The sequence below is a fragment of the Podarcis bocagei genome (assembly GCF_964188305.1).
Source record: "Podarcis bocagei genome assembly, chromosome: 9".
NCBI lineage: Eukaryota > Metazoa > Chordata > Lepidosauria > Squamata > Lacertidae > Podarcis > Podarcis bocagei.
In genome coordinates this window covers 59,909,258-60,197,615 of record NC_138134.1, presented here as the reverse complement: position 1 = coordinate 60,197,615, position 288,358 = coordinate 59,909,258, and the positions used below count along the sequence as shown (strand labels likewise).

At 41.9% G+C, this 288,358-nt stretch overlaps 2 protein-coding genes across 2 annotated transcripts; one reads left to right on the top strand and one right to left on the bottom strand.

Annotated features, from left to right (window-relative positions):
* Positions 1 to 16,097: 16,097 nt before the first annotated feature.
* LOC308594477 (uncharacterized protein) lies at positions 16,098 to 21,291 on the top strand (the record flags this gene model as incomplete). Its single annotated transcript, XM_081207536.1, has 2 exons — positions 16,098 to 16,857; positions 20,278 to 21,291. The coding sequence occupies 2 exons, from the start codon at positions 16,098 to 16,100 to the stop codon at positions 20,871 to 20,873; spliced, it is 1,356 nt and encodes a 451-aa protein (XP_081063662.1). The 3' UTR covers positions 20,874 to 21,291.
* Positions 21,292 to 62,831: 41,540 nt separating this feature from the next.
* STPG2 (sperm tail PG-rich repeat containing 2) lies at positions 62,832 to 284,513 on the bottom strand. The gene is made up of 14 exons (XM_081207127.1): positions 284,154 to 284,513; positions 280,224 to 280,333; positions 276,269 to 276,424; positions 273,941 to 274,105; positions 264,620 to 264,735; positions 262,446 to 262,557; positions 244,340 to 244,432; positions 242,446 to 242,605; positions 239,318 to 239,481; positions 235,138 to 235,227; positions 207,054 to 207,219; positions 158,336 to 158,466; positions 64,778 to 64,926; positions 62,832 to 63,073 (listed from the first exon to the last, which is right to left on the bottom strand). Exons 1-14 carry the CDS (start codon positions 284,257 to 284,259, stop codon positions 63,040 to 63,042), a joined length of 1,752 nt encoding a protein of 583 aa, XP_081063253.1. The 5' UTR covers positions 284,260 to 284,513; the 3' UTR covers positions 62,832 to 63,039.
* Between the last annotated feature and the right edge of the window lie 3,845 nt (positions 284,514 to 288,358).

The window sequence follows — 288,358 nt, the reverse complement described above, 5'->3', positions numbered from 1 at the left end:
AAGATGGTTTCGAATGAAACTCTACCTCATATCATGGCCCTATACAGAGCTTTACCTCAGGAATATGATGAAGGTCAAGCTATCAAGGACACTTGGAATGAAGGTCCTTGAGCTTGAAAGGGGGGAATGAGGCATCAGGCATAAGCCTGCATTTTATTAATGTTTGATCAGGACTTGTATATTAGAGAGAGCCTAAAAGATTTTCAAATGTTTCATGCCAGGCAGAGAAAACCTTGGCCATTCTCCTAAGACAAGGGGCCCCCCCTTTGATTGATAGCAGAAAACAATTCTCAAAGTCGTAAAAGCTGAAAATACAGACTGAGTAATGACACTGACCCTACATGTTACAGAAGATAACAAAGGCAGAGATAAATATAATTAGGAATGGGCAAATAGTAAAATGATACCATGGGCCTCTCTTAAACCTTGAGCTGTATTTTCTAAGGCCAGAGGCAAATGGGGAGAAGCATCTAGCTGACAGAGAAAGAGAGGCTTTTTTTGGGAAGTCTTTTTAAAACTGTTTCTTTCTTAAACTGAGAGAGTTTGAGGAAGAGCTAATGGGAAAAGCAGCTGGCTGGAGAAGGGGGGGATGTAAACTGAAGAGGTTTCTTCTGAAACTGTTTTAAACTGAGTTCCCTTTTTACAAAGACCTTATTCTTTTTAAGAGGCTACTTGTGTTGTGTATTAAGTATATTGGCTTAAATGTAATTATGCAAAGGATTTAAGAAATGCTAGATTTCATATAGTTGTAAAGAGTTGTATTTATCCTGGAATTAAGTCAGCCAGCAGTTTAGCCCCCCTGCCAGACAGGAAGACGCCATCAAATGCTGTCCAGATATATTAGCTGTCAGACATTTGTTTAGAAACCTTCAAATGAAGGATATCTTTCAATGTTGATGTGAAACTCAAGATCCTTGACATATGTTTAAGATAAAAATTAAGATTAACCATTTGTTTTAGAAGGCAATAGGGCAGGGAGGGCAAGAGGTGAGCTGGTAATTAAGATTCCTTGTTGAGACACATGTAAGATATATTACTACTTATTTGTCATTTATAGATGTAACAATATATAGCTGTTTGTGTTCCATATAAGGACAGGAGGATGTGGGTGTATCTTTTAGGATTGGATATAGCAATCAGCCAATAGGAAATCCAACCAGGCTGATTGGACAGAGGCAGCCAAAGGAGGAGCAAAGGGGGCTGGATTAAGGGAATATAAGGGCTGGCCATAATGGCAGGAGCCAGGCCAGAGCTTGGTAACCACATACCACTGTGCCTCTCATTTATTTGTCTGACAAATAAATAATTATTTTAATTTCTCTATTGCTGCGTTGAATATTTCATTCCAGCTAAGCGTTAACCACAAGCAGGGTGCTACACTGCTACCTCAAAATCACTTCGTGCCAGAGAGATGCGAGCTGGGAGCATCTCTTAGTGTGAAGCCTCTTGCTTTAAGTGCCTCTTTTCTCTTCTTTACCTGTCTCTTTTACGCGAAAGTTCCCTATAAATATTTATACACAGTTCAATCTGGCACCAAATATCTCCCCGCTCTGGTTTTTTAAATGGTGTATGACTTGAGGATGAAAGAGTGTGTGCTTTTGTGTTTATCTTAAATATTTCCATTGTGCAATATCTCATTATTATTTCTTTCTGATAACCATCAGTGGTGGGTGATCTTCTATGATAGTAGAGTGCTGTTGTTATTTCCAGACATTGATCCAAAGACCAGTAACAGCTAACAAGTGTTTACAGGGGTGTTCGCACATTACATCCGACATGTCTGTTAACTCTGTACCTACATATAGAAATAGTAAAGCTGCACAGATAACAAGTGTGCATTCCTTCACACAAACAGCTTGGTTACCTGTGATCAGAGCAGTCCTTCATATATTCTTTAAGTAGACACCAAAAAGCTAAGTGAGGAAACAGTAGAATTTACAAATGCTTGTCTGGTCTTACCAGCTATGAAATGGGTGCAGAAGGAGTGGCTTCAACATATTTTCTACAAGAAAACAGCTCTTGTAGATTGGTGTCTGTGTGGTGTCCTTTCAAACCTATCAGAGACCTGGATCCTGTGAGATCCTTATTTTCCCCACCTCCATGGACTAATCTGCCAGTCAGTCACTGGTGGGGACTTCCCTAGCGCAGCTGATCCCTGTGGGGTTTTCCACAGGCCTTTTTGCAAATGCTGGCAAATCATGAATTCACTTTGAGCTCCCAATTGATCCTTGGAAACCACATCCTTATATGCTCGCTACACAACATCATGTATGAAGTGAGGTTTAAGGCGTTGGGCAGGTGGGTCAAACTGGAACCTGTACAAACAAAAGTTTCCTCATCTCTGCTATTATGTAATGCAATGGGGAAATTTGCTCTCCATCCTGACAGCATAAGAAGCAAATTATGGACTTGAAGTTCAGAGACTTTTCCCGGGATATTGGTGTCAAAATGCTGAAGAGCATTCCAAACCATGGAGGAAGTTCTCCACTTAAGAAAGGTCTGTGATCTTTGGTGCGGGGGAAGAGATGGGGTGTGAATGTTTGACAGACAGTTGACTGCAAGGCAGCACAGAAATAACCTGTAACCTTTTTCATCTATATTTGAATAATATATACGAATGTACGGCAGAGGTCAGTTGTCAAACTCCTTAGCAGGGAACATTCTGAAAATCACTCCTCTCATTCTTGAAGAGCTCTGACCTCTCTCCAGGAGGGATTTCTGGTGCTGAATAGTGGAGGAGCTTTTGAGGCTCAGGCCTGCTTGAAAGGACCATGCCTTTTGCAAGGGTGGAGAATTATTCCTAATTAATAGCTGTCCTTAGTTGTGCTGTTGCCAATATTCACTGTCATCAGGTTGGATTTACTAATTTGTCCATTTGTGCAATGCTTGGTGGAATTGCTAGTAGAGAGTAGAGTGCAATTTCTCTAAGAACCTCTCTGGCTTGGAATGCTAAATGAGATTCTGAGCATGAACTGTCAAGAGTTCAGGAGGCCTCATGCTCAAAAAGCCAAATACTCTGTACACAAGTGAGCCTCGGTTATTTAATGTTAACCCATTAATCTATGAACTGTGGGCGATACCCAATGTTAGTCATACTCAGAGTAAGAACATAAGAAGATTCCTACTGGATCAGGCCAGTGGCCTATCTAGTCCAGCATCCGATTCTCACAGTGACCAATCAGATGCCTATGCAAGCAAGACCTGAGGACAATAGCACTCTGCCCACCTGTGATTCCCAGCAACTGGTATTGAAATTGAAATACTTTATTGTCACTTGTGGATCGAGGGCCCGACGCCGCGATGTGAAATAAATACACAAGGACACGTGCTATAAGGTTAATGGGCAAGAAAAAGCCACAACATTATTGATTACAGCAGTGAAAAAGGTATTGGCTTAGGCATTGGATGACTATAGGAGGTGGGTTTATTCAACAGTGGGTGGAGCCTGTTGATGCTCATCCAACTATAGGCTCACCCCCTGATGTCACCGAGGGTCGTGTCATGGCCTCCCGCCAAGCAGGCATCGGACGGAATACATGACCGCCGGATTCCTTTAACGGAATAACCCACGGTAGATAGCATAGGCGATGGCCACACCTAGCCCTTGACACAGCACAACACATGAATCCAATGCCTAACCTACCCACCAATACCACGAAAGTTGTGACGATTGCTACGAGGTAGGCGAAAAAACCAAAAAGGCCTAATGCCCAAATGGAAAAATTCCTACCAGGCCCCCCAGACAACCAGGGCGACCAACCTAAGGTCCATAGCAAGGCCAAAAACCTATACCCTGAGCTAAATGGGAGTGGAGGGTGGGTGACTCGCTGAGGGACGGCGACGAATGAGGAGGAGGTGGAGCTGGCGCCACAGCATTAAGCTGTTACACACGCCCCCCGGAGGCACCTGGTTGGCTGCCTCCAGTGGGCGTGGGTGCCAGCCAGGTAGGGAGGGGGCTAATGCCCCCTACCAGGGGCGGAGCTCGGTCTCCCGCCCGCAACCACTCCCCTCTCTTCCAGGGAGGAGAGTCTTTATGCAACTTGTATACAGTGAGATTACACGAGCACCCCCCACTCAGCTCTCTTAGTCTTAATTCCCCTCGTTTACTGACACACACACCAAACCCAAAAGTCAGTTGCCCTGTTGTTATCTTTTCATCCAGCAGCCTAACAGCCCATGGATAGAAGCTGTTCTTTACTCTGTTGGTGTGACTAATCATGCTTCTATATCTTCTGCCTGAAGGCAGGTGATCAAGAAAGTGCCGGCCAGGGTGTGAATCATCCCTGAGAATTTTCATCACTCTCCTGAGGCAACGTTCTTCCGCTATTTCATCCAGCGGATTCACGGGACAGCCCATAATATCTTGTGCTGTATTCACCACCCTCTGTAAGCACTTCCTATCAGTTGATGTCAAACCAGCGTACCACACTGTGTTTGTTAAAGTCATCCAAGTTTGTGGCCGTCACTCCTCTTTGAGGGGCAAATGACATATACACTATGTGAAGTAGTGCTTTCATTTTTGTCTAGCCTAAATAATAGAATCATGGGGTTGGAAGGGATCTCAAGGGCCACCCAGTCCAACTCCCTGCAATGCAGGAATCACAGCTAAAGAATCCCTGACAGGTGACAATCCAACTTCTGTTTAAAAAGCTCCAATGAAGGAGAGTCCACCACCTTCTGAGGTTGTCTTACAACATTCAACTTCATGGGCTGCACTTAATTTCAACTGGTATGACTTTGCTGGCTATCACCCCATGTGACTATGGAACCTGTATTTGTCTACCGGCCTGTCTATAGAGATTTAGACAAGGGTCTCAAGTTTTGAAATCTGAATCCAGTTATATTTCCATTGCCAATGTATTTCACAATTATCATTACAAGGCAGCATCTTTGGAAATTCCCTCATTAAAGTTTCTGGGAAGTATTCAACTAAGCTTTACTAAGAGCAGCTCCATTGAAATTAATGGACCTAACTTACTCGTGTTTATTAATTTGAGTGGGATTACTCTGCATAAAACTTGGTTGACTACCACCCAGTGTCATATAATAACTTGCTAGAACAAGGCTCAGAAAAGAAATGGGCAGAGGAAGTGATTACCCAGGGTGCACCTCTGGTTATGCAAATTCCTGGTCCAGTTATGAACACAAACTGGAGATTAACCTCAGACAAGCGCAACATGCTTCAAATCAGTTACCTTAAAGGTATATGCTTCTTTTTTAAAAAATAAAAATAAAAACCTTGCACAAATATCAAGTTACAGCTGATGGGTTTTACTTAAGGAGTGCAGGCAAGATAGCTGTATTATATTAAAAAGAAAAAGGAAAAATAAAAGGAAATATTAGCAGCAAAGAGTTGGTAATATATTAAGAGAACCATTTCTTCATTTGAAGGATTCCAGCCCCTCACCAGGCACTATCATTGCCAGAGCTCCCGAGAGAGTTGGTAACATTTAGCTAAACAGTAGGAGTAACCTTTAAGATGCTGCTTAGAATCCCCTACTAGGGATACCTTGAAGATGTGCAAGCAGGAAACTTTTCATTTCCCAAGACAAGGAGAAAGCAAGCATTATCTGTAGCGCACAACATGCAAAAGTCCAGCTCAACTGAAGGGAGACGTACTGTAGCTAAACATTTTAATTATGTCTCCTAGGTATGCCACTCCAACGTCTCTGAACATAATATCAAACAAAAGCCAGTGCTTCCATATTTAGCAAATGACTGAACATTAAGTGAGGCAAGACAAAAACCAACACATGCTGCTTAAGATAAAGTTTCTTTCCAGCCAAGGGAGAAGTGTACAAGTTGCATAAGTCAATGGTGTGAGGAGTGCTCCAGTAGAGGCTCAGAGATAATCTGGGATGGCTTCATTCAACTGTACCAAAAAGGAATTATTTTGACAATAAGAGATATAGGGGGTGGGATTTTGTCCTTGCTCAGGGTGCCATATTACAAAAGGCCACCCCTGTCTGGAGCAGCTTCATCCACTGCCGTTGTCTTCGACTATCCCCACAGCTTATGTTCTTATGGCTTCGCCCACCTTCCTCTCTAAACACAGGACTAGTCAAATACTTGCCTGTGCAATAATTAAAGGCAACAGGAGTCATGTCTCACATAGCACCTAGCATTTAGGCCAGGCACCCCCAAACTCTGCCCTCCAGCTGTTTTGGGACTACAGTTCCCATCATCCCTGACCACTGGTCCTGTTAGCTAGGGATGCTGGGAGTTGTAGTCCCAAAACAGCTGGAGGGCCGAGTTTGGGGGTGCCTGATTTAGGCTATGTGCATCTCTTCTGTGTACAAACTCAAAAGTTTTGCTAAACAGAAAATGGAAAATTCAACAACTCAGAAGCAGAAAAATACTACAAGAACATAAGAGCCCTTTTGGGTAAGGCCAAAGGCCCATCTAGTCCAGAATTCTCACAGGGGCCAACCAGATGCCAATGGGAAGCTCTTAAGCAGGGCATGATCACATTAGCACACTGACTATAAGCCCCTTTCTATCTTTGTTGTTGTTGTTTAGTCATTTAGTCGTGTCTGACTCTTTGTTGAAGGAGTGAGGACCAGGGGTCCACCTGGGTCCACTTTGGAGAGCCAGGCTGGAGATAAGCTGAAAGCCATCTTAGAGAGCAAACTAAAAGCTAAAAAAGACATTTCTCTCTCTCTCCCCTGCTTGCCCCTGCTTGCAAAAACAATACACAGCGAGTTTGCAAGAGGATGCGGTCAGGGGATTTTGGAGCTGTTCTGAGAAACTGTTCGTTTGCCCAGGATGTCTAGCCCACCACAAGGTTCTAAGCCGAGCAACCTGTTAAAACCACAAGGACATTTCTTGGAAGCGGGGGGGTTCAGGGGCACTTCCTGGAACTAATAAAGAGGTTAAGTAGATTATAAGCCAGTAGCGCCACCTAGTGGAATAGGCAACTTGGAACCGAAAGGACACACCAAATTTATTAATTGGTTGGGCTTCAATGAATATGCATAAAGGGGAATGTTTGAGGGCTGGGTCAAGGGTTGAACCATTGTTTTGCCTAAGGGGATAAAAACTGTTTGCCCCTGGTGTTCGGGGGCATTTTCTCTCATTTTGGCAGCTGAATGCACCCCTTTGTTTTACTTGTCTGACAAATAAACCAAAGTCAATAAAACTTTTGTAATTAAAATATTGCTGCCTGGATTTTTCCATTCTGGTCTGTATTCTGAAGTCTCTAACATTTCTGGTGCTTGCGTGACTCGGATAGGGACCTTAAGTCCTCAAAAAGACCAGAAGGCAGCTCCCTTGTCCTTTTCTAGGCAGGACACAGGGGAAGGGCCAATAGGCCGCTTATCCTGGCGCCACCGAGGTTTTTCTTCGGAGGAGGGCGAAGCCAATTTGACCCTTCTGCTGGATCCTGGAAGAGAAGGCAATGGATTGAAGGACCGAGGTTGACAGGACAGGGCAGAGTCTAGCCGGCTGGTGAGTACATGACAAAGGGCCCTGGGGACAGAGGAAGCCAGAGACCCCCTTGTAATTAAAAAGGGGAAGGGGCATCCTGATCACATGCCCAAGCGTGTTTGGTGGCAGTAAGGGAAGGATTGGCCCCTGATACCCACCCACGCTTAAGGATTTAAAGGAAGGCAAAAAGGAAAAGGGGGGGGGAACCGGGAGGCTAGTGTGTGTGGTACAGCGTCCAGTGAAAGAGGCACTTGGTGCGTGTGTGTGGGGGGGGGTAGAACCAATAAATACTCCGCTTCCTAGCAGCGTGAGTTCGAATGGGCGAGGAAAATTGGGAAGTGCATGTGTGTGTGTTTGGTGTTTGGGGACGCTGCACAAGGGCCATATTAAATATGGGAGGGAGTGGCTCAAAAGGTCTAATAACTCCCCTAAAGTGCATGTTGAACAATTTCAAGAAAGGATTCAGCGGAGACTATGGCGTTGTGATGACGCCAGAACACTTACACACTCTGTGTGAACTGGACTGGACACAGTATTGAACTGGGAAGAAACATAGGGGCCCTAGCTGGGACAGGGCAACAAGGAGTATCTTTTGAGGCTGAGTAGTTACTTAGAGAAGAGTTTCAGACTCAGATTCAGATTTGGGAGCGATGGAGGGGATCGCTCCAGAGATCCCTTAGGTTATCCAAGTTAGTATACAGAACCAGAGTGCATACAAAGCTTTCAGATCTCTGGACCTCAATGAAGGCAAGAGTTCAGCCAGGCAGAGCTGGAGGGTTCTCTGCTGAGCTGTAAGTTTGATAGTAAGGCAAGCCTCCTAGTTTCTCCAAAGCCCATCACTGAACTGGGAAGTACATGAGCCTTGCAGACCTCCAACAGTTTTGATCCCTATAGTAAGTACAGCTTGACCAGGGAGGGCAAGCTAAATCCCAGAACTTAGTTAGGGAAGAGCTGGGTATCTATGTGACCAGCGGCAGTTTGGAACACATCAGGGAAACCACCAGTAGTGCCCTAGGTTCTCTGATGACCAGTGAGAGGTGGTCTATGGCTAGGAAATACGAAATGGTTTTAGACCCATAGCAGTTATAGCTGAGACAGGGAGGGCAATTTAATTGGTGTCCTTAACCAGGCACCAGCTGGATGGCTCAGTGCTCAGGTGTGCCTCAGAGAACACTGCAGCAGACCCCTGGTTTGAGACTCAGGCAGAGAAACCTCAAGAGAAGACCTGCATCTTTGTGGCCACCACAGTTGACAAGTTAGTTGCCACAGAAAAAGGATGAGGGAACAGATGAAAAGAAAAAAAAAAAACACAAAAAAACTGCATAAAACTAAAAGAGGAAGAAGAACTTTCTCCATTTAACTTGCATGAGTTTGTGAACATGGATGAAGTTTTAGAGGTTCACGTGATAATAGAGAAACCCCCCCACCCCCCTGGCTGAAGAAATATAAGACTGATCAATTCAAAATTAAGGAGAATTAATACACAGGCTTTAGAATTTCTTGGAACGCCTGATGGAGGCATACAGAATTTGGACCCCCTTTGACTTTGAACTCCCTGCACATGAGTTAATGGTAAATGCCTCCCTCATAGGACAATGTGCAAAGGACATTAGAACCAAAAATCCAAAAACAGCCTGGGTTCCAGGGCATGTCCAGATTTCAGATCATGGCCATCGCCCAGAAGGTGTTTGAACAAAGAGGAGAGGCTGAGAAGAGGGAGAAAAAGCAGTGGAGGAAAGAAAAGGCAGCAGTGTTAGGCACAGGAATGGCTCACAGGCCAGGGACCCGAGGGGTCCGCCGTAGCCATTCAGAGACCCGCGGCCAAGGGGGAGGAAGATTCCTGTTCAGCAACGGCAAGGCCATAAGAATTACCCCTGTGAAAGGCTACATGGAGCCAATTGGGAAGCCTGGTCAAAACGCATGTATTACTGGCTGGCAGAAAAGCAACTATGGGAAAGTACACAGGCTGAAACAGGCTTTGCCCAGCCCATTAAGAAGTTTACAGGCGCAGTGGAGGCTTGTGAAGGAGACGTGGCTGATGCTCTAGAGAAGACCTGGGTTGCGTGGCAGGGATTGAAGACGGCATGTCAGGCTGCAGTGAGTACCAAGCCCAGAGGGGGCTGAGGCTGCTTTGGGAAGTTGTTTCTACGGTTCAACGCATCTGTGTGATGCACTGTGTGTTGGAGAAAGGCTGAAAAGGCAGTTGCAAGCTGTTCCTCAGGCGATGGAGCACCCAAAAGTGGGGGTGCAGGCCAGGCAAGCCATTCCAAGAGTTCTGAGGAGGCCAAAGTCTCCAAGAGTTATTTGTCCTCTGAGGTGAAGTCCAACAGCGAAAGGCATTGCCATGCAATTGGCAGCTGGATGCAAGGCTAACATCTATATTGATTCTAAATATGCCTTCTTAACCCTGCATGCGCATGGCGCCCTATGGAAAGAGCGGGGCTTGAGTGGAGCCCACGGGAAAGCTCTGAAATACGTTCCAGAAGTTGAGACGTTACTAGAAACTGTATGGGCCCCCAAAGAGATTGCTGTAATGCACTGCAAAGGCCATGATAGAGGTTGGGACATGGTCACTAGAGGCAACCGGAAAGCAGATAATGCAGCTTGTGAGGCAGCTCTGAAACCTCCACCAGTGGTCACCACCGCCCTCAACCCAGCTACCCTGTTGCCGGTAGGAGAAGGTGAGGAGCAGACGCACGATTGCATTGAGGTTATGGACACAAGACTGGACCAGGAGAAGTGGCCAGAGGAAATCGATTGGCAGACAGAGTGGCCAAGGAAGCAGCCCGGGAACTGGCCCCGCCTCAGTTATTGGAACAGTGGTCCCAGAAGGGATCTTAAGCACTGCTGACAAACCAGATACTATGTATCCACCCACATGAGGCCAGATGCCACAACCAAGCAGCTGGAGAAGTATGTCTATATAGCCAACCTTTATCAACTGGTGGCCCAGATTTCCAGGAAATGCCTGCTATGCCAAAAGAATAATCCCAGAACTCACTCCAGACGATGTGGAACCACGTTACACCCTTGATGAACAGCAGTAGACCAGCCAAGAAGTACCACGCTCCAGGAAGGACCAGACAGCCGTGTTTTTGTGCCCCAACATCTGGCCAGCACAATTGTAAAGAATTACCACGAGTCCACCCATTTGGGAGGCCCAGCTGCTAAAGCACACCTTGGGAGAATATTCTATCTCAACTAACTGCTGCTATAACTAACTGCTGCTATATCCCAAAATGTGCCCTGTGCGCCAACCAAGAGACTGAGACTATCACCCTTTGAACTTCTATATGGCAGGCCAACCCCTTTCGTCCGAGACATCCCCGCCAGTTTGGGGCAGATGGGAGATCACATCACCCAAGAACAAGTGCAATCCCTGTGTTTGTTGTGTGTGTTTGCTTCCTTTCCAGGTATTCCCTCGAGCGTACACCTGCAGTCCCGCGGCAGTCTCGCTGAGCCGGTTCACCAGTTCCTCTGGGTGACAGCGTCTGGCGACCCCCTCATCCCCAAGTGCAGTGAAAGTAGTCGAGGTGATCCCCTGGGTACATCACACGCATCTGAAGAAGGGTGTCTGGACTTGCAAGAGAAATCCTGCTGACCCTCTGAAGTTGATCATCACCTTGTGTCTGACGCTACCAGGGAAAAAGCGTTAGGCCACGGGCAACGAGATCCTGTGACTAATCATCACAAGGACAGTTACAAAGACTTTCTCTTTCTCTCTTATTTTCTTTATTGACTTGCTCTATGTCTTATTGCCCTGACCCTACCGAACCATACCAACCCTATTGCTATGACCTCTGCTATGACTGGTTTGTCTTGCCGGTGGTAAGAGACGGCATACTCGTAGGCCCTTGGGAACGAGGGTTCAATAGGGCGGCCGCAGTACAGCATCCCACTCTCCCACTGTGGCTCTTTATTCACTGCATTGCCCAGCGCACTTGGATGTGGCTCCTCCGGGGAGCTGCAGGATTGGTCGAAATCTATCGAGTTCTAGACCGCTCTTGTGGTTGTGGGAGAATAGCCTGCTGGTTGCAGGGTAGAGCACTGTACCAACCCCATTTGATAATCAGGTGCACATTAAAATTACTGAACAGGTGCCTGTAAGTTCTGCAGCCCCACCTGTGGTTGTCGTGGTGGCTCAAGCCTCCCAAAATCCCAGAATACTACCTGAACTACTGGGCCTGGTAACTCCACACCTAATACCCTTGAATGTGGCAGGGTATTCTTGTGGCTGCATAAGAGTTGCCGCCCAGTAGACAGACAGGGCACCTAGTTCCGGAAGAATTGGATGGGAGGGGTGCCCGCGGGCAGGGTCCCCAATGTAGAAACTTGCTCTCCAGCAAATTTAGAGGCACCACTAGGACTTTTGGTATTGGGACCAGAACCCCTTGATATAGTCACCCCGTGTGTCAGGCCGTTGCAGGGGTGGATATATTCTTGTGGGTGCATGGTGATATATGAAGAGGGGGAAGCCCCTTTTGGGTATAATCTCTTGAGGAGACAACACGAGGGCCCAGTCCACCCACAAGGGATTATAGGGAAATTGCTCCATATAGTGGGTGCCTCAGCAGAAAGGTGGAGAGTCACCCCTGAGGCCCAGCGAATAATTGAATACGAATATCAGTGGGCCCTTCAGCAGTAAAAGAACATTAGGAATGGCCCCCAAGTATTGGTGGGAGGAACTATGGAAATATTGGGGTTGGTGGGTAGGCGTGGTATGTACTGCCCTACTTCTTTGGATACTCCTGTATTTTTGCTGGCATTGGCCAAAGCGGGAAAGAGTTCCCTGGTCTCCCCTGCCAACTTTTCCCGTCTAATGACTGAGTGGGGCGTCCATAACCCCTACACTAGGTGTTTACAAGTGGCTGAAGTGGTAACCCATTCTGCCAATAAGTCACCCCAACAGATGCCACGAGTGGACTACCACTCCTCCCACTGCCACTTAACCGTTCCGCCATTCACAACCGAGCATTGGTCAATGCAGCTACATGTACGCATATCCTGGCTCTCTATGATGTGGTATCTATAGGTCCATCAAAATGAAAATGCAGAACCATAATCGGTCGGCATTTTCATGATGGAAAGGGGGGAATGAAGGAGTGAGGACCAGGGGTCCACCTGGGTCCACTTTGGAGAGCCAGGCTGGAGATAAGCTGAAAGCCATCTTAGAGAGCAAACTAAAAGCTAAAAAAGACATTTCTCTCTCTCTCCCCTGCTTGCCCCTGCTTGCAAAAACAATACACAGCGAGTTTGCAAGAGGATGCGGTCAGGGGATTTTGGAGCTGTTCTGAGAAACTGTTCGTTTGCCCAGGATGTCTAGCCCACCACAAGGTTCTAAGCCGAGCAACCTGTTAAAACCACAAGGACATTTCTTGGAAGCGGGGGGGTTCAGGGGCACTTCCTGGAACTAATAAAGAGGTTAAGTAGATTATAAGCCAGTAGCGCCACCTAGTGGAATAGGCAACTTGGAACCGAAAGGACACACCAAATTTATTAATTGGTTGGGCTTCAATGAATATGCATAAAGGGGAATGTTTGAGGGCTGGGTCAAGGGTTGAACCATTGTTTTGCCTAAGGGGATAAAAACTGTTTGCCCCTGGTGTTCGGGGGCATTTTCTCTCATTTTGGCAGCTGAATGCACCCCTTTGTTTTACTTGTCTGACAAATAAACCAAAGTCAATAAAACTTTTGTAATTAAAATATTGCTGCCTGGATTTTTCCATTCTGGTCTGTATTCTGAAGTCTCTAACATTGTGACCCCATGGACCAGAGCACACCAGGCACTTCTGTCTTCCACTGCCTCCCGCAGTTTGGTCAGACTCATGTTGGTAGCTTCGAGAACACTGTCCAACCATCTCGTCCTCTGTCGTCCCCTTCTCCTTGTGCCCTCCATGTTTCCCAACATCAGGGGCTTTTCCAGGGAGTCTTCTCTTCTCATGAGGTGGCCAAAGTATTGGAGCCTCAGCTGCAGGATCTGTCCTTCCAGTGAGCACTCAGGGCTGATTTCCTTAAGAATGGAGAGGTTTGATCTTCTTGCAGTCCATGGGACTCTCAAGAGCCTCCTCCAACACCATAATTCAAAAGCATCAATTCTTCGGCGATCAGCCTTCTTTATGGTCCAGCTCTCACTTCCGTACATCACTCCTGGGGAAACCATAGCTTTAAGTATACGGACCTTTGTTGGCAAGGTTTCTATCTTTAGGCTGGCATAATGATCTGAACAGAGGAGCAGCATGAAGAGTCGTGTTAAAAGGGATTCCCCATAATCCTGCACAAGCACATTTCTCTGCCTCGGTCCCATTGAAAAACAAAAATATTATGGATCCCCCGCACATAGTTGTTGTGAAGATAACTGACTTAAGGACTGTAATGACCGTTCCCCGCTTAAAACGGGGGGCGCCCTTTGCGTGGGCGCGTGCAGCCCCTAGACCTGGAGCGGCCCCAACAGCATAGGCTTGGCTTTGCCTTCCCTCAGGTGTGATACCTGGAGGTCTCCGCCTACCTCAGTCAGTTGTCCAATCCCACCTGGGGGAAGCGTTGCCAAGGAGACCAGGCCAGGTAGGGGAGGGATTACCTGCCCACACAATAGAGGGAGGATCTTACCTAGGAATCCTCACTTGGCTCCAGAGCTTCTCGAGGAAGGACGTAGCTGGACTTCCTCGCTCCTAAAGGTAAGCCTGGGGCCTTTGCCCCCCCCCCCCCGCGACAGGGTTTTCCAAAGGATAGTGGGGGGGGGGTAATGGTTTTCAGGATCCCCTCTTAAAAGGGGATCCTTTTTTCCCTAAGCGAGCCCTGATGCTCCAGGGTTTTGGGTGATGGCACGGGGGCCCCTCTGGCTGCCCCCCATGCCTTTGGGGGCGTGTGGGCCGCGGGGGGGGAGGGCAACGCCACACGCGCCCCTTCTCTCCCCCCGCCAGGCCTGGCGGCCCTGGGGTGTGGTGGGTGGTGGCGGGGGGGTCCCCGGTCACCCCCAGGGCCTCAAAGGCCTCCGGGTGACCTGTCTGGGCCGCAGGGAGGCCTGTGGTGTTTTGGGGAGGCCTTACCGGGCCTCGGGGGGGCCTCCGCCGCGTTCCGCGGCCTAATCGGGCCTCCGTCGGCCCCGGAGCCTCCCCTGGGTGGCGGGGGCCTTCCCGCCGCCCCCGCGATCGCCGGGGGGGCCGCGGGCCGCGCCACGCGGCCTCCCCGGGCTTCGTAGGCCTAGCTGGGCCTCGGAGAGGCCTGGCTGGGCCTCGGGAGGCTCAGCGGCCTAGTCAGGCCTCCGGCGGCCCCGGAGCCTCCCCTGGGTGGCGGGGGCCTTCCCGCCGCCCCCGCGATCGCCGGGGGGGCCGCGGGCCGCGCCATGCGGCCTCCCCGGGCGTCGTAGGCCTAGCTGGGCCTCGGAGAGGCCTGGCTGGGCCTCGGTAGGCTCAGCGGCCTGGTCGGGCCTCCGGCGGCCCCGGAGCCTCCTCTGGGTGGCGGGGGGCTTCCTCCCGCCCCCGCAATCAACGGGGGGGGCCGCGGGCCGCGCCTTGCGGCCTCCCCGGGCTTCGTAGGCCTAGCCGGGCCTCGGAGAGGCCTGGCTGGGCCTCGGGAGGCTCAGCGGCCTGGTCGGGCCTCCGGCGGCCCCGGAGCCTCCTCTGGGTGGCGGGGGGTTTCCTCCCGCCCCCGCGATCAACGGGGGGGCCGCGGGCCGCGCCATGCGGCCTCCCCGGGCTTCGTAGGCCTAGCTGGGCCTCGGAGGGGCCTGGCTGGGCCTCGGGAGGCTCAGCGGCCTAGTCGGGCCTCCGGCGGCCCTGGAGCCTCCTCTGGGTGGCGGGGGGGGCTTCCTCCCGCCCCCACGATTGCCGGGGGGGCCGCGGGCCACGCCATGCGGCCTCCCCTGGCTTCGTAGGCCTAGCTAGGCCTCAGGGACCTCCCCTGGGTGGCGGAGGCCTTCCCACCGCCTCCATGTTCCGTGGGGGGGGCGGGCCACGTCGCGCTGCCTCCCCCAGCTTTGGCCGGCCTTTTAAGGCCGCAGGGAGGCGCTGCCGCCTCGCACGTCCTACACCAGGCCTCTGGCGACCCTGTACCCTTCCCTGGGTGGTGGTGGGGGACCCCTGCAGCCGGCGGGCATACTCGGCCCCCCGTGAACAGTGTGGCGGGGGTGGCGCCGCATCACGGGGCCCTGCCAAGCTGCTGTAGGACTGGTCCCTGTTGGGGGTGTGCAGGGCCTGCTTGGTGGTGGCTCCATGTCTGCAGCCATTTCAATGGCGACCGCATGGCGGCAGCCATTGCACCGGTGGCCACATGGCGGCAGCCACCCTGGATCTGGCTGCATGGGCGGTCATGCCTCGGTGGTCCTCAGGCACACCTATGGCCTCATTAGGTACGTATTGGTTTTACATCTCACCATCATGGCTTGCCAGCAGGTGCAGCGGACAGCAGGCATCGCGCTCATTATCGACGAGGGGACCTCATCTGAAATCTGTGCAGTGATTTTCTAAACTATGGCTTGTTTTATTTTGCAGCCTTCAGTAGCGATTCCTGCTGCGACTCAGTTCTTGCCTTATCTCCTCCCCTCCCATTATTCGTACCCTTACCTTTATCACTAGTGTGTGTTTGCAAATTGATAGCGGGCATTTCCTACCGATCACTGCCACCCCCTGGTTTTACGGATTCCCCAGCATACCCTACTCTATTAGGCCTACACCATGCCGCCAAAGCGTCAGGCTGCTTCTCCTCCCCGCACCAGAAGGGGCACTGTAAGGGGTGCGCCCACCAAGCCTGCCCAAGGTCAGGCCTCTGGACAGCGGAAGGTGCGTGCGACCAGGGAGGAGCAGCCCAAGAAGACCGCGCCCAAGAGGGCAGCGGCACCTAAAGGGTCTTCTGGGTACATAAGCCCACTAGCCTCGGCAAGCCGCACCGGCAAGGGGTCGGCTGTCAAGCCGAGATGTACAGAGAGCTCCTCCTCTACCCGCTCCTCCCTTAGTAGCAGTCCCTCGCATTCGGCGCGCGGAGACAGTAGGGATAGGACCATTGCCCGGCTGAGGCGCCGCCTGGAGCGGTGGGAGTCACGCAGAGGGAGCTCCGGGTCACTTCACGGCCGCAGGCGAGGGCGCAGTAGCAGCCCCTCTGACCACCGTGCTCAGGAAGGTGGGTCACGTTCATCATCCGCATCCACCAGGCGCAGAGGTAGGTCCCCCCGTTCCAGCTCCTCTGACAGGTACAAGAGTGACGAGAGCCCTGAGTCGCGCAGATCGCGTCATCGCGGGAGGAAACCCCACAAATCCAGGAGGAGGGGCCACAAGTCCAAGAGGGACTCATCTGGATCACCTAGTTCCTCTGACAGGTACAAGAGTGACAAGAGCCCTGAGTCGCGCAGATCGCGTCATCGCGGGAGGAAACACCACAAATCCAGGAGGAGGGGCCACAAGTCCAAGAGGGACTCATCTGGATCACCTAGTTCCTCAGGTAGGTCCAGCTCCACTGATAGTGAACAGGGGGGGAACATCAACGGCTATTGGGTTACAGGCCCCGACGCCCCAGGGCTGCCACACTGGGTCTGGAGGCGCCGCAACCGGAGGCACAGGCGTGAACATGGTGCTATCGCGCCGTGCGGGGAGGAGGGCATTGACTCCAGAGGTAGAGTTAGGAAATCCAACCACAAAAGAACCGACCAGCCCCCAGGCATTCGCCTGCGTGAGAAGTTTCGGGAACGCATCCTTAATGGAGAGTTCGTGGATCTGTTTGATCTGCTATCCCCTGCCGCTTCGACAGCCCTAAAATCCAAATCCGCCGAGCAGAGGAAAAAAGATAAAAAAGTGAGTGTTGAGCGTACCTTTCGTAATTGGCTCACCGCATACACCACTTACATGGGTATTATAGTCGCTAGTTACCCTGACAGGGGTTGGCACTTGTCCAACTACCTACTCATCATCCTCAAGGCTGAAGCCATGTCTGGGGGGGAGGCGGCACTCGCCTATGACCAGGCATTCAGGGAACGGGCGGCAGAGGACGACACAGTTAGATGGGATATCAAAGATGATGACGTGTGGTCTGAGTTGGTTGCCCCGTTCTTCAAGAAAGGGCCTGACAATGTGAAACAGTCCAAATACCATTCCAAAGCCCCCAAGAGATCTTGCTGGGAGTATAACAATGGCTCCTGCCTCAGAGAAAAATGTCGCTTTGCTCATGAATGCGAGCGCTGTAGTGGATCTCACCCCACCATGAAATGTTTTCGGGGGAAGAAGCTTTTTCGAGGCCCCCGCGGATCAGGCGCAGGCACATCTCAAGACAAAAGAGAGGCTGGAGCCTCTACAGGCCCCTCTGGCGCTCAGCAAAGCAAAAACAATGCCCGCAAATAGTGCTCTCCTTTCCCTAGCCCCCTCACCCATATCTCTATCAGCAATGCTGCCATTGTTACACCAGTACCCCAAGAAAGAGGCAGCAAAATACATTGAGGAGGGCTTTAAGGAAGGTTTCCGCATCCCAGTGGTAGGCACCCCCTCATGCACCAATCCTCCCAACCAAAAGTCTGTCCGAGATATGCCACACATTGCCGAGAAGAAAATCACCAAAGAACGCCTGCTGGGGCGAGTGGCAGGTCCCTTCACAGAACCTCCATTTCCTAACCTCATAGTGTCCCCACTGGGTATTGTACCCAAGAAGGCACCAGGTGAGTTTCGATTAATACATAACCTTTCTTACCCAAAGGGTGGGTCAGTAAATGATGCCATTCCCGAAGAACAATGCTCAGTCAAATATGCATCTCTTGATCAGGCAATCAGGCTGGTTAGGGAGTGTGGCCCGGGCGCACTCATGGCAAAATGTGACATCGAATCAGCCTTCCGTCTGTTACCAGTCCACCCCAGGGACTTCTGGTTGCTAGGTTTCAAATTCCAGGACCAATGGTACTTTGACAAAGCTATGCCCATGGGCTGTTCCATCGCATGCGCTGCATTTGAAACCTTCAGCACATTCGTGGAATGGGCCATGAAACGCAGGTCGGGGTCCCACCGCATTTCCCATTACCTGGATGACTACTTTTTCGTGCAGCCAGCGGGCTCAGACGCATGCGCTAGGGCGCTGGCATGCTTCATTCAGCTGGCGGCTGAACTAGGCATTCCACTGGCAGCAGACAAGACCGAAGGTCCAACCACTGCCATCTCATATCTGGGTATTGAACTGGATTCTGTCAGTCAAACCTCTCGCCTGCCCCCAGCCAAACTCGCCACGCTGCGGGAATTGATAACTACCATGATGGCCCAGAAGAAGACCACATTGCGTCAGGTCCAGACACTTCTAGGACACCTCAATTTTGCATGCAGGGTTATCTCGCCCGGTCGTGCCTTCTGCGCACGCCTAGCCCGCCTCACGGCTGGCGGTGGTGCCCCCCATCACCACATCAGGGTCACACACACCATAAGGGAGGACCTCAAAATATGGCTGACCTTCCTGGAAAGTTACAATGGGGTGTCCTTTTGGCAAGATTGGCTGCTGCCTAAGGAACAGCTACAGGTGCATTCTGATGCCTCTGGTCGTTTTGGCTTTGGTGTCTACTTCAGGGGTCACTGGTGTGCGCAGCCGTGGCCGACAGCTTGGCACGCAGAGGGCATTACACGTGATTTAACTTTTCTTGAGTTCTTCCCAATCCTAGTGGCTCTCCGGGTTTGGGGGCACCTCCTCAAGGACACCAGGGTGTGCTTCTGGTCGGACAACCAGGCGGTGGTAAGAATCATCGCGAAGCAATCTGCAAAATCCAACAGGGTAATTCGCGTGCTCCGCCTCTTCGTGCTGGAATGCCTGAAAGGTAACATCTCCTTTTCCGCGCGGTTCATCCCCGGCCTCAATAACGACATTGCAGATGCCCTGTCTCGCTTTCAGATGGAGCGTTTTCGCGACCTAGCACCCGAGGCCGATCAACTCCCAGAAGCCTTTCCGGAGGACCTCTGGGAACTTGGACGAGAGAAGTGACAGCAGGAGTACTGAGCGCCCTTGCACCATCAACATTGCAGTCCTACACCAGAGCATGGTCCCAATTCGAGGGGTTCAGAGATAAGTTCGGTTTACGACCCAGACGTGCCGCTAAGGAGCATGATGTGCTGAAATATTTGGTTCACCTAAAGCGTAGAGGCATGGCCCTTAAGACCATCAGCCTGCACAAGGCCGCTATATCATACTTCAGCAACTGTTTTTGGTTCCCAGACCCCTGTAACACTTTCCACGTAAGGAAGCTTATGGCTGGGTGGCGTCGCTCCCACCCGCCCATTCCAGATAAGAGGAGGCCAGTAACCATTGAGATCCTCCAGACGATATGGGATGCGCTCCCCAGCATTTGCTGGTCCAACTATGAGGTTAGGCTCTTCAGGGCGGCCTTCTCCCTGGCCTTCTTTGGTGCGCTCCGTATCGGAGAGTGCGTTGGGGGCACACTGTCACATCATCGCAGGGGCTTGTCCGTGGCTGATATCAACCTGGACAAGCGCATGATACAAGTCAAAATCCGAACCTCCAAAACCGATCAACTGGGTAGGGGTTCCACGCTAAGTCTAGCCTCCTCCCCACACACTGGACCATGCCCTGTCGCGGACACACGAAAATTCCTGAAGGTACGCCCTCCAGGACCAGGCCCCCTCCTCATTCATGCATCAGGCCGCCCCATGACCCGTTGCCAATTTGTCTCAATATTGCGTAAGGCCATACATGCCTGTGGAGGCGACCCGTCACAATTCTCCGGGCATTCTTTCCGGATTGGTGCAGCAACCACGGCAGCTGCGAGCGGCCTCCCGGCTGAACACATAAAAACAATGGGGCGGTGGCGTTCAGCTGCCTTCAAAGGCTACATTAGACACAACCAGCAGGCACTGACAGATACTATATAATCCTTTCTTTCAGACTCAACCCCCAAACATGTGTGGATCTTCGGCCACAGCATAGTGCATTGGGCGGCCATCCATGCCACTACTGGTCCAGGCGGTGAACATCTGGGTCTGCAGCCGAAGATCTCCATTACCTGGTTCGGACAACGTGGAATGCGGTGGGATGCCCTGCTCCCTCGGTTGCGTCACGAACTTGCGTTCCGCCACCCGCCAAGCGCGGTTGTGCTCCACCTCGGCGAAAATGACTTGGTTGTGCGGAAAAGCATAGTTTTGATCAAAACAGCGATCGCAGACCTGGAAAGCGTACACGCCACTCACCCCAGTATCACGATTTTCTGGTCCGAACTTTTACCACGCTTGCATTGGCGTGGCAACATCAAACCCACTAGACTCAATTACACTGTGGAAAAAATCAATAGGGCAGTGCGCTCTGCAACCACTCGCATGGGAGGTCGGGTCGTGAAACACCCCAACATTAAAGTTTACATGCAGGAGCTATTTCGGCCGGATGGCGTGCACCTATCGGACCTTGGCAACGAGCGTTGGCTAAGCGACATCAGGCATGGCCTGATGGACTGGTTGGAGGATGGCAAAGGCGTTTTTCAGATGTAGGTAGTCTTGGCGGCGAGACCGCAATCTTTGCGGTCTCGGGTGGCGGTATCAGGCCTTGGGCGGAATCCTTTTGTCCATCTTCCTCTTGCGGCGGCGATACCAGGGTTCCCCGTTAAAGGGGTTTTCTGAAGGGAGGCTTTGGCCGTACACCGAAAGGTTGTCATTGCTCTCCCCTGCGGCGGCGGCGTTACGGGGGCGGCCATCTCTGCTTGAACATATGTTCTCCAGAGCTGGCCCATCCCCCACACACACACTGGATAACCCTGATGCTCCCTAGGTCCCCGGCTGGGGACCAGGGAGGGAGAACGCCCAATGCCTGAGCCAAGGTCTACCCACATTTGAAATTTAATAAAGTTGTGGCCAATTTAATCCCATAGCACGTTGTCTTGAGTCGTTATTCCACATGACGGGGGGACCGTGCAGGATCTGGGGACTCCGCCTGCCCACGCAATGACCGTTCCCCGCTTAAAACGGGGGGCGCCCTTTGCGTGGGCGCGTGCAGCCCCTAGACCTGGAGCGGCCCCAACAGCATAGGCTTGGCTTTGCCTTCCCTCAGGTGTGATACCTGGAGGTCTCCGCCTACCTCAGTCAGTTGTCCAATCCCACCTGGGGGAAGCGTTGCCAAGGAGACCAGGCCAGGTAGGGGAGGGATTACCTGCCCACACAATAGAGGGAGGATCTTACCTAGGAATCCTCACTTGGCTCCAGAGCTTCTCCCACCCTACCCACCCTCAGTTAATGTCTTATTTTGCAGGTTAACTTTTCTTCACAGGTTTTTGCAGGTTAACTTTTCTTAACAGGTATGCGGGCGCTGCTACGTTAAGGTCGCTGTTAAAGGGCCGGAAAGGAATTTCCCTGCATTGGCAGGTTTCGCCTTTCCCGTAGCAAAACGTCACAACTTTGGCGGTATCAGGCCTTGGGCGGAATCCTTTTGTCCATCTTCCTCTTGCGGCGGCGATACCAGGGTTCCCCGTTAAAGGGGTTTTCTGAAGGGAGGCTTTGGCCGTACACCGAAAGGTCGTCATTGCTCTCCCCTGCGGCGGCGGCGTTACGGGGGCGGCCATCTCTGCTTGAACATATGTTCTCCAGAGCTGGCCCATCCCCCCCACACACACTGGATAACCCTGATGCTCCCTAGGTCCCCGGCTGGGGACCAGGGAGGGAGAACGCCCAATGCCTGAGCCAAGGTCTACCCACATTTGAAATTTAATAAAGTTGTGGCCAATTTAATCCCATAGCACGTTGTCTTGAGTCGTTATTCCACATGACGGGGGGACCGTGCAGGATCTGGGGACTCCGCCTGCCCACGCAAAGTGCTCCCTGCAGCAAAGTGTTGTGGTTGTAGTGATTACTCATCATCTTCATAATCTGTGCTAGCTTTCCTGATTATAGAGCTAGTACTTCCACCCTGTTTTGTAATGTTCCTTTCACACTGCAGGACCTGTTGCATTACGGAACTGTGGCCTTTTTTACTGATATATTGGCATGTCACACTAAATTTCACACAGCTATGAATGCCATTAGGCAACATCACTAACTTCCCGCTTTCCGCACATGCATGCTTCTGGTCCCCCAGTGATTCACCTATGAAAACAGCAGGAATGAACTGTACGCTGGGATACTGCCCCAAATGCCATCAATTTACTCCCATGATTTTCTGGGCTAGTGGGTTGCAAACAGATTTTTCATGGAAGCAATTAACATGAAAATGAACACTAAACTTCCACTACATCCTGCTAGATTTTTGGAAGTGGCTTGCATCTTGTGAAATTTCAAATATAATCCGGTGAAGTATTTTGAAAAATAAAATGTCACGTGGAACATAGCCATAATTCTTCCAGCTCACCTGAATATTTAGTATGGTGGTCATGTGCCTTGGAAATGGAAACCACACGTTCCAGCACCCCTTACATGTTGGATAGTTGAGTTCAGACTGTACTCTTGTGTCTTCCTGTGTATTGTTTTAAGATGATATCAGATAAATCTTCTTATAATGCCAGTATGGGTATTAGTACCCCAATCTTTGCATAATGCAACAGGTGATATGAAAACAACCAAGACGTTTCCATGCTTACCTGGGGAACAGATGTTTGGTTGAGGGGGCAGAAGGCAGAGAAAGTTCTGAAGGGGTTACCCCAAGTGTTAAGAGTTTGAGAAATACTCCAGTAGCATGTACAGCATTCACTCCAGAAACTCGAAAGTAACGTTGCCCCAGGCATGTAATTTCCTTTGTCTCCAAACCTATAGAGCATCCCGGCAAGCAGAGACTTCTGTAATCCATCCAGCTAGGTTTTAGTATCATGAATCTCCTCCACTCACAACTGCTCAACAGACAATGACTCAATGACCAGTGAGAATAGATAGCTTTAAAATGTGAGCCAGCAAATTGAGAATTGAGCTATCACTCTAAACATTTTCCACAGCCAGTATTGTTACATGAATGTGCTTTTAATTTTAATCAAACTTTAATTTTAATCGAACTTTTATTTTGTCCTGCAAAAACACTGCAAAACTATACAATCAAAGCAAAATGAAGAAATAATTTATTTTACTACCACAAACTAGTGATGTCAGTTTTAAATGATCTGTTCCAGAGTACAAACTTGTCCAGTTTGTCATGCTCAGCTGCCTTATGAATTGAGCATCATTTCACGTACATCCAAATTGCTTGGACTAAGGAAGTAAAATTAGATGTTGGCAATTCAGCACACATGTGGTCTATTGCAATGGCCAAGTTCTCCTTAACAGGAATGATGGTTTTTGGAGCCTTGACTTCTTCAACACAGATTGCTTTTAATAACTGGCAATCTGTGCTTACCAATAAAGTAAACTTTACATTTGCAAACTGTAAAGAGAAGAAAGGAGTAAAGAAAAACCAACCTAGATGCTTTCACTTTCACAATATTCAACTGGAGTTACAGCAAAAGATACACACCTTACCTTAGGCCTCTTCCTGTACTACTCCCAAGCTATTCCCATTAAAGGAACAACACACAGTTTCAACATGGGCAGCATTCAGCAGATTAGACCAACTAATGCAGTCTGCTTTGTAGGGGAATACAGGGGGGGGGGGAACCTACCCCAAATGAAATGCTCCTTGTTTGCAATGAACCTCATAAGCAGACCATTCATATAATACGTCTTTCAGCAGTAATTGTCTTCTCTTATATGGGTCAGGTATCTTGATTGTTCCTTGCAAACGTGGTGCCCCCAAAGCACACACGTTAGAGTTAGTCCTCAGTATATTTGTTTTGGGAGGAATGTAGTTGAATTTCCATGTGGCTCTCCACCATGGTTGGTTCTGGGAATTGCAATTCCCAGGAAGCAATATAATAAGGCACAACCTTTGGCACCTTCATCTTGTGTTCCCTATTCCTGAGAATTCTCCAAGAACATTCACAAATACTAAATCAACTCTGATTCAAGGCAGGTGGTATTTGGGTGTTAGGAAGCCATTGCAGACCCAGGCTAAATTAGAATCTGATGTAGCCTGCTGAGTGCTCTAATTAGGAGCACCCACTCTAGCCCTTTTTCGTGTTCCATCCATGAACTTAGTAAATATATTCAAGTTAGGTTTCCTCAGAGTAGACCCATGGAAATTAATGAACGCAACTAACTTAGACCCATTAAATTCAATATACCTGCTCTGAGTAAAACTTAAGTTGAATACTACTCATGGGGAGGAGCAGGAGCATGGCTTTTGACCTCATTCTAGCCTCTGTGCATTCAACAGGTGATGTGTGTAGGATCTGAATGTTTATGCAGTGAACCCAGAGTGCCTATACCTGTACAGTCAGTGCATGGACAGAACATGAAAATAAGCATACCCCCCCAAGTGTCCCATTTCAAGCAGGACATCCAGAATCATCCTGGCTTCTGGGTGCATCTTGGAATGTGCCATTTCCTGGTCCAGCACTCTGGCACAAGTCCAGAGTGCCAGACCACAAGTTACTCACTCCAAAGTGAGTCAGAACTCTGGCATGACCCTGCTGACGATCAGCAGAGCACTGGACCAGAAGGTGCACCCCGATTTTGGGGATGAAAATGTTGGAGGGTATGAAATAAGGCTAGAGTGTGTTGTGTATAACAGGTCTAGGAAAGTTGGCCAGTCTGTAAACTCCTCACATAGTCCTGGATTTAGCTACTGCAGCTCCTGTTTGGGTCCCCTCCTCACCTCGCTCCATTGCAGCAACCTTCTATCAGTCAGACAGTTGTGTCAGCTGAGAGTCATGAAAAGGGCATTCACACAATCAATAGCAGCAGAACACCCTGCAGCCTTGAAACAGCCAATGGGGCATTCACTCAGGCAAGTGCCCTCTATTTCCACCTTTCAATGCAGCTGAACTGGGACATGCCTATGTTGTCATCATCATCATCATCATCATCATCATTTATAAACAACAACAACACTACCCTTTTTATCCGTGATGCAGTTCCGAGTCCCAAATGAAGATCAGAAATTTCACTAGCAGCACAGGCTGGCTGCTTCTTTTCAGAGGAAGGCTTCTCCTAAACCCCTTGCATTGCAAAAACCCGAGTCCTCCAAAGAAAGTGAAGGAGAAAACAATAAATAGAGTGTTCCTTCATGAGCAGCAGCAATTCATTATCAAGCAATTAGCGGCGTAATTAGCTCCCATTTCTCAGTTTGGGATGTTTCCTTGAATCTTGGAATTACAATTATGATAAAAAGGTTGAAGACAGAGTACAGTACTCTAAGGCTAAGGGTTTGCAAACAATTTGTCTTCTAATGACAGACTGGAGAGGCCCTAATTGCCAAGGAACACTGCAAAGGAAGGCAGAATCTGTGCCAGACGACAAAGCATTGATTGCCTTTGGAGCACAGTCCTGGGCTGCTGAAGGGGGAATGCAGCTTCATGGCTCCAGGTAATTAACTTTCACACAGTTTCCTTCTGAAAACCCAAATGAAGCCTTCTTGAAGTCTTCATTACCAAAGGATATTTGTTAATGAAAAAGCAGAGAGCCAGCCAAAAGTGTCTTCCTGCCTCCCCTGGCTCCCATAACTTTCTCCTCTCTTTTTTTCATTCATTCGTTCATTCATTTCCCATGGCTCAATAATGCCTTTGGAAATGAGTAATGATGGGCTGAATAAGTGCAAAGAGTGAGATGTACTTAATGAGACAGACAAGGCGAGACAGCAATAAGAGAACTCTGAGCCAGAGGAGAAAACGGGAGAGAGGCGATGACAGGCTGAACGGGGGCACAGGAGACAATGCAGAAAGCAAAGACCAGGCAGACCCATAAAAGTCTATGCTGTATTTCACCATTAAGTTCCATGGTGCAGAAAAAAGATTTGATATATTTATCAGCTACAAAGCAATTTTTTATTTTCAGATGGGGATTTGCTTGATGTTTCACTGTTTTGCTGATGTGGTCCCACTATTTCTTCATTCCTCAAAGCTGGAAGCTGGACCCTAGACATCAGGGCATGGCTAACCAGTAGGAACAGTGAACAAGACCACTCCACATTGCAATATTTTGTTGCAGGTCTCATTTAAGTTAAAAGCATAAAAATCTAAGAAGAGGCTGTTGGATCAGGCCCCTGGCATGTCTAGTCCAGTATCCTGTTCTCACAGTGGCCAAATTGGTGACCATCACTGCATCCTGTGTACAAAATATACTGTGTGTGGAAGAACTTTACTTTGTCCTGAATCTTCCAACATTCCATTTCTTTGGATGTCCCTCAGTTCTAGTGTTAGGGAGAAGAAATTTTCTCTATCCACTTTCTCTATACCCTGCATACTTTTATATATGTCTATCTTAACTATTGTGCCTTTCTCTTAACTAAAGAGCCACAAATTCTCTTGAAGGGTTCCATATTCTGCCTTTTGTTCCTAGGGCAACACAGCCATTTGCACTCCAAAATTATTCAAAAAAATACAGCTGGAGCATGTTAGTCTCTGATGCTTTTCCGCATGGTGAATGTCAAATCCAAAGCTTTGTTTTCCCTGTTTTTGTCTCCTTCCCAGGTTCTGGTTGTAATGCCAATGGTAGCGATTGGCCATTATTTTGCTGGCATTCTCCTGAGGTGATGAATTATCATAGCCATACCCACCCACTCTTCCTTGTGCCACGCATAGATGAGCTATTGGAAACAGGGTCCCTCTCTATTTTTGCCCTTCCTGACAGTCTCACTGGCAGATGGGAGAAGTTAGCATTTGTTCAAATGTCACACAAAGCAGATTTTGGACACCAGTGAACCATCAGGCAAAAGCTCAACACATGACCAAAGTGGGGAAGGGTGATTGAACTGAAATGAGTGGGTCTTCTTGGACCTTGAAAAACAACAACAGTATATGCAATGTTCTCTGAGCTTTTGTTTTACAAAGATACAGATTGAGCTATTAAAAACTCCAACAAAATCCAGAGACGGATCCCCAAGATTCTCTTTGCTTTTCAGAGTTCAAAACTTCCTCTTTTTTTGCAACTGGCTGTAGCAATGGCTGAAACCAGGTTACTGCATTCCTCTACCAGCTGACCTGGCTACCAGTTTGCTTCCCAGCGCAATTAAAGGCTCGTCCACACTTCCACTTGTGCCGTGCCTAGAAAGCTCAGGTATGAGAGGTTCTCCCCTTGCCCCAAGGGAAAACCCACTCTTTAGCTATAGACTGGAACAAATGGCAATCTGGGGAAACTCATATGCTCCAACTGAGCGCTAAAGCCACTTTCGCCTTAAGGAGGAGGTGGGGTTGCGGGCTTCACGACCCCTCCACGCACGATTGGGGGGATTCCCGGCCGCGTCACCCCCTAGCCAGTCAATTGGCTGATTCAGGGGGCGTGGCCTGCCCTATAAAGGCAGGACGCAGCCGGGGATCTCCCTCTTTGCCGCCCACCAGCTGTTCCTGATTTTCCCACCCTCCGACCCTATAGATTTTCATTCTTTGATCTTGCTATGGACCTTGGTTGGTCACCGTTGAGGGGCCTGGTAGGAATTTTTCCACTTGGCAAATTGGCACCAGCCACTTGGTTTTCGCCTACCTCGTAGCAAACCTCGTATTGGCGGTTAGGCATTGGAATAGTTCTGAAGTTGGAAAAAGGAGAGGTAGCGCCAACACCTGCCCCACATTTTGAAGGGTAGTCCGTTAAAGGATTCCGGGGGGGGGGGGGTAGCCCTGTCTGAAGCCTAAGGAGGTTAGAGCCTAAGGCACGCCCCCTATCGGTGGCCCGGGGGGAGCTCCTAGGTGATGTGCATCAGCAGGACTCCCCCTACTGGTGATTAACCCTTCCCAGACACCATGCAAATGGGCTGGAGTCAGAAATAGTCGGTTAGGACCAATGCCTAAGCCAATACCGCTCATCACCTGTAACCAATAAAGTTGTGGCCTTTCTTAGCCCATTAGCCGCCCTTGTTGTTAGCCGCCCTGAGCCCGGCTTCGGCTGGGGAGGGTGGGATATAAATAAAATTTATTGTTATTATTATTATTAACCTTAATAACTGCATCATGTGTCATTATTTCCATCTGGGGGGGGGGTTGGGAACTCGCCATGCAAAGAGTGGTAGTGGAAATGTGAATAAGCCCCAAGGACTGGTTGCCACTTTTAAAGCCCTAAACCAGGTATGGGGAATATCTGGTCCTCCAGCTATTGCTGAGCTACAAGTCCCGTGCTTGCTAAGGCTGCCCTAAGCAGACCAAGACACCTAAATGTTTGCTTTCTGCCTGCCCGTGGCTCCACAGTGTGAATCTGCCAGCCTCTTTATATTGAAGTAATCTACCGAGGTTCTATTGTTAGCATTCAAAACCCTTTAATATAGCTGCCTGGAATACCTGGGAGGGCTTTTCTCCCTTGTAGCACTCAGGATGCATTAACTTTGCCCTCACTTCGTCATCAGCAGAAAACTGTAGCAAAGATGAGATCAAAGATATGACCTGCAGCACATGTTGGGTGCACATCTCATTCAGATGTTAAGTACAGTTTGAAACCCTCATTCTATTGCACCTCTGCATTCTCTAGCTAAAGTTGTCTAGAATCATAGAATCATAGAGTTGGAATAGACCACAAGGGCCATCGAGTCCAACCCCCTGCCAAGCAGGAAACACCATCAGAGCACTCCTGACATATGGTTGTCAAGCCTCTGCTTAAAGACCTCCAAAGTAGGAGACTCCACCACACTCCTTGGCAGCAAATTCCACTGTCGAACAGCTCTTACTGTCAGGAAGTTCTTCCTAATGTTTAGGTGGAATCTTCTTTCTTGTAGTTTGGATCCATTGCTCCGTGTCCGCTTCTCTGGAGCAGCAGAAAACAACCTTTCTCCCTCCTCTATATGATATCCTTTTATATATTTGAACATGGCTATCATATCACCCCTTAACCTCCTCTTCTCCAGGCTAAACATGCCCAGCTCCCTTAGCCATTCCTCATAAGGCATCGTTTCCAGGCCTTTGACCATTTTGGTTGCCCTCCTCTGGACACGTTCCAGTTTGTCAGTGTCCTTCTTGAACTGTGGTGCCCAGAACTGGACACAGTACTCCAGGTGAGGTCTGCTCAGAGCAGAATACAGTGGCACTATTACTTCCCTTGATCTAGATGCTATACTCCTATTGATGCAGCCCAGAATTGCATTGGCTTTTTTAGCTGCCGCCTCACACTGTTGGTTCATGTCAAGTTTGTGGTCAACCAAGACTCTTAGATCCTTTTCACGTGTACTGCTCTCAAGCCAGGTGTCCCCCATCTTGTATTTGTGCCTCTCATTTTTTTTGCCCAAGTGCAATACTTTACATTTCTCCATGTTAAAGTTCATCTTGTTTGTTTTGGCCCAGTTCTCTAATCTGTCAAGGTCGTTTTGAAGTGTGATCCTGTCCTCTGGGGTGTTAGCCACCCCTCCCAGTTTGGTGTCACCTGCAAATTTGATCAGGATGCCCTTGAGTCCATCATCCAAGTCGTTGATAAAGATGTTGAATAAGACCGGGCCCAAGACAGAACCCTGTGGCACCCCACTAGTCACTCTTCTCCAGGATGAAGAGGAACCATTGATGAGCACCCTTTGGGTTCGGTCAGTCAGCCAGTTACAAATCCACTGAGTGGTAGCATAGTCAAGACCGCATTTTACCAGCTTCGTTACAAGAATATCATGGGGCACCTTGTCGAATGCCTTGCTGAAATCAAGGTAGACTACATCCACTGCGTTCCCTTCATCTACCAGGCTTGTAATTCTGTCAAAAAACGAGATCAGGTTAGTCTGACTTGACTTGTCTACTGCAAACACATGCCGGGGTTACGCCCCTGCCTGCACGCCCCCCTCAAGTGCCTCACCAAAGGAAAAAAATCTCTTTTGTGTCTCCCCATTGGCCAGCAACCCATTGGATGGCAACCTTCCGCCCACTGCTGACTCCCCTTATATATCTGCCCCAGCCTAGATTGCTGGCAATCCCTGGGGAGCAGAGCCAGGTACTTCCATTTGCTCACCCCCCTTGCTCCTCCACAACTCTTCAGCACAGCGCGTTCTCTCAAGGAGGCCAGCAAACAACAGCTGCACACTTTCCCCTGATAAGTGGAACATAGGAGGCTGGTTGTTTCTTTGGGCCAACGACCTCAGTAATGTCTACACTGGCTGGCAGCAGTTCTCTCCAAGCTTTACCTGGAGATGCTGGGGACTGAACCAGGGACCGTCTGCATGCAAGGCACGTGGTGCTCTGCCACTCTGGTGCTGAGCTAGGGTGATTTTCTACACATTATTTGACTGGGGAGCTACATCATAAAATCTGGGAAAGTGTGGATTTTGAAGGTTAGCTGTGTTTTTCAGTTTGTTTCTTGTTTAAGAAAGTATGAATCAGCTAGGTTTACGTTAAAATCCAAATCAAACAGAATTTCTCTCCCATCTTTAGTTATATCCAACTTAGTTATACTCAAGAGTAAACCCATTGATTCCAAAGGGTCTGCTCTGCGTAGGGCTTGACTGGATACAAGTCTTTTTATTGTTATATGATAATGATGTAAGCCAACCTGAGCATTTCTGCTCCTGAACTGGAAAGGTGGGATATAAATAACTCTGCAGCTATCCTTGGTCAACTCAGAGCTTCTTGCATTTTCCCTCCTCACTGTGGCATTTAGAGACTATCACATTTCGCAGAAGAAACGCCAAGATGTAAGGCGTCATATATGCCGTGCAACATTATCTCTTTCGGCTATAAAATATCACGGGATTTTATCTTAAACACAAGCATCATTAGAGAACAAGGTTCTCATTAGAGCACATTAGAGTATAGCATTCTTATTTTTCTTTCTTTAAAGAAAATAGCTTAACATCAAGCAGGGGCTGGGGAACCCAAACCAATGAGATCCAAAAACAAAGAAAAGGGAAAGTTGACCCATTTTTGAAGCATTAAAATAAAGCACCAGCACCCTCTATCAGGATATTTCATACACTGGCAAGGATAAAATGGCTTAGCCTGACTGGGGAAATATGCCTTTAGTATATACATTTGGTATGTACACCATGACAGTCTTCAGAAGTTGGTTTTAATTAAAGTGTGCGCTCCCTTTCTCTCTGTGTGTTTAAACAGACATATTCCAAAGCTACGTAGCGTTCTGTTTTTACACAGATATTATTTTCAGCAGTTCCACTCTCAAAAAAGAAACAGCAGCAGCCAGAACACTATAATAAGAGAAGTACGAACGAAGCAAGCAGCTGATACCCAAGTGCAAAAACAAGACAGATTTGTTAACAAACACCAGTGTCCTAGTTAAGTTGCCAGGAAGTTCAGCACTGCAAGTAAATGGGGATTTGGGGTGGGCTCTCGGACTGCAAGAGATTGGGGCCAAGAGCGGGTGGTGACAGCGAGCTCGGTGCATTGCTGGCACATCCAATCCTGTTCTCTCACCATCTCCCCCACCAGGAGGAACGTAATTAGCAGTGCCAGCCTCTCTCTGCACAAAGCAAATGAAACAGACACTGAGGTGACACAAACTGTTAGCTGCTCTGTGCTGCAGAGGGCTGGATCCCTTTGGTCTTTGTTTCCACTACAGCCTGTTCACAGCAGGGAGAAGATAAGGAGGGCGGGAGCTTTTTCCAAAGCTCATCTCCGATTAACTCAGAAATTACCTGAGCATTTTCTTGGATTGGCTCGGGTAGTTTTTCCAATGCGATGGCTTGAAAAATTGCCCATGCATCTCCGCTAACCTTCCCAGTCCCAAAGTAACATCTCAGCCAGACAGGGAGATGCATGGGTTCCACCAAACTGTCTTTATACCCACCCCATATATTCATGATAATCAACAAATAAATAAATAAAATGTGTGCCATTGCATTTGCTTTTCCTTATCGTGTGGTACACCCTGTGTAAGTGGCAAGCAGCTACCACGCTAGACGTTGAAACTGAGCAATCATCCGTTCTGCAGAATACTTCCACCACAAAGCTGAAGTAGCCTCTATTATTCTTGTGGATCAGAAAGTACTGCTTTATCGGAGCTCATACACACATCATCTCTGCTCAGTCTTGCTCCGGCAGCATTTACAACAGGAATCGGAAAGCTGTGGCCCACTGAACTGCAAATCCTGCCATCTCTGACCCCTGTCCATGGTAGCTGGAGCCAATGGGAGTTGGAGTCCGAAAACATCTGGAGGGCCACAGGTTTCTCTGTGGGAAGGAGGGAGTGGTGTGAGGGAAAGACATAGGTAGATAGGCATGGATATGTGGCCTGTGTGTCATGTGGTCTGTGAGAGAGAGGGAGTGATGCACTTGGGCAGAGAGAGGGAGGAAATATGGGTGGGTGTGAGATACATTTCTGTGTGTCTGTCTGTGCATGCGAGAGTAAGTATAGTGTGGCCATCTTGTATATTTTTTTCAGGCACTGGGGAATGTTCTCTGATTTTATTTTACAGAAATAGCATGTGTGTGTGTGTGTGTGTGTGTGTGTGTGTGTGTGTGAGAGAGAGAGAGAGAGAGAGAGAGAGAGAGAGAGAGAGAGAGAGAGAGAGAGAGAGAGATGATGATGTGATCTCCACAATCAGCAACCACAGGACATAGCTGATTTCCAATTGACGTTAGCAATGATGGCTTATGTTGACTTTTTTTGCAATTTTTTCTTATGTGTTCTGGCTGTCCCCTCCGTCTCCTTTACATGTTTCTGGATTGTGATATTCTGGTTTGGTGACACAAACAGTGTGGCTTTTCATCTCTGTTTTCCTTATTATACACGGAGACTACACCGTGTAACCACGTCCTTGACTGGAACAGCTCCTGTGGGGGAATTCCTGTCTAGTGGGTACGTAATACAAGAATCAAAAAACTACCCAAGCATGTAATTACCTGATGGACTCATTCAGGTCTTCTGGGTACGCAGCACATTTACCTAGAGTCACTTGAGGGCCACATTCAACCTTCACTTACACCCACTCAACCACAACCCAGGTCTGTTTGCACCTTGGCGGTTTCACTGGGAGCTGCCAAGGTATCAAGGCAGGAAGAATTTAACTCATACCTTTCAACAGCCCTGAAGGTTACAGCAGAATGAAAATAAAGGCCAAATTCTCCAAGAACAGGAGAATTTATAAAATTAGCTAATGGCTCTGTGTGGGATCCATTTGTATTTGTAAATACAAGTGTGATCCACTTTTATTTATAAAATAAAAAGGGCCCAAGTTCTGGAATAGGGGATTTGGAAACTAAATTCTCCACTTCACATTCAGAGTTCTGGGTCATGTGGAAAGCTTTGCTCATACAGCTGAGTGTAGAAAAATGCTCTGTTGCTATAGGTGGTCACACCGTTCACATGGATGCCTGGGGACAGGGCTACGCAGTGCACCCTGTCTTGAGTCACATGGGAATTTTAACACCTAGAGGCGGGAAAATCTCAAGGGGTTTTTATAGTATAGTATAGTGCATTTTAAAACGGGGTTTCAGAGTTTTTAGGGGGTTTTGAAAGTTATGTAGTTTTTCAATTTCATTGTTCTGTACGGGACAATGACAATAAAGATATCTATCTATCTATCTATCTATCTATCTTGAAGTTTTAAGCAACCAATGAGCGCTGTATCATTTTCAAAGTCTCCAGTTCTGCACAGCACTATTGCTTCCTGGCTTTTCAATTGCAGTTCCCCTCTGCCTTGCTTCTCCAAAGGAAGGCATGGGGTGGCTTAATCTGCAACTGGGATTTTCTGAAATCCTGGCTATGATCAAGGAATGGATCCATCATAAACGCTTGCAGAAAGTTCATAAGCCGGGGTGGAGAGAAAGAAAAAAACGACAACTTTTCTATACTTGTTTCAAGACATCGTTTTCCATCTGGGGATCATTTTCATCAACATGACTTTTCCCTCTGTTTTCCTATTAAGAAGAAATTTGACTGAGTGAGAAATTTGTTTAATCATCCTCCACGAGAGCGGCTGACTCCTAATGCTGTTTGATTACAGCTAGTCACAAAAATGTCAAGTGCATTTCCATTTAGAATGCTTGCTTAAACAGCCAAGCAAACGGGGAACACCCAGACATCAGGCAAGACGTGAGCTGCCTTCTGCCACACATCCACGTACCAGGCTTGTTTCAAGCCGCTCTTTGTGCTCTTTAAAAGAATGCATTTTCACAGCACATCATTTCCCTAAATGAGGATGATACATCACCGCTGGAGATTGACTCACGAGGCCCATTTACAAAGGCAGGGCATCCACAGCAGCTTTTCACATTAGAAAGCGATTGTCTTTATCGGCGCATCGGTAATAAACAAAGCAGTCTTCCTCCTATGCCTAGCCCTCCAGTTCCACTTCCGCAGACAGTCTCTCATGTCTGGGGCTGAATGAACTTTGCAGTGCTTTGCAAGGTGCCTTAGGATGCTGCGTGTGTTTTTCTTTTTTCCAGTAAACCTTCCTCTAGCCCTCTGCAGCCTCCGCAGCTGCCTGCACTTCCCAATCTCAAAAAAGCCTGTAGGATGTGTTAGCTTGTGACATCTTGCCCAGCAAGGCTGTGGAGTGCAAGCCACTGGTGAGATGATTTGTAAAATTAAAGAAAGAACGTTCACAAATGCATCCTAGTCATCTTGAAAATACAGCAAGTGCAGCAAAAACCCTGTACCCCAGCCACTTTCACCAAAATTTTCTCTCCGTTTTGGTCATTCTTGAAAGCAATTTCTTTTATTATTCACTGACTGATTTTTTAAAAAAAACAAAACGATGAATTTCTGATGCAGTGCTACCTAGTACAGCAATACAGTATGAACCAGCACCATTAAATAAAAGGTTATGGCTTGCTAATCATATTGGCTGCTTTCTGAAAATGAATGATGCAGCCACTTGGAGACTTATTCTTTGTCCTCCTTTTATTTGTTTCTTTATAATCAAGGAAAGAGCATAAAAAGCAAACAAAACTGTAGGGCTCTCTGTTTGGGCAGCTGCGCAGAGCATCCCCCAGCACGTCCAGCCACAACAACAGCAGCTTGTTACTGTAATGAAAAAAAGATGCTGTGTGCATCTGATGTGAAACATGAGAGGTGGGCTTTATAAAGACACAAGGAAAACAAGACAGTAACAAGTGGATGCACAAAAGAACCAGGCTTGGGGGTCTATTCAAAATTATATCAGATATTTTAACAGTTACCTAAAATCAGCATTGATCCAAGACATTTCAGCACTCTGGAGAGCGACCTATGTCTTCCAACTCCCACCCACCTGCTTTTAAAAAAAGGATTTAAATTTTATCTCACCCTTTCTCAATGGAGCTCAGGGTGGAAGATAGTTTCACCCTCTGCCTCTTACCCTCACAACAACCCAGTGAGGTGAGTATAAGAGGTAGCAGTCGGCATCCGTGACAGTCTCAAAGTTGAGTAGGAATTTGAACTTTGTTCTCCCCCAAAGCCCAGCCTGCTGCCAAATGTGTGCTTTGACACCACATGCACATGTGGTCAAACCCGGCTCCTATGACATGACACATGTACTTCACATTGTGCCTCTGCCATGTTCAGGCTCGGTATTAGGGACAGCATTTGGGGAGAGAGGAGCTCTGTTCAGCAAGGAACCCAGCCCAAGGGATGGATGGTGCTGCTGTTGCAACACTGAAAGGGAAATGTTGGCAAGGATTCCTGACCACATTCAGAAGCAGCATTTTCACTTATGAGGCAGGCCTGCGAGGCTGCACCAGCAAGTCTACAAGTTCCCCAGCCATTTTAACGGCTGGTTGGCTTCTTGCAGGGACTGACAGCAAGAACGGGCTTATGACAGGTCATGAGAACATAAGCAGAGCCCCCACTTGATCAGGCCAATGGCTCAACGAGTCCAGCATCCTGTTCTCTCAGAGGCCAACCAGATTCCTGTGGGAAACCCACAAGCAAGACCCACACTCCAGAGCCCTCTCCCCTCCTGCATTTTCCAGCAAGTAGTATTCAGAAGCATGGCTGCTTCCAACTGTGGAGGCAGAACAAAGCCCATTATGACCCAGGCCCAAATTTGGAGGGACTTGTCTGGCTCATAATGGGGTACAGTTTTCAAATGGGGAAGAGCCGTATTCTGAACTTCCTCAATTTGTTCCCATCTCTTGTCTGTGATGAGACCCCAAAATAAGTGGTCAGGGCTTCCTGGACAGGGATCAGATAAACCCCAGGTAGGTGTGAGCTCTACTACCTCCTATTTTAGAAATGAAGTAAAATCCATGAGTTTGGGGGAACCCCTCAAAGACCGGCCAGATAGTAATATTTCCCTCTTGTGTGCAATCAGATCAAGAGAGAGCTATCAGCTGATAGGGTTGAATCAAGGGAAGTGGTATGCCAACCACGTTCCTGCTCTTGCAGTTATTTTAAATCTGCAATGAATGCCAAGGAAGAATCCCAAAAGATTCCAGCTGATGTGAGAGCTTGATGAAATTGCAGTGATATCCTACAATCATAATGACTTGCCTTAGTGCTCCTTTAGGACCTTGGCAAGAAATATAAGCCACAATAGGTTGTTGAATGCCATCATGCATCCCATGGGGGGGGGGAGACTCTGAGAAAAGATCCCAGCTGCCACCTATCTACATCACAGTTGCCTCATAAATCACTCAGCGTGCTTTGCCCTTCCTGTGGGTGGCATACAGTCCATAACTCATCTTTTCCATTCATTTCTGTCAAACTCCACCCAGCCCTAATCTCCAATGGCTGACAACATTTTCAGCTCTTGGGGAACCCAAATGCATGTGCCACCCATCACTAGGAGGAAAACCAGGGCTAGCTTGTCCAGAAATGTGTGAGAGAAAAAGACTAGAAAGATTGACTGTCTAAATTAAGATCTAGGAAGTGTCTTTATGCACGTGATGTATTGATTTGGAAGCTTCCGATGACATTTTGTATGGCAAAGCCATCGCAACAACATGATTGCAGGGTGTGCTTGCATCGCTCCTTCCGTTGGTCTCTTTGCTTTAATTGAACATCAAGTGGAAACAAAAAGGGAAAGGAGGAGAAAGAAAAAGTGTGCCACAAGAGAGATGATCAATTGCTTAATGAGTTCTGCAGCTGCATAAAAATGATATGTGCTTTGCAGTGCTTCACTTTAACATCCTTAAAATAAATTCTAAAAACCCTCGAGTCCCTGTGTGCATTTGTATATTAAAGATTTGGGATAAAACACAGTAACTGCACATGGTGAAAATGTGGCTGAAGTGGGAGTAGCTGGGGAAGTGTGATGAGCAGTTCCTCTTTGTCCGTTTATTGCTGAGAACCAATCATAAGGAGTATGTATTGCCCAATCCCCTCTCATTTAATAACTGTGCTGCCCTTTCTCTCACAACAGAAGGGTGAATTTGTCCGTTTGGAGCTCTCTCGCCTTCTCATTTTGCTATTCCTAAGCTTAGTTCCCCACATTCCCACAGCAGTTTTTGATTTTTTTAACTTAAAAAGGCACATGAAAATTCCATCAGCATTTTGGTGTGAATTTCTCATATACAGTATACATGTTTGGGTGCAATTTTCCCTAATGTACACATTTTTGCAAGGATTTTCCCTTAATATAATGCACGTTATTCTCACTAATATATGTATTTTATGCACACTTTACCCCAGTCTGTGCATTTTGTACAGAATACTTGCCTGAACAATTCAGAGAAGTGTGGATTTTGAAAGATGGCTATGTTTCAGTTCTTGTGCCCTTTTGGAAACTGTGAATTAGGTTGATTTAATTGTGAACTGAATTGAATTTATCCCCATTCCTATCACTCACTTTATTTTTAAGTTTATTGGAGACCAGCTATTATTCCATGTCCTTTCTGAGGCCCAGGGAAATATGGAGGCTGGAAGAATCAGAAGGGGAAACAAACATAAGAACAACCTGCAGGATCAGGCCCATCTAGTCCAGCATCCTCTTCTCACAGTAGCCAACCAGATGCCTATGGGAAACTCACAGGCAGGACCCAAACATAATAGCATGCCCTCCACTGCTCTGGTTTCAGAAGCATTGGTGCCTTTGACCATGGAGACAGAACAGAACCATCATGGCTACTAGCCATCAATAGACCTATCTATTATGAATTTGTCCAAACCCATTTTTACAGCCATCCAAGTTGGTAGCTATTATGCCACTGGGGAAGTGGTAATTCTGTATTGATTTGTTTTGGATGTTTGTATGTGATACCAATAAAAGGTTTGATAAAATTGCAAAAAAAGGGTAGCTATTACTGCCTTCTATGGGAACAAGCACCATAGTTTAATTAAGTGCCATATGGTACCTCGGGTTAAGTACTTAATTCGTTCTGGAGGTCCGTTCTTAACCTGAAACTGTTCTTAACCTGATGCACCACTTTAGCTAATAGGGCCTCCTGCTGCGCCGCCAGAGCATGATTTCTGTTCTCATCCTGAAGCAAAGTTCTTAACCCAAGGTACTATTTCTGGGTTAGTGGAGTCTGTAACCTGAAGCGTCTGTAACCTAAAGCGTCTGTAACCCGAGGTACCACTGTACTTTCTTTTATCGGTCCTGAATCTCCCAACATTCAGCTTCTCTGGGATGCCCACAAATTTTAGTGTTATGAGAGACGGAAAAAACTTTTCTCTGGTCACTTTCTCCATGCCATCCATCATTTTATAAAATTTGATCTCTCACTCACCTTTTCTCTAAACTAAGAAGTCCCAAGTGCTGCAACCTTTCCTCACAGGGGAATTGCTCCAAACACAGGGTCAATCCAACTTCTGAAGACTAGTGAACATGGAAAGTTCATGAGAGGCAACTGCCTTGCAGAAAGCACCTGCCCGAATCAGAAAAGACTGAATAAGCTCTTTCCTAAAACATAGACATGGCTCCCTCGCCGTGTTATTAGCCCATTTCCCCTCTATTTGTAATGCAAAGATGTGTAATAAGAGCCATCTGTCTTTTGCAAAGCTTTCCTCTTCAGAACGTTTTCAGCGAAAGCCTCAAAACTGACAACCAATGGGGAGTTATCCTCAGGCTGTGTTCAGATGGAAGAAGAGGGCGGGGGGAAATGGCGCTGGATTAAAGACACTTTTTCTAGGACACCTGCTGAATAGATCTGGGAATCCAGCTAAGAATTTCAAAGCACAAATCCATCAAGAGAGCACAAGAAAGAGAAAGAGAGAGAGAGAGTGCAATGCAGATTTTTAATGGCAAGATTGTCAAGCTTTTATTGGCCAGATATATTGTGGTGGCCATGCAAATGGACATCTTTCTGGGCTAGTAGCCAAAGAGATGCTTGCATAGTTATTACTGATGAACTTTGATCACTGGTAGCTACCGGCAACTGACACGCCCCACCTACTCCCATAGGAATTGAAGGACACAGTTCAAAAGTTTTTGAACGCAGATGGCATAAGAACATAAGAAGAGCCATGCTGGATCAGACCCAAAGTCCTTATCTAGTGCCTAATATTCTGTTTCTCACAATGAGAAACCTGGTGCTGTGAGAAGCCCAGAAAGAGGACACAAGAGCCTGGAGTTCCTGAAGATGACAGACAAGAAGAGCGATGGGAGTATGCATTTGAGCAAACAGGTGCTATTTTTGCAGGGGGTGGTGGTTATATAGCCCATTGAAAATCTGTCTGAGGCAAGTAAACAAAAGTTGGGAGCTTCATGTTAATCTATGGAATATAACATCCGTTAGCCAAGCCGGTGAGACATTGTGCAGAAACAAAGAGGGGGAATTTGGAAGGCATTCCAACATGGGGAATATTGCATCAGTTTTACTGATTATAATGCTAGCGCTTCTGTCCTGTATTCTAGCATTCCTTTTACACTTAAGTACCTGTTGTGTTATGAAATTTTGCTTTTGGCCAGATATACTGGCATGTCACGCTAAATTTCCTTCACTCCAGTGGGCGTTGTGTGATACAACAACCAATGACCTTGGACAACCTATCTACACCCCCTCCCTTTCTACACTTATGTGCTTCTGTTCCCCTATGATTCACCCATGAAAACAACAGGAAATAACTGTATGCTGGTATAATGCTGCTCCAGTTTTTGCCACTTTACCCCTGTGAGTCTCTGGCTTACAAACAGATTTTTTTCTGGAAGTAATTATCACGGGATATGAGTGCTAAACGTCCACTAGAGTCCACTAGATTCTGGAAGTGGTTTTTACACAACCATCTACTTTAACTTTTGCTGCAGAAAACTGTAATACTCGTTTTGAAGCATCCACTCTGGTTTCTTATTAGCTTTCAAGTTCAATTACTGGTTCTTTTTCATCATCACCATCCTCATCATCACTGTTATTGGTTTTACTAAATATGTAATAAATTACTGTTTAAATTACAAGGAGACAAAGGGCATACATATTCTTAAAGCGTCTAAGAAAATCAAAGAAAGGAGAACAAAGACAGAAAGACAGAAAGAAAAAGAAAATAAACATGCACCAGTTTCAGAGTCTATTCTAATTCTTCTGATCTGTTTGCAGAGTTAATCGGAAATGGCTGGTAATTTCAAGGAGTACTAGGAATCTGGTCCTCTATGGATTGTTGTTCCATATACTTGCATATCTCATGGGGGCTGCTGGTGTTTCTGATTCTTCATTAATAAATTTAGTAAAACCAAACCAAATTGAATAAAATATGTTGCTTTCTTTTTTTGGCAATCTGCTGATTCTTTTAAAATCTTACCCCTCAATTTGGACTGCTCACTCAGCTATGCTGGGCTGGTCCCTAGTTTCTCAGCTGACAGAGGGTCATCTCTTGCTCTGTCATCCAGAGATTCAGCTTCAGGTGTACCAGAGGACATGCAATATCCTCAACCCCCTGCCACTCAAATTAGCACTAAAGCATCCTCCTTTCCCTTAGCCCCTGGATTGCTGGTCCAAGCCAAAAAATCAAGAGTTGCATTGGTCTGCAAAGGTGGCTGGATGCTTTTGTACTCATTTTTCATAGAGTTTATTTCCCCATGATGTTCTAATTGCAAGCAAATATAAATGAGGATGCATTTTCTCTCCAAGGCATAAATGAGTGGTTTCCTTTTCCTGTCTTCTATAGATAAATCACAGATAATCAACAGATCACACCAATAACGAAAACAGCCTGAGAGTCCATAAATATAGGACTTTGCCCAACTTTAAAGGAATGAACAGCTGGATTGAATTGTAATGACATAATGTGAGAGCATAAAAATTGAAGCCTTATACTTACCTAGTAAATTTTCTCCATTTTATATTTATGTCCCCTTCTATATTTATTATATCATATATCAAAATGCTTCTATCTTCTCACAGGCTAAATTTTATCTATATGCAGATGATACCATCGTCTAGAAACATGGTAAATCTGGAAGAACTAAAGCTCATACAGGAACGAAAATTATGTATCTGTAGTCTGTGAGCAGGAACAAGGCTCAACCTAATATATGAACTAAAGGGGCATGATATGCAGAACCACAACATGTAGAAGCAAATCAGTATGGCCATGGCCTTAGTCAAATGGTGGGACCTGATTGCTCACCTTTTAAATATTTTGGGCTCTGCCTAAATTCTGCAGCGATCCTCAAAAGGACGGAAGGTGCACTGGCGATCTCCACCAGGGATGGGAAGGGTCCATGCATCCCTTTCACATAGATAAGGTGGCTGGCAGTGGGTGGGTGGGTGGGGGATGGCAGACCAAGTCGGCCTGGCTGGGTTGGGAGGGGTTCATGTATGTGACATCATGCACATGTGATACCACCCCACCCCCCTTGTTGGGCGCAACTCAGCGGCTATGATGGACTCTGTTAGTTGATCGAGGTTGTGTGGGGAGAAATACAGTGGTACCTTGGTTCTCGAACTTAATCTGTTCTGGGAGTCCTTTCGACTCCCAAAACCATTTGGAAACCATGGTACGGCTTCTGATTGGCTGCAGGAGCTTCCTGCACTCAAGCGGAAGCCACGTCGGATGTTTGGCTTCTGAAAAACATTCGCAAACTGGAACACTTACTTCCAGGTTTGTGGCATTTGGGAGCCGATTTGTTCAACAACTAAGCCGTTCAAGAACATTTCTCCCATAACATCTGCCAAACAATTTACTGAATGATTCTGGGTTCTAGTCAATGCTTATTTTAAAGCAAAAAAAGAGGTGCCTGTACTCAGCATGAATTTGTTACAGTAAGCGCCACACTTTTAACACGGGGTGTGTGTGTGCCAGAACTGTGTGCTGTTGAGTACCCCCAGAAAAAAGCACTGGTTCTAGTGTTTTGAGAACCACATAATGCAAGTAGGAGCTGCAAGGAAATGCTGCAATGTAGCATGTTCCTCTTCTGGCTTCAAGGCAGCTGGCCATGCCCTTTCCCCAAATACTCATTCCATCCACTTCCCAGTTTTCCACCTGTTCTCCCAATCAGCATTCTATGCCTGCTGAACTGTTTCTGGTTCACTCTCGATCCCTGACTTTTTGCAGTTCTGCAAAACTGGAGGTTCCCTTAAGCCTCCTTGGGGAGCATTGTACTGGCTCGGCCACAGCATTCACAGTGCATTACGCTCCCCACTGCTTTGTCCTTCCCAATCTCCCTCTTGGTAAGCAGCAGCAATGTGCTGGTTCCAGCTGCCCTTAGTTTGAGAAATAAAGCCTTGCTGAGCTCTAGGGTGAGTTTGAATCCTTCACTATTCTTTGCTCCTGAGTGCTGCTTGTTCCTCAATCTTGCCTCCTAGTTAGTCTTAAGGCCAGAATTGTTGTTTGTTCATGACTACTGGTTTGCCCTATCACTTCTGGGTCCCAGCTCCTAGCTCTCCTCAGCCCACAGTTCAGCCCTGGTAGCAGGAAATGGAGTTCCTGGCTTGTGTCTCTGACCAGTAAAAGCTCCTCCACGGTGTGTGTCTCATTTATCATTTCTTTTCATGATACACATCGCCTTAACTGCTACCACATGCAGTTCAAGTTTTCTCCTTTAGTATTTAAAGCCCTAAACAACTTGGGAACAGGTTACCCAAGGACTGTGTTGTACCACTCTCCTCGGCTGGGTATTGCTTGGAGCACCACTTGCCCCAGGGATGTGCTTAGTATGTATGTACTAGAAACCAGGTTTTTAGGATTGCAGCTCCAGCCCTCTGGAGTCAGTTAGCAACTGAAATTAGACTAGTGCCTAATTAGACAAGGCTTTTCCCCAAGTATGACCCAGTAGTTTTATGGAATATTAATTGTACTATTGCTTTTAGTTTACTGAGTCTGTCATGCTTTTTCTTTCATCTTACTGAGCACTGCTTTGGCCACGTTTGGTTATGAAATAATAATAATAATAATAATAATAATAATAATAATAATAATAATAATACCCTGCCCATCTGACTGAGTTGCCCCAGCTACTCTGGGGTGAATTTGGGGTTCACAAAGCCTGCCAGGATAGGATTATATCCCCACTGAAAGCCCCGTTTGAAATCTGAATTATAGTGCCTATCTGAACATTTGAACTCCTGCTGGTGAGTCAAACCCTTGAACAACTAAGAAATAAAAACGCAGGCATATTCCTCTCAAATAAATCAGTGCATAGGCTGAAACAAAAATTCATTTTCTATGTCAAACACTATTTATGCCATACAGTTTAAATGGCCTGGGAAATATTTTCCCCTGGTATTGATTAAAGCTAGATTATATAAGGAGCCGTCCCATCGCCCTCTTCAATTACATTCACATGATCCATAAATGGCTTGTCACATTTTTCTACTTCCACTTAATGGGGTTATTTAGGGTGTAATATGAATTATAACGGTGTAAACATAAAGCAAAGAGACATATTCCCTCACTGCTGTAGTGTCTCATTGTAAAAATGACTACTCTCCTTAGTACAGAGTCGATGTCTGAGGAGAAATTAAGCAGTTTTGACTTTCACTCAAGCTCTCTGGGAAACAGTGGAATCAGCTCTTTGATCAAGGAGTGGTTCAGAGCTAACTCGAAGCCGCTTCCCTCGCTTATGGGACTTGTCTGTTAATGTGAACAATGACACATGAGCCGGGAAATCGCTGCTGCAACCTCTGCAATCTCCCAGGCTTCAAAAGGGGAACTCTAGAAGGCTGAATGTTGTCACGTAGCTTTCAGCTGAGGTCACCTTCCCATATACAGCAGTCAGAAAATGAGGTAAGAACAACTCAGAGGCTCCGCTATGTTATCAAAATGAAGTGAGCTATAATAGTGAGCCCACCTTTACTAGTCCATTAAGCAGGGTGAGCTGTGACACCCGAGGTGGTCGTTTTGGGGATGCCATCAAATATACTGTATTGTATTTCAGTTTATTAATGTATTTTTCTGAGAGACGTTGAGGTGCCATTGGGAATTTTCTGTCTCAAGCATCAACAGAATCCTTGGCTCATCTCTGGAGTGTCCTTTAACAGCTCTGTTAAATCACTTAAATTTGACACATTCGGAAGATTTGGCTGGTGAATCACAGCAACCTAGGCTTAGGGTGCATTATATAGGGATTATCCAGTTCACATTTCTTGCTAAGAAGACGATTTCCTGGCTCACAGCTCATCCTCATAGCCTCTATTGTACACTACCCCGTTGTTTAGACGTAAATTCTTCTATGGTCAGTGATTCATTGCTGAGTAGACACACTGGTGCTCTTTAGCAAAAGTGGGTTTAGGGCAGTGTGACTAGTTCTGCAGCACTGGGTGCTAAGCCTAGATAGCACTGCAGAGCACCACAACTGTGACGTAGTGACATAGCTGTCAACCGTCCCTTATTTGGCGGGAAACTCCCTTATCCCAGAGCCGTGTCCCGCTGCTGTCCCGGATTGATGATATCCCGTAAATTTCCCGGGTTTCAAAGGAAGCAGCTCCTCTCCCTCCCTCCCTGCCGGCCAGGGAGGAGAGAGGCTCCAACTGTGTTGCTTGGCTGCATTGCTCACCCAATAAGGAGTCTAAGAATGACTGGGGGGGTGGAGCTTGCATGTCTTGTGCCGATCAAATCGGCCGCGTTGCCTGGGGACTCGCCTTTGCTCAGCGCTTCCCAGCGGAGAGGTGACGTGGTTTTCCTTGCTGCATCCCCTTTGCCGGGTTGCTGCGCTGTGGGAACCACCGCTTGAGGCTTCATTTGGCTGCTGGCTGGGCTTTCTGCCTTTGGCTCAGAGGGGCTCAGAAGTTGAACATACCTATGCTCGGAATCGGATGGATACATCATCGACGGCGCACTCACCCTTGCTGGGGAAAAGGTCTGTCTGGAGCAGGGGCACATGGTGGGGAAAAAGGAAATCCCTTATTTTGGCTGCTGATCCCTTATTTTCAATCTGTAAGTTGGCAGCTATGCGTAGTGAATGGAGCAGAACAGAAGGAGAAAGACAGGGGGTGCCAAATTTTGGCCTCACACAGAGCACTGCTGAAGTTTGAAAAACCACAGTCCACCCATGCTAGCAGCAAAGCCTTAACTCTTTATGAGGAATCCCTCCCAATCTCAATAGTTTCACCCTACTTAAAGAGTTTTCAATTGCAGTTCCCTAGCTCTTAACTGGCAACTTCTCATTTCCAGCATATTACAACCAGGCAATTCCATGATATGGATCAGGGATAAGGAACATTTATCAGGGAGTGAATCTGAAGGCACAAATGTCTTCAAGCCAGGGCTGTTAGGGGCTATAAGAAGTGGAAGTTACACTAGAAAATCAAAATTGCAGGGCTCAGATCTCAAAGTTTACTGGAACTTTTAGGGAGACAGTTGACTGCAAAGAACAAAAAGGGAAAGAGCCACAAGGAGAACAAAAGGAAACGACGAGAGAGCTGCCTTGCCGATAAGGAAAGCAGAACCAGGTTTTTCAGCAAATTGCCTAGCTGAAGCCACCCTTGCTTAGTTTGCTTAGCTGAGCAGAACAAACAATCAGATAAGCTGGCTGCGGCATATTCACAGGCCTTTTTATTGAAATAAAATAATAAAGCTCCAGAGCCATGGAGTATGCTGTGCACTGACATCAAGAAACGCACCAAAAAGGAAATGTGATTTATTACCACATTTAGATTACCAAGAAAGGTATATCAAGGAGCAGCAGTGGAAGAATGCTTTTGTATCAGCAAAATAAAAAATAAAAAAAGGCTTTGCCTCCAACCTGATGCTGGAGAGAGAAATTTAAAAGTGCCATTGACCCAGAGGTTCCCGCGGCAGAGAACAGGCTGTGAAAGGAACGGCTTGAGGTGGTGCATGGCGTAGTCACACACATAATGGAACTGAACTGCCGGAACCAGCTAACAAGCAACAAGGCCGCATCCCTGACCTTCTGTTAAAGATCAAGCCTTCTTCTTCACAACTGTGGCACATTGCGAGTAGTGAAAGCGGTGGAGACTTTCAGGGCATATCTGCCAGATCCAAAGCCCCATCATTTTCTGGGACACAGCCCAGAAGCAGGAAAGACTCTAACAGCCCCCTTCCTATTTGGAATCAATCAAAAGGGGGAAGTAAAAACTGATTAACAAAACTGAAATAAAAAGAGGCAAAAAGCAGACAGCGCCACATATGGCCTGGCAGGGGTTAGAAAGCGGTGGTTCTGCCACTACAGCCCTAACCTCAATAGGATTGCTCTGCCCTTCTTCATAAATCTGCATATGAGAGCAAGGCATGATCTCTGAAGGCACATGGTGGAACAGCCTTGCTGAAGCTAAGCAGTTTGGTGCCAGGTCAGGGCCTGGGTAGGAGATTACCTTAAAGATAGCTACCTGTGCTTTCATAAGTTAAACACAAGGAACCTTCTTAATTAATCAAAAGGTTCTCAATCTTATGCCACTCTGGTGTAGTGGTTGGAGAGTTGGGCTACAACCTGAGGGACCAGGATTCAAATCCCTATTCAACCATGAGCTTCATTGAGTGACCATGGTTAAGTTACTGTCCTTTAATCTTACCTGAGGTTTGTTGAGAGGATAAAATGGGGGGGGGGCATGTATGTCATCTTGAGCTCCTTGGAGGAAAGCTGGCATATGAATGTAATCAACTAATAATAATAATAATAATAATAATAATAATAATAATAATAATAATTTATTATTTATACCCCGCCCATCTGGCTGAGTTTCCGCAGCCACTCTGGGCGGCTCCCAATCAGTGTTAAAAACAGTACAGCGTTACATATTAAAAACTTCCCTGAACAGGGCTGCCTTAAGATGTCTTCTGAATGTCAGGTAATTCTTTATCTCTTTGACATCTGATGGGAGGGCGTTCCACAGGGCGGGCGCCACTACCGAGAAGGCCCTCTGTCTGGTTCCCTGTAGCCTCACTTCTCGCAATGAGGGAACCGCCAGAAGGCCCTCGGAGCTGGATCTCAGTGTCCGGGCTGAACAATGGGGGTGGAGATGCTCCTTCAGGTATACAAGACCGAGGCCTAATTACAAATAGGTTTTCTAAATGATTCATCCATTAAACTTTTCAGCCTCACTGAAGCAATATCCAATGAGTCAGTTAAGACAAGCTGATGTACTGCAAAACAAAACCATGCTGACTTTTTCCAGTGATTTTTGTCATGGGCACCTTGCTCTTGCAAATTCTGCAGCACATTATTAGATCCCAGTTCACCTTGTCTCCAAATACCACCACATAATGAGTTACAATTTCAACTGATCACAGAACATTTGCAAAGCCAGTTCCTTTTTTTTTTTTTACGACATCTCCTCAAAAACCACGTGCGAGTTGACTTCAGTCTATGACTAATAGTCATTTGAATTGCCCATAAGAATAGCTGGCAGAAACATGAAGTGTTTTGGCACATTGATAATTCTGGATCATTTCCCTGGATGCAGTTCTACAACGCAGGAGTGACTATCCTGTGTGTAAACATTTCATACAGATAATGTCAATGTGCAATGACTCAATCTCCCAAGAAATATGAGGGTGTTCCATGGGTATTCTGTGGAGATAGCCTCATTACTAATCCTTGGCATTTGGTTTTTAAAATATGGGCATTAAAATACAGTATCCCTGTATGATAAGCATGTAACAGGCTAAGTCAGACTGGGGCGGGCGGGGGGGCGGTATCAGCATATTTAATTACATTGGGTATAGTAAAGTGTAGAGTCAATGCAATCCCTGGGACTTAAGTTAATCATCAGAGAACAACTTCCATCGTACATTAAATGACTTCAGTTGCCTATTAGAAACAGTGACTCCCTGCTTCTGAAGTATCCAGTAGACAGCCACTTTTGCTTGAATGCCTTTCTTGGTTTCTCAGTATGAGTGCATGGAATGAAGTCCGTTTCTGATTAATTCCACCCCCACCCCCAGCTCCAGGGCAGAGATGCCAGCCTGAAGGGCTCAGCATGGCAGGGATACATTGCCAATGATTTATGCAGCTCCGCTTCCTTGATGATTACCCCAAATAAATCATGTTGGTATTTTCCACAGTGATTTAGCTGCCCTTTACATTCATATAAATCTTCAGGCCAAGGAGAAAATTAGCCAAGTCCACACATTGATCATGTGAGGTAAATTGTACCTCGGCAGCAGGGAGGGGGGGCCCATTGCTAAACAACGAGGCACCGCAAATAACCTATCAGTTTGCTTTTAATCAATGCTGCTTCTCACAATGCATTATTCTAGCAAAGGGTCTAAATCACTGAGCACTAGAATTGTTGTTTTCCAAACCTTTTAATCTAATTGGAAAAATCTTCCTTTCTGCCGGTAATAAACACTCACTAAACTGTCTGCACCTAATTGAGCTGCAGTAATTTATGGGAGCTCCCTACTGTTTTCCCACTTTTTAATCAGACAAGACGCCTCTCTGTCTTTAAGTAATGAAATCTTAGCATTCACCCAGCAGATCTGATCAAATGTCACTAGAGAATAAATCTTCATTAACAGTGGTGTGCCCCATGTTTTTCTGCCTTTGATCCATGCTGCCCACCGCCAAATATTGTCCACACCACTCAGAGAAGTTTACAGCTAACGAGGCATTCAGTCAAAACGAACAAGGCCTTGATCACATACAATTCACCAAGTACCTACATAAGAGGATGACACACCTTGGGTCAATTTCCTGGATCCTGCTACTAACCTCACACCATGATGGCGTGTTCCAGGCAAGAACATCCTTGTCTGAAGCTTTTGTTGGGTAGATCTCCATGTAACCAGTGTCAGAAAAAATGCTAAGAAGGCATATGACATGGTTCTACTGTGGAAGCTACTACCTTCTGACCTTATGAGCCCCTTTGAGCTTCTAGCGCCATGCTCACCCTCCCACTGCCCATCTCCCCTGGAAACAGAGCCTGACTTGATCCTTCATTACACATTGGTGCCACGGATTTCCTGCTTCCACACATTACTACCAGCCTCCTGGCTTGACTCTCCTATGCTGTTTAGTTAGTTATAAAGTTAATTAATCGAAGCCATTGCAGTGGCTTGAGTGCCCTGGTTGCCCCACCCATTTCCAGAATGTCAAGAAGTTTCCTGGAAAAGGGTGGAAGGGGAGTCACTAGGTATTTAGTTGTATGTCGAGATTGGTATGAAAGTTGTACAATTGGTGGATAGAGGGAATGGGATGTGGGATGTGTGTGTTCTGTTTCTATATTAAAAATGCAATCGAGAGAGAGAGAGATAGTTTCCCAGTGAAATGGCGTTGGGACCAAGCCCTGAAGAGTTTCCAATGTAATACTACTCATGAAAGAAAAGAAAAAGAAGACAGTTGGCTTCTGAACTGAGGATGCTTTATTCATCTTTCTATAATTTTATGTGTTTTTTATATTGCTGTTTTACTGGCTTGGGTAATGATTTTGTTTTAATGATATATTCTTTATGTTTCAGATTGTACACTGCTTGGAGATTATTATTATTTAATTAAGCAGTATATAAATGCTTTCAAATAAATACATCTGTGGAACAGTTTTTCTAATTGCTCTGCCCTCAGAGATCATTTGCACGTAGCTTAAATTCAGACAAGAGCTAAACCAAGAGAGTGTGGTCTTATTTCAGTAAAGTAAAGACACATTTTCACATCAGTTCAAAATTCAGCCAAAAATTAATAATTAATTTAATTAATTAAAGTTTGCATAACACTTGTACACGTTTTCTTCAAGCACTTAACAGTGCACTGATTTTGAGAATATGCTGGAGCAGGAATGGTGCTCTTGGTTTTCAGTAATGTTTCAAAATATTGCGTTGAGATTTTGGTGGTATTTTATGGTTTTAAATTGTATTGTGTATTTGATATGTGGCTTGTAAATTGATTTTGGGAAGATTTTTTTGGGGGGGGAAACTGGCATGAACATTTCTTAAATAAATAAAATAAATAAATAAAATAAAATAAAATAAAATAAAATAAAATAAAATAAATAAATAAATAAATAAATGTCTCCTTAGAAGTAACCCTTACTGCACTCAGCTGAGCTTACTCCCCACTTAGTGTGTTTAGGGTGACAGCCTTAATCCGATAAAAACAACTGGAAATGCTGAAAAACAAATGGAATTAGGGCGCTCTACATTAAAACTTCAACTCACAAAGCTGAAGGGGGAGAATTTGAGATTTGTCAACTTCCCATTTACTTACAATGCTAATTTATTATTTAAGAACCCAAGAGTTCTGAGCAGCCTACAAAAGAAATAAAATCAACTTCTTCTTTTTTCAAAACAAGCTGCAAGAGCATCAGATCTAGTTTAAATTGATCTAAGCAAGAAAACAACAACACTGCAATTCCCATAGTATTCAAAGAAGGAAATAATTTATAGGAACAATTGGATTGAGCTAAAATGAAGAGAGAGATAGCAAACAGCTTTTCAATATCTAATACCCAAGATGGATTTCCCACAGAGCATTAACAGGATGTGGACCACTATCAATACTTGCAGAATGTGGACCTGCTGGTGCCTGAACTCATCATGGAGCTGTAACAAGGTAAAGCAGATTTCCAACCAGCTTGAGAAATACGGATTGCCAACAGAACCAGTGATAACCTGGACAAAGAATTTGGATGCAGAATAAGAAGGGGTGAGTTGTTAGGACAGTTAGTGGAGTGCTGGCCATAGCTTAGTGGTTTGTATGCAGAAGGTCCTGAGTTCAATCCCTGGTATCTCCAGGTAGGGCTGGGAAAGACTGTCTAAAAAACTGGATGGCATGTCCCTCCAAAAGCCAATTGCATCTCAGGAGGGAATTGTGATAGATACTAGAAGTGAATAGCATGATTCATTTGCCGAAACCAGTAACTTCTTATGGTGCACCATGCCAGTAAATAATATATATTCCAGATTTCTTCTTCACAGCCTCCCTGTATCTGAACTTCTCTCAAGCACATGAAAAGCAGCTTCTAATGAGCCTCTAAGAACCTGCCTGTGATAGCAGTACTCCAAACAGCACTTGGTAGCTGGGTCTAGTCCCTGTTTGATTCCTCATGAGGCCCCACCACAATGCTAGATAGTGGGTATTCTGGAATATTAATAGGGTGGTGACATTCACCACTTGGAATTACTTGGCGTGCCAGACCAGAAAAAACAATTTAAGGTGGGCTCAAGGTAGGTATCAGCAGTGGGTCTTACCTCAGATACCCAAAGATGTGCGGCACTGACATCAGCCATGCAATTTTTTATTCACTGTTGGTGTTATTTGTGTATTTCACTGTTGTGTATCAGCACTTCAAAGAAGCACAAAAAGTTTCAAGATTATAACATTTCAAGCCAGAGAAACAGTAAGGACAGCTACATGACTGATTAATAAAAAAAGATTAAAAGGAGATTTTTATAGGCACAGCAATTCACTGTGACTCCTCACCATCTAATATCCAACAAGCTGACTCTGGGGACTGCATTGCCTTTTCATGAACCTTGATTTATATTTATATTTAAACCACCCTACTTGACTTGTACGTCTATAGGGCTGGCTCCATTTTCCAGGGGGCATCTTTCCATAACAATCCAGGAGATGTCCGTGTCTTAATCACAACTTCTCATAAAATACCTTTCACCGAAGCAACCAGCAATCTTGTCACATCAGAATTCAGCCTATTCAAACTAAACCCCGGGCAAGCTGCCATCTAGCATTTCCCCTTGTTTTGAATAGCTCCTGGTGAATAAAGTACATGCTGTTCCTGCAAAAAGTAAATACCCTGGTGGTTAGCAAAAGTGGGGTTTAGATTTGTTTGCCTTTTAATTGGGAGTACTTGTCATTTAAGGCAACAATTAACGTTTGTTGGAAGCAACCTCACTGTAAACGACTCCTACTATTACCCTAAATACATTTAATTATGATTTATCGGTGCATAGCAACCTTTTGTAACATTATAGGCTAACATCCATTTCCACTTAATTAAACTCATTATGAATGCACTTCACTGCAGAGGGGAAACAAAGGAGTAGGCATAGCTGAAAATTTTCACACTTAATTTTGTTAAAAAATAAGGGTCGTAATAGAAAATGTGCAATATTGATCCTATCTTGTATTAATTATTATTGTTGTTATTAGATTAATCATACACCCAAAGTAAAAGGCTAGAAACAAAACCTGTATTTATGAAGGGAGTTTCATAACAAAGTGGAGATCATAACAGGAGTGGCAAAAATGTATAATGGCAGCCTTCACACCACAGACTTAAACAGTCATTCCTTCTCCTCAGGGAACTATCTGAATAGCACTTCAGTTAGGAATCTTAGAGGGTTTTACTCAGAGTAGACTCACTGAATTTAACGAACATGTTTAATTTAGGTCTATTAACCTTATGGGTCTACTTTGAGGAAACCTTTATTGAATGCCATGCAATGAGAGAATTGTCAGCATTCCCAGCAAACTATGATTCCCGGCCTCCTTGGGGGAAACTATGACAATTTAACTGATTTTTTAAAAATCAAAAAAACAATTCTGTTGTTTATCCTTTTATAAAGAAATTTACAAAGCATTGCAGACAGGTAAAAACACAAAACAGCCTGCCTGCAGGATTACAACCTAACAGAAACCAAACACACGCACACAGGTTGGTGAGGTTGACAAGAAAACTGGCGCCTTTTTGAAGTTACAAAGTTCTTATAATTTTCATCTGCAATGGAAATTGTTCAGAGAGAAGAAGAACCAAATGGCAGCTAGTCTCTCAGCCAAGTCCTGCTGCCGCATAAGGACAGCCAGTGGCCCACCTAGTCCAAGATCCAGTTCTCACAATGACCTATCAGATACCTATGGGAAGCCTACAAGTAAGATGCAAGCGTAACTACATTCTCCCCTCCTGCAGTTTCATCTTTCTGCTGTAACACATCAGGCCAAATGCAGTTATTCTGTGTACACGTGCTCTCAGAGCCATGCACCACAGCCTTCACATAGACATATTTTCATCCCTCCTTTGCTGTCAATATCACATACTTCCCAATGCAAACTTCTTTCACTGTTCAAGAATGTTTAGGGTCTCGCATAACTGCAGCCTCTTCCTCCAGTTACTTGGTTCAAGAATGAGGTTGGTAGAAGGGGGCAAGTACTGCACAAATCACCTTTACAGGGACACACAATACCTTCTGAACACACCCATATTATTATGTATACGCATTGCAAACAGATCTCCTGTCACAGGGACCAGGCAAATGCATCAACTGGCTGGATGCTGCATTCCAGGAGCTCAACACTCACACCATGGTTTCGCATTGAGCACAATGTAAACATTATTTGTTCGAATTTTCCATATTCTATGCTTCCAGCACCCCAATTAAAAATGGGCCGTGTGCCTTGTGTCATTCAAAAAACAAAATCAATCCTTGCTAATCAACTAGTGGGTGGATAAAGCGGGTACTTGAGAAACGATTACAGCCTGCAATTAGCATAAGTGTCCATTAGACTGCCTTATGCTATTCAGAGACTGGTAGGGGGCAACCTGAAGCAGAGATGGTGAAGATTAATGTGACATGGATAGATGCTACTTGGACTCATGGGCTTTTTCTAGTAACTCACCCCCAGTGTGGAGAGAGAACTCTTTCCTCTTCACATGGAGTTCAGCACAAGAGAGGGAGAGATCTCCTGGCCCTAAGGTGAAAGGACCAAGTGCCAGGGTGAACTGCCCTCACTAAACGCTTTGACAGTTGTTACAAAGCGGTGATCCCCCTCAACTTGACTACCTAGATGAGCTCCTCCTGTTCTGCTAAAGTTGCTGTGCCTTTAACAACAGTCTACCCTAAAGAAATTAAAAAGGTGCAAGTTTCTCCCCGTGAATTTCACTGCATGCACACTATGCATTCAAAGCACATGACTGCCCTCAAGGAATCCTGGGAACTGTAGTTTGATGGGTGCTGGGGAGTCCCTCCTCCCGACACCACCAGAACTACTGAACAGAAAATGTGTGCACAGTTCAACTGTAGCCAAGATACTGACATCACAGGCCATAATCTTCCTGGGTCAGAAGTCAGGTGATCTGAATGAGTCCTATGCCACAGTTTGCTATGAAGCTCCAAGATTTGCTCCACTCCTATTTTCTGAATGATTTGTGATGGAGGGAGTTCTGCAATCCAACCTTCTGCATTGCTAGACTGATTCCCTACCTGCTAGTTGTCTGCTAGTTGTTGTCTCCTCTGACCTAAGTAAATACTTGCTTAGGCGAGGCGGGTGGCTGCACGATAATTTAACATTCAAAACATTTAAGTAATATAAAGTATGACACTTTCTTCTGCATTCTCAAATCCAAAGCAACACAAAAATTCATATATGTCTTGGGATCAACTGTACCTCAATCATGTGAAATTAGTTTAAATAAAATAGACCATTCAACAAAGGGAGAAAAAAATTATAATTCATTGAAGTAGTGTTTCATTATATCATAAGTAATTATAAGGCTTACGGAAAGCTGTAAGTAATAATAATAATATAATAATAAGTAATTAGGCTTACAATCACTGAAATCTTCTACACTGGAAAAAACCCTACATTTTTTACTTCGTTATAGAAATATGGCCATGAAAATTGGCACTGATTTCCCATTCCAAGACCCTGATGTTGGGAAAGATGGAGGGCACAAGGTGAAGGGGACGACAGAGGACGGGATGGTTGGACAATGTTCTCAAAGCTACCAGCATGAGTTTGACCAAACTGTGAGAGGCAGTGGAAGACAGGAGTGCCTGGCGTGCTCTGGTCCATGGGGTCACAGAGAGTCGGACACGACTAAATGACTAAACAACTAAACAACAACACCCTGATATTCCACAAAAGATGCCCAGGCAAGCTAAAAGACAATAAAAATTAATAAAAATACAAACAGTAACAAGAACAGTAAAACATGTTAAAGATAACTATAATATTAATAAATCAATACACTTTTTATTAAAAAAAAACACATTTATCACTACTCACATAGAAGCTTACCTTTCCAGGAATTAATATACAGTACTTCTGAAATAATATGAAAGGGGCAGAGGCTCTAATCTCCAGACACAATTCATTCAGGCAATGAAATGTGACACAAATGTCATTCTCTTTCATACCGAGGCACATTTTGGCCTGATGCTAGAGTGAAACATTAAATAGGGGCAACTTCCAAGTGTGCGTAGGACTTATTAGCTTAAATCATGTTATTTATGAAATGATTGCGGCAAGCAACTCCTTAAGATTGATTGAAAATTTACTCCTCCCACTCAGCCCTCTTCCACAGTAAATCATAAGGTCAGAATTAATTTGTATTTATAATGAATATGTTTTACATATCCTAGCTGCATGCTTGCTCAGCAGCACTCTAGTACCTGGAGGCCAAAGATAAGTGCTTAGGGATTACCTTTAAAACAACCACTCAGCCTTTCTGTCACTGGGAGCAGAAAATCAGGACAAATGCTAACAAGCTTACATCTGTAGACTGGCCAAATCTCAGGCACCAGGAAACCAGAAAAGAGCTCCTAAAAATTGAAACAAGGTGAAAGCAACTGGAGAGCAAGGCCAGAGCAATGGTTCTTTCCCCAGAAAGATGCCCTTGGATTCTCCATTTGCTGACTTCAAAACTGCACCTAATTATAGGTGCTTAAGTCCTATGCAGCTTTGTCACGCTGGCCATGTGACCCGGAAGTGTCTTCGGACAGCGCCGGCTCCCGGCCTCTTGAGCGAGATGAGCGCGCAACCCTAGAGTCGGTCACGACTGGCCCTGACGGGCAGGGGTACCTTTACCTTACCTTTAAGTCCTATGAAAGTAAGATAAGGTATATTTAAGGATTGCAACCCACTTCCTTTTCATTCACCTTTCTTTCCATTTCAACACTCTTACTTGAATGTGACCGTTGGTGGATGGTGCCCATTGGGACTGTTGAGGAGGAAGGCAGGAAGAACAACCGTAGATGATGCCAAAGCCATTGGCAAGGCAGAGCCAACTAATTCCACATCCTCCTCCTTGCTGAGTTCTACTAGGGCAAAAGTGAGGCTAAGGAGGAGACAGCAGGCAGCCATGACCACTCTCTGGACTGGTTATATGCAAGAAGAAGGCGGTGGGGCAGTGTCCCATTTGCCCTGATGGACCAGCCTCTGAGGCATATGACACATTTTATTATAGCTGGTGATATACCTACGAACAAAACAGATTTGTTTCACAAACTAATCAGAGTTAACAACTGATCCCCATCACAACTGGCATGTCTGTTCTGAAGCCTTCTTATATCTAACACTTATTAGTCAATCCCTAAACAGACCTTTTTACCCCATCTCATCCATGGTACTGAATTCATTCAGCAGCAACCACACTGTGTATTATATCCAACAAAGGGTTTATCCACACACACCTTTCCCCCGTTCTTTCCAGGCACAGCCCATGTTTTAAAGCTCTGTGTTCAAGCGCCCTCCCCCCACCCAGAGCTCTCCCTGGGAAAACTTGTTATTTAGTGCTCAATTGGAGCAAACGTCTATCTGTGGAAAACTCAAATTGACTTTTGCTCCAACTGAGCACCAAAGAACTGATTTCATGGGTAAAGCTGGGTGGGTGGGGTGATGATGATCCACTCAGACACGGAGCTTTAAAACACAGACCTGTGCCTGGAAAGAGTGGGGGAAAGCCCAGAGCCAATACACAAGCAGGACTGCTCAGGTACTGGAACTTCTTCTGCCTCTCAACACCCACCCTGCACTGTCCCAAATCTGCTTTCGGTTCCTCTCCTGAAGCCTCCAGATAACATTTGGGAGGGTAAGGGGAAGAAAGTGAAGGGAACTTCTACCCTGCAACCCTGGAAGTGGGACCAGAGGGGGGATCACAGCAGTGATCATTTTATGTAAGAAAGAAAGAACTGTCATGTTGTGTCAGAACAAAGGTTGATCTAGTTCAGCTTTCTAACTATAGAGATAGTGTCCGAAAAGATGCCTTAGGGAAATTTGCAAGAAGGCAATGATGGCAATATATCCACCCTCTGCTGTTTATTCCTATAATAAGAGGTATACTGAACATGGTGGTTACACCTTTGGCTGCCATAACTAGGAGCACTGAGGAGAGATTTATCATTGATGCTCATAAGCACCACAGCATCAATTCCATAAGCTGAGTATACATCCCACCTTTGGTCATGCAATTAAGATGAGATGGAGTTTTGCGAGGTTGACGGTTGTGTTACTATCATTGCATTCAGCTGATTTTGACTTCCCTAGACACAGATATTCATGTAAACTGAAAATATCCTCAGATTCAGGGACAAACTAGATTGATGTTAGTCATGTGATTAGCCATTGTGGGCTCTTTTTTTTATTTATTAAATTTCAGCCTTGGATCCTGATACAGATCATCCTCCCCTATCTGGTTGCTTTCTTGTAAAGGAAAAATAAGCATGTAAGGGGAAAGAGGGACACACAATTAAAGTAATATATGAAGATAATACCTAAAGCTTTGAGGCGTATATATATATAACCTACAGTATGTTCATGACATACTGATACGTTTTACACTATTTCACGGATTCCAGCTTATTAGTAATTTTAGCAAGTGTCCTGCAAATTGAGTGTTTTGCAGCACAGTCCTTAGTAAAAATAATTGAGGGCAACAGGTCTTGCCCCAAATTAAATGCAATCGGATTGCTTCCTTAGAGAACTGTAGAGAAATCCTTTTCACCAGAAATGTTCTTCCTGATGCCACTGGAACAATCATTAGTGGTGGTAGTAGTAGTAGTAGTAGTAGTACACTGGCCTTCATCCATGGATCACAGGGCAGTTCATAACATAAAATACAAAATGAGAACGCAAAACATATAATAAACAAAAACAAATAATAAACACACACCCTTCCCACAAACACATTTAAAAGACCATAGAATGTTTAATCAGCTAAAGGCCTGGTTATAGAGGAATGTACCTAAAGATATATAATGAAAGCATTCATAACATATGTGAAGTATCAGCTTCTATTTATCACTGCTGGTTTACAAAATGTGTGGAGGGGCTCATATTTAAAATCCTTCTAACCACTGCTACCACATATCTCTACTATGTCTGCTGTTTACTAAAGCCTTACATATATAACCCAGTAGCTCTGATACTTTAGGTGTGGTATAAAACAGGCCAGACTTGCAATATAAGTTTTTAAAAATTAACAAGTTATGAATTATTATAAAGGTAGAATAATACTAATACTTAAATTGGTTACTATTTATTTAAGATTTATTTTTGCTCTTATAAAATTACTATTACTTTAAATTGCAGTCGCTTACAAATACAGAAGTTTACACAGGACTGGCTTGCAAAGTTCAGTTGTTCCTCCTTTTTCTTACTTATCTGCCAATTACTCTCCTCCCCAGTCAATCTCACCACAGTCAGACCACTCTGTCCATCTAGCCAATAAGAAGTGAAATTTTACAATCCTCTCACACAGCATAAAAATAACCCAGCCTTTGCCACACCAACCTCATTCACCTTAGTAACTGCCACCTGCCATTCACCAATGGAAACTTAACTATTCATGCAACCCCACATACACAATAAATTCTTATACACTGTATATAAAGCAACCCTGTCTCAGTAGACACATTTTAATAGGTGATTTCTCCACAAGAACTGAACATGTTAGAGATGGAGAAAAGCAAGCGTTACATTATTGTTATCACCCATCGCTGAAATAAGGTGATCCACAAGGCTTTTTACAAGTTAAACTTTGTACAGCAAACAGTTTAAGGCTGACACTTGCATTGTTCAAATATACGACTGATATAAAATGGTTTGGCTTACTGTTATACGCAAGGGCAGGTCTGGACTTTAAAAAAATGCTTCTTGGTGCAGTAAATGCTATGATGTGCTTACCTGTTGTAATTCATAATTATAACCCTAGAACAAGCATGATGAACGCAGCTTTTGTGTCACTTTTCAGAATGTGTGCTTAGCTTGGAAAATGTTAAATAATTGAGTAGTGGAAGGTTTAAAATTAGTTGCTAATTAAACACAGTACTTCCTCACCATTTTTGCAATGACACCAACTGTTATTGAAATAAATAGCGCGTTGGCATCATTCCCTGCCATTCCACTTAGTAATGTCACAATATTTCTTGCTATGGTTTTTATGAATAGAGTGTCTCCTATTTAAAGGGTGGTGGTGCAGAGAATGAATGAAGTGTGTGTGTGTGTGTGTGTGTGTGTGTGTGTGTGTGTGTAGATTCTATTACAGTCAAGCTATTCGCCATCCTAAAGCCTATTCTGCAAGGGACCCCATAGATCATCAAGTCCAACCTCCTGCAATGCAGAAATATGTATCCACACGGGAATCAAACCTTGGTGTTATCAGCACCACTCCCAAACCAACTGAGCTAGGATATACATAAGATTACATGTTTTATACTCTAGGTGGTGCAAGTAACATTTTAATGTGAAAGAAACTAAGGAAAACCAAACACCTGTAGATGTAGGATTTCATCCAATAGGGTTGTGGCCATCAAATCTCTTAGCCCTAACCCAATCATATCATATTGACTAATAGTTAGTGAGAGGCAACAAAATTCTGGGTGAATCTTCTGTCTACCCGTATAGTAATCCAATAATTTACAGTGGTACCTCGGGTTACAGACGCTTCAGGTTACAGACACTTCAGGTTACAGACTCCGCTAACCCAGAAATAGTACCTCGGACTAAGAACTTTGCTTCAGGATGAGAACAGAAATTGCGCGGCGGTGGCGAAGTGGCAGAGGGAGGCCCCATTAGCTAAAGTGGTACCTCAAGTTAACAACAGTTTCAGGTTAAGAACGGACCTTCAGAACGAATTAAGTTCTTAACCCGAAGTACCACTGTACTTAAGGTTGAACGTGGAACTATAAAAATGCCCATTTAAATCCAGTTGAGGTTGGCATCTTGTTTAACCCTGGTCATCATTCAAATGCCACAGCATTGTTTGAAAACACATAAAAATGGTAGGGTGAGTCCTCTGCTGCCAAGCTTTTGGTTGTTTGCTTCGAAACATAAGTTAAGGGCTCTCCCCTTCTTATGGGAAAGCATAAAATTTTCAGATCAGTTATATAAACACTAGTGGTGGGGATCACAGCTGGAGAGAGAGAGAAAGAGAGATTGGATTAGGGAGGCTTAGACAGCAATCCTAAATGTCCTTACAAAGGAGTAAGTCCCAGTCCAATGGGGCTTACTTTTATGTCAATATCCATAGGTTTACACAGTTAGTTACTACTGCATAGTTTGAGTTGCTCTTTGGAAAATAAATTGATTCAATCAATTTCATAATGGTTTAGCCTATGGCAACTAATGTGTATCACATGGAGGTAAAATCAAAATGACAACAAAGTAAGGGCAAGATATTCAGACGTGGGAGATAGGGTCATAACATTATTTCTCATTTTCCTGTGGAGCACACATATACTCAAATGCAAGTCCCATTTATTTCTGTGGCATCTGCACCAGGTAATTTTCTTTTGAAAATATTGTGCATGTTTAGCAATTAAACAGCATTCTGTTTTGCTGGATGTTGGTTCGTTTCCTTAGATAATCCTGTTCACAGCTGCCAAAAATAAAATAAAAATTGCACTCTTTGTGCTCTTTTCTTAAATGTTTGATAAAGTAGCAGGCTTAAAGACATTTTCACCAGCTGCAAATTTCTGTTACCATTTTAAAAGTGTGAGTTGTATGAAGATGGCTATGAATCATGCCGCTCACTGTATACCACACAGCTAATATTGCTGTGAATGACTCCATAATAGGATGTGATCTAGTAGCTCTGCGCAGTCTTTATTAGGGTGTGATAAAAGAAGTTATCAATGGTTACAGTGAATTTAAGAGACTTTATTGCTGAATATAGCAATGATATATTACAGAATGCTTTTTAATTGGTAGTTAGCTTTCAGTGTTTTGCTAAGACCAGCACTTTGCATCCATATACCACCCACATAAAATTAGATTTGAGCCTACACTCCAGAGTACAAATTATGCACATTTTCCAGTTTCAAGTTATTCTTTAATGATTCTGGCTTCTGTGGCCATTGACAGCCTGCTTAAATATTAGGCTTTAGTCATCATTAAGCTAAGCCAGAAGAAGACCCAATTCTAAGAGATTGTGGGGCAGTCTCCCGTGAATCACACATTTCTATGGCCACATTGTGGCAAAAAAGGTTTTCGTTCTCAACAAACCCGACTCTTTGTTGTTTTAATAATATTAGTAAAGAGCTTTAAACATTCTAAAAGCACTATATAGACTATAAGACTGCGTAGCAGGGCTGAGACGGATGACATCCTACATTATATGAGGAGGGCTGCAAATATATTTGGAAAGCATATGAGATTAAAACTTAATTTGTGTCAAATTTGTTGCGTCATGTAGTGGTCAGTTGGTTTTAGCACTGTGTGTGCTAGCTAAACAAAGCCTTATCTCTTAATGTTTGGACCAATGTCTTCAACAGACGTGTTGGTTCTCTTAGACAACCCTAAACGGGTTTCCCTTCGTACTGGATGAATTTGGATTGGCTACTCTACTGTTCCCAAGTGGAGAATCAATGTACATGCTGATTTGAGTCCCATCCAAGTGTTCTTTCTGACCATTGGGGGAGGGGCAGTGAATGGAGGTATATTGCTCAAAAGCCCTGGTCAGGCATTTAAATTCATGCATTTGCTGTTGCATGAGTGGGGAACACTGGGACTCACTTCTTTGCCCAATTCCTTTGTCATATCACTGTTTTCTGCTCTTGCAGTCGCCACTTGGGGGTTGAACTTCTGTTGCAAGGAACCATTTCTACTTCAGTAAGATCCAATGATAATTGAGAAGCCTGATCATTTATCGCAGATCCCACTTGTCATGCATGTTGTTTGTATATTCTCATAGAGCTGGGTCTTAAGAAACCTGCAGCAACTTATGAAGTATTTGAGATGTTTAAAAATATGTTTACAGACCTCCAACCAGAATGGCTGAAAACCAAGATTCAATACAAGGTTGTCTAAAATATTATACCTTCCCAGAATAGACCTATTTAAATTATAGGCATGACTAACTTAGGTTCATTACGTTTAATGAGTCTTCTCTGAGTGTAACTTAGTGGAATACAATTCACTTTTTAATAGCAAACAATCTCATGCACATACTTGTATTTCTTCTGGTTGTTTCTGCAATCTACATGAATTTAGGGATGTCTATAATGTTGCAAAAGCCATTATGTTTGCCACTCCTGCTGACTGATAGCTCAGGCCTAAAAACATACACTACATTCAAATATGTCATTAACATATTCTGGCTTTCATACATTCATCCAAAAATCTGGACTTGTGTGTGCTAAACAAGGTGTTGTCTTGCAAAGAACAATATATTAATTTGCCAAATAACTTTATTAATGGTTATGATATAAAAGCAGAAATGTAGAAATTGCAAAAGACCAGGCACAAGGAAGAGAACTTCACAAAGAAGAAAAATAAAGACAATATATTGGAAGAGCAGTTTTTATATCCCAGAAGACAAAGCAAACAAATGATATGAGGATGTCGTCAAACTGTTGACATTTCTTCACAGGACAACCTTCAAAGGGACCCAGCTACCGTGGTTTCATTTTGTCTGTATGAAAAGAGAGGGGTGCATTTAATTAGGTTTTCCCAATTGTCCCTGCTTAATGTAGGTGTGGGTGAACAGTCCCATTCATCACGTCCCTTCATCCTCTTCCTTATTGTACGTGAATGACTGGTAGGAGACCACCTGACCTGTATACATGATACATTTGAACTGAGGAAAGCAGACACCAAAATTAGTCCATCCAATCCTCCTGAAAAGCTCTTTGCATAGGCTCTTTTAACTTTGATTCTCAGAATAATAATTTCTGCCTGACTCTGTCCATCCATTGCTGCTTCTGGAGCACTAGATGGAAGACTGCTCCCTGCTGCAAAGGTCATTTCCACCTGGCCTAGGGGGCAGGGCCCAGCCTAAGGGACTTTGTTGGAACAACTCCTGGGTTGGAACAACTGGCTAAAATGTTTTAAAATGTTTTAAACAGATTTAATTTTGGTTCCTCTGTTTTGTTTTTGTTGCGTTGGAGTTGGTTAAATGTTTAGTTGGGGTTGGTAGTTATTTTAATTTGTGTATAACTGTTAACTGTGATTATTAATGTTGTTGTTGATGTTGTTGTTGTTAGTTTCTATTGATTTATTGGTTTATTTATAGTCTGTATATTCTTTTTTAAAAATGTTTGATGTTTTATTATGTTTTTATATATGCTGTAAGCAGCCCAGAGTGGCTGGGGAAACCCAACCAGATGGGCGGGATATAAAACCATCATCATCATCCAGTGTGGTGTAGTGGTTAAGAGCGGTGAACCAGGTGAACCAGGTCTCTGCTCCTCCACATGTAGCTGTTGGGTGACCTTGGGCTAGTCATACTTCTTTGAAGTCTCATGGCCTCACTCACCTCACAGAGTGTTTGCTGTGGGGGAGGAGGGGAAAGGAGGTTCCTAGCCGCTTTGAGACTCCTTAAAGGTAAAGGGACCCCTGACCATTAGGTCCAGTCGTGGCCGACTCTGGGGTTGCAGAGCTCATCTCGCTTTATTGGCCAAGGGAGCCGATGTACAGCTTCCGGGTCATGTGGCCAGCATGACTAAGCCGCTTCTGGCGAACCAGAGCAGCACACGAAAACACCATTTACCTTCCTGCTGGAGCGGTATCTATTTATCTACTTGCACTTTGACGTGCTTTCAAACTGCTAGGTTGGCAGGAGCAGGGACCGAGCAACGGGAGCTCACCCCATCGTGGGGATTCGAACTGCTGACCTTCTGATCAGCGAGCCCTAGGTTCTGTGGTTTAACCCACAGCGCCACCCGCATCCCTTTGAGACTCCTTAGGGTAGTGATAAAGCGGGATATCAAATCCAAACTACTACTCCTCTTCTTCTTCTTCTTCTTCTTCTTCTTCTTCTTCTTCTTCTTCTTCTTCTTCCTCCTCTTCTTCTTCTTCTTCTTCTTCTTCTTCTTCTTCTTCTTCTATGGTACCAGAATCTTGTATTCATGACTAAATAAAATATAGTCTAGCTTTTGCATTATAAGACTTGCATAGATTGGTCTTTAGTTTAAGATGAGCTATAGAACAGTTGCCATCTAATTTATTAGTAGTTTTTAAATCTTCAGACATAAACTCTTCAGGTGAAAACTGTTTGCTTTAATTCAAAGCGCAGAAAATCTTAGCAAAATACGCCTGTAAATTCGCTGTTTACCAGCCTGCTTTTCTTAGTAAATAGTAAATACAAAGACAGAAAGGGTGAAGTTATCATACTCACTTTTTTGAGACTAGTTCATTTGACACACAGAAAATATCTTTCTCTGTCATAGGTCTGTAAATGGAATTGCCCACTTGAATCACAACCGGATTATTCAATGTTGCATTGAATGTTCTCTTCAGGACTGTATCTTTCAGAAGTGGACTCAGCTATGAAAACAGAAACATATAATATTATATTATGGTTTTATCTTGCAGATCAATTAGGGGGTAACAGAAACTGATTTGAGAAATGGTTTTGAGGAAAATATAGCTGCTAGGAAATGAAGTTTATGAAGGTTTCCTTAGCCACCTCTGCACTTCACCTCTGGGAATAATATGAGGATTCCTTTGCTACTCAACTTTCCTCTTCTCAATGAAGCAGCAGCGAAATAATATGATCTCAGTGAATGGTTGAGGCCAAGGGCCACTTCACACTTTATATGTATCCTACAAGGAGACAATCTTTTAGAGAGATTGTGCACCCAAGTACCTCTGAGGTGTGATGGCAGAGCAAATCTTTTATTTAAATATAAGTACACATTTTTCAATACTCACTGAGGCACACTGAGAATAAGTGCAAAATGAACTTCAAAATCCCAACCCCAATCCACCCACTGATGAGATAAATCATAATGTCAGGTTTGAGTGTCATGGGAAACTATCAGGTAGAAGAGAGTGAGGGGGGGAGGGAGGGAGGGAGGGAGGGAGGGAGAGAGAGAGAGAGAGAGAGAGAGAGAGAGAGAGAGAGAGAGATATCAAACACCTTCCTGGTACTATCTGACTGAAATGTATTAAACAGTTAACCCCTGACTTGATTTCCCACTCTACTGTCCTTCCTCTCCTGCCACTTCTTTACTTATTGCTTTTCAGTTTGTCAAAACAGGTACACGCAAACATAAAATGTTGAGAAAAAGTAAACATAAATCTTACAACACACATTACACCAGCTTACTACAGCTTTCCTGCTTGATTTCACAAACTACTGGCAGCAGAGAAATGCTGCTCTTCCTTAAAAGATCAAAGGAGCGGTTCTGTATCAAAAGTGATGTTAAATCCTGTCTTTGATTTCATCAAAATCTGCATTGCGCAAAGCAGGAATGCTGCGCCTAAATTTTTATTCAAAAACAATGATTGACTCCGGATATGTCTTTGGTGGAACTTCACTTACTGGACACTCCATGGGCAGAAGGATGAGGAGGCTATTTACAGCCTTTCCTTCTTCCCCCTGCTGCTCCCTGTGCTCTCCACAAATCTGCTCATGAGGGTTGGGGAACCCACAGGAACAGTGTGCAAAGTGGTACAGGAAGGAGAAGGAATTATCTCTAGGCCAGGCATAGGCAAACTCCGGCCCTCCAGATGTTTGGGACTACAATTCCCATCATCCCTGACCACTGGTTTGGTTAGCTAGGGTTGATGGGAATTGTAGTCCCAAACATCTGGAGGGCCAGAGTTTGCCTATGCCTGCTCTAGGCAGCTGATGATATGGCTCCCCAAATCAACACAGACTGTGGAAACTTCACACTGGACTTCAAGCATCTGGCATTGTGTGCCTCCCCATTCTTCCTCCAGACTCTGGGTCCTGGTTTCCAAATGAGATGCAAAAGCTGCTCTCATCAGAAAAGAGATTTGGGGAGAGCCATGTCATCAGCTGGTGTTGGTCCACTGTGCTTCATTAAGTCCAGGGTCAACACAGCTGTCTACCAGGAGATTTTGGAGCACTTCATGCTTCCTTCTGCAGATGAGCTTTATGGGGATGCTGACTTTTCCAGCAGGACTTTGGCACCTGCCCACACTGCCAAAAGTACCAAAACCTGGTTCAATGCCCTTGGAATTACTGTACTTGATTGGCCAGAAAACTCGCCTGACCTGAACCCCATAGAGAATCTATGGGGCATTGCCAAGAGACAGATGAGAGACATGAGACCGAGCAATGCAGAAGAGCTGAAGGCTGCTATTGAAGCTTCCTGGTCTTCCATAACACCTCAGCAGTGCCACAGGCTGATAGCATCCATGCCACGCTGCACTGAGGCAGTAATTGATGCAAAAGGGGCCCAAACCAAGTACTGAGTACATATGCATGCTTCTACTTCTCCGAGGTCTAATATTGCTCTATTTGCAGTCCTTGTTTTGCTGATTTCATTTAATATTCTAATTTTCTGAGATTGTTAATTTGGGGTTTTCATCAGCTGTACGCCATGATCATCACGATTATAACAAATAAAGGCTTGACATATCTCGCTTTGCATGTCATGAGTCTATCTCATATATTAGTTTCACCTTTTAAGTTGAATTACTGAAATAAATGAACTTTTCCACAATATTCTAATTTTCCGAGTTTCACCGTAGAGCTCCATCTCTGAATGGAAGGAGTCCTTTTGTATGCAGAGCAAGACCGTCACAGTCATCAATCAAACCCATTAGAATTTACTGAAAATGTAGGATTTAATTTCCTTCCTATAATGCCACAAATTCTATTGAGATGCATCTCTGTTTTTCACAATGTGTTGGGCCATCAGATCCTGAATCTGGCATTTCAAACCTAAAAAATAACTGAGTCTGGAATAAAGTATTGTGGAACAATGGGCTATGTGAAACAAATGGACCCATTCTTCTATGACAGTGGTTTTTGAACTATATGCCAAGGAATTGCAGGGTTCCTTGGGAGATTATCAGGCCTTCCTCACTGAACTAATTAGTAATAGCAAACATGTGTTCCAAAAAAACAGCTAGACCTCCAGTGAAGAAGGAGTCTAGGGTGTGTTTTATGCTATGCTCCTCACACAAGTCCAACAGGCCTATGTGAACTGAATGCACACTCTAAAAGATTTGCCATGCAGAGGTTTTGTAGAAGACACACATGAATTCCTCAGGAGGTGAAAAGATCAATGTTGCTGTAGAGCACAGAAAGTTTGTCTTTACGCGTCATGTAAGCTGAAAGGTAGATTTGGAAACACTTTGCTTAACAGCTACAATCCTTGTTATTTGAGCAAAAGGCCATGGTGGGGAGCTGGATCTGATTATAAGACCAACCCAAGGGTAAAAATACTGTTGATCAGTCTGCACAGATATTGACCTAGGCAGCAAGCAACTTGACTACACATCAGACAAATCAATAATCGCCAGCAAAAAGCTCTCGGAAGTACTGATCAACATAGATCAGAGGCGGAGGTCAGTAGCTACATGTCCAAAAAGAAGAGATTAGCTCAGGCATGGACTAATGCCATGAGGCAGGCAGCAAAACAAGAAGGGCAGATCCAAGCTGCATTTCTATCAGCTGAAGAGCAACATTTATGACCTCTGATTGGAGCATACGAATAAATGGTGTTATTTTTTATAATCACATTAACTATCCCATTCTGATAAATGCTTTTCATTTATGTTTAGCTTCTCTTACCCTAAGTTAAACCTAAGTCACTTATGAACTTGTTGAAGGTAAGTACTAAAATTTGATTTGTAGGAAGATTTAGGAAGGGACCTCCGATCACATATCTTCCCCTAGGCCCAGTGCCAGCTCCCAGCAGCACTGCCCAAAACAAGGGTAGCCATGGATTTTGAATAATACAAACCAGGAACCTAATAACAGTACATCTAGCCTTGGCCAGCCAGTTCCTTCCATATATGAAACGTACAACGGAATTCCAGTTAATTTCATCTAATATATTTTAAAAGCCCAGAAGCAGAGACCCTACTGAAAACCTGCCTCTACCTGCACAGAAAACACATAAAGCAAATGGAAACCCTGCTGAAACAATAAATTGCTCACCAAGCGTCAATACTGTGAGCCAGGCCAGCCACCACAACCCAAAGTTTTGAGTCTCTTGCTGTATGATTTATTCATTTAATGTCTGGAGGCTTGAAGACAGACGTGGGGGGAAATGCAGACATATGGAATCTGAGATTGAAATGCAATATATTTAAAAGCCAGGACCACCAAATTAATGTATTCACACAACACACCATCTTGCTAGACAACTGACCACTGAAGTTTGTATTACAATTCTCTTATATACAAGCATTTTATCTCTCTCCCTTATCCATCCTTCCTAAAATAAAAGTTATTAGATAAATATAATCCTACTAAGATCCTAATGGTAGCACATACATACAATTGTGCAGCTAAAGTAAGATCCTTTCGTCAATAAAATATCCCTCATTCCTATTAAATAGTACCCAATCAAAAAACAGTTCATGAAAATTCAGAAGGATGCAAGACGTAACCTCTCTGAGATTACAGCCTTAGGCTATGCAATTCTAGTGGATGCAAAAAGGTAACATGGCTTGGCATTTGAATTTAAAATTGTTTTAAAATATTTTTTTTCATTGAGCTTTATTTAAAATGGAAGGGGAAAATGCAGCACATACATATTAATTTTTCGGTCAGTAGTACTTTTAGTCACAAGGGGGAAATCCAGACTTCCATTGCATGTATGAAATTTCCACAGGCTTCCGTTTCTCTCTCTCTCTCTGGAATTGTACAACAGGTGAATTTGACCCAGTAGTTTATTTCTCTCTTTCTCCAATTATTTTTTTGTATTAGTTATCTGTGTATATTAAAGAAAGTATTGACTTGTTGAATTTCTGCTGTATGCGCTTCTCATCACACTGGGACTTCTTAGATCTATATGTGCTTAGGCGGCAGACTCAAACACACAGCCTTGCTATGCATAAGATAAAAATAAAAATGTGTGTATTAGCTTATTTATTGTGTGTGTTAATATTTTATTAGAAACTTACCTGATAATGTGATTAAAGAGTCGAGTTCCAATTTTTAAAATGAATGAATAAATAAAAACTTATGGCACCAGGCTTATCTGTGTACAGTCATATAGGCAATTCCCTGGATTTCCGAAATCCCTCCACCCTCTTCTTGAAGAGGATTGATCGTGGGATTTGATTGTGCATTTGCATGCCCTAGGCCATATGCTACCACGTGTATATGACAGGCAGAAGGTACAGGGACGAATGGAGGCCTCAGCTCAGCCACGCCGTGGTTTAAACGGCAAGTGGCCACGCCCCCCAGCTAACCCGATTGGTCGGCCAGGGAGCGTGCTGCAGCTGGCCGTCCTAGTGATGTGGGCAGCATCCCTCCACCCAGAGCTAGGTCACTGGGATGTCCCGGAACTCCTCCTGCAATGCGGGAAAGGGGAGCTGTCCTCTTGAACGTGTGTCTGAATTGGCCCTTACTCACTTGAGTGTGCTTCAAGTGGTGTTAGCTATCATTAAGAGTCAAGCAGCAGGGTAACTTTATTTAAGCAAGGCTGCGTTCAACTCCTAATTTTCTCTGCCCCTCCTGCTCTTTCTCTGCACTGCTTGTGCAGTGGTGCACTTCGTGGTGGCTGTTCCCTTCATCTGTGCCTTCCCTGAGTCATTAAGTTTCTCTCCCTGTCTGTGGTCCCAACTCTCTTACTTAGTTCAGCACACAATGATACAGAGTTCCCTGGAATTATTTCTTCACAACGTACAGAAACACAGAGAAGCAGCTCCCCGGTGGCTGTGGAGCTTCTGTGCCACAGACTGTATGGGTATAAATCTATTTCATTCTCTGATATGCCAAAAAGTGTATGTTGATTCAATATATACACTTAAATTTATGTTACAATATATTTCCCTGAAATATTAAAATTTCTGTTAAATGCATAGACTGAACTCCCAAATATTGTCAATTGTCTCAATAAACCAACATACACTGGTGCAACCTAACCATGTTTGTCTGCCAATGTTTGGTGCAGGAGGCTGTAGGGAGAAGAATGTTCACTTGCAGGACATTGCGTATCACTCAGTGTTGTTGTTTTTTGTAACAATATTTTCAGCCCAAAAATGAAAATACCAGACCTGCAAGGGATTAATGGAAACATAGTGGTGATTCGTTGATTAATGCATTTTCTGCTTTAATTTACCTCATACTTCCTCCAGCTTTATAGATTCCACTTACCCACTGTTGTGAGAAGCCATAATAGCGAGCCATTGAAGAGGATCTTGCAGCATATTGAAAAAAACACCCACTATATTTCCAGCGGATACCACATTATGTAATTAGGTTAATTTTTGTGCTGTAGCTCATTAGGCAGCTTGACAAAAGTATTTGCATAAAATAAACATCTAGTAAATAATTTTCTCATCTGTAAATACTAAAAACTAGAGTTCCTCATGTAGTAATTTGGCTAAGTACGCCTAATCCTCCTAATAGCTCCGATTTCAATGCATATTATTTCCAAGAATGGGGACACAAAGGCAATGGATGAAATTTCTCATTTACAATTCAAATGACCTGAAAGCACCTGTAGATTAAAATTGCAGGCAATCAAGTATTCCAAATAGAAAGGAGTGGGGAGAGAAACATTAGGTTTTTGGTTACAGCTGAGACAAGAGCAGATATCCGTCAATATAGGAGCTACAAGGCAAGTTGACTAAGATACTTCTGTTGAGGAACCCCATTCAACTGGGTGTTTTTCATTTTATTTAAATATACTGATTGTTACCTGAGTAAAGTAAAAACCCAAAAAATTAAATGCTTAAAATATTTTGAATTCTCACATCCTGGAATGAGGCTGCAGCAGGATGCTTGAAAAAGTCAGCATATTCAGATCACTGCATAAAAACAGTCAAAACGATGCTGGTTCTTCTCTGGGCGCAGTTGTGATTCAATAAGGCTTTCTAGGATACCAGTTAGGATTCCGGAAGTATAACTGATTAGCAATGCACACTTGCACACACTATGTTCAAGCACACATGCACATAAATGGAAATTGCTCTTAATTTCTTTTCTTGTCTTATGTTTCATGTGTATCTAGGAAATTTTCACTGTCGATAAACAGAGAGGTGCTATATAAACAGTAGTAAATGAGAATGGTAATAATAACAGGACTTTTCCGATGAACAGCTTTATAAGCTAGTGCAAAAGCTGGTCCACTGAATCTGGGGCTGCATAAATCGAAAAAATAACTGGGGTTAAGAGATTTTCTCCTATTTCACGCTGAGTAGAATTAATTTTCACAGAAGATGAGATGATTTCTTTATACCTCTGCAGTAGCATACAATATAGCAATAAGCTTAGTGAGAACTCAAAATGTAATTCATAATCCTCAGTTGCTTCTCACACCTAAATAGTTTCCTGTGTGCTTATACAGTCTTTCCATGGTCTATGGCAAACCCCAGGAGAATCATAGGATAATGTTATTATATTACATGCATTTCAATAGGCTCAATGAATGCATTCAGAAGTGAATAAAATAATATTGTCTCCAAAACATTATCATACAACTCTAGTATAATTTTTCCTGATCATACAGTATATGAGCTATGTACAATATGAGAAGCAATTTAAAGGTTGAATGAACTGTGCTGATAAGAATCTACAAGCTGTCAGCAATTTCTGAAATACAAAAAAGAAGTCTCATCATCTACATTAATTCCATCATTTACCTTTGCTCTAAGCTTGTCATTTTATTGCAAGTTTCAGATTCCAGAACATATATTCAGGTAATGACACTTAAAAAAATTACAAAGATGTAATCTTTCCAATCAGCATATTTATCACCAAGAGAATAGTGGGAAAATAATTAGCATTTTAAAATTGGTTTTAACAATTAAGTTTTGTGCACACATTTTGAGTACGCATTCCCCTCCCCCCTCAAAAAAGTGAAAATGAAGCATAGCATTTGAACAATAATTCTATTGTATCTGCAGGTGAAGGAAATAAAGCCAACTCAGAGAAGGGATTTATTAAATGTGCACCTCAGATTGACACTGAGCTTTGAGTTACACAGCAGGCATATGCTCTAAAAAACAATTCTGGATCTGTCTTTGAAGCTGTCTCTGAAATGCAAGCCATATCCCAAAAATGGTTTCAGTGTAGAATTGCTACATTGCCATAGTTCCAAGACAAAATATATGGTCTTGCTGTTTTTCTAAATGGATAAACTCTTTTTGATTAACCTAGAAACTGATCTGAACCAAAAGAACAACAGAAACCAATTGCATGATTAATTCCACCTCAAACCTTACTTTGTCCTGGGGTAGCTAACAACAGAATGTGGACCTTTGGCAAATGAGTTGTTTCCATTATCTGATTACCGTACTTTATTACTATTCATTAGTAATTTTCTAACACAGAAATATGGCACATGTTGCCTTTCTATATGGTTCTCTTCTTCAAACAGCTGTTGGCCGTATACTAAAAATGAGTTGAATGGTAAGTACAAAGCTTGTGAAACCATATATCAGTAGGAAAGTTTTATAGCTTTAGGGTTGCTTACAAATCAATGCCTTGGAGTGGGACTACCATTAGTAGCTTTTAAGACTGCCTGGAGCTGTGTCATTCACTGCTGTTTTGACACATTAATGCATTAATAGTATGCACAAGGCTGACATAACTTCTCTGATGTACTATTATTGTAATTATTAGAAGTCTTCCACCCGGACAGCAAAGTTAAGAAAGGTGACAAAAGTGTATGTAAATACTAAGACATCCTTTAAGCACCCATTTGTCTTTGACAGCACATAATTAAGAAATGGGCGGGCAGGGGCACACTGAGATAAGAATTGTCTGCTACGAATCTTGTCAAAGAAAGTAATCAAGGAGCATGGAGGCAGTTGGATGAAAATGATGACATGTGTCCCCAACTAGTTATCTTGTTTCAGTAGAATAGAGTTGAAAAGCCATAATATAGTGAAGAATATCAGGCATTATGGTCCATTAAGTGCCTTTGCCGTTAAAATGTTAGATTCCTGATTAGCTATTTCTAACATGTCCATTACACGTTATAGGACTCAAGCCAATGTCTAATGAGGGTGGAATATTTTGTATAATTTGTCATGCCACTACAGAACCATTCAGTGGAATTTAATCTTGAATTATTATAGCCAAATGTAAGTGAAATAATAAGATTTGTCAGTGACTGGGAAATCATATAGAAACCATATTTCTTGCCTCCAGCTAAGCCAAAACTAGGACACAACACACCGCTTGAACTTCCTGTGCAACCCACTGATTGGAGTTACATATTTTGAAGAGCTAAAAAAGAGGACACATTTGCCGACTTCCACTTTTAACTTTGGATCTCTATGGAGACTGGATGTGTCCTGGAAAAAGAGGGCATATGGCAACAGATACTGAATGTGTTATTCCTCAGTTCCCAATTTATCATGAGCGCAAATATTCAGTTACTGGGTCTGAGTGATGTTCTCATTCTATGTCCCTGCTCCAGTCAATACTGTGAACACAACTCTGTTAGTTAGGTGGGTGCTTGAGGCAGCAAATACTCAAAAAACCTGTGTGGATTATGCAAATCCACTGAACATAGTGTGAATGCAGATGCATTGCACATTTCTGCACCAAAGACCAGAGTAATCACTCATATGAATGCTAAGTTTTCACCAGAATGATATCAAGTGCAGCACAGGTAAGTTGTTGATGATACAAGTCACTGTTAAAACAGGGGCAAGTTGTAGTTTGAAATAAGTTTAAGTCAGCTATAGTTGTAGTTGGAAATACTGACTTCTATTTTCAGCACCAGAAGAAACTAATACATTTTTAAAGGAAGTCAAAATAAAGTGGACAATTCTGAGAACACCATAGAAAAGAGAATTATCAATAATATGGCAACTGCACCACGGGGTATATTACAGAGCCCCCCAAAAATTGAAAATCTATGTACCAGAGTAGGCTCTATTCTTCAAATCAGAGCCTATATATCCAGTTGTTTTGTTTATAACCTCTGAATGGTTTCTCAGAAGCAGGAAAATGTCTATGGTCATTCGCATTAATGAGATCTACCTACCTACAACAATTGCTGAGTTGTGGTTTCTGAAGTAGGCTCGAAAATCTGTAATCACTCTTCCAACATATTGTTTGTATTACATTATAAACAGTTTGAATTTGGGGGCATCCCCTCAATATATGTAAGAAACCTGTCCATACTGTTTTATAGTTTCAACAATTGCTCAGTACTCTTGAAAAAAATTGAGTTGGTCTGTAAGGAGTTACGGTCATTAATGAAATGACTGGGTATTTAATACTGCATGTTCACATAATTCTATTATTGGGTTAGGGTTAGGGTTAATTATTAAGCCTAACATGGAATAGTTGGTAACTTTCTCAAAAAATATGCATAGCTGCAAAGTGGGGGGGGGGATGCTCTGCTAATCAAAGAAGTGTTCACAGTAATTTGGAATACATAAATATTATTTCAATTAACCTGGTATAAATGTTTGATACAGAAGACTAGGGAATGATCAACAGATGAATAAGATGGCTGGTGGTGATGTTTTGGAATAGGAAATACCTGAACAATATCCAACTTTACACACACAAACCCTTGCTCTATTGTAAGATACACATGTATGCTGCATGTGTATAAAATGTATATTTTCAAGAACCACCTTACTTCTATAATTTTGTTTTAAACTGTTTTTAATTTTGTGTTTTAGTTGCCTAGCTTTAGGGTGAAAGGTGGGTAACAAATTGTAATAATAATAACAATAATAATAATGCAAATTCATAATGGGCCTTTAAAAATCAGTATAGCTCTTTTGAAGTGGTTGTTTGGAAACAGGGAGCCTACAGCCTATTCCCAGTTCTTACAATTTTTGAAATGCTTCAGAAAACAGTATAGAATGTAATTTTGCATTAAGGGTAGGTAGTGTCATGATAAAGATTTATGATACAAATGGTAGCTGTCTAGCTTTGAAACACACTAGAGCTCTTTGCATCTCTCACTTTTATTAAGAGACTCCAGCTTGCCCCTCTTGGCAGCTTGACAGATGTTTCTTCTCATATCTCTCACCTTTGCCACAAGGACAGAGCAAATTTGATATAATACTTACTTGTTAGCTTACTCTCAAACTATGTCACTCTCTTTAACATTCTGATAGCTGATATAACAGAAGATAAGGAAGAAAAAATATTGCTTTAGTATTAATGAAGAGCAACTTGTTAAAATGAAATATACACTTGTGCCTGTTTAAAGCACTGGTCCCAACCTTTGACTCTGAAGACCCTCTCATAGAGAGTCTTATTTTTGTTCAGTGATTATGTGTTGCTTTTTCTTACCCATGGCAACCAGTAACAAAAGACAACATTGTTGGCATAGTTACAAATGTATAGCTATCAGATTGGTAAACCTTCCTTCCTGACAAACCTTTCTTCGGAAGCCAACAATTTGGGAAAGACCAATAAAATAAGCAATATCATTATCATTTGCCATGTACCCTGTATAAAACTTAGGTAGAAGGAAGGAAAGAAAGAAAGAAAGAAAGAAAGAAAGAAAGAAAGAAAGAAAGAAAATGTTCTGTCTGATGTACATACTCTCAATCGAATATCACTTTATTGGAAATGACTCATAAATGGAATCAAATAAAAAAATAACTGAAGAGATACTATTTCTTTACACAAATGAAAACACAATGTAGTAATCATTTGTTTTTTAATGTTTAATGTTCTATGATGTTTTTATATATGTTGGAGGCCACCCAGAATGGCTGGGGAAACCCAGTCAGATGAGCAGGGTACAACAACAACAACAACAACATTACCATCCATGGAATGTGGATAAAAACGAGTGCAATTCATATGTCACAAAGATATGCCAAAGCTACCATTGAACACAATGCAACAGAGTTCCACCCATGGTATTTTGGTGTAAGAATTGAAATATTACTCCCTTTCAATTTGTTCCACTATCCCAACAACAAATTTTCAGCAGCTGGGAAAGATGGAGATGCCTGAAGCATGCCTGACCTTAAAACAGAGCTGTTGCCTTGATCAAAGCAATGTCTTTTGAGAATGACATAAGCCTACAATATGGAGCACTAAAATGGAATTACTTTTCTTTAAGAGCCTGAGTGGGAAGATTTCTGAATGTTACACAATGGGGTTTAATCACAGATGGCTCACACAGTGATCATCCTGTTGAAATCAGTTGAAGAAAGCCAGTTTAATTGTTCCCAAGCTCCCAATTCAGCTCATTTAGTAGAAAAAGGTAAGCCCAAGTTTATGCAGGGCAGGAGGCTTAAAGAGCATATATGATTAAATTATAAGGACATTTACCTATTTTGTAAAATCAAATTACAACCGAAAGCTAGTACAGGCAGTTTTTAATAACAAAATGAATATGGCAGTATGGAAAAGAAACTAACAGCTGAGCCAAAATTAGAAGTGCTTCCCTTAATATAGTTGAGGCGACTAAAACACTGGCCATGCTGGCAGGGTTAATTAGAACTGGAGTCCAGCAACATCTGGAGGTCCTCAAATTCCCCATACTGTAACCACTTCGACAGGCTCCCAATCCCTGGTGCAGCTAAATTTGCATAGCAAATTGATACAAATATAGCATTAATTAGTCACAGAACTAGGTGACTCAGTTCTGTAGTCACTGGAGAATAGACTAGGCAACTTGCTGCCATTTCCAATGGAACTGCTACCCTTATATATTTAGAAATATTTCATGATCAAGAGTACATCCCCTACTGACCCATCTTACCCAGTACTGTATTCCCTGATTGGCAGCAGTTCTCCAAGGTCTTAGCCAGAGGTCTTTCCCAGTCCTGCTTAATGGCATCCTTCTCATTGTAAGTTTTGAAGTCCTAGTCTTTCTCCATGCAAAGCATATGCTTTACCTATGTAGAGTTTCTCCTCTTTACGTGATTTTCAAGAACATGGTCGTAAGAAAACTTATGCAACTGCCTTGCTTAAGCTAAGCAGCTCTCAATCTGGTAACTGTCTGGTAGGAAGACTGCTTGGGTGACACTATGTACACCTCCTTGCATTAAACAGTAAGAAATATCTGATATGGCCACCAAATCCAGGGACAGCCAACACGGTGCCCTGCAGACAGTCACTTCACACATTGGTGAAATCACGTATAATTGAAACCCATTGAAAAGGCCTGCAAACCCACCACTCCACCCTGCCTGGCCCCCATTTTGCCCTTTTAGTGATGTTTCCGTAATGTCTTTATGGCGTTTCTGGGCCATTTCTGGGTTTGACACAGTGCATGTATAAACAGTCATGCACATATTGAATGCATGCAAATGGCCGGGGGGGGGGGCTGCCTGTTCAACTGTGAAGAAGAAGAAAAGTATGATTTGATATCCCGCTTTATCACTACCCGAAGGAGTCTCAAAGCGGCTAACGTTCTCCTTTCCCTTCCTCCCCCACAACAAACACTCTGTGAGGTGAGTGGGGCTGAGAGACTTCAAAGAAGTATGACTAGCCCAAGGTCACCCAGCAGCTGAATGGGGCGCAGTGGAGACGTGAACCTCGTTTACCAGATTACGAGTCTATCACTCTTAACCACTACACCACACTGGCTCTCTTGAATTGCTGTACAGCAAAGTGTCCATTGAAGAGAATAAGAATTTCGCCATTTAAGAGCTAAAATGACTCACCTCACCTCTTCACTCAAGTCTCAGTTAAAACAGGGGGTCTACGCTAGTGTAAATGTATCATTGAACCTCAGGATTCATTAGAACAACTCAAAGTGTCCTAACGTGATAAACACAAAAGAACAACATGCCAAAGCTTTGCTAATCCTTAGGGAATCAAATTACATCCTCTACATACTGTATATCCTCTGCATAGCTTGGTTTGAAGGGCTTTACCACTTAAATCATACATCACACTCCCTTTATGGCAGTGCATCATAATTTTCTGTACCTAGAAGAACGCACATAAAGTTTTAAGCATTATTTAATGAAGATGACACATGAACCACATACAGAAAAGCAATATTAATTTAAAAAAATGTGTAATGTATTCTGACATCACAATAAGGCTCTTCAATTCAAAATGTTTCTTTCAGAAAGTAATATATAGCTGAGGTCATATCAATAAAGCCACACTGTGATATATTACTAGGAAGCGGCTGTTTTCGGCTTCTTGGAATATGCTGTTCCAGAGACAGCTCTGTAAAGTAATGTGTAGCTGATTTACACAGCCATCTTTATCACATAATAACGGCAACTGCCATATGATAAATTGAAAGCATATCACCAAACCGTAATCTTGACACAAGTCTATTGTCACATGGAAGACCATCTTACTCGGCTAAGAGTGATCGCCAAACAAGAAGATTGTCACATGATCTCAGTACCCATCAATGGAGACAAACTTCTCTTCTATGCCAACACTGCAACCTAGCTCTTTGAGTTAAGCATCTCAAAAGTCCCAGGCAAATTAAAAGAAGAAATAAGCTGTGGTGTCTGATGAGCCTCTTAGATGTATGAAAAGGCCCTGTTCCTGGCCACAACCTATCTCACTTCTGAAGGCAGGGAAGGGATGCTTATGAATGAGGGGTGCTTGTAGAGGCAGGGTTCTTGCAGAAGATCGTCTATAATAAAAAAGTAGCATACAGTGTAGCATAATGCATATGCCTGCATTCAGTAGGCACCTTCTGTGTCAGCTTTTAAATGCCTGATGAAAACTTTTCTATTCCACCAGGTCTTTCCAGGCAACTAAGAATACATCTTTCCACAATGGTTAACTGATGTCCATCTTTACCTTTTTTTACAGGGTTTTATTGTCCAGTTTTATGCTTTATTGCTGTCAACCACTTTGATTTTTTCCCTTACAAAGCGGTATATAAATATTTTTATAAATAAATAAATGCATCTAACACAAAAATGAAGTAAAGTACACCACCTGGTTTTATGAAGTAAAAGAGCTCATAAAAATGCTGATCTTCAAATTTGCTTGTATTTCCATATGCAAGATCTGCAATGATAATTATTCTAAATATTACTCAGTCACATTTCACGGGGACTAGGATCTGTTTGTGTTTCCAGCTGCTATCCCACAGGAAATGTAGCATTACAATTCTTATTCACGTCCTGAATATGCATGTAGAATAAGGCATCCCTCTGGAACTTAGATTATTTAAGTCATATTGCTTCACACATGAAAAAGTTTGACTGTGGACCTATAAAAGATTATCCAGAACCTTTTTTCCAACAACTTATTATTTGTACATTATGTTAATATATTTCACGGTATCTTAAGACTTAGCTGCTCATGGAATAGCTGAAAGAATCCTAAACCAAACATTTCCTTAATTTAACCGCAGGGTTTGATACATAAATGTAAGAACATTAGAAGAACCTGCCAAAGGCCCATTTAGTTCAGCATTCTGTTCTTACTGTGGCCAATCAAATGCTCATGGCAAGATAACAAGAAGGACCTGAAAGCAGCATACTGTACCCGACTGCTACTCCCAGCAATTGGTAGGCATACTGTTTCCAACAGTGGAGTTAGAATACGAGTCATCCTGGCTAGTAGCCATTGGCAGCCTTATTCTCCATGAATTTTTCCAACCCTCCTTTAAAGCCATTCAAATTAACAGCCATCGCTATCTTATGAGATAAAATTCCACAGTTTAACATATTTTTTGCTCTATAAGACTCACTTTTTCCCTCCTAAAAGGTAAGGGGAAATGTGTTTGCGTCTTATGGAGCGAATGCAGGCTGCGCAGCTATCACAGAAGCCAGAACAGCAAGAGGGATTGCTGCTTTCACTGCGCAGCGATCCCTCTTGCTGTTCTGGCTTCTGAGATTCAGAACATTTTTTTTCTTGTTTTCCTCCTCCAAAAACTAGGTGCGTCTTGTGGTCTGGTGCGTCTAATAGAGCGAAAAATTCGGGACTTTATTTTGTCTGTCCTTTATCTCCACTGGATGTCCCTGAATGCTAGTATTATGAGAGTCAGAATAAAACCTTTCTATACCCACTTTCTCCAAACCATGCATAGTTTTATACACTTATGTCACATCACCTTTTACTCACATTTTCTCTAAACTAAAAATCCCCAGATGTTAGAATCATAGAAGCGTAGAGTTAGGAGGGACTGTGAGGGTCATTTAGACCAGTGTTTCCCAACCGGTGTTCCGCGGCACACGAGTGTGCCGTGAGACATCGGCTGGTGTGCCGCGAGATGCCTGGAGGGAGGCGGGCGAGTCGGGCGGCGAGAGGCGGGGCGGCGGCGGCGAGGAGAGGCCGCGCCTCCTGCTGCTGCCTGGCGCTCCTCCTCGCAGCCGGCAGCGCTGCCTGGGCGCCTCCGCGCGACTCTGCCTCGCTGGGTTTGGTCTCCTTTGGCACCTCCCTCCCTCCCTCAGCCTGCACGGAGGGAGAGCCAGAGAGAGGCATCGCTCCTGCGCGGCGGGAGAGGGAGCAGCCGGAGCGATGCCCCAAACGAAGGCATGGGACCGGAGGGGAAATCCTCTCCGAGGAGGATTGAGCGCAGCTGAGAGAAGCCTTTCGAGGAGCTGCCGTGTCCCCTGGAAACCCCCTTCCCAGCTCTGCCTGCCTGCCTGCCCAAAGCTTGGAGGTTCCCCGGCAAGGGGGAGGGGAAAAACTTTCACTTTTGTGCATCCCTCCCGGCGTGACGCTGCGCGCTGACGTCATGGGGCGGGGCTTTAATGGTGGTGTGCCGCGAGATTTTTTTTCAGTAAACAGGTGTGCCGTTGCCCAAAAACGTTTGGGAAACACTGATTTAGACCAACCCCCTGCAATGCACGACCTCCAGCGTGGGGTTCAAACCCACAATTCTGAGGTTAAGAGGATCAGGCTCTACTGACTGATCTATGTTGTGACCTTTCTTCACAGGCGAGTTGCTCCATCCCCTTGATTTTAGTTGCTATTGTCTGAAACCTTTCCAATTCTACAAAATGCTTTTCGAGGTGAGAGAAACAGAACTATATATAGCGTTCCAAGTGTGGTTACACTAGAGTTTTGTATAATGCCATGTGCAAATCAGTAGTGTTCTAGCTGTGTACAAGTAGCATCCCTTAATGGAAGTACGCATCCATATCCATCAGTGAGTCCTATGTGAACATGACAGTCAGATACAAATCAGTGTCTACACTTACTTCTGCAAGCAGGACACCCGTGCTAAACTGTACTTATTAAGTATTTAATTAGCGAAGCAAATAATTAAATTTCTGCTTCAAAAATTGACTGCAAGAACTCTCAAACAAAAGGTGTACTGTTTTTGGATATACTGAAGAAGAAATACCTTTCCCTACTGATTTTCTTGCGAAATATTTGTTGCAAGCATAGCTTTCATCAACTTGGAACCAAACTTTATATTCACAGATTGGCGTGGTTTTAGGATACAAATTGAAGATATAATTGTGATGCAGAAAGAAAACAGCCAGGTAGAACTACATAAGGAATTTCTTGTGAAAGGCATCATATTAAATATGTTTAATTACTTAGGAGAAAGCCAGTTCTATGGAACCAACAGTGTTAACTGCAAGTGCAGAGCTGCAAGGGAGGGAGTGACAGGGCCTAATAGACTGGCCTCTGATCAAGCCATACAACCAAGTCTCATGGGACTCTGGCGTCAATCACCTGTAAAGAGCAAAATCATATTTCATGGCAGTTATGAAGGTATCCTACTGGAAAGGGAAGAAGAACCTTGCTTGATTCTCATATCTTAGGAAGCAACCTTAATAAATAAAGAGGATCTTGGCAGTTAACTGTTATGGGCAAAAGCCATAAAGTTTCTCAGGCTCAATCTCTTGATGTGCCTTTTTAATATGTGTGCAGGACTTTAATGACCAACAAGGCAGAACAAAAGGTTTCAGAAGCCATAAGAAAGAAACATCAAGAGAGTTTTGCCAGGGGAAAACCCCCCAATATTTTCCCCACTCTACTTTTCCTCCATCAGCTTGTGTGCCCAGCTGCAGAGTTCCCTGCCCCAGCATGCCTGACTATAAAAGGAGGTAAATGAAAGGACAAAACAACCGTCTGGGATTTGAAATGGCCAAAAACTTTATTGATTTCAGCCCCCTGCTGGAGAACTGAGGCATGACAGGGTCAATTCAGGGATGGATCCATTGCAAAACACACATTTACACAGATGGCCCCAAACACCGAGGGAAGCTCCTATGGCCCACTAGCCCTACACAACTGGCATCTTGGACAGAGACTTCCCTCCAGACCCCTCTAATGGGGTGCCCTGTTATCGCCGCCGCAGAGAACAGGCGGTGGGTGAGTCACCACTTCACCACACACCCCAATCGGATGAAAGACTACAGGATTCCGCCCAAGGCCTAAACTGCCAAATTTGTGACTAGTGCTATGGGGAAGGTGAAACCTGTAGCACAGGGAAAATTCCCAAATACAGCAACCATCAACAGTCCACAGCAAGGCCTTCCTAGCTGAAAAGGAATTGGCTAAGCAGCAAGCAAGTATAACGTAGGGAGGGAACAGGTGGGTGACGCTCCCAGCTGACTGGGTGAGGAGCACAGGGATGACTGAGATATATAGTTGGCAGGTGGACCTGAGTGAAGCCTGCCTTTTCCAGGTCCGCTTGCCAAGGCACACACCCCTATGTCCACCGTGGATTGGCCCAATTTGAATCGGTATCTGGCAGGAACCCGTGAGCCTCCATGGCGGCCAAGAGGGACGCACTGTGTACAAACTGGTATGTCGCTTCCGGGCAGCGATGGAGGTGCCACGTCATGCCACAACCGCTGCACATCAAGGAGAGAAGGTAAGTGGCCATTAGCACCACTGGAGCATCAAGGAAGGGGAGGGAGGACTTTACTTCTTCAGTATCTTCAATTTCTAGGTTTTAATCCTTTCCTTGTATCTGAGGTTGAGTCACCAAAATTCCATTGACTCAGTTAGAAAAAGCGTTTCATATGTGTTTTATATGTGATATAACACTGTGACACCAAATGGCGTTGTGGAGTTGTGTTTTTGCCGACATGGTTTCCTATTATAAAGGTTACAACACATTTTTCTGAAGTGCTTCCTTGACATGTCTAGAGCCAGTCCTACTCACAGGGACAGCCCATGGCACAATAATAACCTTGGCCATTTGCAGTGAAAGCTTGGTCCCTTTTTGTGCTTAAGTAGTTTAGTATTGATAGGAATGAAATCTTATATTGCCAGAAAACTTATCTGGGGTGGATTTTAACACACTTTCTTTTTAGTCCACTCACCCCAGAGATATGATGCACAGTGCAGATCACCAATATTGGCAATTGCATCTGTTTAACACTGGAATATCTGAATGGGCTCTCGGTTGTGCTCCCAGTACAATGCCACTATTCATGACAGCTGCTACATGAGACCCCATGGCTCTTTTAGATGCAAAACTGAGTTTCAGGATCAGAGAATTAATCTGGAATGGTATATTATAGTTCAGTCATAAAACATAAAGGAGAAAGGGAAGCCAATCCCGTATTGTCTTCATTGTTCTGCTTTAGATTTAATGTGGCACCCTAAGGCTTCTAGAGTCAGATGAATGTGAAAAAGCATCCTAGACCAACAACTGAGAACATCATTACTTACACAAATGATCCCAAACATTTAAAAATTCAATTAAGGTCGATGCACTGACAATTAAAATTTCATCAAGTCTTTCACTACATTATCTTTCCTGACACGATGATGGGGCATGATTTGAATTTTAGGGGAAAAGATGTCAGAGGCAAAAATGCCACAGACAGTTATTATGGAAACTATGTCAGATGGTGAATATCCATTAGTTAATGATCATATTTTAGTATATAAGGAAATACGTCTGATGCATAATGCAATGGAGGACATGCCAGCTTTCATGACCAAAAGGATTTTATGACAAACCAGATCAAAAGTTAAATATAACAAAAAGACCATTTGGCATTCTAAGTATTTGTATATGCATGTGCACTGCTAGCACAGTGTAGGAGGCACAGAAATTGGTAGAACAACACTGAGTAAGGAGATTCCTGCTTCTACTTAATAGCTGTGTTTACATTTCTCCAAATCTGTCTTCCTTTGCCTAAGATTTAGGGTATAAAAGAGAATGCATAAAATAGCTTGGACTATTTTAAGACATACCAAAGCTACAATACTATTTACCTGTGAGTAGGAATGTCAGTGAATTCCAACAAAAACAGAAAAGAAAGGCAAATATCGCTATTTAGTCACATCATTGTTTTTCAAGGCTGCAAGTGATATGTAGTTAATGAGGGGTTTTTTACATTGTTTTGACCTTTCTTTTACACTGCAATGAATGTAAGCTATGTAACATATACAAATGGTTACATAACTATAGCAGGCAGTGAAATGAATAATGTAGTATTTGGTGGAAACCAAATTGCAGAAGAAGAGATACAGCATTGGTTGTGAAAAATACAGGCTGGAAAATCAACTGCCTTCTCCTTACATCCCTATCTGGGAGTAAGTCCCATTGAACTCAATAGAAATTACTTCTGAATATACTTGTCTAGGACTGCATTGAACATAATCTGCATCACTACATGTAGTAGTAAACATTAAGAATATAAACAGTGCCATGTGACTCACATGAAATTCGATCTAATCTGGATCGCAGTTGTGCCTGCTGAAATTCACCAGCAGATCATAGTGGTGATGGTTATCCCTGTTGTCACTCCCCATCAGCACTGGCTAATTTTTCTTCTGCAAGTTGTGGATGATATAAGGAAAAGCATTTGCCATTGCCATCTGCTGTCAGATTTGACAAGTATCATTCACTGTGCATAGTAAGTGCACTGATGAAAGACTAGGAGATTTAGGAAGAGTGAGTACGATAATTTCTGCTGTCCACATATTGTGAAAATATATACAACATCCAGAGTGTCCCCATCTTTGTTTGTTTCTGTCTCTCTCCACTCATTTTATAGAATAAAAAGGGAATAATTTATGAATTGGGCATATTGTGAATCACTTCTTTTTTTAAAAGTCTCTTAGGGAAAGCATGCTGATCTAATAATGCCCACTCAAATATGCATAGCAGAGTAATAGTGGCATGAATTGACTGGTTGAATTATGATTACGATTATTAGTATATTATTCTATAGTGTGTTGTTGTTGTTTTAAAGAAACCCAACAACAAAAGACAAGCAAAAACCTTCCCAGATAGTTGGTTTATAGAATGACACACGGTCCCTTTTAGCAGCAATTATACTTTTGGGAAAGATCTATTAATGCTAAGTCATTATCAATCAATATGGTGTGATATAGTATAGAACAGAAGCAAGCATCATCTTCATTATCAAGTACAACTTCTGTAAAGACTGAAGACTACAAGCAATGTTCATATTTTCTATACACATTGTAAACTTCTCATTTGAGATGTTGCTATGACCACTGGCTAATGTGAATAAAGTTTATCTATCTATCTAAAGTTCTCAGTTGACCAAAACACGGTTGATGCCCTGGCTTTTAGAAATCCCATGAAGTACTGACAAAAGTGACCCCCACCAATAAAACAGTACACAATTGCAAATACTTGCTGACAGCAATTTTTATGATCACACAAAAAAGTCCTCCCACAATCATGGAAATTGCAGAGCACAAACAACTGCTTCCCTTGGGTCTGTGCGTTGCATCCAGTGCTGCCATTGCACTCACACAACAGACTCACACAGTGCAACTTTCCCCTCCTCTCTTCTGCAGCCACCAAACCCCACCACCACCACCATGCACTCTGAAAATCTGCTCAAAGGGGTTAGGGGACTCTGTGGAGCAGGTTTGATGGGGCAGTGAGAGGAGAGGAATTAATCTCATTGTGTGAGTGGAATGCTGATCTGCAGTTGTGTGAATCAAGTCCTTCTCTACCAGTTCATTCTTCCTATCATCTCTGAAAATCCAGAGTCCTTTCATTGTTACATCCCAATAAACCAATCAATAGACATAATCTCAAATTCATGCAGTGTATTTAGAAATCTTGACAGTTCAGAAGTGCCTTTGAATATTGTTTATATGTCTCTTGAATTTTCTGACCTGTCTGCCAATACATACATCTTCCCAAACATATGGGTCAGATGTCCTCAGGGTTGTCACAAGAACCTTTAACCAGGGTCTGCCAGTGTGGCACACACAGGTGCCAGTATGCCCACAAGTTCTTCCTATGGCAGCTGTGAAAGTCCAACATGCACGAGAGGCATTTGCTGTTTCTGTTATGTTCGTGTTTGCTCAGCCCTTCCTACACTGCATACCATTAAACATGACCCCATGTCTCTGGATACCAGGACTGGAGTCCCATCCTATCATGCATTCTGAACAGAAGAGAGGTGCAAAGAGCTCTCTGTGAGCAAATGAAGCACTGGCTGATGTAGATACATTTTTCAGCATTGATGGGGCAACTGATAGGGAGGGCACGCACACATGATTTTGAGGTCCTGTCGCTTTTTATGCCCTTTCAGGTGTGGCAGCCATTTTGTGTGACACCATGCTCCCATGGCAGCCATTTTGTGATGGGCACCCACGGCATTTTCTCAAAAATTCCAAATGTGCCTACAGGTACAAAAAGGTTTATAGTACCTGCATTATACTTTTTTAAGAAGTGGGGGGTAGACAGAAAAAAGAAATGTATGGGCACCACATGTGGCTCATACCTTTTGAACTGTCCATTCCACATAGATGCTGTAGCTGAAATGAATACCCATAATTTGTTCCAGTAGTATTCATTACCACAGATAATTTCAACAGTTATTCCAAGGATGGGGTAGATTATGAAGCATGGACCACTTATAAACGCCATCTCCAACTCCTCAAAAGATTCCATCAACGATGTCTCCGAAAAAAATTACACATAACTTGGGAAGACAGGCAAACTAATATCAGTGTACTGGAAGAAGCAAAGATCACCAGTGTTGAAGCAACGATTCTTCAACATCAACTTCATTGGACTGGTCATGTTGTGCGGATGCCTGATGATCGTCTCCCAATGCAACCACTCTATTCTGAACTTAAAAATGGAAAGAGTAATGCTGGTGGTCAACAAAAGAGGTTTAAAGACTGTCTCAAGGCAAATCTAAAAAAAATGTAGTATAAACACTGACAACTGGGAAACACTGGCCTGAGAGCACTCCAGTTGGAGAACAGCCTTTACCAAAGGTGTTATGGGCTTTGAAGACACTCAAACTCAGGACGCAAGGGAGAAATGTGCTAAGAGGAAGGCATGCTTGGCAAATCCACACCGTGATCAACTCCCGCCAGGAAACCAATGTCCCCACTGTGGAAGGACATGTGGATCCAGAATTGGCCTCCACAGTCACTTACGGACCCATTATTAAAACTGTGTTTATGGAAGACAATCTTATTCGGCTATGAGTGATCGCAGAAGAAGAAGAAGAAGAAGAAGAAGAAGAAGAAGAAGAAGAAGAAGAAGAAGATAGCTCTATAAAGTTTACTCTCAAGTTCTACAAATGGCTGGAAAGGCCACCTAAAAAGTAAGCATTCCCTTCTGTATTTTCTGGGCGCTTTTGTAAATAGAATGAGATGCTCTGTGTTGTATGGGATAAAGCTATTTCATATTTTCTAGATATTGAAAAACTTTATTAGTTGGCTATCTATACAAATCAAAGGAGTCTTCTATATTATTTGTAAAGAGCTAATCACATCAGCACCACCAGTATTATGTGTTACAATGGTAAGATCAAATCTGATAAAAAGCCACGGAAATGGGATGCAATGCATTCTATGATCTTATCTTTAAAATGCTATTTTAAAATAAACTATTTAAGAGGTGGCAGAAAGCATAATCCAAAGCAAAATTAGGTATTTCAAAAAAAGCAAAACATAAACTTGTTGCTTTATGAGAAAATGTGGAACTAGTGTTATATTACTGAAACCCCACAGGAAGGAGCAAGCTTTATTAAAGAAAGAATAAACTTGGAGACTCCCAGCAACAATATAAAAACCATCCACTTTCTTGAATGTCCTTCTGTAGTTCAAAATAAAACTTATTAATGTAATGGTAGTTATTTTATTTTACAAAAAAAGTGATTAATGTTTTAATGGATGTTTTACAATAAGATAGGAGAAGAAAAATGCTTGCTGAAACAGCTATTCTATCTTTAAAAGCACAACTTGTTAACATGACATGTTCTGCATTCAACTAAATACTCAAGATCAGGCATCCCCAAACTCGGCCCTCCAGATGTTTTGGGACTACAATTCCCATCATCCCTGACCACTGGTCCTGATAGCTAGGGATGATGGGAATTGTAGTCCCAAAACATCTGGAGGGCCAAGTTTGGGGATGCCTGCTCTAGATTTTCAAGAGATATTGCACATCTAGCTTTGTCCTAAATTAGCATCATCAAGAGATAAAGGGATAAAACCCTGCAGCTGTGCTCAAACTAGGTGCAAAAGCATTCAGTTCACTTGCTGCAATAGTTCATTACTGGCACTACAGGGTAGAGCTGCTCCCACCAAGAGGAATGAGAAACCAATAGCCCATATGAGGCCCACATAGCATTTCAATCTAGCCCACACTCACTTCTCTCCCTCTTCTTCCCCACATTGCTCTGCAAATTGAAGGTGTGGGCCCCAAGTCTGGATCAGCACCTTGGTATTGGAGTGGGGAATAGGACAGCTTTAAAATACAGTGGTACCTTGGTTCTCAAACTTAATCCGTTCCAGAAGTCCATTCCCAAAACCAAAGCGTTCCAATACCAAAGCGCACTTTCCAATAGAAAGTAATGCAAAATGGATTAATCCGTCCCAGACTTTTAAAAACAACCCCTAAAACAGCAATTTAACATAAATTATCTAACAAGACCATTGATCCATAAAACGAAAGCAATAAACAATGGACTGCAGTCACACAATCAATCATTCGGTAGCTGGACTAAGTTCCACACAGTCACACACACAAAAAGAGCCGCAAAAACAAAAATGCAAAATAAAGAGCAAAAACAGACAGACCTCAGCATAACACTCGAAACGGAAGTGTGGCACTCAAATCGGAAGCGTAACACTCAAAACGGAACACGTTCAGCTTCCGAAAAAAGTTTGCAAACCAGAACACTTACTTTTGAGTTTGCAGTGTTTGGGTTCCAACTTGTTTGAATACCAAGGCGTTTGAGAACCAAGGTACCACTGTATAGACCTGGACACTGTACCAGGAGCCACAAGTTGGCTTGCCACCACCTCCATCCCCAAAGCCTCTTGTGTAGCATCAACTGCACCAGCAAAAAAAGCTTGCCACTTGTCCATTCTTTCACTTCAGCACAAACCTGGGCTACTAAGCCTACATACAGTACCTGGGAACAGGCACAGATCTCTGCTTTAAGGCTATTGCGATGCGGGTGGCACTGTGGGTTAAACCAGAGCCTAGGGCTTGCCAATCAAAAGGTCAGCTGTTCGAATCACCCCGACAGGGTGAGCTCCCGTTGCTCAGTCCCTGCTCCTGCCAACCTAGCAGTTTGAAAGCACGTCAAAGTGCAAGTAGATAAATAGGTACCGCTCTGGCGGGAAGGTAAACGGCGTTTCCGTGAGCTGCTCTGGTTCGCCAGAAGCGGCTTAGTCATGCTGGCCACATGACCCGGAAGCTGTCTGCAGCCAAACGCCGGCTCCCTTGGCCTATAGAGCGAGATGAGCGCTGCAACCCCAGAGTTGGTCATGACTGGACCGAATGGTCAGGGGTCCCTTTACCTTTACCTAAGCTTGCAGGGGCAGGGCAGTTGTTTTATGTAAAGCATGGGTGCCTAACCCAAATCTGGGGGCAAGTCGGGGGGTGATGTTATTCTTCAAGCAACTTTTTCTTTTCCCCCAGACACTAGAATGATATACCATGAGTGTGGCAGAAAGAAGAAAAATCATGATATGGAAGACACAGTCCTAGGGTGGTCATTGGGTTTTTAAGCTCTCTGCCCAGCCCAGCACTCTAGAATGCTCTCTCCCCATTCATTAGATTGACCATTCAGTGAGTGGTAAGAAAGCACTAAATCCCCCTGGATCAGGTAGAAGGGTGTGGCGTGGCCACATGCACTGCTTGCGTGCAGCCCCTGGAAAGTTAGAGAAGGGTTAATGTGGCCCTCTGACCATAAAAGGTTAGCCACCCCTGTATTCAAGGATAAAATAATAATAATAATGGAAATGTCTCATCGCTCTCTTTGATGTGTTTAAAACATAAGCTATAGAGAGTTTAAAATTCAAATTTTCAAACTTAAAAGCAAATCCAGGAACAGAAAGGAATCCTGCAGTCACTAACTGCCCTGCTGAGTTCTAACATTTCAAAACACATTTGTCTCCAAGTGGCTAAGAAACTTGACTGCAATGCACCCATTGAGGGCATACAGGTTAAATCTCACTTGATCTCAGACTACTTAATCTACCTCCAAGCCACCCAGGCACCAGTAACTACCTGATCCACTGGGGTGAAGCTATCAAAGGCAACATGATTTCCTCATGAACAGTTAGCTAACTGATTACTAATTGAGCAGGCTAAATTTGTTTCCTTTCCTACCTAGGTTATGTCTCCTATGGTTTTGGGATACTTAATTTTGCAACAAATTATGCAGGAGGACTGGTTTTAATTATGTCTTTCTAACTATGCATCCTTAGCACATGCACATGTGCACACACACTAGCCCCTGTCCCTGCCATAGCTGTCAACTTACAGATTTGAAAATAAGGGACCAGCAGCCTCAAAAATAAGGGATCAGCAGCCAAAATAAGGAATCCATCATGTGCCCCCACTCCAGACAGACCTCCAACATGTGCCCCCGCTCCAGACAGACCATTTCCCCGGCAAAGGTGAATGGTCCGTCGATGACGTATCCATCCGATACTGAGCACGGGTATGTTTAACTTCTGAGCCCCTCCAAGCCAAAGGCAGAAAGCCCAGCCAGCAGCCAAATGAAGCCTCAAGCGGTGGTTCCCACAGCGCAGCAACCTGGCAAAGGGGATGCAGCAAGGAAAACCACCGTCACCTCTCTGCTGGGAAGCGCTAAGCAAAGGCGAGTCCCCAGGCAACGTGGCCGATTTGATCGGCACAAGACATGCAAGCTCCACCCCCCAGTCGTCCTTAGACCCCTTATTAGGTGAGCAACGCAGCCAAGCAACACAGTTGGAGCCTCCCTCCTCCCTGGCCGGCCGAGAGGGAGGGAGAGGAGCTGCTTCCTTTGAAACCCGGGAAATTTACGGGATATCACCAATCCGGGACAGCAGCGGGAAACGGCACTGGGATAAGGGAGTTTCCCGCCAAATAAGGGATGGTTGACAGCTATGGTCCCTGCTTTGCTGGCGCCCAAGGCAAGTGCTTAGTCTGCCTACTGAGTAACCCATGGCTGATCAGAAACCCTACAAGAGCGCAGTTCTAGATGGTGTGGAAGCATTTGCACATCCAGGCATACATGCAAAGGTGGGAGCTTAGCACAGCCTTGCTCCCCACTTCTTCTGGAAAAGGCTTTTCTGCAGTTGTTTTAATGAAGACTGATCCTATAATCCTTGGTTTTTAGCTGCCCTAAGGGCCCATGTAGCTATGTGGTAGGGTATCCATCAATGAATATATGAAAGGTGCCTAAGAAGACTGGGCTTATGGTTCCTGTTTCTCACACAACTCTAGTCCTTTAACCAGCAAAAAGGAGAGAGGCCATAGCTCAGTGGTAGATCATAAGTTGTGCAAGTGGAGGATCCCAAGGTTCAGTCTCTGGCATCAAATAGTAGGTGATGGAATAGATTTCTGCCTTAGTTCCTGGATACCTGCTTCCAATCAGGGCAGATGGCACAAGGCTAAATGGACAAATAGTCTGACCCGCGGTTCTATCTTCAACAGAACCAAACCCTGCAGTCTCAGGGAGGGATTCAAAGGATGTTTATGCCACAGCTTGCAATAACTTCATTAAGAAGCAGGAAAGGGGTTTTAGTCAAGTAATTTAAACGTTGAGTTCTGTTCATGCAGAAGTCTGTCTTCTTGTCCTAAACGGCTTTGGGTTTTTAACAGGTTTTCAAGTGTCAGCATTATTCTTACCAATAAAGAAAGCATATTATACTTATCTTTAAAGCCAAAGTGCTCTATTTTATTTTAGCAATTCATTAAAAGCTCTTTGCTCAGAGATGGAAAAACACCATAATTTGAGATTCAGTGGCATAAATAATGCTCTAAAGGTTTATGTAAAACTTAGTTTTATGCAGATGAACAAGACAAAATCTAAGAACAAAAAATCAAATTTTTTTTGTTGGTACGTGGACTGGAAGGGGTTGGTCTCTCTCTCAAATAATAAACCATAAATTCCATATCTGTAATTATTTTTGTGTAAAATCAACTTCTGAAGTAATTATTGAAACAGTGGCCTATAGAGATGAAACTGCAGTCACTGCTAATGTCTGCCTACATCTTTCTTTAGTGGTTCTTTTCAGCCCAGTTACAGAAAGCTGCCCTTCCTTTCTTTTTTTCTTAGAGACTGAAAAAACAAGACATTTAGTATTCATTATTGGGACTGTGATTAGCTATCATGGCGCTGCTTTGGTAACATGCTTTAGTTTGCTCAGCTGCCTTCTACAGCCATACTTAATTTCAAAGATTATGCAAGTGCTAGGGTAGAAATTATTTCAAATGAAGACTATTTGCATTTCATATTGTTCATTATACAGTAAATAAAAAATAGAGCTTCAGAGTCAATATTCTGGCACATTCCAGAAGCCATTCATATTTTCAAGTGATATGACTATACTCCAAATAATGTTACCTAACTACATTGCTTGTATTTGAGTAGCTTTTTATTAAACCATTCTGTGTCAGTTACTGCTTTCTTAGTAGCCTTTTAACCTGTTTAAGAACCTTCATGCATATACACAATCCTCCATATTCTTGAATTCTTGTCAAAGATTTGAAAAGAATGCAGTCCTGTGACAGTGAAAGCAATGGGACTTACATCTCGCTAAATACAGTTAGAAAAAAAACTATAGATTTCAGTAAAGCAATAATTCTGATATTGTATTGGTCTGACAGTTTTTGGTGTGCACATTTGATTATGTATTGCAGTCTAGTCCCGCAGATCTTAACACAGGGTCCTTTTTATTTTTAGCTGCAAGGGAGCATCTGCAGTGTGATCCTTCACTTGATAACATAAGATGCCTCTGGTTCTGCAAGAGGAGGCGGTGACATGATCATTTCCCATCCCAAGCAGCTGTGCAATATTGGCATGGGAAGAAGTTGTGGAATTGGCACCTCCAACATGAGTGGATTTTACTAAGTTGTGGGGGAATGAGTAATACCACAGCTATGCCACTACAGGCAATATCAAATAGGACTCTTGGGTCTAAGCTTAGAGTACATAAACGGCAGATGGAAATGGACTGTACCAAAATTGGACTGTACCATTCTGCTGCATGCAGAATATTGCATGGATTTAAGTTTTCTGATGAGAAAAAATATCTGCACTCTGAGCATGTTCCTGAGAAATTATAATTTTCTATTTTAATATAATTTGCATGTATTAAACAAGATTTTCATTTTAGAGATTTCAAAACACTCATGAGTCTACCAGACTATTTTCATTAGTGTTCAATTTCAAACTAGGGTTATGCAAAAAAAAAAGAGATAAATAATTGTAGAACTGATATCAAAATCTCTCAGAATAACCATGTAAAAAGGCAAAAGAATGTTTGCAGACTTATTAGTGCACATGTTGATAGATATAGTGCCAAGTGCATCTCTGAAGAAGACAGAGAGTACATTAAAAATGTGTAGGGGAAAATTTGTATTTGTAGTTGACATTGCAAGTTTGCACTCCCAGACAGCTGAATTGATCTCCTGCTGGAAACCTGTCGTCAACAACCATATATGAGATGCAGAAAAAGTTCCTGAAGAATCAAACCTGTATGACCCAACTTGCCATTTGCTCAAGGCTGTCAAACACACTGGAGTACTGAAAGCTCCATTCAAATTGTTCCAGTGCTTTGACTTCAAAGATTGGACTAGTTATTAAAAATATTTTCACAGTATGTAATTGAACAAACTGACAGTCTGGCTGAACCCATTACAGAGGTGTTGAAAGTGGTGGGGAGGAAGAGTGCCCTTTTTTCAATTATTGCCTCAGGGCCATTCACAAGAAATCCTTATTTGCCTTCTGAATTCCCCACATTGCTCAGATCATGTCACATCATCAGACATTAGCAATGTTCAAATGCTAATGTATTCATGCTCCTGGAAATGCCCTTATTGCACATGCACTATTTTTTAGTGAACGGGGATCCATACACCCAAGAGAAAAGCACACATTTCGTAGTTTTAATGGCAAAAGTAGGCATTGGGAACACTAGTAATATGTGAAGGGGTAATTTTATGAATTACCTTTCTTAGACATGTACCTAGGTTATTTTAATGCAACAAATAGACAGGTATCCATGGCCGGGAGCCATGATGGCTGCAGCTCCTCTAAAGGGTATGCCAGCTAAACAACCCAGGTTTCCCTCTGTGTAATATGTGAAACTGCCTAAAGATTATGTTCCTCCTTCCACTGCATGTTATAATTCCATTCCTCTTTCACAACAAGGCAGAGTTTGCTATGACATTCAAGCACTACAAACTCTAGCCTAACGCGCAAACAAGAATTGGAAGCCAGGTTTTCATCACAGTTGCGGTTTGCTAATTATGACGTCCGCACATTATTTTTTCTTGGTTCAGCCGCACTAGCAAACAATGGTTTGCCGCAAAAGAGAAAGTAAAAGACAGCATGGGGAGGAAGATGGAGCTTGCGAGCCTTTGGCTGGCTCCAGTAACACTATAGTTTGGCTTTCCATCCACACTGACACTATATATTTTCAGCATGTCTTCAGACTCCATCAGACTTTTATCTAACAAAGAGTGGATTAAACAAATGGTGAAACTTTACATCAAAGTTCTTGAGAAAACCACCCAGTAAAAACTGTAAGCCATTATGTACCATGAACTTAGCTGTACAAGAGGAGGAGTAGGGGAGGTCATTCTGTGATCTGTAAGTGTCTGAAAACAGTGGTCATTTTTGGACAACACAATATGCCATAAATCATGGCTGTGAATGAGCAGCATGCTAAAACACACAGCTAAAATGTTCCTCCTGAACTCCCATCCTAGCGTGAGCAACCCATGCTTACTTTTATAATCCAGTCAGTGGTTGTAGTTTGTTTCTCTCAAACAAACCATGACAGGACAGGAGTGGTTCAGCAGGATGCACTAGTCTACTGCTTGTTCACAGTAAACCATGTCTTACTGTGTTGTCTGAACGCAGCCACTCACCTCACACAATGCATTGTGCTCTTCCAGTAATACAGTAAAGGAGAATATGTTAGCAACAGAAACAACTATCTAGATCATTAGCATCAGCACAGCGGGTCAACAGTCTCTTCACCTCTTCTTTCATCCTCTGCCCTTCCATGCACTGTTTAGAAATTATAATTGCAGAAAAATAATGATGATCACTTTTCAGTTTAGCCTCAGCTTTAAAATGAAGTTTCTTCTTGTCCTCAGGTGACTTCCTTTGGAGAAAGGGAAAATAGCTGAGAAACAGGATCAATTTCTGATGTTGTTTTAAATGGTCAGAATCAATAAAACCAAATAGCAGGACTCTGTTGAAGTAAAGTCAATATATAGACAGTAAAATGTGGCTTCATTAGCATTTTTGCTACATAAGTAGCTATATACACCCCAAAATTGATTAGTGCAAAAAAGAATGATTCTACACTCAAAGAGTGGCAATAACAGCAGTTATGCTTGCTGAGGTACTCAACTATCCTTTCCTACATCTTTAGCTGTTACTTATTCTATTCAGTGTGAATTTAACTTGCAGCTATTTCTGTTGCATACCTAGGCAGTGCTCATATCATGCTTAAAATTTGAAAGCAATGAGATTCAAGTTATGAAACCACAATTCACAAAGCAAAAGGATATACATGGGAGAAATCTTGCTACAGCACTAGAGTCTGCCATTGTGGTCTGTATGTGTTCTCATTTTTCTTTTTTTGTTTGGTTTGTATGTTTTTGCCTTTTGGGTGATTGTTACATGATCATGCAGCTGTAGTGTCACACAAGGCTGCAACAGTTCAACAGCTCAGCTCTGGAAAAAGATATTTTTAAAGTTCAGTCTAGCAGAGTGATAAACTGTACCCAGGCATCACAAGGAAAAGCCCAAGTTGCCAAATCAACCCAATGCAGGTAGATATGGAGAAAAGGAAATGAGAACTTGACATGGTAGCCAAACAAGCAGTAAGCAAAAGAGCCAAAATTCATGTGAAATGCAGGCATGAGTCTGAGTTTCAGTGGAATCTCTTGACATCATTAATTGCATTGCTATGTCAACTGCAGAAGCTGCTCTTTTGAATATACTTTAGTATAGTATGAAGTGCATGGAACTGCACTCAAATGTCATTCAGGAAATGACATCACAACTGGTTGTGATAACTGGGTTGTAGGTGTGATATTAAATGTTTCATAAAGAGTCAAAAACAGTGTGTAAGAAACTAGGGCCAGGTCCTTGAATCAAGCTTGAGCAGTCACTGTCCAATTCCTTACTTCCTGTGCCACTAGACTGGGTCCCCAGGAGGCCAGGCAGACTAGGTTTATGTGGAACGGGTGTTCTCTAGGTTGTAGTTCCACTCTAAAGAGCCAAATCGACTATTGTCAGCTGACTCTCCAAACCAAATCACCTTATCAGTCCAAGCAATTTGCCATGAGCATGAGGACTCTGCCTAGTCTCCTGCTTCATTTTCCACATTGCACAAGGTTTTAGGTTGCTTGATGCAAGATTAGTGTTGCCGTTCTGGAATCTTCCATCACTTATTGTTGGTTGTAATTATTTTTAAAATATTTTGTTGTAAATCATTGAATACTTTGTTGTTTAGTCGTTTAGTCGTGTCCGACTCTTCGTGACCCCATGGACCAGAGCACGCCAGGCACCCCTGTCTTCCACTGCCTCCCGCAGCTTGGTCAGACTCATGTTTGTCGCTTCAAGAACACTGTCCAACCATCTCGTCCTCTGTCGTCCCCTTCTCCTTGTGCCCTCCATCTTTCCCAACATCAGGGTCTTTTCCAAGGAGTCTTCTCTTCTCATGAGGTGGCCAAAGTATTGGAGCCTCAGCTTCAGGATCTGTCCTTCCAGTGAGCACCCAGGGCTAATTTCCTTAAGAATGGATGCGTTTGATCTTCTTGCAGTCCATGGGACTCTCAAGAGTCTCCTCCAGCACCATAATTCAAAAGCATCAATTCTTCGGCGATCAGCCTTCTTTATGGTCCAGCTCTCACTTCCATACATTACTACTGGGAAAACCATGGCTTTTACTATACGGACCTTTGTTGGCAAGGTGATGTCTCTGCTTTTTAAGATGCTGTCTAGGTTTCCCATCGCCTTTCTCCCAAGGAGCAGGCGTCTTTTAATTTCATGACTGCTGTCACCACCTGCAGAGATCAAGGAGCCCAAGAAAGTAAAATCTCTCATTGCCTCCAATTCTTCCCCTTCTATTTGCCAGGAGGTGATGGGACCAGTGGCCATGATCTTCGTTTTTTTGATGTTGAGCTTCAGACCATATTTTGCGCTCTCCTCTTTCACCCTCATTAAAAGGTTCTTTAATTCCTCCTCACTTTCCGCCATCAAGGTTGTGTCATCTGCATATCTGAGGTTGTTGATATTTCTTCCGGCGATCTTAATTCCGGCTTGGGATTCATCCAGCCCAGCCTTTCGCATGATGAATTCTGCATATAAGTTAAATAAGCAGGGAGACAATATACAGCCTTGCCGTACTCCTTTCCCAATTTTGAACCAATCAGTTGTTCCATATCCAGTTCTAACTGTAGCTTCTTGTCCCACATAGAGATTTCTCAGGAGACAGATGAGATGATCAGGCACTCCCATTTCTTTAAGAACTTGCCATAGTTTGCTGTGGTCGACACAGTCAAAGGCTTTTGCATAGTCAATGAAGCAGAAGTAGATGTCTTTCTGGAACTCTCTAGCTTTCTCCATAATCCAGCGCATGTTTGCAGACACTCAGTTGCGGATATGCATGGAAGCAAAAGGAAAGTCCAATGCTGCAAAGAAAAATATTGCATAGGAACCTGGAATGTAAGAACCATGAACCTGGGTAAATTGGATGTGGTCAAAAATGAGATGGCAAGAATAAATATTGACATCCTGGACATCAGTGAACTAAAATGGACGGGAATGGGCAAATTCAGTTCGGATGACTATCATATCTACTACTGTGGGCAAGAAACCCGTAAAAGAAATGGAGTGGCCCTCATAGTCAACAAAAGAGTGGCGAAAGCTGTACTGGGCTGCAATCTCAAAAATGATAGAATGATCTCGATACGAATCCAAGGCAGACCTTTTAACATCACAGTAATCCAAGTATATGCACCAAATACTGGTGCTGAAGAAACTGAAATTGACCAATTCTATGAAGACTTGCAAGACCTTATAGAAGTGACACCTAAGAAGGATGTTCTTCTCATTATAGGGGATTGGAATGCTAAAGTAGGGAATCAAGAGATAAAAGGAACAACTGGCAAGTTTGGCCTTGGAGATGAAAACGAAGCAGGGCAAAGGCTAATAGAGTTCTGTCAAGAGAACAAGCTGGTCATCACAAACACTCTTTTCCAACAACATAAGAGACGACTCTACACATGGACATCACCAGATGGGTAGCATCGAAATAAGATTGATTATATTCTCTGCAGCCAAAGATGGAGAAGCTCTATACAGTCAGCAAAAACAAGACCTTAGGCAACTACATGAATAAACAGAGAGAGAGGAAGGAAGGAAGGAAGGAAGGAAGGAAGGAAGGAAGGAAGGAAGGAAGGAAGGTCCCCTGAATCTCAGGACTAGATTGGGGGTGTAGGAAAGGAGAGGTTGGAAAGCCCTGATCAGCAGAAGAGGAAATGGATGAATACCCCCCCATCCATTGTATGAGATTCATTGTACAACAACAGTTAAAAACAATGCTTAGCACTATCAGTTTGCTGAGAATTACACAGCAAAGAATAATTGCAGTGGCATTTACAAATGCTAATCCCTCCTTGACGAACAGGCTGTAAAAAATAAAATAAAAAAAATTGTGCCAACAAGCCACTTTTAAAGATGTAAGGGGTCACCTAAGCAGCTAGCAGTAACAATTTTCTAGACAGGTGCTTGTTTAATTCCAAAGTAAATTACTAATAGTAGTATAAAACGAACTTGCAATATTTTATACTAACTAAGCAATTTTTAAGATATTAGAAAAAGCAAAACAGTCAACCTTTGCCATTTAAGGTCAACAAATGGCAACGCCAGCAAGCATATAATTTGTCTTTTGACATGAGAGCCGAAGAGTCACAGTCCCTAATTCACATGGCCCTATGAAACATAATTTTCCATTCCTTCAGGGCAGAAAAGATTTTAGGGTTATTTAATTGCTGCATTATTCAAAAAGAAGCAGAATGCCGACTTCCAAAATGCTTTAGGAGCATAATAATATTCAAGCTAACCAGCTTTCAGTTTATTACACTATTATTTTCTGATTTAACACTTTTCATTCCTTTTGCATATTTTTCTGTTTTTATGACAGAATGTTGTGCAACCAATACACAGGAAGCTATGTACTTGGAGGGCTTTAAATGTAATGCTAATGGAAACATAACAAGCATATTAAAACTATTATATTAAGACCAACTGAGAGTGCATAAATTAGCTGAGGAAGGTACCAACTATAACTATAAGGTTTCAAGTACTGTACCTTTAAATTGCTTTGGGGAATTAAATTGCTTTAAATCATTTGGGGAATAATCTCATATTGTCATTTTTGTATCATATGGCAAATAGTCTTATTTCCTCCATTGGGGCCACTTGTGAATAACAACTTTCAATGGAACTCGGAATCCTGCCTCTTAACTTTGTGTCTTCCTTTTTCAAATACATTCCTTTTTCAAAGATATGGGCATATGGAAGTGAGAGCTGGACCATAAAGAAGGCTGATCGCCGAAGAATTGATGCTTTTGAATTATGGTGCTGGAGTAGACTCTTGAGAGTCCCATGGACTGCAAGAAGATCAAACCTATTCGTTGTGAAGGAAATCAGCCCTGAGTGCTCACTGGAAGGACAGATCGTGAAGCTGAGGCTCCAATAGTTTGGCCACCTCATGAGAAGAGAAGACTCCCTGGAAAAGACCCTGATGTTGGGAAAGATGGAGGGCACAAGGAGAAAGGGACGACAGAAGACGAGATGGTTGGACAGTGTTCTCAAAGCTACCAGCATAAGTTTGACCAAACTGTGGGAGGCAGTGGAAGACAGGAGTGGCTGGCGTGCTATGGTCCATGGGGTCACGAAGAGTCAGACACGACTAAACAACAAAACAACAACAACATGAGATAGACTGAAGCATTTCATTGGGTGACATATAGCGTGGTGACTTACACAACACCAATAAATAGGAAACACATTGCCGAAAAAGAGGACAGAGTTTTGCATGCAATCTGCATGTGCTCATTTATATACACAGATGCAAATTTAGAAATTATTAAAATAATCTCACAGTAGGGGGGAAGGTTGTGACCAAGTGACCTGTGTGTCTATTCAGTCTGCCATCCAGGTGCTAACTGCTGACTGGCACATTCAAGGCCACTGCTCTGCCTTCTTTATCTTTAAACCAGATTTTGACCAGTCAACCCTTCAGACAGAGGACTCAAATACAGGGCAGTCCTCTGACAACCCTTCAAACAGAGGATTAATCCCTGTAAAGTAGGGCACGTGGCCACCCCAGCAACTAACCACACACCACTGCTCCCCAAAGTTATTCCCTAGCGTTTCCCATTTGCACTATAGAAGCATTTAGATAATAGATAATGCACTAGCTGGAGTCTCTCGTGCTTGCCCCCCACCACCGCCACCCTGTCTCACACAGGCCTGGTTTGCCCAACACAGTAAGCCAAGCAATGGTTACTGGGACCACGTAGATGTGCAGGCTTCCAGAGTGGAGCTCTTGCACATTTTGCTTTTCAATAGTCTCTTTTCTTTTACACCTGTGCCATGCTGAGTGAAGTCAAGGTTTTGCCTGAGCTTGTGGTTAAGCTCTCGTCTCAATAACCATGAGCTGTAGCCATTGGCCCTACTGAGACTCAAATTTGTATGAGCTGAAATTCTTCTTGAGAAGAGGATATCACCTCTCAAACTTCATTGGCATCCCTAACACACACTGTAGTCTTCTTCTTTGCTCATTGTCTTGCCTTCCATACATACAACCATTGAATTACAATTAAAATATCTGAGCTAGAACTTGCTTTACATTTATAATAGGTGTTTGTCTTCCACTAGTTCTGGTTCACGAATTTGCTGATCCTCTGCATATATTAATCAGCAAATTGCTGGCCATTGTAACAGGAGGACTGTATTTATGAAGAATTGACTTCCATCCTGAAAGAACCACTGTGAACTGTGCCTCACTGCTGGGTGGATGGTCCCCACAGCAAGCAATTGTTTTTTCTCTATATGGGTGAATGGGTGAATTCACTTATATAGCAAGGGGGTGTACACTGGAATACCAGTAGGATGTAGGATGTACTTGCTCCCTTTCCTTTGTAGTCTTTACCACTTTGAAATTAGCCTATTCCTGTCCTAGGTTTTGTTTCTTGAGTGTGGCTCTTACAGAGGTGATAAACCTATGCCTTCTAAACAACATGCCACTTATCTATGTAAGAACAATTTTTATTTTTATGGAGAAATGCTCATCCATGTGGATAATGTGCAGTCAGAAGTGTGGTAGCCCAGACATAGGTTTGCCATCTTAGTGAGAGATCTAGGCCTTTACTCTAGAATGTAAAGACTTGACGACTGGGCTTTGTATGTGTAAATAAAAGGAACAAATAACAAATGGGACCACCATTTCAGTGATGTAGAGCAGTGGCATGTGTAAAGTCAGTGATAATTATTCAAAAAGAAACAGGCTGTTAGAGCATATAAATCTTAACTAGATATCTTTTATAGGTATTTCAGGAAACATGGTAATCAATAAAACATGCTCTAACTTTTATCACTTAATAATGTCAATAGCAATTATAGCAAACAACCTGCTATAAAACCTTCAAATGTAAATATATACGATTGTATTCCTTCCTCCCTTAAGCTTTCTGGTTAAATCTGAGAAGTAAAGGAAGAAGAAGAAGAAGAAAACAGCAAAGCAGGCAACCCAGCTTTTCCTCATGTTGGTGGAAAATTGAAACAACAAATAATTTCCCCCAAAATTTGAAGGACAACTCCAGCAATGAAAATCACGTTTAACTTTTAACTAAAATTCATAAGCTACATACTACCTACCTGTTAAGTAGGAGTCAGCAACTGGACACTGCAGGTCCGGCAACTGGAAATCCCATGTTGCCCTCAACCCAAGTACAACCACTTATTCTCTGGTACCTGTTCAGGCAGGTTCATGTAGTTTGTCTCCAGGCAATTGCATTAAGGTCCCTAATAATACCACCAAAGTCATTCATAGTTGAGTTTTTGGCGGTATGGTACCTACTGCGGTTCACACATAAAATTGTGGAAACAAGGGTAGAATCATCTGTTCCTGAGGCACTCTGAAACTGAAAGAACAAGCTTCCTCTCCATAGTGCCGCTGTGGTTAAAATGGCTAAATTGGAACATATTGAAGAACCTGATGCAAGTCAAAAAGGAACTTAGAACTCTTATGAAGAAAAACAATCTTATTACCTGGAAGCTAAGAAAATTGAAAGTGTAGAACAGAAACATGTGATCCTGTCTGACAGACAAAAGGATTTGCTATTGTCCACTCCAATGCAGCATCTGTTTCATCAAGCACTAATATCTATGCTAAACTATTTACTCCTCCTAAAGGCAAATTTCTGTCCAAGGCCCTCTGTTATGCTACATAGGCTTACTTTTCTTTGTACATGATCAGCAAGCCAGTCAAAGTATAGCAGATTATGTAGCTGGTTTCCATTGCCTTACTAAATCTTGTGAAATGCTGGATGGGAACTCCATGGTCACCTCATCTGCAGCTTTCAACGTTAAGTAATCCTCAGTGCCACAGTATTGTACATGTTGAAAACAGCAGTGTTTTCTCCAAAGATGTAACTATTTATTATTATAACTCACTGGAAAAACCAGGGTAGAAAATCCTCAACGGTGGGTTGCCAGTTGAGGAAGGAAGTGCAACTTGATAACTGACCCTGGTCTATCTAAGTAGGATCTAGGATGCACTTGAGCAGATTATGCAAGCCCAACTACTCAAACAGGATTCTGTTGCAAAACTTAAACAATTCCTTCCAGTTTCTTCACATAATTCACTTGCACCGAGATTTCTGTCTTGCCTCAAAACTGTATACAGTGGTACCTCGGGTTACAGATGCTTCAGGTTACAGACGCTTCAGGTTACAGACTCTGCTAACCCAGAAATAGTACCTCGGGTTAAGAACTTTGCTTCAGGATAAGAACAAAAATTGTGCTGCAGCAGCGTGGCAGCAGTGGAAGGCCCCATTAGCTAAAGTGGTGCTTCAGGTTAAGAACAGTTTCAGGTTAAGAACAGACCTCCAGAACAAATTAAGTTCTTAACCTGAGGTACCACTGTACACAACAAAGCATACCATACTCAATTTTGCTACCAGTCACCTTCATAATATTATGCAGCGATCAGCAATTCACAGTATAAGTATAGAAATTGTCTCAAACATGAAAAAGGAATACATGGAAAGGTAGTCAAAATCTTGCTGCTGCTGCTGCTACCAGAAGACCTGAAGTCCTTCCCAGAGCTAGTGCTCTTGGTTTCTAATTACAAACACTGGTGACATGTAAAACACACACACTTAAACAAACCTCAGTAGGCATATTGTCTCCAGGGTCTAAAAGTGATTTGTACACTTGAGAAATTATTTAGATCTCATCTCTTTCAGCTATAACAGTTGGATTTAAATATTCCTCTTTGATGATGTAGATCTCCAATGAATACAGTAATGCCTCCTGATGAGATGAAAACAATTTCCCCTCCCTGGTTTTGTCTTTATTGTTTCTCCAACTGTTGCTTCTTCAGGACATTCATGTGTCAAACACTGAAAAAAACCACTAAAGGATATTTCCAGGGCTTGTTTTTCAGCCAAAACTCACCAGGACTTAGTTCTGGCACCTCTTAGGTGGGCACCATTGTCACTATAACACAACAAGGGAGGCGCTTATGGTGAGTTCCAGCACCTCTTTTTCTAGAAAAATAGCACTGGCATAGCCAAGAGGTTTTTCCATAAGGATCTTTGGGGAGTGTCTAGGAATGGGGAAATGGGGGGATGCTTTATTTTGCTCAGGGTTGTATAGAGATAAGTTGAAGATTTCTAAGGAAGAAAGTGCTCACATTCACCACTTCATTTCCAGAGCCATTCACTGATAAAAAGAACTGGTAATGCAGTGGTGCCATTCTAGTTCTTAGGTGCTACAAATGGCTTTTGGGTAGCAGCTGGAGTTTCCTGACTATTATCGTGTACTGGATATTGTTTTATTTGATTTTATTTATGTTGCTAACTGCCCTGAGCATCCTTTGGAGAGAAAGGGGTGTGTGTGTTAATTTATTTAATTAATAATATTCTCAGTTTCAGCTGCTTACTGAGTAAAAACACTGGCAAACTGAGCAGGTAGCCAAGATGCATAAAGAGTCCTTTGACTACAATTCAAAATTCAACACATGCCAAAATTCCACACATGGAGTACAGATGGTGTAGGCCTGTTTATCTTTTGGCACCAATTGAAAATGTACCTCCTTTGTAAGAGTTTGATGGAGCTGAGTCTAACTGTTAAACTGAGTCTAACCTGTAGTTGTTTTGCAACTGCTTAAGAGTTGTATACAATGGTTTAATTATCTGGTTTTGTTATTTACTTGACCGGGGCTGTGTTGTTTTATCTTTTTATGCTGTAACCTACCCTGGAATCATTAACTGATGAAAGTTCCTCAACAGAAGCCTGAGATCAAAAATGGAGAATTCAGAATCCAGGGCTAGATGTAGTCTGCAAAATAACTGGGACACAAGGCCAGTACAAATGTTGAGCCCAACGATGATAACAGATTTAATAAGTAACAGAGAATCAAGACTGGATGCGCTATGTTTGAAAATGAAGACAGAGCGAGATCCTTTAATGATTATATCATGTTAATAATATTGATAATGATAGCATGGGTTGTTTGAAATTGAGTGCCCCTTATCCTTTTTTAACTGAACTGAAAAACATAGCTGTAGATGGAAGTTGCTGTATTTTTCCTCCATAACTATGTACCTGCGTTTCATTTTATTCCCCTCTACTTCTCTCTCCATTCAGCTCACTTTTATAGATTGTGACTCAACAGGGAACTGCCTTTCTATATATCTGTATAATACTGTTACCTGCTTTGAGCCCTTTGGGAGAAGGGAAACTACAAATCTAAATAAATAAAAACACTGTAAGGAAAGCAAAAAATACAATTGTGCATGCTCCAAGCACAATTTGCCCAAATGCCTTTTGCTGTTGAGGTTATAACTCTCATTGAAAACACTACATAAAAGCTTAACCAAGCAAACAGCACTGCAATCCCAACATGTCAGCTTCTATGTAGTTTACAATAATATGGCCACAGTACTTCCTGTAAAGCTGTGCTCCAAAAGCTACTCTTAAAACAGCATGGCCAGGAACTCCCTCGGCCTTTTGCACTTCAGCAGTCTTGCAATACAAGAGAAGAGACGTGGGATTTCTGGTGACAAAACATTAAGTTATAAGCATTAAAACATAGTAAGCAATACACTTCCATTTACTTGTCTTGTCCTGATTACAGGCTGGGCACTTTTGCCCATGGATCCCATAGCCAAAGTCTGATAATTAGCTGATTTATCCAGTTCATAGCCTTTGTAAATTAAAAGTTGAACGTTTTGAGGCTATGATTCTTTTTTGAATACATATTAATGCATTAGTCAACTATATAACATTACCAGTTTAACTGTTCTTAATGGAATGCTCTGCTTCCCACTCTGTCAATTTTATAACTTTATTGAACATATATGATCTTTGGATGAAGGGTGTTATATAAATTTAAAAAGATAATAATATTGCAGTCCAGTATGTTCGTTCCCTAAGTGTTATCTCTAGAAACTACATTACTCCTGCTTGGCAGGGGGTTGGACTCGATGGCCCTTGTGGTCTCTTCCAACTCTATGATTCTATGATTCTATGATTATGATTCTATGATTACAACTAAAGCTTCACTGTAATTGCTGCTCTTACTTTTTTGAACCTTGTAGCTATTGCATCCTCTTTACTTATTACAGTTATAATTATACTTGCTAATATTTTAATTTCATCCAGTTGTGAAAGATTATGAAGGCCGCAAAACCACACAAACTTATAAAATGCATAATAATAACTGCCAGCATTATTGTACAGTAAATTAAATAAGTTAATTATGCCAATCATATTTTAATGTGCTTCAGAAGTTAGGTTAAAGAAAATTCTCTTAACTGTAAGACTCTCACTTTTTAAAGCACTTCAGCATTAAATCACTAGAGAGCAAGGAAGATTCCCACCTTTATGTAAATTGATTATCCCAAGGATGCTTTAAGTTAATCGTTTTCCATAGTGTTTCCAAACTTGGGTCAGTCACAATGTCACTGATTCTGCAGTCCATCAGACTGGGAACAAGGCCTGTATTTGCATGCGCCTTCTTCCCCCTCACCCTGCACTTGGCTTAAGATACATAGTGAAACTACAATTTGCATGCGCCCTCAAAACCAGGGTGGCAAAACAGGTTTGCAGTCCTGGTTTGAAGGGACTGCACAAATCAGTTTTCTTATTCATTATAACCAAGAAGCTAGTAATTAAACCCAGAATATAGGGAGAAATGGAAGCATGCAAGCATAGGGTTACTTCCCAACCAATGGTTTGCCAATCAGAGGGAGAAGTGGATTAAACTAGGATATATCTGGATTTTGTCAAGAAGCCACAATTAATGCAAGCAATTTTTTAAAAGACTGTATTCTTTGAGGGGGGCGAGTTAAGTAAATATATTTATGGTGGTGCTGGCCTCATTCTGCCCAGTGAAGCATGAATGCAGGTCAAATCTGCAAAAGCAAGGAGCTACCAATATGGTTCTCTTATTTTATGGTTGAATAGGAGAAAGTCACATAACAAACAATAATGTACTTTCAAAGCATTCAATAAAGATTTTATCTCAGGTTTTGTGAAGATTATTTCTAAAGTCATGAGTAACCACAGCCCAGCACATTAAAAAAAATGTTGTTGGTACATTAGATAACGTGTTATAAAAGACTAGTCATACACCTCTCTGTTCCAGGCCTTTACTATTTAGGTTGCTGCAAAATATTTCAGATATACATTTCTAGGAAAGGCATTTTTTCAGTTTTATATGAAATAGGCCAAAATCATGATGGCAGTCCCTATATATTTGCTGCATACTATTCACATAGAGAATGGATAGTGCTTTGTAACTAACCAGACTAGAAGCTTCATCTTCCCGTACCTATTTATAATTAGTCATTTTAAAAGGTATGGCAGTCAACCAAAAGAAAATGCTCCCTGCCATAGGCAGGATTTTATGTGCCAAAGTTGCTGTCCAACAGAAAGAAACCAACCATAGCACAACAGTTACTGTTATCTCCCTTGTCTTAACATGGGAAGATGCAGCAAAAAGGTTGCACCTTCCAGAACTGTGGTTTGAGATCCACTTTGCAAACGACGAAGTTCATGCACAGGTGTGACTTAGGCACTTGTGGCTTCTTGTTGCGTGTACATAATGGCAAAACATGCACGCATATATCACAAACAGCAGTTTATACATGTGGCAGATGCACTTTCCTACACAGAAGGTATGTCTCTCAAGGAAAAGTGCCACACATGATGCATGTATGAAGCGGAGAAGAAATGTGAAATAGAGAATGCTTTGGAGGCAATGAAGATGGGCTGATGGGCTAGGAAGAGATTAAAGGTACTATAGGAGCTGAATTTTGTCATATAGACCTTTTAAAGGTTACTAGCTTCATAGGAGACATTTCGCCATGACTTAGATCAGGCACATCCAACTCTATAGAGACTGTGATCTACTCCAAGTATAATAAAACTGGCATTGTCATTGCAAGAGTTGTTGAGCTTTTCTTGGGAAGGAGTGCCCAGAGATGTTGAGCTTTTTTGGAGGACAAAAGCGGGGTGCGGCGCAAATGATAAGAAGCATACAGGCGACCTCTTTTTTTAATCACACCAGGAGAACCACAGCAATCTACCTGTCGATCGCGGTCGGCCAGTTGGACAACTCTGACTTAGAGTCATAGAATTGTAGATTTGCAAGGGCCCTTGAGGACCATCTGGTCTTGTTTCCACAAGGCTAAAGTTAATGTTCAAATGGCATAACCACATAGGTAGGTTGATCAGTGGGCTATATACCATGGAGGGGTGGGGGCTTTTGTGAATGAAGCCTAAGTGATCAACCACTGTCTCCACCCACATGTTTGGGTCATTTAAAAGTTATTCTAGCCATGAAAGAGCTGCTCATTGAAAAGCCGCTCCAATGCAGATCCATAAACAGCAGATCATTTCAAGGACCCAAAAGACCAGTCAAGAAATAAACAAGGTCTCATAAGACAAGTTGAAAAACTAAGAGATGCAAGAGAGGATAGACAGGGGAAACTCTGCAGTTTCAGTAAGGTAGCAGAGGGAATGAGGACACTGAACTATATATAGATCTATACAGAGTGCCTCTGTCTGGGATCAGCTTGCTCTGTTTGCCTGAGAGGCTATGGGATAGCAAGGCAAATAATTAAATTTTAAAATGTAAGGAGAAAGCAAAGTAAAGCATTCTCCTCAAATAGCTGCCAGATTATTATTATTTTTTAAAAAGAAAACACCACTACTCACACACACTGTCAATAATTTAAGATCGAATCAGGTATTTTTCTTTTCTTACCTCTGGACAACAGAATCTCTATTAAATCAACAAATAAATGTAACAGGAAAAAAATACATAACTTTATCTCTGCCTATACTAACTTCTCAACTAGGCTACTTTATAATGGGTATCTTTATGGAAAATAAAGGGCCTGTTTGGGCTGATTTATTAATCTTTTAGATCCGGTATTAATGGTGGAATAAAATGATTACGGCTATTATTACTGTGTGTCAATCTGCTAAAGCATTATACCCCAAGCTACTTGAGCCATTGTCGTAAAACGTCCATTATGCTAGGACTATATTAGCTACAATTCAGCAGAGAAAATGTGTTCAGTTTTTAGCAAACAACATAAATTACTTTAAAATATATTGAAAACATGACACCACCTTGAAGCTTAGTGTTATATTCCTCCCATCCTTCATAATTAATTATAGAAGGGATAAAATTCACCCATATGTGTTGGTTTTATTTATGCTTACATTTATCTCACTACCATGTCTACTCACTCCTCCTAATTTCAACATCAATCTGAACCTTTAAGTTGTGGGGCAAGGGATGGACAGATGGACACATGACTTGTCATGGATAAATACTTCCTGTTGAGAGGTGAGATGAAGGAGTGAAAGGCAAACATGAAATACAGCTGTTACGTATACAAACAAAAAAACTGTGCCCAATAGAAATAATGGCTCATGGAGGATGGAAAATGAAAGTGAACTAGTTCTTGAGGCAACCAGCTAGCAACCACATAAAATTAGCTTTCTGTCCACTTCTATTCTCAGCCTCTCTGGGGACCATTTGGGGGTTGCTCTACTTGGAAAGCAGGATGTATAACTATATGGAACTTTGATCTGATGGCTGAATAGCAAGGTTACAGCAATCATACTTCTGTGGCTAGTTTCATATGCCCATGTTTGGCAAATGGCTATATCACAAATCTCTTTGAAAGAAGAAGTGCTTAGGGTTCTGCCACTGGGCATACCAGAGCCCTTAGGATCATCTAAAGTTGCTGGTTAAAATATTTATAGGTGTTTAGTTTAGTAAATTTCAGTTTTTAGCTGATTATAATGAATTTTGCATTTTTAATAAGTTGTTATGAGCTGCCTTGGGAGGATTTGCACTGAAAAGCGGCATCTAAATACAAAAAAAATAAACAATACAGCATGGCCATTCTTGCTAGTTGAAATATTTTGGGGAAATAGTTCTGGACTAGGAACACGGCTCTTGCTGTTATAAATGGTCTGAAAAGGATAGTGAGATACTGAGCGTCAGGTGCCTTAGAATGCGGCAAATACCACTGCTTATTCAGGGTCCCAGTCAAATTATGCCCAAAAAATTCAGCACCACAGTCCTTTGCAACTCATTTACCATCTGACTGAGACAGTTCTGATTAGAAATCCTATCAGTCTGCAAGATAAAATTGGCTTGAGCTCCACCACATATTAGCCTTTTAGCTTTAATGAATAATTAAACAAGCATAATAGAAAGGTCTGAAAATTAAAAATACATAACTGTCATTTTTCATGGTATCCCTGTAATTTCTGGTTAACAAACCTCCCGTTTTAAAAATGATGGTGGCTCATGCTGAACTATTTTGAGCAGAGAGCAAATTCTTCCCCTCCCACAGGTCTATTCCTGTTCCCTCCATCCTATCTGAGCATAATTACACATAACAAGAAAGGATTAAAAAAAAACCACCCTAGAAACTCCCTCTACAAATGCTCTAAGAAGCTTCAAATTAAAGAGAACAAAGGCTAGGAATGTCACCTGGCTGAGGAGGGATGTTGCTGTTGGATCGCGTTAGGGTGGCTGAGCTGTCAGAGTAAGATAAATGAAGCTCAGTTGTACCATTAACCTGTGACATTTCTGACAGTGCAAGACTATGTACTGTGAGAAAAGTAGAATATTTATTCCTTGACTTTGCTCTCGCGCATTTTGAAATAGTACATAGGAAAGATAGACAGAACGGATGAAAGACAAAGAAGAGATGGGTGCATCCAACTCAAAACGTATCAAGATAGACATTTTCCATTATTACATGCAAAAAGAAGCCTGCAGACAGTAAATTGTAGTGAAATTTAGTACCAAGCCCCCCACCAAACACTATGAAAAAGTGCCTAATTCAACTGTCAAAAATCCGGACATTTCAAAAGCTAGAATTACAATTCCCACTATTGACAATTTAATTTTTTCCCCCTTTGACAGGTTAGCTTTAAGAAATGAGCAAGGAGCAGAACAAACCATTATATAATAATTATTGTTGTTGCTTTTATATTTGATGCATTTTTATTTCTGGGCTTCAGTTTTCAATGAGGATAACACTGATATAACAAGCATATGGGACCATTATGACATGCTTTCTTTTTCAAAGCAAATTATTGATGGTCAATACACGATTTGTGTTGCAGCAAAAGTCACAGTGGATAATGTCTCAAGCAATCATTGCCTGGCATGCAAAACCTGACACTTTGACGGAAGCTGTCGCCAAAGACAAGCTGTGACTGATTCTGTTTCTGCACACTTTGCCAGTTTGAGGAATATATTCCTCTCGAAGTCTGCTGATCATTGTGCTGGGAAGCAGGTATTCCAAAGACACCCAGCTGGAGCCAGCAGAGACGTGGTGATTGGGGAGGAACCTTGTTACTGCAAAAGCACTGGAACCCAGATGGGGACTATTCCACCCATTATCATGCTTCTGTACACTGATTGACTATCAGAGTTCACAGGATGCAAAAGAATGGGAGGCTGAAAAGTAGGCGTGTCATCCGTGTTTTCGTTTTCGACTACCAGTTATTCTGTGACAAGAGGCTTGTGGCATTTCAATATATTAGATGTCAATTTAGAAATATTAGATGCAAGAAGTTCTGGAACATGCATAGTGAAGTTAATTCACTTCCTTTTTAACCCTGTTGCAAAAGGTCAAACCCATACGTGCATCATCTCTTAAGGATGCCAACTAGCGTGAGGGCGTGGGAAGCTCAGTGGTAGTGCATCTGCCTTGCCTTCAGAAGGTTCCGGGTTCGAATCCCAACCCCTCTGAGTAGGGCAGTACTGGGTAGACAATACTGAGCTAGAGGGACCAATGGTCTGACTCAGTATAATGCAGCTTCCTATATTGCAGGTCTAGTTCAAAGTGGCCAGGTTGAGGGGTTAAACCATGCTGCATGCATAGTTGAACAAAGCTGTCTTATTTTACAGCAATAAGAGATATAGCATTAAGATTCTCTTACTGCTTTGACCAATACCATAAACATGCATTGTGCAATGTTTGTATGTTTGTTTCCTGGCAACTGGTCACTTTGGAATCTTCAGTTCCTTGCAGAGGGCAAAGGTGGCAAATATTGTGCTTGCAAAATCTTTTTTGCCTATCAGTGTCTACACATAATTCAGACATCTGCACAAGATGCCTTTAAATTAATATGGATTATTTGTGGTTCCCAGATGAAGCATGAAAACTCATCTTAGGTTTTGTTGCTTTCTGGATCTCCACATGTTAAAACTCCACACACATACACCCCACAAACATAAACTTTTCCTTTTCTTTTTTGTTTTATCGTCATAACCCAGATTACAGCCGGGAGCATATAGTCAGACACTTTTTTATTTAAAAGCATTTCTATCCTGCTTATTTAAAAATCTCAAAGCAGTAAACAAAAAAGAAAATATCAGAACAATAAAACAATGTTATGAAAAGAGATAAAAAGAAATTCAGTAGTTAAGTGTCCAATCTTACAGGTCAGGGAGAGCCTGGGCAAAAAGATATGTCTTTATAAGCCAGCTGAAGCAACTGATGGATGATGCTTCACTGATGGCAGAAGGAAGGGCATTCTAAAGCCCAGAGGCCATGTGAAGAGCTGAGTAGAGAAAGGCATTGTACATTCACAGATCTCTCTTTCCCTCCCACATTCATTACTTGGGACGTCCATCATCTTATATAGAATATTTATATCCATCCATTCTTCCAAGGGGCTCAAGGCAGAGTACACAGGTTTATCCCATTTCATCCTCAAACAGATTAGGGTGGGAGCGTGTGACTGATCCAAAGTTATCCCAGTGGAGTTCATGGATTTCAATCTATGCCTCTCAGCTCCAAAAGCAGCTCACTTATACGTTGTACCACACTGGCTCCCAGCACTATGAACAGCCAAATCCTGTTCTGATCTGCTTCTGGCTGATTCCCAAGAGGCACGGGAGCAGGCAAGCTATAGGTAAGAAAGAAATGCTCCCACATAAGTGAGCCTTATGTGGGACTGGTCACTTGAGAGAATCATAATGGGAATGAGTGTGGCTGGTTACCTGGGAGATGGGAGAGAATGCCAGGAGAGGGAGCTATGTCATTTGGAATGGACAGCTGGCAGGGAGGGAGGGGAAGAAATGAGGTTTAGGGAAATGGAAGCTCTACAGTTCATATCACTTTCATCATATGAGTCATTTATCTCTCTTTTGCTATTATTTTTCATAAAGAATATAATATTCTCATCCCATTATCTATAAAATAAATCCTACTCCTGTTTTTGAGAAAGGTGCAGGAGTGTACTGTTCCTGGTACATGTATTAGTAAAGTTCTATATTAGTAGAGTTGGCAGGGTTTTAAAAATTATTAATTTTTACATAGGCAAAGTTAGTAGCACAGGAAACTGCCTATGTGAGACCACTGGTCCATTTTGCTCAGTACAGTGGTACCTAGGGTTACATATGCTTCAGGTTACATATGCTTCCGGTTACATACGCTTCAGGTTACAGACTCCACTAACCCAGAAATAATACCTCAGGTTAAGAAATTTGCTTCAGGATCAGAACAGAAATCGCGCGGCCGCACGGCAGCAGCAGGAGGCCCCATTAGCTAAAGTTGTGCTTCAGGTTAAGAACAGTTTCAGGTTAAGAACGGACCTCCGGAATGAATTAAGTACGTAACCAGAGGTACCACTGTACTGTATATAATGGCAGTGGCTCTACAGGATTCCAGGCAGGAGTCTTCCCCAGCCCTACCAGGAAATTCTGGGGATTGAATCTGGGGTCCTCAGTGTGCAAAACAGTTGTTCTGTCAGTAAGCTACACCCTACAACAGGCTTCCTCAAACTCAACCCTCCAGATTTTTTTGGACTACAACTCCCATGATCCCCAGCGAGCAGGACCAGTGGTCAAGGATGATGGGAATTGTAGTCTCAAAACATCTGAAGGGCCGAGCTTGAGGAAGCCTGCTCTACAAGGCAAACTGGTGGTTATAGCACCATGGACAGATCCCAGTATGCTAGCCCCTCCTCGGAACTGCAGCTGCTGTTGCTGAATGCCAGCTCAGCTTTGAGGAAGACCTCCCTCATCCATAATCCAATTCAAAGTGCTGGTTTTTACCTATCAAGCCTTAAATGCCTCAGGACCACAATATCTCAAGGACCACCCTTCCCCATATGAACCAGTCTGGACCCTAAAATCATCATCTGAGGCCCTTTTTCATGCGCCTCCTCTACCAGAGGTCTGGAGAGCGGCAACATGAGAACCAGCCTTTTCTGCAGCGGCTCCCCATTTGTGGATAGCTCTCCCCAGGGAAGCTCACCTGGCTCCTTCATTACATATATTCAGTGCCAAGCAAAAACCTTTTTCTGTAATCAGGCCTCTGGCTGATTAACACTATATGGCCTTTAAAATGTGTTTGTCAGAGGGGGTTATTGGTTGGTTGGTTTTTTCTCTCTATTTTGTATTCTCATTTTGCATTTTTATGTTGTTAACCACCCTGTGAACTTCAGAAGAATGGTGATATACAAATGTATATTATTATTATTATTATTATTATTATTATTATTATTATTATTATTATTATTATACAATTTGGCTGCCATGCTCTATCAGGCAGGCATGTTAATATGGAAGGCACTCAATTCCTTGGGCTCAGCAGAAAGCTCTTGTGATGCTCTGACTCTGGTTCTACTGGCTCTGGGCCTTCTGCCTATCAACTTCAAACCCAGGGAGCTTCTAATCATCAGATTCAGTGTAAGGAGATCAGTCCAGGTCCTCAGCCATCGGTGCAGCAGCTTCAGACTGGGACAGAGCATCCTTCTCCAAGACTGAAGCAAGTCCCATAAACAAATCACAAACAAGTAACTAACATGTAAGCCTTCAAAATGAAATGAGATGCAAATGAATATAGCTATTATTGTTTAAATCCAAGCACTTAATCTTCACTGCATTTATTGGCAGGTGCGTGATATATCCATTTGCTTCTGTGCAGGAATTTTTAAGTGAGAAAATGCTAGCATGTTGAATTTGTGCCAAGGAAAAAAGGGAGCAGTAATCCTAACTATCAGTATTTTGCCATTATTTATAATAAGCTTCATCTACTCATAGAAATTTTAAAATATTAAGGGGTTTAGAAATGTCCTTAAATTAAATCTATCTATCTATCTATCTATCTATCTATCTATCTATCTCTCTCTACCAGGAGCCAGTGCTTTTATATAAATCTCACTATATTAACAATGTCAGTTGATGACAAGATAAAAGTATCAACAGTAAACAAAATGACATCAAAATAAGTCTAAGGATGTTCATTATGTTGTCAAAACAAAATTAAGTGGAAGGATACTCCTGATAAATTGCTTAGACAAGGCGATTTCATAACAAAGTGGTGTTGAGGGAGGGGAATAGCATCAGGTACTCAGAGAGTAAGTGGTGTTGCTAAATTATCACTTAGCCTGAGTCTGCGCTTTCTTCATCATTGCTTGAAAAATTACTATCCCAGTTGACCATAAGGCCAAATGTTGTGGTTGAGCTCAATAACACCAGGAATCTTGTGCCATCAGTGTGCACTTACAACACCCATGGTAGAAAATAGCAGTACTTCCTGGCTGAGAGTCAACAAGGGTGATGGCCCAAGATATTCTGCTATCTATCTGATAGAATATCCAAATGGCAACCCTCACTATCTAGCAAAAGTATAAACTTTAATTAAAATCTCGAGTTAATTAAATAACTAACAATTTACTGCCCTATAAGCATCCCTGGGAGAAAAGTAATGACAAACCTAGATAGCATCTTAAAAAGCAGAGACATCACCTTGCCAACAAAGGTCCATATAGTAAAAGCTATGGTTTTCCCAGTAGTAATGTATGGAAGTGAGAGCTGGAACATAAAGATGGCTGATCGCCAAAGAATTGATGCTTTTGAATTATGGTGCTGGAGGAGACTCTTGAGAGTCCCATGGACTGCAAGAAGATCAGACCTATCCATTCTTAAGGAAATCAGCCCTGAGTGCTCACTGGAAGGACAGATTGTGAAGCTGAGGCTCCAATACTTTGGCCACCTCATGAGAAGAGAAGACTCCCTGGAAAAGACCCCGATGTTGGGAAAGGAGAAGCGGACGACAGAGGACGAGATGGTTGGATAATGTTCTCGAAGCTACCAACATGAGTTTGACCAAACTGCGGGAGGCAGTTGAAGACAGAAGTGCCTGGCGTGCTCTGGTCCATGGGGTCACGAAGAGTCGGACACAACCAAACGACTAAACAACAACAATATAAGCATCCCAACTGACTTTGAGTTAGATGAGACTGGACAAAGTTTGTGGGGCACCCTGACCACAAAAATGAAGGGCTGCTGGCTCCAAATGGACAGAAACTGGTCACAACTGCTCTGGCTGTGTATTTATAGGAACATTTGTATTTCTATCCAGTTCTGTTTACATTGGAATTGCTCTTCTTGTATAACATGTTTCCAGCTTGCTCTTAAAAGAGGGAGATTAAAAGCATTTTTGTAATTTTCCACTTCATTATTTCTTTGACTATATGACTCTGTGATGCTATGACCTTTTACTTTTTTGGATGTAACTGATCAGGGAGGGAAAGACAGCAGAGCAATATCATAAGCAGATGAAAGTCAGATTTCCCCCAAAAAGGGAGGGGAGAGATGGCCTATGCTTCAAAAACAGGTCCTAAAACGAAATACAAAAGAAAATGACACTTTCTTGAATACTTCACAAACATGATACAGTGTTGTGTCAAAGAAGCTTTTCAAACTGCCAGCCAATTGCCTTTTTTCTTACTTTTCTAACAGATAAAAGACATTTGCTTAAGACCAAGTCATGCATACTGAGCAACTCTCCTCCTTTATGTCTTTATTCATGGTTCACCATTGAGGCTGATAGAGAACAGAGAAGTTACAAGCTTATTTCTTTATAAGAAATGATTAAGTTTACCGGGCACCTTGGTTCCAACCAATATATCACCGGCATTTTTCTGGCCATATATTACGCTGAAGGGTCTAAACACTTAAAAGTAATTTACTGTGTATTCTAGTTTTATGGGGCAAAGAAAACTGCAATGAAATAAATTAACGAACACCTCTTATGATGTGGTTTTGAAGGTGTGCTTGGAACACGTGGGGAAAGGGGGAAGGGGGTTCAAGAGACACATGAACCATCCAAAAATTCAATAAACCTGTCAATTCCTTCCCAACCTTTATGGAGAAGGCTTCATCTCATACCCTGCATCCTCCCTGAGATCAGAAACCCTGCACAATCAGGGTTCCCAATTTGTTGTATAAATTTCCTCCAGACCTGCCCACTTAATGTACAAAGGATGGGAGTAGAGTTGATGGGGATGTTGGGGCCAGGCACACAGAAGTGTTTGGCAACACACCCATCCACCTGCTTGTAGACCTGCCTGAAAACAGGCTTATCAGGTTCCATGTGGGCTACCATATATAGGTGGTGGAATGTGTTTCATGATGGTCAAAAGATGAGCAGACCTAATATATATAGTGTAATCTATGCTATTTAGGGGCATTACAGTGAAATGTTTCTTTGATGCTCCTATGATATCGCTGTTCCTAGCCTCTGTTCTCCAGCAGTAGTGTGAAACACCAGTGATCCCATTGGAGAAAGTAAAATGACAATTATAATGAATTAAGTAACTCATTCCTATTCATGATACCCAAAGCTGGCTGTCTCAGTCTGCCTAATGGGAGGGCTAACACCGGAGTACAGTAGTACCTTGGTTTATGAACTTAATCTGTTCCGGAAGTCCGTTCTTAAACCAAAGCCATTCTTAAACCGAGGCGCACTTTCCCTAATGAGGCCTCCTGCTGCCAGTGCCCTTCCACCACTTGGCGTCCGTTCTTAGATTGAGGTAAAGTTCGCAAACCAGGACACTACTTCCAGTTTTGCAGAGTTCATAAACCAAATAGTTCATAAATAGGACTGTTCTTAAACCGAGGTGCCACTGTATGTACCTGTTTTGAACTGTAGATTAAATATTAAACAGGTTTTATTTAAGGAAAACCCTGAACCATAGAAATATACCTCATTATACAGTAAGTCCATCCTAGGCTATGCTCTTCAAAACTTATAAGTGTTTCAGACTAGAAAACCTGTTTGTCCTTAGAATGCAGAAGTGTAGCAATTCTGTTATAGAAGCATTGAAAGATTGCCAAATTGCAGTGACCCACCACCTGTTCTTCTCCCACCAACCACATGTGTAGCTGCTTGTCGACACTATGAGAGGGAAGTCAGAAATAATTGATTTGAACTGTACGTTGTCGCTTTTTCATTTGCTGTATAATAAATTTGACATCGAGTTTACTGTAGAACAAAGGGGTATGTTTACACTGGTATGCCAAGAGTAGAACATGAGCTGTGATGGCAATTAAATACCTAATTTGATGTCTGAGTGCACAATACTAGCTCTTGGATTTAATATGCCCCCAATAGGGGCATATTAAATTCTTCAAAATTTTGCTGTAATAAGTGAGAAAAAGAAAAAGTCCTGTCCAAGTGCAAGAGGATTTGGTACATCTCAGTAAATTTCAAGTGGGAGCTTGTATTGGTATTTATTTGTATTGGTATTTATATGAGTTATTATTATAACTCAGCCGCTATGAGCTCAGCCTTGGCTGGGGAGGGCGGGGTATAAATAAAAATTATTATTATTATTATTATTATTATTATTAATTTACAAATACTCACATAACAAAAAAAATCAACACAGTTTACAATTATACATACATAGTAAAAGCTACTTACAGCACATTTCCTTAATTCAGCCTTGAGGTTACCAATGCATTGACTACAGTGACCAGGCTACCCAGGAATGGCTGTAGCAAACCAAACAAATTTGTCCTCCTGGCCAAAGAGGACACTCGTGCTCTAAGCAACATAGGTACCCAAGAACACCCCCAAGCGATGTACCTGCTTTTTCAAAGAGAGCTTGACTCCATCTAAAACAGATAAACTGTCTGTCTCTCAGACACGGGAACCACCCACCCAAAGAGCCTCAGCCCCCAGGGATTCAAACAGTTTACTGGCCTTCATCCAATCCACCACTGCATTCAGACTCTGGTTCAGAGCTTGATGAGCCACTCCTGATTCAGAAACAGAGTTGCATGTCATAATCAATGTACTGACCAAGCCTTGCTCCAAGCCACTCCTGATGCCTCCCAATGACCGCTCCCAATGCCTTCATACAAAACAGTATTTATTTGCAAAAGACACACATCCCAGACCTCTTGCCAAGGAGGCACACAAAGAAGGGTCTCAGATGATGATTGCAGGGCCTGGGTCGGTTCTTATGGGGAGAAGGGATCCATGAGGTATTGAAGTCCTCTTTATAGGTGAAAACCAGCACTTTGAATTGGGCTCGGAAAGTGACTAGCAAGCCAGGATTGGTGTTACCTGGATTCAGGTAGGTAGCCGTGTTGGTCTGACACAGTCAAAATAAATAAAATAAAATAAAATAATGTCCAGTAGCACCTTAGAGACCAACTAAGTTTGTTCTGGGTATAAGCTTTTGTATGCATGATGTTACCTATTCACTTGTCCCAGTGAGCAACCTGGCCACTGAATTCTGCACCAGCTGAAGTTTCCAAACCGTCTTCAGAGTAAGCCCCACATATAACATTTTGCAGTAATCAAACCTAGAGGTTATCAGCACCTAGAAGAGAGAAGTTAGCCTTCCTCTGTCCAGATAAGGGCACAGCTGGGCCACCAGATGAAGCTGATGGAAAGCACTCAAGGTCACTGAGGTCACTTGCCTCAAGTGACAGTAATGGATCAGAGTGGTCCATTTTTGTCCTGTCCACCAATACCCCAAGGACCACCTCTGCCTATATGAACCAACCCAGATGGCTGGTTCATATAGGTTCATCTAAGGCCCTTCTTCATGTTCCTCCTACACGAGCAGTCTAGAGGGTGGGCTTATTGTTTTCATTTGTTACTATGTTATGTGTTTTTGTGTTTTAAACATTGTAAACTGCCCTGTAATCCTTGGATGAAAGACAGCATAGAAATTTAGTAAATAATAATGATAATTCATGTAAATTGGAATAAAGTTGAAAACAAAAAGAAAGAAATTATGGCCACTGCCCAAAAGGACGGATCTATGATACACAAAAATGGGGAAAAGCAAATAAAACAAATCCTATTGAGGACAAGCCCCATGCTTTTGCCTTCAGTCATACTCTTCCCCATCAGTTGTGTGTAATATTTGAGATCTTACTCACATGGGAAAATTAATTTGCTTGCTTAATATTGCCACAGTGCTTAAAGCAAAAAAGATATGTCGAAAGGGTGACAAAGATATTTTTACCTCTCTCCACAGAAGCAAAAAAAAACCCCTTGATGTTAAGTAACAAAAGAGGTTGGTGGCTAAAATAACCACAATTATAAGTAATGACACACAACTTGAATTCAAACTAAACAAACACAGCTGCTTCTGTAGGACATCTGTGGCCGTGAAAACTGGCAAAGCTGCTGTACTAGAGCAGCTGCTTGAATACATCTATAATTAAAAGTGTTTTTGTGTTACAGAGACTGGCAAAACCCTATCATTTCATTAAAGAAGAAAACGATCTGAGGTTTTCTTGAGAATACATGTGTAAGTACCTTAGAAACTAGTGTATTTCCTGTTTACTGCAGGATGCATCTTTCATTTTGGACAACTTTATCTCCCCCAAGGCACATGAATACAATGGTGTGAGGTGTATTTTAAAGATAAATGTTCCAATGCATCAAACTGTAAGCTTCTCAGAATTAAATTTGTTCTCCTCCTCTTCTAGATTGCTATGGATTTCTTTTGTTTATAGAAGAGCATAATATCAAGTTCATAGGAGATCAGGGAAATTAAAGGGTATCTTCTTAAGTGTTTCCTCTCTCCTCTTTTCTTGTTAAAAAGGAGCAGAAGGTTTTACACAATACTCATTGTCAAATTGTAACTCTCACTCAAAACTTATAATTCAGGTCATACCTATGTGACTCAAAAAACCTTGACTTTTCTGTCTGTTCAAGTTCCCTCTTAACCTTGCCTTTGATTGTGTGCTCCTTGATAATGTTCTTGAAAAACTAAAGAGGAGGCGATGAATGCAAGATGTATTCTTGCATGGCAAAAGGGAAATATGACACAAATTAATGCCAGATATATTTCTACATGCTGAATCACACAAAATGCTTTCCACGTGGCCTCTGGCCAGCTGACAGAATTTTCTGGTTATATGAAGCCTACTATTATAGCCATGTCCTCTTCACTGTCTCTGTAGTTTAATGTATTAACAATCTATGCCCCACTAAACAACATTCTAACCACCAAATACTTGACAGTTCCCTTGTCTACTGCAGCCCTGGCTGATAAGAAAAACAAGTGGTTATCAAGTTGTTTGTAGGCCACTATACATGGCTGGTGTGTTGAATTCAGTTTCGGAGGTCACATGTTGTACAGGTCTATCTTAAATAGTAAAGCAGTTTATGTGTTTTTAGTTTAGTTTAGTTTAGTTTTTAGTGACAGAAAATAGTAAAGCAGTTTATGTGTTTTTAGTTTAGTTTAGTTTAGTTTTTAGTGACAGAAAAGGAAAAAGGCCATCGTCAAGATGTCATGAAAATGTGAATGTGTAAACTCTCCAACAAGGAATTTGGCATTATAGGAAGAGTGATGGTGCCCATGTCCAGAAATAGGGAGCTCATAACAATGAACTTACAAGGTTGCCCGCTACAATTGATTAAGAACTGAACACAACCTCCATCAGAGTTCAAGCCCAGCCCATAAGAAGTTCACTGGTGCTAACACGGGTCTCTGTTGCTACACCTTTCCTTCCCACTTTGTTGGACACCATCCTTATCTATGTTGTATCCACTATGTTGCACTGACAGTGTCTCGATCACCAGAGATTCAATGAAATGAAGTTCTTCAAGGTACCTGAATCTTTAGCATAGAAGCCTGGAACCCTGGAAACTACATATCCCAGAGCTCATTGTATCTGTTGGGCTGTGCTAGACCATATGCGCCTTATATCCCAAAGGTTTTGTGATCCAACAATGGGTGTGTTTTTATATTTTCAATACTGCATTGGGAAGCTTCTGTTCTCAGATACAAAAAGCACTCTGCACCCCATCTCTAAAGCCTTTCCATCCAACAAGAGGAAGATAGTGTAATCCTTCACTGGAACAAACTTCTAAATGGGAGAGGACTCTGTACTACACATACATACCCTTTGAACTGGAAGAGTTCTTATCAGGTGAGGGGTATATATATATATATATATATATATATATATATATATATATATATAGGTTTTGGTGTCTTCGGGTGTCTTCCCGTGTAAGAGTTGGGGTGTCTAGGCGACGTTTCGACGAGGTCTCACTCGTCATCTTCAGGCTGGTGCTTTCGGCTTCTTGTTACTAGAACAGAGCCTATATATATGTTCCACTTGCTAGATTCTGAATGCAAAGCTTATGATTATCTAAAGACTCTTGGAATTCCAAGCCCAGTGGTATTCTACTGGTGGAAAGAAAGAAAGAAAGAAAGAAAGAAAGAAAGAAAGAAAGAAAGCTAAAAAATACTTTCCCTGTTGCTCCTGGAAAAGGTAAATATGCCTGATTTTGTAGACGTGTATGTGTGGCATTTTTTTTTTAACATCATATTTATTAAAGTTTCCAGAAATATAAAAATACAAAGAAAAAAGAAAAGGAAAACAAAGATACTTAGAACCTTACTTTCATTGCCTACTTTCTGGGACTCCCCCTCCCCCTCCCAACTGTATTCCCCTTTCATTAATTTGGTTCTATAAGCTCTCACTCCCAATTTGAAACTTAATTTGTTTAACCCACTATCCAAATTGAAATGTACAAATCTTACCACCATCCCACATCATTAACAAATAGAAAAAAGATTTTCCCCAAGATCCACCCCAGTTCCTTCCACGAATTCCCTTTTTTTTAAAACACGTCCACTCAAAATAAAATGACATACATAAGTTATATAAAGAAATAGAAAGTAAAAGATATAAAAAGATTCAAAAGATAGTTACACAGCCTTTGGATTCCAAATCTCCCCCCCCTTCCCCGGTTTGAGTTCCCCATGTCCATCAATCTGTATGTTATCAGCCTGGAGGTCTCAAGTCATGGCCAAATTTCTCCCCAATTCCATCTTGCCGGTTTTCTTCTAATTTATTAATTTTAATAATATTTAACTTCAAACGTCCAATCTAACAGAGGCCTTAAAGTTCCTTGATCTTTACCACTCCTCCTATTGTTCTTTCCGTGTCGTAGTCAGTCCTTTGTTCTTCTTATTCCTCACTTTCTCAAGTTTCTTGTCCTGTTCAGCTGCTAAAACGTTCTAATTCAGAAATCTGGTATCTCTACAGAGGTTTGTTGTTCAGGAACAAAAACTTACGTCAGTCCCTTCCTTTCTTCAATAGAAAATTCTATTGTCTCCTTTAATGTAAACACCTCTGTAGACAAAATAATATTTCAGTTTTGCAGCTTTCCCAGAAGATAACGCGAATCCAAGAGTATTTTTCCACTTACGACCGTTCTTGTAATGTCCCGAAACCCCTCTGGGGGGATTGTAATAACTTTGTATCCTCTAGTCCAAAAGTCAAATTGTTGTTCCTTATTTTCCGACAGTTTATATCCATATTGTAGCGAATTGTAACCAAATTAGCCAGCAAAGTCCTCATAACAAAGTCCTCTTTATATTCTCCAGCTTTGACAGCTACTTTGACAGCTGTCAAAGTCTCCGTCTCTCTTCACCAGGCTCTACGAATCGCCCCGGTTCCCAGGGGGGGTTGCATTTTCCTTCTCACCCTCCACTCTTCTCCTCCAGCACAGTTCTTATGATTTCCCATCGTGGAATTAATGATTCTTGTCAAGAATATACTTCTCTTTCGACCTTGGTTACCCAGTCCTTGTTTTAGAATGTTTACAATAGGGGGGGTCGACTTCCTTTTTAGATCACCCCCGCTCGTGCCAAATCCGAAAAAATTCCTTTTTTTCTCCTTTTGAACCCGGTTTCCCAATTACTCACGGGTTGTTGTTAATAATCCGAATTTCCAATGGAAGAAGTCAGCGCTCTCCGTCGAATGGCATGCGGCTGCGCTCGGCAGGGAAAGCAAAGGACTCAAAGCACCACGCCACTCCCCGGCACCCGATCCAAAGCCTTTAAAAAGGTTCCTTCACGGGTCGGGAGGGCGCTAATGGTGCCAGCCGAGTCACCCATGTCCACGGGCTCCGTGCCCGTGGTTTTTATGGGTCCCCGCGTCGCCGGCGCGGTAGGACCCAGCCCCTGCCGAGCAGACTTCCTCCGGAGCTCGGAGGGAGTCCGCCATTCGGCGATGGCGCCAACCCGGAAGTCCGGCATTTTATACTGAAAGTAGCTTCCATCTACATTCCATTTACATATAAACCCTTCATGGATCACTGCCTTGCCGTGGCGAAGGGGCTTGAAGAACTCAGAGAAGCTATGAACTACGCCGAGCAGGGCACCCAAGATGAACAGGTCATAGTGGAGAGTTTTGACCAAACGTGATCCACCTGGAGTAGGAACCGGCAAGCCACTCCAGTATCCCTGCCAAGAAAACTCCATGGACAAAGACAACAGGCATATAAAAGTTATGACACTGGAAGATGAGCCCCTCAGGTCGGAAGGTGTCCAACATGCTACTGGGGAAGAGCGGAGGACAAGTACAAGTAGATCCAGAGCTGATGAAGCGGCTGGGCCAAAGCCGAAAGGACGCTCAGTTGTGGATATGCATGGAAGCGAAAGGAAAGTCCAATGCTGTAAAGAAAAATATTGCATAGGAACCTGGAATGTAAGAACCATGAACCTGGGTAAGTTGGATGTGGTCAAAAATGAGATGGCAAGAATAAATATTGACATCCTGGGCATCAGTGAGCTAAAATGGACGGGAATGGGCGAATTCAGTTCGGATGACTATCATATCTACTACTGTGGGCAAGAAACCCGTAAGAGAAATGGAGTGGCCCTCATAGTCAACAAAAGAGTGGTGAAAGCTGTACTGGGATGCAGTCTCAAAAATGATAGAATGATCTCGATACGAATCCAAGGCAGACCTTTTAACATCACAGTAATCCAAGTTTATGCACCAACTACTGGTGATGAAGAAACTGAAATTGACCAATTCTATGAAGACTTACAAGACCTTATAGAAGTGACACCAAAGAAGGATGTTCTGCTCATTATAGGGGATTGGAATGCTAAAGTAGGGAATCAAGAGATAAAAGGAACAACTGGCAAGTTTGGCCTTGGAGATCAAAACGAAGCAGGGCAAAGGCTAATATAGTTCTGTCAAGAGAACAAGCTGGTCATCACAAACACGCTTTTCCAACAACACAAGAGACGACTCTACACATGGACATCCCCAGATGGGCAACATCGAAATCAGATTGATTATATTCTCTGCAGCCAAAGATGGAGAAGCTCTATACAGTCAGCAAAAACAAGACCTGGAGCTGACTGTGGCTCAGATCATCAGCTCCTTATAGCAAAATTCAAGCTTAAACTGAAGAAAGTAGGAAAAACCACTGGACAGGTAAGATACAATCTAAACCAAATCCCTTATGAATACACAGTGGAAGTGAGGAACAGGTTTAAGGATTTAAATTTGCTGGACAGAGTGCCTGAAGAACTATGGGTGGAGGCTCGCAACATTATACAGGAGGCAGCAACTAAAACCATCCCAATGAAAAAGAAATGCAAGAAAGCAAAGTGGCTGTCCAACGAGGCCTTACAAATAGCGGGGGAGAGAAGGCAAGCAAAATGCGAGGGAGATAGTGAAAGATACAGGAAATTGAATGCAGATTTCCAAAGAATAGCAAGGAGAGACAAGAAGGCCTTCTTAAACGAGCAATGCAAAGAAATAGAGGAAAGCAACAGAATGGGAAGAACCAGAGATCTGTTCAAGAAAATCGGAAATATGAAAGGAACATTTCGTACAAAGATTACCATAATAAAGGACAAAAGTGGTAAAGATCTAACTGAAGCAGAAGACATCAAGAAGAGGTGGCAAGAATACACAGAGGAATTATACCAGAAAGATATGGATGTCTCGTACACCCCAGGTAGTGTGGTTGCTGACCTTGAGCCAGACATCCTGGAGAGTGAAGTCAAATGGGCCTTAGAAAGCACTGCAAATAACAAGGCCAGTGGAAGTGATGGTATTCCAGCTGAACTGTTTAAAAATTTAAAAGATGATGCTGTTAAGGTGCTACACTCAATATGCCAGCAAGTTTGGAAAACTCAGCAGTGGCCAGAGGATTGGAGAAGATCAGTCTACATCCCAATCCCAAAGAAAGGCAGTGCCAAAGAATGCTCCAACTACCGCACAATTTCACTAATTTCACATGCTAGCAAGGTTATGCTTAAAATTCTACAAGGAAGGCTCAAGCAGTATGTGGACCGAGAACTCCCAGAAGTGCAAGCTGGATTTAGAAGAGGCAGAGGAACCAGAGACCAAATTGCAAACATGCGCTGGATTATGGAGAAAGCTAGAGAGTTCCAGAAAGACATCTACTTCTGCTTCATTGACTATGCAAAAGCCTTTGACTGTGTTGACCACAGCAAACTATGGCAAGTTCTTAAAGAAATGGGAGTGCCTGATCACCTCATCTGCCTCCTGCGAAATCTCTATGTGGGACAAGAAGCTACAGTTAGAACTGGATATGGAACAACTGATTGGTTCCAAATTGGGAAAGGAGTACGGCAAGGCTGTATATTGTCTCCCTGCTTATTTAACTTATATGCAGAATTCATCATGCGAAAGGCTGGGCTGGATGAATCCCAAGCCGGAATTAAGATTGCCGGAAGAAACATCAACAACCTCAGATATGCAGATGACACAACCTTGATGGCAGAAAGTGAAGAGGAATTAAAGAACCTTTTAATGAGGGTGAAAGAGGAGAGCGCAAAATATGGTCTGAAGCTCAACATCAAAAAAACGAAGATCATGGCCACTGGGCCCATCACCTCCTGGCAAATAGATGGGGAAGAAATGGAGGTAGTGAGAGATTTTACTTTCTTGGGCTCCATGATCACTGCAGATGGTGACAGCAGTCACGAAATTAAAAGACGCCTGCTCCTTGGGAGAAAGGCGATGGCAAACCTAGACAACATCTTAAAAAGCAGAGACATCACCTTGCCAACAAAGGTCCGTATAATAAAAGCCATGGTTTTCCCAGTAGTGATGTATGGAAGTGAGAGCTGGACCATAAAGAAGGCTGATCGCCGAAGAATTGATGCTTTTGAATTATGGTGCTGGAGGAGACTCTTGAGAGTCCCATGGACTGCAAGAAGATCAAACCTCTCCATTCTGAAGGAAATCAGCCCTGAGCGCTCACTGGAAGGACAGATCGTGAAGCTGAGGCTCCAATACTTTGGCCACCTCATGAGAAGAGAAGACTCCCTGGAAAAGACCCTGATGTTGGGAAAGATGGAGGGCACAAGGAGAAGGGGACGACAGAGAATGAGATGGTTGGATGGTGTTCTTGAAGCTACTAGCATGAGTTTGATCAAACTGCGGGAGGCAGTGGAGGACAGAAGTGCCTGGCGTGCTCTGGTCCATGGGGTCACGAAGAGTTGGACACGACTAAACGACTAAACAACAACAAGCTTCCATCTCCATGGCCCTGTCTTGAAATACATGCTTCATCCTCCCTATTTTGATACTCACCAACTAATCACCAAATCCTATCCCAATGCCTAAACTAACATATAGTACAGAAAAATTATACATGATCATTAAACAGATTGATGTAGAATCTTTTTTAAAATGAGATTTTAGCAGAGCTTGGTGGGGACACCAGTGTGTGTGTGTGTGTGTGTGTGTGTGTGTGTGTAAAACCTCTGCTCAAACCACATATATTTTTAAAAGTTTGTGAACATTTTCATGACAAAATCTTTTGCTTGTATAAAATGCCTATTCTGTGCATCTCTAAACACAAGCCACTCTTTAAAAAATATTTTCAGTATGATTAAGTAATGATGTGTGATTTATTTTCTTATGCTTAAAAGGGTTTAATGGATAACAATTCAAGAGGCTGTTACAGAAGTGTTATATAAAAGCTAAAGTTTGGAGCCATTTGTATTATTGAAACTTTTCCAGTACATATAAACCAAATGTAATTTAATACAGTAAGTAGTAGTTACTAAAAATCCTTTCTATGAAACTGCTTTTATCACTGATTGAAAAGCAAAGCTAATGCATAACAAAATATAGCATTTAGAACATTTTTTAAAATGTCAGACTCCATTTCTAATGGAAAAGAATTGAAACAAATAAACTCCATTGGAAGACAATGGGGAAGATGATGAGTGGGAGGACAACACTCTATGAATGTTGTTATTCAAAGCAATAGCACAGAAAGCAGGATTTCCTATCTAGATGCAACATTGTGCATGAATAATTAGTGGTCCAAGGCACTGTTATTTCCCAGGATTTCCCCCAATAAACAGTTTTCCTTAATTTGAGTATCTGTTATTGGTCATAAAGAAGTCCATGAAATATATTTTTCCAGCTGATGAGTTCCATACGTTTGCTACTGCCGTTACTACTACTTTAACGTGTGCCAACAATATCTCAAATGCTGTGCTATTTCTGCCCCAAAGGGCTAACCATCTTCATTAGATATGTAAACCTGTCCTTCAGCCTGAAGCTTGCTGACTGTTTATAAACCATTCATTAAAGCGAACACATGGCTATCACATAAAAACCATAAAACCAATAAACATAATATTGCTACACACCACCCCATCTCTGTCAAGCAGTGCGCAAGACTTTGGGGGTTCCAGGCACTTACCCAGGGTTTGTGTTTCCTTTGGGAATGAGGCACAGTGGAGTCTGTGGTGCCTTTATGATATATGGTTCATTTACACATATATACAACCTGAAGCCTAGATGGGAGAGGAATTCAGAACATCACATTCCAAGTGGCGCCAACTTCTCCCAACAGCATCCCTGCCCTGCAGCTTGCCTTTCCCTGAGAACAGTCAGATCTTACCTGTTCTAACTTTGCTAACTTAAGCCCTGGTCTTTTGTAACAAAGAAAAAGGCCCCACACATCTGCATTCTCACATCTGGTTTGTTTTTTTTAATGCTTTGTTGTGCTAACAGATCATTACCCCCAGGGATTTTACCCCAAAGGAAAATGGCTTTCACATATGTTGATTGCCTAAGACCAAAAAGGGTGGATGATACACAATTTAGGAAATTTGTCTCGGTTAATTAACTCTTCATATATGCTAATTCCATGGGATTAACAGTGGCTAACACACACCTTAAATGCACACAGGTCCTGCTTTTTCCTGGTTCTAACATCCCAACCTTAATTAAATTCTAACATTAACCTGATCCAGAATTTGGGGTGGTTTTTTTTGCACCCACAGATTCGTAACGATACAATGGCAACCTAGCAGCAGAATAAACCAGTTCTTTTATCAGCCATCTCCATAAGGCTGAAATAAGGGAGACAGTGTGAGGGACAGCCATATTTCCAGGGGGAAGGAATTCCACATCTGAGTGCCTTAATGAGAAAGCCTCCTTAGCACTGCTACATGGTGAACTATCCCTGTTAGTACAACTACGAGCAGGGCATCTCCTGCACAAGTCAGCAAGTTATGGGACAGGCACTCCTTCAAATATTTGTCGACCTGTGCTGTGTAGGGCTTTATAGATCAAAGTTAGCTCCTTAAAATTGAGCCCGGTAGTGAGCAAGAAGATATTTAAGGTCAGTGACACATGATTCCACCTTGCAGCAACAGTGAGTACCCTGGCTGCTGCATTCAGCACCATCTGTGCTTATAGTCTGTCTCCAGGACAGACAACATAGCAGATAACATAGATACAGATAACATAAAAAGGTAAAGGGACCCCTGACCATTAGGTCCAGTCGTGGACAACTCTGGGGTTGCGGCACTCATCTCGCTTTACTGGCCGAGGAAGCTGGCATACAGCTTTCGGGTCATGCGGCCAGCATGACTAAGCCGCTTCTGGTGAACCAGAGCAGCGCACAGAAACGCCGTTTACCTTCCCGCCAGAGCGGTACCTATTTATCTACTTGCACTTTGATGTGCTTTCGAACTGCTAGCTTGGCAGGAGCAGGGACCGAGCAACGGGACTCACCCCGTTGCGGGGATTCGAACCGCCAACCTTCTGATCAGCAAGCCCACAGCGCCACCCACATCCCTACAGATAACATAGCAGTAGTTTAAATGACGTGTTATCAGAGCAATGTAGGTTTCAGATGGATGTTGGCATGGCACTGTTAGTGGTATCCCCTGCTCCTAGTACTGAGAGGCATATAGGGATGAATGTCAGTTTAGGGCAGCTGCTGGTTTAAGCTGCTTGTACAGTGTCTAGATTATTGCATGCTGTATTTTATCAATGCATAGGAGTGCATGTGTTCACCAATAAAACGCTGCACAAAAAGATTCTTGAAGCAATCGTACCTGCAATCACATTAAAAAAATTTTTTTGCAGTGTTCTTTCAGTGCACACATGCACATTAGTAATTGAGGAGGGAGAAAGATGAAAACTGAAGGAACAAAAATAGTGGCAAACTGTGCGTGGTAAAATTCCAGTTTTCATTTTAGGAATCTCCTTAGCAAAACTGAGATTCAGGAATAGAGAAATACAGGACAGAGCGAATCAGAGGAACAATAAAGGAATGGAATGGGGAAAATATTCTCCTCCCCAAACACATTTAGGATATGGTTTGTATTTTATCACCTTTTAGACAGGAAACTATTAGATTTGCTTGCCAATATCCAATTAATACTGTATTTCAAATAGGCAGGAAGGCTGCTGATTTACGCCTACTAAACTAACAATTTTATAACCCCACAAAAAGATAATGCAACAAACTTTTTTATTATTCTGCTGGTAATTACCACTGTGACACATGTTCACAAGCAGTTCTGGGAATATCAAAAATGCAACTCTGCCAATGGGCTACCCATTGTTTTGCATAGCTATTAAATCCAAAAAAGCCATTAGTAACAAGAATATTCCTGTAAATGTTCAGAAGGCAAGTTGGATAAAAGCCTGGAAATATCTTTATGTGGAGTTGTCAGATTCTTTTAAATGGATCATCCATATTAATACATGGGAAGCATTTTTTTATTTGAATATTGGAACATTAATTCTGCTGACTTTGTCCCTTAATTATTCATTCCAAAGACAAATGTTTTTGTTGAGCTAGTCATACACATTAAAACACTGTTTGGGGATTTATCTCAACCAAGATGTCTCCAGGCAAAATAGTGACCCTGTATGTATATAACACTAAGCCAAACCATGGCTATGTGTGAACTCATGACTGTGTGGGTACCCAGAGTAAAAACTGCATCCATTTCCTTCTCCCCCAGTCCTACTGCTGCCATGCTACCCAATGCTAATCCATTCTTGGGCTTAGCATTACATCCACATCTGGACTCGTGGCTTTCCTGGAGTGTGACTATGAAACAGGGTTTGGATATAGCACTACGTCAGAACATTGCTTAGCTCTTGGCAGTGGGGCAGCAGTAAGACTGAGGAAGGAGAAAAGCAACCAGGATTTTCACTGGGAGTATCTGCCTATCCATGCCTAAACACAGTTTGGATTAGCACAATGTGTGAATCCAATAATGTGTACCAATAATGTATAATTCTGCTCTTTGCATTAGCAAGGTCAATGTCATTTTCAGTAAATGTAATTGGAGCTGGACATGCCTTTTTACGTAGAAGAAGTGAATGAACTGTTTTTGTAAGAATCCAGTTCAAGAAACAGGATAGGCACATTATCTTCAAGGGGGTGCTCCTAAAATAATGTAAGCATGGCAGGAGTCCCATTTTACATGGGGCCAAAGGCCAAAAGCTGAGGTAGCCAAGATGGTTCTCCCCAAATGTTGTTGGATGACAACTCCCAGCATCCCTGATCACACTGTCTGGGACTGATGGGTGCTGGAGTCCTGTCAGAGCAAACTGAAGCAACAGATGAGCTACTGTTGGAGTGGTGTATGGATAGCTTCATAATCTGGTTCTAATTTTTCCAGAGCATATTTAGACCTTTGCTTGCTCCTCAGTTTATACTGTGAAAGGCTGACTGCTGTATGTAGCAAAAAGCACAGACTTGGGAGCACCTGCACATTCTTCCACAGTAGCCCTATCAAACTTTAAGATCTGAGTATTATAGGAAGTGGGAAGAGGAGAGAAACAACAGCTGTGGCTGATGGCTACCCTCTTTCTCTTTTGTGTTCATTTTTTGCTCAGTTGGTGCTGTGGAAGGGGGGGGCTTTCGATGTGGATGCTTGTGGACAGCTCTTCATGCCGATCAGGTGGATTGGACGGTGGGAGTGAAAGTTGTCCAAGCTGCTCAAAAGCCACGGGTGAGAGACTCTTGGCACAGAGTGGGACCCTCTTTGTGCAAGAGACCAAGGAGGAGTAAGTGGGCTGTACCAGATTAGAGTGGGAACTGTTGTTAAACCTGTTTTGTTGTTTATCCAGTTGTATGTCCTATTTGGTTAAATTAGGAATTCCAATTGTCCTCAATGCAGTTTAGCTTTGTTTGCTTTATGATGGAGCTGTCAATTTGTTTATTGGATCTATTGTTCTTATGGAGTCTGTGTTTTTTGTATAGTTTTTCTGTATATTTTTGTACTTACTCTTATTTCATCATTCCCTGCTCTGGGATTGAAAATATTTAATGATGAGTGGGGTTATAAACACACACACACACACACACACACACACACACACACACACACACCCCTAGATGTTGATTGCTTTTACTTGTTATTGAAGCCATCACCCAAGTGGTAACAGCCTCAACTTCTTCCATGTGCTTGTACTTCGGAAACAGTGTTATTATTTCAGGAAAGAAATTAGTTATCAGTGGTTAATGTGAGAAAAGCTTCAATTAGGCACTAATTATTGATCTTTCATAAATCTCCAATCAGGGGGAAGTAGAGGAAGCTGCCCTTGGCAGAAAACCTCTATACAACATTCATCCCCAAGCAAAATGTTTCCAGCTGAGTTTAAAAGTCCTGAAAATGAATTTCTAATGAAAATACTAAGAGCCCCTTAAATACAATGGTGCTAGCGGGCACTACTAAAATAAATAGAAATCTTTGTCAGTGCCAGAAAAATAAGCCTGTATTACAGGCACTTTTCTAGAAGCTTTTTATTATATCTGGATGATGATAATCTTCCCACCAGTGGGCCTGCTGGTTTTTGGCACACATCAAGCTCGTCATAAACATTTTACACATTGCAAACAGCAGGCATGGTAGACAGCAACAAAACAACAAGGAAACTTTCCCACTATCCTGCAGGTATAAAGAGATACAGAAATGCACCACAATATCTTATTGGATCAATTTGTTTCCAGTAGGAATACGTGCACTTTTAAGTGACTCAAGTCTCAGAATTAAACACAAGAGAAAAGTGCATATGCTGCCAATGCAATCTCACAAATGGAGCTACTTGTGCCTTTATTCTCTAACCCAAAATTCAGAGATCATCTCTCAAGCCAGCTCAGAGCCCTCTGCCACCAGTTTTAGTATACATGTCTCCAGCTGTTACCATCGCCCATTTCATGCTTGTGATTCACACCTGTGCATTAAAATTACCACCATATTGGAGGTGACAGAAAGGTGGAAACATGAAACACCTGCTGCAAGAGGTATGGGGCATACCTTCAGCTCTGTTTATCTCTACATGTCTGTAGCAGGGTGGTCATGGTTGGTTCCCAATTCACAAATAACTAAGCATGAATATTATATTCAGAGATACAGCTACCAATACTTACCTTATATCACAAACTATAAGCTATACTGTCATCACAGTACAACCAGTCTGGTACTGCAGGCTGCTTTTTTGACAAGACCAGCCTTATAAGAAAGCCCATGAACGTTACTAAAAATTGTTACTAGCCTACATATAGCTGTGTTAGCCAGGGAAAACTACTGCAACAGAATTCCATGAGGCATTTCTCATTTGCCAGAGGCAACCGGGTGAGTGGTTATTTACAAGCCTGGTCTATCATGTTAGAACACTCAGCCTAGTGATTAAACCAAGAAAGTGACGATAAATTTGGAGAATCAGCAGTCTCCAAACTCAAAAAAGAGCTGATCATCTTTACACCAAGCACTGTCTATGGCCACAACTCCACACTGATCAAGTCTGTTTATTGAGGAAGATTTATATGCATTCAATTAAATAGCCCATTCGCTCAAGGAAGAATCACGTTTGGTGCAATCCTCTCCGTTATCCTGTCCACCTCATCCTAAAAGTTCAGGGCAGATAATATTACAACATTATAGTTTAATTAAAACTGAACTCAACTCCTGGACTGGTGCAGTTTCAGAACCAAAAGTATACCAAGGCTACAAAATCAGACTGAAAAGAGACATCAGCAGAAGCTGATGGAAATCCAAATCTTCCTCAGACCATAGACTCTCCCAACCATCACTACTTCTATGATATCAAGGGTCAGATGTAACTGATGCACCTAGGCATCAAAGCTAGGGACTGCACCTGGTTCAGATTTTAAAAGGGAGAGAGAGAGGTGGGCACAGATATAGAAGGTGCTTTCCTTATAGCAAAATCAGTGATGGCATAACTACTACATTCTAAATCTAGGTTTCCCAAACTTGGGTCTCCAGCTGTTTTTGGACTACAACTCCCATCATCGCTAGCTAGCAGGACCAATGGTCAGGAATGATGGGAACTGTAGTCCAAAAACAGCTAGAGACCCAAGTTTGGGAGAAACTGTTCTAGATTTTTGAGGGAAAACACTAGAATGAGAGCCAAGGGGGATGAGAAACATAAATATAGAGTAACGGTGCCAAAAGTCATTGCTCTTTACTGTTTTGACACTTTGTGAGAAACCTATCGCTCCCCTGCCCATGTTGTTTGGACTCCAACAGGAAAGTCCTAGCACAGAAGTATCTGGAGGGCTGCAAGTTCCCCACCAGTGCTTTAACCAGTTTTAACTAATGATGGGGCAAACTCCCCAACTCAGGCTTCAAATAACATTCCAAATTATGGGCTGGATGGTCAACTTGTGGGGGGGGGGGAGATTTAAGATTTAAATCTTAAGATTTAAGGCATTACTACAGGTGTTGTGTAATACCTGTTCCACATTTATATCAACTCAATCACTTAGTGTGGCAGCGTCTATACTTTGGACCTCCCTACCTATTGATATCAAGCTGATGCCTTCACTGTACAGCTTTTGTTTTACAATCAAGCAGTGTATACTTTTTACGAAAGAAAGAAATAATGAATAAGTTGTTCTCTAGCTTGACTTGCAGTAAAATCTAAGCTGGAGAAAAGCTCACAGGTTCATAACTGTTGCTTGTATTTGCAAATATAAATGTTGGGGGCAACACTAAATGTAACCACATTTTATAGTTATCCCCACTCTGGTAAATATCTTCCATTCCAGATCAATCAGACCTATCAATAATTTAAAACCAGGCAAACCAAACTTTTGAAAACTTCGCATCAAAGTATTATATTGCCCTCCTAAGTATTTTATACATCAAGTATTAGCTTTAAAACTAAGATATACCATTACTGTTATTCTGAAATGTGTATTTCCAGGGGCGGGGGAGGCTTCCGGTATCTCTAAGTACAATTGTACTTGCAGGCTCTGCCATAGCAAAAGAAAATATTACATCAATAAAATTATAATCATTTGACACTAACAGTTTGCCAAAACAAACAATTCCACATGACAAACAAGCACCATAAATATGGCTGTCATCTTAAATTAAATCTCTTTCCAAAAGGCTGGAAGGAGTTCTTTGAAATAATGCCATAATGCAGCTGTTCAGTGTGTTTCTTTTTAATGAAACATCCTATTGAGTCTGATTATTCCTCTAACTTGAAAATTACAGCTTTGAATGATTATGAATTTCCTTAAATACATTCATGTGACTCAGTGTAGACATTTCTGAATCTATAATTATTTCCTCAACATATTAAAAGTATAGAATGAACTGTAAATCAGGAACATGTTTTTTTTTTTAAGAAAAGAAAAGAAAAACCCTAAGTGTTAAACATCAGAGGTGTAATTTTAGGTTTTGAAGGGAGGTGGTGGAAGCAAGATTTCATGAGCAAGGCCAAAATTGACAGTATATAGCAATTTTTATTAGTCTTATGGGTTTTGTTCTCACAGTGTACACCTGTGAAAATGTGGTGAGCTTTGTAAACCATTAGGTGAGCATGAAAAGAGGCATTTAACTACTTAAAATAAATAAATAAAATTCAACTCTTGGTCTCCCTTATCCAAATCCACATTCTATTGAGACAGCATATATGAACGTGCATCTTCAGGATGTTCTGCCAGTATTTCTGCAGTGCTTAGGGTCTGGTGTTTCTACAGGTTCCACATCTCAAGATGTGAAAAGTACTTACTTGTCTGACACCTGCTTCATAAAGAGCATTTTGAGAACTACCCAGTAGGTCAATCGCTATCAGGCAGAAAGCTGTTATAAAATGGCAGCTCTGACTGGAAAGGTAATTTCGAAATCAATTCACTTAAGTATGAAATGATTTCCATAAAGAACTTTCATTTTACATTCTAAGAATTAAATAAGCCAATGTTTCTAATGAAATGGTGTAGTTCATATATCTATTTGTGGCGAAATTGAAGCAGCATCCTATAAATTTATTTCTCAAAGAGGAAACTAGAAGACTTCCAATAAGTATACTGTTAGTTAAGTACAAGATACCACATTCTTTTCTTTTTCTCTTAACACTTCTGGAAGCAGCATACAAAGCCAAAGATAACCACACTACAGCTATCAATTCTTTCTTACAGATAGATACTTGGCATGGTGATGCCTTATATTTCAGACAAATCTGGTTGCAGATTCAAAGCCTGAACAAATTTTGTGGACATTACGGTAACACTTGAGGCTATTTGGTAAAATTCCCAGGTGTGACATACTGATGGGCTGGTAAGTAATTATAAAGCCAAGCTTAAAATTGTAATTATGTTCAAAAATGTTTCCATTAATTTCCAAGGGGCTCCATATTTTACTGGCAATTATTAGAATGGAAAGGAAATTGTGTTATTCATAATCTGCACATTCACTTATAGATTGCCCTGGACTCTAGAGCATTTCATTTGTTTAATGCATACTGATGATCTATGGTACACAGCATAGTCTGAAGCAGAGCTGTTGAACTCTTTCTTTTTTCAATTTGGATAGTGCATCCGGGGAAGCGTTTAAGTAAAATGAAGAGCATTAAAATGCAAAATATCTTGCTACGGTAGATTGATGAGTTGAATTACGTTGACATTTCTTCCTACCCTGATAAATATCTTTCTGACCTTAGACATTGCTATGTAACCGACCACTGCAGGGCACCACGGCTAATACAGACATCATTGGGCCTAGAAAATAACTTCTTTGTGTTACAAGTGTGTGTGATTTTCTGTCATTACCAGGATGGCATGGATTGAAATTGGAAGACGGATCTGTTGACACATTAGATAACCGTGCTCTGTCCGAAAGCTACACGGGGTAGCATTAAAGGAGAGGAAAGAAATTTCAGAACAGGTCCCATGTCACGCCATCAATTACAATGCTGTCATATTAATGGCTAAGGGGAGGCAGGGGAGCGATGACAATAGGTGCATTCATCTTGCTAGTGCTCTGGAAAAGGTGCACCTGTATCCCAGTGCACTTTGTCTCCTGCTGTCCCCCGATGCATCTGATAGTGGGAATGTTACCTATCTGTCATCGCTTCCAGCTGAAAGGCACCTTGACTATAGTTAATGGCTGTAACTGGAACAAATGTAGCTGCTTCCTCTTCCACACAACCCAGATTTTTTTCTTATGGTGCTCAAATATCAGGAATAAATAACGCCTCTGGATAAGAAAATACAAAGAATAGGCTACTATATTTATAGCATAGATTACTACCAACATTTGAAATTTTTGGTTCCCCATACCTATTTGCCTAGCTCATATTATAAAGAAAGCATTATTTTTAAACTCTCTGACAATGCTTGTTGTTGTTATTGTTTACCCAATTCCAAACTGAGTCAGGGAGGGGGGCTGATCATAATTTTATTATACATAGAGTTGCATTTGATTAGATTCTATTCTCGGTATTCCTTTGTTGTTGGATACTGAGATTGTACATTTCATATGGCTAATTGGACTGATTTTTAATATATATTTGAACACTACACTGATCAAAGGAGTTCAGATAGAGCTAGGATTTTAAAACATGCATTTCCAATTCAGGTGTCATAAGAGTTAGATCACCTGATCATATTTTTACACTTTGTATTAATTTGGTACAGTATAAGCATTACTGTCATTATATGAGAAAAACACCTACTACTTTCACACTATTTTAATCTCCCTGATTAAGAATATGAAAAAGTGGTTAGTGTATGTGAATGTGGTAGAAAATCTCTCTTTGTGTGCATGTGGTGGGGGTGTTGCAAGCCCCATCCTCAATTAGGATAGTCTTTTGCACATGCTCATGGCATCTGAGTATTGGGAATTAACCCTGCAGAGCCTTTCCTTATTCCAGTGGGGATTTTCTGCTAGTAGCTCCCACACACCCATCACTGAGGTGGGTTTGCTTAAGAAGCTACCTTATCCAATGCAGAGCACTGGTGCATCTAACTCAGTACTGTCTACATGGTCTGGCAAAAGTTCTCCATGTTTCAAACAGGCATCTTTCCTAGCCTTACCTGGAGGTGCTGGGGTTTGAACCTAAAATCTTCTTTGTGCAAAGTACATGGTCTACCAAGATAGTGCCCTTCACTAATTCTTTGAGAGGGAGCAATTGGCAGGGAAAACTGGTTGATGGTGGCAAACACATCAGCAGTCAGGGCTAAACTTTAAGAGTCATTTGGTCTAAGCTTGTAATGGACCATGGATTTCCAATTGGGAGGGTTTATATTGCAACATCTCCCAATCCAGAACTTGATCACTGTTGTTGCTGTCATCACTAGTCTCACCTGGTTTAGCCAGCCAATTGAAGCCATTTACCAGGATACGGCTGCTGTCACATGCTTTTAGGAGCCACTGGTGAGAGCTAAGTGGGGGGGGGCAGCGGCGGACAAAGGGGGTGAAGTGGGTGCGGCCCGCCCCAGGTGTCACCACTGATGGGGGTGACAAAATGCTGTACATGTAATAATCTAATATAAAGAAATATAATAATTATAACTGTGATGTAACTATAATTGTAACCCTGAAATACTGGAAATGTTGGGGGGGGGGGAGACAGGAAACAAAGTACTCTACTAGTTGCAAAGCTGTTATCAATTCAGGGAGCACCTAGATTAGGCACAATCTCCAACCAGGTTATTGTGTCTTGAATTTACATAGCATGGCTCTTGTTTAGAAGGATGTGTGGAGACATCACTTAGGGTCTTAGATATTTTAATCTGTGCAGGGTACAGGTCAGGTTAATATGCCAGAAAGCAGCTAAGCCTAAGTGATAACCTTTTGGTCTCTCTCGCTTGTGCCCCCCCCCCCTCAGTTTCAATATTTTGTATGATTATGGGACAAAAGGGGAAAGTACAAGATGGAAAGACAGCAGAAATAAACACCATTCCTCCAATGAGGAAAAGGTCTCACCATGAGGCCAGTAAAAGGGCATCAAAGGTTAATAGCCACAGGAAAGTCAGTTGATTTCCCATTTATTTCCACAGCATCTTGACTGCTGCTCTCAATGCACTGGCATTGTTATGGAACGGTGCGACATGCAAATATAAGCATAACATGATTGGAACACAAAAAGGTGCCAGGGAGTTGATTGACTAGTTTCCTTTATTTTGAACAATAAGGATTGGTTTTTAGCTAATCGGAGAGCACAAGAGACTACCACACCTATGGGAAGTTCAAGTGATTACAGTGGTACCTCGGGTTACAGACACTTCAGGTTACAGACTCTGCTAACCCAGAAATAGTATCTCGGGTTAAGAACTTTGCTTCAGGATGAGAACAGAAATCGTGCGGTGGCGGTGCGGCAGCAGGGGGAAGCCCCATTACCTAAAGTAGTACCTCAGGTTAAGAACAGTTTCAGGTTAAGAACGGACCTCCAGAACAAATTAAGTTCTTAAGCCGAGGTACCACTGTAATGGCCCTTCCAGCTGAAACGCCTTCAAACACTCCAGCCAATTTGTCTTGTGCATCTGAGACATTATCTCTTGTAACACAAAGAAAGATCAGTTAAATGTGTGACAGTATGGAAAATGCAGGCTTCCTGAAGTTTTGGCTGCTCAAAGCATTAGTGGATGTTTTGTTTTGTTTTGTTTTGCTGTTGTGCTTTAACACCATAAACTTTTGATTTCATATGGTAGATATTAAAAAGCTTAGCTCAAGAGATCTCTACAGGCACAGGATATCACAAATGTAGATGAGACAGGGGAGAACCCTGATTTCCATGAGAGCATTTCCCTCATAATGATAATAATGATTGGCCCCATCTGTTTAGTGCTAATTTAATGGTATTTGTGAGTGGCTAAAGATGGGTTTTAATTAAGTCACGTATTTGTGTCTGTCTGTGTTTTAGTTCCTACGGGGTCCATTTAAAACTAAAATGGGATTTGTGAAGATGTGACTTAAGAGGGCAGCTTGGGTTAAGCAGTTAATTTAGCAACTTGGTACAGTGTTATTTGCTCAATATAGGCAAACAGTCCAGGAAAGGTAATGGTTTCCCTTCCATTCTTAAAGCATTAGCATAATACAGAAAATAAGAACAAGCAGAGGCACAGCTAAGGATTGGTGAATCCGACTGGAGTGTGTTGCACCAAGGCAGAAAGCTGTGCAAAATTTGTACCCTCACTCCAGATGTGTAAAATGTAGTAATTTCTAATGTGGCTACTGCTATAAATTGATTTTTTGGGTGGGGGACTTCCAATTCAGCTCCTTCCAAGGATGCAAAAGACCCCAGATTCACCTCCAAGAACAAGTAAAGTATGAACATAGAACAAGACAGCAATAGCAAAGTTTCCCTTGTCATCCATAAGCAGAAACAGATATAGGTTTTCAAAGGACACCTTGTTGTCAGGCCTGAAATCAGAGTTTGGTTTGGTTTAGCATCTGCTGAGGCATCCCCCGTTTTCTAACAGGAAAATTGCCTGATACCAGCAGAATAATCTGCACTCAAGAGAATCAGTTTTGTCCTCTGCCTCCACACACCCCTCCCATTAGGAAATAGCAGATATCCCTGAAAGTCTTTGCACGTCTGTAGCGGCCTCTATGGAATGTTAGTTTCCCAAATGAAAATATGCCAGAGATATATATTTGCATTCCTTTTAGACCCAGTAATATGGGGTGCATCCATCAGCATGGAGGCATAATGCTACCACACTACTCTTATTCACAGAGATGTCTGGCTATATGATGCAGCCAACCAGGAAATGGAAGGTTCCCCCCACCAGCGCACCCCTGAAGCCATCTTCTAATTCTTCCTGCATGTTGCACTTGAAAGTTTTTCTCTTGGCTCCAACCAGGGATGGGAGGATCTGACAATTGTGGTTCTCTCATTTTAATTTTTCAAACCTCAAGTTCAGTTTTCCACATTTCTGCAGCAATTGGCCGATTATTTTTAAACAAAAAACACCTATGACAATTCATCAGTGTATTGGTGCAAATTTCTCCTAATAAACACATTTTTGTATGCAGTTTTGAGCAATGCACACATTTTCACAAGCAATTTTCCCTAATGCAATGTTGTTGTTGTTTTTTATTTCCACTAGTATATCCATTTTTATTCATTTTTGTAAACACTGTTTAGTTGCAAAACTGCATCACGGAATATAGATAAGTGCTCGTTACATGATTTGCCTTTAAATGTGAACAGAATCAATTCCTCCCCCCCAACCCTAGCCTTCCACTAGCACCATCTACCTTTGTGATGCTGGCAGGGAACAGAACTCACGGTGCGGGGGACTACAAGGAGGAAATCCTGCTGGCAGTGGTCCATAAAAATCTGAAGTCAGTTCTGCTGGTTTATATAGTGTTCCATCAGAAACAACAAACTAACTATATGTTGCTTTTATAAATAGGACCCTAACCAGGAAACAAGAACAAGTCATGCATAAATTTTCTGTGTTTCTAACTAATAGGTTTAGAATCAGACTTCAGGTTCTAGTCAAAAGTTTCTACCAACCCCCCCCCCCAAAAAAAAAGTTATAGATCCAAATAGATGTGTTTGGGATTGGATTGGGATTGGAGATTTAGAGCCCAACCCAACACTCCCCTGAGTGGCTGTGGCATGATCAGGTTCCACAAAAGAATACCCAGACAATCCTCCACAGCCCAGCTTGTGAAACAACTTGTGTTGTTGCTTTCAGTGGCTGCTGGCCTGGAACCAGATGATCTGGCTGGATTTGCAGTTCCTGGCCTGAAGCTGCGGCAACTTTTCTCATCAATCACAACACCATCAGAAGTTCTAGCATAGCCAAGAGAAACTGACATTTGGGGGAAATCAACCACTATTTCTAAAGACAAAATGTTTCTGACCATTTATAATATGGTAGGCAGCACATAAATATCTTCATATGTGGTCTGATAACATTAGCAGACAAATGGACTGATTATAGTGCTGGATAGTCGAAGCTCCTATATTTTATTGTCAACTATTCACTCATATTCAGAGTACTGGCAAACTATTCTTAATAAGCAGTCTGGATAGAATGAAGTACGGTAATAAAAGAAATGCCTAATATCACGCTGGTAAACTATGAATATGGATTCTGACATTATGCCTCTATGACGGACCTGCAACGTTTGTCTTTCTCCGGAACAAACAACTAACACTTGAACAATTTAAAGTCTTTGTCTACATCCATGGCCCAGCAAATGCATTTTACAATTTAAGACTGAATCCCAACTAAAATGATTTTAATGAGGCCTAAAAATAGTTAATGCACTAAACTGTTCAATAGAATGACAAAGCACTTACTATCTTCTAATAACTCTACCATTTTCTTAGCAGATGATGCAGAATGATTTATGGCTAATAGACCAATTTAATCATGAAAAATTACAAATGATGGTTGGATTTATTTGTAACATGGTCAGTTTTTCTCACTTTGGTGTTACAGTTTAATTTTAATATTTGTTACTGGCATTTCTCATTAGCCAGCTAACCTGGATTTGTTATCTAACCAGTGAGAACACAAATTAATGATACATAATCATCATATTTTAGAAATAAAATTTAGACCTCCCTTATTGGATAATGGGGGGAGGGCAAGATGTATTTGATCTGCAAGCTGGAGAGTTAGATTTGTTAACATAGAATGCTAGCACACTGGAAACCAGAAATGTCCACATTGTGAGACTAATGCAGTCGCCTGCTACAGGGGCAACAGAGGATGCAGACAAGAACACCACATTCATATTGTATGTATTTATTTACTTGGCTTTTTCAATTTTTCATAGTGACTTTCTGCCATATTTGGCATTCAATAAGCCTTAACAACATTATAAGAACATCAGTATCATAAAACAGATCCTTTTTGTTCTGTTGGCACTCCTTCATATTTGAAGGAGCAGCGGCATATTCTCAAATTTTGAACTATTGGGAAACAAGATGGAGGTATCATTGTACTCTGGGAAACCTCACGTTTTGCCTTCCCAAACACAGTGCACTGTAGTGAGGTGACTGGTCCCTAGGGCAAGGTAATGCAGGTCCCCCCACCCAAGTATTTTTCCTGCACCTGAAAATCCAAAGCTGTAGCCCAGAATTTTGCGTTGTCCCTTCCCAAATAATAACCATACATTTCCTATCATTCAGAAATTCCCTGGAGTGTTTTCTGTCCATCCCCTCTGTTGCCCAATCATAACTCGGAACAGCACAGCTAATCACAAATGGCTAGCAGTGCCACTCTTCACCCATGCATGGGGCAGGGGGTAGAGAGAGGAGACGAATTCTAGAAGTGCGAGGGGGGGGGGGTCTGTCAGCCTAACCTTCCTCACAGGGTTGATCTCAGTTTGATGCTAAGTAATATAAGTAATGTAAGGGACACGGGTGGCACTGTGGTCTAAACCACTGAGCCTCTTGGGCTTGCCGATCAGAAGGTCAGCGGTTCGAATCCCCACGACAGGGTGAGCTCCTGTTGCACTGTCCCAGCTCCTGCCAACCTAGCAGTTCAGACTCGTAATCTGGTGAACCGGGTTCGCATCTCCGCTCCTCCACATGCAGCTGCTGGGTGACCTTGGGCCAGTCACACTTCTTTGAAGTCTCTCAGCCCCACTTACCTCACAGAGTGTTTGTTGTGGGGGAGGAAGGGAAAGGAGAATGTTAGCCGCTTTGAGACTCCTTCAGGTAGTGATAAAGTGGGATATCAAATCCAAACTCTCCTCCTCCTCCTCCTTCTTCTTCTTCTTCTGTTCCGGTTTTGCCAGAAGCGGCTTAGTCATGCTGGCCACATGACCCGGAAAATCTGTCTGTGGACAAACGCCGGCTCCCTCAGCCTGTAAAGTGAGATGAGCACTGCAACCCCAGAGTCGTCTGTGACTGGACTTAACTGTCAGGGGTCCTTTACCTTTAACGTTTTTTAATGTAAGTAATGGTACTACTACACTGCTAAGAGTCCATGGCATCTTTGCAAGAGGAGGAGAATGGGTAGAAAACCATAACAAATAGGGCCCATCCCTGGTGACCTCCGCCCAAGCTGCCCCGCCAGATCCAGTGCACGCTAACCACCACTGGTGAAAGACAAGATGGTACACACACACTCCATTCCATGCCTAAACTGGATACATGCCTAAACAGTATTCAATAGTGGAGATGGGATATAGTCATTCACTGCACTCAAATGCAACAAACGACCTTAGAGGGTGCAGCACAGGATGTGTGGCACACAGCTCTATCTAAACCATGCTGAAAGGAGAGCCATAGATAATCTCAGAAACAACCCAAACATTATAATTAAAGAAGCAGACAAAGGTGGAGCTGTTGTCATCATGAACAAAACTGACTACATTCAGGAGGCTCACAGACAACTTTCCAATACCGCCTTTTACACAAAATTGGACTCAGACCCCACACAAGAATACAAGAAAGAACTGAACAAGATTGTTAAGGAGCTACCCCCACACATCCAAGAACAGATCCTCACCAACACACCAACAGAACCTCGACCAGGAACTTTCTATCTTCTACCTAAAATACACAAACCAGGAAATCCAGGACGCCCCATCATTTCAGGTATTGGCACTATTACAGTGGGTGTCTCCGGTTATATGGACTCTGTTCTGAAACCATATGCCATCAGTGCTCCCAGCTATGTACGTGACACCACAGATTTTCTGAGGAAAATACAATCTTTAAATAATCTTCCCAACAATACTATACTAGCTACTATGGACGTGGAATCTCTGTATACCAACATCCCACACAACGATGGTTTACAAGCTATAAGGAACACCATTTCAGATAAAACCACAGCGGACCTTGCCACCAAACTCTGCCAATTTGTCCTTACCCACAACAACTTCAAATTCGGTGATGACCTGTTCCTTCAGATCAGCGGCACAGCAATGGGCACCCGCATGGCCCCACAGTATGCCAACATCTTCATGGCAGATTTAGAACAACGTTTCCTAAACTCCTACCCACTCAAACCTCTCTTGTACCTGCGATACATTGACGATATTTTTATCATCTGGACACATGGTCAACAGACCCTGGACACCTTTCACCAGAAATTCAATGATTTTCACCCCACAATCAACCTTACAATGAATCAATCTATGCAAGAAATACATTTTTTGGACACTACTATAAAAATACAGGATGGACGCATAGACACCACCTTATACCGTAAACCAACTGACCGACAAACATATCTACATGCCTCTAGCTACCATCCCAAACATACCAAACAGTCCATTGTATATAGCCAGGCACTACGTTACAGCCGCATCTGTTCCAATTCTACAGACAGAGACTCTCACCTAAGAGATCTACAGCAAACCTTTTCAGAACTAAAATACCCAGCAGATGAAGTTAGACAACAGATCAACAGAGCCAGACTGATACCCAGAGAGAACTTGCTGCAAGACAGACCCAAAAAAGAAAATAACAGAACACCACTAGTCATCACATACAGCTCCCAAGTTAAAACAGTTCAACGCATCATCAGAGATCTACAACCTCTCCTGGACAATGACAGTTCTCTTTCTCAAGCTCTGGGAGGAAGACCTTTCATTGCCTACAGACAGCCACCCAATCTTAAACAACTCCTAACCCACAATAATACTACAACCAGACTTAACACGGACACTGGCACCAGAGCCTGCAATAAACCCAGATGCCAACTTTGCTGCCACATACACCCGGACAACACCATTACTGGCCCCAACAACATCACACATACCATCTCGGGACTATTTAATTGCTCATCGTCTAACATTGTGTATGCCATCAAATGCCAACAGTGTCCTTCAGCTCTCTATATTGGACAAACAGGCCAAACCTTACGCCAAAGAATAAACGGACATAAATCTGACATCAAGAATCACAAAACAGAGAAACCAGTAGGAGAACACTTCAATCTCCCAGGACATTCTATACAAGATCTCAAAGTAGCTGTTTTACTACAAAGGAATTTCAGAAATAGACTGGAAAGAGAAGCTGCTGAATTGCAACTCATTACCAAACTTAAAACAATGGAGAGACCTGGTCTGAACAGAGACATTGGATTCTTATCTCATTATACATGACTAAGCCATTTCTCACCTTCTCACCCCTTGCCTTTTCCTGTAAGACCTATTACAGTCGTTAAGAGTCGTCAACAGGCTCATCTCAGCTATCTGCCAATCTCCAATTCCCACCACCCTTCTGAGTAATACCCCTCCCCACCTTCTCACTATATAGAAGGATCTGGCAACTTCTGTTTCAGTGTATCTGAAGAAGTGTGCATGCACATGAAAGCTTATACCAAGAACTAACTTAGTTGGTCTTTAAGGTGCTACAGGAAGGATTTTTTTTATTTTGACAGCTCTATCTGTTCTTCACTCCTTAGTCTTCATCACCTGAGGCATCTCTCTCTCTTTGTGTCATAGTAAGGGAGGTCCAAGCTGATTAGCAACATAAATGACCACTCATTTGGCCTGCACAAAGCATCCATCACCCCTATTGCATAATCTTCCCTCAGGAAGTGCTCAACCGCTCCTTCATTTCAGCTTTTCACCCATTCAAGATAAGAAATGCCAAACAACCCTCATCCATTCTAGGCTCCAAGGGCAAGCAAGGAGAGTGAGGGTGCTAAGCCTTCAAGAAAAACAAAATGTAGTGGTAAGGAAACTTTGCTGACTTTCAATAGTGAGTAATATTCCAATTATTAAGCTGCTTTCAGAAGTATCAGTCATTTTCTGTGGGTGGCACACAGATGCAGAGATGATAACATTACCGTGAACTGAAGAGAAAATAGTCCAACTATGCTAGCACTCTGAAATTCACAACAGAACTTCAGAGAATTGTGCCAGCAAACGTGTATCCAAAAACAAGTTTTGGCAAACTGTTCTCCTAGGATGTAATATAGCTTGAAGAGAATATTGTTTGCGTCTGCATCTATCCCCAGAGCAACTATTTAATGCTCTTGCACATTATCTAAAACAAATCTGGAAACTGAACTAAATGTTTGACGTTCTTTCTCCAACAAGAGTATCATACACTCAAGAAATTACACGATACTTCTAGTCCCTCTGAGTATGCAAAATATTATTATGTAGGGGGAGAAATTGATGGCAGTCCAACCAAACAACAGGATTTATATAATACGCTATGCTCTCAAGAGTCCTTCTAATGTCTTCCAAAAACTCTTCAACATGCTAGATTGTTGCCTAGACAAAAACTGCTCCCTTTTACAGACAGTGCAAATGATCCTTTCATAGCACATCTCTATAAACAATATATCTTGCAAATGATAGCCTCCATATTTGAATCACAACATTTAAGAGAACCCAAACTATGTTAAGAAAGCCTCGGCTACAGAGATGCCATCCTTCATTCTCCTTGCAAAGCTCTGCGCACACATACCCATGCCAAGACGAGAAGCGGCTGATGTAGATATAAACACAGAGGCTCCTGGCCAATAGCACAGCTGTTGACTGTAGAAGCATAGCTTTTTGATTCATGCTGTGTGGAGGTGGTCAGATTCTTTATTTGTATAATAAAGTCATCTTCTAAGCATTAAGCTGGAGTGGTGGCTGCAACACATGGCAGTAGAGATTTGGAGCCTCAGCTGCTCTTTCTTCCAGTGCTTCAACAACATTTCACTAACTCATCGTTTCGGCCCTTACAGCATCATGATGGGCTTATTTTCAAAGCTCCAATTGCAATTAATTTGAATCCATAACGTTTTGGCATACCGCAGCCAGCTGAAGAATGCTATTAGGGTTGTGTGCTGGAACCAAATGAATAATTTACTCTCACAGGAAAGCAGAAGCTAACATCTCACCAACATATGCAGTTTGGATGCTACAGAGAGCTCTGCATGTTCCAGTATAACAGTATATTTTGACTTGCAGCCTTCTACATTGACTCATCTGCTGAGGAAACTTTGTATTCTGGTCCAAGTCTCAAAGGATTTGATGCGCATTCAGGAAAAAATACTTATTCAGCTCATGTGTACCCAAATCAGCTTTTTGGGCCTCAATGTTGCTCTGAGAGAGAGAAAGAGCTAGAAGACACCTCATTGTGACTGCACATTGTGGAATATTAACAATGGCTAGAATCTGTATTTCAGGGAACAGTGCCCTCCCACTACTAATCTCCTCACTGAGGAACCCGTTAAATTTCTGAGGAACCCAAGTTCACAGAAACACGTAGCACCAAACCATGGTAATCATAATGCCCTGTTTATATTATTACAATTTTAATACATTGAAAGGTCTCAATCTTGTCCAAGAAAATAAAACAGTTCTAAAATCATCAGCCAGCTCTCAAGGCCTAGTGGCACCAAATATTTCTGTGTATTTAGCAGCTGAAGCAAGCAGTCATTACTAGTAGTAGTAGTAACTGATTTTAAATGCCTCAGGTTCAAAGCAGGAAAATATGAATCAAATTATTCAAAACTCATCTGATTTTCAGAAACTTATGAAAGCCCTAAGGATAAATGAATTAATTTGGTTGTCAAATTCCACAACCAAGTAAGTCTCAAAGTGCCTTACAACAAAAGTAACATACAATACATACATAGTGAATGCCTCCATCAAAACAATGCTACACACTAAAAGTGTTCACCCACAACAGCCAATTATAAAACAAGAATACCCTACCACACAAACAAGAAGATAAACACCTAAATCAGCCCCCAAATCAGAACAGTGTTATTACCCAAATGCCTGGGGAAATGCCTGGCTCCCAGTGTGTTTCCAAACACAATTCAAAGTGTTGGTGGTGACTTTTAAAGCCCTAAACAGCCTCGGCCCAGTATACCTGAAGGAGAGTCTTCACTCCCATTGTTCATCCCAGACACTGAGGTCCTCCTCCGAGGGTCTTCTGGTGGCTCCCTCACTGCGAGAAGTGAAGTTACAGGGAACCAGGCAGAGGGCCTTCTTGGTAGTGGCACCGTCCCTGTAGAACACCCTCCTTTCAGATGTCAAGGAGATAAAGAATTATATAACTTTCAGAAGACATCTGAAGGGAGTCCTGTATTGGGAAGTTCTTAATGTTTGATGGTTTATTATGTTTCGATATATGCTGTAAGCTGCAATTATTTGTATTTTATTGTTATTAAAAATATCTTCACCTCGCAACAGAAAGATGACAATGTTGGTGCCAGGAAAATTTCCCTGGGGAGAGTGATCCAAAAACAGGTGGCTGCCATCGAAAAGACCATCCTCTGGACATCTGTGTAAGTTCGTAATGGGAAAGGCAAACCTTTAGGTATCAGGGCTCCAAGCCATATAGGGCTTTATTGGTCAAAGTTAAGCCCTTGGAGTTGGGCTTAGACACAAATTGGCTGCCCATGCAATCAGTCCAGCATTGGTGTTATATGCTCAGACCATCTGGTCCCAGTAAAAAATCTGGTTGGTAGGTTCTACCTTAGCTGCTGTTTCCAAACCATTCTTAAAAATAAAATAAAAAAGCAGCCCAGGGTGTAACATATTGTAGTAATCTAACCTAGAACTTACCAGAACATAGAACTAAAAGAAATAGGAAGAGTAGCCTCATTTTATCTTTCTGTCCTGAACCACAGGGTGCCATGGCAAGTGTCGCTGCTGTACATGATTCCATGACAGATGCTAGCATGTAGTTTGGCAGTCTGGGAAGCTAACAGGTCCAAAGTCCAGTCAGGCCAAGTTCCCATCTCTACAGCCAATCCAGGGGTCAGAGTACCTAGAAGTCAGCCATGTATGGGAAGCCTGGCTCTGGTGATGGGTCCATCAGCTCTGGTTCCTATGCACTGACCTCCATCCCCTCACCATCCTCTGTCACCCTGTATTTTCTACACCAAACTCTCCTTTCCCATCCCCAGCTTGACCCGGAGTGTCCCAATCATGGCTACCACTCATCACCAGGATCCTCTTCCTCCTCCCCACTATCCTGACAGTTCACAACACTTTTAGTCATTTGTACAAACAGAAATTGGAAACTCACTGCAATGCATTGGTAACTTTCATGAAAAGAGTAACGCGCCAGCTAGCAGAAGGTTGGCCACTGCTTATGATTCTACATCCTTATCTTAAGTTCTTGTATGTACTAGGCTTACAGTGTAAGGAAGAACCTTTGAATAAATATTATGTATGATGCATAATAATGTCTAACAAAGTAGCAACATTAGACGATTACGCTGTAAGTTTATTGAGACATGGACTACTTATGCACCATTTTAAGCTGTGAGTGCCAGGCACAACTGTTGTGTAAGAGAAATAAAAATTAAAACAAATATACTGTTCATAATAAGTTACTAAGCAACACTGAACAGTCTAGCAGAAATATTTCTCAATGTGTCTGTTCTATTTTGAATCATATTTTGAAAGCTCTCATATTACAGCCTACACTAGGCCAAAGATCAGTTTAATAATACATTTTCTAAAGGCAGCAAAATGTTCTACATATGAAAAATAAAAGGAAATTTTGCATTGTAAAGCTTTCATGTAGATCTTCTTGAATACTAAAAAAGATTTGACATACCACCAACTTTCCCACTGTCAAATTAAAGAAGTGACTATCATTCAGCATGACAGAAATGTCATAAAATTGGCTAACAGGTAGAAATTGTTTCAAAATGATGGATTAATTTGCATGCACTGTATATAAATTGACCGTTCCTGCTTGTGTTAACATATCTGAATATATTTAGTAAAATAAAGTATATATTATGCCACTGGGTTTCTCACAAGCAGTGCTATAATTGAAATATCACATCAAAAGGGAAAGGATTATTTTCTACAACCGTGTGTGTGTGTGTGTACATGTGCATGTATGCTTACGAGACATGTTTTCCATGCTTATGAATATGGACATCTGACTATTAAATACAGAATATTTATTTATTTAAAAAAAATTTCTCTCGCTTGTCCCTCCACCATAAATGAGTGCAAGTATGGGCTACCACTGTATTAATTTGCATAGTGGGTTTCCAACGTTCTTAACTGTGCTGTCTTTGTTGTCTCGTACACATACTGCGAGAACCTAGATGAGAACTAGGAAACACTGTCTCTTGCTACTCACTTTGTACAAGCAACCCAGCCCAGCTCTGCCCACACACTTTAAAGGTGGGTCAAGGAGGCCCTCCCTATCTGCATAAAATCAACACCTTCATCCATGAACCCTAGGGCAATGAGGACACTGCTACACAGTGGTACCTCAGGTTACAGATGCTTCAGGTTACAGACTCCGCTAACCCAGAAATAGTACCTCAGGTTAAGAACTTCGCTTCAGGATGAGAACAGAAATCGCGCAACGGCGGCTCAGCGGCAGCAGCAGGAGGCCCCATTAGCTAAAGTGGTGCTTCAGGTTAAGAACAGTTTTAGGTTAAGAACGGTCCTCTAGAACGAATTAAGTATTTAACCCGAGGTACCACTGTACTAATTGGCTTGACTGAGCCACCATCCCACCACTTCAGAGTACCTGAAATTGTCTTTTCCCCTTGGGAAAGGACCATAACTCAGCAGAGGAGAATCTGCTTTACATGCCAAAGGTCTCAGGTTCAAACTCAGGCATCTGCAGGTAAGACTGGGATAGACCCCTGCCCCAAACCCTGGAGAGTCACTGCCAGTCAGTGTAGACAATATTGAACTAGATAGACTAATAGTATGACTCAAAATAAGGCAATTGCCTGTGTTCCTAAATCCTTCTGAAATATACTGGGAGTCGAGTGTGGATTTCATGTTCTTTATTCAGCTTATAGTAGTGAGGAATGAAAGTTCCCCCAAAATATCTGCTTTATATACATTATTTACACAATGGGCCGCATGCAATTGGCTAATTCTGGGATTCTCCTGTAGGCCAATCAGGTTGCGGATTCACTTCCACCTGGAGCTGGATTGGGTGGCTCCTGTGGACCAATCATACTGCTGCTTTGTTCTAGGATCAATCAGACTGCTGCATTCTGAATCCTATTGTTCTAGAACCAATCAGGCTGCTGCCTTTTGGATCCTATTCAACTCAGTACATAACACCTTCCTTCCCTCCAAGCCACACTGAATCTCCCCATGGTGTGCACTCACCCCCTGAAAGCCTGAAAACCAATGCAACTAATGATTGAACTGTTACGATATAGAAGCAATGCGGCAGCGAGCTGCAGCTAGCTGGAAAGCAAAACATGATGGGAATGTTGGGACTGTACCGTGGGAACCAGAGGGACAGTCTATTCACTGTGCGGAGCACCGGAATTAGCTCAGAGTGTAATATGAGCTGTACAGGAAGTACAGAAGGAGGAGCTTTTTACTCTCTCGGCTGTTCGAGTTTGGAGAGAGCAGACGTGTTTTCTGTAACGCTGCAAGGACAGAAATAAAGACATGTAAATACATTTCTGTCTATCTCTTTCCCCTCCCTGGGGGGAGCAGGGAGCAGGGAAGAGTGGTGTGTCCTTCTCACGCTGAGGAGGATCGCCGATCGCGACCTAGCCTGTATCCTGCCGGGAAACGCAGACAGGGAGGTCAACAAGGAGATCAAGCCGGGTGCCTGGAGAGTGGCCAGATTCTCCTGATAAGGCTTGAATTCCAACAAAAGCAACAGGGCAAAGAAGATGAAAAAGCCTTCCCTCCTGTAGCCCAGTTAGGAATGGGCACCAAAAATGAATGCTACTCAGCTCCACTGGGCCCACTGACCCCTTCCCATTATTGACTAAGCCATATGAGGTATCCATATGATACACAGAGTGAGAAACAATCCCTGGCCCAAGGAATCTGTGGAAACAATATAACGGGAGAGGCAGGAAAAACATATAAAGTGTTTTGCTACCACATGCAAACATATAAGTATTTATTTAAAACAAGCAATTCTAAGGGGTTTTAAAAGGCAACAATTCATGTCAGGACTTATCACCTAAGGCTTTATTCCCTTAATGCAACAAGCAGACATAACTTTTAAAATACAATCATACACAAAACAATTTACTGCTCCTAACAATACAAACCTTGCTAACATTTGATGCAAACACCAGTCAAGTGAAGGGTATCATTTACAAGCATTGGTATTTGTTAGAAAATATTCCCAGAGGCAAGAATGGTCCCATATTTGCATGTAAATATCAACAAGCTTTGAAAGATATGTCGAGGGGGAAATCACAATGCCCTGGCAGTACTGTAGATGGGCAAAAGTGGAAGCCAGTTCTTGTGTGGGAATTGCGGTTCAAACTGCAGCATGATCAAGACCTTCCTCAGCTCTACTAACAGTACACAGTACTGTACCAAAAACTTTTTCACAAAGAGGTATTATATGCAGTACAATGCCCATACCATCTGCTGTATATTGCAATGACCACAAGAGCTGGTAAGAGCCACTTTTGTGAACATAAAAGCTAGCAAAATTGAAGTTCTCTTAGGAATGCATTTTCAAGATATCAGACATAATGAAACGATACTGAAGTTTTGGTGCTTATATAAGGTGCAAGGTAAGGAAATGTGTTTCATACAAGTGCATTTTAAAAGGTATGTCTAATTGTTTCTCTAAGGGAATCCACTTTCTCTACACCAGTCACAATAACCTTATACACCTCTATAATACCCTTCTCCTTTAGTTGCCCTTCACCCAAATGAAAAAGTTTAAATGTTGTAACCTTTCCACACAGGAGAGTTGTTCCAGCCCCTTGATCATTTTTGCTACCTTTTTCTGAATAATTTCCTGTTCCACAATATCCTTTAGAGGCGAGGCAACCAGAACTGTATACTGTATTCCATGTGTTCACGCCATAGAATGAACAGCAGTCAGCAGACGACTTGCCTGCTTCTTGCTACCTGCGCGTTGGAAATGACTTCCTCCATAGTTGAATTTGAAAGATAAAAGAACAGGCATTTTAACAAGCCTAAAACTTCATGGATGTCTTAGGAGTGAGTGCACAGCCTTTGTATATACATAATATCACATGTATAACTGTAATTTTGTGCACAATAGACTTACACACATTTAACTTGTACCAATTTAGCTTTACACGCTTGGCAATCTCTCTCTCTCTCTCACACACACACACACACAGAGAGAGAGAGAGAGAGAGAGAGAGAGAGAGAGAGCTGGGAACGCCATTCCATCCACAAAGGGCCCTCAAGGTAGCTCACGGTAGCAACAATAAAGTCTCAAAATCGAAAACCATTACAATTTAAACACCCCAAAACCATTTTCTGAACAACAGAACACATAAATACACTTTTTTTGTCCTTCTGGAAATGAATTGTTAACCTACATTTGGCCTAGTGTAGGCTGTAATGATGAAAGCATGCAAAATATAATTGAAACAGAAAGCTATATAGAGAAAAACTTCTGCTAGCCTGCATTCACAGTCAGAAAAAAATAAGCCAATCAGTGTTATCTTCCCAAACCCTGCTGGAACTTGACAGTCTTGACCTACCTCCAAGAGATCATCTGCAATCTAGCCCTGTAGACTTGACAGGGAGAGAGCAATCCAGAAGCACGGTGTACAATAGATTGTACAATACAATTTTGTTAAGTGCTTAGTCTAAAAGGCACCTTTGTTCCCATTCTAGAAATATGTTTTACATAGTACAGCATACAGACCTAAACCAGGGCACACACACAAAAAAAGAAAAAAGCATTTCTATGCACACACTGTTTTTCTCATTTTTTCTATAGCCACTAGCACATTAAGGTCCTTTTGTGTTTTGAGATTATTAAAGGAGTTTAGTTGCTCTGAGAAGAGGATTCCTTAGCCTTGTTGCACACTCTTTTTGGATGACAGTCCTGATAATGTGCCCTTTAGATATGAAGTGAGCTTAAGATACAATTGTGAAATAGAAAAAAATAATAAATTTCATAATCCCTATGAAAATTCCTGTGCTCTAGAGATCTTCCTCCCTTCTAGGATGCACCAAGTACCCGAGCAGACACAACACAGTTGGTTCTGTGTTTGGTTCACTTAGCTCACCTGCCCAGGTTTCAGGTAATGCACCCATCACAATCAAATATCTCTGATTCACAATTTGATCACAGGTGAGCTATGTGGGCCAAACATAACCTAGTTGAGTCTGCCTGGGCTCCAGGAACCATGCTATAATAATAATAATAATAATAATAATAATAATAATAATAATAATAATAATAATAATAATTTATTTGTACCCCGCCCATCTGGCTGGGTTTCCCCAGCCACTCTGGGCGGCTTCCATAGAAACCAAAAATACAAAAATGCTAATCTCTGTATCATTCGAATTTTAGTATATGTGCTGCCAAAGTGAGCAGTGCTACAACACCAAGGAAGGGTCAGTTTGCTCTCACTCATAGATATGTGAGGGATTCTACCTGGTGTTGAGCCAGAGAGACAGAACAATGGATCTTGTGCTGCCCACTCCACAGCCCAAAACCTCCCTGCCTGAGCTGTTAGAGGTGGTCTTTATTTATATTATTAATTGATGACTGATCCTCAACAGGGAGGAGACACCACTCCGGTGGGATATCATGAGCTTTGCATACAGAAGGTACCCGATTTAGTTTTATATGTCTCTAATTAAAGGATGGGGCACGGGTGGCGCTGTGGGTTAAACCACAGAGCCTAGGACTTGCCAATCAGAAGGTCGGCGGTTCAAATCCCCGCAACGGGATGAGTTCCTGTTGCTCGGTCCCAGCTCCTGCCAACCTAGCAGTTCAAAAGCACGTCAAAGTGCAAGTAGATAAATAGGTACCGCTCTGGCGGGAAGGTAAACGGCGTTTCCGTGCGCTGCTCTGGTTCACCAGAAGTGGCTTAGTCATGCTGGCCACATGACCCGGAAGCTGTACGCTGGCTCCCTCTGCCAATAAAGCGAGATGAGCACCACAACCCCAGAGTCACGACTGGACCTAATGGTCAGGGGTCCCTTTACCTTTACCTTTAATTAAAGGATATCAGACAACAGGGCTGGGGGTGATCTTTCCCTGGCTGAGAACTAGGAAAGCTGCTGTAGTCAGAAAAGAGAGCACTGGGCAAGAACAACTTGCTTCATATGTATGTGTTTCAATTATGCAGGTGAAATTCATGAACTAAAAGAAAAATGAACCCTCAGGGACATTTCATTATATTCTTATATTTGCAGATTTTGGAAAAGGGCAATCTAAGTATGACAAGCCCCAATAAAAAGCCATTTCAAGTGCAGCCAACTACTGCATATGTGTGCAGATTCAAATGACAGGCAGCAGGTGATGTAGAAAAGTCAACACCTGGCAATTTGCACATGTGCTTTAGGTTGTATGAATTGTTTGTCAAGTCACGGGGCAGTGAGATTTCAGTTCACTGCCTCAAAGCTCAAGATTTTCTGAATTTTCTTATGCTGTAGTTATAAATTTGGCTACACAGTTCCCTCTTTGGTACAAAGGCTGCTATGTCTGCCTTAATTTTAAATAAAACTATTATTCATTACTTAGATGTCTATCCTGCTTCTTGGTCAAAGTCCATAAAATGGCCTAACCCCACCCCCAAATGATACTAAATACCTTGAATGGGAAACCCATAGCCCTACAGAGGTTGTTGAACTACAAGTCCCATCTTCCCTGACCAGTGGCCAGGATGGCTGGGAGTTGCAGTCTAACAATATCTGGAGGACCACAGGTTCCCCATTCCTGCCATATACAATACAACAATTCATTGCTAACAGCCATCAAACCAAACACACTCAAAGCAAAAACCATACAACTTCAGGGCTCAGAAGATGACACTTCAGTCATCACAGTTCAACTCTAGAAGAGTAAGTGCCTTCTGGAAAAAGAACCTGACACCATACAAAAGCTGAATTTGCCAAGCTAGTTTCTTTGTGCAGAGAATTCTATAAATCCATAAAATGGATTACCTATACAAAACTTGCACAAAACCAGATTAAGTCATATGAACTATCCCATTTATGTCAATCACAAAACAGTTATGGCAGTTCCATCAAATTGAATTCTGCCCCCTACATATGCTGCAGCCACGAACCAAAGCCATGTTTGTATTTCTCTCTCTTATTGCCACCTGAAAGCACCAATCTTTTGCTTTCCCAATATTTAAATGTCTCAACTACAACAGCATCATAGCAGGTTGTTATGTACCTACATGTTTTTGATGTAAGATTACTGGCGAAGGCCCAATTAACATACCTCATACGTCCCGGGTCCAGGAGTGTCATCTTTTGCTTCTTTAAAACGTTCCACCTGGGAAACGTATACCGCAACATAGGAAGGTGATTTCAACCTTAAGCTGCTTGTTTCTGGGCTGTATGCCCCTGGTCCTAAAATGAGAATTGAGAATGAGATGAATTAATTTTTATGATTTTTTTATAGAGGCTTGTTTGCATTTGCGTTGAAGGCAGCTTTCCTGTCAAAACCACAGGTCATGACAGAAAAGTGAGAGATTACCATCAGAATCTCAGAGTTCCATAAAAATGTACCAATAAAATAAATCACATCATTACCACAGTCCATCATGTTATTAACATAATATCTCCAATGTTTGGTGAATGAAAATATTACTAGTGTCCCAGATTATTTGTTTGCAGAATGATATGTATTTATTGATATGATATGTATCAATTACATATCAATTACAATTGTTTGCAGAATGATATGTATTTATAAATATGTATGTATTTATTGATATGAATTATACGAATCATGGTGCTGGAGGAGACTCTTGAGAGTCCCATGGACTGCAAGAAGATCAAACCTATCCATTCTGAAGGAAATCAGCCCTGCGTGCTCACTGGAAGGACAGATCGTGAAGCTGAGGCTCCAATACTTTGGCCACCTCATAATAATAATAATAATAATAATAATAATTTATTATTTATACCCCGCCCATCTGGCTGGGCCTCCCCAGCCACTCTGGGCGGCTTCCATAAAAACCAAAAATACAGTAAAATGTCACACGTTAAAAACTTCCCTGAACAGGGCTGCCTTAAGATGTCTCCTGAATGTCAGATAGTTGTTTATCGCTTTGACATCTGCTGGAAGGGCGTTCCACAGGGCGGGCGCCACTACCGAGAAGGCCCTCTGCCTGGTTCCCTGTAGCTTTGCTTCTCGCAGTGAGGGAACCGCCAGAAGGCCCTCGGCGCTGGACCTCAGCGTCCGGGCAGACTGATGGGGGTGGAGACGCTCCTTCAGGTATACTGGACCGAGGCCGTTTAGGGCTTTAAAGGTCAGCACCAACACTTTGAATTGTGCTCGGAAACGTACTGGGAGCCAATGCAGGTCTTTCAAGACCGGTGTTATATGGTCTCGGCGGCCGCTCCCAGTCACCAGTCTAGCTGCCGCATTCTGGATTAGTTGTAGTTTCCGTGTCACCTTCAAAGGTAGCCCCACGTAGAGCGCATTGCAGTAGTCCAAGCGGGAGATAACCAGAGCATGCACCACTCTGGCGAGACAGTCCGCAGGCAGATAGGGTCTCAGCCTACGTACCAGATGGAGCTGGTAAACAGCTGCCCTGGACACAGATTTGACCTGTGCCTCCATGGACAGCTGTGAGTCCAAAATGACTCCCAGGCTGCGCACCTGGTCCTTCAGGGGCACAGTTACCCCATTCAGGACCAGGGAATCCTCCACACCTGCCCACCTCCTGTCCCCCAAAAACAGTACTTCTGTCTTGTCAGGATTCAACCTCAATCTGTTAGCCGCCATCCATCCTCCAACCGCCTCCAGACACTCACACAGGACCTTCACCGCCTTCACTGGTTCTGATTTAAAAGAGAGGTAGAGCTGGGTGTCATCCGCATACTGATGAACACCCAGCCCAAACCTCCTGATGATCTCTCCCAGCGGCTTCATATAGATGTTAAAAAGCATGGGGGAGAGGACAGAACCCTGAGGCACCCCACAAGTGAGGGCCCAAGGGTCTGAACACTCATCCCCCACCACCACTTTCTGAACACGGCCCAGGAGGAAGGAGCGGAACCACTGTATGACAGTGCCCCCAGCTCCCAGCCCCTCAAGACGGTCCAGAAGGATGCTATGGTCGATGGTATCAAAGGCCGCTGAGAGATCCAGCAGAACTAGGAAACAGCTCTCACCTTTGTCCCTAGCCCGCCGGAGATCATCAACCAGTGCGACCAAGGCAGTTTCATGAGAAGAGAAGACTCCCTGGAAAAGACCCTGATGTTGGGAAAACTAGGACTCTCCTACCTAGGGCATGGCCAGTCTGAGACATGTTTGCGTTTAACAATGCAACAACATCACGTGCCTTCAGGAAATTCTTAGGCACTGCTAGAAAAAAACCTCTGTCCAGGTCAAGTAGTAATTGTGGGATAAGAATAAATTGCTCTTTTATGAGATAGGTGTTTGTAAAAATCTCTTGCTCAAAAAGAAGAAAAAGTACTTTTCTAAGCAAGTAGCTTTTCCATTTTTCAAAACTATACAATGGGGATCAAATAATACAGCAAAGTGCATAATGTGTCAACAGTTAACAATGACCAAAAAAAGTGCCGTGACTTCAGGAAATTGTGCCTCACCAACTTGTACTTATTAAATGCAAATTCCACCTTTCCTACAAGGAACTCATAGAAGTTTAGCCTCAAAACTCCTCATTGGGGTAAGGCAACAAAATCTCAGCAAAGCACTTTATTTTAAGGACAAGACAAATCAGTCTCTCTCTGGTTCATATGACTTTCATATGAATTCACTCATAAATCTGTTCCATTTCCATACTGATCTCATTTTAAAAAACTCACACAAATGCTTCACTCAAAGGCACACATATTGAAATGTATTTTATCTCCAAATATGTATTTTGCAACTTTTTGGTCTGAAAACTCAAACATCATGTTCCAATCTGCACATTAGTCCAAGGGAAACAGATGGGGTTAATCTGCATCAGAATCCATAAAGATCAAATTTCTTAAGTATCTCCACTTTAGGTTTATATACAAAATCAGAAAAGTGTCTTGTTTCAGTCCTGGCTATTGTGCCAAGCTAAGCTTGAACAGAAATATTCCCCATCCTTCTACACTTTGCCCTCTATTTGTTGGTGGCTTTGGATGGTTCTTTCATTCATGGAAGGGATATCAGGACCTGCTGCAGCTATAACCAGGATCCCATAGATCCACATGCTGTTTTGTCCTTTGCGGTAAGCAGCTGGAGAAGCAGAGCAGAGTGTTGTCTGAACAAGAAAGGGTTCTAGGGCTCTGAAGTGACTGTGTCTACATCAGGGATGGGGATCTATGGCACTCCAGATGCAGCTTAACTGCAATTCCCATCATCTCTGATTGTTGGCTTTGCTGGTTGGGGCTGATGGGAGTTGGATGCCAACAACACCTGGAGGGGGAAAGTTCTCCATCCCTGGTCTACAGAGGCTAGTTCTCAGTTCCCTATAAGTCTTCCAGTTCATGCTGAGACTTTGTCTTGGCAACAAGGGTATTCACTGTGTGCAACTGCCAGGAAGTTTTCCTTCCTGGGAATCCCAATTCTGAACCCATTACAAAGGCAGGAAACTCTTGCAGAATATGATAGTTCTCATAGGTAGAATTCTTTGTGGGTGAGCTGTCACCCTACTTCTTAAGCCATCTCATTTCAGGCTCCAGCTGTAACACGGTCCATTTCCTAGATTAAGTACATCGTGGAGGTTCCCTGCACAAAACTTCCTGTTTGAGTTTAGCCCACAGCCAGGACAAACACAAAATATCACAATTCTTGGGCATCCTATACCCCAACCAAGATGGGTTCAAATGTGACATGGAGTTTAAATTAAAAGGGACAGGTGAGGAAGACAAGAAAGCCTAATCTAGCCCTGCCTTGTGCTTTAATATTTTTATAATATAAATCATTTAGATGGTGTAGGATAAAACAAACATTCACATACAGGGCAATCTGATGCCCATCATCTTGTTACATTCCTTAAAAAGAATCTGCTTCTGTACATTTAACTCTGGAAACATTCATTTTGTAACACCATCCTAGGACATAGTTTCCATTATACCTATGCTGCTGCTTATGTGATACAGGTCAAAGACTTGCATTACCAGCTTCTTTTAGCACCAGTTGAGAACTGAATTATGCAAAAGCTATCTGCTATTTATTTACCAAAATGCCACATTTTAATCACAGGTCAACAAAGAATAAAACTTTTTCATTCCACAGCAAGCACCTACAAAAAGCCTGCCTCTGTTGTGATTGCTACGTAATGGGAAAATCAAGAGAAGGTGATTCTTATAATTATATACTTTCTGGCCCTATGCGGGTTCACTCTCTATGAAATGTCAACCAATGCTACAGGGCAAAGGCAGCACAGAACAAGAGCAATGGGTAATTTAAAGTGAAAATCTATGCTGCTGGCCCCTCGGTGGGAACATTTTCAGTACAGTCAAGGAAGGCTGGAAAATGATTGCATCACAAAATGGAGCTTTAAAAATCAAACACACGTTTTCTTTGCAGTAGAAGGCACATTTGTGGATCCTGTATCATTCAGTTGCTACCCACTTTACTGCTGGTTCCTGTTATGAGCTTATAAAAAGTGGATGTTTAAAACTGAGTCCGGAATTGAAGGTGTAAAGGGCACAGCACAAATCTGTAACTATGAAAACAAAAGGTGCTGTTCTAAGCTCTTAGGTGTTTCTGCTTATGCCAATAAAGGCCAATAACAACTAATAACAAGCTGTTTCCGTTTGGATTTGATTTTTTTTTTAAGGAACAGAGAAAAATAGAAAGACTTTTGGCACCTGAGAGATTAATTTATTGTAGTGTGAGCTTCTATAGTCAAGGGCTGACCTCATCAGTTGCAAGAGATATGCACTGAATGGAGAGGAAGGTTATCAGGTCCAGAAGAATCCTGACACCAGTGACATCACAGGGCTTTGCCATATCAGCAGCCATTCACTGTTAAGGCCAGAGGTGTAGATCATACAGTGAGATGGATCTTGGGGGTTCTGGTGTACTACGTGTGCATGGTTAATCTGGTTCATTTTAAGGAGGCAGAGTGAGGAGCCATGGAGGAAGAAGCTGAAGATAGAAGAAAAAGAGAGAAACCACATAATAATGGCTGGGGTGATTCTATGACTAGTGTACTGAGGAGAAATGAAACTGCATGAAAGTGGATGAGAGCAATCTCCCCTTGCAGTTAACGTCATCTCACTGGGTCCTATGCTTTTCCTTTATATGCCAATCATTCTTGGATAAAAGTGGCATCTTGCCAACAAAAGATCGTGCTCCATAAAATTAGCTAATTTTAATGTGCACAAGTGTCATTGGTCTGATGTGTGTGTGTGTTGGGGGGGGGGTGCGCCACACACATGAAGCTATTATTGTAATATATAAGAACCAGTTAACAATAATGGACATTTACAAGGTGATGTTAAAGTGACCTTATTTATTCCACAGCAAGTGTCAAGTGGCTCTTGAGTAATGTAGTCACATGGTATTCTACTCTGAAGTAACAAGGGAGCAATGAGGCAGTCAAGAGGGGTGTTTGTAGTGTGTCTGTGTTGCAATTATCCTCTTGCACTCTGCCTTCAACTCATTTTGATATAAATGACCTTTCAGATTAGGGTCATACACAAGCCAACTAGCCCTAGGGTTTCGAAAACGATGTACACATGTGTGCATAAAGGCTTCAACATGACAAACATGCAAAACGGTGTAACAAAAATACACAAGCCTTTTTCATGAAGTGATTTGTGACACTATATAAATGCAACTTAAATTAAAAGCTGTGTCCAACAATTGCACCTGTTACCAGTTCCTGTTACCATCTCCTATGCGGCATGCCAGAACCTGAATACAAAATATATGTGCTTCTCATTGGCTCTAAATGAGACACACATGTTTATATTTAGACTTTCCCCCTGCAAAGTAAAGAGAAATATGGGCATAGCTTTTCCCGACTGCTTCTTCCAGTTATTGTCCTGAGGAAATTCTGAGTTACACATCTGCCATTCTGAATTTACAAGGCAAAGAGGTCTGCAACCAATTTATTATGACATAAGCTTTTGTGAACAGTCTACTCTAGTCTCCCCCATCCCAGTGCCCTCCAAAAGTTGTTGGCCAACCATTCCCAAGAGCATTAGTCATACGAGCTGGAGCTGGTAGGACTTGGGAGTCCAACAATACCTGGTGGACACCAGGCTGAGGAAGGTCTACTTCATCAGGTGCAGCAGAGGCTTGCACCATTTTAAAAGGCAGAGTCAAGCCACAATACACTTCTTTGTTTTTGCTGCAGTTGGATGAGATCATCTCTCATGTCATATACACATCCCCTTCTGTGTATTCTGCTACTGCTGGATGCTTTGAACTCTTCATGGATAGGGAAAGAAAGACAGGTGCATGCATTCACCCACAAAAATAAATGAAACCAGAATATTCAAGCTATTTTAAAACTATGTACTGTATATCACCCACACACCACCCTCTCTATCTCTCTGTCTCTCTCACACACCCACACTCACAATTTCTTGAAAAAACAAGGCAAAAAAGCTGTAGGATGAAATTGGCTGCTGGCCTGCCAAGAGTACATTTACTTTCCTCAGTTTTGTTTTTGCTTCAGGCAGTTTAAAATGTAAGCTGAATATGGAACAGTTCTTTTTTCCAGCATGTAGAACTCAAATGCTGAATATTATGGAAGATAAGTAGAAGGAATTCCAGTAGGTTTTCAGTATTTACTGCCTGGGTATTTTCCAAACTCATGGAAATCTTTGCTCAAAGTTTGATCCACACTAAAAATAATGGGACTAATGCAAGTAATACCACGGTTTTGTGAAGGCCCATTCATAAGAACATAAGAACAATTCTGCTGAATTCAGTCCAAAGACCCACCAGACCAACATTCTTTTTTCATTGTAGCTAACTAGATTCTATGGAAAACTCATGTGCAGAACATTCTGTGGGGTTTGCGCAACAGAAGTTCACTCTATATTGTGCCCCAAATGTTTATTTAGCTGTCACTTCCAAATAGCAAATATCCTTAGTAGATACTGATAAGCACCACTGGTTACAACATTTTCTATAGTTTATCTCCAACAATGAAGGGCTATTCATAAATATCAGTAAAATAGTAACCTTATATGTAAATAATAACCTTACACATCCCAAAAGTCTTGCAAGACAATAAAAAAAGGAGTTTGAAAGAGCATTTGTGAGACTATTTGTGTCATTAATTTAGGAGGCAAAATCAACAAAGTGGAGTTAAAAGCTTGCTTTCTAGAACACTACTCCATAAATGCTGGATAAGTAAAACATTTAGGTTAATAGGACTCGGTGGAGTATTCGCGACAATCTGTGAAAGGAAGGTAAGATCTAACATGCTGAGTTTTCAAGAAAGAAGCACTTGCCGCAGAGCTGCTCTGAAATCATGTTTGGCTCTAAGTCACTCTAGGTTAACTCCATAAAAGAACGCTTGGAGACATTTTATGTAGAGAGCAGTGCTGGCCTTGTGGAAGTGATATTCTGCAGGTAATCTCCAGGTAGCCCTTACACTAAACATGAATGATAGTGGGGGTGGAGGAAACGATGATGCTACATTAAAGATGAAGGACAAAATTTTAATGTCTGCTGCACCATTCCCACTTCACTCCCCCCCTCTGAATGTATGCAAATGCCTTTCCCTGTGTTAAAAGAAAATTAAGGTACTAAAACCTAAATATAATTCTGAAGCGTGAACAACTAAAGAGCTTGGTTTAACTGAAAAAGTATATTTGGTTCTTTTTCAAAAAGCAGTATCGTCAGTTGTTTTGAATAACCTGATTTCTACAGGATGGAGACCCTTGTGTATATTTTCCACTTATGCCCTGTGATATTTAAGGGTACTTACTATACATGCTAGCCCATTCACACATTAGTTTCGCGTGCCAGTGATCTATGGCTTACATGAGTGTGGCTAGCATGCTAATATAAAGGAGTCCAGGACATTTAGTAAGCGCACTCAAAACATGACTGGACATGCATGCGTAGCTTATATGGATAAGGGATTTGCAGGAGTCCAGTAGCTTGTACAGATCAGTTAAGCTAATAAAAAGTACCATTTTTCTTTATTTCCCCCCGCCCTTGCTGCTCTGAGGGACTAAAATGGCTACTAAGATTCTAATTTGCTACTGAAGTTTGTCAGTCATACTGAAGACATCCTGAGCAACCATTAATTATTTTGATTCACAGTCACTTAGTGTCAGATGCCAGAAACCTGTCACACAATATTGGATGCAAATTTTCTTTTAGGCTTCTAGAATGCACAACTGAAATGGACAGAGCTACAGATATTCCTCTACCACTAGTCACCAGAACACATATTTGATGCAGATACTATGATTATGATAAATCAAAAGTGGTGAAAGATTTCAGTGCTTAATCTAGGATTCTCAAGAAAAGTGAGAGGGCAGGAAAGATTTGTGGACTAAGTAGAACGGAGGGATTGTGTGTTTGGGGGCTTTTTAAAAATCCATTGTATGTGAAACCATGACTTCCAGATAGCAGACACCTTTGGCAACTGCTTTCCCTAGGAGCAACAGAGATGCACACATGGCTGTGTGGGCTTTGTTTCAGTGCAGCAGTGACAACAGCACCCGGAAACAGGCAATGCACATATATTGTGGCAGGTCTGGTCAAACTAATAAAGAATAATTTGTGCTGTTTTGTTCACTTTATTTGTTTCATTTATATCCTGCCTTTCTCCCAGTGCAAGTAATGTTTCCATCAGCTATTTGCATCAAGCAGAGGAAGTTATACACAAGAGTCCTGAATTTGGTTTGGGGAAATCATCTTGTGGTTACCTTTCCACCTCACAGTCATAAAAGGGACATTGCACACTGAAATTGTTGCAACTTCCCAGAACTCAGCTGAACTCAAAGACTTTGAAATATTGCGTTTTTTTATTAATAGCATGTCTGTAGTAGGTAAAGGAAGCCCTGACCATTAAGTCCAGTCGTGGCCGACTCTGGGGTTGCGGCGCTCATCTTGCTTTACTGGCCATGGGAGCTGGCGTACAGCTTCCGGGTCATGTGGCCAGCATGACTAAGCCACTTCTGGCGAACCAGAGCAGCGCACGGAAACACCGTTTACCTTCCCACCAGAGTGGTACCTATTTATCTACTTGCACTTTGACGTGCTTTCAAACTGCTAGGTTGGCAGGAGCTCACCCCATCACGGGGATTTGAACCACCAACCTTCTGATTGGCAAGTCCTAGGCTCTGTGGTTTAACCCACAGTGCCACCCGCGTCAGTAGTAACCTAACTATAACTACCTTTCCAGGTTTCCCCCCGTTGGAGGATTGGGTTGGAAGGAAGGCACCTGGCTCCCATCCCCTCTCTCAGATACAGACCAAAAGAGAGGATGTGGCTCCTCTTTTCCTGTCTTGGACCTTCAGCTTCTTCGTGAGCAAACAAGGCAGAAGTTCATTATTCAGGATTCTGCCTATGTTGGAACCACTCCAGTCCCAGAGGGAGACAGCTATTGCAAAACCTCTCCTTGGTCTCCTTCCTCCTCCCCTCTAACCAGCCAGGGAGATGCTTTACCTTTCTGATCAATACCCCCAAGCTGGCTCTCTAGTGGCCTTTTATGATCTGTCTGTGTGCTATCCCCACCCCACACCATCCATCACCACCACAAAGTGGTGAGGCAGCTCTTGAAGACTCAGTCTTTCGACAACTCAGCTTGCCATTGCTGGGCCAAATGGAGGCTGCAGAGATGGAGGTTGACAAAGATGGGTGAACATAACACACCTACATCACATCTGAGGTTCCTGAAGAGAGGCCTTTGTTTCAACGAGTATCTCCAACACTTCACCCTTTCTTGGTCTAGCTTCCTTTTCATCAGTTCTCACTCCTGATTAGCTGCGTTTGTCTCAGTAGATTTCTCATTAAACAGGAAAGCAATAAGAGCAAAATCTCTGAGTTTTCTATTTCTGGCGAAATTCACTGTACCCTCCCTTGGGCATACAAACTTATAATGGAACATCAACCTGATCATGTGCAAAATGTTTTTTGTTAGTAGAGATTTATAACTTCATGGAATTATTCTCTCCCCCCACTGCCATCCTGGTTAGCCCAAAGAACAGGGGTCAGCAAACTTTTTCAACAGGGGGGCTGGTCCACTGTCCTTCAGACCTTGAGGGACTATATGGGGGGGGGGGAGAATGAACAAATTCCTATGCCCCACAAATAACCCAGAGATGCATTTTAAATAAAAGCACACATTCTACTCATGTAAAAACACACTGATTCCCAGACCGTCCACGGGCCATTGGGCCGCATCCGGCCCCCAGAACTTAGTTTGCATACCCATGGACTAGAAAATATTACATTACATCTTTAATGTACTCCAAATGTATAAACACTAGAGGATGCTTTCAGTTGTGGATGCTTTTAAAAAAAAAAAACAGCCTGAGGCAAACCCCAGGCATGGAAAATAGCAGCCCATGCAATTAATTTGTCAGAAGTTAGAATCAACTAAAACAGACTTTTCTAATGGCAAACATTAACATAAATCTAAACCTGTATCTGACATTCTAATGCTATGCTGCCGTGCAAAGGTTTCTTATCTCTAACTACCTAGCTCTTATTGACACTACGTATGTATATAAGGTTGACTATAGGTGTACCTGGGAGCAGGGGAGCCAACTTGAATAAAACACTGGGGGGGAGGCAAGTAAGCCCCACCCAGCATAACTGATCAAAAGACACGGTGCAAGCACACCACTTGAATGGCAATGCCCATTAATTTGGGGGAGCAGCCCCTCCAATATTTATGACCTCAGCCCCTAGGAGTTGGCTTCTATGCCTGGGTGGGGGCGAGTGGTAGTGGGAGGCACTGCAGGTCCAACTTTGTCTCCCCTGCCTTCACTCCTGTAGCAACATATCTCCTGTATACAACTATATAGAGTGAGTTCTGGTTGCCTCTTCCTGATTGCTCAACCATTCCCACAGATTTTAGACAAGCTCACCACTTTGTTTTATGCTTTATTTTCAAAGAACATGCTGGTTAAATTTTTGTTTGGTGCTTTATTTGCTGAAGTAGTCTCTCCTTTTTTATAAACCACTTTGAAATTTGCTCTCATGAAGGAACAGGAGAAACGACTTTCTGACTGATACAGGGACCAGCCAATCAGTGCTCTGCACATTTTTGCTTTGAGAATGAGGAAGTCAGTGGCATGATTAACATGAGGCAGCCAATCAGTTCTGTACAAACAGGCCAATGGCCCGCGGGCAGGGGTGTGGCCAGGGACAGGTACTGGGGCCGATCCTTCGGCCAATGCTCATTCTTCTTCCTTCTTTTTCAGGATCACCCACCCGATCCTCCCTAAATAATAAATTCGGCTTTTTTGTCAACTTTTTTTTCTTTTGCAGCTTAACCTTTTGCGCTCCAGGTCAGCGGGTGCTGCTATGGTAATAAGATGGTTGCTGTATTCGGAACCGGGAAGGAATTTTCCCTGCATTGGCAGGTTTTGCCTTCCCCGTAGCAATTCATCACAACTTGGGTGGGGGTTTTTATTGTTTTATTCATTTAATGTACAATCTTTACTTAAGAAGACTTCATATCCCCCAAAAAAGTATATAATGAAACCTTAAGTCTCATGTTTACATTTATACAGATCTCTTCTCAGATTCCCTTATTTTAGTATTCCTTGATGTTTGTATCCTTCTTTTAGTTCATTATTCTTAACCTCTTAGATCTCATATATATCTTAAACAATTTTTCAATTAATTCCCTCACCTCCCTCCCTCCAGAACCCATTGCTTCCCTCCACCCATGTGCGATCTTCTTTATATACTGTTAATTTTTTTGTTGCGTTAACAGCTGCTTATGTTTGTTATTCAATATTTGTTATGATATTATCCTATCTCCTTGTGCCCTTTAACCTATTGTATATTCATTCTGAAACCAACTCTTTCCATGTAAACTTTGGCAGGTTTTGGGCCTTGTTAGGTATCCTTTAGACTATCTTCGAGTTTTGGGGGAGAGCATCTCATGTACCCCCATGCAGCGGCGTTTGCAGGGCCCGTTAAAGGGTGATTGTAGGAGTCACTGGCCCTAGAGCGGCGGCAAGTAGGTCAAACTCCCAACTTAGGTGCAGTGCGTGGGCACACTGTGTAAGTTCAAGCTTTGCAGTTCCCTCACACAGCACCTGATGGACCCTGCACATCCTCAACCTTGGTGGGCTAAGAGGGATACCTTCCAAGGCTAGGGCCAAGTTTCCTACATCTGAAGTTCAATAAAGTTGTGGCCTAATTTGAACCCATATCTTGGTGTCTAGCCTCTTTCTTGTTGGGGGGGGCTCCAAGGACAGGGTTTAGCACGTGGGCTCACAATCTCCAATGTTTCATTATGCAAACTACAGGTTTAAAATCTTGACAATCCTAGTTCTTGTTTAAAATATAATCCTAATCCTCATGTTTGGGTATTTAAATTTCTATATGTGACAGCACACATCTTGATATCAGAATGAATGAAGTGGTCCACCAACAACTGAATGTAAGTCATGTAGACTGTGCACATTTGACAGCCAGAATTAGAGTTTATGAAGTTAAATAGTAGTCAGGCAACCTCTAAAAATACACAAAACTGTTGCACTTCCTTGCTTTCAACAGTTCATAATAGCAAGATTTTATACACGATGTGCAGATAGATAGATACATGCTACTTTGAGCCATCTGGGATAAAACAACATGTGTCAGTGTAATCTAAAGCAATGTACAGTATACACATTTCTCTGCGCTCCTAGATCTTCTGACTCCAATTTGGAAAACAGAGAAAACTACAACAGAGGTGCATGGTAGTGAACGCCTGCTGTGAGAAGAGGAAAATATTCTTTGATGGCCTTGAGTGAATCATGAGTAATGGAGACTCCAAGCTGTAGGAGGTCGTGGTTGAGAGTTACACAGTTCAGTCTAGCAGCAAACCAGAGGTACAAATTAGAACTAAACAGAAGGATTTACTGCTTAGTGACCTTAAGATAAGAGAGAAAACCCTTCCCTGATTTCATCACCCACTCTTCATTCGTTGAAGAAGTGGGAATGGTCCATGTAAGAAGCAAGTATTTTCTTCATTGAGAATGGGAAGCCACAAAATACACAGAACTCCCGAGTGTGGCAATAACTCTATGAGTTTACAGTAAAATAGGAAATAATATCTCAAATGCAAACATCTCTATAATTATTTCTTCTAAGATAAAAAAGTGTTTTATTGCATCTTGATTATCTGGATAATTCTTATCAGACTTCTTACTACTCACCATCTCAGGCCCTTTGCAGCCTATTAATACTCTTATGTACCCGTTGTATGATTGCTCCCACACCTGAAATCAGGATTACTTAGCATAAAGCTGAATATGCCTTTCCTTAACAATGCACTCAAAATGCAAACCTTATTAAATACAGACATCTAGTGGTGCTGAAAAGTAAAGGATTGCTCCAGTTCTACACTCATATCTTCAGATAACTTTCAACAATGCTATACATGGGCAGTACTATTTTTAGAAATGATAAAAAGTGTTTTGTAATCATTGTTTCTCAGTAATATTTATAGTCATATTCTTTCTTTTACCAGAATCTTACTTTAGTACTGCCTTAAAAACTCAACACAGAATCTGAGAGATAGGTTAGTATCTCTTTGCACAATAGCAAGGGCAGTTTTACATGGAAATTCATTGGCAATCCTGAACTTGAAAACCTCCAGTTTTCTGTTCCAAGATTGAAATGAGACACACACTTCAGAGAAGACAATCCCAGATAATTATTACACTACAGCATAGTGTGATGATATTCATATTTTAGTGAATTTAGGAATGAAAGGATTGCACCTCTTTTTAATGAAATATAAACTTCTTGTGCATTCTGAAATTTCTGTAGAATGCTTGCTATTAATGAGAAGATAGGCTGCTAATGAACAACAAATTTAGCATAATGATAAATCCAAATTTGCTCGCTGTCTCCTAATTCTGTGAGAATATACTCTAGTTCATTTCTTTCCTGGTTGAGCTAGAACACTAGAGAAAAATATTCATATAAAAATGCCACTAAAATTAACAGTACTTGCGTTAATAATTACTAACTTGGTTCAAAAGGTTTGGAGTACAACTAAGGCAGCAATTCTAAACATACTTACGAAAGAGGATCTAACATTATAAATGTGCTTGTCTTTTAGGGTCTACAAGACTCTTCATTGCACTGTGGTCTAAACAACTGAGCCTAGGGCTTGCCGATCAGAACGTTGGCGGTTTGAATCCCCGCGACAGGGTGAGCTCCCGTTGCTCGGTCCCTGCTCCTGCCAACCTAGCAGTTCAAAAGCATGTCAAAGTGCAAGTAGATAAATGGGTACTGCTCCAGCGGGAAGGTAAATGGCGTTTCTGTGCGCTGCTCTGGTTCGCCAGAAGCGGCTTAGTCATGCCGGCCACATGACCCGGAAGCTGTCTGCGGACAAATGCTGGCTCCTCGGCCTATAGAGCAAGATGAGTGCCGCAACCCCAGAGTTGTCTGCAACTGTACCTAATGGTCAGGGGTACCTTTACCTTTAAGACCAATAGCACAAAACGGAACTTCCTTCTGATTAAAGATGCATTGGCTTGGGCTGTTACTTTTTCTGGATTAAGCCAACTCATAAAAAGATGTATTGGTGCTAATATATTCAATAAAGTCCCTGTTCTGTCTTAAAAACTTCATTTTCCTATAATTTCTACTACAGTGGTACCTCGGGTTAAGTACTTAATTTGTTCCGGAGGTCCATTCTTAACCTGAAACTGTTCTTAACCTGAAGCACCACTTTAGCTAATGGGGCCTCCTGCTGCCACCGCGCCACCGGAGCACGATTTCTGTTCTTATCCTGAAGCAAAGTTCTTAACCCAAGGTAATATTTCTGGATTAGTGGAGTCTGTAACCTGAAGCATATGTAACCTGAAGTGTATGTAACCTGAGGTACCACTGTACTGACTTAAGAAGAGAAAACCCAGACAGTTCAGAAATCATATACAATCCTGAATTCTCACTGTAATGGTTTTTGTTGAAAGAAGCATGAGCAGAATTTCACTTAGACTGTAGAACTTTCCTGCTCCCACCAAACACTTACCAAAATACGTATAAAGTGAACCCTCATGAATATCATGCGGTGGAGGGTGAGAGACACAACTGGAAGGGGAAATTACAGAAGGAGAGCTCGTTGCTTTCTATTGCAACTAAAGTCTCTTTGGATTCAAGCACTGTTTATTCCCCGATTGTGAAATGAATAAAGACTTTCATTATTTTGCATACATTCCAGCTCTAACTGAATTGTTACTATCTGTGCTTCTTGTATTTAATCACTCTCTGATCGAGACCCAATGCATCCAATTCCACATGCACCTTCCTTGCAACCATGTGCACAAATCTGCAACTGAGGATCAGATGGCCCCTAGCCCATAATGTAATAATAAGATTTGCTAGCTCTAAGATGCCATAAGATTTTTTTATTGTTTTTACCATATACCTTCAAAGAGTTTTCTTCACATGGGTTCCATAGGCTAGCAATATTTACAGCTTCCCTTAGAACCTGGAAGCTAATCGTTCACTTTACACTGAGTGACCTCTGCTGGTTAGAGGGAAGGAAGCATATATTCATACACACCAGTTAGGTAATCATTCTTCTCCCAGATAGAAAATGATTTGCCATTTATATTTTGAAAGTATGCCGATTTATATATCTGCTCTATCATCATCTATTATTAGCAGAAAGATAATGAGCCCTGTATATCAGTAAGAAAGTCCTCTGTTGTTTTGGTTCCCCCCAGCGGTGAAAGATTGAAACATATGCTTATTATGCAAAAATAGAGCAATTCCCAAAAGGATAACATCCCCTACTACTACTACTCACAGCCTTTTTAAAGCACCCTGCTTTAAAAGCACTCTAAGACCCTCTGACAGGAATGCCGAAGGGTAAGCACGCTGAAATCAGGCAAAAAGTAGCTAAACTGCATGTATTTATTGCTATGAAGTCTCACGACAATTAATAGGAAAAACTTGCAAAACAACATTGTGCAAGATTGCAATGTTCTATGTGTGGTATTCAGCTAAGTCCTACTCAGAGCAACCCCACTGAAATTAATGAACCCAAGTCCATTACTAGGGTCTGCTCTGAGTTGGATTATTGTTATAATACTATGTTCTCATTATAAATTCATCAGTTCTAAATTATTTCCTCCAATACTGAACTTAAATGGTTTAGGGTCTACTCTGAGTTGAATTATTGTTATAATGCTTTGATCCACCAGTTCTAAATTATTTCCTCTAATACTGAAACCTATGTCGTTAAGAGCCAAACCAGGCATGAGCTTGTTCATATTTGCCTGCATGGGTTAGTTTGGCTATAAACAAAAGGATTTTAGATATTCAGGGGACTTTCTAGGTACACAGAAGTCTGAAAGTGGAAGGGAGAACACATTTTTAAAAAAAAACCTCAAAATTATCTGGCAAAAATTTGTGGGGTTCTAGACTTGCAGAATGTTGATGGCAGTTGAAAAGAAAAAAGATGCTCAAAGCATTCAAGAGGAGCCTCCAGTGTGTGGGTTAATCAGGCCTGACAGGGGTCCCAATCTGACCAAGGAAACAGTTTCTTTCAAGCCATGCCTGCCTGCCCCACACCTGACGTCTTGTATACAACATCAGATAGCAGGTAGCTAATGACAGAGTTGTCAAGAAACAACTGGGAACCTTCATTCACAGTTCTTCCTGGGCAGGCAAGGCTTGGCTTAACCACATTTTAAAATTGGCACCAAATACGAGCTACACTCCAGAGTTGTGGGTGATCCATGCCCAAAGTGGGGCTTGAAGTAACTCTTAATCAGCTGGTTGGCAATGACTTCATGCTTTACTGGGATTGGAAACTGCAAAGGGCAGTTGATCCTTGCTGAAAATAAGGCTTAAAGTCACCACTGAGTTCCTTTGCAGTTTACATTTAACCCATGCCTACAAAGGAACACTTTTCCTTTGCAGCCCAGCTTGAACTTAGGACAAGTTCCACTGCAGGCTCAGGATGGATTCAAACCACACCTGCCAAGAAACAGTTTTCCTTTGCAGCATGATTTGAGTTCAAGCTGGAATGCAAAGGGGACCCCTGATTTATCCCAATTGCCTTCTCAAGCTGCTGTCATCCACATCATACCCTACACATAGGGACACGGGTGGCGCTGTGGTCTAAACCAGTGTTTCCCAACCACTGTTCCGCGGCACACTAGTGTGCCGCGAGATGTTGCCTGGTGTGCCGCGAGATGTTGCCTGGAGGGAGGCGGGCGAGTCGGGCGGCGAGAGGCGGGGCGGCGGCGGCGAGGAGAGGCCGCCCAGCGCGGGGCTCTCGCCGTCTGCCTGCCTGGCTGCCTGCGAGCTCGGCGGGCAGCGCCTCTGTCCGCAGCGCCCGCCTCGCGGCTCTCATTCCCTGCCAAAGCTCACCCAGCCAAGCCGCGCTCTCTTTCCTGCCTCGCTTTGCTGCCTCCTCCCCCCCCCACCCCCAAAGCTTGGAGGTTCCCCGGCAAGGGGGAGGGAAAAAAATTGAAACTTACACTTTCGTGCGTCCCTCCCGGCGTGACGCTGCGCGCTGACGTCACGGGGCTGTAATGGTGGTGTGCCTCGAGATTTTTTTCATCAAACAAGTGTGCCTTTGCCCAAAAAAGGTTGGGAAACACTGGTCTAAACCACTGAGCCTCTTTGGCTTGCCAATCAGAAGGTCAGCAGTTCGAATCCCCACAACGGGATGAGCTCCCATTGCTCTGTCCCAGTTCCTGCCAACCTAGCAGTTCGAAAGCATGCCAGTGCAAGTAGACAAAAAGGTACTGCTGCGGCGGAAAGGTAAATGTGTGCTCTGGTTTCAATCATGATGTCCCACTGCACCAGAAGCGGTTTTGTCATGCTGGTCACAAGACCCGGAAAGCTGTCTGTGGACAAATGCCAGCTCCCTCGGCCTGAAAGTAAGATGAGCGCCGGGACCCCATAGTTGCCTTTGACTGAACTTAACCATCCAGGGGTCCTTTACCTTTTACGTGCCTTATACCACACATCTTCAAAAAGTTACTCATCTCTGTAGAGTGTTTCTTCCAGGGGACACAGTGGTCTGTGAAACAATGGAGTCAGGAAAGCCCTAACTGGAGATCAGCTCTCATACTACAAAAATTTATTTAATTAAATAATATGTTCACAGTATTATTGACATTTATATTCTGAAAATCTTAGCATGCTTTTTAGAAGGCATGAAGCACAGGAGGGAAAAGAACAAAAAGCTAATTAAGAACAGATTCCCTGAGGGTCACAATCAGCATTTTCAATAGCTTATATTAAGTTTTAGTGATTTTTTTTAACCAAGAGTGATATCAAAAACATCTCTACAGGAACTGAAAGAGATGTTTTCATGGTTCTATTATTTTAATTGAGATCTAAACCCTTTATACCACTCAAAATGTCACAGACTGTTGATGCACTCTAAAGCATTTTGACCAAGAAAATTGTTACAATTCATAACTGCTGATCATGGCAATATCTCCACTTATTTAACAATGTCCATGGAAAAAAAGGAAACATATTAGGTCTTTGCTTCAGCAAATACTGAAATCTATTTATATGCAAATACCCCATCCATTATAAGTATGAGAGTAGAAGCATAAAGGGAGGAATAAATTATCAGTGGGAAACGTTAATGAAATCTATTTCAAAACACAGTATTTCATGAGTCCTCATTGATACAATATTTGTTCTATTCTAAAATGGAATTGGTAAGTTTGGCATTTAAGATGCACCACAACTGCATTATTTCCAATGCCAATATGTTTTCTAAAATGTATGTATTATTCCCATAGAATTATGATCTACCCTTTTTCTACCTATATAACTCATCCTTACAAATACATTCTGCTTCCCTAATTGTGTGTACAGAAATATGTTTAGGAATGACAAATAGAGATTAGCATCAGTCTTACTAATAAAAATTTCAAATGAAGAATTGGTGTTGAAAGAGTACAAAAGTAAGGCTTCCAGGTTAGCGCCTCCGACAATGGCGGATTTCCTCTGATCGGGAGGAATCCGCTCCGTGGAAATCAGGGTCTGGACCGCGTGGCGAGGCGGAGACCCATTAAAAACCACAGGCGGGAGAAGCCTGTGGACGTGGGATTCGGCTGGCACCTTTTGCGCCTCCCCTACTCGCGGGGAAACCCGGTTTCGGGGATCCGGAGCGACGTGGGGTGAGCGGCGCGGTGCTTCGAATCGACTGCTTCTTTCACGGAGTGAAACTGCATTGCTGTTGCCGGAGAGCGCTGACTTTTTCCTGTGGACAATTGGACTCTAAACAACTACCCGTGAGTAGAACGGAAAATTGGATCTCTAAACTTCTTAATTTGGCATCGAAACAGGAAGGTTTCAAACAGGAAGTCCGCCTTCCTCTTTTGTAAATAGACTGAAGCAAAGACGTCGCATGCTAAAGTCTGGAAAGTCTTTTGTAAAGGATTAAATCTCCATCGGTTAAAAATTACTAAACCCCCCTTGGAAGCAGGAGAAGAGGGGGGAAATTCTAGATCGTTTAAGCCTGCAGGAGAGAGAGTGAAGAAAGATAAATCACCACTGTTTCGAACCTGGGAACGGGCTGCCAGTAAGATTGACGTTTTGGGAAAGTTCATTGACTGTGAATAAAAATTATGTTGACAGATAGTTAAATAAGAGAAATATATTGTTTCCATTGTTTCCTTTTGCACTTAAAAAGGAGCAAAAAAAGTAACTGAAAATCAAAACTAATTCTGTCGCTGGATCTGCGTTTGATGGATACAAATAGAAATTGTTTCCCCTAGAGGGAGCATTTGAAACTGTTGCAGGAGTGGAGCTGGGGAATTTTCCAGCTGCAGAGATTAAAGAGCGTGAGAATCAGAGTCTGACCTTGGACAAGAATGTTGACAGAAGAAGCCTTAGTGATTGCATTTTGCAAGACAAGTGCTTTATTGGAACAGCTTCATGAGAAGACGGATGTGTGGATTAATAAAATTGACAATTTGGGACAAAAAATGACTGAGTTGGGACAAAAAGGGTATATCTATACAGAAGTTACTCAGGAATTGACCCAGGAATCTGTTTTGACATGGCAAGCTGTGGAGAAGACGAAGGAGAAAGTTGTTGTTGAACCTCAAGTAATTCAAGTGGAGAGAGCCCCGGCCTCACAGAGGCAATTTGATGATCATAAGCTGTTGCCCTTTATGATTGAATCTAGAGAAAGCCAGATTTGGTGGGATGGAGCCCTGCTTGGATTGGAGAAGGAAAGTTGGATAGATCCTCCTATGCAGGGATGCTCTGGCCTTTGGGATCTGGATTTGGGTCAGGGGGAGAGTGGCGCTCTGAAATATCTTTTGGACCTTAGTTCTGACTATGGAGAATGGGCTGACCCATCAAGAAGGAATAAAGACATTGTTAGGTTGGAGTTTCCCCGAGATCTACTCCTCAGTGCCAAAGGAAGGAAATTAAGAACAAGATCAGCAGAAGATAAAGTAAAGTGCATGCATAAATATGAAGAAGATCTGCAGAAGGGACATGGAAGAGAGTTAAGAGCCTCGGACAGAAGGTCACCAGGTTGATGGACCATAAGGTATTGATATAAAGGACTGACAGAATCCGAGACCAGGGTGAAGAGACAGTGGAAGAAGATTGGAAAAAAAGTTTTTTTAAAAAAAAATTATTTAGAGAAATGTTGTAAAATTAATGAGTGTTAGAAAAATGTTGGAATGAAATTATATGGCTTTAGTAGAAATGTTATAAGGAGTTAAGTAGAAATAAGTTTTAGGGTTTTAATGGTAAGATAAGGTTAAAATAATTTAAGATAATTAAATGACAGAAAACAGTGAAAGATGGAAAGGATTTGCTGAAATAATTAATAACTAGAACACAAAAAGGGAGGTGTGAGGAGGTCGATGAAACAAGTTAATGAAAGTTAAAGATATGGAAATATTGGATGTGTTTTTAACTGTTTTTGCTTTTGTTTTTATGTATTGTGTCTTTTGCTTTTTTATATGTATTGTAATGTATTGATTTGTATTGTTTATTTTCTCTCTTTCTTTTTTACTTTTTTCTTTAATTCTTAAACTTTTAATAAATATTATTTTTTTAAAAAAAGAAAGAGTACAAAAGTAGTGCTGACCAAACTTGAGGAACACATACTGTAACTAGAGTTATTATCTACTAAAGACTGTTTCTCTCAGCATGCTCTCAGTTTCCAGAACATCCCAATTTTGACAGCCAATTAAAGACTACAGCATTTTTACAGAGGTGTTGACATGGGAGTCCACTGTTTTTGCAATTCAGCTATACAACCTTAAACAGACTGGAAAGAAATGGTGAAAAACATCATTTTTCAAAACAAGAACCTTCTGCATTATCTTTAAAAATTTGGCCCTAAACATATATTAAAGTTCCTCAGTTACACCCTTTTATAGACCTAGCAACTCAGAGAACAACAGGTTCCCCACCTGTGTTGTACTGTGTTAGGGACAGAGACCTTGAATCCAAGTCTTCCAGTTCCTTATAGGAGACATTAATCTAGCAAGCCACTCTGGGTTGGAAATGGCAGCAGCCAGCAGCCCTCTCCAGGCCTCTGATAATTCTAAAGATGCAACATCACAGCACCAGTAAGGGGGATCAATAGTGGACAACCTAGAATAATCAGGGCTGGTGTGGGCTATTACATTATGCAAACACAGGGTTACACATTTCAGGGAAAGTGCTTCCCATGTTGCTGAGAAGACTGCTTGATGACAGTGACCTAGATTCCATGACCTAGGCAATGGCTTACCAGGACTGTACAAATAGGCTGGTTGCGGAGAGCGACTCACGTCTGCTTTGCTGCTGCCCAGACTTTTTAGCTCAACATGGCATAGCAGCTAGGCCATGGTTTTGCTTATTGTGTCATCAAACCCAAGATAGTTAACGTCTCTTTTCTTAACCATGATCTGTACTCAAGGTCTGCCCTGTGATTGCAGGTTCATGCTTAAGGAGGTTAACCACAATCCAGAATTCAGACAACTCACCAAATCTTAGCTTCGCTACTGTCTTGAGCTAAAAAGCTCAGAAAAGTGCAAAAAGGGTGCAAGCTCTTTCTGAGAGCCCTTGTGTTCATACTAAGCCACAGTTTGGCTTTGTGTTACATGCAAACGAGGCCAATTAAGTGCCTTTTGAAAATGCAGCTTGCTCCATGCTTCCTTACTCTGGGGGCAGAGGTGTGATAAACATTTAAATAGCAACAGGTAGTGTTTTAATTGTATGAGTTTCAGCAGAGAATTATTTTGGTTTAAATTACAATTTTGCAATGTAATTTATTTATTTTATGGAACTTTTCTACTTGGCCGCCTCAGGCATTGCTAAGCTGAGAGATGGGACATATCTGTATTAAACCAATAATAGACAACTGGGGAATTTGTTGGCTGACTGTCTCCCAGCCACCAATGTCACAGTTCTATCCCTTTCACAGAGAACTAGACCAGGGCTCTGTGTTCCCCTCAATCCTGCACTCCCTTTCTACTCTGTCTGTTCTGGACTCTCAACTGTTACTGCTATTCATGTTCTGGCCAGCTGGAGAAAAAAAGCAAGGCTGGAAGTTTCAAAAAAATACAATACATGGTTTTTTTTAATCCAGCAGGATGTTCTGTTCCTAATACTATTACATATTTTTATCCAGGATGGCCATGTGTTTGTTGCAGCAAAAAGGAACACTCTTGTGGAAACTTAGAATCTAACAAATTTGTTATGGTATAAGGTTTTGTGGGCCACAGTCCACTTCATCAGACGCATAAATTGTAATCTACATCGGCAAGCATGGTAAGGATGGTATATGGAGGAATGAGATAAGAGAAGATGAATTGATGAAAACAAAAGACAGGTGTGCTTCCATGTAATTGTCACAGTCTCTTGTTTTTGCATTGCATTTCTCTCTGACTTCACCCATCTACACACACCGCTCTTGTGTCATGCTTGCTTGCCAATTCAGGGTTATACTCCTCGTGAGGTGTACTGTGCTTCAAGCACCTGAATTTGTTAGCATTTAACGTTTCATAAGACTCTTTTTTCTTTTTGAAATCTTGATACGACACCGCTGGGCGAGATTGTCTGCAAGCTAGATCGTCCAGTGTCAGCAACATGCTGATACCAACCAGCTCCATTTGTCATTCTCAGCTGAACCAAACACAGTAGTCTCAGTTCAGAATCAGCTCTGAGTACTGCAGTGGACAGAATGAGAGTTAATAAGGCGGTGCCCTCTTAAAAAGTGTGTAATGGCAACTGATGATTCATTCTTCCCAGGAAGGCAACTCTTCCACTTTGAAATGAGTGCCATACTTCTTTTGGCAGAGAAGATGCACCATTTTGCTTACCACAATAAACTGGTTTTACTGCTTCAAGGTTGTTTTGCTGGGTGTACCTGTTTCAGCTACATTCAATTCACCCATTTGATTAATGGGCAGGTGTGGGGGATTCCCTGCTCCTGAATGGTGTAAATGTGCCCTAAAGGACGAGGTGTGCAGCTGGGAGTCATTTTTGACTCACAGCTGCCCATGGAGGGACAGGTCAATTCTGTGTCCAGGGCAGCTGTCTACTAGCTCCATCTGGTACGTCAGCTGAGACCCTGTCTGCTTGTGTACTGCCTCACCAGAGTGGTACATGCTCCTGTTATCTCCCGCTTGGACTATTGCAATGCACTCTACATGGGGCTGGCTACCTTTGAAGATGACTCTGAAACTACAACTAATTCAGAATGCAGTTGCCAGACTGGTGAGTGAGAGTGGCCGCCAGGACCATATAACACCAGTTCTAAAAGATCTACATTGACTCCCAATATGGCTTCGGCCCTGTATACCCAAAGGAGCATCTCCACCCATAGCATTCAGCCCTAACAATGAGGATCAGCTCTGATGGTCTTCTGGTGGTTGTCACATTGTGAGGTTACAGAGAACCGTGCAGAGGGCCTTCTCGGTAGTTGTGCCCAACCTGCGGAACGCCGTCCCATCAGAAATAAGGAAATACACATCTATCTGACTTTTAGAAGAAATCTGAAAGCAGCCCTGTACAGGGAGGCTTTTAATATTTTGTTGGAAGCCACCCAGAGGCAACCCAGTCAGATGGGAGGCTTATTATTATTATTATTATTATTATTATTATTATTATTATTATTATTATTAACAACAAAATCAACATCCTTGAGGACAAGGAGATTGCGCATGTGAAGAAATCCTTTGATATTTGCGTAGATCAAATATTGTAAATAGATCTATATCAGGCTTCCTTTGAAGACAGTCCAGAAATTGGAGCTGTTCCAAAATGGATCATAATGAGCACATAATAACTTTGCTGATACAACAGCTTTGGATGGCAACGCCCACTTCAAAGTGGGACTGTTGGCTTTTAGACAGTATGAAAATATCACTTGCACTTAGGATAGTTAAGGAATGTTCTGCTTTGGGATACAGCCTGTAAGACATCTAGGCCAAGATACTGTAATTCCCACACACGTGCAACATTGGCATTGCATATATTTTTTAAAGGCACATTTTTTTAAAGGAAGAATTGCCAAGTGTCTCCCCTCCTGGATCATTCTGAAGGAGCACTTAAAGAACTGCTCTGTAAGAAATTATAGATTAAGTCTTACAAAGGACAATCACATCAGTAGCCAGGACAGGTTAAAAGGGACCTTGAAAAACATAGCTTCACTGTCTGCCTACATAAAATATGAAATCATCTGGACACTCCAAAAGTGGGGCTTTTGCCAAAACTGCTCTCAGCCAAAATTTGAACTGCCGGTGACTCTACTTTCAGCGCCTAATTTGCAAAAACATGAAACAAGGGAACAGGAAAGTGTCTCTAATGGGTATAATAAATCAAAATCACATCAGTAAAAAGCAATTACAGCATATTTAAGTTCATACTAAGCAACCTACACAATTATGGGTTATTTTTAGTTCAAGCAATATATTGTAAAACCCTAAAGGGAATGCACCCCTTCCATGTCCTTTGCATTGATCACAATCTCCCATATTCCCTAAAAACCTTTTGACTTTATTGGCACTATTAGAGAACACAGCTACATCTCGCGGCAGAACTGAGCCAACTAACCCATTTATACTACTGCTAGAAAGGGATGCTTTGTAGGGAAAGGCTGATCTTTTATCCTTTACACACCCACAAATGTGCTTCTCCGATGTCTCCCCTTGAACTAAGATCAAGTGAACTCACATCCCACCCAACCATAAGGGCACTTGTCAACACTAAGTGCATTTTCATAGACAAAGCTTAAAACCCCCCTGAGTCTTTCTTGTGCCATTTGTGTGACCACTGTTAATATAGAACAGGAAACCAAGAGAGGTATTTGTAATTCAAGAGCACATTCTGAGCAATGTAGGCTTTACATTCACATCACAAACTGGTTTAAGGCTGCCGCCCCTGCCCTTCCCCCCAAAAAATCCCATAAGGTCTCACATGTTTTGAAGTAATTCAGATGTCTGCTTTGGATTTCTTTAATAAATCTGGTAAACAGTTGTAAGAATTCATAAATGCACAGCAATCCAAAACGGGGGGAGGGGGAATCAGTATGGTCAAAGGGGGTGACATGGGGAGAGTCCCAAGGGTCTCAGAGAGGTATGGAAGACCACATTTGGTTCCGAGACCTAACGTTCAGCACCACTTATTTACTGCACCTATATCCTGCCTTTTATGGAAACTCTGTTGAAGAAACAGCTGCCTGCTCAACCAAGCAGATCAGATACTTTATACCTAAGGTCACTAAGGTCATATATTGATTTGCACAATCTCCCAAAACACTTTCAATTTTTAAATCTGAAAAGACTTCCACAAATTGGCCTTACTTGTCTCCAGTACTAAGCATGGAGCACTTGTGTCATACATGAGATGTTATGTTGTCAGGCTGAGACGTATATGTGGCATCCATAACAGATTTCAGGCCTGAATCTAGGCCTGGGGTTTATTGTGGAGGCCATCTACTATAGCTGGGTGCTTGAGCCACAGTTAGGGTTGGAGATACAACTCGATGTGCAGAAGGCAGAAGTTATTGCTCTACGGAAGCAAGCAAAGGCAGAAGACTAGGCTAATATCTGAAATGACCCAACACAGAGATTTTTTCACAGGCTGTTTGCACTTGACATTAAACTATAGTTTAGGTTTTTATTTAAAAAACCCACCAACCGTGCTGCAGCCAGAGTGGGGGTTGTACGCTCCCCCTCCAACACAGCCATGAGAATATATTCATTTCCACTTTATATTAACCACGGATTGTTGTGGCATGCCAACCTGAACATTAAGTTGGCTTCCTTCAATAAAATATAATAAAAACTAACCACAGATTAAGGTTTGGGTGTGATGCTAAACTGTGGTATACCTAAAATAGAAGAGAAAGCTTCTGATCTCCTCCTGTTGGCCTTGCTGGCAGGAGGGGAGGGGATGCATACATCTAAGGCTCACTGAAGATTGTCCTCATAATGCAAAGAAGCAGGGATGCAAACACAGGTACTGTTTGCCAATCAAAGAGTTCAGGGCTAGATTTTGTCCTACACTCCAGTTAACTGAAGCACATGCCCTGAGCAAACTGGGCAGTAACAGAGGGAAACTTACAATATGCAATGTAAGCGTTAATGCAAACAAGCAAGGAAACCATGAAAAATGTATGCATTTTGTACACCGTTAAATATTTGGAGCATAGAAGACAAGACAAGAACCTTACAAAGCTCCAGAGCTCAGTGGTGAGACATCTGCACTAAATACAGAAGGTTCTATGTTGTACACCCTACATCACTAGATAGCTCTGGGAATGTCCCCACCATGAAACCCTGGAGAGCTACTAGTAGTCACTCAGTATAAACAGTTGTCCCCTCACAGAACTACGATGCCCAGCACCCTTAACCAGCTACAGTTTTCAAGATTCTTTAGAGAAATTATGGTGTGGATGTGACCAAAATGTTGCAGGTGGAACATCTAGGGCACGTGCATTGGTTTTTTAGTGAACTGATACTTTCCCACTTTACCTTGCTTCATTAGTCTTCCTGGATTTATAAGAATTGCCAAAGGAAATAAATCATGGGAGGGCATCAGACAGGTTCAAATAGTAGAGGAGGCATCCGAAAGTGGTATTCTGTAATACTGTTTAATACTTAAAAGCAACGCTCAAAGTGATTGAACAATTATCCAGATTTAAGAAATAAAAAATAGAAAACCTTCTTCTCTTTTGTAATTTGAAAATTGAAAACATTATTGATTCCCACACTACTACAGTACTCATTTTAAAGCTATTATTCCATTCCTAGTTATTCCACTTTTGCAGTCTCTCATTTGATATCAACTGAGTGTATCTTAATTTTTAGCTGGCAATTTTCCTTAACAGCAGAGTATGGTCTAGCATCTGAAGTACGAAATTTTAGCACTGATCACTAAAATGCTTCAGCAATTCTTTGACAGTAGGCACAGATGTAGCAGAGGAAAATGTTTTTGATTAGTCATCTGTTCTACTATTGATACTGACTCCTCACAGAAGTTATTGACTGGGATATTCAATTAGACACATTCAATTATTGTTTAAAGTTTTACTCTAAGCTTTGGAGAACAGATTTTGTGTGACCGTGTTATACAGCATTACAACCAATGCTGGTTCTTCTCTAGTCACAGACTGGCTATGTGTCTTTGGTACCAAAGTATGTTACAGGAACCCCACCTCAAGTGGTAAAACTGTAGGAGAACAGACTGTAAAAAAAATGTTAATGTCCTGTGGCTATTGATATAGCTGATAAATTATTGTCATGGCCTGATGCACAGCCGAATGGCACCAGGCATCATACTATGGACCAATTATCCTTACTGAAGCACAGTACAGTGGTACCTCTGGTTACAGACGCTTCAGGTTACAGACGCTTCAGGTTACAGACTCCGCTAACCCCGAAATAGTACCTCGGGTTAAGAACTTTCCTTCAGGATGAGAACAGAAATTGCGCAGCGGCAGTGGGAGGCCCCATTAGCTAAAGTGTTGCTTCAGGTTAAGAACAGTTTCAGGTTAAGAATCGACCTCCAGAACGAATCAAGTTCTTAACCACTGTATATCTTTCAATGCTCATAAAATAGTGGTTTTGTCCCAAATACATGAAAAACTATGAGAAGAACCTACATGATGTGAATATGTCATCAAATGAGTGGCCATAAACACATAAACTCAAAGAAACCGCAACCACCAATATCTCCATCAGCTTTCTCCACCTCATCTATATGTTTTGCAGCACCCCACCCATCAGGTATAACCAACACAACTGTTCTGTTCTGTTGTTGGGAACTGTAGCCAAAACATATGAAGGGCACCAGATTGGGAAAGGCTGCTCTACATAATGGACAAGTGCTCTTCATTGATGTTGCTTATTTTTACTTTTAACCCTATGCTGACATACCATTACCACCTTCTGTTATATCTCTTTGCTCACGTCTACTGTATGTCAACAGAGAAGCATTATCTTGATCTTCACAATGTTAATTCTTAACTCAAACTCGGACTGTGACACCTTAGAACATTAGCCTGCTCATCCAGGATGCAGAAAGCATACCAACATTTTTGTGATGTTTAAGAACAAACAAGCTATCATTGTAATCAAAATTCTATTTCTCAAGGCAATGGAACTTACACAGAAAGGTTGGATAATTTGCCTGGCAGTCAGAACTGCTGGATTAGATGAAGCTAATGACCAGGAATACCATCCAAAATTTGCTCCCTGAAGGCTCCCTTCAGATTTTAAAACTACATGCTTTTATATTGCCGCATTTATAAATAAATGGCTGACTAGCTACTGCATTGTAAATGGCTGGTTAGAGCATCCATTTCTGCTGTGGAATTAATGTTGACGCAAGCATGACTGACGTTCTAGAGCTGATGGAGATGGGTTGACTATCTGCTATCAGAATGGATGCAAGGTAATCAAATATCCAAAGTGCTTTATACGCCTTTGGACAAGCTTCTACAAATACATCACAAGAGAGAGCAGCTTTCTTTAGGGCAAATTCCAGCAGTTCTAGATGGAGTTTGGCATAATCTCAGTACTCCTTTACCCTCTTCAAATCTATAGAATAGATACACATGCCAGCATCTACATTTGGAAGCATTTTCATTGTCTCTATGCTTACATATGCAAAAATATTTATGAAATTTTCAGTGGCATATAGTGTTAATAATATATTACATTAAGTAAAAACCTTTGTGACTAGATGCACTTGCTATCTCCATTCCTAAGGTCAGATGACACATTAGGAGCAGAAAGTAGTTAGGAGCAAAAAAAAAATCCACTGCTAGGAAAAGTTGGGCTGTTTTCAATGTACTGTGTTTAAATATGCAGATCTTTGCAGAATTTGGGACTGATGATGTAAGGCAAAGTAATATATATTTATATGGTATTTCTAACCACTGATAGGAGTGAAGCTAAATAGAGCTGAATTTTGTGCATTGTTTTAATGCTTAAAATAGATTCATGAAACTGTAAAAATTGTCACAAGTTATCAGAAAATTGCAAGCAGCTAAAACTTCTTAGACTGCATAAAATATGTATCTGTAAGTTTTCACAGCAAGACTGGTTCTCTTTTTCAGTTTAACTTATTAAAAGTATATTTTAATAACTTTGCCTACCCATTTTCTTTTCAATACAACCAATAACTTCAGTGTTTCTTTCTTTGAAAAGACATTTTTTTCCATTTCCAGAATATGCACCCCCCTCCCTCATGATCTTTGTTTCACTAGCTTTGATGTCACATTTAAATTCCTAGAAATAATGCCCTCTTAGTTTTCTCTGCTGCAGACAATATTGAACCCTGCTGCAGTAATCATTTGATTATAAGTGCAGCTGCACTTTCCACTGTGGTCTTCATTTGATCTGACAATGCAAATGTATTCTGATGTTATTTCTAACAATGACTTTGAAATGATTTCATATTTATTCTAAGACTGCATAAGAGCAGCCAGTAGACAAATACACAGAAAAATGGGGTCTTATCTTCCTGTGCCAACAAATCAATTCCGAGGCAAAGAACTTCTAAAGAAACCTTGCAATTAGCATATCACTAAAATAAATAAATACTTTCTTTTTTTCCAGAGGGTATCAGATAAATCTTGATATGCAAGCTAGCAAGCAAGCTTTACAGGGAGGGAGAAAAGTGATTTCTGCAAAATGAACAACTAGCATGCACCAAATTCTTCTTAACAAAATATAATAATAAGATATAGCAAACTCGATTGCTGAGTTATGATGGCTATGCAACCCAAACTGAGCTACTGAGTTACAAGTCTGGGAAAACTCTGCGGATTGCACAAGTACAAAAATTCTTTAGGGAGAGAAAAAAATTAGAGGGAGCAAAATAAATAAATAAATCCAAAACAGGTAAATGAGGACTGAACATGCTTAGTGGTGTACCTATTGTGATGTTAGGTTGTGGGGAGTAAGAAACGTGAAACCAGGAGATAGAGGGGAATGGAATGGGGTCTCCTCAAAGAAGGTGGACTTGCTGGAACTGTGAACATATTCTTGTATATAACATTAACGTTCATGCACTTTTGCACATGGCAAGTTTCAATTAATGAATGCCCCTCCAATGAGCACACCCAATGTAGGAAGGAGGGCTGCCCCACCAGCTCCACATTCAACATCACAAGCACCACTGGCCCTGCCCCACAACATTTAGTACTATGTTTGAGAAGGTAGCCTACCAAACTGAAACTGAATTCAGACAAGACAGAGGTGCTCTTGGTCAGCTGGAAGGCAGAACAGGAGATAAGGATTGCACCTGTGCTGGATGGGGTAACGCTCCCCCTGAAGACGTAGGTTCCCAACTATGGTGTGCTCCTGGATTCAGCTCTGAGCCTAGATGCCCAGGCTTCTGCGGTGGTCAGAAGTGCATCTGCACAGTTAAAGCTCATGCACCACCTGGGCCCTGGGTTAGAGATGTCTGATGTGGCCGCAGTGACACATGCCTTACTTAACATCCCATTTAGATTACTGTAACACAGTAAAGTACTGTAAACACTGTAACACCACGCGGAAATCAATGTCCCCACTGTGGAAGGACGTGTGGATCCAGAAATGGCCTCCACAGTCACTTACGGACTCATTGTTAAAACCGTGTTTATGGAAGACAATCTTACTCAGCTACAAGTGATCGCCAAAGAAGAACACATTCTACATGGGGCTGCCTTTGAAAAGTGTTCGGACATCCCAGGTGGCCCAAAGAGCTGAAACCAGACTGTTAACCATGGCTAGTTATAGAGAGCATACTCCCTAGTTACAATAGCTCCACTGGTGTCCGCTTGCCATCTGCATGTGTTGCTGCACTTAGCAGAGAAACACACCCAGCAGCCAGCCATAAATTCCTTTCTTTATTTCCTTCTGACAAGATTACATGCAGAATAAACAAAGCGACCCATCTCCCATGACGCGTTGCTCTAACTACTTTCTCTTTTCCCTCTCCCTCGAGACCAACAGAGCCAACGGCTCAGCCCCTTCCGTTTTCCCCTGTGACATGGATCCCCCTCTCTCTGAAGCACCCCTTCCTCCCCAGACTCACTATCCTCTTCTCTATCTTCTGATGAGGACTCAGTACTGATCAGTGGGGATCGTTCCCTGTATCCTCTAATTCTTTCCTCCCTTGCTGCCTGCAGTTCCCTGACAACTGGCTACCAGTCTATTTCTGTGCACAATTCAAAGTGCTATTTATAATCTATATAGCCACATATAACTTAAGGCCAGGATAGCTGAAGAACTGTATTCTCCCATACGAATCTGCCAGCAGAGGCCTTTATATCAGTCCCTCCACCTCCACAAGCACATTTGGTGGGGACACATGTACAGCAATCGCAATCCCTTTGTGATCACCTTGCACTGAGTGTGTACACACATGCAGCTGTCTCTCAAGGGCATCCTGATCAAATTTGCAGATGACACCAAACTGGGAGGGGTGGCTAACACCCCAGAGGACAGGATCACACTTCAAAACGACCTTGACAGATTAGAGAACTGGGCAAAAACAAACAAGATGAACTTTAACAGGGAGAAATGTAAAGTATTGCACTTGGGCAAAAAAAATGAGAGGCACAAATACAAGATGGAGGACACCTGGCTTGAGAGCAGTACATGTGAAAAGGATCTAGGAGTCTTGGTTGACCACAAACTTGACATGAGCCAACAGTGTGACGCGGCAGCTAAAAAAGCCAATGCAATTCTGGGCTGCATCAATAGGAGTATAGCATCTAGATCAAGGGAAGTAATAGTGCCACTGTATTCTGCTCTGGTCAGACCTCACCTGCAGTACTGTGTCCAGTTCTGGGCACCACAATTCAAGAAGGACACTGACAAACTGGAAGGTGTCCAGAGGAGGGCAACCAAAATGGTCAAAGGCCTGGAAACAATGCCTTATGAGGAACGGCTAAGGGAGCTGGGCATGTTTAGCCTGGAGAAGAGGAGGTTAAGGGGTGATATGATAGCCATGTTCAAATATATAAAAGGATGTCATATGGAGGAGGGAGAAAGGTTGTTTTCTGCTGCTCCAGAGAAGCGGACACGGAGCAATGGATCCAAACTACAAGAAAGAAGATTCCACCTAAACATTAGGAAGAACTTCCTGACAGTAAGAGCTGTTCGACAGTGGAATTTGCTGCCAAAGAGTGTGGTGGAGTCTCCTACTTTGGAGGTCTTTAAGCAGAGGCTTGACAACCATATGTCAGGAGTGCTCTGATGGTGTTTCCTGCTTGGCAGGGGGTTGGACTCGATGGCCCTTGTGGTCTCTTCCAACTCTATGATTCTATGATTCTTCTTTCAAACATTATACTGGAAGTGTGGAAATCAGGGGCAGCAGAGCACATGACACTGGTGGCAGTAGGCACAGTCCTGATCCCCATTTCACATACTGGATATATGAACAGAACGGGTGGTTTGAACAGCGAAAACATGTTTTAAAAATCTGCCACATTTACATGCATGAGGAGTCCTGGTCCAGCATTATATTCCTGCTAGATATGTGCTTGCTGAAATATATAGGCATTGTGTTTATTGCACAGGTTTTAAATGTTTCACTTCCCATTTCATACATGGAGCAATATGCGCAAGGGAAAATGAGTCACGATGGAACTGACCCTCAACATTTAAAGTTACGTGTCGTCAATTCTTTTGGTGATGAGAAGCAAAGGGTATTTTACTTCACAGACAAATCACTAAGAAGCAGAAGAAATAGAAACTCAATAAATATTATTGGGGGGGGGGAGAAGAAGCAGCAGAAGAAATAGAAAGAAAAAAGCTGGCATTTTGGGTTGTTTGCATGGCCTTTGGGTATTAAGCAGTGCTTTTTTTCTTTAAAATATGTTTAGGGGTACTCTCATTTTCCTACTCATATTGAAATGCTGCCCTCAATGAGTCCAAACTGAGATTCACAAAATGTTTAGAGATATGCGTACCCCAACGCCCCCTCAGAAAAAAAGCACTGGTATTAAGTATCTGTGCCACATGTCCATGACATCTGCTGCAGCCTTCAGCCACTCAAAGGGCCTCTGCCCCTTTAAACAACACCACTGTTCTCCCTTCCTGTCCCTTCTATCTCATGGAACATCCCTGTGATGCTACTTGGTTTAAGTCCTTCCTCAAAATCCATATTTTCTGTGAAATATTTAGCCCAATCCCCTACTATAACTAAGCCTGAATATGTGTTACTGAAATAGTTACCTCTGTTTCGTCTCCTTATCTTCCCTATGTCAAATTTTAGATTATAAACCCCATGAAACTGCAAGCTGTCCTCTGCCATACACCACAGTGCACACTGATGGCACCATAGAAATAAAGTTGTTTCCCGCTAAAACTTGTTTTGTCGTTTACTATAAACATCAGAAAGAACTAATATTATTCAACTGATGTTTTATCCTTGATCATATGCAAGAGACAGCACTAAGCTTCATAGGACAGAAACTATGCTTTTCAATTTCTCAATTCATGCAATCAGTTCCAAATAGACTGCCAAACATGTAAAAATAACCTTTGAGATAAAGAATCTTTTTATTCTTTATTGTTGTAAACAGCAATGCTACACAACAAAAAAGAAAATGTATCAGAAGTATTGTATACTTATTGCCTGCAAGTTTTGAGAATTTTTATTCTAATTTTTCACTTTTTTGTTCCCCTCAGAAAAGGATAATCTTCTGTAAAATATGTTTTATATAAACATAAGTCATGCTTTTCAAGTGTTCAGAGTTTGCACTGAGCTTCCTGATCTTAGATTAAAACATGCTTTTGCAGAAGGAGAAATAAATGAACATTGCAAAGATATTGCAGCAGGCAGTAAAATGTTTGCCTGGAACAAAACATAATCCATTTCCAGCCAAAGGAAATTGGGGGGGGGGGGGACACAAGTAGGAAGACTTTTCTAAGAGTTCCTAGAGATAAATCAGTATGTTCTTGCATATTTATTTTCCTGATTTCTGGGGAATTAAAAAAAAATAAGTTAAAAAGAAATGAGTGAGCAAGGACAAAGTCATGTCATGGATTTAAAACTGGCTGCTTGAAAAGGAAAGTTTTAATAGTGTTTAAACAGTGGTGTGCTACTAGGGAAATGTCAAAGGGATATCTGTTGACTCATCAGAGAATAAGAGAAGAGTGAATTCTTGAGGATTACTACTATATGGTGAAAGTTCTCCAGTGTGTCTCTGGGCACCATTCAAAACATTTGATTTCACCATTCTTCAAATTACAAGGGGGGACCAGAGAATGTTTTTAAAAAGCTAAAATGGGGTGGGAAGGATGGTCTGGCAGCTGTGACTGTAGAGACCAATACAGCAGAGACATGTTTTCTTGCAGCTGGGGCCGATGAAGGCATCCAGTTGTGCTGCTGCAGATGCACCACAGTGTTTCTTCTCCCTGCACTTCTCCCAGAGGCCATCCCTTTTCTGGTCACTACTGCGGATACTCGACCTGACTGTATCCAGGAACTGCGACCGTCTGCAACCAATCGTCACATGGTGGGGGTGATGTTGCCAGCCTTCATGTCTTGTTTGCAGACATATTTGTAACACAAAGGGTGTGCCAATGGGCCTGGTGTCTGAAGCCAGCCCCACATCGAGCAGTGTCTCTAGTCCCAAGCAATCCCACAAACTCACTTGGAGGTTTTTAAGCAGAAGTTGGATGGCCATCTGCCACGGATGCTTTAGCTGAGATTCTTGCATTGCAGGGGGCTAAACTATACAACCCTCCCTTCCAACTCTACACTATGATTCTAGCCCAGCGGTCAGCAAACTTTTTCAGCAGGGGGCCGGTCCACCGTCCCTCAGAACTTGTGGGGGGGCAGACTATATGTTGCCATGATTCTGACCCACATTTTTGCTAAAACCCTTTGTGCTGGTCCTGGGGGCTAACTGAGAGGCGAGGTCCGAGTCCAGTCCAAGGTCATTGGTGCAGTATGGAGGCTGTCCATCAAAGCTGTAGCTGGGTCCAAGGCAGGGAGTCGGGTAGGGTCAGGAACTCTGGCAGAACAGCAGGACAGGGTGCAGACAGAAACAGGCTAGCAACAACGTTGCTCCCGCAACCTGGGACTGGGGCTGACTGGCTTTTATCTGCCCCAAGGCATAGAGCGGCCCCAGTCCACAAGTGACTTGCCTCTCCTGGCCCGGAGGCGAGCACTCCTCCTGCGGGAACTTAGTTCCCTCCACCTCTCTGCCCTGAGCCTCTGTAGCTCAGGAGAGGCTGGAGGGTTACCGGACCCAGAGGCAACCTCCTCTTCCCCTGACGGGGCTGAGAGTGGAGCACCTGCAGGCAATGGGTCCTCCATCACCTCAGGGGCCAGAGCAGACTCAGCTGGTGCCTGCAACTGAGGATGAGCACAGGTGAGGACCCTTCAGGCTCAGGCCCCAGCCCCGGCTCAGCTGGTTCTGGAGGTGGGGACTCCTGTGAAGGCTGGGATTCCTCAGGTTCAGCCTCTGAGTCCGAATCCCAGGACATCACACCCTTATTGGGGCCAACCCAAACGTTGCTGCACGTGCGCAATCGATGGACGGAGAAGGGACTTGTCTCGAGCAGCAGCCCGCCTCACTTTTGACCCCCAAGCCTGGCTGAGTCGCAAAAACCATCGCGCACGCACTATGCCGGCTGCCCGGACTCCCGGAGCGTCCGCAGACCGGATCTAGAAGGCAACTGGGCCTGATCCGGCCCGTAGGCCTTAGTTTGCCGACCCATGTTCTAGCCCTCTTAATGCTGTCTTCCTTCAATATAGTCCAATATTTGTTCTTCAATACAGATTGTGGTTAAGGAAGAGAGAACTTAACTATGAACCTGGTTGAAACAACACACAAAATCAAACCTTGGCTTAGCTGCTGCAGTGCAATGAGCTAAAAGGACGGGAGAGGAACAAAGTGGCTGCAAACTCCTCCACAGTGCATTCATGCTAAACCATGGTTTGACTTAGCATTATGCGACACCACAGTATATAGATACACACATCCACACACACACACACACACACTCCTGCGCAAACATCTTAGCTATCCTGCCAAAATATATATTTAAAAAAGGTAAGTCGTGATGCATTCCAAGCCTTTTGCAAAACAGTTCTTTGATAAGCCACACAGCTGTTCTGCTTGTTATCTCATTACAGTGCTGCAACACCACCCACACACCTACACAGAGCTGGTTCCCCTCTGTAGAATGTGTTATTTATTTGATGAAATATATTTATTTCCATTTGTTTTCAATAAAGTCTTGCCATTAAAATATGAGAACTGTTATGAAAAGAGGCAATGAGGTGGAAAGCTGTCTTTTAAACCTTTTTGGTTTTCCTCCACTAAGAAAAAGGTCCTGATATATATTTCAAACAGATAGGAACTGGCACAATCTGTGAATCCATGTACACTGCAATGAATTTAATTTAATCCTTAAAAAAATAACTTGACTGGAAAACGCAGTTCAGGGGGCTATATTGTACACTGAATTTCATTTATAATAAATAAAGTAAAATGATTCGCTGTACCACTATAATCTCTCCACGTGCACAGCTGTGGGGTTATGATTTTATATGCTACCATTTCCATAGCTAGTAGTGAATACAATTTTGGAGCTGTCAAAAATGTATTGGATGGAACTTGAAATACATATAATCTCCTTGGCAAATAGTTTACACCCTGCTACAGCGCTCCTATTGGTTTCTTTTTCAACGAGGCAGAAGCAAGCAGAAGAAAGCTTTCCAGAATATCAATAGTAGCAATTCTATTCATTTATTATGATATTTGTTAAATATAATTGGAAAAGTGAATGCAGCATATACCTCCTTTTCTGTTCTCCTAATTAAATGTCATGTGGCTTGGCACAGCTTACAGCACTGTTAGAAGGTGTGGGAATTAATCAAGATTGCAGAGGACAGGCCTATCAATAGTTATTAGCCATGATAGCTAAGCAGATCTTCCACATTCAGAAGCTATAGATCTCTGAATACCATTTGCTGGGGGACAAATATGTCCTTCCCAGAAGCATCTAATCAGACACTGTTCAAAATAGAATGCTGGACTGTGTTGACCAACTTTCTTCAACCTTTGCAGACCCAGGACCTATCTTTAGCCCAAACATGCATTTGGCGACCCACTTCTTTTTTAATTATTTTATATTTTACCCTATACTTTTATGGTGCTTCTGTAATGACCCAACATAGGTCAGGCTGCAACTCACCCATTGAAGACCACTGGTATTGACTGTTGGTCATATCTAGGGCTCTTCTTATGGTCTAATGTGTCATGTTTAAAACACCAGTTGTAGCAGTAGACAGTCGTACCATATATAGCATGATGACAAACCAACAAAAAATGTGAAAAGTACTTTCTTGGGCTCCATGATCACTGTAGATGGTGACAGCAGCCATGAAATTAAAAGACGCCTGCTTCTTGGGAGAAAAGCAATGGCAAACCTAGACATCATCCTAAAAAGTAGAGACATCGCCTTGCCAACAAAGGTCCGTATAGTAAAAGCTATGGTTTTCCTAGTAGTGATGTATGGAAGTGAGAGCTGGACCATAAAGAAGGCTGATCGCCGAAGAATTGATGCTTTTGAATTATGGTGCTGGAGGAGACTCTTGAGAGTCCCATGGACTGCAAGAAGATCAAACCTCTCCATTCTGAAGGAAATCAGCACTGAGTGCTCACTGGAAGGACAGATCGTGAAGCTGAGGCTCCAATACTTTGGCCTTCTCTTCTCATAAGACTCCCTGGAAAAGTCCTGATGTTGGGAAAGATGGAGGACACGAGGAGAAGGGGACAACAGAGGACGAGATGGTTGGATAATGTTCTCGAAGCTACCAACATGAGTTTGACCAAACTGTGGGAGGCAGTGGAAGACAGGAGTACCTGGCGTGCTCTGGTCCATGGGGTCACGAAGAGTCGGACACAACTAAACGACTAAACAACAACAACAACAAACAAGAGGTTGAAGGGAAAAGTAAGCCCTGATATGTTGTTGAAATATATCACTGGTGAAATCACTGTAGTGGGCTGAGGAGAAATCAGTACTTGGGTTGCCAGTGCACACTGGTGTGTGCAGATCCTTACCATCAAGTTGACCAGATTACAGAAATGAAAATCAAAAATCAAATGAAAATGTGCAAGCTGTCAAAAATTATTTTACATGTTTTGAAGACATGGAGGCTCAAGAAGCACAAAGTGTGTGTGCTTCCAGCTTTCTTTACACTGGCATGGTGATTGAAGATAATCTTAAGAGAAACCAGAGAGGACTGGCCATCAGTGATGGTGCGTATGTGTCGTTCAGATGGGGCAGCTGAAATCATAAGTAGCAAGAAAGAACTTAATTAACACTTCTGCAGTCCCAAAACGGAGCAGTTTGTTCTCTAACAGACCCAAGAGATTAAAGCACACGTTTTAAAATTACTTCACCAGACTACTTCCATTCTAAGAAAGAAGACCTCAAAGAAACAAAACACTGCACTGAATACCACGCCAGAGTTTTAAAACGTTCTCTAGGATCAAGCCCTAATTGCTTTCTCTGGCAGTTGTTTCTACTCATGCCAATTTGAATTACTTTGAGGCCTTCAGATCCTGCTATTCCTACTAACAAGTGTCTGGAGATCTTCAAGCTTCCAAAAGCTTCTGCAGAAATGCACTTCTGATATTAAGAGTTACTTTACCAGTAGTCAAAGAGAAGCACTGGGACCCATTGCAGAGGTCCCAGAAGACTAATGTTCCACTCCCAAACAAAACACAGTGAGAAAGACAGGACTGTAGTTGTTACAGTGACAGACATCAGAGAAATGCTGTCTGAAAGGAAAATCAATTAAACTAAGATGAAAGCCTTGTTCAAAGGATTAAAGTAATATGCAGACAAATTTTGTATGCTGGTTTGTTTGTTTGCTCTTGGTGGTAAACTCTGAAATCAGACTGGCTAAACTGAGCATTGAGGCGCAGCAACAAATAAAAGAAGCCTTGAAGCTCAAGTTAAAAACTGGATGGTTTAGGGCCAAATTCCACTCAGTCGTTTCTCACAAAGAGCACTAACTTTCTCCACGAGTATCCTCAACTATTCTCATATAGGTTGATGGAAACTGGTGCTTGGAAGAAAAAGAGAAATAGTACAAGACACAGGGGATGACCAAATGGGGTAGGTAAGTGGAATAAAAGGAATTTTTACAATAAAAAAAAATCACTACAATAAACAGAACAGCATGCAGGATGTAAACATTTTGTGTGCACAATATTAGTACATAAATTTTCTTAACCTTCAATTTCAATGCTCCATCATTTTTACTAGCTCAGACTGCTGCAGCAAAGGGATGGTGCTACACCACTGAGAAATAATTTCTTAACATTTATTTCGATGTGCAGAAAAGACAGCTGTTTGGAATAATCTCTGTCGCTCTGACAAAGTGTTTGTTTCACATATTAAGCAATGCAAAGAAGAATAAGAGAAATTCTCACTGCTGCTGCTGCTATTTCCCCCTTTCATTATCATTGCAATCAAAAATACTAGTTGACTAGGTAGCAGGAACAGAGATTTGCATAGGTGAAAATCAATGACTCAGTTTCTCCTGTAACTTTTTTTTGGTTTTTGTTACTGAACATAAACTCTCCTAGATTAACAAGTTTCTTTTTTAAAAAAATGATAATTATTAAAGGTTTAATAGTTACAGAAAAAGAAGAAAGAAACAATAAAAAGTTAAACAAAACAAAACATTACATTACAATACATCAGAAATAAAAAGAAAAACAAAAAACAATACAGCAAAACAACAAGAAAAACAAAAACATTTAAAAACACATCCAATATTTCTGTATCTTTACCTTTCATTTACTTGTTTCATCGACCTCCTCACACCTCCCTTTTTTGTATTCTAGTTCAATTAGCTATTTCAGCAAATCCTTTCCATCTTTCTCAATTTTTTGTTCTATAATTTATCTTAACACAATCTAACCTTAAATTTTCCACTTTGGCCCATTAACAATCTATTTTTACTTAATTCTTTATAACATTTCTGCTAAAGCCATATAACTTCATTCCAGCATCCTTCTAACATTCATTAATTTTGCAATATTTCTGTAAATATACTTTGAATTTTTTCCAGTCTTCTTCCACCGACTCTTTTCCCTGGTCTCGGATTCTGCCAGTCATTTCCGCCAATTCCATGTAGTCCATCAGCTTCATCTGCCATTCTTCCCGGGTGGGTAAATCTTGTGTCTTCCAATGCTTTCCGATAAGTACAGTGGTACCTCACAAGACGAATGCCTCGCAACACGAAAAACACGCAAGACGAAATAGTTTTCCGTTTTTTGAGTCGTTCTGCAAGACGAATTTCCCTATGGGCTTGCTTCGCAAGATGGAACGTCTTGCGAGTTCTTGCGAGTTTGTTTCCTTTTTCTTAAAGCCGCTAAGCCGTTAATAGCCGCTAAGCCGCTAAGCGCCGTTAATAGCCGCTAAGCCGCTAATAGCCGCTAATAGCCGTGCTTCGCAAGACGAAAAAACCGCAAGACGAAGAGACTCGCGGAACGGATTAATTTCATCTTGCAAGGCACCACTGTATTCTTGCTGCTGTTGTAGCATACATAAAAAAGTTCTATCCTTCTTTGGCACCAATTGGCCGACCATGCCCAGGAGAAAGGCCTCTGGTTTCTTCAGGAAGGTATATTTAAATACCTTTTTCATTTCATTATAAATCATCTCCCAGAAATTCTTAATCCTTGAGCATGTCCACCAAAGGTGAAAAAATGTACCTTCAGTCTCATTACATTTCCAGCATTTATTATCGGGCAAATGGTAGATTTTTGCAAGCTTGACCAGTGTTATAGATTAACAAGTTTCAAAGGTGAATGATAAAGAAAAGTAGTTCCATACAAAACCACAGCTGCTGTGGTTTAGTGACTAAGTCTGCTGTGCTATCCCTGGGGCTAAGTCCTATTGAGGTATACTTCTGAGTAGACATGCACAGAATTGTACTGTAAGGATGGCACAAGATCCCGGTTTCATATCCTGGTTTATAAGCAGCAATTAAGCTGCAGTGCCCAGGACAGCAAGGGAAGCTATGGTTTAACAAGATAAAAGTGCTGAAACTGAACATGCAAGGATAGAAGTGTAGGAAAAGGAGGGTGGACTTTGATATGTGGCTGATAAAACTTTCCTAGTCCAACATACTTTTGAACCAGGTCACAGAGTGCTGACCTGTTAGACCTCCACTGAGTGTGCCCTAGACCTTGCCTAATGTTTGTCAGTAGCTGCATGTTCTGCATTAGTATCACATTAGTGGTGCTAATGGACAGCTGTGTTTTTTCAAGGGAGCTTATCCACCAACACTCATTTTATGGTGAATCCCAGGGTTTCCCTTGACACAGTATAACAAACACTGATCTATCTACAAGGTGTGGCTGGGTTAGAATTTAAATACACAGTGAATCATTCCTTCTCTTGGTAGGTAGATCTCAATAACACTTTGGAACAATACTAAATATATTGTTTTTATTACATTATTTGCAACATTTGCATCCTGCCTTTCTACATCTCAGGGTCAATTGTAAGCACGGCAACAAGTTAATTAATTAAAAGACAACAAATTGATTTTTTAAAAAACTAAAGCAGAAACCATAGCTACAAGCCCAAATCAAATGCCTTCACTTTTGCTGCTGCTGTTGCTGTTTGGCCTTTAGCCTAAGACTGTTCAAAATTATTATTATCATTATTATTTACAAATATGTTTTTGTATCCCTTCTAAAATGCTAAGAGGGATGGAAACACTTTTATGAAGGCCAGTCCATTACCTTGGAGCAATCTCAGTGAAAACTTTGCTCCAGGAAGCTGATGCTTGAGAAGTAATAATATCAGAAGCAGGGCGCAGCCTGCAGAACACAGATGACAGAAGTTTACTTGCCTGAAGCTTCTTTATGTTATGTACCAACCCAAATTTAATTATACCCTTCTTTCCAGCATTTCAGTAAACAGAACCTTTCAAACTCTCAACAGCAAGTAAGTGAAAGGAAAAACACAGCTTTTCTCTCTGGCTGATTTTAATATGCTCCCCTAAAGTAGTCTGTATTTTATATTCACCTTGCAATATGTTGAGAGAACAGCTAATTTTTTAACTCACTGGAGCTGGAGAGTATCCTTTTAATAGCTGATGTGCCTCATTACGTTTAATTTGAAAGGGGGGAAAACTAAAGCGCATTCTTTTTAAAGAACTGTACAGTACTACAAATGCAACAGATACTTGCACACAGTGCTCTAATCAACCTTTGCAAAATATAAATTAGTAAGATCACAAAGTCCTACAATACAGCACAAAATAAACAAAACAAGGTCACGTAAGACCAACACTACTTCCATTCACCTTTCAAACAAGAAAGAAAAGTCTGATAAAATGTTCATATATACTTACTCAAATGTTATCTATCTCAAATTAGGGCAGACTGCTCCATACATTTACTGGACTTACTGTTAACTTGCTTTACCCATAAATTTCTCCATAAATTAATGGTAACCATGTAAAGGGTTTTGTTTTGAGACAGAGAGGGACAGGTGGGCAATGCTAGATTTATAGGGCCATCTAACATCAATTGTCCTAGGGGACGGATTGCAGGAGAGAGTGGGGCATGCAGGGAAAGGATGCCACAGGGCATGCTCTAGGGATTAAGGTTAGGTAAAGGTAAAGGTACCCCTGACCATTAGGTCCAGTCGTGACCAATTCTGGGGTTGCGGCGCACATCTCAATTTATTGGCCGAGGGAGCTGATGTACAGCTTCCGGGTCATGTGGTCAGCATGACTAAACTGCTTCTGGCGAACCAGAACAGCGCACGGAAATGCCGTTTACCTTCCCGCCGGAGCGGTACCTATTTCTCTACTTGCATTTGACGTGCTTTCGAACTGCTAGGTTGGCAGGAGCAGGGACCAAGCAACGGGAGCTCACCCTGTTGCAGAGATTCGAACCGCTGACCTTCTGATCGGCAAGTCCTAGGCTCTGTGGTTTAACCCACAGCGCCACCCGCATCCCAGGGATTAAGGTTACCAGACGATTAATACTACAAGAAATGGTTGGTTCAAAACTTTTCCCACAATTGGATGGTAATTCATCAAGTCATCCATTTTATAAGTAGCACAGAAATCTGCAAACAAGGGATGAAGTCACTAACTGCATTTGAAAATACTTTATATACCACAGACCCTAGTGGTAAAGGTCTAATTGCCTTAATCTATAAATCGATTGTAAATTTCTCAACCTCAAAGCCCTCCATGTTGAAGACTAGATGGGAAAGAGACTTGGGAGAAGGGACTGGTGACAGTTTGTGGGAAGGAATGTGGCAAAAAGCCCCCTTTTGAGCTATTTCTGCCCGAATAAGAGAAAACACCTTAAAGCTAACCCACAGATGGTACTTGCATCCCACATTGCTAAGCAAAATAGACAAAAAACATTTCTCCGCAATGTTGGAGAAATTGTGGGAATGAAGGAACATTTATACACATGTGGTGGAAATGCCCATTGATTAAAAACTTCTGGTTAAAAATATTTCAGGAAATGGAACAAATTACATCTCAATCGATCAATTTAGATCCCAAAATAGCATTGCTTTCTATATTTGCGGATGAAGCACAAAATCTTAGAGACAAAGACTTAATTGTGCATCTTATAACTGCAGCACGTCTTTCTGTTTCTAGACAATGGAGGACATTAAACGTGAACCTATATGAAGTTTGGTGTGCTTATTTCTGGGAATTAATTTTGATGGAAAAGTTAACAGAAGGGGTACGTGAAAGAAAACAACGTTTTACATAAAAACAACTTTTACATAACGTGGTCCTCCTTTATTACATATGCATCAAAGAAAGAGCATGCATTTAAACCACCAAAGACACATAGGAGCATGTGGAATGATACTTTTTAAACCAGCAACTGTAGAAATAATTTTTTATTTGATTATATTACTAATGTAATTACCTGGATGTAATTGGGGCTGGGGGTTTTTTGGGGGGGGTTAGGGGAAAACTGTATTTGAATATATGTTATTCTTATATTCAACTAATAATATATATATATATATTTTTAAAAAAAAGGTTACCAGATGTCCCCGGATTTACAAATCAGTCCCCTGACAAAATCCATTGTGGTTGAAAAGTGCCCCCCAGATTCATTGAAAAAAATCTGGTAACCTTACTCTATGTAGGACTCTCACTCTCGCCCGTTTACTACGAAATTCTCCATCAGAAGAATCCTGATTGCATTTTGTATCTCAACAATGTTTCTTGGGATTTTTTTAAAAATGTAGCTTCCAGTTAAATACCTATAGGTCAGGTGAGATCTGAAAGGATCCTCACAATACCAACTTGTTTTTCAGAAATCAATGCTATTCAGCACAGAGCTAATGCAGCTTAGATAGTAGTTTCGCTCAATCTACCAATAAGTCAAGTTTCTATCTCACTTTAACTGCTACTTCAAGACAGCTATATAAACTGGCTGATCTGTAAGTTCAAAGAAATCCCATGGCAGACTTCCTACTACCACTTCAGGCTAGGTATAAAATTCTTTAGAAATTTAAAGGAGAGATGTCTGTCTTTATTTGAAAGTCTACTGTTATACCAGCACACTGGGAAACGATCATGTTTTCTATTTGCAATAAGAGACAATATACTTATTACAAAACTGGAAATTCTCTGCTAACAAACAGAAAGTTATTACCTACACATTCACAACTTAATTTTAATCTGAAGATATGAAATATAAATATATTTAAATTACAATGCTGTAATCTCATTTACAAAGAAGAGAGAATTAAACTACTTTGCCTGGGCCTTTTTTTCAGCTGGAGCTCACAGGAACTCAGTTCGGGCACCTCCTAGGTGGGTGCCATTGCCATTATAAGAGAACAAGGGAGGTGGCATGGTGAGTTCTGGCACCTCTTTTTCCTCAAAAAATACCACTGCCTTTTCCCAGAATGAATATAGATCCTTCTCAAACACAAGTTGTGGCATTTCATCATGAAGCAACATAATTTAATTGTGTGCCGTTTAGGTATCGTAACCTGCAGTTCCTATGTTTATTCAAATTATGTTTTGATTTTACATTTTCTGTAGAATGTGTTACATGTTTCCATGTGGAAATAAATGTTTAAATAAGCAACCCTGAAATAAAATGTAATCAGTGGAAGTTTAAGAGACATAAGGGACAACGGAATCTTGACTGGATGAAAGCAATAACAAAGTCTGGCAAGGAAAAGAATCTAACAACCTAGTTTGTAGGCCGTGGGTGTCAGACATCTTTCTTCTATGATTAAAATGTGGTTTGCATTGATTCTTTTGACTCTCCATATTTCATTTCCTTCTCCCCCTTACAGTAAACCTGGCAGCTCCCTAATTGGATTTAAATTTTAAAACATCTAGCTGGTACATTCAAATTTAAATGTTGGTATCTCAATAATTTCTTTCTCAAATGAATATACGGAACAGAAATATGCTGTGGTCTGGTGATAAATATAATATATTCAGTAAGCCTACAGTCACAGCATATGGTAAGAAAAAAGTTCAATTTTATTATTTTATATCAGCTACTATCAGATAGCTATGCTAAGTCACTATGTACTAATGGATTTCATAATAATTCTGCTACTCATAGAAGAAGCAGAAAACCAAGAACTGTGTCTGATTTAGTTAATTTAACCTGCAGATGAGTACAGAAAATTGTAAGACAGCAGCTTAAATCTAAACAATATCTGCATATATTACTACAACATTAAATTATATGACTACCACACAGTAAGAAATTAGTGTCAATCAGTAACCCCATAAACCCAGAACTTTGGCCATGTTTAAAATTTTCCATTTTAAGAGCAATTTGATTTTGCTTAACATGACTTTCATTATGCCATTGTTTTTATGAATAGCAGAAACCCCCAGCTTTTGGTCCTACATTTTCTGAGAATACATCTGCAACAGGGAGAAGAAAAAGGGGGAAAGTACACAAAAACTGTAGGATTTGACCTGCTTACTCTTATTTTTTCAGCCTGAGAACTCAGCCTTGATTTAAAGACTTCCAACTATTTTGGAATGTAATATTACAAGCCAACAAGCAAATAGAAGAAATAATTAGTTTTCACACTACAATAACTTTTATACAAAAAGGTACTGGGCGAAGTCATAGAAAAAGTGGACACAACTACCTTTATGTGATCTGTCCAATTAATTTTGAAGATAAATTCTATTTGTTACCTAAAGTAATTTCCTGTGAGAATGTGCCAAGAAACATAATGAGTTTGGGACAGTGATTCAAACAGTAGCTTTTGTAACTAACGCGACGAATGAATTATGGTGGAGTGCACTGCTCCACATTATTACTAATTATTTGTTAAACATCAAACACACGAGAAGTAGTCTGTGGAGCACAAGACTCATATCACCTACCAAATACAGTAGAAGAGATAGTGATGGATGCGTTCAGGAAGCAAGCTGTGCTAATTCTGAATGGAGGATTCCCTCCACTGCTTTTACATGAATACATATTTTTCATGGCCGTATTTTTTAAACTAATGAGTGAATGAGCATTCCAAGCGCTAACAAAAATGATGAGGCTCAAGTATCTATTGTCTAATGAATCTAGGAGTAAACCATGCTAAATTCAGAGGGACTTACTCTCAGGTAAGTACATACAGGATTGTGGGTTGAAACTCTTTTCTTTATCAGCAGCCCCTTGTGCCACGAAGCAAACTGATTCTGAAACCAAGGGCATTTTGCTTTGTAATACAGAATTGCCATGGGGAGGGGAATCCAAAATTGCCCTGGCGCAAGCCGCCATATAAGAACAAACAAGCCCTTGGATTCTGGCCAACTGCGGCTTCCTGTGTTAGCAACTGGTTCTCCATTTCATGTGGGAGTAACTCATAAAACCATTTGCAAAACTGTAGAGGAAAACTTAATTATGAGAAGATATTGCTTTATAATGAGAGCCACATCATTTGATAATACTTTCATTAAGTTAGCACAAGTGATTTTTTTGTATTAGGCTACTATAATTTTAATGAAACACAAATGAACATCTGCTGATACAATTGCCGTACTTTAATTTTATGTAATGCAGTTGTCTCACAGCACCAAGAATAAATCTGCCCTGATCCAGACGCCATCAGCTGCGTGTACACTCCTGTACACAAGATCTCCACTGCACTTGTTGGGTATGCCTGGAATCCGATTCAGATTCAATCTTCCCACCCCAGCCCCCGACAAGATGTGTCAAATTACAACAGCTCTTGTTTTATAATGCCACAAATGTAAGGCAGGATTTAAAAGTCTTTAAAACTGCCAACATGAAATTAACAAGGACAGACTTACTAGCACAGATTTTGTCCCTGCAAATTATTTTTTAATCAAGAAATATACAGGCTATTGTACTACAGCCTGTGTTGGGGGGGGGGGAATCTAACACACTATAATAGGTATTTGTGAAAGAAAAAGAGTCAAGCTAAGAGTATACTTTTACAATATTAATAAGATACTACACAGAACATTTAATTCCATCCATCAACATCAGCATTGTCCAAACTTTCCACTGTATCTATTGACTTTAAAGTGGGGGGGGTGTCTATAATATATTTTCCTTTGTAGAAATGGCAACTTAATTTTGCATTGGTTTCAAATGTTGTATATACTGAGGGTTTTCTTGTATTTTCTTTTCACTGCTGTATTGAATTTTCATTGTTAGATTGTAATGTGGAATCAATATTCAATAGCCAACTTTTGGCTAAAAAGTGGGATAAAAATATAACAAAATAAGTAAATATTGATTAATATTTTTGGCTAGCTTGCTTTACAAAGTAGCATATACCTTTCATATCATTAACAGTTATCTGCTGAATTTCCAGAAAGCACCAGTTCATCTCCCTTTTTTCAGTTCCCATCTTTGCTCAAAAGATTCCATTCTGGAAAGTCTTAATCTCCAGACATGGAGAATAAGTTTGCAGACATTTGAAGAAGTGTACAGCAACCACAAATATTCATATTAATCCTTGTGTGGATGAAAGATGCCTCTTTATTAACCATCTAAAAAGCAAAGTGACCAGTGGTAATACAGAGATCTCACAAGGCCTATTGTTAAGTTGTGGGCGAACATATCAGACGACACAGCGATTCTTCAAACAGCTCTTCTTTATTCAGAGGCCAGAACAGAACTGAACTGAAGGGCTCAGTCAGCCTGCTTATATAGAGCTCCAGTATAACGTTACTGTAGCAACTTTCTAAAACTATCCAATCACTGAACATCACTTTCGATCCTTCATTTGCATAACTATCTACAGTATCCCCCTGCTGGCCCAGGGTGAGAACTTCAGTACATAACACCTATAAAAGCAGTAATATACACAATCTCCCTGCTCTTACAATATTTTGCAGTTGTAGTTTTGAAAAATATGAGGAAAACATGCAATTGACCTACCTGGCATATCCTGCTTGGCCTCACATATACCGTGCCTAATTGAGCCACTGAGAAAAGAAGTATGCTTCCTTTTAGCCGTGGCAGTTCGGGGAGCCATGTATTCACTTTTACACTGGGATTTCTCAAATGATTTCTGAACATCATAGGAGCCTGGTGGTGGAGCTTCCTGTAATATTGAAGAAATTATCAGTTATTTGCTTTTATTCATTCATTTGAGTTATATACTGCCCTTTCTCCAAAGATCCCAGGGCAGTTGAAGCAGCTTAGCACTTTGTGTACATTTTACAGGCATCTCAAGTTCTGTGTCCATTGTAGGGAAACCACAAGCTACAAAAAGGCATCTGCTAACTTAAAAACAAGCACCTAGTTCATATGAGCCGATGTGCTAGCAATGATGTGTTTACGATGGAATGCAGTGCAACAACTGCAGCACCAATGGAGTCATGCAGCTGCACTGAAATCGTGGTCTAAACCAGTGTTTACCAACCGGGGGCCTGCAGGATATTCCAAAGGGGGGCATAGGTGAAAATTGTGTAAATGGGGGGCCATGGCTTGAGAGGAGGCCACAGAGGGAAGCGAGAAGTAAAGAAAACAGAGAAGAAAAACAGAGAAGTGAAGAAAATAGAGAAAAAATAGAAAATAGAAAAATAGAGAAGTAGAGTGAAGTGACTGTGCTTCCTAGTGGATAGATCACCACGTGCACTCTGCGGCAACATCGCTTCTACTTCCTTCTCCCTCCCACTTCTGCACTCCACCACTGTATGCACCAAGCTATCTGCATCTCGTTTGTCACAGGCAAGGGGTGTGGGGTGCTGTTTTGTCATGCGGCCATTACTGAGAAAGGAGGTATGTTGCTGCAGACCATTGTCGGCTAAAGAGTACACTAGCTAAAAGGTTTCCACACTTTCGGGATCAAGCAAAATTGTTTTTCATGGCATTTTATACTTTGTATTTGGTATACAGTACTCAGGTTTCAGTCGTGTGAGTTATTTACTCAGCCTAATGCAGAATCGCCTTAACATAATGGACAGAGGTGATATTCGGTTATCCCTCACAGCAATAGAACTGGATATAAAAAAGCTTTTTTCTAGTCACCAAGTACATTGATCAAGAAATACACATTTTTCTGTGACTGTGTTTTGTATAAATTATAAAAATTATAAACAAAATATGTTCTACTTACAAACGAAACATTTAAATAGTTACCTTTCTACCAGTAGGAAAGGGGTGGGGCATAGAAAGGAAACAAGGTTGGAAGGGGGCCACGTCAGAAAAAGGTTGAGAAACAGTAGTCTAAACCATAATTTCACATCTGTGCAGTGAGATGAAAACTATTTCTCTTTTGCAGTGTCATGTCAGTCACACTGCATCCTGGTAGAGGGACCGCAGTTTTATCAACAATTTACCTATGAATTGCTTGTCTACCGCCTTTTGAATACTTCAGACTAGTTATACATGCAACATTCATACTGGATAATTAGCAATAAGCATTGAGAACACGAACTGCAAGTAACAGGGATTATATAATTCTTGCCACTCTTAGGAAACAGAGTTTTCTGCTATATATGCCAGCCCTCCTTCAACTCAAGTTAAGAAACGAAATGTGCAGGTACTGTTCTGCTTGTTTGTTTTGTGAGAAATTAGCTTCAGTGATTTTAGTCAATGAATCAAGTCACAGCTATGATTTACATTTAAGAGAACTGATCTAGCTAATTGGACAAAAAAAAAAAGTTTACAGCGGCACACCCATGGGCTTCCTGGCTCATTTTAAAGCTTTAATGTTGATCTTCCCTGGCAGAGAAGTGGTTGCTGCCCAAAACAAAATTCAGATATTTAGGATTTAGTGTAGCTGTGACTAAACAGTAGTGTGTCGATCCAAAAACAAATGCTGACAACAGAACATCTTTCCAGGCTTTATTTCATGGAGGGTGGATTCCCCCCACCTCGCCCAAGGTTATAAACATTTTAAAAATTACCCTTCCAATGCTGATAAAGTCCATTATTATTAAGGCTTTGACAGAGTGCATCAATTAAATAAGCCCTGCTAAGTATCTCAGTGTTGCTTTGGTCATTTTGCTGGTGGGAGGGATGAGTCAGTGTTATATATGACAGCTCTGAAATATAGTCCAGTATTGTTATCCTGGTGTGTTGGGGGCATGTTTAGGGAAATTCAGAGAGGCTGTGAAGGTGACTCCAGCAGTAAATTAATTAATTAAGGGCTGCAAGGAGCCAGAGATTTAGTTGAGGGCTTCAGTGCTGCATAACAAAAATCTGGATACATATTTCCATATGTGGTGGACTTGCCCTCAAGCTTAGCTGTTCTCGACTGTTGTTTCCCAGGAGGTTCAGAAAATTGCATCTCAAGATGCCACTATGAACCTGTAGCTGGTGCTTTTAAATGTCTTTGTAGACATAAATGCAGACCCTGAAGACCCAATTGTTCATCTGCTGGTGGTGGCCAGGTTGGCCATGACTAAATACTGGAGCAATCTGTGTAGTACCACCTTGATATACCAGTATCACAAGGTGTGGAATATTGCTTTCATGAAGAAGTTGGTGCAGAAAGTGAGAGTATTACATGGAATCTCTAAGTGAGAGAAATTTATTTCAGCAAGACATTCCTTCCTTTATTGCTTATGTTAACAATGAAAAAAGTAAGCAACACCCTCCGTTACATTACACATACAAAAATGAAATGCTTAATTTTATAATTGTACAACTCCATTTTTGGAGTTGTCCTTTTGCTTGGAGCATTTTCCCTCAATGGCTACTGACAGTTGCCTCTTTTCATTTAGATTTTTCTCTGCATTTGTCTTGTTTAACTGCAAATTGATATTTCCTTTAGTGTTTTAACTCTTGGTTTAAATAATAATAATAATAATAATAATAATAATAATAATAATAATAATAATAATAATAATTTATTATTTATACCCCACCCATCTGGGGTACATTAATGTATGTGGTGGGGAGGTGTTCTAGGATTTCTGTGTTACCAGTAGTTTTCAAATGCAGAACTTGTTGGCTTTGTATTTTTTGTACATATATTTTTGGTTATCTTTTATCTGTCTGGATGCCATGTCTACCTGTAGACAGACAACAGGTCTACCTACTGAGAAGTAACTGAAGGGTAGATCTGGAAGAGAAATTTCTCAAAGGCCAAGTCTTCCCAGACCTCAGCACCACTCAGTTATGAAATCTACCAAAAATGATAGCTCAGTCCTCTGGTGCTTGTGTGTGTGTGTGTTTATTAATTGAAGTATTTACCTAGCACCATCAATGGAATTTCTAAGTACAACCTTGATAATGGTGCCCATTCAAGTTCTACATTTTAGGAGTCTTAAATACAACTAGAATAATTGCTACAAAAAAAGATAGATGCATGAAATACAATGGGGGAAGGAAAAATCCACCAAACACCACCAAGTACCCATTTCTTTCTGTAACAAATGCAACAGCACAGCAAGCAAGAGCCTCAATCTAACATTAGGAATTGTGCTTATAAAAAATGTGCAACCAGATGATTATTTACATTTATATACTGAGTGTGAAGTGATAATGTATTTCCTTATTCAGCAATTCTTAACAGTTCTCACTTCATTCCAATTGAAGAGTGCTAATTTATTATCCAAGATGAACCTGTTTACTTCAAATTTAATAGTTTCCAATTAAGCTAAAACATTTACTCTTCCATCATGTATAAACCCTTTCTGCTAAGTTGCTATATTAATATTTTTAATCAACATCAAAGAAACATTAGTATTAATAATGACGACAATAATTCTTGGTTAAGTATCAAATGTCGCAAGCAAAAGGACTTAAAATTGTAAATGCAGCAAAGGCTTCCATCGGAACATCTAACCATTCAGTTTCATTTTACACTGCTTTGAGAATGTTTTTACTTGGACACTGATGCACAATTATATTTTTATTTCCAGATGCCTGCATTCTGATAAGGTCCTGTTCTTTGATAAAATCACAAGCTCAGATCTCCTGTTGAGCAGCGGAACATAATCACTGATGTGACATAGTAAAAGGAGAAAAGATGGGGTCAGGAGAAAATATGTTAAAAGCTCAGACCAATATCCTGGACTCTTCACATGATGATCCCCGGAGTCAACAAAGAAATAATCTACCTTTAAAAAGCTGTAAATTAGCAAACTAGGCTTTGCTTAGATAAGGGCCCTTCAGATATTGTTGGACTCCGCCTTTCAAGGGCCCTAGGCTGCATTGCCAATGATCAAGGATAATGTGAGTTGCAGTTCAACACATCTGGCGGACCCCACTACTACTTTAGGTCATTTGATACTATATAGTGGATGTGGACCAACCAGAGGCCATAGCAGCTTTCCAGACAGATTGCCCTAACTTCTGTCGTTATCATCCTCTTGTAACATGATGGCTGCATGAGCCTCTCAATGGGAAGGAAGGAGGATGAATCTCACTGGTTTACAGCTTTTGCAGGAGGAGGGATCAACCTGTATCTCAGTTTTGACACTCACTCAAGTCAGTGCCAGGGGTGGGATACAAATTTCTCCCTCCCCATGCTCATGAGATTAATCATCAGGTGAGACTACCGTATTTTTCGTCCTATAAGACGCACTTTTCCACCTCCAAAAATGAAGGGGAAATGTGGGTGCGTCTTATGGGGCGAATGCAGGCTTTCACTGAAGCCTGGAGAGCGAGAGGGGTTGGTGCGCACCGACCCCTCTCACTCTCCAGGCTTCAGGAGAGCCCCAGCGCCAGCCCCATAAGGTCGGGGGACAGAGGGAGACGCGCTGCGTTTCCTTGCTGTCCCCGGACCTGATCGCAAGGCGGGCGGCGGGGAGAAGAGCGCTTCTCCCCGCTGCCTGCCCCACAAGCGCCTGGGGGGGAAATAAATTTTTTTTTCTTTATTTCCCCCCAAAAAACTTGATGCGTCCTATGGGCCAGTGCGTCCTATGGGGCGAAAAATACGGTACAAACCCAGCCCTAAGCAGAGGAGAGATTTAAATCTTTCCATCGATCACCCATCTGGAAAGTGGAGGAGGATCCAGCACTGGATCTGCGTGTGGGTGTGTAGTCTGCACATGTGGATTTAGGTATAGTGCATGATAGAGCACCTTAGAGCATTGCATAACTAGAATGCAGACAACAGGCCAAAAATGATTAGCTACCCTGACCTACAGAATGTAAACAAGAAGCCAGAAACAAGTTATATGTGGAAAGATTCTATGTAGCATAGTTTTAACATTTTCCGAGAGCCCATTTTCTAAGAGCTTGATTATATAGCTTCTCTTCCATCAAACAGGGTAACCAAAGAAGCAAATGCAACCTAAGTCAATTAATGTTCTCAGTCACACCTTGATTTCCTCGATGTCAGGTCTCCTACTTGAATATAAATTTGATCTATAATCCTGTGCTCAGTTACATAAGCTTCAGCTCAAGGATTTCAATAGCATTAAGAATGGGGAATTATGGGCAAAATGGAAACTGTGGACAGCAGAATGGGAACCAAAATTGAAGAGACAGCATTGCACACAATTTTTCATGTTCACTTCTCTGGACTACCTTATCCAATGACTAAAGATGATGCAACTTTCATTCCACCCCCCTCTTGTTATCACATTGTGATAAACAACAAGGGAAAAAAATGAGAACACCTGCCAGTCAAAAGGGATCCAAGTTTTGCTTCTTGCTCTGCTTTGCTGCTCTTTTGTCCCTTTCACTCATCCATCCTCCAGTTTTCTGTCTCTGTTTGTGTTTGTGGGCCCATTCTACTTCAGCTTTTTACTGACACTTGACGTTATTTGGACAGCTGTTTTCCTGATTTATGGAAGCACACTGGGGCATTATGTGAGAGCCACTCTGTTACAGTAGTGTGAACACTTTTTCTATACACCTTAGGGAGGTTTAATGAACAAGTTTCGCTTCATCTGGAAGCTTTAATTAATCACCATAATTGGAATATTAAAGGAATTTTCTCCCACATGAGATTGCCAGGTGAGACCAGCAGCCTTCATCTTCAATTGCAGTGAAGCATTCCACACTCACTTCTACTATTTAGGGAGCCCAAAAACAGGCTGGAACGCAAAACCCCTGATTGGTTTGGTTTGACTCTGAAATGAACCACACTTTACTGGAAAATTGCAAATACCTTCATTTATTCTCAGAGTCAAATGGGGCAAAGCCAAATTCCTGGCTGCCCAAAGGCCATCATTTGCTGTCATTTGCAACCTAAACTCAGGGTATGACTATAGTTTTCTGCCTCCCTCCCTCCTCATTACCCCTTTCCCTAGTCTGAATCCTATACTTTGGTTTGTAGGCCACAATCTTTGACACTGGCTCATTTCCAACCAGCTGTCAGGACTCCAACAACCTGAACATAACCCGCGCGTAAGTGGGGAGACGCCTGTCTAGGTCAGCCTTCCCCATCTTGGTGTCCTCTTTCTGTTTTGGCCTCCTTCAATCAGAATTCATTACAAAAAAGAATTCATTACAAGGTGAAGTGTGTGAGGAATTGATTGGGTGCAAGGGGGGGTTGGAGGACAGGCAGAAAGAAGAGCCAATTTGTCCATGTCTAGGGAGTGCAATCTGGACAATTCTGCCAGGGGTGCAAGATCACCTAGCTACGGCTCTGAGTACTGGAGAGACATGGACATCAACCACAGAAGCCTTCTTGCACAAGTAGGCTGGAGAAGGTCAGGTGATATTTCATAGTTCTTCTAAAAAGTTATAGATCAGGCTTACTCTCTGGTCTGAGCAAGTAGGAACCTTGCTTTGGGTTAATACTATTTCCATCATCACATCCCCACCTTCATAGGTTCCAAGTCTCATATCACCTTATATTTCACATAACCATACAGAAGAGATACTTCACCAACATCCAGGAACTCGGCATATTTCAAGTCAGATGCGCATCTGAGATCAGCTAACTGTTCAGATGACAAGTGCTTTGTATTAAAAAGTCTAAAAAATCTCCCATACAGTTCTTTAAAAATCCAATCATACTCCTTGTAGGTTTTGAACTCTGTTTCAGATACTGAAATGCACAAAAGACTGACATGTAATTGTAATTCAATTTTATTCTGGCTGCAATGTAATCTTACTAATATCTATATCAGACATAAAAAGATGAGACACTTTATAAAGGAGTCTATCATTCATTAATACTATTGAAGAACTGTCATGATCAAAAGTTATTTTTAATTTTTTCATATACTTTATAGGATTACACTAAATTGTGTTTTGCATTATTCATTGAATAATTTTTAAATGTCTGGATCACAGTCATTGTGAATCTACAGCTTCATATATCAAAAGTAAATGTAAAAATTATGGTGATAATTTTATTATTAAATATTATTATCATTAAGTTTTGAAATTTCACAGTCAAGGTTGCTTACATCCAAATTTAGGAATGACAGTCTTATTTTTTTAATATATTAAACACACTCATGCCTCTGTATTCAAAAAGAAAATTATTGAGCACTTTAGAGTACTAGTCCATCTACTTCAGTTTTACAAATATAAATGAAAATGATACACCTGGGAGAAGGCAAATATGTTTTGAAAGTAGGTCTGTTATATAACTTCTCTAACTTGGTATTGTGAGTACTTCAAAAACAAGAAAAAATACTTCACATACCCTAATATTTCAAAAATAAAACATTTGCAGGTAATCATACACAGAAATAATTATGAGCCCTGATCCTCGGCTGACATGTTAAGTCTTTTTGTTGTGAAATAATTTTTATTAATTTTCAATTACTGAAGTCCAATAACAGCCACATTTTATCAATGTCAAATTACATCCAAATATATATCAGTTATAAAGCCAATTATACAATTTGTGTGACTTCTCGTGTACTGGGTTTTGGGGTGCAAAGTTCTTATTTATTCCTGCTTCCAAAATCTTGATTAATCCAATTAAATTCAGTCCTGATCTTAGTCTCATATCAACAGCTACAGAGTTCTTGTCTTCCATTCATATTAACACATTTAATAAATTTTATTTCTGCAGAAGGAGTTGTGAATCGAGGTCCCGCTCCCCTATTTGTGATGAGATAAGACACGTGGACACAAGTAATTTAGGTTAATGGGCTAAAAAAGGCCACAACTTTATTGGTTACAGAATGTGAGTGGTATTGGCTTAGGCATTGGATCCAAACTGACTATACTTGACTCCTGTCTGCTCTGCAGGGAGTCACACAAGGGTTAACAACCTGTAGGGGGAGCTTGTTGATGCAAATCAACTGGAAACTTTCCCCTAGAGCCACTGGAGGGTCGTGCCATGGCCCTAGCCACCACCTGGGCATCAGACAGGAACCATGACTGCCAGATTCCTTTAATGGAATATCCATCAAAGGGAGGGGTAGGTGATGGCCACAAATTCTCCTCCAACACAAAACACATTTTCCAATGCCTAACAGCCAAACTTTACAAAGTTGTGACGATTTGCTATGAGGTAGGTGAAAAACCAAGTGGCTGGTGCCAATCTGCCAAGTGGAAAAAATTCCTACCAGGCCCCCCTTCAACAGGCGACCAACCGAGGTCCATAGCAAGGTCAGGTGTGGAATGCACGAGGATAGAGGGAGGGAGGGAGATCTGTGCGTGCAGGAAACAAACAGGCTGAGCCATACTCCCATGCTCGTTTAAGAGCAGCAATCCCCCCCCCCCGGCAGCCGTATTGGCTGGCTGCAGGCATGACGCAGGTCAGGGACTCTTTGTGATACAGTGGGCCATCCACACCCACTGTGAAGCGCGAGAAGCAAAACCCGCTCACAACCCCTCCACTTGGGGAAGAGGAGAGGCTTTCTATATCTTGTGCTGACGTGTCAAGTCAACACAGTGTCTCAAGTACCCTCAGCCCCACAATGAGGCCACGCGATTGGAAGTTTAGTTATTTATTGGCACAGCACTCAATTACATCAGCTCCTAAGATGCAAAAGTCACCTGCTAAACAGCTAGCTAGGCATCTCCTTCAAACCTGTGCCCAAACAACTGGAGCAACAACACATGCATGCCTCCATCAGCACATTTAAACCCTCTCAACTGATGCACACAAGCAACCAGCTACTTCTCCTGTGTGTCAGCTCCAACTGCTCCTGTCCCTTTATGCCCCTCCTCATTCTTGAAGACAGTGGAGGAGGTGACAGAGGAGATTTGAAATGACCCAACTCTCCCTAGGATTCTCTCTTCGACCTCTGTTCCTTCCTGTAACTTTTCCTCCATCTGACTGCCCAACCCCTTCCTCTTCCTCCTGCCACATGCGTGGCACAGAACCCCACAAATTACTGGCTCCTTCCCCTGGACCATCCCCCTGCCCACCCTTCTGAACTCCTGTCTATCCCTGACAGCTGGCAAGTGACAGATGCACAAATATATCCACTTTACTGGCCGGTTGTACTATCTAAATGAACTCTGCCTTCACAAAGAACTGAACTAGGATCAAAAAAGAAGTGGTATCTACCTCCCCTAGGAAAGGGTATCTAGCTCCTCATGGACATCTTACTGCACTTTATATTTGTAATATAAAAAGGTCCACAACCTTGTTTTATGTATCAGTATAAGATGAGAAGCACAGAATTTTTACACTCCTCTCAAATTTTGAAGTCACTAAGCACAGCAAACTATGGCAAGTTCTTAAAGAAATGGGAGTGCCTGGTCACCTCATATGTCTCCTGAGAAATCTCTATGCAGGACAAGAAGCTACAGTTAGAACTGGATATGGAGCAACTGATTGGTTTAAAATTGGGAAAGGCGTACGACAAGGCTGTATATTGTCTCCCTGCTTATTTAACTTATATGCAGAATTCATCATGCGAAAGGCTGGGCTGGATGACTCCCAAGCCAGAATTAAGATTGCCAGAAGAAATATCAACAACCTCAGATATGCAGATGCCACAATCTTGATGGCAGAAAGTGAGGAGGAATGAAATAACCTTTTAATGAGGATAAAAGAGGAGAGCACAAAATATGGTTTGAAGCTCAACATCAAAAATACGAAGATCATGGCCCCTGGCCCATCACCTCCTGGCAAATAGAAGGGAAAGAAATGGAGGCAGTGAGAGATTTTACTTTCTTGACCTCCATGATCACTGCAGATGGTGACAGCAGTTACAAAATTAAAAGACACCTGCTTCTTGGGAGAAAAGCAATGACAAACCTAGACAACATCTTAAAAAGCAGAGACATCACCTTGCCAACAAAGGTCCGTATAGTTAAAGCTATGGTTTTCCCAGTAGTGATGTATGGAAGTGAGAGTTGGACCATAAAGAAGGCTGATTGCCTAAGAATTGATGCTTTTGAATTATGGTGCTGGAGGAGACTCTTGAGAGTCCCATGGACTGCAAGAAGATCAAACCTATCCATTCTGAAGGAAGTCGGCCCTGAGTGCTCACTGGAAGGACAGATCCTGAAGCTGAGGATCCAATACTTTGGCCACCTCATGAGAAGAGAAGACTTGAAAAGATCCTGATGTTGGGAAAGATTGAGGCACAAGGAGAAGGGGATGACAGAGGACGAGATGGCTGAACAGTGTTCTTAAAGCTACCAACATGAGTTTGACCAAACTGTGGGAGGCAGTGGAAGACAGGAGTGCCTGGCATGCTCTGGTCCATGGGGTCACAAAGAGTCAGGCACGACTAAATGACTAAACAACAACAACAAGCACACCAATAATATGAGAAGTGGAGAACTCATCTGCCAACTTTGCATTTAGTCATGCATGTGAGCAAGTTGGTATTCCTTCAACAAAAACTTGACTGAGAGGTATTAAGAAGACTAGTACTGCACTGTGTGTGCTGTTTTTTTGGGAAACCTGCCTTGCATTTTGAAAGACATGTTCAGGATCCAAGAGAAGCCAATGGACAAAATACTTCTCCACGGGTAAAAGGGGGGAAGCCAGGTTTCCTTTCTGGCTGCATCCCCTTATGCCACAGCAAATGCTACTTTGGAGAGTCCCCAGAGAATGAAGGTAGTAAGATCTATTCATGCACCAGGTCTTTGCCTCTCTTCCATAATAATAAGCCCAAACTTACGGGAGACATAAAAATAATTTGTAATATTTTATGGGGAAGGAAAGGACACTGTCATGGGCCAGGAGTCAGTTTCACCTGCCGAGCAGCAGCCTGAAGGAGCAGAAGGCAGTGACTCTACCTGCTGCTGATCAGCCTTCTTGCTCCTGATGTGAACCAGCTGGCTCCAGTTTTCTTAAGCAGGGTTTCCAGCCTCAGTCAGTTGCTGTAAAAAAAATAATTGTCCTTCCTGGCCAGACCTTGCTGCTTCTTGCTTCTCGAGACCTTGGACTCTCGGCTTTCTGGACCCCCAGACCGTCTGACTACGTGAACTGAGATACTCCTGACCTTAGGACTGGAGTGAACCTTGCATATGGATTCTGCCTCCAGGCAAGTACCTCCCTGAGACCTGGCTGATTGGCTGGCCTCTCCTGCCACTAAGCTCCGCCGTGGCTGATCAGCACAGGACTATGACGGACACTGATGCTCAGGGAGCCTTCACATTCAATTATTATGTCAATGTTTTGAGGACAAATTCTAATGAAACTGCACCAGGAAAGAAATTAAGTATTGTTCTGATTTTCCTAAAACTGTCTCTCCCGGTATAAAGAAAATAAATCCGCGGAGGTAGCTTTCAGAACGTAATTACTGCAGAAGAAATTTAACAGTATTCTCTCTAGGCCATGACTTCCAGAGAAGAGTCATGAAAGCAAAAGGTAACTATATCAAATGATCTTGTCTTTTTCTCAGATAAATGAGTATCTTCCTTTAATATTTTGCTCTGCCAGAGGCCAACAGAATCCACATTAGACTGAAGTTCCAGCTGGGTAAGCAAATTATTTGGGTGCTGAAAACTTTGCAAAAATACTCACAAAGGGTTATATCCAATACTAGTCCTATTCAAAGTACAACTAGTGAAATTAATAGGCTTGCCTACCCCACTCTGAGTAGGATACAACCAATAAAATATAAAAACCTATTCTATTTTTAACCTATGCTTCAAATGTGTGTTTATTTACCTTCTTTTTTAGGGTAAAGTAAAGGTAAAGGGACCCCTGACCATTAGGTCCAGTCGCAGACGACTCTGGGGTTGCGACGCTCATCTCGCTTTACTGGCCGAGGGAGCTGGCGTACAGCTTCTGGGTCATGTGGCCAGCATGACTATGCCGCTTCTGGTGAACCAGAGCAGCACACGGAAACGCAGTTTACCTTCCCACAGGAGTGGTACCTATTTATCTCCTTGCACTTGATGTGCTTTCGAACTGCTAGGTTGGCAGGAGCAGGGGCCAAGCAACGGGAGCTCACCCTGTTGCGGGGATTCGAACCGCCGACCTTCTGATCGGCAAACCCTAGGCTCTGTGGTTTAGACCACAGCACCACCCACGTCCCTCTTTTTTAGGGTGCTACCTTCCTAATGCACCTTCTATTAAATGTTAAAATACACAAAACATAAACTAATTTAAGTGCTACTCAGAGAAGACCCATCAAAATTAATGTTAGTCACTTCAATTAACTTCAATGGATCTACTCCCGAGTAAGACTAACATTGAATGCCACCCTAGATGAAATTAATACAAGTTATAAAAGTAACCAAATAAAATGAAAGGCCTAAAACATGCCCTCTTAGCAAAACTAATTTGAAGCCAGCCAAATTTAAAAATCCTTCAGCCATTTAAAATTCTATTATGTGACAGCATATTCACTCAAAACCTCTCCAAAACAAATGCATTTCCAGTGCCTGTTTAAAAGCTGGCAAAGAAGCTGCCATCTGCACACAATCGTGGGGTCACGCTTACAAGGGCCCTCTTCTTAATTATACCTAACAACTGTTGTGGAGGGTGGGGGTGATTTAAAAAAATCAATTCTCCTGTCAGACTGGCAATATCCCCTCACTCACGCAAGTTTAGGATATTCCACCACTCTTCAGCAGAGTTTCTTTTCTTTTAGCAAAGTAAGCGGTCCACGTACATGTCAAACAAAGCTTTAATAATAAAAGAAAATTTTAACACAATAACGTACTGCCCGAGAAAAACTAAAACAACATCATGAGGCAATATTGACAGTTGGTCTCTGACTGAACTTAATTGAACACACGAAAGGAGGGGCCGATTCTGGAGCAGAACACAAAAGCCCCACCCACCAGATGCCAGACATTCTACTATTCAAATTAGGCCCCAGCGTTTTCTAACAACAACCTAACAGACCATACCAGCAAGCATTTGAGAAAAGTCACTGAGGCTTATTTTAAAGTACACTCAGGCTGGTGCAGGTGAAAGCAAATATTTGGATAACCTAGTTCCAAGCCATTTTTTAGCTTTATAGCAGAATGGGGAACCTGTGGCTCTCCAAATGTTACTGGAGTCCAACCCCCATCATCCTTGACCACTGGCTTTTTGAGTAGGGCTGATGGGAGCTGGAGTCCCACCACATGTGGAGGGTCACAGGTCCCTCATCTCTGCTTTACAGGTTAACATCAGCTTCTTACTAAATTAGGCCTGGAAATGAGAGCCAGTGCTATCCATTTAGCATCATATGCTCTGACCATCTTATCCCAAACAGCATGGACATGGATCAGCTTGGGAAGGGGGGCAGATTGAGTGCCTCTGTGTGTGCGCGCACAAGAAAGTGAGGGGTGACCAAACTTACTTTTGGCCACATTCCCCATTGGCTTGCAGCCTGTGGCAGGCTGGCCAAGAGTGAACATGGCCCTTGAACAAAAGATGTTTACCCACCCCTGCACTAGAGTCACAAAGGCAAGGTCTGTCCTTTCTAGGACAGCTAGCAAATCAAATCACTGCTGGCAAATCAGCATTACCTGATAGAAAGCTCTTGATATTTGAATCCAAGATTAAAATGTTTTAATTGCCAAGATTAAAAAGTATTGTATTCATAAATACACTCAAGCATTACAAGCTGGGCAGATTTGTTTTCCAAATTAGGTACAGTGGTACCTCAGGTTAAGTACTTAATTCGTTCCGGAGGTCTGTTCTTAACCTGAAACTGTTCTTAACCTGAAGCACCACTTTAGCTAATGGGGCCTCCTGCTATCGCCACGCCGCCGCCACACGATTTATGTTCTCATCCTGAAGCAAAGTTCTTAACCTGAAGCACTATTTCTGGGTTAGCAGAGTCTGTAACCTGAAGCGTATGTAACCTGAGGTACCACTGTAGTTACATAGGACCTGACCTCTCCTTCCTTCAATCCAATCTTACATTCATACACAATATGTCTTTCCTCCAAGTTGAGATACTTTTGTGCAGATGGATCCTAGGATTATGGTCTACCACTTCTGTGTTACTCTTTGGCTCTTGTTGCAGGGAGCACTTGGGATCCTTCCATCAGCTGCCCCAAGTCCTCAGATGAGTCACTTTCCTCTCCACAGAAGAACTCATCAAAGGCTGCAGCATACAGACAGCCACATATATTTTAACAGCAGCGTTCTGCTTCTGAGCTCGCATGACTGAGCTAGCTGAGAGCTGCTGCTGGGGAAGATGCTGGGCAGAACCCTGTCATGAAGTATCTGAAAATTAGTTTTTATCAAGGCTGAATCGTTTATCAAAAACCAAGGCACAAGTAGTAAAAGCTGTCAGGTGACAACTCCTTGGAATATATAACAGCCGTCTCTGTAGAACCATTTATTGTCACCTACAGTTAAAACTTATTTGTGTTGTGGGCATTTAATGACATCTGACTGATTTGATTTATGTTGCCTAAAATCTGGAACAAACCAGGGATTTCCCCGATGACAGCCAGGGCTCCCTAAATCAGCAATCAGAGGCCGGTGCAACACATCTATCAATATAAACAACTGCGGGATCAACGGCTTATTAATGGACAAGTTAGCATTTATTTCACCCAAAGGACATCTCTATTGAGGTATAACTCTCAAAGGATGCACAGTACAGTCCCATCTGCTAAAGGGGGAAAATACTTGATGAAGTTGAAACATCTACTGGCATAGTATTGTCAGCTTTCATATGGGATAAAGCATTTTTGTAAAGGAGAGAGCCCTTGATGGATTGAGTTTCTTCTCTGGCTGCAACACTATGCACACACTGCCTATACAAGGCTAATGGGAATTGTAGTCCAACATCATCTAGAGGACACAAGGTTGGAAAAGTGGAAACAACTTTTAAAAAACAGGATGAAGTGATTTTGGTTTGTATCCAATGCAAGACTAAGTAGCATAAGGCATAAAGATTTATAGCGCAACAGGGCTTCTTCCCCCCTCCTCCTCCCACGCCCCCTAAAAATGCTCTATGGGTTCCCAGATTTGGAGAATGTGCAGTGTCCCATAGCGCAAACACAAATCCTTGCATTTGTGGGATAGTTATGTAGACATATTGGACACAACTCTTGTAAGCAACTCAACGTAAAGCTGTTTCATATTCAATCGATGCTTTTGATGTAGCTTTGATATCTCCAAATGCCGGAAAATATATATTCAAGAAGTGAAAGCAAATCTTTCGCCTTTTATCCTGGGTGCAATGCAACCTTATTAATATCTCTATAAGACATAAACGGATGAAAGCAAAACAGTAAAAAGATATTCAAGAAGTGAAAGTGGCATTTCATAGCTTAAAGCATCCAAGAAGACCAATAAATAATGGCATGGCCACAGGGCTCTGTTACTCCAGAGCTCATCAAGTGGATTTCAGAATGGTCTCTTCAGATTAATAAAGTTTCACAGTAGGCTGAAAATCAGCTCATTACTTCCTGCTAGGATTGCCTCAAAATAGCTTCACACTGGTTCTTGGAATGAGGAGGGAAGAGTGCCCCAAAACTCCTGTTTAACCATTTTTAGTTCCCAGGTAATGAAAAGAAAAACAAGGACACCCTTCAGGAGAGGAGGAGGAAAAGTCTATAAAGGTCTATGTCAGTTTGTGAGACACATGGAAGATGGAGAGCCTTTAATACTAGTTTATTAGCTGCTATTTTAATCACTCACACCACGAAGCATACGAAAATGGCAGAAAAATCCAATAGAAGCTGCCACAATATCATGCTGGTTTTCATTAAATTTGTTGAAAGGGGACTCAGCGTGGAATTATTAAATGACTTTCAGTGGTAAATGAGTAAAATGTCTCATCTATTTATAGCCAACATGCTCAATCTTTATTATTATTTTTTAACAGTGACACCTCCTAGTTAAAAGTCTTGTCAGCATTTATAAGCCACTCACATTTTTAAGGTTCCAGTAATGAAAACCCAACAATACCTAATTGAAATTAGGCAATAACAATACATTAAAACTATAAGACAGTCACATTTTGGATAGCTGTTTCTGGATATTGTAAGCATCACTGTGAAATTATTGTATTCAGTACTGGAACTAGGCATTGCTAGGAACTAGGCCTCCTCCACTACTCTACCATAATGTCCATCATAAAAATATTACATAACCTTGCAGATTTATACAACCCCAGCTTAATGTGACTGGATGGCATTTGTGGGTGCAAGCAGTTTACAACTATAAGCTCAATTATAACGTCCATGCAAAATTAAAATTTGCAAAAACAACTTATCAGAGCATTAAAATAGTCTTAAATAAAATCCACAACAAAACAAGCCAATTAAAATGCACCACTATCAAAACAGTTTTAAAAATAGTTAAAACAGTAAGATCAGAAATTCAAGTTCAGGGGAATGGCCCCCTAAATACATGTGACTTCAGGAGCTGGAGGAATTTTTAAAATGTCCATTGGTGGAATGCCAATACTGATGGGGCTTCTCATTATTCCACAACACTAGTGTCATCAGTAAAAAAGCAAGTATTGGTGTTACTATGGGCCGATAATCATCAGGCCATGGCAAAACTAACCAGTTCCCATTTGCTGATCATAATGCCTTTATCAAACAATGGAGTGGAAGGCAGTTTTTCAGATAAATTCCATTTTGATCTGTTTTTAGTTATTGTTATCTTAACTTTGTGAAAGTCTTGAATTATTGCTGTTACTTTTTCTTTTTGATTCTTTTCTTGTTTTATGAGTTTTTCCCCTAAACTGCTTTGAGGGAGGCTACAATCCAGTGGTTTGTAATTTATATGAAATAAATAAATAAGAAATGAAATTCTGAGGCTGAGAGCTTAAAAGGGGAGGGAGAGGAGACTCGCAAGGCCGTGCATTTGACAGGTGGAAAGCCCCTTTCAACTATATGACAGCATAACAACCAGCTGATGAGCAGACGGTACAATCCTGCTGGCTGCAGGGGTCTGCTTTGCCACTGTGCTGCGTGCAGGGAAGAGGCTGGGGAAGCAGATCCCAGCAGGACTGAAAAGGGAGCAATGAAACCATCTAACCCCAGGATGCTGGTCAAGGAAGAGGAGGAGAAAAAAAACCCAGCTACCTCTTTCATGTTGGGCTAGTGCCTGAGGTCAGTTGGTCTCTCATTGTTGGTTATGGTCCCAATGGTAATACAGTGGTGCCTCGCAAGACGAAAAGAATCCGTTCTGTGATTCTCTTCGTCTAGCGGTTTTTTCGTCTTGCGAAGCAAGCCCATTGACAGATTAGCGCTATTAGCGGCTTTTAGCGGCTTAGTGGCTTATCTGCTGATCGGATCAGCTGATAAACATTGTCGTCTTGCAAAGCAAGCCCATAGGAAATTCGTTTTGCGAAGCACCTCCAGAACGGAAAACTCTTTCGTCTAGCGAGTTTTCCGTCTTGCGAGGCATTCGTCTTGCGGGGCACCACTGTATTGACAGCTAATGCAGGAGTCAATTGGGGAGGGGGAAAGCAAGTGAGGTGGGCTTAGCATAGGTGGGTGCTTTCCATAATGCAGCAGAGGTGACAGTGCTGGCCATGGACTAGAAGGTGGTAGCAGAGACAGCTGGGACCTGAACCACACTGAGCTGGGACATGTTGGAGGCAACTATCGGAGAGGGCCAAGGCAGAATGGGGAGGTTGAGCATGCAGTTAATTCATAGCTCATCATCTCTTCTGCAAATTCCTGGGTCAACAGTGAGACAATTGACAACATGGTCCTTTGGCCAGAGTTCTAATTCTTCATGGTACCATGTATAATTACTATGTACAGGATTTACAGAAGTCATCTGCAGAACATTTTTTCTCATAAATAGTAGTTGTTTCAATATACAGTATCACATCACCATCTTGATCAAACTGGCATTTTGTGCAACTCATAAGGGCAGAAAGACACTGATCACCTTATATTTATGACCATACTACTCTTTGACCTACTGAATGATAGCAATTAGCCTTCTTTAAAGAAAACCAACATGAATATAATTCTCTACTTCCAAATAAGTGCAGGATTTTTTTAAATCCCCATTAAAAAATATCTTCAACATTTTATGAATCAAAGCAATCACAAGTCTTGCATTTAAATGTGTGTAAATGGCAATTAATAGCTGCCAACTGCTGAGTTTGAACTGATTACTGTGTCTCATTTTGCAATAGTTTCAAATTTATTTATATGAGCGCATAAGTTGTGCAAAAAAATAAATTGACTTTCTAAACAGCAAGATGCAAAGAGCTTAAGCAGCTGGCTGCTGGAGGCATATGTCATATTTTCCTTGCTGTAAATGTTGCTGTAGATTTTTTGCATAAAACATGGGACCAAAATAGATTAATTCTGTTCACATTTTGGCATTGAGATCAAAAGGTGAAAAAGACTTCCTTCAAGGGAGGAAGAAGCAGTTACAGCTTTCAAAGCTGACAGTCTGGCTGACGCCTACAAAGTTAGGCTGCTGTCAGGAAGTATCCTCGCTACAGGCAGTTCAAATATTCAGATGACCAGTGCAAATTCAAGGTGGTATCCATTTGACTCATAAGGAATGGGCAGCCAAGGGAGAAAGAGCCAATCACTGAGCAACATATTGTGCAAATACATAATTAGGGGCTGTACAAAGAAGGGCCATCATTCAGTGGTATAGCACATGAACGCTTCCATGTTTAATCCCCAGCATTTCCAGTTAAAAGGGTCTTGGAGAACTGCTGTAAGCCAGAACAGAGAATACTGGGCTAGACAGGCCAATGATCTGACCAGGGCAAAGACACCTAACTATGTTTTGGGATGGACATATTTTTAAAATTAAAAAAAGTCACGGGGCATTCTTAGCACAGGTTATGACTAGGGCAGGACAATATATTGATATATCATCCAAAACCGTTTTGAAGCTCATATCGTGGTATCGATTTCATAATTTTGACCTGGCAATATATCGTGAATCACGATATGTAAAAATCAATAAAACCAAGAGCGCACATAGTCTCTGTTCCCTGGGATTATAGTCTAAGAGGAGAGGAAAAAGCTAAAGAAGCTGGGCTGTGCATGATTAAGGGGATCAAGAATAAAATTAATCAGGAATTAACAGTTTAAACATTGTGTGGATATTTATATGGCAATAAAAACTTTGGGAGGGAGAGGATATGAAAGAAAGTGGGCTTTATCAACCAAAAAGCAGAAGTATTTCAGATACAGTGATCACTACAACTATGCAAGAAATACATGAGAAAATGAACCATCCTAGTAGCGCCATCTTACTGGTGTTGAAGACCTCTGAGACTGGCACAGGTGGGAAATAAGAGATATGAGGGTGAGAAAGGATCAAGGCTAATGAAAAAGAGAAGAAGCTGGAGTAAAGATGCAGTGAGGGTCCATGTCCACACATCATGATAAATCATACTTTTTTCCTTATTGTGGTTTAATGAGAATTTAGCAGCATGCTGGTACACACTGCCTGATCACTCTCACTTTGCTCCTCCCCTGGTATAAGCAGGACAAACAAACCAATGAGAAACCATGGCTTCAAGTTGGCTAGCTATCATGGATTGTAAGGGAGAAATAAGTCATAATCCCAGGTTCAGATGTCGGTAGCCTGGTTTGTTTATGCCCCAGAAAAACAAAGAAACCATATACTTTGCATACAAATCCATATCTAGTCGATATAACTTGCAGAAACAAGTTTAGCTACTTCTGTCTCAAAGCCTTGGTCTGCAGGTAACAACTTTTAAAAATGAATAATATATAGAACAAGGACACTTTACAAATTCCTGGAAGGATAATTTACTGTAAGAAAAGAAAGAAATGTGTAAATGATTAGAGAGTCTCAGCTCTACACTGCCATATGGCATCACAGCATAAGTTGAACATAAAATACAATTAAACTACTGTACAGCTAATAGGGTAATTTATTTCATAAAATGAATATTAAATTCTCACATGTGAAATCATGCAAAAGTTTTCAGTAGATAAACACCTCAGTCAGCAGTAACTACCAAGTCCTTTTGCTCAGTGATAGCCCTTTTATATTCTCACTGTCTTTGTCAAGCAAGTAAAGGCAGGATTACAATTGCCCTACAACTGAATTTCATTTATTCCTAACCAAATCCTAGGACCCAAACGATTTGGTTAAATGAAATTTTAGTGCAATTGCTTTCTTTGATAGGTAAAAATGATTTTGATTCAAGGCAACAGATGCAGGATGGGTAATGAAGTGAAATAGGTGAAACTTACACAAGTTTTGAGGGTCTCGGGGATAGACAAAGAACAATCACACAGCAGGGTCTGCAATGATGCCTTTTAAGTGAAAACTGAAAGCACAGCATGAGTGACATAATGTTTCTGAAATTTGAAAAATAACCAGACGAAGCCTATAAGCTTTATTTTTTACTCTGACAAGTATATAAATCTTATTCCTCCATTAGCACAGCAAATGAGGAAGAAACTTACAGGAATGCATCGGGGATTGTTTCATTTTAGAACAATCTGTTACAATTAGAATTTTCTCAAACCATGCAGGGCTTGATTAGCATGTTAATGATTAGCTGAATTCTAACTTGTTTTGCTTGGGCCAAGACTGCTCAACTTCTAAGAGGAATAGAGCCACAACACAGCGGCAAAGGACAATGGGTTTAATGCAGAGGAGTCTCATCTTCAATCCCCAGTATATCTACTTCAAAGTATGGTATATCAGGTAGCAGGGTAAGAAAAACTTCATCCTGAGACTTTTAAGAGCCAGCGGCAATTGGAGTGGATAGAATGGGAATAAACAGACTGATATAGTAAGGGTATGTTCACATCATTGCCTTAGCACAGTGAAGTTCATCAAATCACAATTAGATGGGCTCAACTTCCATGGCTGAAATCACTACCAGGAAGTAGGATAGCCATGCGCCCAACATTACAGGAAGCAGTCATTACCGGAGGCAGGCACCCACATCACCTACTCAGTTTCTCCCAACTATAGTGAGATGTTTTATATTTCTATTTAGACTTTTTTTTTCCATTTATGCATGTAAATCTGCATGTGCTAGTTTTATGCAAATCTGCACTATCTTTTGTTGGTGCTGCACTGAATTTTCTCTTTTCCAACTATGTGTAAGCCGCCCCACCACCACCCTTGGTAGGGTGGCCATCACCAAAGCAAGAGGGCAAAATACTATACATATTTGCATAAAAGTTTGCATATGCTGATTTATATGTGCGTGCGCACACGCACACAGTAAGAAATTATTAACCAGCAATTCCTATTGGACAGAATCACTAATGGGTGGTTTCTACTACTTGTGTTTCTGATCTGCTGTTGATAGTGGCAAAGCTATAACGTTCAAAATGGAACCACTGGAGTCTTTTTTTTTTTTTTTTTGCTGCCATCTGCTGGGATATTTTAAACCCATTTTTATTTTCAGAAAAAGCAAACAACACCAATTAACTGTTTGCATCTTAGGTAAAAGACAAAGACCATTAACCAAATTTTGAACTTGTATCAATCTTTGAATTTTCTCTATGTTGCAAATTTATTGCTGCTGCTGTTTAATTTCAACAAAAAATATTGCTTGACTGTCTCACAACTATGCATGTGCATGTTGGGTGACTGGAGAGAAGACAGCTAAGCAAATATCCAAACAGGAGGCCAGGTTTCCTGGGATAGAGGCTCAAGCCAGAACTGAATACAAAAGACAAAAAATAACTCCTAGATGCTGAGACCAGAACCCTTTGTCTTTTTAGCCACAGCTCCCTTCTCTCAGCCAAGAGCACTTCTGGAACTGGTACACAGCTGAGTAGAAAAGCCCTGGGAGAACAGACTTAAGGGAAGTAAACGGTCAGGAAGGAACAGACCATTTATTTGTCCTTCTAGCTCAATATTTCTGGAGATGTATGCAAAGCAGATTCTCTACCACTGAGCTACTGGAGAGAAGAGGGCTGTTCTGCCTCTTCTGCTATTGCGAACAGATAACCTGTTTCAGACCTTTTTCTATGCAGCTTAGACAGACGTGCTTAGCACATGAATCTGTCTTCCCCCATGCCTAGTTTGGATCCCAAACTGGATTTAAGAGTGCTAAGGAGCTTGAACCTTACTAAAGAATTAGAACAGGTGAATTAAGCTTGTTTTTGTTTTTATTTTATTTTAAGCGCACAGCTTCTGTTTAACTGAAGGTTAGCAGTATCAAAAACGCAAAAGCTATTTTGGAAGAAGGAAACAAATTCCTTTGTGATCTGTGTGGTGTTAAGTGGATTATGGAAGGACAATATTGAGATGGGCAGACTTATAGAACGATTTGCAAGCACTCTCTCCCCATAACTGACTAATGCTATTTACTTGTGATAAACACTTTTTTATTTAAATGATGCTCTGTATCTCTCTGTGGTACAATGCACTATTAACAGTCTAATGGCAGCCTACGACCAGTTCTCATTATAGCAGCATAATAATAGTGGATTACATCTGATAGCTTCCTCGTCAAATTTAATAGGAACCATTTTCACTACAGAACTTTATAATTTGTTTTTAATCACATAATAGCATTGTGAAGCAAACGTGCCCTTTATACACTTTGGGGAATAATTTTTTTTTTTTAAGACCTTACTAGCTGTTCTGCACATATACATATTTTTTAAACCCACAAACTAACCACAGTTGCTGGTTTCCTCATTACTATGGGAATCCTGCTTTAAGCAAGGAAATCCATACTGTAATTTTTTGAAAAATAAATAAATAAAAAACTGAAAATGAATAAATAAAAAGTAATAAGGGCCTATAATCTTTTTCTTTCATGAGCCGCTGCTCTGCACTACACGGTAACTAGAACTGCACCAGATTTTTGCCCAGTGATGTTCTGGGCAACCTCACAAAATGATTAAGGCAGAAACCATGTGTCAGAAGCTGCTGGCGTCTGTCTGTGTGTGCCTGCCTCATGTCATGAACCTTTTAAACCAGTGTTTCCCAAACTTGGGTCTCCAGCTGATTTCAGACTACAATTCCCATCATCCCTGAACATTAGCCCTGCTAGCAAGAGATGATGGTAGTTGTAGGCCAACAGCAGCTGGAGACCCAAGTTTAGAAAACCCTGATTTAAACTGTAGGTGGCCGCCTTCTTAGCAAACAACTTTCTTGCCCAATTTTGCCTACCCATTGAAAGTTTTGTTGCATGAACAAGAGAACAAATGACTTCTTTTTTTAGCTGAGTCTTGCTTTAACAAGTTCTTCCTATCCTCTGGCATGCCTCTTGGCTCCAATTCCTTGTTTGTCCTCTGGTCCTGTTTATTCTTTGGTCTTGACTCCCAGCTTTTTTCTTGATCCTGCACTGTAATTCGTCCTTCAGTCCTGCCTTGCTCATCAGTTCCAAATATTTGCCTGTCTAGTGGCTCCTGGTTCCCAGTTCCAGACTCACCTCAAAGTGCTTGCTGCCCTCAGCACAGCCCAAACACCATGTCACTTCAAGTACATGTCAAGGGGGTCTCAGTTCATGAAGCTCCCAATGATTGCCAGAGGGAATGGAGAGCCAAGAGTTTTGATACAAATTCAGTTTTTTATTACTTAATAAAAGATCATAACCAGTCATTCAACAGTACAATAAAAACAGCTTAATATAAGATTAAAATATATTAAAGCATAAATATCATAATCCATTACAATCAAAAACCTTTATGAAGCACTGAGTTATAAAATCCTGGGATATAATTTATTCTTTAAATCAAGTTTACTCTGAACCAAAAGGAGTATTATTTGACTTTCATTTACAGTAAAATATTTTCATGTATGTATACTAAATATATCTATACAACAGCAGTGCTGTAAAATGACTGCAGAGTCCAATACAAGTTGTCAGTGGCATATATCAATATTTATTCTCTTTTCAAACCACAGTTTCTATCTCATTTTCCATATATATCTTTCTTGCTGAACATCACTATTTAGTAGATATTTAGTCAAGGATTTCATAGATATCCACATCTCTTTTCTTAAGTTTGTTTGTAATAAAATGTTGTTACTGGCATAGTCAACATGGAGCTCATTTCATGGGACAAGACTAAATTTCTGAACATCTGGTCTTCATTACATACTAATGGGCTGTCTGTTAAGGATATTGTAAAGCAATTAATTGACAGAAAGCACATCCTTCCCCACAGGAAGCACACAAATGGCAAAACATATTATTATAGATCCCCTTTTATCAGATAAAGACATTCTGTGGCATACAGTAGGGAAACCAATGCTTTGCAGATGACTCCATGTAAGTGTTCTAAGAGGGTTCCAGTATCCAGAACATACATCTCCACATGTACCAAAAGAAAGTGGAGATGGAAGCCATTCATATAGGACACAACCATGCCACAAAGGAGTGGTTTGGTGAATCCATATAATCATAGAATTGTAGGGTTGGAAGGGATCCCAAGAGTCATCTAGTCCAACCCCCTGCAATGCAAGAGTCTCAACTAGATCATACATGACAAATGGTAATGAAACCTCTGCTTTAAATTCTCCAAGGAAGAAGAGTCTCCCACCTCTCATGGGAGTCCATTCCACAGTTAAAACAGTGCTTACTGTCAGAAAGTACTTCCTGATGTTTAATCAGAACCTCCTTTCTTGTAACTTGAATCCACTGGTTTGAGTCCTACCCCCTGGAGCAGGAGAAAACAAGCTTGCTCCAACCTCCATGTGAAAGCCCTTTAGATATTTGAAGATGGCTATCATATGTCTCCTCTTTACCAGGCTAAACACATGTAATTCCCCCAATAATTCCTCATAAGGCTCGACTTCCAGATTCTATCACACATTGCAACCTACTGCATTGGTTACAATAGAATGCTTCTTCCAAACCTAATCCCGGTAGGTTGAGCAGCAACTTCCACACTATGGATACCAGGGAAGGCCTGAAGACACAGGTGCCCTCACAGGGGCCACACTAGAATCTCCCAGGGATAAGAGATCTAGCCACCTCAGGATAACAAAAAGCCTATTACATATACGGGATTTATGGAATACTGAAGGAAGCAAGTAATAGGAGGAATATGTCCAGCAAGGAAAACTTGGAAGGAGAATTTAAGCTCACCATACAATACATTCAGTATTTGAATATATTGTAGTATTAGTCATATAGATTTTTTTCTGCTGTACTTTTTCATAATTTAGGCAGCTATCCTGTAACTACTTACCTGGGATAGAGCACTGAGCTCAGATTTACATCAAAACACAGAATTGCAAATGTACAAATATGATTTCAATGTATCTTTTTTGTTTTTACACACTTTGTAATGTGTCTTAAATACTCTACTGAGAAAGGAAAGACATAAATAATTTAAATAAAATTTCCCAGTCTAAGCATCTTCTGTCTTGTATAAGAGATATTTCCTCTCGATCTTTCTTTTTGGGTCTGCTGTCACTGAAAAAAGCCTACTTTTCATTAGACATGGAGCTGCAGAGCAATGGTTTAAGACATTCATGATATAATTTTAACATATGTTTCTCTGATTTCCTTCCCTGCTGCCTACAAAACTTGTCATGTTCCTTTACTCCAAATGTCTCCAAATAAATAGTGGTTGTAATAAATAAATAAGCAGAGGATCACATAGATTAAATTTAATATAAGACAGAAAGAGCTTGGGGAGAGAATGGAAAACACTGTGGGGCTAGATCTTATAGTCTGTGGTTTGGAAGGCAATGTAATAAAGGGAGCAGTCATTATAAATTGCAGAAATCCAAGCCAGAGAATGCAAATGCATCAGGGGTGCTCCATGACCACAATAAATTACCGTAAGTAAAAACCACTAGAGGGTTGGGTGTGTGAAAAGGAAAGCAATATGGATATTCTCTGGTCAATAAATTAATATTTATTGTAGCCTTCCCCAATCTATTCCCCCCTAGATATTATTGGACAACAATTCCCATCAACCCTGACCACTGAGTATGCAGGCTGAGGCTAATGGGACCTAGAGTTCAAAACAGAGAGGAAAAGGCTGAACTATACTTAAACCTTTTTGATGGTGATTCTTGGAGGCCAGAGGAAGTCTGAGCATGTCTGAAATCCCCCCCCCCCAGAAGAAAATGGCATGTGCTTCAGTGGCTGCTACCTTTTAATGTTTGGGGGTTTCTAAGCTTTCTTATTTCATTTTATCATGCATATAAAACAGAGAGAACAATTATAACAATGGATGAAAATTAAAAGATGAAAAACAAAACTATAAAATTGGGATGCAGAATGAGAAAAGTTGACCATGGGTTAAAATAACAAAGTCCAAGGAAAGGCTATCAACATTATCAGATTATCAAATATAGTTCCAGATTTGCCATGTTTGTTACAAGGGTTGCCTTGAAAAAAGATGGTTTTGCTTTATATGTCACAAGTACAGTAAGTGGCAAACAATAAAAAAAGTGTCTAGAGAGTCTAGTGCTTGCTGAAATTTCAAAATATGTGTGATTTTCTCCATTATAGCTATATTCCACAGTGAGTGGTACCAAGTCTACCTATTAATGTTTTTACCCAGCATCCTTCTATTGACAATGCCCCTTCAACAGACCCATGCAGAGGTGGGGGGCAGCCAGGTACACTTGCCCTGGGCCTCAGAAGGATAAGTCATCGGGGGGGGGGGGCCAAGGGGCTGCAGGACTTACACTGTCTGGCCTGGACAAGACTCCCACCCCGGGCCTCAGACAAGCTCTGCACATGCCTGACCTTCAACTATCAGATCTCTAACATTAAGTCTCTAGCTGGCGTTGACAAAGATAGCAACTCCCATAAGCAATCATTTAACCCAATAAGCTGCAGTTCATAGAACCATTAACAAGCTACAGGACTCTCAACCATTAAAATGGTATGAGCGCTTTAAATGTATGTTGTGGATGTGACCTTAAGGAGCCAATACCAAAGTGCTTAAGTTTTGCTGGATACTCCCAACAGAGAAAGTAAGTATTTGAGCCTCTCTTTTTTGTTTTGTTTTTTGGTCTAATGGAGAATCCAGAAAAACTTAAGCACTTTGGTACTGGCTCCTAAAGGTCCGCATTTTACACCGCTGGTTTTTCCCCTAGAGAATTCCACGTCACCATTCTAGACCTCTGTCTCCACCGGTTACAACACAGCCACGAAACACTGAAACAATATTTCAAGTTAATGAATTGCCTTTTGCTCTTGAATTATCTGACATTTGCTCCCCCAGATTCAGTCTCCAATGTAACAGCTTATCATTCTAAATTTGACTGGTTACACAAGAGAGAAATTGTTGCCATTCAATCCAAGTTTGCATGAGGACTAAGATGCAAAGTGTAATTAACGCAGCTCTTAAATAGCCTCAATTAAACACCTGCCTCTCAGTTACACACCATAGGGAAGGCAGATGCTTATCTAATTAACACCACAGCTCTTAGCCGAAGAAATATGGTATGTGTGTGTGTGTCAGAATAATTTGACTATTCATATGTTTGTTAAGTTCACAACTGCTTACATCCTAAACTTCACTGGAAATAGTCCAAATAAAAAAATTCCTTCCTGTAGCACCTTAAAGACCAACTAAGTTAGTTCTTGGTATAAGCTTTCGTGTGCATGCACACTTCTTCAGATACACTGAAGAAGATACACTGAATCTTCAGATACACTGAAGATTCACTGGAAATAAGCACTGAATTATTCTCTATTGATGTATTTTTAAAGTATTCAATTTTCTACTGCACTATACCAACTTTTATGCTGTTTCCACAGAATGAAAGAATATGCTGAAGTCTATTAGGACAACGATTTTCTGCAATGGAGTTATATACTTGCATAGAATATGAATCTGTGGATTACCTACTATTCTATAATTTGGGAGCATGCAGCATAAAGGGAGAGGAATCAGTCTGGAGACAACTTACCGAGCTAACTCTTGGAATTCTTTCTGTAACTGACGCAAAAATGGCCAATTCCTTCTTCTTTTTTCGTGGTTCTTCAGTGGTCTCTTTAACCTGAAATTTGAGTAGGTAGTATTATGTTTGGGTGCAGGGGAGGTTACATTACAAAGGGAAGTTTGAACGTGTCACTACTTTACAGTTTTAGTAAATATTGGTCTGTTGGCAGAATCCCCAGACTCATTTGCACAAATCAGCTGTTCACGTACAATGCTAGGCCAAAAATCCTATCTTAACAAGTGATTATATAAGCATGAGCTGTATGCAGGTCAGTTGAGCTCCCTTGAATCCACTTCACTCATCCTTTCATGTGAGAGACTCAACATGCCAGGATTCAGCAACTAACCATAGCTTCCTGTTACAAGCATGTTGCTTCAAAACAGGCTAGGGCATGAAGCCATGGTTTGAAAACACCTAAGGGCATATATGCTGAATCCTGTCATGTTCAGCTGTTTGTACAAGGAAAGACTGAAGCAGCTGCAAAAGAGTTATTTGCGCCCACCTGCAGCTTGGGTATATCTTGACTTACTCAAGGCAGGATTTTTGGGTTAGCACTGGTGCTAATACAACTCTACTTGTCCTGGTCTCTAATACTCCCAAGAAAGATCCCACTAAAGATGCACCTCTTTCTAGAACTTTATCATAAAAGCACTTAAGTGTGTGCAATTCTACTAGAATTATATTTTATTCCTACTAGGATATAAATATTTGTTTAAATAAAAATATTAAGGGCACCTTTGTGAGAGTAACTTCACAAGGAGTCATGGGAGTCTTCTCCCTTGCTCAGCATGTCTCCCATAGAGATATTCTATCTCATTTTACCCCAGCCAGCAAGTTACCGTATTTTTTGCTCCAAAAGACGCACCAGACCATAAGGCGCACCTAGTTTTGGGAGGAGGAAAACAAGAAAAAAATATTCTGAATCCCAGAAGCCAGAACAGCAACAGGGATCTGGCTTCTGGGATACCGTGTGGCTGTTCTGGCTTCTGGGATAACCGCGCCAAGCCTCTTCAGGGCAGCGGGATGAAGGCTCCCCCTGCCCGAAGAGGCTGTGCACGGCTAAGGCAGAAGCCAGGACAGGCGCGTCGCTGAAGGGGCGCTGTGCAATTCTCCCTCTCTGAGAGGGAGAACTGCGCAGCGGGGCTTCAGCAAAGCTGGAGAAGGAACAGAAGGAGTCCCTTCTGTTCCTCCTCCGGCTTCTAGGACAGGCGCGTCGCTGCGAAGCGGGAGGAGGAACAGAAGGAGTCCCTTCTGTTCCTCCTCCGGCTTCTAGGACAGGCGCGTCGCTGCGAAGCGGGAGGAGGAACAGAAGGAGTCCCTTCTGTTCCTCCTCCGGCTTCGCATGACAGGTGCGTCGTTGAAGGGTCGCTGCGCAGTTCTCTCTCTCTGTGCAGCGCATCTCCTTCACAGGGCAGGCACTGCGCAGAGAGGGAGAGCTGCGCATTGCCCCTTCAGCGAAGCAGGAGGAGGAACAGAAGGGGCTCCTCTCTGCGCAGCGCCATTCGCTCCCTAAGATGCACTCACATTTCCCCTTACTTTCTAGGAGGAAAAAAGTGCGTCTAATGGAGCGAAAAATACGGTAATAATGGACCAGGAGCACAGCTAGCCTGGGGTGGGGAGTGCTGTCTGCACCAGGTGGGTGGGGGCATAGGGCAGCACAGCAGGGGAGCTTGAGTTTGGCACCGTGGCTGCTGGGCGTTTGGGGGGGGGATGCAGCTACGCAACAACTTTTTTCCACCCCAGGCGCCGGTGGGGATTGCTACACCACTGTCCTTGACAGAGTTCTACAAAAAGAATCCCCCGCAAAAATTAAAATTGACAATCCCCTTGGTAGACAGCACACCAGGCCATGCAAAACAGGCAAATATAATTAATTTAATATTATTGTGATTTATGGTAATTCATTCTAAGTCTTTAAAATTTGTCACCTGACAATTGTCTCTCTGGAGAAACTATATAACCTTACAGAGCCAAGAGTTGGATTTTGAAAACTTTTTGCAAACATTGTGTTATGTAGGAAATGCAAGATACTTTTTAGTTATGCATTTTGTTTTGGATTATTTTTAATAAGCTCATTTTGAAAGCTGAAGAACAGTATTTGATGACTTTGCCCCAGTAAGAAATGTTAATAGCATATCCAACCCCCTTCTCCCTTCCGCTATCATGAGACCTATCTCTAAATTTATCTATAATAACTTCTAATGATAATATATGTTAGCTATTCAGCTTGATTAAGACCTAAGGGGGGGAAAGTATTTGCATCTGAGACATGCTGCTGAAAATTGTCCCTACAACTAGCATATTTGGTAATATGTATTCAGTTCTTCCCCTTATGATTATAATTCTGTTAAATCAGCTGTCAGGGAATGTTAATGGGGCTCTTAGGTAGTCATACTTAATATGTTTGATAATATGGAGCGAGAGAAAGATCCTATGCTAATTAATTGACACCACTTGAGAACTAGTGTAGGTTTACTATTCTTCTAATTTGACTGTAGTGTGGAAATGTAAGTTATTTTCTAATAACTAGTTACTTATTTTCTCTGTATTTACAAGATGGTCTATGTCGTTCTTTAAACCACAGTAGAACCTATTTCTTTTATAGAGAGATTTTTCTCATTCAGAAAGGATTATTCACATGTACTTTCCAGAGGGAAAGCCGTCTTGGTTTGTTACAGCAAAAAAGAAAAAGAGTGTGTACTGTTGTACCTTAAAACCTAACAGATTTACTGTGGTGTAATATCCCATGGATTGCAGTCATGAAAGTCTATGAAACCTTATGCCACAATAAACTTGCTAGTTTTTAAGCTGCCACAATATTCTTTTTTGTTTTCCTATATAACTGTAAGCCAATTCCCTAGTTTCTGTTTGATGAAGCTTGGCTCCTGTGTACTGCACATTTCTGTCTCCCAGTAGGTACTCAGAGGCAGTAATGCCCAATGCAAAGTCTGGTAACCCTATCAAAATTTAATGGAAAGTTAGATCCCACTGAATTCAGTGGGGCTAACTCCATAGTAAATCTTCTTCAACGGTCACTTGTAACCAAGTAAGATTGTCTTCCATGAACACGGTCTTAACAGTGAGTCCGTAAGTGACTGTGGAGGCCAAAGTAAATATGCATAAAAGGGCAGCCTGAACGGTGTAGAGCAGAAAAGCAAGGTGAGAACAGAAAGAGGAGACTGAAACAGCTGAGTTGGAAAGTGATTAAATCAATCTTACAATTCTAAGTGAAGGAGCAGAGGGAGGAACACTAAATTGGCTAGTCTGCTTACACTGGACTCTATCAGACCAACCTCCCCCACAAAAGAAGCACAAGCACCTGCTGTTCACTTGCCTCTTTACAGATGAAAACAAATATAGCTTTGGTAGATCAGACCACAGGTCCATCAAGTCCAGGATCCTATTTCCAATAATGGACAGATAGCCTCTGGGAAGCCCATCAGTAGAGCATGAAAGCAACAGATCCCTTTTTGTTTATTCCCAGCACCTGGTATTCAGACATGTAAGGCAGAGATGATGGGAAACCTGTGGCCTTCCGGATGTTTTTGGACTCTCATCAGTCCCAGCCAACATAACCAATGGGCAAGGATTATGGGAAATGCTTTCCAACATCTTCTGGATGGCCACAGCTTTGCAATCCCTTTGAAAACAGGTGCTCCATTAAGTTATCATGCTAACAGCAGTTGACAGACGTATTCTCTATTTGCAGAACTGATTATCTGCTGCTGCTACATTCATGTACAACTGGCTTTTGCTAAATAAAGAATTCAGCACTTACTCTCATTTGAGGTTTTGTTTTGTTTTTATACCGCCCTTCATCTGAGAATCACAGGGCAGTTTACAATATAAAAACACTAAAATACATACCATAGTAAAAAAAGCCAAAAAAAAGTAACCTACACACACAGTTTAAAAGTCCATAGATGGTTTAATTAGCCAAAGGCTTGCAAGAAGAGAAATGTTTTTTCCTGGCACAAGACATCTCTGGATTATAGACAAAGTAGATTAACACTACAATTCTAAACACATTTACCAGGAAGTAACCCCCTTTAAGCCCAGAGAGACTTACTGCTGAGTAAAGATACACAGGACTGTACCACAAGTTATTTGGGCTCCATTTTTAACATGAAAAAGAAAACCAATCTACCTGATAATCAGCTGGTCCAGGAGTAGTAAAAGCTTCTCTCTTGACTAAATATAAGAGTCTAGGAACTGAAGAACCAAATGCTCCCTTTTTCTTTTTTTCCATGTCAGCCTTTTTAAGACTTTCTGTTGCAATGCTGTGGTTGAGAATATTATAGAATGCAGGACCTGCACAGCATACAATGAAATTCTGTAAGCATAATAGCTGTTACTTAATTCTTTTACCACAGACAATTAAGTTAAAACGGGAATTGTAGGAGAAAGGGCAAAAGTGCTATACAAAAATAAAACAATATGCTTATATACACATACACATATAGCACAGCACTATAACTACTTTGGATTGTAAAAGAAAAAGAAAACCCACATCTTTGCCAGGTGAGAAGGTCCACATTTAACAGACTGAGGACACGATCAAATGTTGTACTCAGCAAAGAGAGGCTTATGCTGAAGATAAATGGTAGGCCACATTTCTTGCAGATTAGAGGACGAAAGCAAAGACTTCTGTTCAAGGACAGAGTACAAGGAGAGGTGCAATAGAAGGGAAATGAGCAGAATGAGAAATACATCATTAGCATGTTTTCATGGTAGGCAGCTCAAAAATATACAAAGGGTCACCAAACATTATACCCTTTGATACATTTCAGGTTATTTACATTTGCTTTCATACAATGTTTTAAAAAAGGACGAATCTAGAAATTACTGGGAAAACCGTTTATTCATACTAGATTCCACCCTTCCCCTAGTTTCTGCAAGTATCTCATTCAGTTGTCTTGTTTATACACAGCTCACTCAAAGTGCTCTGAGAGAGAGAGAGGGAGAGAGAGCACTCTTGGGAATACCATTAATAGGTACTATTTGTCTTAGGAAGTGACTGTCATATTATAGTGCTGATGACCTCTAGAATCTTAGGATAACTAGCGTGATCTGCAACACAAGGATAAATAGCTTTTTCTGACTGTCAACAAGGGTGACCTTGTCAGATGTGAAGGAATACGCGGGGAACTCAATGGAAACTGTAGTATATATTTACAATAAAGACCCACTTCTTTGAATGGCAAGAAAATATTCATAAATTATATATCTGTAAAACTCTACAGCTGTAATACTATGTGCTCTTATTTAAAAGTTAGTCTCAGTGAGCTGAATTGTGGTAGTTCTGCTTTGGCATACTGTTATGCACCTCCCATTTCCTTGAGTTCTAGAAATAAAATGGCTGTGTTACAGAGCTTAGTTTCCTTTGGTGGAGAGACAGTATTAGAGACATGGTGTCTTTCTACAAGCATACAAATGGAGCCCAGCTGAAGCTACAGTAGGTAATACAACAACTAATCCTGTTTTGACTTCCCAAGAAGCAACAGCACTCAAAGACAGCTTCTTTTTTGGTCAACCTCACTTAAACTTTCTACCTCTGTCTCAATGCATATTGTATAATTCCGTTTCTAGCTGTTTCAGTTTCTAGCTACCAACCCTTGCTGTGTATGGGAGAAACTGAAGCCTAAAATATAGACCATCAAGCTCTTTGGTTAAGTTCCTGATCACCTGCTATGGTAACACAGGGAAAACAATAGCAATAAGCCCATTCACAATCATCAAAACCATCTAAACTCCAAGCAACTTTCTGTCACTTTATGTGCTTTCATTAATGTGTTTCTAATAAAACTGCTAAGCTTGTATTTGGGTAGGCAGAGGGAAGCAAGGCTATTATTTAACTATATGATTTAGCAAATACTGCCAAAAAGATAGTTCAAACAATACTGATATTAGAAGTATACATATGACTTCCAAATCCATCAGTGGCACGAACATTGCTTATATGCTGATATTTGAACAAGCATTGTAATATAGCTGGAGTCAGCAGCACAAGAAAAACTTTCACATGCAACCCACTTTGGCCCATTCTCATTTTCTGCATAAAAAACTTTTTTATTATTATTTATACAACCATTACACAATGAGATGACTTTGCAGTCACCTGTTCCGAGACATCTATATATGTCCTGACCTCATCTTATTTGTATTGGAAAACAAGCCATATTTGAAAGTCATGGTTTCTGAAGTCCTCTCCAGCTCCACATCATTATGTACATTAATCACTATGCAGAATGTATTGTTTTGTAATACAAATCCAGGTCCATTGCTATCTTCACTGATTATTTATCCTGAACCACATGAACTTAACACCAGACAAGTACTTCCTTTCAGCAGAGAACTCAGGTGGTTGGTTGCTTATTGGCTGGGAAGTGAAATAGGACCACCCAAATGCTTAGAAGATTTCCTAGGTATCCTGAAATAAATAAGTGTATAACTTAAAAGAAAAAGAAGGTAAAGGTAAAGGGACCCCTGACCATTAGGTCCAGTCGTGGCCAACTCTGGGGTTGCAGCGCTCATCTCGCTTTATTGGCCTAGGGAGCTGGCGTACAGTTCCGGATCATGTGGCCAGCATCCGCTTCTGGCGAACCAGAGCAGCGCATGGAAACGCCGTTTACCTTCCCGCCGGAGCGGTACCTATTTATCTACTTGCACTTTGACGTGCTTTTGAACTGCTAGGTTGGCAGGAGCAGGGACAGAGCAACTGGAGCTCACCCCGTCACGGGGATTCGAACCGCCGACCTTCTGATCGGCAAGCCCTAGGCTCTGTGGTTTAACCCACAGCACCACCCGCGTCCCTTGAAAAGAAAAATGCTTAACCCCAAACCTGCCTAGCATGCAGAAAATGCTAAGGAAGAAGTTAAGTAGAGAGAGCAGGGACATAAGCTGGAGGTGTCAAATAAAGATGTAACTGATCTGCTTAAAACCCTGGCAGTTTCATATTGGAGTGGGGATTCGCATTATGGAGATATAGACCATGTATGAAGGGAAAAGGCTATATTCTCTGCATTAATAAGGGATGCTTCAGGAGTAAGGAAAGGAAGAGGGACACTTTTCTCTTTCCCACTCTCCAGAAACATCACAATATAGGTAAATGCAGAAGTTTCCCTTTATGCCCTCCTGAAAAGCCATAGCACATACACACAATGGAGGCCTGAACAACACCTCAAGGTTCCTGCTGAAGGCTGCCTGGAACACTCCTCTTAGAGGGTGAAGATATTTTGCCTCTCGTCCCACTTGTTTACATTAATTACTGCAAACCTGGACTTTTTCGCAGCCTGTGGTCTTGGGTGAATCGAACAGCTGTATTGCCAAATGGAATGTTTTTTGTTTGAGTCGCTTTCTTCAAGGACTCAAGAGCGTAGCGAGTTTCATTATATGTGCCAGGAGCTGGGGCAGTTGATTTCACAGGTGCAAATCTCTACAGAAACACAAGAGAAAATAAATCAATGACAAGCAATCCCTTCAAATGTAGGTAGAAAGATCCCAACTTTGTCTAAAAACAGCTTTCTCAAAATAATAGCAATAAACTAAAAGGACATATTTTATTGTCTTACATTGAGTCAAACCATTCGTCTATCTTCTTTATTTTAATCAATATTTTTCCTGTTTTCAAAACTAAACAAGGTGTATCTACTCAAAGATCCCAGCAGAGCTCTTTTCCAGTGCTGCAACTGAGTGCTTTTTAACTGCGCCTGAAGCTGAGACCTTTCCGCATTCAAAGCATGCACTCTGTGACGGGAATTCTGGCCATCCTTAAAAATAAAGGTAGCATTTATATATTGACAAGTTAACTTGTGATTTATATATCACAAGTTTTATTGATGGAATCATTTCCTGACTGCAAGTGGCTTATGTAGTGCTCACTAGAAAGTCACTGGTGTATAATATAAAACATATTTTAATATACTTGTCAGAGCTTTGTAAGCCAGATATTGAGAGCAACAAGCAACAAGATGCATCTTGTCTGTTGCTTGACTTTAGCTGGTTATGCTGATTTAACCAAATGAATAGTCAAGGCTCTTAATAGGTAACATTCTGCAGAGGATCAACATCTGAGCTTCAATACTCTGAAGAGGCAGCTAAAAGGATGGGCAATATGTTGATGCAATCACATTTTTTCCAGAATTTTCTTTTATGCTACTGTATTAGAAATGAGTATGGCTATCCTGAATGTTGTGCATGGGCCGATAACATTATGCCATTGCATAATGTTACCTGATGTGTGTGATCAGAGGCTAAATAAGGTGCTGGTGGTCCTTGATGGCCAGGAATCTGGAATGCCAAATCTCTATGAGAAGGTAGGCCCAATACATTTTTGCTGCCTAGGGCAAAGGACAAGATGGTAGTCCCTCACCAATTTCATGAACAGAAGCTGTCTAGATTGGCAGATGAATCTTACTGATGGGACAGCATCCTCCACAATACCAATGGTCAGCAAGACAGCTTGCAGGGGGCACACACAGCTCTGTTCTACAACTTCTTGTCTGCCCCACATTTGCCACCCGAGGCAACTGCTTCACATCTGGTGCCTAATGGTAGGCCCAGTCCTCTGTCTGAGTATGGAGGAGTAATTTAAATTTGGGGATAGAAAGAAAAGAGGCAGAGGAAGCTTGAGATTTTAAACTAGGATAAAAGAAGTATATCTGGTGCTGTACAGTGCTGTACTTTGGAAATTTGTTGCAAGATTAGCATTTATGGTACCTGCTGTAGGAATGTACATGCTTCCACAATCAGTGTTTATATACCGGTAAAAAGTTATCACAAAGGTACCAGAAATCTCCACCGTTCTCTCCTATGCAAAGGAAATAAATTCATGTACAGTGGTATCTTGGTTCTTGAACACCTTGGTACTCGAACATTTCGGCTCCAGGACACTGAAAACCCAGAAGTAAGTGTTCCAGTTTTCAAACATTGTTTGAAAGCCAAAGCCTGGTGCAGCTGTTGGCTATTGTTTCCAGGGGGCCTGCACCAATCAGAAGCTGTGCCTTGATTTTCGAACATTTCAGAAGTCGAACAGACTTACAGAATGGATTACATTTGAGAACTAAGGTACCACTGTAATGCCATCCCTGGAACTTCTCACTGCTCAGATAAATGTAACAATATTATGGAAAATGAAAAAAGAAAGAAAAAGAGCTATATTACTTCTTACTTGGGCAAGTGAAAGGAAAGGAGCACTTCGTGTTGCACTAACTGGTTTCTCAAACTGACTTCTTATGTAATACTGGCCAGGACCTGGAACACCCTGCAAAACAGTTATAACAACTATGACTGAAATAGCATAAAATACAGCACGCACTTTGTATTGCAGGCTGTGTTAACTCTGGAACAAGAGCAGTGACAGAAAGGTGGAATATAAATACATTAAATAATTGTGATAAAAGGCTTCCCTTTAAGAAACTTAACGAAAGAGAAAACCCTGAGAAAACCACAGAACATAGAACTCAAATCACAGAAATAATCCAAAGCTTTCAAAAGTAAAATGTTTTAGGCAATTATGTGAATCAGCTTTATAGTCACATTTTGAGGAGATATGGGATGTTTCTTTTCACTACTGAGATTCTGAAAAATTGCGGCCAAGGGCAAAGATCAAACAGCACAGCGAATAAGCAATGAAAGATCCTTCCTTCCAACATGCAAACAGCTTCCAGTGTCAACCAAGACCCTGAAATAACAACAGATTGCAGAGAAGCCAGTCCATAGCTTCCTTCCTCTCAACCGAGAAAGATCATCCACATTGCAAAATGTCAGGCCCTTTTTTCCGCTGGAACTCACTGGAACTCAGTTCTGACACCTCTAAGGTAGGTTCCATTGCCATTATAAGAGAGTAAAGGAGGTGTTCATGGAGAGTTCTGGTACCTCTTTTTCTAGAAAAATAGCACTGCTTACAGTTGCTATCAACATGGCGGCAGAAGGAAGGTATTTCAGTGCCAAGAATGCTTCATTCTACCCACACCACTTTTGAATGCACAAACAGGATTCTGCAACACCAAAATATTTTGCTTTCAAATTGTGAAACACAACAACTATGTATACATCCCCAACCGGTTTTTCCTGGTGTGCAGGAGGGAACATAACTGGAAAAAGGTGAAGTGCAACATAAATAGGATCTATTGTAAGGGTAAGGAACTGTGGAAATCCATATGTTGCTGTACCTCCATCGTCCATGAACATGGGGCTGGGACTACAGGGAGTTAGCATCTAACCACATCCAATTCTCCACCCTAGTCTATGCCAGGGACGCGGGTGGCGCTGTGGGTTAAACCACAGAGCCTAGGACTTGCTGATCAGAAGGTTGGTGGTTCGGATCCCCACGACGGAGTGAGCTCACGACGGGTGAGCTCCCATTGCTCAGTCCCAGCTCCTACCCACCTAACAGTTTGAAAGCACGTCAAAGTACAAGCAGATAAATAGGTACCGCTCTGGCGGGAAGGTAAACAGTGTTTCCGTGCGCTGCTCTGGTTCGCCAGAAGCGGCTTAGTCATGCTGGCTACATGACCCGGAAGCTGTACACTGGCTCCCTTGGCCAATAAAGCGAGATGAGCGCCGCAACCCCAGAGTCGGTCACGACTGGACCTGATGGTCAGGGGTCCCTTTACCTTTTACTAGTATATGCCACTCAGTCTTAAAGTAGGAAATACTCTGCAAAGGGGCCACTGGGGCAGGACTCGAGGGCCATTTGTCTTGGATCTCAAGGTCAGAGGAGGCTCAGATTTAGACATTAATACTTTGGCATTTGATAAGTTTTGCAATTTGTCCTTATGCACATCAGATGAAATACGACACACACACTCAGCTTAGAGCTGCAAAATTAAGGGGAAAAGAGATGTCATTTGGAAGTAGACATACTTTTATGTTAAATGATATCTGTCTCGCTCTTTTTCTTGGTACTTTATTTTGTTTGTGTGGGACATAATTTTTAAATTATTATTATAGATAGAGGGGCTCAAAAGACGAGAGTGGCCTGGGGGGCCTATGGACTCTGTGCACACAATGAAATGTCCAGTTACTCCAATTATAGAAGAGTATGAGGCAGACTGCTCAGAGTTTCTTATATGCATCACATTTTCAAGACCAATGGTCAGGAAGCAACGAGGCAGCCAGGACAGGTAGTCTAAAGGCAAGTGTGCAGTCAGGGCCCCATGGAGATTCAAATTACACTCCCACTGCCCCACATAGGCAATGGAAATTGAAATATAATCATCATTCCTTTTTCAAAATGAGCCCAAAAGGTAAAGGCTGGAGTATTTATGAAAATTTATCTCATTAAGTATACTTGCTCTTGTTCAATGAAGTGCCATAAAACAAATTTAAATACACTTTAAAATAAATGCTTATTAACCTAAAGTGCATTCCATATGGTTCTTATCTCAACCGGGCTTTCAGCTAAATGGCTAGAATACCAAGGCTCTAAGAGAAAATAGGTCTCTCATAGCAGAAGGTTGCATTGAATTAATGAGGGAGGCACAGATGTAGAAATACTTTTGCTGACCAATTTCCAGTGCTTGATTGGCTAATGCTTAATGCAAGTCTTCCATCTTACAACAGACCAAAGATTTCGTATTGGCAGTACTAATTTGCATAATTGCAACATAAATTTTAGTTAACTCAAGGCTCAAGTACATCCTGTGTTTTAATAAAGCAAATAAGTGCACTCAGTATAGACAAAACTGAACTAATTAAATCTTAAAAGACTTAATTCAGTTTAAAATGGTAAATGGTAAGTTATGTAGTAAAGATTGAAAAATACCTTAGCAATCGATCAATAATATGTAAGGGGCAGGGTGACTTGGATATCTGCATTATGAACACTTTGTGGCCCCAAATAATAATAATTAAAAAGAATAAGACTGTATTTCACTGTGAAAATATATCAATTGTCCTAGTTTATGCTGGCAAACCAGATAATGAGATGCAGATATATCAGCATGAAGTTCTGCTTTCTGCCTTATTATTTCCTTAAGCTTAAATAAGTGCAGAAACAGTACCTTTGTAAACTCTCTGCCCAGTAAATATATATGAAGGTTCTTATACTAGATATTTGCTAGCATTACTATGTGCAGGGTTAGAGGAACAAACTTATGGGTCTGTCTTAGAGTCTCAATAGTCATTTTAACTTCTGGAGAGAAGGAGTGCAGCTACTAATGTATAGATTTTACTAAAGCAATTGCAAATTGTACTGGAGAAGTTATAAATATTCATAAAGAAATTAGCATCAAAGTAAGATTAATTCTAAGAGAACTCACCTACTGAAAATTCCATCAGCAGATAAATATTTTATACTTCTTAAGAAGTCTCTCTTCTTGTTCACTAATGCAACTTGATTAGTATTAACCTTTCACTGTTGTGACATCCTTTTCCCTCCCATTTAAACTCATCTCAAAACTTCCTAAAAGCACACTCTTAATACTGCACGACCATTGCTATTTGTTATCTTCCAAAAGGCATTTAACTTGAAAAGACGACCAGAACACGACCCAGTTCAGCATAACATGGAGTTTAAAAGTGAGCTCACGAAGTCGAACACAGTCCTATTTAATTTCAGAAAGGGAACCCTTTCAATAAAAAGTTAAGAGAATATAGTTACAACGAAATTCAAAGACCTCCATTAAAGAAACTCAACTACTTTCAGGAGCTTAGAATCACAGAATTGTAGAGTCCCAAGGGTCATCTAGCCCAACACGATACAATGTAGGAATCTTAACTAAAGCATCCATGACAGATAGCTTATTCAACCTCTGCTTAAAAACCTCCAAGGAAGGAGAGTTGTCCACCACCTTCCAAGAGAGTCTGCTCCACTGTACAACAGCTCTTACCATCAGAAAGTTGTTCTTGATATTCAGTCAGAATCTCATTCCAGCAAAAGAAAACAAGCTTGCTTCATCTTCCTTGTGACAGCCCTTTAGATATTTGACAATGGCTGTCACATCTTCTCTCAGTCTCCTCTTTTCCAGGCTAAATATATCCAAGTCCCTCAATCATTCCTTGTTAAGCTTGGTTTCCAGACCCTTGATAATCTTGGTTACCCTCCTCTGCACACATCCTATGTTGTCGATCTTCTTAAATTGTAGTGCCCAAAACTGCACACAGTATTCTAGGTGGCATCTGACCAAAGTAGAATAGAATAGAATAGAATAGAATAGATTCTTTATTGTCATTACACAAGTGCAACATTGTACAAAGTGCAACGAAATTGGATGCCATCCCTTAAAACATCAAAAGCAAAACAACAACAACAACCAAACAAACCACATTCCAGCCACACCCACACCACACCCATCAAACTCCCAGGTCACACTATCGAGTTACAGCATTCAAAAAGGCCACAGCTCTTGGATAGAAACTGTTTTTCAGTCTATTTGTCTTTGACTTGATGTTTCTATATCTCCTGCCAGAAGGCAGTAGTGCAAACAGACCGTGTCCCGGGTGAGATGAATCCTGCAGGATGTTATTTGCCTTCCTAAGACAACGGGAACCGTACAGTTCTTCCAAAGATGGGAGAGGATGACCAATAATCCTTTGGGCTGTGGTTATGACCTTCTGGAGCACCTTCCTCTCCCTAGCTGTACAACCGGAGAACCAAGCACAAATACAGTATGTAAGAATGCTCTCTATGGAGCCTCGGTAGAAGCACACCAGCAGTCTCTCACTCAGATTGTTCTTCTTTAAAAGTCTGAGGAAATAAATTCTCTGCTGGGCCTTCTTCACCAGAGCAGTGGTATGTGCGCTCCAAGTCATGCCCTGATCGATAGCTACTCCCAAAAACCTGAATTCCGCCACCCTCTCCACCCGTTCCCCGTTGATATACAAGGGCTGAATGTCCGCCTTTTTTTTTCTGTAATCCACCACCAATTCCTTGGTCTTAGCCGTATTAAGAGCCAGATTGTTCTCTCCACACCAAACACAGAGCCGCTCCACCTCGTCCCGATAGGCGGACTCATCCCCTCCTGAAATGAGCCCCACCACCGTAGTGTCATCAGCAAACTTGATGATTTTGTTGCTGGAATAGAAGGCTGTACAGTCATACGTATAGAGAGTGTAGAGCAGGGGACTCAACACACAACCCTGTGGTGAGCCGGTGTTAAGGCTAAGGGCTGTGGACATGTGTGACCCTACTCTAACCCTCTGAGAACGTTCTGACAAAAAATCCAAAACCCAGAGACAGGTGAATAGAAAGTAGAATAGAGCAGTTCTATTGCTTCCCTTGATCAGGACACTATACATCTGTTGATGCAGCCTAGAATAGCATCAGGTTTGTTTGTTCTTTGCTGTAGCATCACACTGTTGACTCATGTTAAGCTTGTGGTCTACAAAGACCCCTGGATCATTTTCACACCTGGATCATTTTCAAGCCAGGTGTCCCCCATCTTATATTTGTGACGCGGTTCTTCCTGCATAAATGCAGAACCTTAAATTTGTCCCTATTGAAATTGATTTGGTTAGTTTTGGCCCAATTCTCCAATCTGTTAATGTCATCTTGAATCCATATTCTGTCTTCTGCAGCATTAGCTTACCCCTCCCAGTTTGGTGTCATCTGCAAATTTGATGAGCATCCCCTCAATTCCTTCACCCAAGTCATTTACAAAGTCACTTAAAACCATGATATTTAAAACTAACATTAATGGCTCAAATACAATTCATACATCAGAGAGAGAAAATGCACTCCCAAAGGATGCCTGCCAAGGAAGAGGAAAGTAAGTAATTTTCTTATCAAAAAGGGTAGGGCATATTGGGGTTCAGAGACAAAACTGCCCCTAGTTTCTTCGGAGGACCAGGCTTTGCTTCTGCAAACAGCTTTGTCCTTCCATTTGCCCCCAAGACCTCAGTGGAAACCACTAAGAACGAGACATGCCCATTCACCTACATAGTCACCCATAGTATTGCTCAGTCATAGTAACAAACATAAGTAGTAGTTTGCCAAGTACTACCGCCTGAGCATCTAATTACAAATCCGGGGTATGAAGGTATCACCAGTTGTGGCAATAGCAACTTCATGCAGCCCACCATGGGGGACAAACAGGGATCTAGTCACATTACCTTCAATCTTCCCCACTCTCTCAAAACAGCACTCCACTCAACCAAGATTCTGAAGCTTAAATTTCTTGACAGAATAACGTCATAGTTTCAGAATGCCTGATATGGCAATATAAGCATTTTTGGCCGTCTGTACCCGCTCTGAATCTATTGACTTGATGGTAAAAGCAGAATTTATTCAGAAGCCACCCAAAAATGAAGCTGAAATAAATATGGATCTCTGAAAGCACCTTTAAAGGAATAGAGATAACCCTAAAGCTGGAATCAACTTTAAAATCAAAAGCAGAACTTATACATTGCATTATTACTGAGTTTGTTGCGTAACCATCCTTATGTAAGATGTATGCAGCCAATTATGAAAGAAATGATTGCAAAAGGCCTAAAACATGGAGACATGAAAGCATGTTTGCATGGAAAAATTCCTTTAATTAGCCAAGCGAAAACTGTCATGCAACAGTGACGATGAGCCTCTGGGAGCAGCTACCATTGTAACAGAATAATAGTCATTTTAATTAGCTAAAACATTAAAGCATTCACCTCAGTGGTTGCCTCAATTGTTTGTACTTTAAAAAAAAGAAAAGCTTTTTGTCCTCTGTGCAGTTGACAACAAATGTCCTCAATACATTTTTATCTTCAGGGGAAAGTAATTCATGTCAGCATTATTCTAGAGTAATTCAAGAAAGCATGCTAGTATTTGTGAAATATCCCCGCTACTGCGGCAAACTTATGGTAGCATAAAGAATGTCTCTGTGGCTCATAGTCATTTTTTTAAAATTCACTGTTCATATAATTTTCTTCACTTCAACAGTAATTGAAAGATTGTTGTACTGGAATGTCATCAACATTGAAACTATTACAAAACACCCAAGATCCGGAAGCATGTATGAAAACTGCAGGTCACAAGTGAGGCCGGTTAAGAAAAGCAAGACTTGTATTATCAAGGACCTTTCCATCCTATTAGCTTACAGCAGGTGTGGGGAACTTTTGACTCTCCAGATGTTGATGAACTATAACTCCATTATACTTGACCACTGGCCATGGTTGCTGGGGATGATGCAAGTTATGGTTCAGCACCATCTATAGCAATGTTTCTCAACCTTGGGTCCCCCAGATGTTGTTGGACTACAATTCCCATCATCCCTGAGCTCTGGCCTTGCTAGCTAGGGGTGATGGGAGTTGTAGTTCAACAACATCTGGGGACCCAAGGTTGAGAAGGGCTGATCTAGAGGGTCCAAGGTTCCCCACACCTGGCTGGCAGAGTAGTAAAGATAGAACTATTAATTGTTTGTTATGGGTAGGGATGTCACAGACAACCAAATACAGTGGTACCTCAGGTTAAGTACTTAATTCGTTCCGGAGGTCCATTCTTAACCTGAAACTGTTCTTAACCTGAAGCACCACTTTAGCTAATGGAGCCTCCTGCTGCTGATGCACCGCCGGAGCACGATTTCTGTTCTCATCCTGAAGGTAATCCCAAGGTAATTTTCTGGGTTAGCGGAGTCTGTAACCTGAAGCGTATGTAACCTGAACCATATGTAACCTGAGGTACCACTGCAACAGAAATTTGTGTTTCTGATGAGTCTTCGCCAATGTCCTGATCCATCAGAAACAAAAATATCTATCAGAGATAACCTTCCAACAGAACTGTCTCTATTAAGTTGCATGGGTCAATAGTAAATTGGCTCATGCTATCACTTAGAAGCTTTGCTCAGAAAGAAAAGCAAGGGCTTACTAGGAAATGTGTGAACACAGCTTTAGATGACTGGGAGCTGTAGCCGGGAGAGTTGGTGTATACTCACTAAGAGTGTGACTGCAAAGATCCCAATTCAAATCTCAATGTTTCTGAAAGTCCGAATTGCAAACATTTGCTTCTGAATACAGGCAACTCCCCATTTACACACGCAATGCCAGGTCAACCAAGCTCACTGGAGTGAGAAAGGTAGTAGAATTGGCACAGCTCACACATGCAGGAAAGAAGGGTCTCCGCACACGTCAGCTGGGCTGGTCAACCAAGCTCCACCACCCCTCCAGCTCCAGTTTTCCCACATGTCAGCTGTGCCAGTCCACAGAGCCATGCATGTATGATGTCAGGTTTAGGGCAGGTTGGTGTGGCTCCCCCAAAATGGCCTGGTGGGCAAAGTTTGACCTGTGAGCCAAAGATACCCCACTCCTGAAATAATGGGAGAGGCCAAAGCTCAGTGGTACAGCACAAAAGAAACCCAGATTCAAACCTTGGCATCTGCAGTTGAAGCTATCTACAAGTAGCAACGCTGAGAAGGCTCTGAGGTCTTGGGAAACACTTAGAATTGACAGTACTAGGCTATATGGACCAAGAATCTAATTCAATAGAATGCCATATCCTCCAACAACCTGTTGATCAAAATTGGGATGCTCATGTTTTGATTCCGAGCTGTCCCTGGAGCCAGCTGACTCAAGCAAGAACAAAAAATAACCATCCTTTATTTTTGTCTACTTTCTAAAGAGGAATCGGTATATGTTGATACTTTCTGCAAAGTGAAAGCAAACTGCATTTGCTGGTTTCCTTTATCATTACAGAAATGAAATATATTTTAAATCACAGAAATAACAGTTGAAGACAGTAATAAAAACCAAGTACTCCACCTAATACAAGACAAACAATTAATGCTACACTTTATGTGCCAAGTACCAGTGATTGTTAAATAAATCACCTCCATGTGAAATATTAAACATGTACTTTTATTGTCCTATTAATTTGCTGTATCTGCAACTTTACAAGTGAGTGCTTTATTCATTCCGGAGTGTATTATTTCTGACAATCATGGTAATTGTATTCTTTATTAAACGGATTAAACCCATTCAGATACCAAGAGATATTTACCTTCTTGCCAGACATTTAGAATGTAGGAGCTCTAGGACATGGTCACCCTTTAACAAAATACGCAAGAGATTGCCATCTTTTATCGCCTGTATCTCACAAAATCTATGAGATGAACAAGGTTATTTAAAAAGCAACAAAGTGTAAGTTGTGGTTATAACTTTTCAGAACATGGGATGAGTATGTCCCCGGATTTCAATGGCACAAATGAAAATGGTAACCATCTTCTTGCTACCATGTGTCCTCTCATTTTGTCAGCACAGATTTCTCCGAGGGCCTAGAAGATAGGTTAAATGTACACATGGATTTACTTATCTGATTTTTTTATTATTATTAAAATAACAGCTTCCTCAATAATAATTTTCATCAGAACATCATGGGGAACTGAAGGTTCAATCCTGAGGAGATACTTCTACAGTGGTACCTCGGGTTACATACGCTTCAGGTTACACACTCCGCTAACCCAGAAATAGTGCTTCAGGTTAAGAACTTTGCTTCAGGATAAGAACAGAAAACGGGCTCCAGCGGCGCGGTGGCAGCAGGAGGCCCCATTAGCTAAAGTGGTGCTTCAGGTTAAGAACAGTTTCAGGTTAAGAACGGACCTCTGGAACAAATTAAGTACCGTATTTCCCCCTCTATAACACGCAGATTTTTTCTCCTAAAAAGGAAGGGGAAATGTCTGTGCGTGTTATTGAGTGAATGTGTGGTCCCTGGAGCCGAAAAATCAGGCAAAAATCAAATCGCGTTTCACGGAGAAGGGAAACCTGAAAAGAGGAAGCGGCTGCTTTCCTGCATTCTGCCTCAGGGTCTTACTGCCCACCCTCCTCTGTTTCCTTGCTGTGTTTGCTGAAACGGAACAAAGAGCAGGGAAAGCCCCTCCCCTCCAGGCAAGCAGAGGGGAAAGCAGAGTGTCGTTCCTTCTAATTCCTCTCTGTGCTCCGGTGCTGCTGGGGGGAGAGGGAGAGAGAGGGGGGGAGGGAGAGAGAGAGAGCGGGGCGGGAGGGAGAGAGAGAGAGAGAGAGAGAGAGAGAGAGAGAGATGGCTGGCTTGGGTGGGGAGAAACTTTTGCCTTTCTTTCCTCCCTCCCGTTAAATCCTTCTCCTGCATTCTTAGCCAGCTGCTTCTCTGCACACCCCTCTCATGTCCCTTCTTTGTTTTTCCTTCGCTCCCCACTTAAAATGTGGTTACAAAGCATAGATCCATATGGATCCTCAGGATCTTTGCATTGGGTCACCCCAAATTCACCATCAGATCACATAGCATGTCCATGGCTACAGCCTGCACCAAAAAAATCACGCACCCACTGTTGCCTGGGGCTGCAATGGTGCAAAAACGTGGTTACAAAGCATGGATCCACAGGGATTCTCAGGATCTTTGCATTGGGTCACCCCAAATTCACCATCAGATCACATGTCTGTGGCCACAGCATGAAGCACAAAAATGATACATCCACTGTTTCATTCAGAATGTTTTTTCCCTTGTTTTCCTCCTCTAAAAATGATGTGCGTGTTATGGTCAGGTGCATGTTATAGAGCGAAAAATACGGTACTTAACCCGAGGTACCACTGCATTTAGATATTTTTTTTAAAATCAGATCCATGAAATGCACGTATACCTAAGTATAAACCTGTATGTCTTCACCCTGAGGGGCTGTGAGCTAGTGCCCTATGGTGACCCTTCTACATGGGGGCACTACACTAACAAAGGAAGCGTCCAGCCCCTGAAATGTTCAGGGACTGGTAACTCTTGAAATAAAATCTCTGGAGGCTGGTAAACTTTAAAATGTCTAAATCCTGAATAGCTAGTCATGAATAATCAGCAATCAATAAGAAATACAAGGAGCTTGCATACAAGCTGCTTGCATTTAAAGGACCAATTATTATGTTGTGTACAGTATCTGTTTTGTTTCTGTAGAAGGTATACATTCTCCTCCCAAAAAGGGTATATACTTTCTTCAAAGCTATTTTTAATTATAGACTCGGTAACATAATTTTCTGTTAGTCATAATAATGCTCATAGAAGTGTTAAATATTAAGATATACTTGTTTGTTTTTAAAAAGCCGAATTCCAAAGAAAGACAGAAGAGTAACGATGGAGATAAATGCAGCCTAGTCATGGGTGATTTTGACATTATAACCAGTTACGGGCATTCAGAGCTTATATGTTTTCTCTTATATTGGCATTTCAAACTACTCAATCCTCATGTTCCTGGCTGACAATATAACACAAGATGTCATTAGGTATAAAAGTTGCAAATGCCAGCAGTAGCTCTAAATGTCACCCGTAACTTCAACAGGTACATTTAGAAAACCAATTCCTTCACACAGCTGTACAGCTACACTAGATGGCAAAACAAGCTTTTTTAAAAAGCTGTTTTTTTCTCGTTTGGAAATTTCAAAAGCAGTAGTGATAACTAGCACCATGTAGCCACTAGGTAAGTGAAAAGTGCTGTGCTAGTTATTCATATTTCTGTGCCTTTATGGAGCATGTGGGGAGATTTTATTATTTTTAAAAATTATGTTATATTTATATCCTATCTTTCTTCTTATATGCTGAAGGTGGTCTGGCAAGGTGGTCCAGGATCAGTGAATTTCATGGCTTGAATGGGGATTTTAACCCTGGTCTCCCAGGTTTTAGTCTAACACTCTAAACTTCTATACTGAACTGGCTTCATTTGTTACAGTTGATCAGAACAAAGTTTTTAAATTACAGCCTAAAATACCACTTTCTGATTTTGGGGGATGTCCAAAAATAAGTAGAGATAGCAAACTCTCAAAGCAGATAATTTGCTTTCAGGGTGATACAATCACACCTCTTCCTTTCAAACAGCAAGAACCACAGCAAAAGAAGCAGAACGTCCACATAATAAAATAAATATTAGCATATTTTAAACAATATTCAAAAATTCTGAGAAGCTTTGAATATATTTTTAAGACATTTTTATACCAGACCACGAATAATAGGAAATAGTCCACATTCCAAACTTTGATGAAAAATAAAACATTAAGGTTGCAATCCTGTACAAATCTTCCTGGGAGAAAGCCCAGTTAACAATGACACTTACTTCTTACCAGGCCTATATAGGACTGCACAGTGAAGATGGAATTTCCTTCAAAGAATTTTTTTATTATTATTATTAAATTGTAAGTTCTCACATTTAAGGCGCATAACATGCATTTCCTGAAGTTTGGAAAAATAGAGATTTCTTTTTTTAAAAAAAATAAAGAACATTTAAATCAGTTGAGTAAAATGCAACTGACTGACCAAAAATAATTATTATTACACACAAAATAAATAAACATATCCTCTGATTTCTGGATTATTTGTTGTCCAGGGGTTAATTAAATCTGTAAAAACAATGTTAGACATTGATTGCACTTTTTTCACCTGCTCCAAGGACAAGCAGGTAAAGAGCAACAAAAGTCAGTTTCTAGAATAATATTATTCAAAATAAGCTGATTGCTCTCTGTGAGGTAACACTGTGTGTCCTGCTTAGGACGACTTTGCTTGTCCTCCAGGTACACCCAAAGGGCAACGTAGGCAATAATGACCCATCTGTTCACTACTGGCAACTAGAAAACTTCTAATGAAGACAGATGTGGGTCACCCTGTACAAACATGCTGCAGGGTGCTAATGAATCCTCCTAATGGTCACTACCTGCCAGTTTTGACTGATTGATGAACAAAAGGGTTAAGCTTGAAAAGCTAAGATGAGTACTACAGACAATCATCAGTCTTATTACGACGTCTCTTTCACTCTGACACCCTTGCTCTTTCCTGTCATCTTTCTGAGTTTAGAAAAATATATTCCTATTACTGATTCTGACAAATAAGCCCACCAAATCTTGCAAGAAACCCTCTCCTGAATGGAATGCATCTTTTTTTAAAATGCAGCATACAATTTTCAAAAGTATTGATAAAACATAAGTCTTTCTGAAATATTCAATACCAATCTGCGGCTCAACTGTACACGAATCGTATCCTGCACCCAGTCACCTGCAGCTCAACACAGCATAGCAACAAAAAGTAAAATATTTCATCAAAAAGTATGTTCAGGCTTTATAGAGAGTTCCATTCCCTTGCCAATCATGACATCATTCCCCATCTATTTCCTCTAGAAAATTTGCATGCAAAGTACCAATCACCATGCCTCAACATCGTTGATGCAATGCTGACTCTACTATATATGACAAACATTTCTAAATAGTATCCCCAGCAGACTATGTCAACTCAAATAAGATATCAGATAAGATCAGCTTTGGCTGGTGGCCCAGATGTGCCCCATCTGGACAGGTACAGTCTAACTTCTGTTGTCTATGCCCTGGTAACCTCTAGGTTTGATTACAGCAACACATTATATGGGGCAACCTCTGAAGGCAGTTCAGAAACTTCAGCTGGTGCAGAATTCAGCGGTCAGGTTGCTCAACGGTGCAAGACAATCAGAGCATATAACACCTCCTCAGGAACTCCTCTCAGTCTCAAATTATTTCTCACACCATACTCCAGTTGCCCATGGTTTGAATTTTTCATGCTCTCTGATAAATTTAGCACTATTTTCTATACTTAAAATATCATGCCTATCCAGACAGCAAGCTTAGGCTCTACAAACATCTACTGAAGGTGGGTTAGAGATCCTGCAGGATTGGCTCCACTACCAAATCTCCCAAGAAAAACTTGTTTGCACAACTGGTTGACTGCAGAAAGCAGAGTCTGGTTATAATACCCATCAGATGATGGTGTTGGAATTCTGCCTGGGTCAGAGGAATGTGCCACAGCGTAGGCACCGGCAGATATTCCTGTCGACCTCCCCGCGTCTCCACTCTGCTGATAAGCAGGCGAGGTCTCGGCGATTCTTCTCAGATGTGTGAGAGGAACACACCGTTCTTCCTCTCTCCCCTTTGGTGTCCCCCAGGGAGGGGAAAGAAGCAGACAGAAAACTATTTACATCTTTTATTTCTGTCTCTCATATCAGTACAGAGAAACATGTCTGCACTCGACAACAGCAAGAAGAAACTCCACCCATGTACTTCCAGTACAGGTCATATGACACACACACTGAGCTAACATCCGGTGCTCAGTACAGAATGGACTGCCCCTTTGTTTCCATGGCAACAGTCACAAACATCCTGTCTGGCTTTCCAGCCACAAGCAGCTGACTGAGCTGCTGGAGCCTTTGCTTGCTGCAGCATTGGTGCTTTATGGTAACATACTCCCCCCTAAAGTATCAATGCGTGCCGCGAGCAAAGCGTCATCCAGAGAAGAAAACAAACAGTTGTTATACTTATAACATTCCCCTGTTGTTTCAGTTCCACCCTTGGAACTACCCGCCACTGGTTTAACCAATGTACCTTTCTGGTTGTGTGACTTCGCATTACCTTGGTTAACAACTCTCTGTTGTGCCTTTGTCTCTGACTTAGACACAGCTTCAATCTGTCTTTGGTCGTTTACAACAGCAACATATGCAAGGTTAGCAAACTCCTTTGAATACCTCTTGGGTGGTACACCCTTCGTTGCTCTCTCAGACCTTCGTAAGGGTTGCAACTTTTCTCTGCTTTCTGGTTCAGCCTCTGAACTCTCTGGAGAACCAGTACTAAGCTTAATCAGTGGTTTATCCTCCTCTTCTGAGGGTCTAGTCATTATTTGAGATTTCCTCTCAATAACTGTGACAACTGAGCTGTCTGAGCTATCAGTGTCATCATCATCAGTACCACTGAACTCAATAAGATCAAACTCATCATCATCATCATCAGAATCATCTGTGGAAAAAGTGTGAACAATCACTCTCTCCTGTTCAGGAGCACTCTCTAGAAATTTTGTGAGAATCACCTGACCAGATTCAGACAAAATTACTCTGTAGAGACCTTTTTCATAACCTACAAAGATGCCTCTGGAATTCTTTACCCCACTTGGAGCTTCTGTTCTCACATGAGACCCGAAAACCTTAAAATAGGCAACAGAAGGTTTTCTATTAAACAGCTTCTCAAAAGGAGAACATCCCAACTCTGTTGAGACTTTTCTCAACCACACGTGAAGATAGGACGCTAGCGACTCGGCCCAATATTCATGTGGCAAATGTGAACTCAGCAATTGTGCATGCATCCCCTTTTGCAATTCTTTGTTCACCCTAACACAGACACATTTCTTCCATGCTTCTTCGGAACTAGCAAGTTTGTGTGTTATCCCTTTTCCATCCAGGAACCTCTGGAAATCCTGTAAAAGAAAAACTGGCTTGTCATCTGTGAAAAGACAATCAATGTTAGCATCATGCATACTTTTAACCTTGTCACAAAACTCCTGAAACTTTTCTAAAGTTTCCTGCGGTTTCTTCATCAAGTAAACCCAAGAATAATTAGTGTAACAATCAACACACACAAGGTAATATTTTGCACCGCCTCTAGATGGTTCTAGAGGACCAATCACATCAGCATACACCCGCTGAAAAGCTCTGTCGACCTTCTTAGACACCTTCCTGGTGCTCACACTGGTCACACCTGCAAGAGAAATTTCGTTAGAATCAGAAGTATTACATTTCATGTAATCACTTTGATCAAAAGTCAACAAATACAGTCCATCTTTCTCTTTGGCAGTAAGAAACAGTTCTCTATCTTTGTAGATCTTGCATCTTTTAGCTTCATAGTACAGTTTTAGTCCCTTCTTTGCAATCTGCGAAGCACTCAGCAGACTAAATTTCAGTTCTGGAACCAGGTAAACATCGCTTATAGTCAAGTTCAGACTCTCAAGATACACAGTTCCAATTCCGGTCGCTTCCAGTTCTTGACCGTTGGCTTGTTTCACAGTGAAGCTTTGCTTCTTCAACGTCGAAAACAGTTCTCTGTGTGGGCAGAGATGCTTCGTGGTGCCGGTATCGATTATGAATGCGTTCCCAACATCTGGCGTGGTTCCTTTCGCCATCATCACCTTTGCAGGTTTCACCTGGCACTTGGTACGGCTTTTGCTTGACGCCTCAGGCTTCGTAGAGCTGTTCTTGGCTCCTTTTGACTGTCGCGGCTTCTTACAGTTTCGCTGTAGATGCCCAGTCTGTCCACAATTGTAGCATCGGACGGCACTCAATGCTACGGCATGCTCTCCAGTAGATTCAGCAGTGGGAAGATTTGAACTCTGTTCTTGCCTCCCTCTGTCTTTCACTTCCAGTGCAGCAAGTCTGTCGTGTTCGTTCAGGACGACGGCACACACCCTTTCCGTGGTCAGATCCTGAGCAGGTAGCGAACCAAGCTGACTGGCAACAACTTTGTAAGTCCTATTCAGGCTGTTTATCATCATGAAGCAAAACACTTCCTCCTGTAGACGGAAATTGCGTTCCACCATCTGTTGACGCAGGAACTTCATTTCTGTCAGGTGCGCTTGAACATCTCCATCAGGCGCTAATCTCAGATTGGTCAACTTCTCAAAATACAGCAACGCTGAAGAACCAGCATCTCTCTGATGCGTTGTACGCAGCGTGTCCCAAACCTCTTTCGCATTTTCTAAATGCTGGATATGCACAAGCTGCTCATCTGAGACACACAGAATTATAGCAGTCCTAGCCTTCACATTCTGTGACTCCCAAGCACACGTTGGTGCTGCTGGGATGGGATTCTCAATCACCCCAAACAGTCTCTGATTCTGCAGCAGGGCCTTCATCTTTACAGACCAAGATGAATAATTGTCATTGGTCAGGAGGGGTGGAGAAGGCAAGCCTCCCCCCTTCTTGGCATCCATTTTGAGTCCTTGCATTGACTCTAAAACACAAGCCTCTAAAATCCAATAGCTGGCTTGTTTACACTCTTGACACCTGGCAACTCTGACACTGGCTGCGTTGGAAAGTCCCTTCCAGCAGTTCGTGAGGACCCAGTCATAACAAAACTTTGTTTTCGCCTCTCTGAGGCATAGTCTGACTGTCCAGCCCTCTCGAGTAACTTTCCATTTCTCCTCTCTGAGGCACAGCCTTGACTGAAGGACGTTGCTTAGCAACAGCGCATTCCTTTCCTCGGACAGGAAACCACAAGAATGCCTGGAATGCAGGCCTCTTCTAAGTTGGAGCTGCTTTCCCACACACGCTCTCCGTGAAGCAGAGAATGAATCAATCTGCATTCACACTTGTAAGCCCTTAAAGTCTCATACCTTGGGCATCGGCTTGGCTGTCAGCTTCTTCTGGTCAGCTTCTGGCTGCAGAGAATCAGCCTCTCCAATCAGGCTTCCATGGAGCAGAGGAGGACAATTCACCAGCCTCTCATGCAGATGTCCGATGGATCGAAGAAAACAGCAACCATCCGAAGGCTGCCACTGTTGGAATTCTGCCTGGGTCAGAGGAATGTGCCACAGCGTAGGCACCGGCAGATATTCCTGTCGACCTCCCCGCGTCTCCACTCTGCTGATAAGCAGGCGAGGTCTCGGCGATTCTTCTCAGATGTGTGAGAGGAACACACCGTTCTTCCTCTCTCCCCTTTGGTGTCCCCCAGGGAGGGGAAAGAAGCAGACAGAAAACTATTTACATCTTTTATTTCTGTCTCTCATATCAGTACAGAGAAACATGTCTGCACTCGACAACAGCAAGAAGAAACTCCACCCATGTACTTCCAGTACAGGTCATATGACACACACACTGAGCTAACATCCGGTGCTCAGTACAGAATGGACTGCCCCTTTGTTTCCATGGCAACAGTCACAAACATCCTGTCTGGCTTTCCAGCCACAAGCAGCTGACTGAGCTGCTGGAGCCTTTGCTTGCTGCAGCATTGGTGCTTTATGGTAACAGATGGGTGGTAGAACTGAAGTCTGCAGAACTGGTGCCTGCAGAAAGCAGGACTGTTGCAAAAGATTCAGCTGCTTTAGAGAAGCACACAAGCCTCTTTGCAAGCCATGAACAGAGCTTTGAAGCACACAATCACCTACACACCAAAAAAGGTTCCCCTTATCAAGATACTCTCTTTTAAAATAATTATCTTACAGTTCAATCCTAAAATGGCTGTTGGACTGGGGGGTTAGATTAGATTACCCTTGGGGTACCTTCTGACTCTACAATTCTATGATTCAGTGAAGCCCACTGGGAAGAATGGGATCACTTCTAAAATCCCTTGCACCAACAATATTTTGTCCCCAGAAACAAACAATACTGGAATATTGTAACAATCACTCAGCAGTCGTAATTTGCAAACAGTTCTTTAAAATGTCTCACATTTGTTCTCAGCAAAATTCTATACAGCAGTGCTGTAACGAATGATTTCCTCCACCCATTTGGATAAATCTTCTTTCATGCATGAACTGAAGTATGTTCTCTATTTTATGCAGTTCTTCAAATCCTAGAATTTCTGTCCCACTATAAATAACATTTAAAGTACTACAAAATACAGTGTTGAACTGGCATTACCTTCTTTTCTTCCTGTAATACTATTACTTCATGATACCGTGGAACATAGAGGTCATATTTTCTCTGGTCTTCCTTTCTGATGTTGACATTTTCATAATGCACTGCATTTTCCCTTTAGAAAGTTTGAAGAGATTTATGAGTCATCTCTTAAATGTGCCTGGGCACCTAAATATGCACAGTGAAAGCTTTCACCCTCTCCCCACAAGAGTATATTAGAAACAGCTGCTCTTTGCAATAACAGATGAGAGGCTTGTTTGCTCACTAATAGGACAGCCAAAGTTTATGTAGTGCTATTCTACGTATCCAATGAATTTCTGTTTTCATATTCAAGTTTCCTTGCCATAGGTGAACTACAATAAAAAAACACAGTGCAGGCAGAAGACAACCAGGATGCTGAATAGCCATTAAACATGGAAAATAATGCCTCAAGTGAACCTAGAACCGCAACCTTGCTTGAGTATTAAAACTTTGTGAGAAACCTTTGTTTCTCAACATTCAAAAGCTTCTTAGTATTTTCGGCTAGCCCAAAGGTCTTGTTACTTTACATAACCACAGAATTTGGCGGGGAATAGTATCTAATTGTGCAGTGCATAATTCCAATCCCCCATTTTTCTTAATAGAGCATGGTAGAAAAGGATTAAATTGGAACAGATGCTCAGATAGGGGAATAATGTAAATCCATATACAACTAAGAAAATTAATTTAATTAGCAACGGTAAAGCAGAATAGTTTTAAGCTGCTCATAATTCTTTCAAGGATTAGCGTAAGAAACCCTCTAGCACTAACATCAAGGTATTCAGCTACATCCCCAATTCAACAACTTTAAGCACCCCTGATCGTTAAACTGGTGCCAGCAAGGTGGAATCATTTCAAGTGCAAAAGGGACACTCAGAAAAGTGGTGTTGAAGCATTTTCCTCCTGCTGTCCATCCTCCTAGGCCATTTTCTCACCGGCTGGCAATTAGCTGAGGTGACAGAAAAGAAACTCAGAGAGGTGCCTTCAAGGGGGAAGTTAGTAGTCTAGGGCAGCTTCAGTACCCTCCATTTCTGTAGCCCTTTAAATGAGGAATATTTCACCCACATCCCAGAGAGACAAATGGCCTTGGAAAGAAACTGGTGGCAGGTCTCATGCCTGTGGTGGGAGGAGCAAGAGTCACACCACGCCCCCTCTTCCCCTCTATCTCTCACACATGTATACACTCCGTCTCTTTCGCTTTTATCTGTCTTTCCTCCCCTTCCCTTTCTAACTGCATCCCTTTCTTGCTCTTTTCTTCCCTGCACAATATGACCCCGCCCCCCCCAAAAAAAACACCCCACAGCAATTAGGCTTAATTAAAGAAATTCCAATGATGTAAGTGGGACTTTACCTAAACCTAACTGCTACGTGGTGGACAATTCCTTCAGCATCTACCTCCTGAAAACTGCCCCCACCTGAGCAGCAATCCAACTGAGAGGGGAGGGAATTAATTTATGTCAATGAGAGGTTTTTTGTGATGTAAGCTGCCTTGTCACAACTATGTCCTAAAGGGTGGCCTACAAAAACCTTCACATAAATAAAACGGTTGCAGATGAAATTCTGAAAGGGAGGAAAGCAAAGACATTCAAGGTAGCTTGCGGGCTACAAACTGGGGAACAGGGAAATTCAGGGTATTATTTCAGGAGATTTGCCTCCATGCTTCCAGGTTCTACATATGGGGCAGTTATGAGAAAACAAACTAATTCTTAATTTCTTGCATTTACTATTGAAAATACACACCCTTTATTATTAGAATACAAACATACATTGTAGCATTTCAGCCTTAGCTTCACATGCCTCGCCCTCACACAATTTCCATTTTTAACAACAGTGAAGTTGTCATTTCATCCTAACCCAAAAGACTGTGATCAACATTAGCTATGGTTTGTTCACACCAACTTCAAACCATGGGAGATGAATCAAGCTCATTGCAAAGAAACCATAGTTAGGTTTCACAACAGTTTAGGGTTCAGACACAATGACAAGCTGCAGTTGAAAAATGGAAGCAAATGTTTCCAGTGTCCTTCTCATGCCCACACTAGAGGAGAGGAGGAGCACAGCATGACCCAAGGCTTACTCTGGTTCTTTCCCATCAGGGCATCCACTTAGCATGACTTCCAAACAGACCCAGATTCTAAATTGTCTTAAAATGTACATACGGAATCACGTCATAATCTGCAGGTCCGGGGCCCTCACGTGGCTTAAATTCATGCCGCTTTTCTGTCAAATTGCCAAATTGCACTCCTTTATATTTCATGGTAGGGTAAATACAATCCTGAAAGAAAAGATTAATCAGCATTTAGCTTGTGATCAATATATTATAACTGCCAAGCAGTTATTTGAACACAGATCTCCCAAGTCCAAGTTCAACACTACTGCTCCACGCTGGCTTTGATCAAATCAAATATTGCATAATTCAGGCCTACAGAAAGATCACCGTTGATGCTTATTATCAGGTAATTTGCACCTCGTGTACATAATTTTATCCACAAAGTGACATCCATGAATTCAGATCCTATAAATTAACATACTTTTTCATCCTTCTTCATAAGGAGCTGATCTGTATGTAAAAACAATTCATGACTGATGCCCTAGCTGAAATATAAATGGGCTGATAAAAGAAACCCCCCCTCCCTCTACAGAGAAGGATCATAGACCAGTGACATGCTTTATCTTTACAGTGTTACCTTGGTTCTCAAACGCCTTGGTACTCAAACAACTTAGAACCCAAAAACTGCAAACCCAGAAGTAAATGTTCTGGTTTGCGAAATTTTTTTGGAAGCCAAATGTGCTCCATTTTGAGTGTTATGCTGACAATCTGAGTGCCATGCTTCCATTTTGAGTGCCACACTTCCATTTTGAGCGTTACGCTGAGGTTTGTCTGTTTTTGCTATTTATTTTGCGTTTTTGTGGCTCTTTTTTGTTTTTGTGACTGTGTGGAATCCAGTTCAGCTACTGATTTATTGACTATGTGACTGCAGTACATTGTTTACTACTTTCATTTTATGGATCAATGGTCTTGTTAGATAGTAAAATTTATGTTAAATTGCTGTTTTAGGGGTCGTTTTTAAAAGTCTGGAACGGATTAATCCATTTTGCATTACTTTCTATGGGAAAGCGCACCTTGGTTTTGGAACGGACTTCCGGAACGGATTAAGTTTGAGAACCAAGGTACCACTGTAGAAGGTGCCAGGTTCAATCCCTGGCATCTCCAGGTAGATCTGGAAATGTATCCTGTCTGAAACCCTGGGGAGCCACTTCTCGGTGCAAACATTGCTGAGGCACATGGCCAAAAGCCTAACGTGGTATAACTTGCTTATGAATTCTTCATTCACCTTTGGCCCTCCAGATGTTACTAGACAATAACTCCCATCATTCCTGACCATTTGCGTCTCGAGGCCCCAAGACCTACCCCCAAAATAAATACACACAGACACTTATATTAGTTTAAGTTTTGGGGCAAATTTTGGCCACAACTTTATTGAAATACAATCACGGTATTGGCTTAGACATTGACTCTCCACTATAACTGACTCCACCTCTCAGGGTGATTGTCCAATGGGGTAAACCAAATGAGGGAGCAAGGTCGATGAGGACCAACCTAAGCTCACCCCGGGGTTCCTGTGGTCCTAGTACCTCAAGCGGACTTCGGACGAGATCCAGGACCCCCAGATTCCTTTAACGGTTCCTGGAGGGGCAGATGATGGCCGCACCTCCCCTCCCCACAGTCCAACTGAGCCAATGGCTAACCGCCACCTTACAAGTGTGTTCCAAAACAGGCAACCCAAACCAAAGCAAGGCCAAGCGACTCTACCTAAACTGGGGGGGGGGGTGTTCAACAGTGCAAAACAAGTGCCCCTCCTTGCGTCACGCTGCCATTTATAAAGCCCCTGGGATCACACCACGAATAGCGAGGATATTGGCTAAAATCGCCTGGTGTGATCCCAGGGAAATGGTCAGGACTTCTTGCTTCTCCCCCCCCCCCCATTTTAACCCTGTTAGGTGAGCTCTTGGGTCCCAAGCGCAACCAGGACCCTCTATTATGAGGATCCCATTTACTGGTCATACTGGCTGAGGCTGATGGAAGCTGGAGTCCAACAACATCTATGAGAGCCACAGGTCCCTTGCTAATGTGACCTGACTGAATGAAAAGCACAAGGGTAAACAGTCAGTTATCTCTATGAACAGAAGGGAATGGTTCTATTCAGAGCATCTTATAATATCATTATGAACAGGACTATAAAGTCTCAAGGACCACGACTGAATCTAGTACTTCACAGTAATGGGATTAGAGCACCATCCAGTGGTTTCTGGACAGAATTTTTTTTCTCTCATAGTATATAAATGGATAATCGCAACCATGAAGAACTTGCCACAGTTAGCAATCAAGATTGATTTTAAATATTTTTAAAATCCAGAAGGCTGGCTTCCCTCTTTGCGTAATGAGATAATACTGAAGGGTTTAATTTTGTTCCAGTGTCCTATGTCCATATTTAGTGTTTCTATATCAACTTGCCTGATAAAATTTGTTTAAATTGTGGGTAAAGTGAATGCATAAGTACCTGAACCCTTTTCTAGCTATTGGGATTTGTAATATTTTGGAGAAGGTTTCCTAAAGTTGCGGCTGAAATACCATACTTGAGTAGTGTGCTCAACTGAAGTGAATTCAAATGTTGAAGAGACTGGGGCACATTCTGTTATTTTTATCTCTCCTATTTGTGATCTTTTCACTGCATTTAAGAGTGGGGAGGGGGAAGTTTAATTGCAAGTCTATTCTGGATCACAAACTGAACACTAGGGACACAGACGTATGAGTCATGTCTCCTGGATTCATCTCCCACCCCAGCCCCCACTCTCATAGCAACCTCACCAGTTTCAGTTGATCTCTGCCTTTCTTACGTTCTGTTGCACTCCTACATTTCCCCCCACAGGGAATCAACCAGATCCTCACATATCAATCCTTTTATGTTCCTATTAAAATAACCAATTGGTAAATCATTTAAGGAGGGTTTTTTGGGGGGGGTTGCCAGTTTGGCCAGAGGTTTTTTTGCAAAAAAAGTGAACAGACCACTATTTGGTGCATAAACAGATGTCAGTGTGCTAGTTTGCGTTCCAATAATAATGCCTTCCAATAATGGCTTCCAGAGGAGCCATTAATTCCTCCCAGGTTTCCACAATCATGGTTTTTAAGGAGATGTGTTTTGCTTCAAACTCCTTCCCAAGCATGGCATCCAGGTTTTTTTCTTTTTCAGTTGCATTTTTTGCTGTTCTAGAATGGATGGAGCCCATTTTGTCTCCTTCTCCACTTGTTTCTCTTTTGACACAAAGAACTGAGCTAAGCTTCCCTATTTGGAGCAAAATTCTGCTGCAGACATCTCCTTGGACAGAAAGCGTAAGATGTTTTAATAAATGCTGCACTTATCCGGCAGACTGCAGCAAAATTTGTTCTGTTCTAAGCAGCCTTTTGGTTTCCATTTGGCCATGCACCCATTATACAGTTTCTACTGTATGAAGATGTACCTCTTTACTCTAGTAGTAGATAGGTAGCCGTGTTGGTCTGCCATAGTCAAAATAAAAAAATTCCTTCCAGTAGCACCTTAAAGACCAACTAAGTTAGTTCTTGGTATGAGCTTTCGTGTGCATGCACACTTCTTCAGGTATCTGAAGAAGTGTGCATGCACACGAAAGCTCATACCAAGAACTAACTTAGTTGGTCTTTAAGGTGCTACTGGAAGGAATTTTTTTCTCTTTACTCTAGTCCTTGACACCTGAGATACGTGTTTTCAGGGCCCACCTTATTCTTGTGACTGTAACTTATTTTAACTGTTTTTAGTATTGAATTTTAAAAGTATATTCACCTGCTCTGGAACCTGACGGTTCTCTCTCCCTCTATATATATATAAACCAATCCAACTCTACCTCACCCATCTCTATATAATATTATCTTCAAATGGCACAAAACAGATCTGCCTAGATGTAACACATACCATGTTCATGTTTAATGTTTAATATTGGTATCCAGAGTGTTTAGTACTGGCTAATACTTTCCTGTATTGTTTGCTTCATAATGGAGTAGTAAGTCTCTATATCACATATTGCACTTAACGTTCTTCAACGAAATGAAGAAACACAAATGACTTCTCTGATAAGCCCACAAACTGACACATTGAAATGCAGACTGAAATGCAGACATTAGTTCTATTTAGCTCCTGCCATTTTCATTCCCATATGCATACTTCTGCCATCTTTTCTCCCAAGATCCTCTGAAGCCCTAATTATGGGAAGAGTGTTTTATTATGCACTAGTTTTATTGGAAATATTAAACTTCTTAACATATGGCCTGTTCCATGAGTGTACATTAAACCACATAGTATCAAGGATTTAAAAGTCCATAAATATTTATAATTTGATATTTTTTTTTGTTGGTGAATAATAATTTCCTAGCTTCACAAAAACTAATAATTAACCACAACAGCTGGATATCTGCAAACTAAGGATAGCTTTTAAAATATTTTGCTTTTCTTGTTAGAGTTTCACATAATAGCAGGAGAATAATTGTTTCAATACAGAACTCTAATTCAATAGCTAAATGTTTGTAAGTGTCCATGAAGAAACTTTAAGGTCAATATATATTTGACATTTACAAAGAACACTTTAGTGAGTCAGCTCCAAAGGCAATTTTAACAACTACAGCCTATTCTTTTTCAAACTCAATAAGCATGAATAACATTATTTCCTTCTCCATATACAGCTTAAGCTCTGCATTAAAAATAATATAAATTGACTGCTACTTAACACACTAACCTGTACATTACTCAGGTAAAATACCCCATGCATAATGGAATTAAAAAACCTTTTAAGAACACAGGCAGACTGAAGAATAAATTGATGCACTCTTGACTCTAAATCACCACGCTCTTTTTGCCAAGAAGTGTTGACAATACCAACTTCAAGGTCGCTGTCAACTTGCTATGTCATTAGCAAATAAAATATGGTTTAATTGAAGCAAACTCAGCAAGGAGGTGCATTATTTTAAGTGAACATTGCAATATAACTTGAAGAATTACTAATCGCCACTCCTGTTGACAATAAAAATGGATGGAGGTGCTTTGAAACTTTTTTTCTATGACTTTCCCGTAATTAAATATGGAAATAGATATCATGAAGAATTAAAAGTCCCAGAGTGCATTAATTCTGGCACTAATGGACTGTCTTTCAGTGCTGCAGCGCACAGGTAGTTCCCAGCATGTTCTCGCCACTACCTAATCCATCAGTGTCAGCGCTCTTAGCCAGAAAGAGGAACGTGGAAAACACAGATTTGGGATTACGTCCCACGCTGCCTCAAGTGGAAACAACTATTTGTCACATCTCAGAATGCTTGGGTAGGAACCTTGCTTAGCTATTAAATGTTTTGCATTTTGCAAAACAGCCGCTAGACACTTTGTGTAATCACCATCAAATCTCCGCACACAGACATTGTGCCTGAAAGAAATATGCTTTCCCAAAACAGAAACAGACATTGCACATTTCTGTTTTAATCAACATTTGCCACTATTTATAACAGCTGCAGGTTTCCAATGATCTTTCTGTAAGTATACACTGGCAGCTTTAATGTAAACCTCACTATTTTGGTGTCTTGTTTATCCCCCTCTTTTATTCCCTCTTGAAACAATTGTCCACCCTCTGAAGTCAATTCTGTGCTCCGGATGAGATTACACTTACGGGTTCTAGACTTTCTGTTGAGGGCTACATTCCCCTCAGAGGTAATTGTCAGGGACCGAAAGCTGGCAGTGGGTGGGGCTGGAGCCAAAAGTTGGTAGTGTAGACCTTTTCTCTGCCAACTTCTTTCTCCCTTGTTGCTTGCCATCCCCATCTCAAACCTCTCCTTCCCACTCAGAGAGCTGCCAGGAAAGAGAAAGTTAACGTTTGCTCTTGCTGGAGGGCTTCTTAAAGGTCTTCCGGTCCTTGCTATTAGCGTATAAAGCCTTGAAGAACTTGAGTGAAGAATTTAAGGAGAACGTTGCTAAAAACACGAAGACCAACAGCAAGCAATTCTTCAGGAAAGGGCAACCAAAGTGATCAAGCAACCAAATGATCAAGTTGGACACCAACTCGAGTGGGTTTAGAAGAGAATTAGGCAAATTCATGGGTGTAAAGGCTACTAGCAATAGTTCTGCTCTCCGTGGTTAATGGCAGTGAGCTTCTGAACATCACTTGGTGGAAACTGCAGGAGCAGAGAGTCCTCCTGAGATTGGGGGCTGTTTGTGGGTTTCTCACAGGAAGCTGGTTGGCCACTGTAAGAACACGATGCTGGAATAGATAGGTCATGAGCCTCATCCAGCAGACTTTCCTTATGTCCTTATGGGAGAATGGAAGTGGTAAAAGAAATGAAGCATTCCTCCCACTAGTCCTCCAATGAAAATTCTCCCTCGTCTTCTAAGCAGTCTAGAGTTACATCTGTATGTTTTCTATCCAGGCTCCCTAATTAACTAGGATTTGAAATCAGGTTAAGAACCTATTTAATATCAGTGATGATGCAATGATTAACCATCGTCAAAGATGGATAAAATTTGTCCTGGAGTACTGAAGAGCTGGGGAAAGGAAATATATACCGTATTTTTTGCTCTATAAGACTCACTTTTTCCCCTCCTAAAAAGTAAGGGGAAATGTGTGTGCGTCTTATGGAGCGAATGCAGGCTGCACAGCTATCCCAGAAGCCAGAGCAGCAAGAGGGATTGCTGTTTTCACTGCGCAGCGATCCCTCTTGCTGTTCTGGCTTCTGAGATTCAGAATATTTTTTTTCTTGTTTTCCTCCTCCAAAAACTAGGTACGTCTTGTGGTCTGGTGCGTCTTATAGTGCGAAAAATACAGTAAATCCACACTGGCTCCCAATCTCTTACTCATGATTACCAATGTTACAATTGTCCATGTCTTTGTAACTGATACCACTAACTCCAATAAACTGTGTAAATTGCCTACCCCTGTTCTCTGTGACACACAACTTAGTCTGTAATCAAACACTTATCTGGGAGTAAGACTCAAGGAAAACAATGGCACTTACATCTAAGTACAGGAGTACCATTAGAATATTATTTTCAGCATTTCAGTTTTATTGTTACAGTGTACTTCAGTCACAGTGCTACTTTGTTTGCACAAGATAACAAAGATTGCTCATCCCCCCTCCTTGAAAAAATAAAAGTTTCAAGGTTCCATGATTCGAGAGGTTCTCCTTTCTGGCTAGCCTTTTGAGTTTCTGATTTTGTTTTGGCTCATGCTGTTTAAGTAGTTAAATAACTGGTTCCAGTTACAGATAGGTAGCCGTGTTGGTCTGCCATAGTCAAAATAAAAAAATCCTTCCAGTAGCACCTTAAAGACCAACTAAGTTAGTTCTTGGTATGAGCTTTCGTGTGCATGCACACTTCTGAAGAAGTGTTTTGTTGTTTAAGTGTGCATCTGGAAATAGATCATTGTTAACCAACTAGTAGATCATTTTTTGACTGGATATCAAGATTTCAACTATTTAGCTAAATAATAATATTTGGAGCCAAATTATATTGTACATAATTCATAAACACAAAGAAATCATGGATGCATCTACTGAATCATGTATGACTTTTCCAATAGAGAATTCTTAATCTTTCAAAAAGGTTAAAGATTTGATTTTTCATTCTCTTCATCTAACATAGTAACTCAACTTGAGTAAAGTAAAATTCACTCCATGTTTTATGATGCCAAAGACAAGTAGTTCATTTTAGTGACTCTGCTGCCACCTAATGCACTGACTGAAAAAGCATATTATAAGGAACAAATGGAGAATTCCAAGCATTCTTGTAGTGATTCCATATTTTAGTCAATTGCAAACTCTAAATCATTGTTCTGTCACTAAAGATGAGGTGTGCTTAAAATTACAAGGATTGCTTGCATACCTCAGAACTTCCATACGGCTTCTAACAAGCAACATGTGTGCTTTCAACGAACATCAATTGTAGGTTTAGAAAATACACCCTGGGAACATATCTGAACAAAACACAATTCTAGAAATGTTATTCTATTCAATCTTATTGAAAGAAGAAATTGCTGCTTTATAATACAGTGAAGTATCTACAAGCATTTTGTAAAATAGCTATAATTAGCAAGTGCAACATTATGGTTTTCGACATAGCATGTTGCTCTTTTAGCTGAAAATATGTAATATACAACTAAACTTTAAGAAGACAATGGTTGCTTATTATGGTTTTAGAAATTTTGGTTAAATCCAAGAATGAATGCCATGAAAAGCGAAGAAGAAGAAGAAGAAGAAGAAGAAGAAGAAGAGGAGGAGGAGGAGGAGGAGGAGGAGGAGGAGGAGGCGGCTGTATTGTATCTATCCAGCCCAATATATTTTGACTGGAAGAGATTCTCCGGGCAGATGTGTACCTATGCTCCCTTGTACCCTAGGTAAGGAGATGTATTGGTACCTACCCTCCGGTCCCTTGCAATGAGTCTCCTCTGAAACCAGGAGAGACCATGGTGAAAAAAATAGCTTTTTGTCACCTTTAAAGCTATGCCAATGACTTCCTCCATGGCCATCAGGGTCAAGTCTGCTCTGCTCCTTCTCTCCATCAGTCCTATCTGCCTTCCTCCTCCCTCACTCCTTTTGCCTCCTTCCTTCCTTTTTCCTCCTTCAACTCTTGCCCCGCTCTCTCCTTTGCCAACGATGACAACTGGGGAGGGGCGCCCTGCTATGACAGCCCACACCAGCAACCGGATTCCTCTGCCAAGGCACCCAGAGCAGCCTGCATGCCTCACCTGACCACCAGAGGAGCGGACAGGGGAGCACGCGGACAGGCAGACAGGCTCGTAACCACATCAACCTGAGTGGAGAGGCATGATTTTTACACTCCCCCGGGCCGACACCCTTGTCTCCAGGATCTCAAGCATTTTGGGTATCCTGCTACCTGATTCTTCTTCAGCTGGAGATAGCAAGAACCAAAGTACGAAAATTCTGCAAGCAAAGCATGTGTTTTACTGCTGTGCCACAGCCACAAAGACAGAAATATAAGCAGGGCTAAGAAGGCCAAAGAATCAGAGGAGTAGGGAGAGTCAGGAAATGAAACAAAAATAGGTAGCGGCAGAACAAAAAAATGAATTTTACGACCTGCCTATGAGAGGCGATAAAAAAGTTAATTTATACAGGGACACACCCACTAAATCTAAAAACCAGTCACACTGATGCAGAGACACAGTAGGCGCCAGTTTCATCCCAAACCTAGAAAGCCCTTAGTTCAACTTTACCTGATGTCAATGACCCTGAAATTATGGAGATACAAATCACACTTAATGAGCCTTGAGTTCCAGGTGATCCCAGCTGTCAGGTTTAGGTTCACTGCCCCTAACACTGATGTTGACTCACAGCACCTGGCTGGTTCCTTTCTGTGTCTGGACTGCTACTTGAGGTCCAAGTCATGACACCCATAATGCAAAATTTTATAATTACTTACACCTTTTGTCTGATAGTATGCTGGACCTAAAGTAGTGTCTCTTGAAGGAGGATTATGCTTTAAAAGAGTGCCATCAGCAGCCTCTTCATAACCAAATGATTGTCCTTGGGAAGGGATAGAGGGAGCCTCTGATTTCCGGAAGACTTTGATGCATTCTGCAAGTTTCTGTGGAAACAAATGCAATATACCTTGTCACAGATATAGTACATCTTTCTAACAGCTTAACACAATTAAAGTTGTCCAGTTCATGTCCAGTGGAATTTACCTTAAAAATGAGTATCCTTTCCACTTCTCAACAGACATGCTTAAGAAAATCTATGAGCTATTGACTCTGCACACTTGACTAAAGTAAGGCTGCTCCACTTCCTCATGGGGCAATGTTGCAGGCTGGCCACGTGGCCTCCCTGTGCACGGTGGGGGCGTAGCTAAGCCCCTGCATTATCAGGGAGTCCCAGCCGCATCCAGCCGGCCGGGGGGCATGGCTTAGCATATGTAAGGATATGCAAGTAAGGAAATCAGCCCTGAGTGCTCACTGGAAGGACAGATCCTGAAGCTGAGGCTCCAATACTTTGACCACCTCATGAAAAGAGAAGACTCCCTTGAAAAGACCCTGATGTTGGGAAAGATGGAGGGCATAAGGAGAAGGAGAAAACAGAGGACGAGATGGTTGGACAGTGTTCTCGAAGCTACAAACATGAGTTTGACCAAACTGCGGGAGGCAGTGGAAGACAGGAGTGCCTGGAGTGCTCTGGTCCATGGGGTCATGAAGAGTTGGACATGACTAAGCGACTAAACAACAACAAGTAAGCAAACAAAACAAAACAAAAGTGGAGCCTGCAACAAAAAGTTGTAATGGGGAGGGCTTCTGTTCAGGATACCAGACAAACTGCTCCCAGTGTTCCATTTTTCTCCAGGCAGTCAGAACTCAATACCCATTAAGCTACTCAATCTTCACAGGACTCCGCCTTTTTTTGGGGGGGGGGGTGGAGGGCAGGGTGCCCCGTGGTTTCTTTCTTAACTATTTTTGTACCATGCCAGAACGCTTGCACTGCCTTCCCAAAGCCTAGTAAGCCCGTGACTGCAGCTGTGCGCAGGTAGACGGGGGGAAATAAACAAATGGAGAGAAGGCACAGTGATTTTTCCCCCAATTATTTTCTCCAATTATTTATTTCCCACCCACCTATAAAACCTGCAATTGCACAAGTGTAATATGCATAAGATGCAAGTTACCTGTACTTGCTTCTAGTGGGAACAATGTTATATTTTTGATTACACGGGCTGACTTCCAAGAGAAAACCAGAGAGAGTCCTGAAGTTAAACACACTGATGATGCAGACACCAAACCCAAATACATAGTTAACAGATTTGGCACAGAACATGAATCTAAAGGGAATTCTTTACAAAATGACATGTTTCTTGTGTGCTGTATAAGATTTACATGCTTTTAATTTAAATGAGATGTCATCCAGCCTGACATCTCCTGTATCTTGACATCAGCTGTGTAAAGAATAAAGAGACTTGAGCCCAAGAAAAGAAAACATATACAACACGAATGGCAAATTTTCTGCCTAGCTGAATTATGTTTGGCTGCATTGTGTGAAGCAACACTGTATGTATGTTCTGAACAAGCCTCCTGTACTCGATTGAAATAACAACGGTAGCAATCCTTGACATATACAGTACCGCTGTTGTGGCAAGGTTGTGGTACAGAAGGTTACTCATCTTTCAGCAGAAATGGAGCAGAGTTCCAAATTTACCAACACCCTGAAATCTACTCAAAAATCGCAGCTTCCACTAAAAATAGAAATATTTCAAAAGCAGACCCAAGACCAACTTCTTTCTGACAAATGAAGGGAGCCCTCTAAAGAAGGGGAGTGTAATAAATGCACACACTGAATCAGAAACCTTTGGGTGCACACCCACACCCAAAGACCTTGGGTCCAAGGAGGGGAGTGTTTTTATAACCTTCCGCTTGCTGGATCAGAAGAAACTGGTGGAAATCATTCCGGGTTCTGTAATATTCTCAGGAGTTTTGGCAAGAAAGAATAAAATCTTTCTGCTCTGCTCTGCCTCACTAGGAAAGAATCCTGCCTAATCAATAAAGTAGCATCATGTGGATATTTGATGCCTGGCACTGAAGCCCTCTGCAAGTAGCAGAGCTAGATATAAGGGCAATAGAAGGATACTACACATGCTTTCAACTACAGCAGAAGAGACATTGCTGTAAATTTCTCAGTGTACATGGGCATTTCTTCTTCTTCACATAGGAAAAAAGTAATCAGCCCTGGCAGTTCATATAAACAACAAAATTACAATATGCTGATGTACCTGTGCTGCAGAGATTTTTGATGGTTTCTTTATCCTATTGGTGTCTAGACCCATTGAAGGAGGCTGGCAATATGTTCCAGGACCAGGAGTATCGGCACGGATCTCTCGGAAACGTTTCTCTTTGTTCTGAGGACTCTTGCCCCCTTTAACGGTTTTCTAGAGGTTAAGCAAAATAGCCCATGAATGTGACAATCACCACTATGCCAATGAGTGTGGTGGAGTCTCCTTCTTTGGAGGTCTTTAAGCAGAGGCTTGACAACCATATGTCAGGAGTGCTCTGATGGTGTTTCCTGCTTGGCAGGGGGTTGGACTCGATGGCCCTTGTGGTCTCTTCCAACTCTATGATTCTGTGATTCTATTCTATGACTATCTATACAGCACCATATACTGTAAATGACATCAGAGCTGCCAAGAGGCAGGTACAGAGGCTACAGATGTACCAGGCCCACAGCCAGAAGGGCCCCAATACTGTACTCTACAAGGGGCCACCTTGCCAAGACCCCAAAAAAGTCAAAATATTCACTTGTCCAAAGTGTCACTGCCATAGCTGGTGGACTAGAACACTTGCAGACAAACAGGTTAGCAATGACTACGATAGAATATTGACTATGTTCATCTTCAGGCCCAATTTAAATTGCTAGCTCTTACCTTTCAAAGCCCTACAGCCTGGGACCTAGGTACCTTAAGGACCATCTTCGTGCAAATGTGGCCTCCCACATACTCTGTTCAGCACCTGAGACCCAGCCCTGAGTGGCTGTTTCCACTGGGTGAATTCCACTTGTGATTCTGAGAGGCTTTCGGAGGTAGGTGGCTGGTGTTTTATACCTCACTTGTGTCAGAATATTTACTGTTAAGTGATTTGCTGACCGATTTTGGTTTATTATTCTGTGCTCAGGGTAGGGAGTTTCACTAATGCTGCTGGTTATTGTTGTGATTGTCTATGTTTTGATATTGCTTTGAATTGATACTGGTTTCAACTGTGTGTTTCTTAGCTACTTAGAAACTTTTCAAACTTTTCAAATTCAAAGAGGATAGAAATATTTTTTAAAATGTTCTGCTTTTCAGGTAACTCAGAGCCCATGGTAAATGCCACCCTAGTTTGCAACCTACTAGGGATTTTGAGCAGCCAGTAAAAACTAATATTTGCACCAGGATTTCCATCTCACTTTTCTATACTTCCTTTAGATTGCCTCTCCCAGCCTGCCAAAAAATAAATATGCAGACATCTCATCCTTTTAAAGTGGAAAGGGCAGTCAAATTCAAATCTGCTTTGTGGGCACACTATAGAATGCTAAAAGTCATTTGCTTGCAAATATAAGTTAAAGCTAGTGAATAAAAACTGCTGCAATGAACATGTTTGCTTTGAAAAGGTAACAAAGATTCAAAAACACATTTAGAATAAAAAAAAACCCTAAAGTAATTGTTTCAACCTTACTGTTTAAACAATAATAATCAAAACCTAAGCATAACACTGATAGTAACCATGTTACTTTCTTTTTTCCACCAGAGAGAACACGCTTAGCATATAACTAATGAACCAACAAATACCTATAGCATATAAAAACCAATCTTCTGTATGATAACTTACTTTAACCTTCTTTACAGGTTACTCTAGCAGCTTTGCTCACACATATTTCACAGATGTTGAACCAACATTTGGCATTCAAACTTTAAATAAAATGCACACGATAAACCAAACACCTTCCTGATTGGCATCCATCTGTTTTGGGAGACAAAACACCTTCCTGCTTCCCTTTTTTATCTTGTTTATTAAAATAATCATATGCTACAAGACTTGGTAGCTTGAAAGTTTGACTACAATATTGAAACATGTTGGTTGAATTAAAAGGATTGCTAATCCTGAGACATTTGACACAACTACTGTGATTTATAGACATTCTAGTTTTGCCACTTGAACAGCCACCTCACAGAGGTGATTTAACTGGGATATTTAAGACTTTCATCTTAGAAAATATTGTTATATTTGATAAATACAAGCTTTGTTGCTTATAGCCATGGCAATCTGAAAAAAAAATATAGGCAGTAAGACATCCAGGATATACAAAGCAAATATTACAACAATAACTCCAATACTCCTAAACAGAATAAAAACAAATAAAACCACTCATTTATATTAAACCTCAAAATGTTCCTTATATTAAAAATACTGGATATCAAGTAAGATTAACAAAAGCACAAATCACACTGTGATCTTTAATATACTGAGTTCATATTTTCTTTGCTTCCAAAGCAAATTCTGCTGCCCTAAGTGTAATATATAGGTTATTGCCTATAAAAATAATATGTATCAATTCTAAAAGATGACAGGAAGGGACTGTGGAATATTAGCAAGAAATGTATGTCTAACCCTTACCTTTTTGCACTGCAGTTTGTATAATGCCTAGATGAGAAAACTGACTGCTGCTCCCCTTGTATAGACTTGGAAATGAACTCCTTTTTCCAAAGTAATTGGAAATAACTCAGTTCATTTTGTCACCCAATCTGAGGCTCTAAAAAGAAACCCATTTGTCTGCTAATGGGCTACTCTTTAGATCTGTGCGCAAGAAAATGGGAGATGGAAAAGGCCACCCACTCTTACAATATATGCTTCCTGTAATGGTGGGTTTTATGCCCACCCACACCTGATTTCTCAAAAGCAGTCCTGCAAAGCACACACATGAACACACCCAGGTGTTTATCCATTTCTTTGCTACTGGGCTCTTTTAAATATCTGCTGCCAAAGAAACTGAGGGTTGAGAGCCAAAGGACCACCTCCACAGGGGACTGTCTTACACCATGGGTACCGTCTGATGCTTTTACACCCCACGTGAAGTTTAGCTGAGTGAGGGCAGATCTTCAAAGCAGCCCTCTACCAAACCAACAAAGAAGCAAAATGGCTCAAAGCCTAGAAATCTTCCCTAGCCTGGATTTCAATCTGATCTGGAGAAGATTCAGGAGTGCCCAACATTCAGCTATCTGTTGAGTTGAGCATTATCAATCCCCCAATCATCTCAGAACATTTTAAATTCAATCAACAAAAATATCTAAGAAAAATGTATTTTGAAGAACCAAATTACCTATTTCTATTGCATTCAGCTGCACATCAGCTTCTTTTATCCTCTTTTGATATTTGCAGATAAAGACATCGAATTGAAAAAGTTTCACTTAGTTTGCCCATCTTTGCTAAAATACATCCCATATTCCAAAATCTTCATTCCATCACTTGTTCAAATGTGCATTCACGCTGCTTTGAAAGCTGCACTCTGTACTAGCAGAGCATATCAAGAATCTCAACCTAGCTCCCACACCTGCAAGAACCACATGCAGTGAGCCACAAGAGGGGGGAAAGTAGAATAATTTGACAGGCATTTCATATCATGCAGAAAAATAAGAGTATAAAATAAATGAATTTTAAAATCTCTACTAACCACCCAGCAGTAGTACATTCTGGGATACAATAATCCTTTGTGCACATTTTTAATTTGGAAGAGAAATAGGCTGAATACAATTCTCACTTGACACCATGGAGGTATGGAGTGGCAGATCCACCGCTACATCCCAAGCCCTGCTGGCTCGCTCCAGACAGGGTGGAGGGTGCAGGTGGCTCTCCCTACCATTTTGCTATGCTGGTACAGCCGAGGGACCTGAGGACTGAGTCCCTTGGTAGATCCATGGGGCTTAGGGTCCAGATCAGTCAAAGCTGCCAGCATCCTGCCTCTGAAATGCTACAATTCAGGGCTTTCTGCTTGCTACCAATAGTAGTAGCTTTCCACCCACTAGAACACAGCCTCACCAGTGAGCACCTACATACTATCTTAAGTCTCCCTCAATCAGTAACAGCAAGTGGGTCTGGATTGTGTTCCATGTCCAACTAAACTGTTGACTATACGAGAGACTATCTAGAACTGCAAACTCCACCTTTCATAACAAATTTATTCAACCAGTATAATTTTACCTGTGTTTTCTCGATCTCATAGGATCCCGGTCCTGGAACATCGCTCTCAGCATTCTGATAAATACTTCCATGGCCACGACTTGCGAAAGAAAGAAATGGAGCATAGCCAACTGGGGGGGAGGGGGGGAGGAAATTTGAATTTGTTAGAATTTGCTTCAGGTCATCATTCAGTGATGAAAAGTTGTTAGATCTCGTTTTTCAAAATACCATAGATTCCGACGTATTAGGCAACTGGGCATATAAGAAGACCCCCAACTTTTGCTGTTCAGTTTTAGAGTTTTAGAGTTATAGAGCTTAAGCGCCGCCAGGGGCAGAGCGCACACCCCACCACTGCCTCTGCCGTCGCAGCAGCAGCCCGAGGTGCTTGTGTACACACAGTAATGTGTGTACAACTCCTGCGCAACCAATTGGGTTTTGCCTTTGTTCTCAAACAGCAGCCCTTCTCCCTCCCCAGCATGCCACATTTGAACTGAGAGACATTTTTAATAGCAGCATTTAATGTAGCAAAGGAAACTTTGGTTAAATAAGTACTGTATGTTCAAATGAGTTTTAAAATAACACAAGTAAATACAGTGGTACCTTGGGTTACATATGCTTCAGGTTACAGACTCCACTAACCCAGAAATAGTGCTTCAGGTTAAGAACTTTGCTTCAGGATGAGAACAGAAATCGTGCTCCGCCGGCGTGGCGACAGCAGGAGGCCCTATTAGCTAAAGTAGTGCTTCAGGTTAAGAACAGTTTCAGGTTAAGTAAGGACCTCCGGAACGAATTAAGTACTTAACCCGAGGTACCACTGTACCGCATCTGCCTAGACTTTCAACAGGGCTGACCAGAAATAAAATCTTTCATTTCCATTAGGCTCTCTAAACTGTGTACTTGCAATATAAACAATTAATAAACATCAGCATTATTTGCTAAATCTAGATTTAGATTTGTTGGGGCCTTCTGCACTAAGGTGAAAACTTAGCATGTTCTGCTACATATGACAACACCAATAAAGAAGAAAATGCACTCGGCTTACATAAAAGTTAGTGTGGTCCATTGCATGATAGGACCTTTATCCTGCACTTTCATTACAAAAAACTATTGATGACGTCCCCTCACACATTTTCTGAATTAATAGCTAAAAGAATGGGTAAGAGTTGGAACAGTATTATTCTGATTAATGCCATGGTTGGTATCCAATTCATGTAATCATCTTAGAATAAAATAAATAAATAAATAATATGTGATAAAATATACGAGGAGGTAAATATACTTCCATTTGTGTGCCACTGGGATAAAGTGTGTTTAAAAGCCTGCCGTTGTGCTCTGGTTCAAAGAAAATACAAATGCCACAAATGGGTAAATGATAACTGTGGCAAGCATTGAGGAATCAAGCCCTTAACCATTATCTCTCACTGAGAATGCATCAAGTACAGAAATCTTTCTCATCCTAAATAATGAAGCCAGAAAACCTGGGTTGGAAAAATAAGTGCTAAGAAGACACTGCTTTTAAATTGGACTGCTGAGATCCAATGCCCAGTTGCCTGCCAAGCACACAAGTTGTCTTTCAGATGAGAGTTTCTTTTCTGCTCATGTAACCATGCACAATATGCCTGAAGCACTTTTATTTATAATGTACCAAACCAACAGTACTGTAATAAACTGCAGCTGTTGAGTTTTCTTTTCTTTTCTTTTCTTAGTATGGGCTACATCATTGCTCTCCTCTATAGAGTTGGGAGTTGTACAAGTGCAGAGTTCTTACATTCCGATAATAACAGCAGAGAAACTGGATTTTCATATACCTTATTTAAACACCATCGGCATCTGAGCGGTTTGAATAGAATTCTTGTGGATAAAACTTTTTCATATCCTCATGCTGCTAGACTGAGTAAATTGCATTAGGACAACCTGAGAAGCTGTGGCTCAAATGATATTTAAGGCTTTGCTGTATTTGTCCCTGTTATTGCATATATTGTTTTGTCTTGCAGTTGTTCCTCAAAACCTCTTTTGAACCTGAGGCACATAATAGGGTTGCCATATTTTTTTAGGAAGACCCCAAAATTGTTGAGCTTTTTTAAAACAAGTGCAATTTTTCAATTGACTTGCCTAAGATGCAGGACAAAGCATTACATTTCTGAAATTCCCCCCTGGACATCATTTCTGCCTTTTAAGTTCCTCTTAAAAGCTTGAGTGATCCCTATTGTGGACATTTATCCCCCACTTCCCATTTTAGAACATTTGTTCACCAGAGCAGTGTGCCAAGAATAATTTCTGTACAAGTGTCATACCTTTGAAACTAAGAAAGAATGCCAAATACCACATTGTAAAAATCTGGGAATAATTTTGGTCCCATGCACACTGCTATACATTTCAAGCTCATTTTTACCACCTTGGCTGTCATGACTTCCTCCAGAGAATCAGGGAACTGCCATTATTCACCCCTAACAGAGCTATAACTCCCAGCAGCCTTAAGAAACTACAATTCCCAGGATTCTTTTGAAAAGTCATGACTGTTAAAGCAGTATAAATCTGCTTTAAACGTATGGTGCGGATGTGACCTTTGATTTAACTCAAGTGTTTTACTTCTAAATAAACGCCACTTCTGAAAAGTCTAAAACATTCTGGAATCCCCTAAGTGGAAATAAACGACGATACGGAACGTGGGGAATGCCTGTCTATATTATTGTTGTTGTTGTTGTAAAACAGGATATTCGCTTTAGAAAAGCAATAAGATTGTGTGCATCATGTATAGATGGTATACGACACCAGTGCAGTTAGGGAAAATGTACAAAACTAGCTCAAACATGTGTTGGAAGTGTAAGGAAAAGGTGGGGACATTTTATCATATGTGGTGGGATTGAAATGAAATTTTAAAAATTTGGGAAATGATATACAATGAATTGAAGAAAATGTTTCATCTAACATTTGTTAAGAAACCTGAAGCACTTTTGTTAGGGATTGTAGGAAAAGACCTGCCAAGGAAGTTGAAAAACATCTTCATGTATGCAACAACGGCAGCGAGAGTCTTAATAGCACAAGGATGGAAGAATGAAGAAACCCCGACTAAAGAATTATGGCAAGAGAAACTGATGGACTGTGCAGAATTGGCAAAATTGACACTTAAACTATGGGACAAGGATAACTGTGAATGGGAACCTTTTAGAAAGTATTTAAAGCAACAAAGTGAACTGGACTCCTTGGCAGGTTTTGAATAAACACTCACAAACTTTTTATTGATAATAATCAGTTAGATAACTTAAGGATTTATACAATTTTGCAACATGCAAAGAATAGCATTTACAGTACAGGGAAACCAGAGATGGGAACTGAGGGAAGTCAGGGGGTGGAGGGGGGTTGTTTTATGGGGGGGGTGAATGGGGGGGATTAAGGATATGTTGTAAGATAATATGTTCTGTTTAAATTCCTAATAAAAAATATTTTTATATAAAAAAAGATCGTGTGCATCGATTGCTCAATTAAGTGGAGCAGAGCAATTAATGAAACACAGGTAGCGATTATAAAAAAATATAACTGAAAAAGGCTGCAGTCTTCTTTTGAGAAATATGCTCCGCCCAATTCAGAGTTCAGCCTTACTGAGACCCACTGGGCTCAATAACAGGATTTATTTCCAAGGAGAAAAGTTCTGGGTCGGGCTGAGTGAGCCTGCCCTGCCAAACTCCCATCCCCACACATAAACCCACCCCTCCACCCCAGTTTATCCTTTTGGTAAACCGCTTTGACGTGGGTTGCTGCTGTTGCAACCAAGCGGCGTATAAATCTCAAACAATTATGAATGAATGAACCGGGCGCCCCGCAGACGCTTCGCGCTCCAGCTTCAATGGTAAACAAAACAAGCCAAGTTTGGCCTGAGGGAAGCCCGGAGCGGAGCGGGCCTTGGCCTCCAGCCCGCCCGCGCTTCTCCCCTCCCCGCTCGCCTCGTCTCACCTTGGAGCCGTTTGGTGTCGGGAGGCAACTCGTAGCAGCCCGGCCCCAAGTGGGACGCGGTGCCGCCGACGGTCAAGGTCAAGGCGCGGGGAGCGCGGTCGTACATGCTGCTCGGCGGCCTCCACCACGCGCTCCCGTCGTCATGGCGACCGCAGACCTAACGCTCCGCCCGGGCCGGCCTTGCCAGGAAAGCCCGGGGCGGCGGCCTCGCCCCTTTCCATCCAACTCCAGCCGTTGCAAAGCCCGCTTCAGTGTCTTCGCGGACTCCCTCCCGTCACAAAGGGCTGCTTTAACGAAAGATGTCGCATTTTAAGGCTATAAAAAGAAGCTTTCGTTTATACCCAGCCTTTCCTCAGCCCCCAAATACCCTTGAGTTTGAAGTAACCAGAAGAAAGGGTGGGGGTTCGGTTGTGTTTTATTTTCCTTGTCTTCATAATAATTACATTTTAAGATTGCTTCATAGCCAAATCCTCCATAGTTTTTTTGTAACTTTATTGCAAAACAATTTACATATAACTGTAGCACCCTGCTTGTGGTTAACGCTTAGCTGGAATGAAATATTCAACGCAGCAACAGAGAAATTAAAATAATAATTTATTTGTCAGACAAATAAATGAGAGGCACAGTGGTATATGGTTACCAAGCTCTGGCCCCTGCCTCCTGCCATTATGGCCAGCCCTTATATTTCCTTAATCCACCCCCCCCTTTGCTCCTCCTGTGGCTGCCTTTGTTCAATCAGCCTGCTTGAATTTCCTATTGGCTGATTGCTATAACCAATTTTAAGATACACTCATATCCTCCTGTCCTTATATGGAACACAAAGAGCTATATATTGTTACATCTATAAATGACAAATAAGTAGTAATATATCTTACATGTGTCTCAACAAGGAATCTTAATTACCAGCTCACCTCTTGCCTTCCTTGCCCTCCAAAACAGATGGTTAATAATTTTAAAATTTTATCTTGAACAGATGTCAGAGACCTTGGGTTCACATAAACATTGAAAGATCTCCTTCATTTGAAGGTTTCTAAACAAATGTTTGACAGTTAATATATCAGGAGAACATTTGATGGCGTCTTCCTGTCTGGCAGGGGGGCTAAACTGCTGGCTGACTTAATTCCAGGATAAATACAACTCTTCTAGCATTTGTTAAATCCTTTGCATAATTACATTTAAGCAAATATTTAGTACATAACATAGGTAGCCTTTTAAGAAGGATAAGCCTTCTCAAAGGAAAGGATGGACCAGTTTACAGCCTCAAAATAAAATAGGAAGAAGCTTCTTTTTCCCCAGCCAAGCCAGTTGCCTTTGTTTTCCATGTGCTCTTGGCCTTTTGTCCTGTAGCTCAAGTTTAAGGCACATGGTTTTATTTTACTGTTTACCTACCACTTGTACAACTTAGTTGTACTCTACAGCATGCAAGGTTAGTGACCTGCTTCTCAGCCTTTTTATGACCGCAATAAACCAATAAACCAAAGGGGCCCTCTTTTCCAGAAGGATAAACATCTTGCCAAAGTACTTAGGCAGTTGGTCTTCTGCCTGGCATAACATTTGAAAATCTAAGCCCATTTAATTTAGGAACCTGATCAAGATATAAGCCAATATATGCCTTGATTAAGAATGCAGTCTATATTCAGATGCCACATAACAACACAGACAAACAAAAACAATAACCTCAATGACAACAAAACATTAACTAACAACACATCGTCTAACATCACACATACTTTTGACTTCCAATTCACCTCATTGTGCTTTCTACATATTCTTAACCTTTAAGTATTTTCTGTTATATCTGTTACAAATCCAGAAAAGTTTCTACATTTATAGTTTTCCTTAATATCAAGATTCAATCTAGACCTGGAGATTTGCATTCTCACAATACTGTATTGTTTTAGATATTCTTTAAATGTTATCCATTCTTTACACACTTTCTGGTTTGAGTTTCCTCTTATTCTCCCAGTCATTTTTGCAAGTTCCAAGTATTCTGTCTGCTTCACCTGCCAGTCAAGCTTCGTAAGAATTGAGTCACATCTCCAGTTTTTTGCTACTAAAATTCTAGCCGCCGTAGTTGCATACCTAAAGATCTTCCATAGTTTTTAGGTACTTTTAGGTGAACATACACTAGGCTGCAGGCACCCTATATAATAACTAGTGTTGCACTTTGATTATTCCTCTATAATGGTTCGTGTGTCTTTAGTAGATGCGCAATAGGCAGAAATTCAGCAGGTGGAACCCTTTTTATTTTATTTTCCCCTCTTGTGCTGCTTTTCCATAGGGTGCGTTAAGGGACTGGTAAGATGGGGGTTGTGTAGGTGAAGTGTGGGGTTCACATCACTTGCCACACCTGCTCCGTTGCTCACAGTAAGAGGCAAAGTTTGGGGTGAAGGAAGCACTGCTGCGTGCACCTGCTTCTTATGGATCAATCCAAACAATCAAGTCAATAGTATGCCATAAACAGAGAAAATGTGCACTGGTCACAGAGCAAAGGTTCGAGATTACTCATACAAGTTAGCCAAGTTACATTGTAAGGTGACCAAGAAGCAAAAAATAAAAATTTGCAGTGGGGTGGGGGCATATACTTCGCAATCACTCTTTATAAAGAAACTCTTTCTACAGTCACCCACTTAACTATTGTAGCCTGCATGTAGCCACACACACGCATAAAAATTTATTTGTATATATTTAGGCAAAATAAAAGAAATTCTCTATTTCTTACATTTTATTCATTTAGAATGCTTACACTCTGTTCTATAGCCCACTCAAAGCAGCTCACAAAAAAATTTATTTCTTACATTTTATTCATTTAGAATGCTTACACTCTGTTCTATAGCCCACTCAAAGCAGCTCACAAAAAATTGCATGATGCAAATCATATTCAAAATGATTTCCAATATAATCAGAAATAGCATGGTATATGGTTAATTTTTGCAATTCTTGGTCTTCCCTGTCATCACCAGGTAGGAAGTCAACTCTGAGGACATCTGAGGCCAGGGAAGTTGTTGTTAAGATGTACCTTCCTCATCCCATGATGGAGGCAAGTCATTGGCAGTTGCCAGGCAACTGTTCCGATGAAGGCCCTCTGAGTATCTGTTGCATATTTCATCCTAATCTTTGTATAGTGGATAAAGCATTAAATGATGGAGTGCAACATTCTGGAGGGAATAGTGGAGTTATATATACAGTAAAATTGAATTTTTAAGTGCCTGATCTTTAGATTCTACCTCTGCAGAGTTTTTACATTTGCCTCTTGGGGTGGGGGTTACCACCCATCCACACTTATTACAGAGTAATATTTGTAGAATATAACATCTAGGGACTACCTGATCTCAGATGAACCACCACAGGAAATGTGCTTTATAAGTATTCCAATGATTAGAAAATAAGACAGAAGCAGAAAAGGGCACTAGATGGAAAGGGAAATCAGCAGCACTTTGGGATTCTAGGGATTCCTATTTCCTGGTGTCCAAACAATTCACTTAACTATCACAACTCTGACTTCGTACATTAGCACAAAACACTGACAGGCAGGAAGGAGTAGGCAAACTGGCTCATTTCTTTTTTTAAAAAAAATATTTTTTATTAACAGGCCAATCACATCACATTATCACATTGATTCCAAATTATACAGCCAAATTTTAAATTTTGTTGGGGGTACCCATACATCAAGCTCAGCTCGAGTCCAAAACAGCATCACTTATCTTACTGCATTAATTAGACAGTTCTGTCCAGTTTGATCCGGACAGTCCTTTATTACTTCCTTTCTCTTCTTGTTGTTATCATAAATTCCTTTCTTTGCGATCTCTGATGATTTTCACAAGCAGGTTAAAAGCTGGCATTCTATGTGGATTTTGTACGCTTCCAAAAATCATATCGATCCGGGACAACCTCTGTACAACGCTTCCATAAACAAAATTAATCTCCGATCTGTCCTTTATTTTTTTCAGGCTTACCAAATAAATAAAAATAAAAAAATCCCTTCCAGTAGCATCTTAAAGACCAACTAAGTTAGTTCTTGGTATGAGCTTTCGTGTGCATGCACACTTCTTCAGATACACTGAAACAGAAGTTGCCAGATCCTTCTATATAGTGAGAAGGTGGGGAGGGGTATTACTCAGAAGGGTGGTGGGAATGGGAGATTGGCAGATAGCTGAGATGAGCCTGTTGACGACTCTTAACGACTGCAATAGGTCTTACAGGAA

Bases quoted from the DNA above. Each gene is read 5' to 3' on its own strand.
- STPG2 (XM_081207127.1), bottom strand. From the start codon at position 284,259: ATGTACGACCGCGCTCCCCGCGCCTTGACCTTGACCGTCGGCGGCACC. The intron at 274,106-276,268 runs GTACATCAGCAT...TTGTTTCCACAG, and splicing joins CAAAAATCTCTGCAGCACAG to AAACTTGCAGAATGCATCAA. The intron at 158,467-207,053 runs GTAGGTCAATTG...TTCTCATTTTAG, and splicing joins GGCCAAGCAGGATATGCCAG to GACCAGGGGCATACAGCCCA.